General features: G+C 47.2%; 3 protein-coding genes across 18 annotated transcripts; 1 reads left to right on the forward strand and 2 right to left on the reverse strand.

Moving 5' to 3' along the window:
• Window positions 1–7,758: 7,758 nt before the first annotated feature.
• sh3gl2a (SH3 domain containing GRB2 like 2a, endophilin A1) lies at window positions 7,759–20,922 on the reverse strand. Of its 8 annotated transcripts, none has more exons than XM_029851328.1 (13): window positions 20,739–20,922; window positions 10,837–10,905; window positions 10,655–10,727; window positions 10,426–10,569; window positions 10,095–10,228; window positions 9,869–10,027; window positions 9,647–9,750; window positions 9,425–9,540; window positions 9,155–9,169; window positions 9,030–9,041; window positions 8,672–8,678; window positions 8,296–8,312; window positions 7,759–8,165 (listed from the first exon to the last, which is right to left on the reverse strand). In XM_029851328.1, the coding sequence occupies exons 1-13, from the start codon at window positions 20,781–20,783 to the stop codon at window positions 7,969–7,971; spliced, it is 1,092 nt and encodes a 363-aa protein (XP_029707188.1). In that variant the 5' UTR covers window positions 20,784–20,922; the 3' UTR covers window positions 7,759–7,968. The 8 variants fall into 8 exon arrangements, with proteins under 8 accessions (XP_029707188.1, XP_029707189.1, XP_029707193.1 ...); XM_029851329.1 differs by having other exon boundaries at window positions 8,296–8,307; window positions 8,667–8,678; XM_029851333.1 differs by lacking the exon at window positions 9,030–9,041.
• A 5,677-nt stretch (window positions 20,923–26,599) lies between these two features.
• Window positions 26,600–83,577, reverse strand: cntln (centlein, centrosomal protein). Of its 3 annotated transcripts, none has more exons than XM_011612913.2 (27): window positions 83,305–83,577; window positions 83,022–83,101; window positions 80,580–80,668; window positions 79,337–79,421; window positions 77,379–77,510; window positions 76,261–76,440; window positions 74,902–75,035; window positions 74,191–74,353; window positions 73,791–74,003; window positions 68,335–68,460; window positions 64,533–64,652; window positions 62,095–62,216; window positions 58,897–59,013; window positions 53,498–53,598; window positions 51,361–51,455; window positions 49,899–50,383; window positions 47,274–47,346; window positions 45,950–46,031; window positions 45,418–45,692; window positions 41,987–42,202; window positions 40,738–40,835; window positions 38,028–38,154; window positions 37,797–37,934; window positions 37,520–37,705; window positions 35,146–35,346; window positions 33,479–33,553; window positions 26,600–27,305 (listed from the first exon to the last, which is right to left on the reverse strand). In XM_011612913.2, the coding sequence occupies exons 2-27, from the start codon at window positions 83,091–83,093 to the stop codon at window positions 27,195–27,197; spliced, it is 3,816 nt and encodes a 1,271-aa protein (XP_011611215.2). In that variant the 5' UTR covers window positions 83,094–83,101; window positions 83,305–83,577; the 3' UTR covers window positions 26,600–27,194. The 3 variants fall into 3 exon arrangements, with proteins under 3 accessions (XP_011611215.2, XP_011611214.2, XP_029707045.1); XM_011612912.2 differs by having other exon boundaries at window positions 83,022–83,100; window positions 83,282–83,577; XM_029851185.1 differs by lacking the exons at window positions 26,600–27,305; window positions 33,479–33,553; window positions 35,146–35,346 and adding an exon at window positions 35,842–37,381 and having other exon boundaries at window positions 83,022–83,100; window positions 83,282–83,577.
• A 5,363-nt stretch (window positions 83,578–88,940) lies between these two features.
• Window positions 88,941–208,300, forward strand: bnc2 (basonuclin zinc finger protein 2). 7 transcript variants are annotated; one of them, XM_029850434.1, is made up of 8 exons: window positions 88,941–89,987; window positions 136,770–137,117; window positions 140,275–140,337; window positions 174,339–174,441; window positions 175,503–175,738; window positions 196,050–198,439; window positions 202,621–202,694; window positions 203,648–203,783. In XM_029850434.1, exons 1-7 carry the CDS (start codon window positions 89,985–89,987, stop codon window positions 202,649–202,651), a joined length of 3,174 nt encoding a protein of 1,057 aa, XP_029706294.1. In that variant the 5' UTR covers window positions 88,941–89,984; the 3' UTR covers window positions 202,652–202,694; window positions 203,648–203,783. The 7 variants fall into 7 exon arrangements, with proteins under 7 accessions (XP_029706294.1, XP_029706289.1, XP_029706288.1 ...); XM_029850429.1 differs by lacking the exon at window positions 202,621–202,694 and having other exon boundaries at window positions 88,943–89,600; window positions 89,742–89,987; window positions 203,648–208,300; XM_029850428.1 differs by lacking the exon at window positions 202,621–202,694 and having other exon boundaries at window positions 88,943–89,987; window positions 203,648–208,300.
• Window positions 208,301–272,830: the final 64,530 nt, after the last annotated feature.

Raw genomic sequence — 272,830 nt, forward strand, 5'->3', positions numbered from 1 at the left:
ATTTGTACCTCCTCAATCACTGACACACGTGGATTATCTGTACTTAGAGCAAAAAGCAGACACAAGCCACATCTTGTGGGGGAGCAATCAGGTGCACCAGCGCCGCAGAATGTTTCTCTGCGTTGACAGAAGCTGCAGCCAGAATAACTGCGGTAATTACACCCGGAAGCTGCGTTTGATCTTGTTCGTTATTACAAACATAGAGATGGTCAAAGCACCTACCGGCGCCCTGAAGTAGGTGTTCCTAACATTAGCAGGCCAGGGCGATGTCATGTGGGTGATGAGCGGGTGCGAGCCCGGGTTAGAGGTGGGTCAGCCGTTGTGGAAAGATTACGTGTGAGCGTCAGCCAGACAAAGGGGGAGAGAGCGAACACAATGTTGGTAATCTCTCCCCGCATCAGGAACCTCCTCGGCTGTGTTTGTCTGCGTACAGGTGCAGGTGGAGGTTTTGCCCCAAAGCAGGAACTTTCCTTTTCTTTGTGGAGGCTTTCGCAGACGTTTCCCGCTCCATTCATCTGTCTCGGCTTTACGTGACATTGCGAGGTTGAATTGTGTCGACGCACGCTCATCGCAAATTCGCTGTTTTTTTTTCTTTTTCCCCCCACAAACTATCGTGCTTTGTCAGGGTTCGAGCAGCCAGACATCGGTGGGGAATCCCCGCAGGCGTTGGGGGCGGAAGCCTCAATCGTTTCAGGAGTCTGAACGGTTTGGTGGGGGTTCGTCTCTAATACCTCCCAAATGTCCGTTTTGAAACACTTAAAAACAAGCAAATAGCTGAAAACTTTGTTGGTTAATCTGCTGTAAATCATTAAAAAACAACACTTGGATGTTGATTTTTCTTTATTCCATTGATAAAATGTTGGTATGAATCACGATCAAAAATGGTGATTTGGATACTCAAACAGGTAAAAGTGAGCGTGGGTGATGAGCTGGGGGTCATGTTCAATGGCCCGGGTCACAAAGGTCACGAGGCTCAGTAAGACCACCATGTTGCCATGGTCACAAACAGCCGCATCCAGCCCTGCATCGGGAAATATCTGGAATACTACAGAGACCCTGATGCAGATTGGATGTTGGCGTTTGGGTTTGTGGAGCTCAAACTGCCGGGTTTAAGGAACTTGAGGCCAAACAGGCCAGAACTTGACTGACATGGATAAAGTTCCAAAGCTTATTTTGGGGTATTTTTGAGTTCTGCTTTCAGAATTCATTCGAGCTTGTTGTTCGATAATGACACGAACCATTTACCAAATCTGTTTTAGGGAGGCAGCGTGCTCGTGGGAACAGCGTTCCGGCTCCTGACGAAATTCTGGAAGTCTGCAGAGTTGGGCAACAGGTTCTCGGCGCTCCACATTCGTCGCATTATTCTAGCAATACTGTGCATGTAAGAATAAACCCGCATTGTTCGTGAGGACAATGCGCTGCTGCCAGGCCAGTTTTTCTTGAAATTTACATTAAAAATATAACATAATTAGCATTTGTATCCGTCTTGCTGCGTTCTAAAAGGCAACAGCCATTTAGGATGGATAATAGATAGACAGAACGAGGCCTGACACACTAATCTGCAGCTATATATTAATAAGCAAGTGATCCAAGCATGTAAATGTAATTCAGGCGACATCTGAAGGCTAATAAACAGGGATCCGTCATGCATGCAGAGGCTTCAGCTGCACAAAAGCTGCGTGATGGGTGTGACCGTCTCTGGGATTAAAGTGGCAGAACAGATCCAGAAAGGGACAGGTTTCACCGCTCCTCCTTGGCACAAGGCAGACGTGCGATCCTTTGAGTCCACTTCTCAAGGCACGCAGACTGAGCCTGTTGGAGCTGACGAACCTGTTTCCTTTTGCCTTTAATGCTTCTTTTAATCCTGGGAAATCATTTGATTTGTTTGTGCTTCAACTTATTATTTATCATTTGAATGGTGTGATGGATTTGCACAGCAAATGCTGTCGCACGGCGCTGTTTTGCATGTCCCGCGGCGTGCCCCGACCCCTGAACTCCGGGTCTCGTTTCACTCCTTCACAAGCAAATACCAGAGTGGAGCTCTCGCCTCCGTGAGTGAGTTTAGGCTGAGGTTGATGAGCGCCGTTGCCTGCCAAACCACCCGCGGGCCAAAAGCCTGTTGTTCACACGCCCGCACGACTGTTGTGCGCTGCTGTTTAGGTGGATGCTGCACGTCACCAGTGACGGGTTCCGCCGCCGAAACAGCCGGCTGTTATTACTTTATTCACCCGTCAGCTAACCGGAATGGTTTTCGGCAACTTCAGCGAAATTGATGGACCTTTCACATTTTAAAAGTTTGCTTTTTAAAAAAAAAAATCAAAAAAATCATGTCACTTAATATTTTGTTGCCTTATTGAAGCAACCAGTGTGTGTTGCTCAAACATTCGACAGGCTGGAGACTCCACATGGAGCGTGTGTGTGTGTGTGTGCGTGCGTGTGTGTTTGTGGGTTCCCAGTAGCTACTGAGAAAGTGTCCAGCATTCCATAACAAGTTAGCATTTAGCAATAATAGCAGCATGGCCGATTAAATACTGGCATTTACAAATTATACGCTCGAATTATTCGTGTAAATATAGTGAACTGGTGTAAATATAATTTACAAACAATAAACCAGCCACCATTAAACTTATTTTATATCCATGTGAAGGAGAGGTCTCTCTTCCTCACACCCTCCAGTCACTGATGCATCCGTCCGTATATTCGCACATGCTGCACGTCTGTTCTGACCCTCTAAGCCTGACTGACACTGACCCCGGTGGAAGGGGTGGAGCCGGAAACTCACAGCCTCGCAGACGAGCCTGGCGTCAGACCCCCGCAGACCCTTACACTGCCATCAACAAACACCCCCCCCCCACACACAAACACACACACACACGCACACACGTGTTGACACTGACATATTTGTTTGAAGCCCCGCCCCCTCCATTGGCTCCCTCTCAGGGCTGCTGCGGCGGCCATATTCCTGCCTGACCTGTCTCGCAGCCTCATTTGTCATCTCCTCTCAGCGCCTGTGCGAGCGTCTCTGACAGACGGGGGAATTAGCTGCTTCTGTCTGGTGTTGAGAGCTGGGCTTTCCTGTTGAATAGAGAAACTATGTAAGAACACCACAGGAAAACATGTAATGACACACACTGGCATACTCCCACCACCAGCTGCGCCTCTGTGTGTGTGTGTGTGTGTGTGTGTGTGTGTGTGTGTGTGTGTGTGTGTGAGAGAAAGACCTCTTCTCTGGTTTGTTATTATTGTTATTGAACCGTGTTTGTTCTTCTTGAGGGGGTTTCTTTTTTCAGTTGAACTGAATGAAACACTGAATTCGATATTCCAGCCACTTGTTTTCTTTCTTCACCCTCATCCAGATTCGCTGCCACCTTCAGTTGCTGCACCCTTGTGGGTCTCCGTGGTGGTCATGTGACCGTCCTGAAGAGTGGCTCATGTGTCTGCCCGAGTGGGTTTATCACAATTCCTCTCATCATGTAGTCACATGATCAATAGTGGCCAATGAGGTCATCAGTATTGTTTCTTCTCTGCCATCATCCTGATGCCATTTTAACTTTATTTCATCTCCCCCGAGAGTCAGAACGAACCAAATTGTGGCTAATTCGACCAATGGCGGCTCGCTGATGGTGGCAGCGGTGACCTGACCTCACCTGAGTTCATTTTTGAGCTTAAGGCAACAGGTTCCGCTCCTGTTTGCTCTGGGCATAAATGTGCTTCTGCTGTCAAATAAATGTGGAGCCGCCAAATTTCCCTTTGCTCACAGATTTCTCTTCCAACTGCAAGGCTTTAAGATAAATTTGGGCATCTTTTCTAGTGTTTTTCAGCCGTTGGAGACAATGTTGGCTTCTGAATTTTCACTCGGCAGTGGCAGAACCAGTTCCGATCGCTGCTGGGAGGCGCCGAGGTTTAATAACTGCAGACTTGTTCCACGTACGCACCGTAACTGCGGGTGACTTGTGGTCCGCTGTGGTTGCAGGCTGGCGCAGATACACACGCAGCCTGCCATTCATGCGTTTAGCGCTGCGGCTAATTTAAGTGTCAAACATGATGGAGTGTCTGACAACCCCGCCTGTTTCAAATGTGTGTACGTGTGTGTGTGTGTGTGTGTGTGTGTGCAGATATAAATGGCTTCTCACCCACAAAGTAAGGGAATTGCTGCATCCATCAGATGGACAGGCCAGTTTAGCTGCCTTTTGTAGGCTCAACCTTTGAGATCAAGGCTTCAGTAGCTCATCATCGGTGTATTAGCGAGTGTGTGTGGATGAATTGTGTGTGCAGACACACACACACACACACAGGCTGTAAAGGATCTGTGGGCCAGTGTCCAAGCAGCCCACCCACCAGGAGAGACGCTCCGAGGAATGCTTTTTACTGGATTGCCTGTCTCCTCACGCACCCTCCTCGATCGAGTGTGTGTGTGTGTGTGTGTGTGTGTGTGTGTGTGTGTGTGTGTGTGTGTGTGTGTAAAATGCTGTGGATGGTTTGCAGGCGTTTAAAAGGTCTCAAACCTTCAATATGAATTTTATGAATACACAGCAACATTCCAAACTGGGAGCTGTGGGAGATGCCCAGTTGCATTGTGGGAGATGCCGACACCTGAGAAGCCTTGTGGTGACAGAAAAAATCAATTTCTGCAGGACAAGAGTGTTTAAATCATTATGGGCTTTCAATTATTTAGAAATGATTGACTTTGAGTGAATTACACTGATTCATACTGGACCTGCACACCAGTGTAAAATGGTTGTTTCAGAATATTAAAACAATCATCTTCTGCTACTAATAATATCAAACGCCTATATTATCTACAATGGGTCAGTCCATAGAGTCTTAAGTATATAGTGGATCTAATGAACTGACCACATTAGCAACACCACTTTGTAGTTAATATCAGGCTGGAAGCAAAAAAAAAAGTCCCGTCAAATGAAAACTAATTTACCATTAAATTCAAACCTTTGATGGAGACCATTGGGACTGTTGCATCATCATCTGGTGCATCTGGACGACCTCGATGACCCGCCACAGGCTGGATTCTTTCATCATGCAGATGTGTCCAGTGTCTCCAACGTACACGTCTGCTAATTCCAGAACACCATAGTGCTTATTGCGTTTAGTTTTATCTCACCTGCACTATAACAAACAAAGCCCAGGCTGTGTCTATATTTGCAGTTCTTAGCAGAGCGCCAGGTCTCAGGGCGTGTGACCGTCACGACGACACGCTCTGATGCAGATCTAAAGACCCGAGAGGCTGCAGGATGTTCCAGCAGACCCCGCTGAACCGTCTGTATGTGCACGCGTGCTTAAGCCAGAATGACACGTGGAGCGTGGACGTGCACAGAAGTTGCAGCCTGATTGATGTTAAATGCTGCACACTTCTTTGCCCAAATCGTGCATCTTTGCACTCGTTTTATTTTGCACAAACTGGATCCTGGAATCAGTCTCACTGGTTTTTGAGTTGTTTCTAACTTAAAAATAATAAAAAACCTCATTTACACCTTGTCTAAAAAAAAGACAGATACTCCTCATGAGAGTGAAAAACAAAAGATAGATAAATTAATTAAGCTGAATGAAGTTAGTGAATGGTTGTTGATCGTTTTTTAGTATATTATTTAAAGTCCAGGGTTAAAACACGGTTATTGTGTTCACTTTTTGTTACTGCCCCCTTCTGGTCAAATCTGGTCATTACATATCTAAAAGACACCAGTAAAAATATACAGTAGTGTATATATTTCTGCACATATTTAAATAAATGTGAAGAAACGTGCGGTTTGGCACGTTGTGTACCCACACTCCCTTTAAGATCTACGGGATAATTTAATCATAATTCCATCTGAATGTTTGGATTGTGGATCCCAGCTGATCCGTCTGGGATCAGTCGTGACTCTGCTGTTGTTGCACAGGATGATTCAGTCTTTGTGGCACAAAAAGAATCTTTTACCTGGCCTACTTTCCCCCCTCAGCTTGGACTGCTGCAAGATGAGTCCAGCGGGAAGGAAGGAGCGAGATGAATAATGCATCTGTTTTTCTGCTCCCTGCAGAGTTTAAACACAACAGCAGGAGACGTCAGCAGCAACTTAAATGATTCTATATTCAGATTCATTACCTCCAGAAACTGTCCTCTGCAGCCCGGAAATGAAAGCCGCGACAGACATAAACCAGTTCTTGGTATTTATTTGAATAAATTACACCGACTTGTCACATTTGTTTCTTTACATCAAGCATACAGTCTTAGAATCTGATGTGAGAATAACAGTAAACCCCAAACTGAAATCCAAATAAAACGGCGACAAAACCCCCCGAAACAATCATGTGCAGCACAGAGAATCGCTCTCGTCACAACGTTTCTAGATAATACACCGCATAAATATGTACAGCTATACTGTATGTGTTTACTTCTGTCACAGTTACAAAAATAAGATACGTTACTGTCGATGCTCGACTATACACACAAGGTGAAAACAAAGCACAGAAAAGCTGTACAGTCCTCATTGAGGGCAAAGATACACACAATTGTTTAAAAAAAAGTAAAAGAGAATCAGAAGGAAGGAGTCGCGTCACCTTAAAAAATAAAGAAATACATAAATAACCTTCACACCGTAATTATTCTGTCTTGTGCTTCCCTTTAAAAAAACCCAAACACGCAGGATGTCGCTTGATTTTTGCATAATTTATTGTAATTATCCAGTATAACGAACAGGTCCAGTGATTAACGAGAGATCCGTGTTTTTGAACACTGTCAGAAAAATTGACCTCCTCAGAGGCCCTTCACCCCCCCCCCCCCCCCCCCCCCCCCCCCCCCCCCCACCCCCCACACACAAAAGAGACATGCACGTGTCTAACAAGATGTTTTTTGTCGCTTTTTTTGTTAGAAAAGAAGAAGAAGATATTAGTGCTGCACAGTTTTCTGCAGAGGTGTTAGTTACATCAGCAAGGCTGCAGAGAAGAACAGGCCGGGATGACGAGCACGCGGGACGGTTCCGGTTGGGGTCGGATCACCGACAAATAATACTGACAACTTTGTTTCTGAGGTCAAACCGCACATCAAGAGGATGAGACAGCAACAGAGGAAAAAGGGTTTTCAGCGCGGGTTTGCATATTTCCCATGATTAGAGCAGCTCGCTCCACACAACAGTAAATACTGGTTGGGTTCTGTTAGCGGTGCGGGCCCGACTACGGCTAAATGGGTCTGGATTGAGGCTCCAAAGCTAATCTACACAGTTCTAATGGGGCTAGCGCGCAGCGGAAAGTGCTGCGCAACAGGAACGGCGCTCAGCCGAGCGGTCAAACCCTCTAGAATGATCATATCACAGACACATCAAGCAGTTTTCACGCCTCAACATCACAACAGTGTTTTGTTTTTTTAGGAAATCGCGTCACCACTCCACAAACCACTGGCTCAGGTACGTAAAGTCACACAGGTTAGTCTATAGATCCCCCCCCCCCATGCAAATACCAAAAATACTCCACCCTGCTGCATTAAAACCCTGTTCGCCACTCCGACATCGGCGCCATTGCTGTTATTTATTCACTCATGTGGCAGGTAGCTTTGGTATCTAACTCACGTACGGGCGCTCGCGCCCGGGTGTTGCTAGGTAACGAAGAGAAATCAATAAATCTGTCGAAAAGCAATGAAGTCAAAGTAAGCTGAGAGAGGTTGCTGAGAAATGTTTGGGTTTTTTCTTTCTTTTGCAGAAAAAGCTCAGGAGGTGATTAAAATCAGCAGATTTTAGCTGCTGGAGCATCATGAAAAGCATCTAAATGGTATTTTTTTAAATATATTTCCTAAGATTTAATGTTCCTTAAACTGCTGATGGACGTCTGATTTTCCCAGATTCCTAACGTAGAATATTTAGTTCAGCTGCTGCTCAGTCTCTGCTCGACTTGTTGCTGATGCGAGGCGGCGCTCAGGTGGGAGGGCGTTTGGGTCGACGGGTCACTCTGAACACTGAGAGGCTGGAGGCTGGTGGCGGCGTCCTAGTGGGGCAGCGGCACCAGCGTATCCACGTAGTTGATGGGGAAAAAGCCGGAGTTTCCGTGCAGCATCCCCTCGAACCAGTTGTCATCGATCTTGTTGGTCAGGGTGATGATGTCGCCCTCCTTGAAGCCTAGCTCACCTTCGTTCTCGGGGTCGAAGTCGTAGAGGGCGCGGCAGCAGGGCTGATCCATCGGAGCTGAGCGGGAGACACCAGGAGAACGGTGAAGCGGGACGGGGCCGCCCAGACCCAGTCCTCGGGGGCCGCGATCCTCCAGGACTGGGTCTGGATATTAATGACCGGAATAAACGAGGTGTGAGATGCTCACCTGGAGATCTGGCTGGAAGAGCAAACGCAGGCAGGAGGAGCAAAACAGAGACAAACGTGAGTTCCCGGAAGTCACAAAACGTCTCATTTAGCATTGAAACGCGACGCACGGAGAAGATAGTTTAACATTTTGGGAAATCAATCGTTTCTTTCTGTTGAAAAATAGCGTTTCCTGTCGGAGAAGCTTCCCAGAATGCTGAACTGATCCTCAGACACCGAGTAAAGAAACGGGCGGAGGCAAAGGAGAAAGCAGAGATTAGACAGAAGCAGGACGGCGGCCACGGAAGCAGACTGAGGTCCACAGATCCACTGAAAGAAGTAAGAAGGGCGGAGGAGAGAGTTTGCTCCTCTTCCCAAGCCGCCGGCGCTCACCTGGAGATCTCGCTGCAAAGGAGGGAGAAGAGAAACATCAAAGTGAACAAAGCGTTCGGAGGCAGCGTGTAAGACGGGCGAGTGATGAGGCGACGGATGAGAACAGAAGGTCACTGAACAAAAGCAGAATAAAACGCAGGTTAGACGACGAACGGCGGGCGGGGGGGGGGGGGGGGGGGGGCGCTCGTCTGCCGTTGGCCGTTTCTGGAGGTCTGAGAGGACGGCGCCAACGGGAAAGAGCGAGTGACAGAGAATGAACCAAAACAGGTGGTGGTGGTGGTGGTGGGGTGGTGGTGGTGGTGGGGGGGGGGTGATGGAGAGATAACGCTGTATCTCTGGGGGGGTCACGTTTTTTTTTCTCACCTGGAGACCTTGCTGCAAAAGGGGGAGGAGGAGGGGCGGGAAGAGAGCAGCGGAGGAGGGTTTTAAAATGAGCGTAAAACGATAAGGAATGAGTGGAACGTCGACAGAGGGTGGAGCTGGCTCACCTGGAGACCGCGCACCTGAAATAACACAACGACAACCTTGACGTTAGGAGCCACGCGTGGGGATTCCATTCATTCACTCTTTCCCTCAACATCTCGGCTGAAGCCGCTTTATCCGAGCCCCTTTGCACGCGTATGTGTGGCGCTAACACATGCTAATGCTAACGCTACTGTTTAAATAAAGGTTGCCCTGCACGCCACTGGGGACAATCTGCCCCAGAACCAGTCTGAGTGCATGTTTGTGACACTGGGGTCGCGGGATCAGGGTCACACCTGGGGAGCGGGCGCCGTGGATCCCTCCGTTGTGGTTCTCGCTGATGGAGAAGTCCAGAGACGTGCGCGGTTTCGGAGCGAACTCCTTCCGTGGTTTGCCTGAGGCTTCTCTTATTCTGCGGAGTGTAAAACGTGATCCCTCAACAAACAAGTGGAATCATGAGAGAATTCTGCGTGTTATTGTAGCTAAACCAGCTAATCCGGGTAAACAGGAGCACTGACCGCTCATCGATCTTGCTGGAGAGCTGCGTGAGGATCTCAGCGGAGCGGCTGTGGTACTCCAGCTGAGCCTGGACCAGCGCGGCCAGCTGACTCACCTGCTCGATCTGAGGAAAACCGACACCGGGAGGTCCGTTACCGGCTCCGAGCTCATGCTAATGAGCTTTAGCTCCTGCGCCAAGGCTACATCAGCATTGTGTGTATGAGGGGACGAGGTGGGCTTACGTCACACTCCAGCAGGTTGAACATGCTCTGCTCAGCAATCTCTTTGGAGTCGTCGAACTTCTCCAGCGCCTGCTTGAGCTCGTCCTCGGTCACCTTCCCCTGACGCTTCTTCTTGTAATCAAAGTCCAGACGACGACCCTCCAGCTTCTTCAGGTGATGCTGCGACGGGACACCAAATCAAAGTCAATGAGAAAATCCTCCCCGGCCCACGTTCTTTCCTTCTCACCTGAATCTCTTTCAGGTCCTTTTCGTGGAGGTTCTGCAGCGGATCGATGAAGTTCTGCTTCACCTCCATGTCCAGGGCGTCCTTCACCTCCCCCAGCTCACGCATGGCTTCCCCGATGTCCACCAGAGCGAGACCTTGAAGGACAAAAGCGCGTTTAGCCTCCCGGCTGAGATTAGCGTCTGCGGCTTTCTCCTTTGTTTGAACTCGGTGCAAAACAAACTTCAGGCACCTTGTTAAAAATAGACCTGGACGCCCGCGAGGGAGTCACATGATCCCGCCTCGTTCTTGTGAGGCATAAAAGACGTCTCTTTGATAATCTGCCACAGCTCACCAAAGCTGGATTCTTCTCCGAGCTCCCGGCCGAACTTCTGCATGGACTCCCCGAGGATGGCCTCGGTCTGGGTGTAGCCGGGACCCTTCTCCTGACCCCTCATACGAGACATGGAGTTCATCATGCTCATCTTAGCTCGGGTGGCTGCGGGACAAAGACAGCGCATTCGGGCTGGAGCTGGTTCTGTGGACGCATGTGTGTTTGTCCAAAGAGAGTTTTGTTTTGTCACCTGGGTTCGGCTGCAGGTACTCGGTGGTCTTGGTCATGATGTCCAACACTGCCCGAGACGTGGTGTCCACCCTCTGGAAGTGGGGAGACAGGAGAGCCGAGGTGAGAGGGTCAATGACTAGAGACGCATCTAAGAAGCAAATATTGAGACTTTTGTCCTCGGTGGGGAGGATTCAGCCTTGCCTTTTCCATTTCAGTGAAGTCATCGTCGAGCTTCGTTCCCTCAGCCCCGCCGACCTTCTCGCTCACTTTCTGCAAAAGAGACCCCAAAAACAACGCGTCAGCCTCGGAGTTTCACCGTCTAAGATTTAATCTATTGAATCTAATCTTTCATTTTCCCTCTGAGACTGAGTAAAACATGCTAACGTGAACGTGAGCTTGTGCAACTACAGTATGCGGACACTAGGGGGAGTATGAGCCGCTACATGCTAACGGTCCTCATTAGACTGGGAAACGTTCTCCAAGCAGGGGCATCAAGAGCAAAATCCCCCTGGCTGCTGTCCTCTCTCTCTCTCTCTCTCCCTCACACACACACACACACACACACACACACAATGATGCTAAAACAGTTACTTCCATCAACCAGCTCTTGGCGGCGATGCCACCAGATGGCTGGAGGGGGCAGCCTTCTGACACAATCAGGGCAGGCGGCGGACAACGAGGTTCTGGAGGATGTCAGGAGCAACAGAAGCAGCCCCTCCTCCAGCAAAACCATCAGGGTTTGCTCTCTTTGGGGCCACACGCCAGACTGTTCGTGAACTGGCGGCTGAAAAGGCGGCTGAGTGCGACCAGCAGCGGGTAAATGAACCAGTTAAAGCGAGATGTGCGGAGGCGTGACGTGATGATGTCAGCGTGGGCGGCGGCTTAAGCCTGAGCCCGTGACAGTAGTTTCTGCAATGTAAGACTTCCTGAGGATCGCTGCTCTGAGTCATCTAACAGCAAAGTCTCCTCTGATCCCACTTAGCAGGAAGCTCAAACATCGTGACAGCACACACACACACACGCACACACACACACACACACACACACACACACACACACACACACACACTCAGAATCTGTAACTTTCAGTCCATGCTGCCATCTCAGCTTTGATCTTGAGAAACAAAGCCGGAATCAAAGACGTCTCCTAATTTGGCGTCCGAGCGCCATCGGAAACACGGGCTGTCATCGCCGCGCTCACACCTGGGACGCCAACGGCGCCGCACATCATTACAGCTATTTTTAGACGTTTGCAGAGCCAGAACGCTGCCTTTTAGACGCTAAATCTCCCACAGTCACGTCAGCCAAGCGAGGCCTGTGAATAATTGAGGAGCCCACCAACATCAAAGGGAGATGCTCAGTCAGATATAATTTATTCCACAGAATTCTCCAACCTGAGAGGTTCAATTCCAGAGACTTTTGATGAAAAGTGGAATTGCTGACCCACACTCACAGCCTTTGAGGCTGCTTTCTTTCTTTTTAGTTCAGAGAAAGTGCAATTTATTAAAGCTAAGTGAAGGCGTCGGACCCTGCGGGGGCACGTCTGGGTCCTGAGGGAGCGACGGTGATAAAAAGCAGGAAGGAAAAGGCGAGTTGGTGTCCGACAGCCGTCGCCGCGGCACCCTCTGGATGCTGGAGTGTGACGGCTGTACGTGATGAAGAGCTGGAGGAGAATCCTGTCACGACTGAATATGCAAGAGTGGAGGAAGGGCTAACCCCCCCCCCCCAGAGAACCCATCTCCTCTCCTCATCTCCTCATTGCTCGTGCTTCATCTCCACCAACCCGTCCTCTCTTCCAGAGGACACCCCAAGGTGATCCGCGCAGAGGCGGCCAGAACTGAACCTTATATGGATTAAACAAAAAGGGAAAAAAAAAACTGCTCCTGGCTGCCAGGAAGTGGTCACAGTGGAGTGATGTCAGAGGCCTCTACGTCACCCCCAGAAGGCTGCGTGGACCTATTTTCAGCTTGTGACCCTCCCGAAGCTGCTTTTATATTCAAGGCTGCTTCTGAGTCCTGGGTCCTGTTTCACCATCTGAGGAATAAACGGACGGAAGCCGACGGCTGAGCGGTTAAGACGAGCGCTCATCCTTCAAATGCCGTGTTTCCTCGCCGCTGGTCAGCGTCTGAGGGGGGAGCGTGCGCTGGGGACGCAGAGGACCTTCCGTTAGCCATGTCCAGGGGGCCACTTCTCGCCCCTCTGACTGCGAGACAGGAGAGATGCCCTCATGTTTCACCCTGACACGCCCAGCGAAACGGGGATCCAGAAAACGAACCTTTCAGGTCCGATTCACGGTTTCTCCCTTATTCCCCTTTTCTCTTCCACCCACAGCGGCACTAATGGAAGCGGATTAAAGAGATGTGCAGAAAATAGCGTGGAGGCCTTGTCAAAGGCTGCAGGCCGTCCTCGCCGCTCATCCCCAACTCTCCCACATCATTCCAGGGGTCATCCTGTCCTCGCCTGCCCCCACCGGACCCTTTAAAAGCACCGACGGAGCCGCTGGAGAGCAACGCAGCTCTGATCCTGACATAACACCTGATGCTGTACATTCAGTTAATCACCTGCTAAAGAATTCAACTGCTTAAAATAGTCTGGAATGATCAGGGAAGCACAGCTACTGGTCTGCTCCAGTTTACATCCAACCAGGGGCTCAACCTCCCTTTACAAGGAAATTCCCTGAACCTTAATCTGTTTATCATAGCGCTGGAGGGGGGTTTAATCTGAAGAAACGATGCTGCCTCGGCAGAAACCCAACCTGAAATCGTGAGAGCGTAAAGACATCAGCGGCTAATGCTATTAAAGAGGTGAGGAAGAGACGCGCCCCAGACATAAAAAGTGTCTGATGTCCAGGATTAGAGCGCCCTCTCCAAGCCCAGAGCTGCAGAATCAATAATCCATCACGACTACACAGAGGCTGGAATCAGACACCTGTACCATTCGATGCAGTTATTTATACTCCTAAAATGTCGATGGAAAAGGTTTTTTTCCCAGTTAAAGTTCTTCTCCATCCGCTCTTCAGTGAAAACATGCTCGAATCGCACCTTCGGCAGTTAGATCAACACGCAATTTTTCCCGCCAGAGAAAGCAATTTCCAGGAAAATAAGGCCGGTTGATGCTGAGTGACGACGCGCTCTGGCCGGAGGCGATCATTTTAGTCGCCTCCTGCATCTAGAGCCCATCACAGCGGTTAAAGTGTGATGCTAGCGCACGACGCTAACGTCCCCGGCGTGATCTCGTGCCACATCGTCCGCCGAGCGTTATTTTCTGTCACAAACGCACTGCTAGCTGTTAGCATCGGTCACATGGCGCCCAATGTGAGTCAGTGGAGGAGTTTGCTGCCTGCTGCCGATCTCCACCAGCCCCTCCTCCTCCTCTCTGGCTCACTGGCGTAATCCTGGCCGGGCACACGGAGGGCCGCGCTTTAAATACGCCCTGGGTGGAGGAGGGAGATTAAAAATGACAGGGGTGATTAGCGAGGCTATTAGGAGGACGGCTCCTGCTTCTGGACAATAACGGAAGGATCTGACTATTCCTGACGGCATTAAAACGTCCCTGCGCTGCACTTTAAGAGTCCACAATGTTAGCGTGTGGCGCTAGTCCTAAAAACAATGGTGGCGGAGGTCCTTGCGAGGGTTTTATTCCCATAATAGATCCCTGAATACCTTTTTAGGATTACACCTTCAGTATTAAATAAAGGTCCTCCGTTACTTAAGAAAGCATCCAGGAACACATCAGCTGATCCCGTCTGCCCGGATCACTGGAGTCTATTAAGGACAAAGGAACTACAAACCTTGACCTACCAGTGAGTTTATCACCCTGTCGGGACTTTCGTTTACATGTTTGTTTAACCACAAGGTGGCGATGTGGGTAGTTTTAGAACAACGGAATTTACCGACTTTTTGATATTTAGAGTTTGAATTGTTTGATTAGATCAGACATGCTCTCACGGGATCCTGGAAAAATGATTTATTTTGAACTCCTGGTGTCCAACGCATCATTCTGGCCCGACTGCTGCTGTAATCCCGTGGGTCATCCAGGTGGCGTCGGAGAGGACGGAGGACGTCGTCTCAACCGTGGCGCCGCCGAAGCGGTCGTGGATTTTAGCCCAGACGGGGACACATCAGACTGGATTAGCACCAGAGCGGGGTGGGGGTGCGTCCTCTGTCCTCACCAGCATCAGCCCACTGGTTGGCTATGCTGCTTCACTGACCTCTAATATCCCTGTGTGTGTGTGTGTGTGTGTGTGGGGGGGGGGGGCTGTGACCACCGTAATCTGTTTGGAAACCAGCTCTTATGTAACAGTGGAGTCTGCAGCCGAGCAGGAAGGTGAGGGGGACGCCAGCTGGCGTGTGTTTGCATTCAGGGACGGCGTGCACGGGACACAAACGAGGCGTGCACGGGCCACAACATCAGTATTTTAACGAGGCATCGCAGCTCCTGTCCTCTTGGACGCTTCCTGAACGTTGCTCTGGTGGCACCTCCCGCGGTTCTCCTCAGGAACCACGAGAACGTGCGAAAGGCTTGTCAGCACCTCCCGCCTCCATCTTGTGTTCACTCTGCTGCTTTTGTTCGTGGTGGTTTTGGTGGGACTTTGTCCTCCTCCTTTAACTGCATAAGTGATCACTTTAACTGGAAATTTCGCCATTTAAACTGGAATTTTCTGCCATTTTACTGGACACTTTCTTTGACTTTCTTGTTGGCTTTGTTCGATCTGAATTCCAACTCTGCCCAACATTTTCCTTCAGGTTTAATCAAGTCATTGGTACGGTGCCAAATATCAGCTATCTAACATTAAACTTGAAATATATACTAAGAACAACACCCAAAAAAACCTCCTGGTTCACAATAAGCAACAGAAATATAGAAAGAACCCTCATAAATGTCGACCAGTGAAGCCTGGACTGTGGGGGAGGAACAGCACCTTCTGCATAAACTGAACGTCGGAGCGTTAACAGACCCTGAACTCAACACGCAGCCTCCAGCCGCACAAAAGCAGATTTATTATCTTTGCTGATGAAGACAAACGAGCCCTCCTCCTCCCTCCAACTGCGGCCGCCGCGGCGCGACGGCGGAATAATGATTCGAGGGAATCGAACGGCCGAGCTTCCAGATCCAAATCAATACGGGGACACGGAAAAAAAAGGAAAGCTGGACGCGCAGAGACCCAAAGACTGAATTTCCATCTTTAAATGAACGATATGGATGTATGCGAGCACGTGTGATGCGTCCAGAGAAGAATGAAGCGGCGCCACGTCCTCCAGCGGATATCGACTTCCTGCTTCACATCCCATAATACTGATGGATACCATTAAGCCTCATTTCTAAGGTGCAGAGTAAAGATCTGGATAGTAGGAGTGTGTTACATGTACAGAACCAATATATACATCACCATAGTCTGATTATATGGGTTTAATGCATAAAAATCTATAACATGAACGAATGTCAAGTGTGGGTCACATGGTACGCGGTCACATGGCGGCGCGGTCACATGGTACGATCCGGTGGCCTGCTCCGGCACATGCGGCACGTTTTGGAGATTAGTGATTCAGAGTCCACACGACTACGATATGATACGAAGTCATGGCGCTCCGATTAATCCCGGCATAATCCCTGACGTGGCGCTCGGCCTGAGAGGAGCAGTCCCAGCGCGCCCCCTCACCCCCACCCCCCAGGCTGAGGACGCATCCGCCCCTTATCCCGCTTCATCCCCCGACCGTGCCAGTCCAGAAACTGGGAACGCTGGCGGGCGGGTCTGGAGGAAGCTCCAGCTCCCCCCTCTATGGGACTCTCACGCCTTCCCGTCTCACTGCTCTGCCGCCTCCGCTCGGGGGTCAAAGGTCATGAGCGTAGGCGCAACCGTCCACATCCACCCTCACAAAGCGCCAGGTGAGGCCCGCGAATCCCGATCCTCGGCTCTCTAGGTTCCGATTGGCCCGTGTCGCAGGATTCTGGGAAATGGATTTGAGTTGCACTGGTGTGACCTGATCTCCGAGCCCGTTTACCCGGCCATAAAAGTCCGATCCGTATCTGATTTCTGGGGTCATCGGGGGTTACGCAACAGCCGAAGGTGACACTGTTTTACCATCATCACTACGATGTGGAAAGATGATGGAAGGACCTACAACCGATCCGTTCGTCCGTCTGCACGACCTCTGAGATCTTAGAGTGAGATCATTTCTCCTGCTGCAGCTGCTGTGGAATGTGGCCAGAATATTTATATTATATATATTATATTTATATTATATTCTGTGTGCTGATTACTGGTGCTGGAAGGGACGGAGGGAGGAGGAGGAGGAACAGGGAAGAGGAAAAGCACAGCGGAGATCAAAGGATCAAAGCTCAGTAAGCAAAGGCTCAGACTATTCAAACAGAAATGCTGATTCCCGTCTCTTCTGGGTGAGGACGTTCCAATGAGTTCAGCTCAGCCGAGCTTTCATTCGTATGGCGCCCACAGCGTCCGACCCAAAATAGTCCCGTCCGTCTGTCATTCACCCCTGACGTCCCAACGCAGACGGGGCGGTTTTCCAGCTCCGGGCGGAGGCATGCGCGCTCCCGGTGAGCAGGGAAACCAGGCATTAAAAATCAATCCTACAGTGGGAAATAACAATGGAGCCTTAGAAACAAACTTTCTGGGGTGATTCCGTCACACCCTCCTTCCTGCCGCCACCCCCCCCAACACACACACACACACACACACACACGCACACACACACCCACACACACACACACACACACACACACACACACACGTCTGTTATCTCCCAGCTGGATCTGCACTGCAGGCCTGCAGAGGATCTGTGCTGGATGAGTCACACACTCGCAATCTGCTGCCCCCACCCCCCCCCACCCCCACCCCCACCCCCACCCCCCCGCCGGCATCCAGGAACCTCGCTGCTGACCACGCGCACGAAGGCACGCATGCACGCATGCACGCACGTGCACCTGCGGGACGCACACGGGGCTGTTTTCTGATGAAGTCTAAAGGTAGAGTTGCTTTTAAGAGCACACACACACACACACACACACACACACACACACACACACACACACACACACACACCAGGGAGGTCTCTGCAGAAAGGGGGATTTACTTCAGTGAATCACGAGTCTGCACAAAGGAGAGAGGAACGTGAAGCGGATATTAGCATTCAGCACACACAGAGGGAACCCTCGGCTCACACCAAGGCCCACGACCAATAAAGGATCTCTGCTCCACTCTCTGACAACTAGAGAATCGAATCCGTTAACGCCTCTGCAGGAAGAAGCGATGGAAAACAAGATGGCTGCCAGGAAGTCCCTGCCGATCCTTCCTTGGGAGGAGACCCACGCAGGGAAAACAGACAAAAGGAGGAATTCTTGCAGCATCGTGGGTCAATTCTTCAATTTCCGGCTGCATTTTTACCAGAATAAGTCAAAAAAACAATCTCTTCACCCCCTGGAAACGTGTCTCCGCCAACAGCCTGTGTTTAATTAAGGTTTCTGGACACCGGCGGCCAGTCCAGATCCCCTCCGCCCAGATAAGTGAGGCTTCCTGCAGCTCTGGGATTGAGCACTGACTCTCGCCAGGGGAACAGAACCTCAACGGAATCTGCTGTGCACGTGACTCATCTGCCTGGAGGTGTAAATGCATCACCTGTGACAGGACTGATCTTTACAGAAGTGTAGAAAAAAGCTACGTGGGCATAAATAAAGAATTAAACTCATATTTATTTACAAGTGTTTAGTGGGTTCGCATGAACTTCGCCCTTCATGGTCTGTGCTTCCAGTTTTTTTATGAATAGACTGTTTATTAAGCCTCTCTATCACCCCAACGTCCTTGGTGGGGACACAGAGAGAGAGAGGGAGGGAGAGAGAGGGAGAGAGACATAGAGAGAGAGGGAGAGAGAGAGAGAGAGATGATGTCTATTAACTGAAATGTGACTGCACTCGGTTGCAATAAATTACATAAAATGGACATGAGGCTACACTGATGTTGTCAGAGCACGTGCGGGGGGCATGCGTGCGTGAGAATGTCCCCTCCCAGGTGTCCTGTGCTCCACACAAGGCTGCCCATGTTATCAGCAAAGAGAAACCCGAGGACGCGGATCGGTGCACCTGATGTTCACGAGGCTGCAGCCTCTAATTTCAGAGGTTATCGGCTGCAGCACAACCTGCCTTTTACTTAAAAACTTCACTAAAACAGCCCAGGAAATGAGAAGTATAAATCCAAGAGAATTTGTTAGCACTGTCTCACCCCCTCTTCCTGCGCGTGCGCGCGCATGTATGTGTGGGTGCTGGTATTTGACAGCCAGATTGGTGTAAATCTGGACTCGGATTACAGGACTGTGGCACAATAACAGAGGGGTTAAAGGAGCCTTCTGCCACTGGGAGGTTGTATTTATGTATGTATGTGTGTGTGTGTGTGTGTGTGTGCTGAATGAATCACAACAGAAGGCTGCAATAGCACGCGCGAGACCGTGCGCAGCTCCGACCACAGCGGAATAACTAAAGCTGCACAGCAGTGGCTGGTTCAGGCCTCCTGGCTGCATGTTCACACTCTGGCATCTCTTCATACGTGCACACCGGAAGTCACATCGCTGCACGCGTGATCACACGTACGAACGCTTGCGCAGCAGCGACTGTCACACACGGAGATGCATTTGAGGCAATGAGGAACATCTGCGGCGGGGGGGCTAATGGGCTTTAATGGTCTCATCATGCAGAATTAGCACAATCTGTGAGGCGAGCTAACTGTCCCCTGCTAACTGCTGTCCACAATCTAAGCCTGATAAATCTGAGACGTTTGAGGTTTGGCCTGATTTTACATCCATGAGGGCGACTCTGCAGGAGTCCTGTAGTTGTTATGGTCGCGACCACATACGGGCACAGAAGTTAAAAGGCTTAGTAGCAATTTTGGATTCTGATTCTGGGTTGAAAATCCACATTTGCTGTTATTGTCCACGTGTCTTCCACCTCTGTTGTATTTTAACGGGTCTTTGGTGGTGACTGTCGGGGGTTAGATATTTAAATAACGTGGATAAAGATGACCTTTAAGGATGTCAGTCGACGTATCCAGGAATTTAGCTCCGATGTTGCAAAACTGATGGATTATATAAAATGAGAGTAAATAAAGTATGGCTTTAAAGCCTTTTTGTCTGTTCTAGGCTCCTGTAGAAACATGGCAGAGCCATGGAGGGGGGACCCCCGACTGTAAAAACAACTATTTTACACCTCAACTGTCCCAAAATTATGCTTTTTTTAAGATGATGATTTAAAAAAGCTGAATATTTAAACAAAATCCAACTAACTAAATTCCACACACTGACCACACCCATGACCAGGCACAAGGAGAGCAGAGGAATAACCCTTTTAACCACATTAAAGTGTATGTCTATGTGTGTGTGTGTGTGTGAGGGGGGGGGGGGGGGGGGGTCGAGGTGGGCCCCCGCTAATAATTCATGAAACGTCACTTTCCTGGGCGGCCTCGGCCAGTTTGCGCGCATCACGTGGTCTCACCTCCACCGTGTGTCCTAACCTGACAGGCTTAAATCACCTGAATGCCCCCCCCCCCCCCCCCCCCCCCCCCCACCTTTGCGGGGCGGAGGGGCCACGATTTATTTAATCACCGATGTCCCGGGATGGGCGTTAAATGCGTTTAGAGGGCGGCGGGGTCATGGCGTGCGGTCCCTGCTCTGCTCGGAGAGGATTTCCGCACTTAACGATTGCATAACGGAGTTCCCGCTGAGGGAACCGCTGATTTAAATCTTCCTCCATTCCAGGGAACAACTTGCGCAGTCAGCGCGAGCGGCCGTCATGCTCTGCGGCTCGGTGGTTGTTTCCCCCCTCCTCGGAATGTCATCTGAAGGGTATGTGAGAGGAACTGACGTCCCCCTCCATCATGCCACCTGCCTCCCTGACACAGAAATACCCGCGATGCGGGAACATCAGCGCGCTCCCGTCGCAGAGATGCTGTTGGTGCAGCGCTGCAGCACGACTCTGCACCCGCGCGCCCGCAGGAAGTGATGCTCAGCCCATAAATCACCATCAACATCTTAAAAACACCCCACGTCCGGTTGCCCCGCGACGAAAGGACCTCTTAGACCCGGTGCTGGTCGAGCTCTTACCTGAGTGGCTTTGTGGAATTGCTTCTTCAGCCCCGCTACAGACATGGTCGCTACACGGTGATTCGAGCCGAGAAAAGGAAACCGCTTCTGTCGGGGAGGGGGGGGACCTCGGTGCTGCTGGCTGCTGAAGGTGATCTACAGTCCTGCCTACGCTCGTCTTCACCGGAGGGATCTCCTGTGAGAGAGAGGCTGACTGCGGCTCCGGGCAGGCTATTGGATGATGGAGGCACATGTCTGCAGCGGCGCTGACGTCGGAGCCGTTAAAGTGTCCGCCTCCCCGGCTCAGTCACGGGGGAGGGGGGGGGGGGGGGTTAGGACGGGGACAGAGCTGGGGACAGAGCCGGGGACAGAGCCGGGGACAGGACGAGACCCCGGGATCCCCTGGAATGGAAACAATACCTGATAAAGATGGAGAAGACGCGCGAGCGTTTCAGCACTCTGGACAGCACCGGCTTTTCCTCGCGCATCAACACGCGCGCGCGCGCGGAACACTGGTGGCGTCACCACACATTTAAATATAAACGTTTTTCATTTTACTCAATAGAAACTTTAGTAATAAACAGGTCAAATTTCAGGATTTTGGTTCATAAACCAACTATGTCACTCATAGACACGCGTGTAAGGCTTGTGTGCTAAGTTTAGCATCCAAACGTATTCTTTAGTTCCCTTGATTTAAACTATGCATATAAATGTTGCGGCGGGGCCCCCTCCATCGTTAGCTAGCCCCCAACATAAACAGACCTGAGAGAGAACCTTGGCAACTCTCTGGTCAACTAATCCCGTTTGGGCATAGGAATTAAACTTGATTTCTACATGTAAAAACTCAGATGGATCGGAAACACTTGTGGGACACATTTATCCACATGTAGTTTCTCAGAACTAAAATGAACATATCCTTGAAAAACCCTGAAGAGATCCACCTTCCAATAGGCCTCTCAGTACATTTGCACCGACAGAGACTCTTATTATGAACATAAACTCCACTTTTGAGCTTCAGACCAAAGTGAACATAAAACCAGTTCATAACACAAAGCTGCCGAAAAGCTTCCGCAGTGGGAAACATTTCAGTAGATATTTAATAGCACAGCTACTCAGACTGGGTCCAATCTGTCACTGATATTTTTTGGCTGGAGAGATTAGAGGCCTGCGCCAATCTGCAGGCCTAATGCGAGCAATGGCTCCGAGTTAAAGCTAAGAAGTCACCTGCAGACATTCCAACAGCTCAGCAGCAGCCCCTCCACGCCAGATGGTTGGTGCGATTGTGGGGGTGGGGGGGGGGTTCCCGGCAGAGAAGTGTCCCATATGGCGACACGAGTGCCAAAGCTGTGGCTGTAAAACATCCACATCCAAAAAAGCCCAGGCTAATATGGCGCCGCAGGAAGGTCTGCATGTGTAGTTCTCAAACATCAGCTTTCATTCAAATACAAGACCTTTAAATTCATCGAGTTTATTCTGATCCCGAGAAGCTGTTTGTGGTTCGCTGCATTTATTTAATGCACATGTAGGAAGGGGCTGGTTGTCTACAGGGCTCATCTGATGAAAACTAGTATAAAACCTGTAAATAACTGTGAATATCCCCGCTATGGTTTGTTAAATGTAGACAAATCAGAAGCAGAACCTCGTAAAACAGTAAAGGATTAACACTTAAATACTGCACACATGACTCCTCTTTTGCAAATATGTTTTAAATACCTTTATAACATGGTCAACAGCAGATTATATAAGGCAGGTCATTCGAGCCAGACGCCTTTCATGTGTTCGTGGCGCCATCTTGTGGCTTGTTTTTAAAAGTTCAACCGTAACTAAAATTAATACGTACTTCAGACACTTATTCAGCTAGTTTAAATCCTCACAAAACGGAGGTAGAAATTATTTCCGTTGCTTACGCGAGACTTCTAAAATAGACCACAAAATCACGGGCTGAAAACGAAACGTCAGTTCATGATGGCAAAGAAAGACATGTTCAGGCAAAAATCCCATAAAAAAAACTTGTAACATCTAAACCAAAATATAAAAACATATTTTATAAACTCCATTTGTACATATTAACAACCTTAACTCGGGACACACGCGTCTCAACATGCGGTATTTTACCCCCATCTAGTGGTGAGAAATGATACAGCACCCATGACTCTTGTGACCCGTTTCTGGTGAGCTCTGCCGTGGAGTCAAATATAATAATTATAGACATTACTTTAAAACCAACACAGGTTTAGTATTCTCTGAGCTGCTCTTATCGGACTTTATCAAATTAGCAGCAGATAATGACGTCAGTGCAGTTATTGGAGCGCATTTCCTGCTTGTTGACCTCGATGATAGAGTTCCTGCTCCCACAGCATAGAGTGATCTCTATGTGCTCCCGTGGCCTGAGGTGAGTGTCCACATGTATTAACCCACAAAACAATAAATCTCACCTGTTCTGTGCAGACAGACGGAGGAAGCCCTCCTGTGAAATATGAGTGCTGCCATCAGCCTTATTAGGCCGAGCGTGTGTTGAGAATTCACCCTCATTCCTTCGACAGCGCCCACCCAGGGAGTCCATGAAGGAAGAAATGGTGTTTATTTCATTCTCATTCTTTTTCACTGGCCACGTTCTGTAAACCAAGTGTTTTCATTGACCTCTAAGGCTCAGATCCTGAAGAAACAGGCCTCACCTTCTTAGTAATCTTTAAAAAAAAAAAAAAAAAAAACCCGCTAACAAGTGGTTGTGTTTTTATTCTGGCACATGTGTCACTGCAAATAAATATCTAGCGCATAACGGGCTGCGGTCAGGCGTTCCTGCGGCCCGCCGATCCCTCGAAACATCCAGCTCCACTCAAACATGCTAATATACCTGAGCTCTGGTCTAATTGGTCCCAGTGATGCTCACCCTGCTCCACCTGTGTTCACGGGAGGCCTCCAGCCAGTCCTGCAGTCAGGGCCCCCGCCACTGTGTGCCGGCGCTAATATTATGCAAACAAACACTTCTTTTGTTGTTTGGCACTTCTCGCTCCGACCCGCCGGTGTGGGAGAAAAGGAGAAAGTAGGGAAAGGGGTGAGTGCGATGGGAGGTGAGGGGTGCTTGAATTCATTAGCGTGATTACCTGAGGTGCGCTACTTTACAGGGGGTAATCTGCCGGCCCACTTCATACCCTCCAAACTTCAGCCGCTCCACTAATGAGCGCTTGGAAAAGTTAGTCAAGGTGGAGAGGTGCTTTCAGGAGGCCCAGGGAAGGTGTGATTATAGATGCTGGAGCGGAGAAACAAAGGATGGGCCTGTATTAGCATCATGGACGCGCTTTCGCACCTTCGCTTTTGTGTCCACAGGAAAGTTTAAGACGGGCCAGTGCCTTTGGAGAAGCAGTTATTTGACCAGAACGACGGATTGGCCACGTTTTCTGCTCCACCGGGAACTGCAGGGACGCACGGGAGTTCAGGCGGTGGCATCCAAAGAGCGGCTCCTGTCTGAGGTGATGCCGAGGACTCCAGCTTTCCTCCTACGCCGCAAAAGAAAGCGGATTAGAGGACAGATCTCCTCCTCTCTCGTTCCCTCTTTTGTTTTTCTTCCAGGCCGAGAGCTCAGGCCGTGGCTTTGCAGAGACAGCCGCCATGAGCAAGGCTTAGGACGGTCCGCCGGGACCGAGGAGACCGGGTGTCAAAGAACAAGAAGAGTGCAGGAACAGCTCGCTTTGCAGCGGACAAGAAAAGGAGGCGAGGAGGAGGGAGAGGAGGATGCATACGTGCGGGGAACCCGGCGCTTCCTTTCGGCCTTCAAAACACAGCTTTAGTCCCCCGAGTGGCTGGCCTTTTTATCTGCTCCCTAGCTTCCCACGGTGGGCCGCATCCACCCATAATCTGCTGCCGTTTCATGTCTGGAGTGCTGTAGAGGAGGATGAGGGACTTGTTCAAGTGAAGATCAATGAGGTTGTATACATGGCATATGCGCGCCAGGAGACCGGGATTCCTTTCCTCTTTTTTTTTTTTTTTTTCTTTCTAAGGTGGCATCCAAAATGATAAAAAAGAAAATTATGCATGCGTGTACCGGAGGAGCCGCAGCTGTGATCTCAAAGTTTAAGGGGGAAAAAAAAAAGAAAAGACTCTCTATTAATCCGAGATTTCGGGAGGGTCTAACTTTTGTTTCTGATCCTGCTCCCAGTGGATCAAACACGAGGGAGAGACACAATGAAAGCGGTAAACATGTTGCATTATAGATTTGTCAAAAACAAATTTGGCTTAATGTCACAAGCACCTTGTTGTGGAGACGGTGCCAAGTGTCTCAGCGTGTGTGGAATCAAAGCAGCCGACGTGTTGGCAGCGATCGCCGCAGAGAAACTGTGTCAGCGAAGGAGAAGAAGCCACCCGAGGCTCTTTTGCATCCACGCCACAGCTGCTGACGAGCTCTGCGAGGCTAATTGTGCCTCCGCTTCTCCCTTTGTGCTCCGGCTCTCCTCTCCTCCTGCTCAGCAGCGATGCACAACAAAGCAGCGCAGCGACACGTGCCCGTGGGTCAAACCGTGACCCCCCCCCCACCCCAACCACCCCCCCACTGTCCTGGAAAAGACAGGGTGATGAAGAGGGATAAAGGAGGACGGAAATGTCAGGAGCTGCGAGTGTTGGAATGCATAAAAGGGGGAAAACTTTGCATTTGGAAGTATCAAAGGATCAAAGCTATTCCCCACAGGAACCGCCCCCCCCCCACCTCCCCCCCCACCCCACCGCCTTCCTAATGAGAGCCGAGCGAGGGAAGAAGGGAGAGAGGCAAGGACAGTGAAAGAGAGGAAGAGAGGGTGCCACCTTGTTCCCGCACTGAAAAGAAAGAGATGACTCATAGAGGGGAGACATCAGGGGCGGGGGTCTCAGGATCACTGTAACGTCTTCACTGGGGGGGCCACAGAGGCAAGGCCAGGTTAATTAAACCCAGGGGAGCTGGCAGCCACGGTGGTGGTGGTGGTGGTGGTGGTGGTGGTGGGGTGGGGTCTGAATATGTCACAGGAGCGGGTGCCGCGCCAGGCAAACATGTTGACTATGCAAGAGAGAGAGCGAGAGGGGTGGTGGTGGTGGTGGTGGTGGTGGGGGGGTGATAACTGTGGCAGCGACGCTCCGCTCCTCTACACCCTGAACACCATCGGATTTCTCCCAGTTATTAATGTTTGTCATTAACTGCATTACGCTGGAGGACAGTGACGGCGGGGTGGGGGGGGGCAGGCATGTTATATGGGACAAATATTGACAATAGCTGGCTCCTGGGTATCAGAGAAGAAGAAAAGATGCAAACTATGTTAATGAATGGTAATTAACCACAAGGGCTCGTCTCTCCTGGATCTTTGCTAAATTGGTCCCCGAGTTGCAGCCAGAGACAGTCCTGGCCTAATCCTTTATTATAAAAAGATAAAGGAAAACGACGTCATTAGCATATACTTGAGAGGGGAGGGGGGGGGATTCAAAAGTGGAATTATTCCTTTTTAATTCCTGAACGTGGGATTCCTCACACTGTTAATTACACACAATAAAAAGGGAGAGAAGGCAGGAAAACAACAGGAAAAGGTAAAACTCCGGCGAGTGTGTGGTCTCTGGAGCGGGAGGCAACTCAAGGACAGGGGAGACCGCCGACGAGCTTTCGTATTCCGAAGGAATAATAAGAGGGAGACGGATGAAAGGGGCTGAGGTGGGTGGTGTGAGGGCCGGAGCCCCCGCCTCTGTCTGCCCGGACCCCCGTTAATGATGTCAACAGCAGGGGTCACATGTTACCAACAGGACCTCCGCTCCGACGGTCGGCTGTCAATCACGAGCAGGGGTGAGAGGGGGACGCCACCCCCGCCCCCCCCACCCCCCGACCGGTCCCCGATCATCACCGCTCGCTACAGACCGAAGAGGGGAAACGCTTCCTGAAAACAGCTTTTATTGTCAACACTCAAAGATATTTTTCAGGAAAATTCAAATTGAACACAAAATGGAGAACAGGTTCTGATGATGTCATCAATCCTCCGCGGCGACGTTACGTGGCTCCCGAGAGCGGCGGAACCAGGTCTGAGGAGCGGCTCCGCCCTCGTGCACGCTCAATATTCCGCTTCCTCAAAGTCCCGGCACCTTCAGGTTCCCGAGGTGCCAAATAAATTAGGGAGGTTTCAAATTTAAAAAAAAAAAAAGAGAGAGAGAGAAACCTTAAAAATGAGTGTAAGCATTCGCCTCATCACCTCAGGCCTGTGCTGAGAAGCTGTGTGTGTGTGTGTGTGTGTGTGTGTCTGCGTGTGTGTGTGTGTGTGTGTGTAAGTTAGCCTGGTGTGAACGGGCCTGTCTGACAGACACCGATCGCGAACACAGATGTCGAGGGCTCGTTCTCGCACAAATGTTGGTGCTGCTGCCCTGGCCCGGCCCGGCCCGGCTCGGCCCGGCTCCCACAGAGAACGGACCCAGGAGGAAGGGAAGGGGGGGGTGAAAGGGGGAGGATGACAGTTTTCCCAGCCTCAGCCCAGGGAGTCAAGCTTTTTCGCTGACTGGTGTTGCGAGCGCGGCCAGCTCTTCTGTCAGCACTTTCCTCTCCTTCATCTTCACACGCAGAGCCTCCATTAACTGGCCGACAGAGGGGATCTGCAGGGGGGGGGGGGAGCATGTGGGGGTGCCGGGTTAGAGAAAATGAGGAAAACATACAAATGCAACACCATTGCACAAAAAAAAAGAAAAAAAAAGGTTTTTTGACACTGCTGAAACTTCAGGAACTGAGCTTCCACCCAACTCTTCCTCGGATAAATCCTCCTGATTTAATGTCCTTGAGAAGAAGTCGTATAAGAAGTCGACATTTCAGAAACAGACATTGAACATGACGCACGTTCACGGTAGCTTTGGCAAAGCCAGGATGAAGCTAATGAAGATTCCTGGATAGAAATAAGGAGGAATAACTCCTGCATTCCTGAGAGGCTGAAGTCATTCCAAAGCTCCAGCAAAGGCCGGAATATTCACTTCCACTCACTGGATTACTTTCCCGACTCGTCACCTGAATCTGGAATGGTGAATCAGTTTAAGGTGAATAAAGTAGCCTTTTTATTCTGGTACTTATTAAATATTGGAAGTAGGGCAGCAACTGTGACCATCTTATCAATGTCCGATGCATCTGGAGGACTGCCCCAGAAATCCTGAAAAATCCCCCCGGTGCCCCCTCCCCGCCCCCGACACAGTCCTCTTCATTAAAAGGCACCATGAGCAAGAGCACCAGGCCCCGTGTGTGTGTGTGTGTGTGTGTGTGTGTGTTTGGGAGTCAGTTCCAGCAGCGGTGGATGCATCAAACACGCGTTGCTTTTCCTGAGAGAACGACTGCACTCAAGTAACTGCTGAGACATCTCCCCCTGCGTCCGGGCCCCCGGGACGGCACACACACTCTAGTCTCACATGCACACGCACCAAACACACACCAACACACACCAACACACAAATGCACAATTTCCTAATCAGCTAATTGCACTGAGAGGGACTAGCTATGCAAACAAACCCACTAAAATAGAGACTTAGCCACAAGAGGAGGCTCCATGGGACAGCATGGAGACTGGATCATTAAAAATGCCGATATGAGAGTGCGGGTAAACATCGCAAACAGGTAAACATGAGCTAAATAAACCGATGATAAAACTGAAAGAATGCTCATCAAGTGTTTTCAAAGCAAAACCTTGGGGCCTATTTACGTGTAGAAGACCCGACAGGGTTTGGGTGAGTTCCGGACTTTGGTGCCGGCTTCCTCTCCTCTGGTCTGACGGGCTCATCGTCGCCAACTGGAGCCACGAACTCCACAACAGGGAACCTCCGAGTCAGCGGAAAGACGTGAAAAATGGGAAATGACTGCGGAGAGAGGGAGTTTCCAGAACGTTTGCTTCTTGACGCTCGTCCTACAAACCACCCGTCATTCCGATTCATCAACAAATACAGCGTGATTCGCCCCGACCCACTCTGGCACAATGGAAGCTCACACGCAGGTTACAGACAGGACGGGCAGCACCATCACGGCCTTTCATCTACCCGCTGTGTTTGCTCGGGCCCAGTAACCCTCAGGACGGTTGTAGGTAAGCTATGATGCAGCTGCTCTCCTGGATCCCCTGGGCTCCTTAAGGCAGCGTTAGCAACGGGCCCTAATGTTATGCTACAGTTGATTTAACGGGGCCCCTGTCCCCTTTGGCTGAGCTAGCCAACACCAGCTACATAACTGTTATTTTGGAAGAGGCCCTGTCCCCTTTGGCAACGCTAAAAAAAAAGCTACTGTTGCATTAAGTCTTGCTAACTCGCATCTATTACTATTCAACAGGCCCCCCAGTGAAGACCTTTGGTCCAGGTATGATTTCATGAACATGTTTTAGAAGGGAACTGACACATGAAGCCACTAACACTGACAGGCGTGTGTGTGAGAGGGAGCTGGTGTGTGTGTGAAGACAAAGACAGGGGCTGCAAGCAAAAGGTGTTTTCATGAGCCAATTAAATGACATTGCTATTCTACAGCCTGGGGCAAACCTCAAGGCAAGCAGCGGCTCAAAGTTGAAGCACTCCAGTGACCATTGTCTCCATGTGGCACCGCACGCACAACCTTTATTTTTAAATAAAGATTGATCATTCCAGCTCTTTTCTCCTCTCCTCCGAAACAAGTTAGTGCAATTAGCTCCGAGGGCCCAATTTGTGAGTGGCTGCGAAGCTCACGTTGAGCTGCCGAGGCTCCGAATCGTGACAGAGAGGCGTCACGAGAGGCAGAAACTACTGAAATCACTCAAGATTTAAGCCTTCATTTTTCCTCTTATATTTACTCTGCATAGCCCAGTATCACTTTGAACCAACCACTAAACGTCAGACACTGATGCTAAAGCTAACCCTGACATTTAGCATGTTATTTTAAGGAATTTAGCATGTTATAGCTGTTAAAAAGAGATGCTATTGCACCTTAACACGAAATCCTAAAGAAACACGATCAGATTTCGAGAGCAAGGATGTGAATAAATGAACAATAATAGTAGAATAAAATCCCAGAGCAGGATTTAGATTGTACCTACACGACAGCAGCGAAGGGTTCTTGCTGGTAATCTCTGTCCCAGGCTGCTGAGCGGATTCCCAATCTAGGCCACTTTTCAAGGTGAGCGAGAAGTAGTTATGCTAGTTTTATCAAAGAAGAAGAAAACAGCTCTTTGATCTTTGATCTTCTCACTTTTGTTTGAAAATCAAATTGATCAAACGGGGGAATAATAACAACAACAACAGCAGCATGATAGAAAAAAAAGGAAAAGCACAAAGGCATCAGGCTAAAGTCTTGCATTTGATTATCTGATAATGACTCTGTCACATTTACAAAGAGGAGCTCAGGTAAGGAGATCACCACCAAGCCTATTCTCTCCCTCTCCTTCGTAATTACCCACCCCTGCCGTGGAGCAGATCCCTCTTTCCTCGCCGTTGGGCCACTAGAGACGGATATGAAAGGGAATTGGACACTTGGGGCCACAAATACCGTAATTAAAAATCTCTCCTTTTCCTGATACGTTGTTTGGGAACATCGTTACGTGCGTTTGTTAGGGATCTGACCCAAATACACCCGCGATTAAACACAGGGAGGCCCCGGGTCTTTGTTTCAGGTCCCTACTCATTAGGTGTGAAAATGAGGTGATGATGGGTGTATATAGTTAAAAAGGTGATCTCCATAGAGAAGAGGCGCATCCTTTAGGCAGGACCGGAGCGATCCGCCCCGGCTAAACGTGAGGCTCGCTAACGTAGCGGGAGGCGGCCGCGGTGGCAAAGGGCCAGGTCTGACAAACCAGCCCTGGCCGCCCTGTCAATCGCTAAATGAAATGAATAAATAATAAATAAATCAATCTCAACAGCAGCTTCCTCTGGGGAATGCCCCCCCCCCAACTCCAATGACATATTTACAGTACAAAGGCTCTGCTCCAGTCCCCCTCACGCTCATACAAACGCACACGCAGAGACAGAAAAAGAGTCGCTGATTTAATTAGCTCAATCATTAAATGGGGCTTAATTAGAGTCACTTTCCTTTGGAGAGGAGCGTGGGACTCGCAGACGTTCTCTGTCATTACGGAGGCATAATGAGCCAGGCGCAGACAACGAGCACCAACCGGAGCGAACTTTTGCACCGCCGGTCTGGTTGTTTGTTTCGCTCAGTACTTTTAACGACGAGACGCCTTTTTCTGGAAGCGCCACAGCAGCGACGAGAAGCTGCAGCAATAAGATCCACTGCTCCATGCAAATGAAGTCATTTAGCTCAATAGAGAAGTTCAATAGAAGGTAGAAATTACAGGAAGGCTCTCGGCCCCGCGGTCCCCCGATAAAAACCTCTGATGTTTATAACCAGTCGGGTCCAGATTGGTCCGGCGGCTCTCCGCTGCCTTAATCTAATGCTCACCTGCTTGTTATAGTTTCCAGGCTGATAAGAAGTGATGCCTGTACGTCTCCCTCGGGCGTGATTGTGAAGTAAATATTAGCGGGCCCTCTGCGCCGCCGAGATACCAGTAAACCAAACCACTGTCCTCTCGTAAAGAAATCAACGCAGTCAATGACTTTTTAAATGTTTCTGTGCTGTCATGAGGCCTGAGATGAGTGTGTGCACGTACAAAATGAGTATGAAAAATGATCTGGGGGGAACGCTGTGTTTGCACGCGCACGCACACACGCACGCCTGCGCGCTCGTGTTCATTATTGGCCAGCAGCAGAAGCCAGTCATTTCCCCGTCTTCATAAAGACTCGGCCCATTAAATTCTACCTCCAGTCAATAATTAGGACTCTACAAATAAACCAAAGGCAATTAAATCAATGCATCCCCGGGCCGGTGCCTGGACCCCCGTGGCCCTTGTGGACACTCCATCTTCTCCGCTGGCCCTGTGCACGGTGGGCTGCAGTGGAGCTAGACAACTCGCCCCCCCGGCCTGCTCGTGATTATTAGACCGCGCCGTCCCTCGACCCCGGTTCTGCTCACGGTGGCTCTCCACCGAGATGCGCTCAGTTTGATATCGCTAACTCGGCGGTGTGGAGGTGCGGGAGGAAATGATGGTTGATTCGGGTCCCGTGGACACGGCGGGGGGCCGCGAGGGACCTCCGGGAAGGGAACGAGAACGAGAACGCCACGTTTTCCCAATGACGCGTCTTCATTCCTGGCGGCAGTGTCGCGGACGTCTCTTTCTTGTTGTGTTGACATGTGACGGTGCACGACAGCGATGCCGAGCACGGAGACACTTGTTCGCAGGCGCGCGCTTCCACCCGGTGAATGATGGCTGTGCTATTGACAGGGCCACTGAGATAATAAAGTGCTGTCCCTCTGGCAGCTCCATTAGGCGCTGACAGTGACAAGATGAGGCTGCCGTGGGACCGCAGACGTGCGCTGGAACACTCTACACATGTAGCCAGACACGTGCACAGCTGGCTCATCCTCATCTCGGTGACAGCCAGCCTGTTAAGGACACGAAACTTGCTCTCAACTGTCCTTTGATTGAGTCTATTTCTGTCTCGCTGCCTTTTTAACCCGAATATCCAGTTATGTGTGCGTATGTGTGCGCGCGTGAGTGAGCGCAGCTCTGGGGTGAGATCATATCACTATTAAGGGAGTGTGTTATTAGTGTCATGGGCAGGGTGACGGGCCCGGTCACACGTGTTCTGCCTCTCATAAAATAGTGGATCCTCTTCACATTAGAGTCTATAGTACAGGCATATTAAGACACTTATTAGGCCGACAGAGGTGTGCTAAACGTGTATTAAAGGCCCTTCTTTAGTTGTTGTACACGCAGAATTATCAAAAACAGGGCGAGATCCACATCATGTGCCTCTTTGAAAGCGATATACTAAAAACTCGACAAGAGGAAAGGGTGAGAAGGAATAAAGCAAGTGGGGGTAAAGAAATAAATAACAAAAAAAGAGAACAAGATGGACTTGAAAGGGGATAGAAGGAATCTGCTGCAGTGAGTGGGGGGGACTGCGGAGGTCCCAGTGGTCCCCGCAGGGACCTAGGGGCAAGTCTCAGCCTTGTCATACCCTGCTCTCCTCCTCCTCCTCTCAACACAACGGCTCCCCCCTCCTTCCACCACCCCTGTTCTGCCCACGGAAAACGTCGATAGCAGGCTGCCGGTGCCGAGGTCTCTGGTGGACACTAGCTCATTCTCCTGGCATCGACAGGCCCACCAAATCAATATTTAGTTCCCCACTAACAAGCTGCCTCGGGGTCTGAGCCAGAGAGAGAGGGAGGGAGAGAGACGGAGAGAGATAAAGTGATGAATACAGGACAGTGGAAGATGGCAGAGAGACAGAACAGGAACTGAGAGCTGTCCAGCTAGAAGGGAAAAACATGGATTCAGTACAGTGTATGTGTGTATATAAGTGTGGGAGGGGGAGAGTGAGGTGGAAAGGTCAGGAGAAGATCTGGGGAACGAGAACAGTGTCTGGTGTGTGTCGCGGTGCGGAGGCGACGCATGAGTGCCTGCGGCAGCCACTGACAAGAGCACAGATGAGACACACACACTCGACTCTCTCAATCATACACATATAACTGCAAGTGGATGTTGACAGCACTTGAGTAAAGCACCAGCACACACACGCACACACACACACACACGCTGGGAACACAAAGACTTTACACCCTCACAGTCAGGCTGGAGTATGTTTTCTTTGTTTTATCTCTCGATTCATTGCTTTTAAAATGTATTTGAGAGAAACCCGTGTCAACCATTTCTCACACAAAAATAACACTTAATACACAATAATCCGATTATTGGTGAAAATATGAGATCAGTAAGCCCGACCTTCTGATGGAGGATGTGCTTGAAGTGGTCCAGCCACTCCTGGTCTTTCACACTCTCTGAATGGGCTTCCGTTACCTGCAAGCATAACAGAAACTGTGAACACGAGTGGAACAGGATGACACAGCGTCATCAGAAAAACTACTATTAGAATCCTGCTTGAGGGAAGTAGACCTGTCCACCATGAAGCTCTCAGAGGGAAGCTGCCGGGATGCTCTTGTATGAAACTCATGTCTAAATATCCAACAGAGTAGCCGCGCTTGTTACCTCTAATGACAGGCCGAAGAGCCACGGCGTGGCCAAGTTGGCCTTATTGCGGCTACAAATGATGCGACGTGCCTGGCACGGCCTCACAGGGACCCGGGGAGGGCAGGTGCATGGCTGTGCAGCAGCATCCTAAAGTACCGGCAGACTGGTGAACTAACAAGCACACAGACCGGAGGTGGCGAGAAATACGTCAAGGGAAACTTTATGAGGACTTTGACAGAGGCAGCTTAGGTGGCGACTTTCATCCAGAGCTCCGTAGAGATCAATGTGATAGTGGAAGCAGGCGTAGCGACAGTTGCAGTATAAAAAGAATCGTTGTGGGTTGTTTATCATCCTCTTCATTCTTGATTGGTGTTAAAGAAGGAATGAGAAAAGCATGAGTGATTTTAGCCACAGTCCTTTCAGCTCTGATTAGGAACATTTTGTGTCAAGTGAGAACTCTTCCTTGTCACCTCCTGGGCGGAGTCGAGCTGGAAAGGGCTAAAATTGGTTTCAAGTGTGAGTAAGTGCCCTGTGCAACCTCTCCCATCTTCTGATTGAAGGGAGAAAGTCCCAGAGGACGTGAGCTTGATTGTTCCAGGGAGGTGTTAAGTGATGACACGGCTGGGTTTGATCCAAGGCAGGGAAAGTTTTCTCCCGAGCTGGAAAAGTGAATACTTTTAGTGAATCTTTCGTTTAATGGTTGTTTTCAGGAGAAAGAAACAAGTTGTGCGAACTCAATCAAAGCTGCGGAAATATTTGAGAGGAAGACCAGCGGCTGGGAACCTGAAGCGAAGACCTTCAGCCTTGTTTAAAGTGTGACAGGAGTGTCTTTGCTGGACTGTGCTTTTCCCCATCCTGCTCCTCCATTAAGCTGTGGTCAGGCAACTAAAGCGTGCCCTGAAGTCAAACTTAAGTTGACCTTTTAAAAAAAAAAAAACCAAACCATCAGCCTCATGGTGGCAGAAGGCGCAGCCCATCGAGATCTACGGTAACCACATATAAATACGGGTAGATCTCTAGCCAGTGGTGCAATTTGTTTTCATGCTTCAACAGTAAGATCCACAACCAAGACTGAGCACACTTTTCTCCAGATCGTTATGTCTTGGTGCAGACAGGGGCTGACAGGAACAGGATTAAATATATTTGACCACACTGTTTCGTCCCGGCGGACAGTCCAAAGTTAAAGTAACTCCTTACACCTCATCTGGTCTCCAGTGACGGAGCAGATGCTGGAAGCAACAGTCCGATATTGACGTCCCCCCCCCCCCCCAGTTCTCTGGTGCAAATCTGCCCAAAAATTTTAGGGATGTTTCAAATATTTCAGGACAGATAATCTATTCCAGGCACGTGAGTGTTCTGGACACAATCGTTAATGGATGTAGAGCCTCAATTTAGTGTTTGTATGGCACGCTGACCCCTACCTGGTCAGTGTCCATGATGTCTGCCAGATCGTTCTCAGACATATTGAGAATGGAGGCAGCGATGGACTTGGCTCTGATCATAGACTTGGCTGAGAGGCCGCCCTTCGCAGCCACAGCACCGGCCTGCCTCTGCCTCCTCCTCCTCCTCATCAAGTGCTGCTTGACCTCTTGAACGTCTAAGAGTATTTCACTGGCCAGGCCCTGAAGGGGGAGTGGAAGGAGAAGAAAAAGAGAAGAGAATGATGAAATGGATATAAAAAAACAAGGGGGATAACTCTGCCGATCAGATGAATAAATGAAATTGATCAAGCATGTGCCAGAGAGACCTAGTACATTATGGAGGAATATTGAGTTTGAAACGCTCAGATTCTCTTCGGTTTCGCCTCAAGCTTCCTTGCAGAAATGTGGACCTGAGGGTTTGCTGCTCTGTCGATTGAAAGCAGAGGGAACGCGGCTTTGATACCAAACGCATCCCAAAAGTTTGCTAAAATCTCCACAGACAGAATCATCGCATCAGAGAGTGAGAGACAGGGGGTAATGAAAGTACATTCATTTATTTATTTGCTTTCTCACAAGTCCAACCGTGCAGCACAACACTGTAAATAATTAAGCTATGAGGGGCAATTTTAAATGGTACCCGTGTGAGTGTCAAGCGAGAACGGGCAGACCTGGGATGGCACAATTGTCAGGCACTAAATGGGAGTTTGCTCTAAATACAGAGAGACAATTAAATGTTAAAACTGCCACTGTACACGAGGAAGTCAATAAAGTAAACTCCCCTTTGCTTCATTTTGAGCTTATTGATCGAGGCAATAATCTTCTGTATCATTCCCTTGTAAGCCTGCTGAAGAGCTGACCTTGGAATAGATGGTCAGATGAGGGAGAGCTGGAGACCAGAGAACTCACAAAACACAGAAACAAATTAAAAAAACGTATAACTCTGACAGCAAACAATTCAAACCAAGCAAGAAAAAGGTGTGTGCATCAATAGATACAGCAATATAGAAAAAAAACAATGAACTGTATTATGCAATGATGCATGGAAAAATCCTTTTTACCCAAAAAGAAAACCTATTATTTTACTTGTAGGGGTTACCAGAGTGACATTAAATTGACCTAAATCCCACAGTCCAGTAAGAAATTAAAGGGTTAATTTATCGCTCATCTCAGTCCTGGGAGTGTCTGAAAGATCTGCAGGCATTCACACACTTTTGCGAGCAAATGCATGTTATTCATATAGAAAATGTACAGCATGTGTGTTGGGAGCTCTCAGCTGGGCTACGATCACTATCACTACCGCCAGAAGGACGATTTAAGCAGGGTGAGGATTAGGGCATAGAGATGAAGATCAAATCAGCAACAAAAATGTCTCCCCTTTAACAGCCAGCCACCTTTAAACCGCTCTACACACGGGGGCACAAGGGCTGCTGGAAGATATGAAGAGCAGATTGTGAGGGGAAACAACTTTATTTTTATTATGCAGCCACAACAAAATGTCCTTTTCTTTTCCCAATTAGCAATCATTTAATCAAGCACCTTCTTTCTTACAATGCAAATAATCAAATTAGTGTTAATTCAACCAGACTTTTAATAAGGCTTCATATCCCAGACAATAATGATTCCAACCAAAATTGCTCCAATATTGAAATTCTAGCAGGAGGGATACATGGCAAAATCTTTAATCTCAGGGTGTGTGTGTCTGTGTGTGTTTTGGAGTAGTCACTGCATGCAGGGTCACTGTTTAGCAGTTCAACAAGCAGTGCTTACAGCCTGGGGCATGCACAGGGGCCAAAAGGGTTTTCTGGCACACAAAGAAGACTCTTACACAAACACACACGACACATCAAGGCACAAAGAAAAAAACTAAACAACAACAAAAAAAAAAACCAAGCTCATAAAGACACAGACTCAGACACACACACGGGCACACATGCAGCCCTCCGGTCCTGATCAATACATGACAAGAGTAAATCTCCTCCGGACGTCAGGCAGTCCAATCAAAGGGCTTGGTGTTCTTATGGAGAATCACAGGAGCCGGGGGAGACAAACAATGATGTGAATCTTCCACAACAACACAATGGCTGCACCACCCTAAGGTTATGGGAATGCTGGAGAGGTGATACATGAGCATGAACCGTGCTCCCCTACATGCGTATGCATGGAGGCTTTTAGAAGTCTCTACTTTAGGTCACATGTAAGTTGCATTGAAATGCCTTTTTGGTGTGAAGTTAAAGACCTGAAAAAGGCAAAAAAAATGTCTATTTATCAAGGCGATGGATTAAGCCTTCCACTTTTTGTTACAGTATAAATGAATAAAGCCTGGGCTAATTTTATTATCTGGTTTCTTGAAGCTTAATTACCATATCAGCCTAACCTGTATGAAGGAGTGAAGCTGCTCCAGCTGAGAGGTGGCCTGGCTTAACTGTCTCTGTAGCTTGTCCAAGGCATGAGAGCTCTGCTGTGCCAACCCTTCCATTCTGTCAGTGGCTGTCTTTTCCAGATCAGCTAACGCCTTTTCACCAGCTGCCAAACGAGCCAGTAAGGCCTGCACACGCTGCTCCTGTAAAGAAATGCATAGCTGTGTGAATGTAAACTGAAACAGAGCAGCAAAATACACATTCAAAATGACTGCAATTTTAGTGCCATCTCACCTTTTTTTCTACATCCTCCTTTAGCTTTGTGCAGGAGGCCTCATGCTGGCTCTTCTCAGTGGTAGCGACACTTAACCTCCTCTTTAAAGACTCAATGAGGGCTTTTCTGTTAGTGGCTTCCTCTGATAAAGTTTTAACCTACACAAACCCAAGACAATAATGTGCCACATTATCTGAGTATTCGCACAAAAAAGTAAAAACTGCTCCACGAAAGGAATTCTCCTAGCGTACCTTCTTCTCCAAGTCTTCCACCTGCCCGCGGTAACTTTTCTCCATCTCCTGCAGGAACTTCAGCCTCGTCTTCAAGTCCTCCACCAGCTGCCTTTTCATGTTAGCATCTCGCTCCGCGTGGCTCGTCCTGAAAGCATAATTGACGGACCTGAACAAGGACTCTACAGGCATATTTGTGTCCACGTGCAGCTTCCACAGCTGGCAGGCACACTGTCCCTGTGCAGTGAATCAAGCGTGACAGCTTATTATGACAACTAAATACGCTGGCATGCTGTTTGGTTAAAGGAGGGGGGAGTGAAATAAGGACGCATATATAATTCTGACGGGCACACGGTATATTAGAACAAGTGGCAGGGAACGCCACATTAGAAGTGACGGGGGAGTCTTTTATGACAAACAGCAATTTGAATCAGCACCGACGCTACTTGAAAGACCGCAATCAATATTTAAATGTTTTTGTTTTTTTTTAGCTCAAAGCGCATTAATATAGTGGCTTGGGTAATTGTTACAAAATGAATAAACAGGAAATGCAAATCTAAAATGAAATGTTCTGTGATCTGCCATGCGCTGGTAAAGAGAGCCACACTTCGTGGCTTCGGTGCTAGAAACATGCGCCTCGGATCGCTTTCTACTTTAATCATCAACTGTATTGACATGATAAATATTCCAGCACGTGGCGCAGCCATATTCTAGTAAAGGCCCTGTGTTAAATGGGCTCAGTATGTTAGTATATTTTATTCCGTTTTCATAAAAGGCAAGTGTGAGGCATTTTTCATGGTTGTCTATGCCTCGGGGAATTAGAACAAATAGAATAAAGATCATAGGGATGCAGTTAATTAAAATGCTTTTTGCCTTTTTTTTTATTTTAAAGCTGTAGTGGATCGCTGAACTCCCACACGCATCATGGCTTCTGTGTGTTAAATAAACAGATGATGCAACTCTTGAGCAAATGCTTTCCTGTAAGTAAATGTCCCTGCATCCCAAGGTGGATGAACGCCTGAGGGCGAACTGGCTAAATAAATGTGAGCTTGTCCTATCGGAGTGACATTAAATTAAATGAGAGTGGAGTCTAGCCAGGGGTCTTTGGGGGAAAGTTGCGCTGGCTGGTTACCCCATGGAATTGGCCATTAATGAGAAAACCCATATTGAACCTTTCAGATGACTGTCTAGTGTTGACTTAAAGACGGAGAGGAGCGATAATAGCACACAGCGGTTCCCTCTGCCTGAATGCTAATGGCAATTAGAGACAACATTTATTTTAGATGTTCTCTTCCCCTGAACCCCAAAAAGAATAGAGGATAAAAAAGAATGAGGGATACACTGTGCTCCTGCCGCCCTGTGTGATCTCTATTTATGAATGTTAGCGGGAAGAGAGGCACAGAGAGCCAATCGTCGGCAGGTTTGTTCTCTTTTTTCCATGCGTGTTGGCAATATTGTTCATCAAACATGCCTGTATTGTAATGATAACAGGCGGTGGTCTGAAGTTTTTGTGAATCTGAGAGTGAGAGCGCACTTTTCTGTGTATGTTGTTAGGCGCTGGTGGACGTTTCATGTGGCTGATAGACAACAGGGCTAAAGATGAAAGAGGCAGCTTCATAAATAAGGCAGGGCCATAGTGCCGGATATTGACTGAGGACATGCCGCTATACTTTGAAATTCATTTCTTTTTTTCCCCCCTTCTCTTCTTTAAGGGGCAAAGCAGGCTTGCTCCCCGCGCGTGTGTGTGCTGAGATGTATATTTCAGAAACGTCTAGACATGTCTTTCATTCTGAGAAGGGGTCCCTCCATGCAGGCAAAAGGAATGGGAGGATAGAGGAGATGGCGAGTCAGGTTGGAGACTGTGAGCGAAAGCGCGATGAGAGAATGAAGCCGTCGTTCAAAACTCATCTGAGGGGTGTTTCCTGCCGTCGGGCTGCGATCCACTGTGCTTTGGTCGCATACAAACACACCACATCCTCACTGCGGTTGTACACATGCCTGGGATGCATTATTGAGGATGGCAAGCAGAGGACACAGCGGACAAGACAAAGAGAGCAAGGAGGAGAAAAGCAAAGTTGTTCTTTGTACATTTCTCTGGGTTCAGAGATGAGACCCTTATGCAGAAGGATAATGTCTGCCTTTCACAAGGCTGTTGAAATCCCAGCACTTTCTCTAAGTGAATATGTACATTCTGACTATCTAATGTAGCAGCAGCTACAGTGGGTGAAGCATGGAACTCATTAGGGCTTGTGGCCCACAGGCCAGTGTGATGCTGTGTGGGTTTAAGTGTCATGGGCCAAAACGGTCCCTCCTGCGGCACGAAAACAATCAATACGCTGCTTTGATCAGCACTGCTTCAGCTGCCCACATAAGTAACACCACACTACATGACACACAAGACACCCACACGTGCATGCGCATCCATTTCTCGAGTCGTTTCTATGCAGTCACTCATGAGAACGCGCATAATTTCGTAAATGATTCCCGCAAAGGGGAAGCGTGCATGAGCGGAGAGGAACAGACAGGATGCCGCCACATGGTGGATTCAAGCACTACAGATGAGAGGCGCAGGGGATGAGCCGAGAGAAACGCGGGGAGATGGAGAGACAAAGACCAAAAGAAACGTAGAAAGGAAAAGGAAACGGCAGCGATCCCAAGCTGGGAAAAGAAAAATGTCACGAACAGAACCAACTAATTAAAAAAAAAAAAAAAAAAAGAGTGAGAGACTGACTTGTCCTGCAGCTGGCGGAGCTGGTCCTCCTTCTCCTGGAGTTGGCCTCGCAGGGCTTTGTTAGCTGCCACCTGCTTTGTGACCTCTGCACTTGTACTCTGGGGGCAAAGCACAAGGCGCATGTGTTGGTTAATGTAGTTGGGTGTGTGTTTGTGTGTGTGTGTGTGTGTGTGTGTGGGGGGGAGGGTTTCACGACACGGTTGATGACAGGTCAGGCGCAGCATGCCTCCTCATTATAGCTACAGCGGGAGGGTGGAAGGTGCTAAAAGAGGTTAAGAGGAAAGCAATATTTTTCTAACTGGATGAGATATGGGTGGTAATTAGAGAAAATAACTACTTTAAAGATCTATACTCCTGAAGATGCTTTATCTGCGGCTTTGCATAAAAAGAGTCTGAAAATTCAGGAGCAAACATGGTGTTAATATTAATGACTGCCTTTTATAGTGTGTTTTTAATCTCCTGTAGCTCTACATTAAGCTTCACAGTGACAGGTTGGCTTCTGATCACAAGACTGATGGAGATTTCAATGTGCATGCACATTTTTGGAGTAAAGGGCCCCCGTGACCCTTGAGGGAACTATACAAGCACCACCCTTCGGTAACCACGTGCATTCACCCCTTCATTGCAGCCCTCTTGTCTGCTCCGCGCTGCCACCTGACATGAGTTCCGTTGCCGTGTGCAACGACAGCAGCAATCTGCTCGGTGACGCTGACGAGCAGACGCTGAAGAGGGTGATAATACTGTAACACCCCTCACATCTTATTCCCTATGATGTCGGGCACGTCTCTACTGCTGTTTCCCATTACTCGTCAATCTGACAGGTACGCTGTAATAAGATCAAATGACAAGAAATGCAAATTCATGTCCGAATCACAACTAATTTCAGGTGATCTGGATGTACATTTAATATTTTCTTTCAGGGGATTTTATTTAACTCATCGATTGTGCGCTTAAGCAATTGCGAAATTACATATCATAAAAGTGCATTGCCGCTCCAAAAGGATTGTGATGCTGTGATCATAATAGCAGCATAGTAAATTAATTTTTGAGCCAAACAGGATCAGAACTCCTTTCCTTGTTACTGATGGTGTTATTCACTCAAGCTTCGTAGTGCACAAAATTGGAAATGAACATAATTCCTAACAGCATAATCCTATTAAGAGATTTACCTAATAAGGCGTGCACAATAAGACAAAGGATATGGGCAAATCATTAACCCACGAGTTCTGCCTGTAACTCAAACACCAACCTTTACTTTAGCTTGGAGTTGTTTGACCTCAGCCTCCAGGGTCTGGGATGCAGCATTAGCTGGTGCGGGCGCGGCCCGGCCCTGACTGGAGCATTCTGGAGTTACTGATACTGTTGGCGCGGGCTGTTGGGGGAATGTGCTCTGCCTCCACTGCTTCAGCTCCATCTCCAGAACCTTCTTCTGCTGTTCCTTTCCCGTCAGGTCAGAGGTCAGCTTCTGTGGTTTGAGAGAGATGGATTTATTGGGCAAGGGGTCTGCTGACGATATTAAAAACTGAAACAACAAAATAGGACACTTCATTGTAAGGTGTCTCTGCATTACTTGGGGAAAGTACAGCAAGCTGACTTTTAGTGTAATGTTGGCTTTTAAACAAATAAGAAGACAATATGTTTGAATGGTGTACGAGTTCGCCACAGGCGAGCCACACACTGCTTTACAATCTCAGACGTGATAAAGCTCCCTCTTTTATGCTAATTAGGAGAAAGATTATGCTGATGCCCAGTCAATAGGGTCTAATTCTCACTGTGATTGGCATGCATAATAAAGCCATCCTGCACAATCCAAAGGCACTCTGGGACAGAAGGAATTCCACCTTTGGCGAGTTATTTATTTTGGTGTGATAAACACAACATCAAGCCATTGTGTAATATCTAAAATAAATATGTTTGACAGAGCTAAAAGCAGAATTCTGTGTGATTGTTGAGAGTCAGCTTTGGGAGTAAACACACTCTCTTTCTATCTTTCTTTCTTTCTCTGAATCACTTTGAACATTAAGGATACTCAATGACATAAATATGAGACATGATATGTAAAGATGTATGCAACACACAGAGTAAAAGCTCACTCCCGCACACACAGACACACTCGAGTGAAACCACAGATTCCCAGGGGCTTGCTCTCTGCTCTGCATACAAGCAGGATATTGATATCTGGTTGCTGGCTGACACCTTTTAATAGAATCTTTCTTGTTTTAGGTTTCCTCTGTAATGTTGAAGACACACATGGCATATCCCCAAGAGGGGTGAGAAAGAGAGAGAAGTAGGTGAGGAAGAGGGGAGGATTGAGAGGGGAGGTGTAGAGAGCGAAAAGTGAGGCATTGGCTGCGGTGTGAGAATCAAGAGTGGCATTGATGGCACTTCCTGTAAGACAGGCTTTGATTTCACAGGCCATTTTCAGCCTGGCTGAGAGATGACACTGACACAGACTGATGTGCCGGTTGTCCATTAATCCCGAAGAAAGAACACCTCCCTCTCGGCTGGGTAGTGTTCCCACTGATAATTAGCAGGATAAAGAAAGAGACCTCTGAAATAGCCACAAAACCAGAATGCATAGGCTGTTGTCACACATGTGCATATGCAAGTAAATTTGTTCTTATATTTCAGTCTAGTTAAACATAAACCCAAATGTATGTAGCGTTAAGGTGTATTCAGTTTTGCCAGATTTATCCCTAATCCAGTGATAATCCCATCAAGGTACATGTTAGAGGAGGGTAGGGAACCCTACAATAATGAGATAAAGTAAATATGCTTGCTGATGTCACAGAACACAGCAAAGCAAAGCAAACAGGACAAAATTACAGTCAAGAAGAAAATCCAAACAACAAAATGATCCTGTATTTAGATGACACGCATGACTAGCGCATTAAACCAGGAGCTAGGCAGGGTAGAATTAGGAGTGCATGCTTCACCTGCCACCTGAATTTCACAAAGCTTCTCATGCAGCTTAAGAGGATGATTCTGGTTGATGACACCTGGAGTCTGAAGTTTGTGACAGCAGCGGTCTCGTTTCAGTAGTTTTTGGTCATCGGTAATAAAAAAAAACAACTAGTATTACTCTACAGCAATACAGCAACATGGCCAAATTCAGTTGCTACACAAACGTCTTCACGATAAAGATGGATGTGGGGTATAAAATACTTTACACACCTTTACTGAGGTTGCACAACACTCCCTTTGAGGTTTTACCTGCACATTCAAATGCTTGAAGTTGTCTGGTTTGCAATCCTCTCTTGTCAACTTGTCATTTTTTGGCCTATTTGCCGGGTAGTTAACTTTTCTAACGTACAGAATTACTTTGATGAAAATGACATCGTAAAGGATTGTGAATAAATTGTGACCTTTAAGGTCTACAAGGTTAAAACACTGAGAAACTAGTCGTATTCAGAAAGAACATGAATGCACCTGTGGGGATACGTCAAAAGTGTCACCATGCTGTTCAACACATGTTGCCTTTAGGCTGGAACACGGAGCGCTGAGTGCAGCATGAGAAAGCACTTTTAGCGTCTCGACTGCATGTCTGTTTCACCAGCAGGGATTTAAGTAGCAGCAAAATGTCACTTCAAACGAAACTTTCATTGGCAGTTTAGGAACATACGAGTAACACTTAAAAACTGCGGAAACAACAAGAAAAAGGAGCGATGGGAAAGTAGGATGGGAAAAAATTGAATCAAAAATGGAAAGGCAGAATGTCCGAAGGACCAGTAGCCACGGAAACGCAAACAAGTTTCTCTGAAACTGCCACACTACTTCTCACATGACGGCCCCTGTGCAGGCTGTCTTAAGCCAATTACAAATGGAGGTTTAGTTAGAGAGTTGGCAAGCAAGGACTGCTTGGAACAAGCCCAAAGTCCATCACCTTCTGCCCTTTCCAGAGGCCAACGGGATCTTACTTTGGTAAGTCAGTCAACACCAACTTTCTCTGATGGAGTGGTATTAATACTGCAAGAGGAAAGAGGAAACAAACAGGAAGACAACAATCTCCCCTCTTTTCACTCATCCAAGTTACAGTGTGTCTGTTTGTGTGTGTGCACATGTGGCTTTACTGCTGGGCCCGAGTCTAAGGTCTCGATGGGCCTCAGCAATCAGATGTCTTGTTGGGAGCACGAGGGCCACCTCCTAGGTAGCAACACTGAGAGGGCTACACTCTGACCTTTGAGCACAAGTCCAATATAAACTTTTGGCACTGTTACACATCAGATGCACATGAATAATAAGGTGTGGAGTCAGCCACGGCTGGCTGTTGCTACAGACAAGTGAAATGATTGTTTCCTGCATTAATGACCATGTCTGTGTAGGATGTGTGTGTTATATGTGAGAAAACATACTGTTAAGTCATGTGGGTAGTGTTTTATTAATAGTTTATACTAAACAACCACGAGGAGAGGGAACAGACACATATATATGGCTCAGGACAATTAGTGTGACAGAGAACAGGCTTCTTGAAACATTCAATGGCACAAGACGACAGCAGTCAGACAAGAGGGATATATTCCTCCTCTCAGTGGGAGTGGGAGTGACCTCAGCAGACAAGGGTCGGCCTGTCAGCCACACTTGTTAAGCATGATAAGGGCAAAGGACCTGCTGCCGCCGCGCTCACAGCCCCGAGCAAACACCGAAAAAAGCCACAAAGATGGAATTATTCCCCCAAGTTACCTGTGTGAGCTGCTTACTGCTGCTGAGTTTTTCAGAGAGGGAGGTGAGCTGTGCTCTGATCCTCTCGTTGGCCCTGTGGAGCTCTTTGGCTGAAAGCACGGCATCTTCCTTTGCGCGCCGCAGTACGTCAATGTGACGCTGTTGAGACTCGATACGCTGCTGCAGAGAAGAGGAGGAGGCGGAGCGGTGCGGCGCCTTCATTAGCATCCTCTTCCTTCTCCACCTCCTTTTCGCTCCTTTTGTCCCATGCTCCCAGGACTCATGCTGTTCATGGTCTAACAGGAAGAAGTACATGCAGTAGCTTCAGATTTAACAAGGGCCAGGAAATAAAAATCCATATTTAGAAGCTACTGCTGAGAGTTAACAGTGGTACAGTATGTACATCGTCAGTGCTAAGATGTGAGCCTCAATATCAAATGTCAACTAAAACCTCTTAAACTCTGAATTGGTTGTTTTCATGCCGTATCAACAAGTGATGCCTTTTTTTTTCTTAAGTAAATTCATTTTTATTTAAAGTTAAAACGCATCCTACCTTGTGCAAAACCACTAGGTTGGTTCCTGTTGGATTCTCTCGCTGGGGCCTCTTTGCTCGACACCAGCGAGCATCTGTAGGACTGAATGAGCACACAAACCAGAGACCGAGATGAAAAGCAGCTGTTAAACCGAACACAACTGCTTGACATGTTGCGCTTCTTAAAACGCAGCTCATAATGACACTGTGATCACACGGGCTGCTCAGTTGGAAGCGACAGGACAAATCAGCCTTGGCTTTAATAATTCACCTGAGCACGTTAAACCGACTTTAGATTCGACGCTCCTCAGCTCGGATATAACTCCTGACAGATGCTTGCAAATGCCGCCTTTGTTCAATCACACCCTCAAAACCCTGATTCACTCCTACAGTGTGACATGTGTGTGTGTGTGGAGTCATTTGAACTTATAGGTGTGTATGTGTGACAACTCCCAATTGCAAATCGTTTGTAGCGACATCAAAGAAGCCCCCCACCATCACTACATCCCTCCTTTGCTACCCGTTTCCTTTGTATATGGGGTCAGGTAGGATTTGATCAGTGCCAGGTTTGATCACACGGTGTCTTGCAGACAGCAGAGAGGAGATGAACCCTTTGGTTTGTGACATAGCGTGCCGTGAGGAACCCAGGCTGTCATAGAGATAAACCCAAGAGAAGCTGATGGGCGTACTTAGCAGATCTGGAGCCAGGGAAACTAAAGGGGATCTGAGGGTGAGCAGACTGACAGCTCCCTGGATATGTTAACAACTCTTTCTTCCTCTCCGTCTTCTGGAAAAGGGAAGCAAGGACAGGATACAGACTATCACCAAAGGTCCCCCTCTATACTCTCGACTTGACGGACATATCTCTTGCGGGTTTGGAGCTGCCATGTCCTGCCGTGAAGTGGTTTGACATGGACAACAGAAGGGTCTGGACCTATTGATTTTATGGCATGGAGACAGGGGAAAAAGATGCACCAACAACCACATTCTGAATAGCCTTTTTAAGATGGACTCATGCAGCTACAGCCCGCTTAACTACGGTTTTAATGTTTTATTAATCTGATCATATTATTAATGTAGTCTGGGCCTCTCATATTGATGAACACATGAAAAACCAAATGTAATTTCTTTATGTTTTTCAAATCCCGTGAACACTACAGCTGCTGCATTCATTGTAGACAGCATCTGAGCCCTGGGGTGCTCAAATATCGCACTTTTTCTTTGGGTTGGAACTGCAGAGTGAGGAAGTGACTTCATGACATTCACATCCAGAACAATCTGCAAGGAAACCACTCCAATACAGGATTAAATATATGTAACAATGAACATTCGTGTGCAGACAAACCTTCGTTTTTTGTCCGTGTGTTGTCCCCGAGTGCACACTGTTGAGACTGTCCACAAAGCCTTCCCCACTGTCACTGCAGACAAAAGTGAGAGTGGTTAGTCCAGTCCAGAAGCCAAACCCCAAAGACACGGTCCTAATCTACCACTGCTGGACACAAACGCCAATTTACCTTTTATGGTTGATTTAGTTGACATCAGGGAGGAAATAAATAAATAAATAAATGTGCATTTTGACCCCACCCTTCTTCCAACAGAAAATCAATGTCCCGTCCAATTTCAGAGCTGGAAGTGTAAATGTGGGTGTAAATGAAGTAAAAGTGCAGCGTGTGATGCTGATGGTGAATGCATCAACATGTATGAGAGCGGCTGTGGCCTTCATTAGCCTGCTGTGTGTGACAGACGTGTGTGAGAGCCACGGCTGAGGGGAGCCAAGCAAAGTTGCATCTGATGGACGCACGGAGAGTGCTTCCTGACACACACACACACACACACACACACACTCTGTATCTCTCCTAAACACACACACACGCGTGCACACACAGGTTTATTGACAGTGACCTTTGACGTGAAGGTGGAAGCCAGTGACATTTACGCTGGTGGGTTTATTAAGGTGGGGCCTGGGAGAAGCAGCAGAGGTAAAGACCACAGAGAGGGAATCCAGCCAGAACATGACAGGGCTGAGGGCTCATAGTTAGGGTTAAACCTGGTTTGGACGGGGGCACAGGGACTTGCTGGAGCTCACTTATCCTTGCCACTTTGAAGAGTTCTAAGAAAAACACTAGCTCTCTCATGCTGAACGTCTTTTTTGTCATCTGATATTCATTTCAAATTACCGGTCCTTTAATGGACTGTCAGCTCATATATTGATGAAATCCATTCACACGTGGAGGTCAAATAATGAAATCACTGACTAACTCAGAGGATCGAGAATAGTTTGTCATGATTCTGTGCAATTAAAGAGGAAAGGAATGCCAAGAATCTGAAAGCCATTTAACCAAATTGTCACTGAACTAATGAGGCCGGTGTAATTTCTCAATCAGATCAACCGATATGGATGTTGAACAACCTAATGACAAGGCTAAGGCATGTTCACATGGCTGTTAGTGACCTAAAACCAGTGTACTCACCATGCCTCTGCTCCATCCTGACTCTTAAACAAAAGTGCTGACCTACCAAAAATGGCCAACTGCCTCCAGCAGCACACAACTTGCGAGTGTGAGCCAGAGACAGGCATAAGAAAAAAAACAAAAAAACAACCCAAGGAGCACCACAACTCTGACATCTTTATTTGGCATCTTCTCAGGCCAAACCTCCTAAGGCAGAATTACTGCATTTCCAAGAATGCCTACGCCAGATATTCCTTAATAAGACCACTGTGATATGAAAGACCCTGAAGGCTTTACAGTGACAAATCAGGTGGCCGCTGTTTAAATAAGACAAAATCTGAGTTAAGACCCCTTCCTCACAAATCCATTTAGATCCTTCTCTCAGGTAAAAGCTATATTAGATTGCTGCTTACTAGCCACATGGAGAGGGCATTAGGAAAACAGGACATAGCCTCACCGAGAGCCTGCAAAACGGCCTTGTGTGAATACCGATGGGGGTGGATTACAGCCTGATGAATCTGTCGACGAGTCGGACAGGGAAAACGCGAATAAAAGGAGGTGTGCCGGGGAGAGAAATGGAAGGAAAATAAATATCAGTGATTGCTCTGAGTGCTCCAAATGAAATCATTCCAACCATCACTCAACCATTGCTGGCTCAGTGGCTTTTTTGCATAAAACATACATGAAATAATTACTGTCGATGGTTCTTAATTTATAGGGTGTTAAACAGCTTGTAGACATCTGGTACGGAGCCGAGTAGGGTCATTCAAAATTTATCCAACTAAATTAAGTCTAGCAGAGGGAAGAGGTGGGTGGGTGAGATGGGAAGGAGGTGTGTACGTGAGCGTGCCGATAGAGGGAGGGCTAAGGGTTGGGAAAACACACACTGGTGATCTGATGTGTCACAAAATAAATAACAGGACTGTACACAGGGTGAGCGCCCATAAATATATGGTTGTGAGTATCTAGCGGAGGTGGGTGGTGCTTGCACAGGAATCCTTAGCGCTGTCAGGAGGAGGGTGGGGGGTTGGTGAATATGCAAAGGCCTAGTAAATTAAATCAAACTGCCAAACTGTCAATTTTGGGTAACGTGACTAGTGCTTGAAAATGGCATCACTGGAAGGTATCAAGGCTTCTGCGGCCCCCTTTATCCCTGGGCTTTTCTGGCATGGGTTCAACTCCGTGTAGAGAGGTGGCTAATTTTGCATGCAAATTTCAGTCAATGAGCTCCAAGCAAGGCATCCCAGGATATTTCAAAGGATCTGACAGTGGTTTCCCCCCCTCCTCTCTTCTCCTCTCTATCATTCTTGCTCGCGATCTTCTCTTGGATTCTGAATACCAACTAGACACACAATGAAATTCAATCACCCATTTGGTTATGCTTTGCATACGCACGTTGTCCCCTCGATACTGCGTAGCCCCCCCATAATTCAGCCAGCCTACCCTCTCCACTGCAACCACATGAAAATAATGAGGCAGTGAGACTGAGCGTAAGAGTGTCGGTGTGTAAGTATCATTACCTATCTAGGCTTATGTCCTCCCACTCGTCCTTAGCAGGACTGGGGCTGCGGCCTTGGCAGCTGATAGCTTGATTGCGACTGACTCTTCGATGGCTTTTGAATTTGACCTTGCTGCTAATGTTGCTAGCGATCCCGCCTGCCCGTGCTTGTCCTGTTGCACGGTTTTTATAGAAATCCCTGGCTGCTCTCAGGATCCCCAGATCCTGTCTCAGTTTGAGCAACTGCCGTTGGAGCGGGGTAGCCTCCTTCTGTGCGGCAGCCAGCTGGACTTCTAGAGCTGCCGTCTCACGCCGATGCTGCTCAGCCTCAGATAAAGCTGCCTCTTCACGGACGGCTTCCCGGGTTCGCAGATGCTCCAAGGACGCCTTGAGTGTGCAGCAGGTTTTGGTCAAGTCTTCCCTCGCCTCAAGTAACTGCTCCTTCTCATCCCTTAGTAACTCAGCCTCCTCCTCCAGGGACATCATCCTTCGCTCCAGCTGTTCAATCTGAAGAAATCACAGATAGAAGGCCTCAGTGGTATATCTTTTTTACCCCTGTATATTTAGCATTTTTACATTTAAAACACAGTAACTGTACTATTAAAATGGCATATGGACCTTCCACTTTCCCCACTGCTATATGGAATCAATGCATATATTCATTGGACTCAAAAAAGTAAATACAAAGCTGAAAGATAGTGGTGTGGGAATGTGCAGTAAAAGTAACACACATTAAATTGCTCTGAGATATTAAATTTGGAGTTTGCAGTTGATGGCTTCACCACAAAATAGTAGTTTAGGCAAGCATGCTAATGAAATCATTGAGGGCTGTGCAGAAACCACCTTGGGTACTCATAATTGGATTCACACTCCACAACAAGATGGTGAAATTCACATAGATTTTGCGATTACATGCACAAATTTTGAAGCAGAATGTTGAAACTCACAGTGGAGGTATGATTTGCTAGATGACATTTGATGTAGCAGCCATCAGGATTACCTGGCCATCATAGTGGCACACACTCAGCCTGGTCACCCTTAAGGAGGCAACAACTACGAGCCGTCAGACTTCCTGTTAGATCTTTGTTAGAGACTGTTTAACGGAACAGCTTCCTACTGGGGTCGTGCCTGGAGGCAATATTCCCTGTTATTTAGTCCTCACTGTGGCTGCTGCTGTGTCCTGTTGCCTTTCAAACAAAATTACATGCCCATCCCTGCTTTTGACTGCTTTTTTAAAAGGATATATGCATAAATATACGCAGACCCCTGACATCTCTGATCTATAACTTTAAATCACCCCCATGCTGTATTTGCTGAAGTACTTACATTCAGTACAGTAACAATTATTTCTTATTTCCATCTTGACTTTTAAAATGATGGCATGACCTTTCCTCTTAAGTCTAGCATTTTCCACAGTTATGATTCTGTCGGGTTTCTTTCATTGGCACTGACAAAGAACTTTTAATGGCGGTCTAGTGCTGTACCTTTTTAAATGACTGTTCCAGTCGCACAGAAGAAATAGAGGCTTTTTTTGGCGCGCTGCTCTTGACCTCACGCTTTCCCACTTTGTGCAGCAATTCTGCAGGCAGGAACAAAGCAGATTATTGTGACACAACCCATCAAACTTATGCTGCTCGTTCAAAACGAAACTCACGTCAGAGGGTACATTAAGTCAATTAGCATTATGAGGGTCCTGATCTTCCTCACAGGGACCCAGTTCCTTTTTCTTTTCATCAATCAACTCAAAGGAACCCACAGTGAAATATTCCCTTTATTCGCTCATTTTAAAATCTTAACCTGTGTTCTTCCTTCAGCGGTCCACAAAGAGGAAATCAGCGTTCAAAAGCACACGCAGACACATGCAATGTGCAACCTCTCTCAGGGGAACCAAAACAAACAATGAAGAGCGCTGGAATCCCTCGCGACCACAAAGCCCCGGGCTGCACAGCTTTGTAGTCAACGGAGTTTCCCCAGTGCACAACTAATCTCTGTAGACTAGTATAATTCTTTAGTTGAGGAGTTCAAAAGTGGCCGTGGCAGACGTGTTGTATGTTTTGAGCTTTAGGATTACAACACCATGAATACAGCAGTGACTTGGGATGTGATGCACACATGTTGCACATTCAGAGTCCGACCGGTGTAAATGGGAATGCTGTGATGGATGAGGATGATGGAAAACACAAAAAAAAACCCCAACACAGAACTTTGTTCCCTTCACTTTCACGCAAACGTGACGAAAATCATTTATAGGACGTGGCCGGAAATGCTGAGCATTCAGGACCTGATCTTCTCAGGTCAGCTCATCTTCTGGACGGTGAGTTAAGACAAAAAAAAAAAAAAAAGCGTGGAGAAAAAAAAAAAAGCGTGGAGGAAGCGGGGCTCCCCGTGCCTTGCGTTGGAAGTTTGTTACTCTGAATTAGCCGAGTCTTTTGTCTTCTCGGCGCGTCACACTGGATCAGACGCAGCACCAAATAGGACAGGAGGGCTGCCGGGCTCGATGGATACATAACCAGGTTGGGAGACAATTATCCCGCGCCGGTGCTGGTGGCATGGAAGTTGGCACCTCAGCGATTCCTTGATAAGAAGTCGCGGTGGCTCCCCAGTCACATGCTGTTGAAGGAGGTCCTGGCAGCGCAGCATATATTAACGTCCCTCCCACGTGCTCTCGCCGGCTGCAGTACGAGAGCTCCTATTCCTTTCATCTGCTGCCTTTTGTTAGCGTGATCTTGGCGTGAGCGCTTCAAATCTCAATCCCTTTGATCGGGCCGCAGAGTTTCCTTTGCAGCAGATTTTCTGGCCATTAATAGCATTTTCTTAATATTGACATGAGTTTTTGGTGACCCCCCCCACCCCACCCCAAAAAAGTGACAAACTCAAATGGCAGTTTGGACAGTTTCATGCCAATTTAAATACTGACAATATGGACAATTATCCTATTTTGAAACGAACCATTAAAACTGCTTTTTATACAGTGAATAAAACGGCAAATATTTAAATAGAAGTAGTCGAAAAATATTGTACAAAGACAATTTCTGTTTCAATTCCACTGTGCATTGATTTACAGCAATGCACCGTGGGTATGTAAATGGGTTAGAATCAACCAGCAAACGACACCAGGATAAACTCGCCATTTTGAAGGATCTTACGTTGGAGCATTTCTCCTGACTTGGCTGTCAATAGGAAAGGATCTGCTATTTAAATTAGTGTCAGATACTTGTAGCTCCACCTGACACTTTATTGGTTGTGAGGTAAATTAAAGTGATCTAGAACAGATTTGTTATTGAACCAGTTAATTAAGACCGGTGGACTCAATGGACTTAGCCTGACAAAAGGTAGCAGATTGGATTAAAAGCAGCGCGTTACAACTGTGCGAAGGATATATGCAGGACAAGATGGATGCCACTTGAACTTCCAATCAACTTGCAAGGAGTTGATCAAGTCCTAATTGAATTGTCTTGTTGAATCCACCGGGAGTCATCTAATTAATTCTCCTCACACGTGCACATGGCCCAGAGGTAAAAGGGATACTTCACATGTGTCCTCTCGTTCTTTCTATCTTCTGTTACAGGCGAAATTTCTGATTACTAGTTTGGTACAGAATCATTCACTTTCTCTATTTACCCATGTGCTCATTAGCAAGACAAAGGTGGAGCTCCTTGACGGTGGCCCGGTCCACGGCAGCCTGGACTCGCAGCATGTCCAGCTCCTCCTCCAGGCTGGTTCTGCAGACACGATGTTCACACAGCATGTCAGATGTGTCTTTTTTCCCCCCAAAAGAATGGCATGAATATTTCAAGAGCTCACTGTGGACTCTTATGGCAAAAACTTGAAATCTGGCACGCTGGCTTTTTTAGCACCGACTTTGACTAATTAAAATGCTTTATAATTCATTAGGAAATCAAAGTGACAAGAAACATGAAAACAACAATGTAGTGTGTGTATATGTTGGTGAGAGACACACACATAGAAAGAAAGAGAAACAGTCAGACTAGAAGGTGTGCACAATTACCTCCCTGCAATTAGCTTGATTCCTGCTAAAGGCTAATTATGTGGAGCCATGCTTGAGACTTTGCACTTTCAAGTTATTATTAGGACCCCAGCTAAAGTCTACAGAGGATACGCACAAGCCCGCTGAGACGAGCACACCTGAAACATACACCTAATTTCCCTCCCCTCTGCTCCAGAGAGTCAGAGAGAAGCGCTAAAAACAAGCTCCTTCTACTGTAGTGGCATTCTTCCCTGAATTAACCTCATTACAGGAGCAGGTCTTCTGTCCACTGGGAAGTGCAGCATGGCAGATACACTCCAAGTGTTTAAGGACATACAGGGCATTTGTGGCATGATGTCATTTTAATTTTACTACATTTAAAATCGATCCATTTTTTTTTTCCTGTCTACATTAACCAAGGCAGTTTCCTCCCCAAGTATTTGAAGAGAAAAATGATTTGGGAAAAGTTATCGCCATCGCACAGGGAAGAAAAGTAATTAGCTTTTCAGCCCACGCAGTCCAGCAGAGGCCCGGTCCGATGGCTGACCGCACGTTAAATAAGTCCAGAAATGACTCTCCCTCAGGGGGGTTGAGGAAGCAGATGGATATGTGTCGCTCCTCTATAGATTTTACTCCATAAATGAACTCAAGTCGATGAGGCACCGGCATTGCCTTATGTGTCCAGGCTGCTAATGGGACAAATGAGCTGAAATATGCAGTATGTGGAGGCTGCTGGTTCCATCTCATGTTTCTCTTTTATGTCTTTTCACATGCTGATAGTATTGATGCCAAACTGAACTTCGCGTGCAAAACATTCAATTTTGTTGAAGGATGAGCTTCTATCACGGAGGGATGAAGGATACGATTGCATGTGGAGCTCGTTGGAGAGACGCCTCCAGTTTCCCATCAGAACGCTGTAGTAGAGATCATATAGTTCGTATAGTCGTACTCAGTGATTCTGTCCAGACAGAATTAGCAGAGGTTTTAAAAAATGCCAATGAATCAGATTAAAGATTTGTGTTTGGGCTCATCCTTATTTCATTTGGAAAGTTTTATAGATAATGATAGAAAAACTTTGAAAATATAACTTTTTAAAAAGCTGCAGACCTCTTTCACAAATGATTCCTTTTGCTTTAAATGTACATACTAAAGCAGAGAAGATGAAGAAAAAAGACTTTAACTGTGGGTGCAGGCAAGCACCAGTCCAAAAAAAGGGAGTTAAATGCAACTTATACTCCTCTATAATGCTTCACGTCTGAGTGGTTCTGAGTACAACTGTAGCGCTGGGCAGCTCCAGGCCACCGCGAGGGTTGTAATAAAAGCAGGGCATGAACAGACTTCTGACAAATCCATGATGAAAATGATGGATTTGTATATAAACTGAGTCTGAATAAACTGTCCATTTTGGAATCCTCACACTGAAACCCACTGAGCATCCAGATAATAATCTGAAATTAAAAAACAGGCTCTCTGAGGAAAAACTCTATTCTCCACAGTTGTTCCTGACATTCAGTAAAACAAGGAAGCTAAATCCAATCAAGCTAGCATGCTAAATTTCAATCCCCTTGCCACTTGAGCAGCTTCACCTAAGGTATAAAAACCCTCAGTTTGGATGAAGGTAGAGCAATTTTATTGAAGAAACTAAACTAACGGCAACAGACAGGTGTTCTGTTTGGTAATGAGGTGGTCTGAAATTTAAGCCTGCGCCTCATGCTGCTCCTTTGGCCTCATTTCTGAAAACATTTTATGTCTTGGGCAGCGCTAGAACTTCAGCCCAAAGCGATCCGCTCCGTGTCATTTGATCTCGACTCCACCTGCGTTGTGAGGAACACAGCTTAAAGCACAAACTGCCAGCCTCCATCCACTAGGGTTTACAACACAACATCATCTGCGGCCATTGTGTATTCACATCCCAGACTACTCTCGGGTTCTCGCGCGGCACATAAAAATACACTGGAAGATTAGGGAACGGGGTGAGGGAGTGAAAACACCTCTGGCATTTCTATCGCTGGGGAGGGAGTCTTGTTTTGCGGGGCTTTGGTGGGTGAGTCCCCGATGGTTAAATAAGGCTAGTGGGCTGTTCATTCATGGAGGGAGCTTGGGTGGATAAGTCACTGTGGTCAGCAGAAACGGGGACTCCCTGGAGGAGTTTAGAAGGCTCACAGCTATGTCTTGTCTGCAGGTGATGCAGCAGCGAGTCTTCAATGATACATTATGATATAGAATGATGGCAAGAAATAAATGGGCACCACACCTTGGTAGCACCAGGTGAAAAAACCCAATATTTCCACAGCATCCGCTACAAATATCCACATAAATGAGCAATAATCTATTTAAGGAGGAATGAATGGATCCAATATTTTATATTTCGGGAGATGTGTTTAAGGTATCTGCATTTTTGTGCTTTAAAAGCCTGTGGAGCATAAGAACTAGCCAATCAATAATTATTTTACAAAGTAATTAATGAAGGAAGAAACTTGTGCCGTTTGGTTTAAAAACATGCATAAATCATTCTGTTTGTGTGTCCCTCCTCCAGCTAATTTCTGGTACATGGGGCAAAAGACTCTCATTACTTCTATTAGTTATTAGCGAATCGAGATGAAATGGAGGAAAAGACGAATGTGAAGGCCATCAGGGTAAACTTTATTAAAATTAATTAGAGTCAACGTCGTTTACTGGGGAGCACGACGTCCACGATAGTCACTCTCTATAGAGGAACTGCAACTGCTGCCACAGCGCAAATGATCTCGGAGGCTTTTTCCTCGAGTAATCGCTAACTAATTTATGCTTTGATGTCATCGGAGCAAAGCATCTTAAGGCCGAGAGCGCTCTGCATGTGTTTATTCTGTTTATGGGGCCTTAATAATCCCTGCCTCTTTTCAGCAACAGACCTTTAACAACAATTATCACACATGGACACGGAGTGCTGCAGACAGATGCATAATGAAGAAGATACTGTGGAATGATCCCACTGCGAATTTTATAGCCCACCCTGTCCACAGTTGCTTGCCAGTTATCTACATCAACCAGCAGCGGGACTGCCGAGCAAGTTTTAATGGGCTGACGAGGATGAGACGCGTATTTCTGTATCATTAATGTGTCTATCAACAAAATAATGATAATACATGCATCACCGGTGGTTTCCAAAGCTTTCACAGCTTACCGCTTTGTACTTTTGATCCCAAATGTTGTTCCTTCACAAGAAAAGAATATGAGTAAAACTATTTACAAAAGTAAACTTCACCCAAAGTCACCGTGCAGCAGTGGCGACTTGGAGAGGTTGGTTCGCCTCATTGAACTGCTAACTGGGAGGGAGTGCTCTATAACCTCTTAACAGTGTGGGGACCCACTGTGCAGGAGTTATCCCAGCAATATTCATTCTTGACAAATGGTCATTGGGGGGGCAAGACGGTGCTGATTTGGACAAGGTGAGAGGGAGCATCTGTGCATCATATTATGACAGTGAAGAAGAGAATGGGGGATAAATTGAGAATTTTAGCACACACATTTAAACACTTCAACCATCAGCAATTTAAGGCTTCACAAAGGTGCCTCCATTTGGTCCTAAATGTTTCAGCTGCCGGGAGTTAAATCTAAATTAGCAATTAGTGGATAATGTTGCCTGGTGTAACCTTTCTTCTAACACGGTCAACAGAACAACAAGCAAAGACTACACGTCCCAAGAGTCTCCAGGCTGTTATGCCTTCATGATCTTGTTACTGCAACACAAAGACAAAAGCACGTTTGCTATTTCAGTTTCCTGACAGCAAAAATTTGCATTTTAGAGATGTTAAAACCGAGCCTATTCCCACAATAAATACTGAAGAAAGCCTGTGGTAAAATGAAGTTGGGCAGTGACTAAATGCTTAGCTTGTTGAGTAGAATTGAGGATGTAGATGAGTGATTTAAACCAAATTACACCCATCTGAATTTCCCAAACAACATGCTATGAGCTAGCCTAAAAATATTATGCAAAACTGTCTAATATTGCCAATGATTAACTTTAGACAATTAAATCTGCATGACATTTTGGTAATATTAAAATGTGAACTGCCAAAAGCTATGGGTGTCCTGGAAGATAATGTTGTCTTTACTTGAAGTTAGATGACTTCAGCTTAGTTTACTTTGCACCAGCCACCTGAGTAAAGGGGGGAGGAGGGGGGGTGGAGGCGATAAGGTAGACCTGGTCAGGGGCACATGAAGGGGATCAACGCTAACCCTCCAGAGGACGGACCTTTTACACAGCTCAGACAAAGCCTGGCTGTCCGGCATCCCTTATGATTTCCCTTGCAGGTCAGTTTCAAGGACCCTGCATGTTCAGCGCAGCCCGTTAGCCCCACCTCTCTGCTCCACCCCTGCCCATCCGTTTCTCTCTTTTGCTGTACTCAGCCCCAGTCGTGGCCGGGCGGACCAGGCAGGCGGATGGACATCCCTTAACAACATCAGCGGCACTAGGGCTGCTAGTCTGTAATTAGCTCGGACAGCTCAGGCTTGGAGAGAGGCAGTCAGGCTATATCATAATGAGTTCAGCTGGGATTAGGAGGACAGGGCAGGGGGGAAAGTAGGAGAGGGAGTGGAGGGGGCAAGTACTAGAATTCTGGCCTCAACCCACCTCACTATCGCAGACGGCTGGGGGGTGGCAACAGGGAAGTTGGGTGGGAAAGGGGGAAGAGGAGGAGAGAGAAGTGTAGGCTGTCGGAGAGAAGAGGAGAAGGCGAAGGCTAGGAAAGGGAGGGGAGGGGAGGGCTGTGGCTCAAGGCCAAGCTTTGTGAAGCATCATAAAGGGTCAGTGTTAGCAGTTGGGTTAGAGGGGCTTCTCAAGATCAAACGAGACAATGGTCATACAACACCTAGAGAAAGACAGAGGAGGAAAGAAAGATGATGAAAAAAACAGAAACAGGCAACAATAAAACAAATGAACACAGAGAAGAAACCATGAAGGTGTCAGCATCTTAAGACATTACTATGTCATGTAAATCACATTCACGCACGCTCCGATGGCGTGTGCGGACACTTGAAACATGGCACTTACTTCTCAACTGTGAGCTTCCTGGTGAGATTTTTGAAGTACGTCAATTCGTTCCACACGGCATCGCAGTTCTCTTGTCTCAGCTGCCAAGGTTCTGCACGCTGCATCTTTCCACCAGGCCTACAAACAAATGGAACAATGGAAGAACAATGGAAAAACACTGTACATCCCCTTATACATTACCTTGGCATCTCTGGGTCAACTCACCTGGGACGACACGGCCCCTCACGCTCGCACTGTTTTTTATTATTCAGCCGTCATCAGTAGTATTTAAATGAGCAGCCTTGACTTTGACATTTCAGTGGCAAATCATGTACACGCATGTTTTTGAGAGCCCAGGGCACAGCCCGTGTGGCAGGGCGGTGGACCATTCCCCGTGTGCCATGGAAATGTAAATAATGGCAAAAACACACTCACAAACGAGGTCATTCAAATATCTACACCTCACTTATGAATACTTAATGGCACTTTGTGCTCAGTGGCTGCGCCCTCCATTGAATTTGCCTTCAATTCTCTCACACAGACACACACACACACACACTCACAGTCCCTGCAGCATCCCTACACACCACAAACTCATCAATCATTTCAAGCCTAACGCATTCGATTCCAATTAGCCTTTAATTTGCAAACTGAAATGGCATTTAGTAAGAAATCGGAGATTGCCAATGCAGTAAATGAGAAGAGAATGACACCTTTTTCTTACACACTGACAGAGACTCAAACACTTAGGTGGAGCAGTAGTGGAGGGCTCTTTTTTCTCTGGTCATTATGGGCTATGTAGACACAGCCATGCTACGCTAATACCAGTTAAACCCCGAAGCCTGGGACTACCGAAGTTGCCGAGAAACGGCAAATGTTTTCATTTAATACTCCTGATGCCCCTGTGAGCAATTTAGAGCCCTTGAACTTATTCGCAGTGTATGTGTGTGAGTTGACTTTGGTTCCTTTCCCAGAGAGTGGAGCTACTTAAAGGATAATCTCACTTATATAGTCACAGATTGATAGATACACCTTGACTCATTCTATTGCAGGTACCTGTGAACATAGGAGCTGCGCCTGGAGAGGGAGATGAACATGATATTTTGCCCACACTCAGCTTCAATTGTCTCAAGGTGATTTGAGAAGTATGTAATTTACCAACAGCATTTTTTATGAAAAGTGTATGAAGCTTTATTAAGTCACGCTAACACTTTATACGTTTTAATTTGTTTACAGTGGGCCTGAAAGCTGTTGAACGCAGAGCCATGAGAGAGCGATCTTCTTCAGGCCTCAGAGCTTCCCCTCGATGATTTTCCTAGTTTCCATTATTAAGCGGGAGGAAATGGAGAGAACTTTTCCACGATGCTGTGGCTAATTGCTCTGATTCAGGGGGAATCTGTTTATGGGCGCAACTTTGATCTGAGTACGGATGCTTTAATAACCTTTAATTTTATTTGCTCACCCCCATCGTGCCTCGGCTGATTAAAAAACTTTTTCCCTTTTCGAATATAAATAAGACTTTGGCCTTTTTTCCCCTCCTCCCTCGTCCACATGGCATTTTGGGAAAATGTGGTGGTAATGGTGAATGGCAGGATCGCTGCACTGGACTGGCCAACTGTTTTCAATTTGCATACTAATGAGGCAACGGAAGCATCGTGTGCTTGACGACTGGACGATAGTTATCTCCTGGGTGTGGCGAGCAATCACAGTGACAGTGATCAAGGGTTTGTTATCCACAAACAGTTATTTACCGTTAATTTAATATTTGATTTTGGTGGCGAGAGAATATTTTTTTGACATGGTGTAAAATAAAAAGATGAAGGTATAGCAAATTTAAATGCAAATTAATTTTTGGTACAAAACAAAAAAGCTCTTCTAAGAACAGCAGGTATTTGCATCTGAGTCTGATCTTAGTCCTGTAAACAAAGGGGGTAACTAACCCCCGACCCCTTTCCAAAAAGGCAGCAGCAACGCAGCATGGAAGCTACAGGGGAATCCCTAACGAGCATGAAATGCAATGAGACTCGGTGCCTATCCCCGCTGACTTGTTAGGGCCCCGACTTCCCAGCACTAAAGGGAGTATTTAAGTTATTTTCTATTGTGTCTCATTCACACTGGCATTACCCCGATGGGTTCGGATCTATTTAGGACTGATGCTTAATGCAAAATGAATGCGGGATCATAACATTGAGTGACTGACTACCACCATAGAAGGCTGTGACTCAAAGGGCAGAGATGCCCTTTGAGTCAATATCACATCAACTCGGTCTTATTAAAATGGACTTTTGGTCTTCGAAGCTTTCTTAACCAATTTTCTGTCATGGAATTTCTCAGAGTCAAGATGTTTCGTACAGATACTGTTTTCTAAAGAGCAGCTAAAACGTATAGGAGCGGCACAACTACTGTTGGGAGTTTACATCTCTCAGTCCTGTTCCCACTGTCTCAGACACATGCTGCTGAGCTGACATGAGCCGGGTCGAGCCTGGCACTGAAAGAGCTCCCCTTCTCACTCCACTTTCACGGACTCGTATTGCACAGTTGTTTTCTTTAATTAATCCGGACAGAAAGGTTGAGGGGGTGGTCTCAATTGCTCCACATGGCCACCAAGCATATGTAAGTAGTTGATAGAATAAAATAATAAATGGGCCGATACTATTGGAGAAAAAAGGTGCAGGCTTGGAGGGTGAAGCAAACAAAACCTTCAAGTGAATGCAGCCTTTTTTTGAGTGAAAGTCATGTGGTTTCTTGTGAATAGAATGTGTTGAAACAGGAAATGCCCCTCTTCCCTCCACAGGGCTTCTCACACACATTACACCCCCCAGGACCAGACACCTCCAGCCTATGACTCTCACATCCTAATGAACGCTGGGGGGGGAGAGAGATGTAGAAAAGCACACACAGACTTGGCACAAAATGGTCCATCCAGACGGGGCTTAAGACCTCAGAGCTTTACAAAGACAAAGGGAAGAATTTCATACATTTTCTCAAAACCTCGCATTCAGGGTTTTGTCTGGCAACATTTGAGGAGCAATGACATCCTAATACTACCTGTGAGAAATTTCTAACAGGTTAAGCTCTGAAACATCTCTTGCTGACGGTTGATGATGTTGTCCAAGTTCCTTTGTCGGGTTTTATGAACGCTACATAAAACCTTCATGAGTGTACATTATTTTCTTACAATTTCCACATCTATCACACAGCAGGACATAGTATACTCACAGGAAATTAGACTTTTCCAGCTCTCTCAGCTGTTCTCTGACAGTCTTGTAGTGGGTTTGAATAACACAAATACGTTCCCGGCGATTATCGTGAGCTCTTCTCAGCTCCTCATTTTCTTCCATCTGTAAGACACAGGGATCTTTATCAATTTCCCAATATATCTAAATCTGGCACACCTTTACCAACAGCATCAGAACTCTTTCTCTAATGATAAGGAGCCCGTGGACAACTGAAGCATCGCTCAAAGACAACGTATACCCGGTGAGTAAATGGGCCAATGTAAGCCTGAGCAGAGTTACAGACACATCCTTTAACCAGCACGAGAGTTACTGATGACCAGCACGACTTACAGCAGTGGGGTGTGCACTGGTGGGCTCGTTACTGACACTTTTGTTGACAGCTATTACAAACACAGCGAGACTGGAATCTAGCTTTAAAGAAGGAGCACGAGAAGACAACATATAGATTTTTCTTGTCAGGGGCACCCCTCCTCCCCATCACATTGACCTTAACAGAGTGGGCGATGGAGAAAACACTTTCAAATAGGACAAACAGAGGTGGAGAGAGAGAAAACGACTGAGGGGGAGGTGAAAATAGGGGGAAGAAATAGAGTGAAGAGAGAGATGAGAGCAGAAAGAAATCAAAAGGGAAAGTGGAAGGAAGAGTCCAGGACAGGTTTCTGCTTGAGTGGCCAGGGTTAGGGAGAGTTGTCGAGCGCTTTCTGAAGGGAAGGAGCTTGTTTACTGCTGATATGACACGGCTGCCCTGCAGAGAGGGAAATGCGAGCCCTCAGCCCTGTTATTATTAACAAGGACAAAGAGAACAGAGTGAGCACACAAACATGCACTGGTTACAAAATACACACAGACAATGCCCGTTCGGACTGCCAGTGTGACAAGTATAGATTTTCCCTGGCGTGGATTATTCACAGAGGACATCGACAAGACATCCTCGACCTCTTCAAGCTGCCCCAACCTCTCAAAAACAAGGCTCTAATGAAAGGGGCCAGACCGGGGCAGTGTTAACTGGTGGAACTAGGAGCCGGGGGAGGGAAAATAAAAGTTGAAACGGACTGATGGCAGGGAAGGAACGAAGGATCGAGCAAGTGGCAGGGAATTAGCCACATCATGGTTTTCTAGGCTCCTTATAGAGTTTCCCCTGGGTGACGCGGCTCTGGTCATCGAGCCGCAGACCCTTGCGTACCAATCAATACACCCCCTTACTTGGCCAGCATACGCATGTCTGGATGTTCTCAAGCTGAAAAATAATTACGCAGCAACAGATATTGTTTGCTTGAAAGTGTTCAGAAGGGGGGGGGGGCTGTTGTAACGAGAAGTGTTTGTTTGTCTGCTGCTGTTAGTTACTAAGGTCAACATGTCAATGGGACAGGATGGTAAACCAATAGACAGGATCCACATGACAGCAATGAACTGGAAACACTGGAGTAATGGTGAGTTATTAAATGAAACTGATGAAAGGCCTCTTTCTCAAGTTCAGATCCAAACAATAAACCCTGCTCCTGACAAACGGCCTCATTAATACAGTCACAACTTTGAGCTGCCATTCACAGTCTCGCTCTCAATCTGTTGTTAAATGCCCCTCCAGCAGTAGACACGTAAATGGCTGGCACCATTAACCAGAACACTCATGCGTGTCATATAAATCTATGTTAAGCGTTACCTGACTACATTTCTGCCGGTGAAGTAACACTTTAGATCTGACAGGAAAATGATGCCTAATGTGCTCCTAGAACAGCGTTCTAAAGGAGATGACCTCTGCATAATTACATAGTTCCTGGTTGACCTGAAAGATGGCAAAGAAAAGGAAAGCTAACAAGGAGGGCAGGACAATGGCAAAGGAGGATATGCTCATTTACTCGAATAAAATGACATTTTCTAAACTCAAACACAGGCAATAAAAACACGTTTTACCAATTTTGAGTGTTGATAGCGAACATGAAGTTTAAATACCAAATACAATCAATACTGTTCAAAGGAAAGAAATCGCTGCCTCTGTCCAGCTTCAGTGTTTCACTGTCTGGACTCATTCTGTTTATGTGCACACGGGTGTAAGTGACTGTAAGAGAAGGTCATGTAAAAGGCAGCTGCGGCATTGGTGCAATTGACCCTGTGGAGACTATGACCATTACCGAGCTCCAGACCTCTGGACAGCTGATAGCAGCAATCTCATGTGAAATAATGGCCGTAGGAACAAGCTGTTATTATTAGTGGTTATTTAGCAATTTTGCTATGATGCAAGACAACTGCAGACAACGTCATGTGGAAAAATGGCTATCAGAGGTTAAAGACAGAAAATGCAGAGGTAATGTGAAAAAGGGAAATACACATTATACAGTAAGACATAAAGAAGATCTGGGGATAAAGGGATTAAGTCTGATAAGAGAAGATGAGAGGATATTAGGAGTATTAACTAGTTACCTTCAATTGCAACAGCTCTTCAAGGTCTTGAATCCTCTGTTCTGCTTCTCTTCTCTTCCCACTGCACAATTCCACACTGCTGGCTGGGGACAGAGACCTAGACCGCAGCACAGGTGCTTCCTAGGAGAGATAAGCGAAGGTGCATTGGCGTGGAACCTTGACTTATACAGAAGCTCACCTGTGAAATATTAAAGATCTGTAGAAACACTCTCTAATGCTAGTTTTGTAATTATCCACATCTGCTACATGGGTCTTTTATCTTGTGTAAAACATGCATATCATCTTCCTCAGTACACATTTGGAAACATAAAAAAATGCACAGTGGAGCAGCAGTCCACATGAACTGGAACCAAAGGGAAGGGAATCTGTGTATGTGTGTGTGCATTCGGAAACAGGAGTTGCAAGCTGAGAGCGCCAAAGGTTTCTCACTGCGACTGGCTAATGAGTATGTTCATTTCCATTTACATTGTTTCTTTGACAATAATGATGTCCCATTAGGGGAGACTAAAGGGGCTATAGATTCCAGAATGTGCTGGGCTTCATTACAAGAGGTGGGCAGGGAGGCTCCTCTAATTGCTCTACTAGGGGCCTCCAGGTTACACTTGATAGGACAACTGGAAGAGCCGACGATTGGGGAGGGGAGCCTGCTAGCCATCCTCTCCTGTAGAAATAAATAAAGAAGTGAAGAAGTGCTGGGCCCGCACTGTAGAGAAGCAGTGGGAACAATATGCTAGTGGAATATGAATATCAGAGGTTATGAGCCCCCCTGTGGTGCCAGGCAGAGCTGACCAGATGGCAGGCTAAAATATGCAAAGAGACTAAACATACACCGCTACTTGGTTTTGAATAGATGAGAAGTATAAGCAAGGGAGTAAGTAGGTTTATAATAGAAAGCACCTCATACTAAAAACTCTGGTAGCTAAACAAGATATTTAGTACATTAAAGTTATGAAACTTTAGAATTTATCCCCCCTCTGCATAAACCACCTGTGGATTCCCGTATTATGTGTGTTAATAACACAGGCCTCCACATTCCATTCAACCTGACACAAAATACTAATTGCAGGAAGCATGTCTTCGGGGCCAACTCAGAGCAAAAGGACTTCACCACAAGTCTGATGTCAGCCGAGATCACCTTCAGCACCCCATAACCCCGCAAAGGACAAGCAATCCTAAATGATGGTTTCATGGTCTATCTGGGTGTTTTGACCTCCCCACTGGCCTAACTGGTCTATTGATTTCTATGAACACCTTGATTCCAACTTTGAATCTCGCAGAGGAGAGGGGAACTAAAACTACGGAAAAACACAATTGCTATATGATAATTGGGAATCTGCCCTTGGGCTGCAGTTGACTTCGGTGACCTGTGGTGTCCGGCTGCTGTATCATGCCAGTATTAGTGCCAACCATGTGTTCAAACTCGGTCTTAATGACTCTATGTAGCTAATTAGGAGATGGATCTGCATATTTCTGATGAGCAGCGGTCCAGTTGGCTTAGTCTCTGTACATGAGGGAAAGAGTGAAACTAAAAGAAATTCTAATAATCTATACAGCACCACCGACCGACAGCAATGCGTGACTTTTCTGGGGGGAGGGACTTTATTGTTTGTCTGTGTGGGAGAACCAGACATGAGAAGCCATAGTGTAGTTTGTCTTTGAGGAAAACTGGTGATGATGGCAGGGTGACAGTGACAAACGACGGAGATTTTCTGCGGACGGTCTCAGTGGTGCAGCTGGACTGCTATCTCACAGAAATTCAGGAGAATAATCAAGCTATTCTCTATGTGTGGGAGGTGTTGTGACAATGTCGGTAATGTTTTCCAAAGTGAAACAAAAACTGGATAGTGGAAAGAAATTGATGACGTTGTGTGCGGGTTTAAATCAGCCCAGCAGCTAAATGACCGCCATGATCTAACCTGTGCATCACATCCTGAAATGGCTTCGTAAACATGAGGATATGATGAGGGAGGAGGAAAGTGTACTGTAGTGGGGATGGAGAGAGATGAAGAAAGCCTGGATGAAAGAAAGTCAAACATCTGTAACACTTAAAATATCAGGCATGCATCCTCTTATGAGATTTACAGGATACACAGTGTGAAGATGATGAAAAGAGAAAATAATTAGTCACAGAGGTCAACTCCGTTTTTCAGGGCAAACAAGGAGTCTTGCTATGTTATGAGGGTTCTCAGAAGTTCCACTGCGTTCTACTGAAATCAGCAGGCCACCTGTGATCCACCTCCGCACCAGCCTTGCTGGTGTTTGATACTGTACACACAGCACAATCTACATCTACACTTCCACCCCTACTTTCATTTGCAAAGAGAGCTTTACACCAGTCACGGATCTGCTCCTTCTACAGCCAAACAGATGCTAACCCAGCTACATGGTGCATAACTGTTAGCACAGGTGCCAGTATTATCGGGCCAGCTTCTTTACAGCAAGCATGTACCACCTGTACGTCGAGAGAAACAGTGGAAAGTCATAAAATTAACAAGATTATTCTGTAGCACTTACAGTATATATCAGTGACTGTCAAATGAGGCGAGTCTCCTTGACTGTTATGTGAATAGACCAATCAAACATATTCAAGCTGCTTTATAAATATTAATGGGAAAGGATTTTCAGGACAGACATTGCGAAAACACATATACAGGTACATGCAGTGATGAGTCCTGTTTCCTTAATTTCTTTAATAGTGCAGCCCTCAAATAGGGTTTGAGCTGGAATTTTACAGGTCTTGTGACTGAACTCAAACTCTTTCGTGCACAATAAATGACTTGGTCATGCACTGATGTAACATAGGCGCCTACACCTGAGGTCATGTGAGTCCTTTAGGATTTTTTTTTTAATTTTGAGAAACATGGGATATATTTGAAAAAGTTGCTGTTATTTAGATTCATTAGTATGTCAGCTCAAATGTGCCTGAAGGCAGCACAAGAGAGAAACCTGTAATTTGATTCCACCTCAGCCTTGATGACTCAGACTCGTGACATGGGCGAAAAATGTCGTATTGATGCTGATTTGTTTCTTACACATGCATTTTTCATCATCTTGGGTGAGCTGCTGAATCCTTAAAAAAAGCAACTGAATGCAAGATGATACATGAGGTTTAGGAAGCAAAAGGACGGAATCCATGTTTTGATTATTAATAAAAACAAAATAACAAGCATATTTGAGTTTGACTCAATATAAAAATATCTGGACATCTACATAGCAGAGCCTACTGAAAAGGGAAGGGGGCTGTTTGTGTTCTTAATTTATTATTTACATATTTATTATTACATTACGCGTATTAAGAGTACAAATTGCTAGAACAGAAACACCTGGATGGACGTTCTAATGAGGACAGCTGAAGAAATCCAACAATGTGTCTTCAAGCCAGATTCAGAACGAGTGAGGCCATCTAGAAAACATGTCCTGCCAAACTTATGAGAGGAATACTGAGAAGATCAAAAGCTTCTTTCTTGTTCATAATGTACTGCTGAAGCGGTAAATTAGCCAGTGCCTGAGCCTAAGGCATGCGTGAAACTAGCAGCACACGTCGGTCTGGTCACAGTAGGAGGGTGGTGTGTGTGTGTGTGTGTGTGTTGAAGAGTTCAAGACAAAGGTTGGCAGAAACAGGGTCAGATAAATCACATGATTCTCAACAGACCATTTCCGTCATTTCCATTCTCTATAGCTTTGATCTAATCTGGGTGAACAGGAAACAGTGAGGTGTGTGTATGTTTATTCATCCCCCCCCCTGCCCCCCCATGCTGTATTAGTCATTACTGGCTGTACAGTATATACTACGGTACTTTACCTGTCTTCGGACGGAACTATTGGCTCTACGATGAAGGATCTGATCCTCTTGTCTGAGATCTGGTCCTTGGGAACAGCTCCGGGGAGGGTCGGGCCAGGACGTCTCAACCTGCTCTGTTGCTGCCGTCTGTGAGAAAAGCAACGCAGAGCGTATGTGAGCTGCAGCCCATCAGTTATATTTCATGGTGAAAATCACAAGTGAAAATTCGAAGCTTAAGCAACAGCGTGGAGATGATTTCATTGGGAGCAAATATAAACCGCTTACAGACCTTTCTGAGATGTGGGCAATTATTACAAATCCAATTACACCAACATTAAAAAAAACGAGAAACACGTCAACACCCAAAAATGATTCAGTCTGTGCTAAGACCAGCAGATGGGACATCACTGTAAATGGCTCATCACCATCTCTAAAGTTATCGAGATACAAATTGCCAGTGTTATACAAACATATGGCATCCATTTAGGTGAGGTGAAGGTTCTTCCCCCTCGCAATTCCCACAACAGCTACAAGATCATCGCTGGCATTACCATTGCTAATTCTTCCCTTCTTTTTTATATATAAAATCGTACATCTTGCTGTTGGCCTGTCTTTACTCCATCCATGTAAAATTAAACCCAAACAAACCATCAAAACTCAAACTAAATCCCGTTGGCTCACGCGTTCTGCGGTTGTGTAGGAGGAAAGAATTCAGTAATAAAAGAAAAACTGTGAGGTTTAAGCTATGTTAAGCTTCAGAGGTTTCAGATTGAAAGAAGCAACATTGGATAAGGTGAACTTATCTTTATACCACTTGATTCTGTCACCTTAGTGCATAAATTGGCCCCAAATCTTAAAAAGTGTTAAACACTCGAATCCCTGTGTGCGCCCTCCAAATATCAAAAACGCCTCTAATCTAAACTGTGGACTCGGCATTTTCGGGAAAACGGTGTTTGGAGTAAAACTGCCGAGGAAGTCATCACCTTTTTGCCAACAAGTCCTGATTGCATTATCAGAAACCTGGCATCTGGGCGTGACCTTGTTAACTGCCAGGGTAATCAACTTTAACCAAAGGGGAGGAGAGGGGATGATAAATTATTAGTGAGGAAGATTTTGTTCATGTTTTATTAAATTGGCCTGTCAAAAGGGGTTGGTCAAATTATCTGGGGCCTCGTTTATTGGAGGCCGGCCATATTGGCACATCTGTTACAATTATTTATAATTTCCAGCGAGTCAGGAGGACGAACAGTTTTTTTCGGCATCATCTTTATAAAGTACTTTAAAAATGATCCTATTTAGGAGAGTCGGAGAATTTCTTTACTCACGAGCTCTCCCCTCCTGGTCCTGAGCTTATTCCAAAAACAGAAACTGACAAATAAAATCGGCAAAAGATTAAATGAAGTAAATCGAGCTTTTCAGATTTAAAGGTTTATTGAAATGAATGGACGCAGAATAAGCAGGGATGATTAAAGGAGCATGAGAAGGCATCCAGGTGCAAAGAAAAAAAGGGAAAGGATGGGGGGTGGGGGGAAAGCCAGTCTGGTAATTACTGAACACGATTAGGTTCTTGGGGGAACTTGTCTGGCACTCATCGCTCTCATTGGTGAGGATGCGGCAGGCAGGACCATATGGAGCGAGGCTTGTGATTGTGCTCCCTGAAGCTCGTGACCCGTCTGCTGCCGAGCCCTTGAGCTGAATGTGAAATGAGACTTGCCAGACCTAATGTTCTACACATGCACCATTTATGCCACAAAACAAATCTGATCAATTTTAATTATGTCACAGCTATAATCAGGAGGGGCCCTGCCGCGCAAACACGCACCACTACATCCGTGCACATACTCGCACAGGCTGAGAGGTCCGTGTTAGGGGGCACGCACCCCCACCCCACCCCACCCCACCAGACCAAGTGCACTTTGTAAACATCACGGTGATTCTTCAAAGAAAACATGCCACAATACACAGGAGTTCGGAATAACCGGGAAAGCGACTTTATAGAAGGACAAAGCGCGGTGGCTGGGATGTCAGGCACATGTGTGTTATTGTGCGTGCGTACATAGCCCGAGACCTCCCACACAGTCTCCTCGGGCCGAGTGTTTTACACTCGAATGTGTGAGCGGCCGTATCTGCCGCAGCGCACGGCTGTTCTTCATTAATGAGGTGAGCTGTGCAGCAAAGAGGTTCCCATCTAATGAGAGCAGTTGAGATGGAAAAAAAACACACACACAATGCTGGATCCTGTGTCATTAGTGTGGTCCTGGCCCTGGACATGGCCTGGTTCCAAACACACACAATCGTCTTGACAACACTTAGTGAAAAGAACAGTGGAGTGTCATTTTAAAGCAGTATTAAAAAACAGAACATGAGTTATCTCTAAAAATATTGCTCTGTGTGGACTGAAGAGGGATATAAACACACAAGCAGGGTACACTAACCGTTTAACTCCTGACGTTTAGGCTTGAGAATGGGGTTCCGAATGATAGGAAAAACAACATGTAAAAGTGTTTTAAAAAAATCCACAACAAGCTTTTCATCAGTTACCTGCGGGCTACAACAGTGCGTAAAACAGCACTGAAAATACGTTGTACATAAAAACACACAGAAAACCCTCTGGTTGACCTCTTCCTCTTTGACGGGCTGTTGGTTGGAAATTATTTTCAGATTGTTGTTTTAATGATGACTATGATCAAAAGGAAAGCCTCACCTAAGCCAAACGCGACCCTGCAGAGAGGTGGGTGTATCTGTGCAGGCGTGTGTTTGCCACTACTACTTTAATTACACGTCTAAAAGTCCAAATTATAAAACAGAAGTTACGAACCGGTAGCGCATTTTAAAAACTGTATTAGCCTCCCCACGCACTGTGATAAGCCACCATTTCTTCTGTGGAAAATACGGTGTAAAATAAAGAGTTTCAACAATGGCACCAAAGTCGCAAGGACTTTTATATTGATAGGAAACTTTGCTGGATTGAAAGAGCTTGCCTAATTTCCCCTTTCCAGTGCTGATGAGAGTGTAACCAGTGCTTTGAAAGAGCGCCCATTTGCCCGTACAATTACCAACTTACCACTCATTTACTGTGGGGCAGCCTCCAGAAAGCCTGGGGTCTGTTATGGATTATAATGCTGGTCTTTAATCACCGCAAAACTCCGACAATGGCCAAACACTGAACCGGTGTAAAATGTACTGATGCGGTTTGGAGACATCTGATGATTAAACGTTCATTTTAGCGAGCTTTTTGTGGACTAATGAGGGCTGTGCCTGCTCCAAGACTCGGATGGTGACTACCCAAACTGGCAATGCCATCCTCCCAACTTGGCTGTTTGTTTAGATTGTATCTTACTGCGCGTGGGGGTCATCCAGTTGCTGATAACTGTCCAGGCCCTGGAGCTGAAAGATTGGGGCGCAAGGCCATTTTTCCATCCGTGATTATGGAGGAACCATTTCACAATTTTAGTGCAGACATCTATATTATTTACTCTGAAAATATTTCATATTTTCTGCACGTGTTGCCTTAGCAAATCGATTACTGAGGCTACAGACCAACTGACAAAAAAAAGGATGATTAAACTGGATAAACCTTTATTATTTGACATCCTGGCAGAATCTTTCATTATTCTCAACATTAAACATGTTAAGCTGGCAGTAAAGCCTTAACTTGATACAAGACTGGAAGACATACAACAGCACGGTGTGGAAATACAACACAATGGGTGTTATTCCTTTCACCCGCCCTACTCCTTTCTCCCCCCACCACCTTCCACAAAACCACCGTGGGAGGGGTGTTCAAAGCTGCTGCTCTGGTCCGTATTCAAATGAGTGCTGCGTTTCCCTTCGGTGCCCCCGTTGTGATCAACACTTTGATCACCTCCAATGGTAACTTCCACCATAACATTTAAAATTAAAATCAAATCTGCCCTAACAAGCTAAGCATTAGAATTTAACAGGTGTTCGGGAGGAAGTTGTTACAGAATTTGCGATTATGTGCTCAGATACACACACCTTCATTCAAACACACAAGCTCGCAGACACATACCTGCACACAGACGCACAACCTGTCAGTGAAATTACAGAGCGGGAAACAGAAAGCCCTCCTGACTGAGCGCTATACCTTGGGATACCTGATCTGTTCACTTTGATGTCAGTCGGTAAGAAAGTTAAAGAAACAAATCAGCCAGAGAGCAGCTACATGTGCTCAGCAAACAAAACTTAATATTAATTCCAACATAGATTATTGTGCACCGAATTTCTGTAATTACACCTCAGGCCTACAAGTATGACCCCCCCCCCCTCCCGTTCAGCCTGACCTAGCTGTAGAAAAGGCCCAGGGTAAAGGGTCAGTGCAGCATGCATGCACACTCGCACATATATGCAGCGTGCATACATACAAGCCCATCTTCTCTAAATGTCGTATTAATTACTGGGGGAACGCTGCAGCATTGTATTTAATTACTGGCTAAATGATGTATTTATATTTCGCTGCTGGTTAAATTAGGAGGGTTAAGTGAGGCAGCGTGATTGTAACTCATTTAACATTTGAGCTGATATCTTTTAACTTCCACAGTCTGGGAGCAGCGTTATCAGAAGTACCAACAAATTAAATAAAACCACTAGAGCCTACAAGGCCAAAGGAACTACTGCTTCTGCAATAATATCACCAGTAATTAGCATATTATAACATGTTCTGGAACTATATGAAGCACTTTAAGACCCAGTTGAGACAAATGTAAAGCCTGAAGCTAATGATTGATTGATGAACATAAGCTTGTATCAAAGAGTACAAAATATGGATACGCACTTTGCCTCTCAGTCTTTGACACTCTGTAGTCCACACATCAATCAGCACATCCTATGAAGCTGTTAAACTGTGACAATTAAACTGTGGCAGCAGCATTAACCAGAGTCTCCACTGCCCTGAGGTGGCGATTCAAAGGCACTGAGCCGAAGCCCAAACGCCACATTGGCTGACAGAAGCACAAATGTAACTCCGACATCACCTTCAAGAACATTATTGGACTAAATCACCCCTCTCCACCTCTTACATATCTTTGGTATCTGACCGGTGTGTGATAAAAGGTTTCTCAGGTGGTTGGGTGGGCAGAAAGTGTCGGTGAGGGTCCGGGACCGACATCAGAAAACTGACATGAAAGACTTGGCGCTCAGACATGAATAGGTTGAGGATGAAGTAGAGAGGTGTTAAAAGAGCAACACTTACAAAAAGAAAGCTGCTGGAGGCCACGCTGGTGCCTGCCAGTTCTTACTGTGCTTACTAATCAACCTCCATCCTGCCTTATATTTACAGTTACACTAAACATTTGACTGACAGATGGATCACAATGACACTTTTTATGGAACAACTTTAAAGCATCTGTTGCTGTAAGGATTAAGAAAGAAATCACTGTTTAAACTAAAAAAAAAAAATTCAAAGCACCTGATAAACTTTAAAGAGGCTTCTGTTGAGGACAAAGACTTGTAATTACCTTAAAGTTGGTTTGTTTGGCTGATGAGGGCTGGATGGTGGTGGGTTCAGCCTGCTGCTGCAGCTGGATTTGTTGCTGCTGTAGCTGGGACTGAAGCTGCAAGGTGTCCTTGTCCCTCTGCGCCAGCAGAGCACACGTCTCCTGGTGACTTTGGCGGAGGTTGGCCTCGCTCGAGACGAGGGCCTGGTAGCACTGACTCAACTCTGTGTACAGCTACCCACCGAAATAAACATAAATAAAACAGTAGAAAAGGCAGGAGGACACCACAAGAAGAATTTAGGAACAGAGTAGGAAAAGTCCTTTCCCATTTAGATAGAGGCTATAGTGACTCAGCAGAGGGTATATTAATAGTAGCTGAAATGAGATTTGAGGCTCTACATGTGTACAAATGTGCGATTACCCTCTGATAGGACGAGGCGTCAGCAGTATGTGCTTCTTCTTGGTTCCTCAGGACTTTCTGTGTATCCAGGTTGAGTCCTTCCAGTTGCTTGATCAGTTGGCTCTGCTCAGCTGCATGTGCTGCACTCTGTCTGTAGAGCGTCTGCACCTCTGCATAGTCACGTCTACATTCACACATAGACAAAACAGGTTATATGAATTTATAAGATGCATCGTGATTGTGAGACATGATGTTTTCTCGTTTAAAAATCACAACATCAGAGTGAAACCTGTGCGCCCCAAGGAATCCGCACAAAGCGTTTTACTAACTTATAAGGACACCTTTAATCGCCGAGCTAAAACCTTAAGACCGGTCTCCAGCCCAGGTGTGACTGACACATCAGAGTGCCTCTGGCATTAAAACAGAAAAGTAGTTAAAAAAGGTTGAGCTTACCACTAAGACTCCTACAGTTCTCACAGTTTTTATCATATCGACTAAAGCTTAACCAAAGCCTGCCCCGTTTTCCCTTTTCTTCCTTTTTTAAAGCACATGCACTATGCAGGGCTTATCAAGTGGCTTTATGTGAGCCTGAGTGGGAGAAGCCTGTGACACCCACAAGCCTTAGTGCGGAGAGCGGCACGCATTTTGCTCTGATATAATATGCACATATAGGCTGTAAGCAGATAAAAAGAAAGAGAGAAAAGACTCTAAAGTGGGATGTTTTCACCGTACTGAAGTTGAATGAGTTGGGCCTCTGTTGCTGCTGCTTCCTTTTCTTTAGAGGAAAGCTGGTCTTCCAGGTCGCTGCAGTGGCTCTGCAAGCCGGACAGCTGTTGCCAAGAGTTGTGCAGTTCCTCTTCCAGTTGCTGATGGAGAAGAACAAAACAATAGATGCAGGTTCGATAAAATAAGTCAAAGTATCACGAACCATTGTCGATCAAATTCGATAACCGCGAGGACTCAAAAAGCACGTTTCGCAGGAGGCCATCAAACAAGGTGTTGGACAAGTTACAGACAAGTTTAATTAAGAAAGTAGACGAAGGTGAATACCCTAGCATGTCTAAAATGTGTTGCAAAGCATCATCACCACTATAACAAATGACAAAAGCTCATTCAATCATTCAACACTTAGGAACAAAAAGAACAATGATCCAGATCGTCTGGTAACTAATTAAAAAACAAACACCAAAAGGTGGTTTAAACAGCAATAACTCATTTAAATTTGGGAGAGCGCGAGACGTAACGCAGCAGGCATCGCTTCTCCATCTCTGCTAGTTAATTTTTCATCGCTGCGCAAAGCCTTTGCCATGTCAAACAAATTGGCATGATGTATCCACAGCATCACCCATGTTCTCCATCTCCATATTTCAGAATTGAAGTGTGATACAAAAAAAAAGGAAAGGAACAGGTGGAGTGTCTTAGGCTGTGATGGATGTGCATAGGTGAGTTCCTGGGCTTCATCCAATCCAAGTGTAATTACTCTGCAGCCCTGACTTATTCAAGACTTTCTGCCTGCCATCATTCGACTGGCGTACAAAGCGTTAGCTTACAAGGGAGGACGAGGGGTGTCTTGGAACTTGGGTTTTGAAAGGCAAATGACTGGTGTGAGGAGATGTCACCCAGTAGATTGATGAAATGTCAATTAGAATTCGAGGAAATTGGACTGTTTGAATGTTTGAAGAGCCACTTCGCTCTCATAGTTGTTTACAATCCCCGCAGAGGCTGAGGAAGGATACTCACAAAACTCCTTGGTTAAAGTTCAGGAGGAATTAATGACAGAAACATCTGTGATTCATTCACCTACACACAAATGTTTTCACAAAAGTTCATTATAAGTTTTCAGCCATCTCAATTCATTTACCACCACATAAGTGTAACCTCCGCTCTCTCTCTCTGCTCGCTGAATTGTAATTTTTCTTTCCTTTGAATGTGAACTCCGCAAAATTAAATTATGCGTTTTTGATGCCTTTTCATATTCATATGCTGAGGAAGAAAAAGGATGAAGGATCAGACATCATCAGACAGTTCAAGGAATGCAAAAGAAAAAGATGGTGTGTTTTTTAATGGCGCCGTCTGTCCCCGCGCTCGTACCTTGACTTTGGTCTGGGCAGCATCAATCTGCTCTTGTTGCCTGTTGGCCTGCCTCTGTTTCTCCTCCAGGTCAGCTCGCAGGGTGGCACAGCAGGACGTTAATCCCTCTTTCTCCTTCTCCAGAGCCAGCACCACCTGCCGTTCCTCCTCCTCCTTCATCCTGCTCTCCTGCTTCAATTCCTAGATAACAGAAGAAGGAGAGCAGAGGGTCAGGAGGGCCAGATAAACAGTAGCGACTGACGGAGAGAAACAGAACAGGCAGGGCTTCAAACTGAGAGATTAAAAAAATGTAAGAGACAAATACAAAAGGAAAAAGCAACCTGTGGGGCTGAGACTGAGATGAATATGTAAACAGCAGACTGACTTGACTACAGACGCCCCCTATATGGGCTGTTGATTAGCCAAGGTCACCTGGTGCTGCCGTATGACCGGGCCCACGTGGCCAGATGCTGGCGAGAGGCGAGTCGTGCCGCAAGAGTCGGGCTCACGCAGGTGCAGGGGCCAGTCTGTCGACTTTAATGACAGGCTCCTAATGAGAATGGTGAATGCTCCAAGACCCATTAGACTCAACCCAGGTCTCCTTTGATGCTGTCCCCTACAATTTCTCACCATGAGACCTCGCCAAGACGGTATGAGGAGCATTCCTTTATCAATTAATCATACCCAGGTCCTATCTAAGCATAATTAGGGAGAAGCCACACTATTACGTGCACACTTTTCACTTTCCCCCACTGAAGCAGTCATTAAGTATTAATCTGCAAGTTAACAACCAGCTTTCCTCCCTCTCCATCCTCCTCTTTCGTACACATACACAGGGACTTCTCAACTGCCAAGAATTCTCTGTTGGAAATAAAAAGAAATAAGACTAAAAGGAGAATGGGATGGGACAGCTTGGTTAAAAAGACATAAGAGGAGGAAAGAATCCAAGACCCAGAGACACAATGCTCCCGGGATGACTCTTCTTCTATCCATTCTCAGTGATTCTAATGCCAGTGGTTAACGGCTCAGGGGACCTGTCGTGTTCAGTGGTACACAGAAAAAAAGGCTTTCCACCTCTGAGGCCCACACCCATCAATCCATCCATCTTCTCTTGCCCACCTCAGATTTGTTCCACCAACCTTTAGTTCTTGACTGTTATTGAGCGTTTGTTCTCGGAGCGCCGTCAGCTCCTTCATCAGAGCACTCTGATCGTCCACTGTCGTCTTCTTCGGCGCCAGGCGTTCCATCTCCTGCTGTTGCGCCACCACTTTCTGCGGGAGACGGCGAGAAAAGGCACAAACACAACGAAAAGGGAAACGGAGCCACAGGTTACATCATGCGTCCAAGTCTTGGAAAACTGGGTTTTGTTCTCTCCAGAGTCAAAATTAGGAAAAGTTAAGGAGTTCAAAGATGCCACTCATTAAAAGTAATTTAAAAAAATCTGTAACACTAAAAAGAGTGGTAATTACGAAAACTCCCAATAGGGTGTTATATTAAATGTCTTATTAACGTTGTACAAGAAAACGTTCAAAAATTAGGTTTTCATCGACTCAGGAGTTTCTTTGAATTTGCCGTTACATTGTGGTCACAGTCAAACTGATTTATTAAACGTGTGTCACAAAATATTATGCTGGCATTGCTTTGCTTCATGGTTTTTGGTAGCCTTTGTGGCCTTAGCGAGACAAGGCTGGCTTCTTAACACTGCATCAGCTGGGGTTTGACATTGGCCTGGTAATCCACAGCCTTCTGTGGGTACCCCCTCTTCTCAAATAACACTGTGCTCTGGGATGCAATTAATTGCCATGTTGAAGGGGGGGAATCACTCAGATATATCCAGATAGTGGATTTAGCGCTCCTCACTACTCTTAGCTTGCTGCACTAAGAACAGAGGGGCTTTAATAGAGATTTATACTGGAGAGCGGAAAATAAATTCAAACGTTGATAATGAGTTAGACAAGAACAATTTGAACCCCGCCAGTGCTCAATTGATAGAAAAGAAAAAAAGAGGGGTTCGGCCAAATTAAGAGGTCTCGGACAGAAAGATTAGCATTTGAAATTTCCCAGTGCAGTTCAAATATGAGAGCTAATTATGTTACAAAAATGGAAAGGTGTGGAAAAAAGGGGGGCAAAGAGCAGCAGATATATAAAAAAAAATCCTTATCAAAGTTGGACAGTGAAGATATTAAAAGGAGAGTAAGAGCCTCTGCGGATTCAGTGGACCGTGGTTCACAAGTCAAATCTCAATCTCGAATCCAATTATTCACTATTTGGGCATGTATGGCTCAAAAGTGCAGAAATGATGACCAATGACACAGCACAGAGCTCAGACCCATAAATGAGACTCCATATAGGAAGTTTTCTCACTTTCCGGGAGATCATTTGTATTGGAAAGCGCCTTGAAACAATTTTGATTGTATAAGACGCTATATAAATAAAGATTGATTTGATTTGATTTGATTGAGATAACAACTTTGGCTATTTCTTTGACAATTTTTTGTAAAAATAAATCCCGGGACTGATAATTATCAGTCCTGAGATTAACTTTGCACATAAAGCAACACAATACTACAGGTCAACATATTTATAGCCGCTCAGGATCACTGATTTTTCCAAGAAGAAATTCTGTATCACTTTTTCTGATTACATGTGTGAAAACAACTTTATTGGCTTCAGTGATGAAAATCGCTTACATCTACATAGAAACGCGACGTGATGACGTGATCTGGTTTCATACAGGCGGTAACTATTGCTCGGCTGAGGGAGAAAAAGCACCGGCTGATGACTCCATTGCAGCCAGTCTCATTAAGTATGAACATGACTCTCAGTGAGGGACACTAATGAAGGGGACTGACAGTTGATTCAATGAAGTGATGATGATGATGTAGAGAAAATTAGATTAGTGGCGTTATTATTGTCTGCCATCATCTGATCAAGGAATATTGTTCAGGTTGAAAAATGAATAAATGAGGAGACAAAAGAATTAAAATGATGGAGGTGTTTAGTTAAACATAGACGAGCTGTGCTGCTGATGAGCTTTTACATGTAATAAGTGAATTATTTTTGAGGATATATGCCACAAAGAAAAACCATACCATACCTGTTCCAGCTCCTCTATCATATGGTCTTTGAACTGGAGGATCTCCAACACTTTCCTGTCTCTCATCTCAGCTTTGTGCTTTTCACTAGTAAAAAGAGAGGAAACATATTAAGCAAGACAAGAGTTGCTGAACTTTTTTTCTCCAGCTCACAATCACCTCTTTTCTCATAATGAACTTTTAGGGGAGCCATATACAAGCTGTCATTTGGGGCCCCGTTTGTTTCAACTACTTCAGGCCACCAGGGGCCACCCATTCCCTCCACTCATCACTTGCTCTTCTGATCATCCCACTCCCCTGACAGACACTGAAATAAGTATGCAGCATCCCCGAAGGAGCCGTAATGCAGGCTGACCTCGGTACACTCCTCCTTCTTGTATACTGGGCTGTGTTCACCATGTCCTGAGCATCCAACCAATCACTCTACAAGATCCACACAGAAAGGGGAGGGCGCATGGCAGTTCCCAGCGGGCACCGGCGCTTGACTGGAGTCGACACAATTACCATGTCAATATCCTCCTGCGCATCAGGTGATACGATACACACACACACTCTCTGGGTGCATGTTATCCCCACCAGTCACAGGGGACCAGAACACTTTGATGGGTTTTCTTCTGGGCCGATAAAGAAACTGAAGAGGGTGTGGAAAAAGGAGGCCCTAGTATTGAAGAACTCTCTGCATGCTGCTGCACGGTGATTTACCCCATTAGTGCTCTAGTAACAACTCAGACTGAAAAAAGTTAACAGTGGAGATAAAATTCAAGAGGAAGCTGAGGCGGGATACTCCTTACATCAAAAGCTAATTGAAAGAAAATTTAAAGTAAAATATTACATATATCCGATGGTAAAAACACCTAAAGCTCTTATTTCCTTTCCAGAAATTTCCCATGCCACTGTGTTTGCTGTGGCTTAGCCACTCTGCCAAAGAGGTCATATTTTATCTCCCAATTTATCCGATAAAGGCGAGCATTTGGCAAGAGTGTTTCAAGTGTCAGCGATGAGTGCAGCACAGGAAGAGTGTTTTCATTAAAGGGTTTCCATGGCTAAACTGCTAGACCGGGGATAAGACGGCTTAAATCAGCATCTGCACCAGATTCCGTCGTAACCCTAGTAGAATGGCCGAGGTGCCTTAAACACCCCTTCAACGACTTTCACACATATTTCCCTTCACTTGTGAGATAAAGGAATTTTCGGCTGTTGAGCCTTTCAGGTAGCAGTCTGAAAAAATAAAAAAAATCCACTCACCGCTCAACCACCAGGCTGACAGCCTGGGTCAAGTCTGGATTTGCCACTTGCAGGCGTTTCCACAGGGACCACACAAACTCCTTGTCTGCCTGCAAAATTAAAAATCAGCAAGTCAGCAGCAACACGGCCTAATACAGATAAATATCTTATGATTAATTTGTCTGAAAATACAGCCAAACATGGAAGGAAAGCAACAGCATGTGTCAGTGCTTTTTAATAGAAAACAAAAAAAAAAATGAATGGGACGCTCGACGACATTAGCATATGACAGAAGGGATACCCAATCAATAATTTAAATAGCCGGACTAAAATCAGTTTTGATCTGGCCTGCCTTCACTAATCATGATCTCTTAAGGGGAATCATCATCGCTGAGATGTGACCTTCGACTCAAGGGGAGCAAGCATTGACACTTGTCATAATGTACTATTTATGACTGGGGAGGGCCGGGATCCAAATCAAAACACAGCAGTCGAGCTTGTGTTTCCTTTATTAATCAGCTGCGCTCCGGATATGTTTTCCACTACAGCTCCAAAGTAACTAACCCCAAAGAAACTCAAAACTGATGACAGAGACAGTCATCTTCAAGTGTAGAAACCCAGCCAGGCCCTGACACATTTCCAATTCAAATTGTCTCACTGGTTTTTCAAACATTTTTAAGCTACATTACATTTAATGAGGGACATCTAAAAACTACATTTTCTGACATTAAAAGACAGAATTATACCAAATCGACCTAATACAAAATTATCTGATGAATTATGTTCACATCATCATAAGATAAAAGTCATCCCTCCCACTGGAATCTACTGGTCTCCAATTAGTACATGAATTTTAACCCCCTTCGCAAAAGTGTCTAATCAATTATTTACCAAAATGGCATAAGCAGACCTTGATAAGACCATGATCTGAACATATAAAGTGGAAGGACCGCAGATCTCTGTATGCATCACTGGGGTGTGTGTGTATACAGAGTGGGAGCTGGGTGGAAGGGGTAGAGTTCGTGCAAGATCAGCTCTGCGATGGAACTAACGATGAAATTAAAGACAGTGCGGTGGACTCGAAATAGGTGGTCTTCCTCCGCCTGGCCCGTGGCTGCTATTAGCAGTTCCACTGACAACTGATGGGCCTGATTCCTAATCAAGAGCACTCCGCCGTCATGTAGGTACTTAAACATGCACTGAATTTGTATTGGATTAAGGGTTAGTAATTAAACATGAATGTAGCCACTGCGATACCATGGGCTAAACATACCAAAGACAGCCACTGGAATTCAGCCACATATTAATAAAATTAGCGAGGTCTACGAGGAACATTTGCTGGCTGAGAGACGAGTCTTTGTAGTTAATGGTAGTCCTGAAGTACATCTTGCCAGAGACTTTAGACATCAATCGTATTCAAATGTTGCAATTTAAATGGTACACTGCAAGAGTAAAGGTCCCTATTAGATACACACTTTCTGATGTTCCACACAAGATCAGACCACCAAGGGTGGCCTCAATGTCGGTTCAGTGTCATTCAAGGACAGACATTCTGGAGTGAGGTTTTTAGCAACAATACAATTTATAATTCTTGGGAAAATTATGTGGATGCGACATACCGTAGATCACTTTTGGGAACACTCAAAACAGGCTCCAGAGAGATAATTATTTTATTTGTAAAACTGACATTATTCAAAATCAAGAGTATTTTTGGTGTCAAAATTTTCTAAAGGCAAAAAATTAAGGTTTTTATAAGAAACAGCACATGCTACACGCTGGATGCTACAGCCGCAGTTGTGAGAAATGCTGTAAAAAGTTCCTTCATGTTATTAGGCACCACCTGGTGGTGAATACATATCAATAATCCCTCACATCCACTCGGTTACAGTTCAACAATAAGAGGCTAAAGGCATCTTAAAGGCATCTTGAAAATGCTAAATCTTATACTGCACTTACGCCCTGCATATTTAATTAATTCAGTGAGATAGAGGAACACAAAAACCAGCTGTGAAGCTATGTACTCTGGTGAAATTAAACTTATAATGATGAACAATATTGTAGGGATAATCATTGTGTAATAGAAATAATGGATATAGTCAACCACGGGGGGAGAGACACGTTGTAAATAAACAAGATCTAACTTTGGAAGCTGTACATGAGATTGTGTTACACTTAACTGCATCTCAGTTAATACACCATATGACCAGCTATCAAATCAGTGTTTTACACTGGTTTAAACAGTTTGTTATGGATCCCAATGAAACGCTGTGAAATGAAAACATATAGGAGGAAAAGTGAACAGGTAATCTTTAGTTAGTTCGTTTCTATGCATCAGCTAAATATCCTAACTAGTGTGCTAACCATGTGTCATTACTGCCTGATCTAAATGGTTGTAAATTTGACAATTTCACGCTATTGTGCTGTGTCTCTTAGAACGACTCATTGTCACATGTTCATACATACCTGACATTGCATTAATTCATCTGATAGAGATTTCACTTGTTCCTCCAATGTCATGCTTCGATCTCCAGACATTTTGGGACTGAAAAGGGCGACATGGCATCTAACATTTAGAAGAATCTTAAGGATACGTTAGCAGCATCTCTGTTCTTAAACACAGCTCGCCTGTCGTTAGCTACAAGAGACGACTTTAGCATACTTGCAGACATTTAAACACGCTGAATGCACCTTTAAAAGTCACTTCAAAACTCGTTGCCTCTTACCCGTGTCAATATGCTTCTAACAACGTAGTCAAACAGAGGTTTTGCTATTTCCCACTAGGCATGTTGTTGTGGCTATTCTAGCTAACTTTAGCCACGAAAGTACTCTCAGTTTCAGTTTCAAGTGGGCTGCTGCGTCTAGAGGGAGTTTAATGTCAAGAGCAACGTCAGAAGACACTACTAATATTTCTTAGTAGTTTGAGGATCTCCCTAACTTCCTCATGTATGACAACGTTGTCAACAACTACAGAAACGCTCAGGCTCATCTGTTCCTCCCACGTCCACCTTATTTTCAAACATACCCGCCGTTTTCTGTTTTCTGTCGTAATCGCTTCGTTTTACGACAGCTACTAAAACATACGGCAGAACTGATGTTTGCATGAATATATAAAGTTCCACGGAAAAATACTTAACTGTGTTTAACGGAAACTTATCAAGAAAATACCAGGAGAAAAAAGTCTATAGTTTGGAGAAGAAAGTTTTATTGAATGCTATACTATATTGAATTTATTTTAAGAGGGGTTTATTTATACACCTAGTATTTAATTTTGCACCATGCACTATAGATTCAACCCATACTTGCACGTTTTTGCTGGTCAGTTATGAGTCACTGGATAGATTCATGATCAGATTTTGTGGTCAAATTTCTACATTATCGATAAAAAAAAAAAAGAAATAATCATTTATGAAAAGGACAGGAAACTATTTTATGATTAGAAATGCAACTGCAATTTTCCAATTTCAGATATGATTAGTCCAGTACACACATTTGGAGGGTCGCAACAGGATTATCAAACTTGTCGATATGTTTACACTCAAACCATTCAATATAATGTAAGAGAATACATTTGAGCAAGTAGCCTATAATGTTTTTGCCTTACCCCAAAAACATGTATTTGATTGAGATCTTTCATGGAAACAGACTGCAAATCCTTTAAATAAGAAAGATTAACTATTTGCAAAATAAATGATCTAACACTGTTTGTGTGTGGGGAAAAACAGCTGAGGTGATTTTTCGAAAAATGACAAATACATATGATATCTATGAAAATGTATAGTGTCATGATTTTGATATTACAGACATCTGCTGGATAGATCATACATGCATGTGCTGTTTGACAGAGCTGCGATTCTTAAAGATCAGCACCCAAATGAATAATGGAGGTATGATATTGATCTTTATGTAGTGCTTTATCTTCAAAATGTTGTTGTTCCTTTAATAGACACACTTATAGCTTCCCCTGATACTTGCCTTGTTTTATATGCTTTTAATGATCTGTTGTAAGGTCAAAGGCATTATGCACATTGGGATCATGAATCCATAATGGGAGCTTTTGAGAACCTGATGCAAGCTGGAGAAAATGAACAAAGACATGAAGGCCCATTTGACATCTGTTGCTGGTGAGACAGGACAACTCCACATTGTGTGGTTAATGTAGTTATGTGTCTATCTAGACCTGCAGCGCTGGGTGAGGGAGGAAAATGAAGAAATATGAGGACTGGCACTCCCCTTCAGCCAGACAAATGTTTCATCTGCTCACTCTGTTATGAACACACACACATGCACTTGACACGATTAGGCTGTTCCTTGACCCACAGACACTGCCTCTCATTAAGATCCTCATTTGCAGAACAATTAAGAGCCAATGAACTGATACATGGTGCACAGCATCTGCCTATTTATTCAGACACAAAGACAAAAATGGGCAATGGCAAAATTACAGGTGCCATTTTCCATATAATGACCGTTGGAGAGTGAGTCATCGTGCCAGATCATGTGCTTCATATGAAATCACATTACCTCTCTTTACTGCAGACTTTCTGTGTAATCTGAGGGATCCCTTCCTAACTGTTGCCTCTTCATGGCCAAATATGTGCAGCCTGGCCCCACAGACTTCCAGTGACTTGCATGTTCCACAGACATGTCCCACCATGTTTTGACAGTGCCTGTTTATGCTCCTTTCAATGTGTGCACCACCCTCTTTTAAGTGTGTGTTGTCTGTCCCAACCTGCTGTCCCACTAATGACAGATTAATCCAGATCTGAGAGCATTTCATGTATGCATAAAAGAGACAGTACGCCCTTTCATATTGCCAATCACATACTTCAGGCGCCTTCCCCCTGACTCTCCTGAACGAGAAATACAAAAGTGGAATCCCTTTTTTCATCCTTTTTCTAAGTACAAGTAAATTATTATAGATTTAATCAGGAATCTTGCAAAAAAACTCAAATATGTGGCCTAAAATCCATAGACATGTAGTGGGGAACAGTAATAAAATAATTGTATGGATGCTAATTTCCCCAACACATCAGGTGGCACCATTATGAAATAAGAGGTAGATATCGAGACAATCTGACAATGCTGCTCTGTCAGACTCATGCTAAATTGAGATGAGAAAGAATCTGATATCTGCTGACATAAATCAGAGCTCTAACAATATTTTAAGCCACTGACTCCTGTGATCTGTGGAGGGTTTTGGGGAGAAACGCTTGAGTGATTACACCAACCCATCTGGCTACTTTTCTTGTCATAATAAATATCAGTAATATCATGCGGCATTCTGTTCACAGCTGGTTTTGTTTTCAACCTTCTGGGGTGCTCTCGAAAATGAACTAGGCTGGAGCTGCGATGGCACAGAAGTGGCTTTCATTTCTGTAAATGTAAATGAAACCAACCATCGTTTTATATTGGCCAGTGGTTAAAAATGTAACAGGCCAGCCCTTGAAACAAGACAGCTCTTGCATTGACAGTCCCAGCAAGCGCGCGTTTTTCACCTCTGTGTTGCCTCAGAGGAATGACATAGAACTTCCGAGGGCTGGGCCGCATTTAATCTAGCGCAGGAAGGAGTGACAGCGAGCTGTGATCATGCAAATGCGCCCGGCATGAAAAATTCAACAGCCAAATGACAAGCCCCGGTGTGCCAATGCTGACAGAGGAAGGAAGAGAGGCGCAACGTGACACTCCACAGAGAGTTGGGAAAGTGCAGTCTCCGCCCGCCGCCTCAGGTAAGTGAGGATATTGTCTGCATTAATGTGGCCCCGCTTTGATGCTGAGGGATGGCAAGAACCTGGGAAGTGCATGAGATGACAATAACTACTAAAGAGTCACAAGTCCCCCAGCTTTAAAGGAACATTGATTGTACAAATGCCAGTTGGGATGTCAAACCTGCACAGTGTTTAGTACAACATCACTCCCTCTGCATGGTAATGAGACACGTTCCAACATGTGAGAGTTACATTAAGTCTTTGAACAATGCAGTCACCTCACAACGTGCTGTGATGGCTCTATTTGTCTCATGTCCTCTTGTTGAATCGGAGGCCTTTTGAATTGGACCTACCGGCCACAAAAACCATCTGAAATCAGCAAAACCGACATTTTCAAGCTTGTTTGTGAACATTGCTATTCAAGTGAGGCCCTATGGAGGGATGTTATATTGTGCCTGAGTCCGTGGGAGAATTATCAGTCACTCCTGACCTTGAGCACGAGCGTGCTCAATGGTGTGAGACCTTGGACTGCTTGAGAAAACCCCAGGACAGAGAAACCATTGATTAGCACTTTAATTCCTTATTTTCAACATTTAGAAATGTAATATCTGCGCACACAAATTGGAAAAGAACTGACTCAAAAACTCCTCTCATGGGACCCTTGGCACCGAGACATCACTGAACTCCCATAAATGCCCCCCCCCCCCCCCCCCACACACACACACACCACCACCACCACCACCACCAAACTCACGTGCAGTATGTACAAGCCCCCTCGTTCATGTCATATGTGGACCTTTGTTTGACTCCCATCTGATGACCTTCTGGTCGCGTCTTCAACAGACACGAGCCCTCATAAAAGAGGAATTGATCCATGTTGGCCTCTGAGAAGGAGCAGTGTTTACGTATGTGTGTGTGATGGGAGAGTGTGTGTAGTTCCATGAGGGCCACACTCACTCGTGCAGAGATAGTGTGCCATCTCAACCCCTGTCAGCTCCCCCTGGGTCTGTGGGAACAAGGAGTTGGGCTATTTCCCTGGAGCCCTCCACCGGGGAGCTTGTCCTTTGCTTTTCAAAAGGGTAAATTAAGGTGGTGAGTTCGTATTTAAGTTCATATTTCCCAGGAGTACAAGTGAGAAGAGCAAGGACATGGGACATTGATCGTCATGAGTAAATGTTGGAAAACTGCTTTTAGATGAGAAGTATTTGTTGTACTTCCAATGTCTTCACTCCCTCCAATTTTGAATCTCAGAAAATTCTCTGAATACAATTTTTGTTAGCATTTTTAAGAAAATTAACCCTTCTTATCTATTCAAATATGCGATGACTTAACCTAGTGACTGTCTTCACTATTACAGTAAACCTATCCTTAAAAACTCTCAGGGTTCATGTCGATGATCAAACTGACCCTGCAGGACCTCTAGTGGGAAGAACTTAATGAGGACAAGGACCTCTGTGGATTTGATGGATCCACGAATGCTGCATCTGATGGCCCTCCCAGGAGGGGGAACATTTCAGGAGCAGGTTCAATAGCTCATTATCAGGGGCCCTGCTGGATAATTAGTGAGCAGCGGGATCCTGTCACAGGGACAAATAAACATATACTCCACTTCCCTATTAGGCTGCCTTTAGTGGCAACTTCTACAGCACAAATTAATGTCAATGTCTACTTGATTACCAAGGTGGCGCAAGAAAATGTGCTCAGCTACACTGCAAGAACCAGTGAAGAAGGTGTGAATTATTATGCAGAAATCCTAAACTGATGTTGGTTCAGACTGTAATGCAGGTCGCCACATCAATACAGCTGGGCAGGATCCAGCCAGTGGGCCTCAGAGGCTGGTTGTGGAGGTGTTCCATGTTAAAATAAACATAATAAATATCTAATTTCTTTGCCATTTTGTGTTATTAAAAAGGTAGTAGCCTATCACTAACTGAAGGTTTTATGATTCTGTTAATGACATGTTTTTATATTTAAAAAAATGCATTCACAAATTATATACTTTATATGTGACTTGCATTTAAAAAAAATAATTAAACGAAACTATCAGTTTTACCAGTAAAATGTTCATTGTGTTGGCTTTGAGAAGATTCTTTTGCTATTGTTACCTACAATAACCTGAAAGGAGGAGGCACACATCTGAGTCATTCCTAAATGGGATATGGGAATCTTAAAACTGAGTAAACCCCACATATGATTGAGATGAGAGTTGCAATCTTTTCATGTCAATGCATGCAAAAAAAAAAAAAAGAAAAAGAGTTGACCACCTGCACAATCACTCAAATGATTTTTATTTTGTTGCAGACATATGTAATATCTCAGTTAATTAGCAGTTTAAGCCCTCCAACAGACAGGCATATGGTCCTCTGCTCTCCCATGGCCTTGGCCAAGGAATGAATATGCATATCCTGGGACCTCAGAAGCTTGTTACCCTGGAATGAATTCTACACAAGCCTAATCCCTGATCTATTATTTACCCCTTGACCAAACATGCAAGTGGGGCTTCCAGACGCTTGACTTGATAGAAATGACTGCTCTGGGACTCAGCAGCCCCCCTCACCCGAGCGGAGGAGTCAGACTGAGGCAAGCAGCGACTCAGAGGAGCGCGGTATGTCTCTCTTTCTGCGCCCCCCCCCCCCCCCCCCCCCCCAACCGCGCGCGCACAAACACGCACGCCTCCTTCAACTCTTCACTCTTGAGATGTCTCACTCAAATCTTGAGCAAATCTTCCTCGCAAAAACAAGCGCGCAATGAAACTTTAATGAGCGCGCCCACTTCTGACGGATCTTAGGGACACGGCCCCGAAAATCAGTGTCACATCATCCCCGACAACCCTTTGACTAATTGCGCGCAAGACGCGTGCGTGTGCGCAAACAAAGTTGAGAGAGAGTGAGGGAGAAAAGTGAAAGTTTGGAAAAGTGCGAAGCTGATCGCCGCTCAAATGCTGGTAGCGTGGAAAAGATGGCAGAAGAAATGTGAATTTAAGAGTTTTATGGCTGATATTTAAAGTTTATAGGCCCATTGTTAACACGCAAATCCCTCTCTGGGCTGAGATTTCGACCGCTGTATATCGGCAGTAAATACGCACGGGATAAATTTCCTCTCCTTGCGGGGGGTTTCGCACATTTTTCACCAGCAAAGACGCCACTCTTCCTCTTGACACAACTCACTTAAGCAGGAATTACACTCAGGTTACAGAAACACTGGTTTCAACTCGGTGAGCCAAAGAGCGGCAGCCGCCCGGACCCGTCCGCAGACTCTCTTCGGCGCAGCGCGCTGACTCTGCAGAAGGAAACCACCGGGGGAGTGTAAGAAGGCGTTATTCAGCTTTTCTCTCAAGGTAGGAGCAGTTACACCCCAGCTTCTGGCTCTCAGCGATCCCCGCTGTCTCCGCTTGAAAAGAAGAGGGGACCGAGTGTCGCGGTGGCGTTCCTCTTCCTTTCCAAACGTCTTGACGCGCGTTTTTTTTTTCGCCCCACAGCGACGCAGCTCGGACGCAGAGGTTCCAGGGGGATAAAAAGTCTGCCTGTTCTCTCCCGTTCTACCTGAACCAGTCGTAAACGGCGATGATAACTTTGTGAAAGCGACGCCGACGGCGAATCACTGGCGACGCGTCTCGAAGAGGAGAAAGTTCCCCACTTGAGGGCGAAATCAGACTTTTCGGAGGACGCCAAGTTCGAAAAGCGCCAGCAGCCGCGGGGTCTGTCAAACACAACATGCAGCAATGGTAAATATGTAATTTCTGCCTCTTCTTATTTGAATAAATCAGGTAAATTTCCTAACTGTAGGCAATTATGGCTCTGGCAACTTTTTTTTCCTCCTCACAACTTCTGCGCTGTGAACTCATGAGGACATAAAGAAAGTTAGTCGAGGCATTTTCTTGAACAATTGTCGACTTTATAATTATATTTCCATACTCACGTGTCTTATACTTTCTTTACAAGACTGCGTTTAATATAAATAATCCCTACTAACCGAGCATTTTAGCTACTTTTAAGTTTTGTTCGCGCTCTTCTGTGTTTCTCATTAAATCTCTTTAAGACGAGGCCTGAAACAAATCTGAAAACTTTATCTGACATAAAAGAAGTGAAGGAGTAAATGTTCCATTTAAATAATACACGTTAATCGTATGTAACTTACATTTAATTCAGAGCTTTAAACTGTTCTTTGCTTCTGACAGGACAAACAAGCGACGTTTTGCTTGATTTCTTTAGGAGGAAAATGTTGAAAGCAAATAATCAGGAGCAACTTAATTTACTTTAACTGAAAACTGGGCTGCATATGCAGATTCAGGCCTTTTATACACTCATAATTCATTGTGAAGTGATTCATTAGCCTTTGTGTTTTTATAGTCAGAAAAAACATTTTTATTTAATCTGGGCAATAAGTCAAATCCTCATTTTACTTTGTTATTTTCAGGTCTCAGACCACCTTTTTTTTACAGTTTCTTTTCGCAGCAAAAGCTACATTATTACTTCTGCAAAGTTTTATTGATTACTTGAATGGTCTGTTGTCTTGCTTCAGTTGGATTCTGAAGTGTTTGCAGGGGCCTTTATCACGTCTGTTTGCCCCTGTCGGTGGAAATGGGAGATTTTTAGCAGTTTCTTTTTAATGGCATAATCCAAGCTGAACAACAGTGTTTATTTGACAGCCTAAATCTATTTCCTCTTTATTTGACATGTCGTGGCCGTTCGGTGGGTAAACTGTGAAACAAGCAGGGGAACACGGTCGCATTTCATGCCAGACGCTGCTGTGTGGACATATCTGAATGCTTCAGGAGACATTCTAGATGCGGGGAGAGGATGGCAGAGAGACAGCGACACATAGAGAGAGAGAAAGAGAGAGCGAGCGATGAATGGCTTCACTTTAAAACACCACAATAGCACCTTCACACCTTCATCTGTAAAAATGTGCACGAGAAGGATGCCTGGAGAAGTATTTTGGCCTCCTCCGAGTGTGTGTCAGTGGTGTTTCATAAGCCTGCAACTCCAGCAAAGAATGCCAATTTACATTCCTGGAGTGTCATTTCATTACTTTTATCTCCACGTTGCTGTCTCCTGGCCAGGCTCGTCAGGGATATCTGTTTGCTTTAAGCGTCCTTTAGATCCCGACAAGTCACACGAGTTAAAGCGCTGATGCTCCTTTATGTCTGCATCTCTGCCTCTCTCACGTGTGTCCCATAATTATAGTGATTGGCAGAAAATAAGTGCCGGTGCGCTGCAGCAGGGAAACTACATAAACCATTACAGTATGTACACTTGAGACGCAGGAAAAAAAAGAAAGGTGATCCATTTGAAATAATGGAGGAAAATGTCGAGGTAAATGGCTTCGTTATGCACTGAGCGGCGGGGCCGATTTGTCCTACGGCGCCGCGGCTACGTGAGGTTAAAGAAAAAAAAGTTAAAGTTGTCAGCGGGGTCGTGATTCCTTTGGGTCTGCGGGAATCAAAGAGGAGAAAGTGTGTGTGTGTGTGTGTGTGTGTGTGTTGGGGGAATGAGACACAGTTAGCCAGTTCAATAATCTGCTGGACAGGTAGGCCTGTGATGCCCCTCCCCCCCTCCCCCTTAGAGAGGCCGCTAATGAAGAGAAAGGCTGCTTAGTGGTGGTCCGTCTCTGACCCCTCCAACCCTCTCTGTCCCCCCTGCTGGCTTCTGCTGATTACTGCTCACATCCAGACCTCTTCCCTGCTCCTCTCTGCCTACTCCATCCACTCCATTTACTCTCCTCCACTTGCTCTCTCATTCTCAGCCTCTTGATTCGAAAGGAATTGGTGTTAAGTGTGTAAAGGACATTTGATCGCCACTTGTGGGGCAGATTTGCACGTTTTCCCTTCTGAGAGTGCCTTTTCTATAAAAAAAAGAAACAAAATGGCACGTTCCCAGGGCTGCATTGTCTGCTTTTGTGCATTTGAAGCTGCACGTTGTGTTTATTTACAGACTTTCGCTCGTACCAGGCATCCAGAACGCTTTGTTTCAGCGAGGCCTCGGCAGCATCGCCAACAACACCTCTGCAGCGCTTTTACATTTGTCAGGAGTGGCTCATTTTTGTATGGGATGGTTCCGCTCCTCTTCATCTGTCTTCAGCCTCCATGATCTCTTGAGTGACTGATAGTGTGTCTTGGCAGTGATGGAAAAAGTAATATTTTTAAAAGGTTGGTGCCGGGACGGGGGGGTCATACATATACCTAGTGGTGGCTTTGGGTTTTTGGACAGTGTATTCTAAGCTGGAGGCTCCTTAACAGAGATGCTGTGAAATGTTAAAACAAATTGGATCGCTGAGCTTCTAATTTAATAAGGAGCACAGTGTGAGGCGTACTTTATTTAAAACAACATAAACACAGCAGATGTAATTACATTTTTCGTCCCTCAGTGCACAAAGTAAGAGACTAAACTGTGGCACACATAGCCAGGGGAACGCTCCGATGTCCTCCAAACACCGCAACTGGGTATTCTTGTGAGTCCTGCTTCCCAAATCTTACGAAGAGGTTCCTAATCTGTCAAACGATAGCGTGCTCTCGGTAGTCAAATGCTCAATCCAGGCCTCCTCTTGAAGATGGGAGGCCAATCAGATTCGGGTCTCGCTCGTGTTTAAACTGTAAGCAGATACTCGTACTTACATGTGCTCTTTTTTTTTTTTTCCCTTTCCCCTGCAAGCTTCGTTTCACATGCTAATCCAAACACGATCCTATTCCTTAAGGAAGGAATCGGGGGAAACTTTGGTCTCGGTGCATGAACACACCCTGTGTGTGCAGAAGCCACACGCCGCCTCGGCCCCTCCTTCCAAGATTCTTGCGTTTACGGTCGTAATCTGGGGTGGCCGTACGTTGAGAAAAAATTGCAGCAAACGGTGTAAAATGATCACCTCAGTGCCACCGGACGGCCGATGATTGATCAGAAGGAAAATGACTTTGGACTCCTCGTCCGTTCATTCTTCAGCAAGGCTTGGACATGATTCACGCCAGCGCTACGGAACAACGAGTGATACAGGACCTATGTAACAACCAGGAGTACAGTTGTAACCAAATGGCTCAGTTGGGAGGTATAGAGTTATGTGGTATAATTTATATTTTATAGTCCCTCCCGCGCTGCAGAATAAAGCTGTTCGATTTTCTTCCATGAACAGTGAGTGAGAAAGTCTGAGATTTCACTTGTGATGGAAACTCCAGACGCTACTTTGTTCCCAGATTTCTCTTTGTGTTCTTTTCTTTTTTTCCCTGTTGAGTCTCATTTCTAGCTTTCAGTTTTCAGGCTTTTCTTTCTTCTTTTTAAAAAAAAAATACACAGCATCTGGGTGTGCAGCGCTGCGTGTTAGTGGCTCATGCATCAGCGACTGAAGAGGCACGGAAAAAAGAAAAAACCTCCTCAGGCCATACAGACTGATTTGATTAAAAGAGAATAATTTGCCCTAAAGGTGCATTTTCTCTTTCCTCCAAAAAAGCTTGTGGAAGATATCTTATATGACAAGATAAGTGGTGGCTCATGAAAAATTCCTGAGGTGAGGGACGTACAGTAGCACGTAGACTTGTGAAATATGGCCCCAAGTGCAAATAACTGCACCTGACCGAGATCCGCCGTCCTGCTCCTGAATCCAGACTTTCACACTTAAAGCACGACACGGTTGGGTCGGAGAGCAGTTTATTTATTTTTCAGTCATTCACTTACAAATGTCGTCTCCATCGTGGGAAAGTTCTTGGGAAACACAAGAGCCGCGTCTCTAGTGTAACCTGCGTTCAAAAGTAAACATTTATTTGAATTTATCTCAGTGCTGACCAAATAAAATCAAAGGTGGTTTTGATTTATGGGCCATAGTAGCCAGTTTCTGTCGATGTGATGGTAAATGAGTAACTCAATACGAGCAACACTCTCAATATTTTGAGGCCGCTCCTCAAAATAACTGTACTGTATGTCAACATTCCCCCTGAATGATTGGAAACTTTCTCAATATCCCGACCTAATATGTCAATATTTTGTGCCTGTGTCATTTCCTTTTTGACTCTACCTTCCAGTCGGCGTCCGGCTCCCCGACCGGCACTGTTGTTGTGATTGCTACCGTAGAGATTTCGCGGCTAGTGTCCAGATGCTCTTGCACGCATGTGGCGTGTTGTGATGTTTTGAGCTAACATCAGCACCGCTCTACATAAACTGGTGCAAGCGGTGCACGGCCAGTGGAAGGGAAATCTGACTGGCGTAGCCTGTTACCATCAAGACTCATGGATGCTTAATTTACTTCTGTAAACATGCTCTAACGGTGCATCGGGGTACTTTAAATTGGGGAGTTATAGCAGGGAAATGCTCCTGAACTCAACTGAACTATACAGCTAAGTTTGAATCTAACCATTTTGCCTGTAGCATCACAGGACAGCAATTTTTCCTCTGATTTGCAGGCAGCATTATGACGAAGAGAGCTGTAAAAGGCGTAACCATTTAGGACATGTCACAGCAATGATGCTGCGCTAATAAATCCCAACGAAGGAGAATCGCTCGGTCTCGGAGGATTTTGCGCGCATTTGCGTGCACTGTGGTGAATTTACACTACGGCCTCCGAGGAGGAGCGCTGGCATTATCAAATGCCGTAAAATAATGTTTTTGCGGGTAACAAAGAAAGCCCTCATCCGGTGATAGAGAAGATTAAGTCTAAGTACGCGGCGCAATGGGAGGAGGTCAAGTGGGGCTTCCCATTACTCCGTTTGCACACATGCTTTCAGAGTCGCACTACAAGAGGTTGCAAAACTGCAAGAAATTGAGAGGGATTTTTGGAGACTCACTTTAAATTTTGGTTAAAACAAAAAGACTCCATGAACCTGATATTTACAGGCTAATACTGATGCTGTCTACATCCCCATCATCAAGGCGTCGGCCATCTTTCGTAGCTTATCCAGAATTTATCTATGGCACTGCAATACATCACACGCGGGAATGACACGTCGGCAGTCCAAACCCGTGATTGTTAGTGACAAAGTTGCTATTTATGGTGGTAATCATAGTAATTATCCAACCGAAGGATAATGAGATTGTGCGTTTGTTTGTTTGATCTTCGCTCACTCTTCCTGTTTGAGGGAAACTTGATCCTTGTTCGCCGCGCGAGGAGACCACATCTGCACGTGTGTGTTAACCCGTGTGCTTACGATCGCATCTTTGTGTTTTCACTCGCATTTTATGTGTGTTTTTGGAGCTGAGGGTTAGTCTGCTGACAGGTAGTGTGTGTCAGGAGGGGGCAGGGGGGGACAGTGGCCCTTTTGAGACAGACATAAGATCCGAGTCTGAGAGCGAGGCAGCGAGAGAGAGGGCCTCTTTCATGTGACTCTGCATTCCACCAAGGCACAGGCAGGCAGAGGCACAAGACAAGACATGCGTCCCCCCCCCCCCCCCCCCCCCCCCCCCCCCCCCCGTCACTCCCCCACACCCCCGCTACACCCTCCCCTCTGTACCCAGCCTCCACCCCTCCCCTCTGTCAGTGACCTTAACATTTATCAAAAAGCCCCATGCTGGAATTCCTCTCCAGCATCTGTGTGTCGGTGCCAGAGTCCAACGCGTCCATGTACAAGACACACACGTGTGTCCTTGTGAGGACATGGCGTGGTGTTGACCTGCTTGTTTGAAATGACCTTGGACAAATTAGATGATGCAAATAAAAAAACAAACAAACATTTTTTTGCCTTCATGAAACCAACTGTTGCTTGGAGCATTTTCCATAGAGGTCCCCGGTAGGCATCATAAATGAGTGCACACACACACACACACACACACACCAACTCTCTCTCTTCCTTCTTGTTTCTTTATTGTACCTCCTGTCACTTTGTCCTATTCATTTAACCTTTCATTAGAGCGAGCAGACAGCCCTGTGTGTGTCTGCACAGCTTCAGGAACAATGCCAAAAAAGCCCCACTGTCACAGTTATTAGATTCCTCTGGCCACCTTTTACCCCGGCAACTCAATATTGAGAAAGCAAGGGGGGGCGGGGGGAGACGGGGGCACGAGGGAGGTGGGGGACACACGGGGGGATGAATAGGGGGTTGCATGGTTGATGCTGCCACCCAGCTCCTGCAGAGAAAGATCCTCTTGACTTGTCAAGGACATGTGGCACATGTTGATTGTAGGCGTCTCTCAGACAGAACAAGGGAGGGAATGTTTGTCACAGTGGAATAAGAAAGTGAGAGACAGGGGAAGAGAGGAAGAGGCGCAGTGTGACTGTCTTGTGCTGTGGTAAGCAGCACCCTGGAGGAGGTGAACTGAAAACACAAACTTTGTCCCCGAGGAAGGACAGAAAGACCAGTGGCCTGTCCTACTTCCCTCATCGCATCGCTCTGTTTCCTTTAAGTCCTCCGAGGGGTCAAAATCAAAATATTTATAAAGTGAGTATTTATGGATCTATCTATAGAATAACTTGAAAGCTTCGCTCCATATCTAACGTTTTTAACCATTTAAATCAGAGCAAACAAAGGACATAAATGGATGTTAGCAGGGCTAAAAGGGATCAGTGCTAGGATATTATTATAGACATGATATAGACCTGAATATCACATTGATTAGGTTGAGTCTTTGAGGCTGGATTTCTTCTCGTCTATGTAGTGCACATTTACCAGTATGAATTAAAGCCAGTGAAACCTGATACACGCTTTAACTAGTCACGTTATGAGCTGTGATTGAAGGGAAGCGGAGACAGAGCGTGCGATATGGGACACAACAACATTTCCTGGAAGCCTTTTCTTTCAACTCTCCAAACGCAATCAAAGACAGAGAAATATAAAACCTGCACATAACTGATTCATACATTACTGTGCTTCTCCTGACCATCCACAACAGAAATGTAAACATCAAATTGAAACACCACGTAGATCTCAGTCCATGGAAACGTCAGGTTGGAATCTTAGAAGCTCTGCTCAGTCCTAGACGTTACTGGGAGGTAAAAATAAACTATAAATCAAACATTTCTGTGAGTTCCAGTCTGTAAAAGCACTTTTCAGGAGGGTTTTTGACGAGGTGACTGTTCACTGCGTAGTTTATGCGTAGTCAAATTGAGATGGTAATGCATTCTGAGTGGTGAAAGAAGAAGACATCATTACCTCTGTATTAATTCTGCAGCCTCTTTTAATACTGAAGGACTGCAGACTCTTGAAGATCTCTGTGCAAGCGCGTTTCTTTTAGGAAACAACCCACACGATATATAGAATACAGTTTCTTTTCAACACCCTAACTTACCTGTAGAAATAACGATGGCGACTGCTTACCTCTTTGGAGACTGAGCCAGAACACCCAGGTGTCCCCTCCCCACACACACTCCTCACCTGCCCTGAGGAGGGAAGGCCAGTCAGTGTGAACTCTGACCATCAGGCGGCACTCTTGATGAAGTCCATCTCTCACTTCTGTCACCTCTTTGCTCCGAGATCTCCCCCTCCCTCTGAGGCCGCCGGTCGCTCCGTGTGACTGACTCTTTATTACCCTCATCCCGCTCACTTAGTTAGAGCAGCGACCAGCAGCAGTAGTCAGTCTTCCATCCTCCCTGTCACCCCCCTTTTCTTCCTCCACCTTTACCGCCTGCCTCCAGGCTGTCCATCCACCTGTCCTGTATCTCCCTGCTCCTCTGATTGGACTCGCCTACCTCCTCCCAGGGCTGTAATTGATGGTGGTGTTATTGTGTTCCTGTCTGTGACCCTCAAGGCTCCCTCCTGGTCAGGACTATTTCACCATCTAAGAAGCCTGAACGCCCATGTGCGTGTGCACTTCTCCCTTTTTCACGTGCGCAAATTTGAAACTAGGGTTATGCATTCACTTCCCCTATTTAAGCAATCAAAAGATCTGTGATTGGTTTTCAAGCAAAACAATCTTGACATCCAGGCATGAACCATTTTGTCACATTGAATAAAGGACAATAATTCCTTAGAACTCCGCGTTCCCTCTTAAGTATAGTATCTGTCCTTGGCCGCCACAGAAATCTGCGTAGTGGCTTTGACTGTGTTCTTTGTTTGGTGGTCCTTTATTCAAGCACATTTCAATACAAATTTTAAACTATTTCTCAAAGTAATTACAAAGTGCAGGCTGGAGTAGTTTAAGTATCCGGAAAGAAAAGAAACTCACTGTTGTTGAGAAGTTCTGATTCTTTCATCACCTTCTTGGGTCTACTTGTCACCTGTAGAATATTCAAGGTACTTATCCTTGCAGATGGATTTGCGTATTCAATTTTGCATTCATTTTGAAAGAACTTGTCTTGACGATCTGGAGATGTTTGAAACCTTATGTTTGAATGTGAACGGTTGAGAAACCTGCCACTGAATTCACGCATGAATGTGACTTTGTGTTTGTCATTGATGTGACGGCTCTTCTAAGTGCTCTCTTCCACAGAACAGGGTGGATTTCAGCTGCTAAATTAACAGATGTAGAATTTATTTTAACTAATGATTTAATTAACTTTATTTCTCTTTTGGTCTCTCTTTGTCCCAGCATCTGTCTTTTCCCAATCTGAGTCCCCGGTCTCTCCACAGCATGGGTGTTGTATTTATTACCCTCTAAGTAATCACTTTGCTTTCGCTTTTGATAGACTGTTATTGCTCTAACTAGCTAAGGTCCCTATAGGTATTTGGAGGCTTTCCAGTTTTATTAGACAAAGGCTTCATTATTCAAGGCCAGCATTAACTCTAACATTGGATCCATTTGCCCCCAGGTCACATGTATCTAGTTGCAGCCAATTCATATTATAGCTCTCGCACAATTAGTATTTACTACATAAACATCCTCCCTTGTCAAGAAGTAAAGAGTTTAAAAATATATTTGCAATGCTTTGCCACTTGTGACAAACTCACAGGTGACCACATGGTTGTGTGATCCTGAAATGATCAAGTTTTCATCAATGTAACAATCTAATCTCTTTGATGGCACTTTTTATTATAGTGAATGTGTCCATCTAGTCCAACATGGCAGCGACGCTGATGGGCTAATGACCCCAAGCATTGTCTTTGTGAGTGAACTTAACAGTCTTTACTTCTAGACAATGTAGTATCTTTTTGGATTGCAGATGTCTCTTCATCAGTCCCACAGTAAAACTGGTTATGAATAACATGTCTGAATGACAAGTTCCCAAAAGCAAATTCCCCCATGAACTCACCCCTTTGCAGTGCCTGCAAGGGCAGAATAGGTCAGATCTTTGATTTTTCCCAATTCTTTTGGTAATTTTGCTGACAAATCAAGCAAAGCTCACCAACAGACCCTCCCTTTGCTGTGGTGGGCCGACAGGGCCTAATGGGAGTCTTAACTTTACCTGCACCTGCATTAAAACTACATGATTTTAAACTTTCCTCAGCTTCATAAGCACTTACTTCCTCCATCTAGCTAGGCAAACCGACCTGCCATCCATTGAGATCCCCAAGCATCCCGAGGAACGGTGGATGCCAAAGTTGTGGCCCAGAGATTTCCCATTTTGATTTCTTCCATTTTGCTGTTGCGTGTTTTTTTTTTTTTTTTTTTAATTTCTTTGTAGCCACCTGTGTCTCCAATATGGTGCTCATCACTCCTAATCGATGGCCCCTTATTGGGTTTCTGCGTTTGGTCAAATATCTTATCGCTCTTTCGCCCCTCAGGCAAGAGGATCCAAACTAATAAGAAATCTCCTCGGTCTCTCGGGTTGAGTCCGCAGATGAAAAAAAAAAAGATTAGTGCGAAGATGCTATGTACCTGTGACCCAAACTGGATTTTTAACAAGTTCACAAAGTTAAAATGAAAGCTTCCGACCAAGAAGTTAACTAGCATCCCATTAGCATCCATGCTCCCCGTTTTAATAGAGTCTTTACTCAGTTGCGTCAGAAGAGTAGCCGCGGTTTCGGCCTTTCCACTCCACCTAATTCCCAGCAACAGCAACATAATCCCAAGATGTTTGTTTGGTTTGCTTTGTTCATCCTTTTTCATTCCATCTAATCATGTGTGCTGTTTTTTATTGTCACAATTCCATGTTTTGCTGTTCCCAACTTAACCCTCTTTTAATTGGAAAAATACTGTATAACAGGATATTAAACAATGGTACATGAACCTCACATGTTTAAGTAAAAGTCCTATTTGTATGTCCGTATGCCTAATACGACCCTAATTCTGATTGGTCAGTGATAAACATGTAAACTGTGTAAGATTGTTCAGAAAGAGAGCGTGTGAAATAGATGGAGGAGAGTGTCTCTAAAGAAAAGTGAGGCCGACAGAAAGGAAGAAAGAGAGTGCCATTTTGGAATTAAGCTGTTATTACTGCACTGTTTCATGATTACTGATAGATGTTTTCAGCACCATAATTATTTGCCAATGCAGAAGCAGACGACGTGAGAGGACCGCGCTCTTTCATCCTTACTTATGTCTGAAGATGACGCTTGCTAAACCCTAGAATGGCAGAACTGTGGTCGTGGCCTTCAAAGTAAAAAAGGCGTAATTTTAGCAAAATGGAAAATGGAATTTCTCCGCTGGACCTTAATGGAGTTTTTTTTTTTTTAAATTCATTTGTGCATATTGATGTTCCCGTATCTGCACGAATATCCACGTTTACGGCATTAACGTTGAAATTACCACTAATTCAAACATGTTTTTTAAAAAATGTTTTAGCACATAATTGTGATTTATTGGCAACATCTGCAGGCATAGGGTGAAGATCTATGGACGATGAGACAGAACGCTGTCATTATTGTCATGTTGGGAAATCTGTGCACCTCTTTTGGTCCCAAACTGAGGATTATGCCACTGGTGTTTTTTAGTGTGAAAAACAGTGGCGGCACAGAGGAGCCACTTTGTTGTGGTGTTATTGCACCATCTGTTATCTGACTATACAGCTACATTCAATCATCTACTGACAGTCAGCATGGTTTCTTTTAAGCATGACAACCAAAATCTTTCCCAAATGTTAACGATGGACGGGGCTGATGGGAAAACAGATGTACTGTTTCTGTTATGAAAGGCACAGATGAGCTGCATCTTGAACTAGTTTTCTTGTTTAAGTTATTTCTGACTTTCACCTTTAGCTGCCTCTTTGCTCTGTGGCTCTATGGTATTCTATGATATCCAGCAACGTGGCCTTTAGCCACAGAGTAAATACAAAAGCAACGATATGTTTGTGGGACTTTTGTTAAGAAAGTTGCAACAGGCAGCATTATAAAAATAATCAGAAACAACTGAAACCTCTGAAGAAGACCTGAAATCCCGAGCGATATGGAAGTCACTTGTGGAAAGCTCTGAACGGCACCGCTGCGTAATTTGCTTGTTTGTGTAAGGGACTGTGTGTTTGGAGCTTCCCTCGCTTCATTTTTACCAACAGGTTGACTGTGCGATCTCCTTAAAAGGTTTGGGAGTTCACCGCTCCAGTGCGGCCACATGAAGGGCCTCAGACGCCCCTTCTGCTCCCGCTCAGAGCGAAGAAAAATCTCTTGACGCCGACCCAAGTAAAAAAAAACAAACAAAAATGTCCTTTAAAAAGCAGTTATTTACACTGCGCTATATATCTGTTTCCGATGGGCCATCACCCTAATGGATGTCGGCTCTGTATGGGATGTCATCTTCCAACGCTGGCCATTACCCAGCATCCCTGATCATTTTAATAGTCCCTCCATACTGCTCGTTTCTGACTCCGCAGTCATTGGACAAACCCCGGTGTCCCTGGTGACCTGAGACGAATACATGGAGGAGCCGCTGTGGTTTTCTGTGGCCTCGCTCCGTATTGTTTACCGGGTCTGCTTGATTGCCCTCTGTCCAAATCAGAGGGTACAGGCAGGCAGGGCAAGGGTCTTCAGGGACACACTGCTGTGTTGTGCGCTGTCCCGACGTGCTGAGAATATTCACTCAACCCTCAGCTCTGAGTGGTGGGGGGGGGACCGATTCATAGCTCAGTAAACACAGGCAAACACACATAGTAGCAGTCATACATTTGCACACCGGGGACCATATGGTTGTGCATTAATGTCGGCGCACGCATGCGTGTGTGTGTGTGTGTGAGGACACCGTGGCTGTCTCCACGTCACAGATAATTACCCCCTGTGTGACTTCGCCTTTCATCGCCTTCCCCATTGACAATGGCGCTTGGAGTTACAATACAAACAATACTCTATTTAGCATTAAATAGCCAGATATCAAGTGTGAATATACACAAACCATGCACTCTTTCATTTGCTTTTTAATTACTTGTTTCCTCTCTCAACATCGCTGTAGGCCACATGGCTCGTTGCAGTTGGCAAACATTTCTGCGGTTAGAGAAAAAGAGAGCAACTTTTTCTTTTTCGTGCTGGTAATCTTTATCCACTTGTGCTATTAATCTGTTAATCCTCATAATTAGGCTAATTTGACCCTCTAACTTTATGAAATTGAACCTCGCCGGCCCGATAGTGTGAATATTCCGATAGCAAGGTTACATATCACAGCTAGAATTCAATAAATGATAAAAGCCAGCAAAGATGTTCAAGCTTTGAATACTTTCTGTAGATGGAATCTCACCCCTTAATCTGGCATGCAGCTGAGGTGTGTGTTTGGTGGACTCTTTCACGGCCATGGTTCCGGGTCTAGTCGTCAAGGCTACCGCAGCTAAACATGAGAGTAACGGCATTTTTTAGCAGAACGGCAACAGCAAATAACAACAAAACCAATAAACGGGCAGGATTAACGCACACTGGGATGTTCACATCTCTGCAGAAGAGATTCGTCTCATACTTTGCTTAGTTAGATGTAATTGAAAAGACTCGTAATGAGTTGAATGTTAAGGTAGCATTAAGAAAATTATTATTAATGACTGAAAAGCTAAGTGGCCTTTAAGCGTGGATTACAAGCATAACAACGCGCCTCAAGCTTGATTACTTTAAATGGACATATCTACTGAAAATAACTGCCAAGATTAAGCTTTTACTAATCAGCCCAGGCTTTCCACTTCTTTAATATTATCTTCTTTAAACATTCTCAAATATGAACAACGCCGTGACACGCGGGACTGTCTAACACAAGCTAACAGCAGCTGCTGTCCGCGCTGGACCTCAAAGGTAGACGTGGAAAAGTTTGCAAACTCATTTTTCTGTTTTTAAGTGCAGCTGAAATGCAGAATTGGCAACTATAGAAGTATATTAGCAGAACCCAGTGAGTGTGTTTGTTCACGTAAAGGCTCTGGCCCTCTCTCCGTAGCCTGCTGTGACTTGACGTTGTTTGGACCCATCTCCCCGGAGACCCGTCTCCGGAGCCTTCCCACCCTCCCGTTCGCTTCTCACGATCATGGGAGTGGACAGCTGCTTAATGCAGGAGTGTCATCGCTGCAGCTCTCTGATCCTCGTTGCAATTGAAGGGTCTCTGCTACGCGTGAACGCAGCATTCGACGAGCTCCAGAGCTGCAGTTCATGATTACAAGACACACCATATTAGCAGCGCACAGTCAGAGTGTGTTCTCTCTAATCCATCCTACTTTCTCCATAGCAGAAATCTTCACAGTCGCTCCCCTTTTATTTGAAAATCCCGTGGTTTAGTGACCCAGCAGGTGCCCCCTTGGCCAGCAGTGGTCACCTGACAGCAGCGTAAGCGGTTACCTAATCATCTTTTCCTTTCATACACTCCGCTGGAGCGCTCCTGTGCAGTGCACCTAAAATAACAGCAGAGAAGTTGGAATAATACCTCACAGTGGAAGTTTTATAACAACACAAAAGGTACTCCAGGTCAACTCACCGTCTGATGCGCTAGGCTCTTAAAGGTACAGTTCCCCACCGAAACAAGTCCTTTTCCTTTTTCCTCTGACACTTCAGAGATGCAATTTTAAATTCAAAATTGAAGTAGACAGAAGCTGGCGGGTCGTCTGGCTTTGCTGCTGCGTCTAGACAGACTTTTTTCAGCTCTGACCTGGCCAGAACTGGATGGCAGATGTGGTAATCTTAGTTATGGCCCTTATTGCACAGGCCAGCTCTGATCTGGGATCAGGCTCAGTTTCTGGCTGGGCTGTTGACGCTCATTTGGCATCAGGTCGGTCTAATTTGTCAGCGTCAGCAGTTTTATATGCATATTAACCAGTGACTTAAAAGTCACACAAGTTTTGCATCACGTTTCCGAAAATGTTCTTGGTTGGAAATGTGACTGGCTGTGTTGTTTCTGATGATGATATTCAGCCTGTGGTTTAGTTTCTTCTCTGGTTTGGGGTTTTTTGTGGAGAAGTGGAAGACAGCACACTTTTTTTTTTGTTTTATTAACCAGACCTAAGTGGTTAAGAGCTTAAAACCTACTGCAGGCCAGCAAACCGCCACCATCTGCATCAATACAAACTGTTATATTTTGAGGGAATCCACCCTTTAAATATGCCAGACCCTGAACCTGGAGGGATTATGTGTACTTGAGGAGATCAGGAGATGGACCCTTTGCACATGTAAAATCCCCATCTGTCCCCCATTTTTGGTGCCTCTGTCTGTCCTTCCTTTCTCTTTCCCTTCCCCTCTGTCCTCCCATCCTCCCTTCTCTCAGTTCATATTTCAGTTTGCTCCCAGGAGCTCACAGGTCTGTGCCAGACGGAAATTCACTGAGGCTGCAGGAGCCCCCTCGGAGGCCACACTAAGGAGGGACAAGAGGGTAACAATCAGTCCCAGTCCTCCCTCGCTCCGTCTCCCCCTTCCTCTCCCCGTCTTCGCTGTAACCAGCCTGCCAGGCTACACGGGTCCTCAGGGTGACTTGATCTTGGCTCGGGTCCCTCAGTGCAGATCCCTCTCCTCTCCTTCTTCACCCCCAACTCCTCCTCTCCCTTTTTCCCCTGCCGTATCTCACCCTCCTCCTCCTCCTGTCTCCTCCTTCCTTTTCCAACACGTCCCCCAGGGGCACGACGGTGAGGCCATCCAGTCCCGAGCTGTCCATCAGCGAGAGTGTTTACTTGCGGCGTGACAGCCTGACACATCTGGAGTGCATATTCACTAGTGTTCACACTCCTTCCCTCGTTCACTCATTGCATAGACCCTGACGGTACCACCGGCAGCCCAACACCTCATTTTGGGGCCTGATGTTGTTGTGGCCAACCTCCCACTTCCACTAAAATCATTTTCAACCAGCAAAACTCAGTCAAGTCTCACCCGTTTCTTCTTCCTGTCTGTGTGTGTGTGTGTTTGTGCGTGCGTGTGTGTTCATGCCTTTGCTCACCACCCCCCCCCACGGCTCCTCTCAGTGAAAACTAATCACAGAAGCTCGTCTGCATCTTTTCGGAAACCCATGACTACTGGCCTAATGAAGTGACAGTCTTTCTTCATCCCATGGCTCCCGTCCCCAGACCGCCCCCCCTTCCCGCATCTCACCCACTCCGTCTGTTTTCCCAACATTCCTGTGCTGGTGTGTGACTGTGACGGCTTGTCATCTCGCAGGAATGTCCCGCTCTCCCACCTCGGCTCCTCGATGTGGCGTGAAGCATTTGCTCCTGGTTTCCGACTCCGCGCGTGCACGCCTGCTTGAAACGCTGGCTTTAAAAACGTGCTCATGCAGATGTTGTCCATTGGGCTGCATACCTACGCTTGGCGTGTGGCCACAATAAGCAGAACCATTCTCAGATAGTCCCCAGCTTGTTTTTCAACCGTAGAAAGTGTGCACAGAGATGTTTTATCATGTTGCCTCTGGTAAAAGGAATCTTTTGCTTTCAGTTGCAAGGAATTCTCTTTTTCCCCAGCATTTTAGAGAAAAAAACAACATTGTTTAACCTCCGATCGGTCGTATTTTAGAGTATATACGGTTGCAGGGCATCTGCCAGGAATAAAGAATTAAGGGCTCTACGGTCACATAGAAAATCCAGTTTTACATGAATGAGATTTTGTAACACAAAGCACACGCAACATTTATTTAGGATTTAGCATGTAGAAGGGCGCGTAATGACTAGCCCTTGATCCAGGCATGTTTTCTACTCTACAGTCTACATATGGGGACTTATCGGAGGCCTAATGGCACACATGAAGGTGCCACACTCAATGACCCGAGGCAGAACTTTCACTGGGAGGCAATAAGGGGGGATATTGTGTGTAGGTTTACATTCAGAGCCCAGGCGACATCGTGTCCTGATTGGCATCATCCACTGGAAAAACTCCGACCCCGTCAAGATCCGCTCGACGTCTGCGCATATGTGTGATTATTTGTCTGTCGGCGAGCGTGAATGTGAAGGAGATATCACCGCGCTCTCATGTTTATTCAGCTCAACGCCTGGATGACCGGGACTTATCCGCCGTCCTGATTACCCTGCCTGGCCTGCCACCATTAATCCTTCAGAGACACCAGGCCCCCTTACACAGCCCCTATCTCACACACACACACGGGTACAAACAAACACGTGTGTTCATTTTCAGCAGGTATCAAGGACACACATCCTCTCCACACCCTTACTTTTGAAATAAAACTGTTACTTTCATTTTAGTCTCTGCACTGATGGCTCAGGGTTATCCTCAGGGCAGAGCGCCTGCATCTGTGTGCATGACGCTGCTTTTTGTGTGTCATTTACGCCTCCAGGCTCCTTCAAGGCTTCTCGTCTGTGCCTCGGTCACCAGTCCCTTTAATTCCCAGGAAATATTCCGCACATGTCCGTGTATAAGGCAAATGTAATGCACAGGGGGAAGCCATTAATTTGAGTCACAGCGCTTCCTGTATCAGTTCTTTTATGTCTCTGCAAAGGACTCCATAATTTGTGTTGGGTAAAAATGACTGTAGCGGGGTTTTTTCCCATAACAGCTACAGTTTTCTTAGGAGACAAGGCTGTTCTGGTAAAGAGACTTTTGGAACAAAAGTGTGTGTGAGCATGCATACATGCGTATGAACACCGGATTCTGATTTTTTTTTTTCTTCCAAGTAACAACCCCTGGGCCAAGACATAATATTGACCATGGCTGTATTCCCTATTATGGTTTTGCCCATAATAAATGATGCAGATTAGAAAAGTAGAAACACATTGGGCCGATAAGTAGCCTTTGCCTTGCCATTAAGGAGGGGGAGCGCTCTGTTCTCACTTCATCTCAATTTGGAGGTGCTGTGGCGACTCAGGCGAAGATGATGCGCGTGCGAGTGCAGTTTTAACCGCGGCCTGTGCGTGTTTAGAGTGAGCAAGCGGCGAGTGTGTTTGGATTCTTAGGAACGACGAGGGCTTTCTTTGCCAAGTCCCATTTGAATTTATACTCAGGAGGGAACCCTCTCATTATAAACAGAAGCTCCTGAGTGCACATATGTGAACGCACAAACATGCGCTCAAAGAAGAGGGGGGTGGCGAAATATCTCCGGGATAATTAAGCTAGTCCAGAACTATGTGTTGTATGTGTCTTGGGAGGATATTTGTTTTATCGTGACTGTGCGCCATTTGAAATCGCCTTTATGAGTTGAAACACCTGTTGACGCCGCGTTTCTTCACAGTTTCCTTCTCCTGACTTTCCTCCTAGTTCTCTCTGTTTCGTTTATATTGGGAGTGACCGTTTGACCACCTGAGCACACACACAGTCACACACACACACACACACACACACCTATGCGCAGATACACACACACATACTGACTCTCTCTCCCCTCCTGTCCCTGTCTTCTCCTTTTTCCCATAACAAATAACAGCACAGAATTCCCCTCGCTTCTCTCCTGGGGAATTTTCATTACCGCCCAGTCCCCCTGCCCAGAAGGACTCCCCGCCTTGAACTGTTCAACAGCTGTGGCGTGGACACTCTCTTCCAAAACAGGCCCACTGTTCACAAACACCCACTGTAGTCGGGGCGGGTGGAGGGAGGAACTCTGTGTCAACCTCCACAGCTCAGGAGACCTTGCTTCCTTCGCATGCGGCCCACCTCAGGGCCCCCTCGCCTGGGGTGAAAGTGGCCCGATGCTGGACTCTCACCTCTCCTTCTATTGAGATAAGAGCAGCCTTCACTTGGACTGTGTGCAGGAGAGAAAACATGTTGGAGGAGATATCTAGTTTCTAATTGGCCAGTTTTATTTATCAGTGTCCATGCATGTAAATCTTCCCACCCCATGGACACTCCGTGTCCAGTCAGATTTTCCTCAATGATTGCGAAACTTTAAGATTCAATAGTGCATCTGAAGTTGCAAAAATTGTTAACATTTGGCAAATGTAATATATTTAGCATCTCTTTGGGGAATAGAGTCTATAGAGTCTAAGAAGTGTAATGGACTAAAATCTAATGTTTACCACTAGATAGATAGATAGATAGATAGATAGATAGATAGATAGATAGATAGATAGATAGATAGATAGATAGATAGATAGATAGATAGATAGATAGATAGATAGATAGATAGATAGATAGATAGATAGATAGATAGATAGATAGATAGATAGATAGATAGATAGATAGATAGATAGATAGATAGATAGATAGATAGATAGATAGATAGAGAGATAGATTCTGTAAAAAATGGCATGTTTTGACACCCACAGTCAAATGCAAAGCAGCGCACATTAAAATACACTTCATTAAAATATATAAAACCGTGAGACAAGCTGCCTCCGATCCCCGCCCGGCGACGCTCATTTCTGTCGAATCAGCGGAACGTGATTTGGTGACTGGAGGGTTTATGCGCGCGCGCGTGCGTACGTGTGCGTACATGTTTTCGTGCATGCATGCGTGACAAGCTCCTATCTCAGGTCTGCAGTGGAAGAAGTTACGAATATTTGGCAGGAGTGACAGTGGAAGTCCCCAGCCCTGGCCACAGCTCTCTCTCTCTCTCTCTCTCTTTTTCTCTTTGTGAGTGCTGTAGTGAAAAGGTCCATTTGAAGCCACTGGAGTTAGAATGGGATCAGTGTGTAGGAGGTGTTTGGAGGAAGGACGATTATTAACATGCAGAGAATGGCTGACCACAGAAATGGTCCAACTGTTCATCAGGAGAGAGGAGAGTAGCTTCTCCAGAGAATTGCTCAAGTTTCCACCTTGATTCTCGGGAATTTGGCCGAGCTGTGTCGGTGCACGTGTTCCACGTTTTGACACCCTTCAGTTCAGCAACAGTGGCACGTTGTGCTCGGTCAACACAGATCATCTAAGCAAGTTTTTAGTTTGGTGGATAATTCCGTTCCACTTTCCTTTCCGACAAGCTAAGTGGGGGGACCTGGAGCGCAGTGGGAGGTGTAGCTAAGCAGTGGTTCATTTGGCCGGGAGACACCTGGCTGACAGGAGTTGCTCAAGAAACCCTATAAGGCTGCTGGTTCTGACCTCTCACCCCCGTCTGTAGACCCCCCCACCAATCTGTCCACATTCCTTTCACCAGGATACCTCTCCGCCCTCTCCATCCTGTCCCGGAGGAGCATGTCTGTGTGTATGCGTGTGTTGGAGGAGGTGGCCTACAGGCCTCGCCTCTGGTCGCTTTATTAAAGTATGTTTTAATTTTCCCCTGTGCTCCTGTGAACCTCTGCATCCTGGTCCCCTCTCCATATCACGCGCGCACACACACACACACACACACACACACACACACACACACACACACACACACACACACACACACACACACACACACACACAGGAGCTCCTTGGCTTATTAACGGCTCTCTTGTCTGTCAGAGAGTTGGGCGGGAGGGGCTTGATGTGATCTCTTCACGTGGATTTTTTTTAAACTAACTTTAAATAGAATCACACACTAAGACACACTGTCACACAGGTGCACAACACATAAGTTCTATATGCATATGAGGTAAATATACAAGCGCTGGCATGTGTAGTTAGGGCACCCCCTGTGGGGTCTCAGGGTCAGACCCACGGATCAACCGACAGAATGATAGGGTTACATTTTATGACCCATGCACGGTTAGGGTGACATTATATGTTTGTGGCATCACAGATCTAATAAACCTGACCTCTGAGTGTTCTTAAGAAAATGAAATGGAATTTTCACTCCTTTGTGATTGGGAACGTTTCTCCACATCCAGAGTGTATCTCTATAGCCCATTTCTTCCATAATTTATGAGTCTCGCAGGGCCCCCTGTATATTATTTCCTGAGTCTGTCCTCTGTTGCTGTATTAAATATGGAGGGAGGAGCAGGAGCCTGTCTCAAAGGAAAGGGAGGGGAGTCGTGTTGGGCTATCCTGAGGTCCTGGTTTGTGATTCTGAGACCTCGGGCCGTCACTGAGACTCACAGCAGAGGCTTCAGTGCAAAGCCAGGGGGGTGTATGTGTGTTATTGGCCCTATGCCTGCGTGCATGTGGGTATACAGCTGAACTACGGGATATTTCTTATGTATGTGTTTGTATATATAGGTATATACTGTATACATGTGTGTTTGAATGAGGTGGATAAACTAGTCTGCTTTATTTGTGCCACTCATGAGTAGCTTGTGAAAAATGCATTGAGAGCTTGGACGGGCCAGCTGGTGGAAGACAGGGCCGAGGGAGGGAGATAGAGGTGGGAGGGCAGAGGGAGGGAGGTATGGAGTAAGGGGCACAGCTGTAGGGGATTAATGCCCAGAGTGGAGGAGCTGGAGCTACAGCCCAGGAATGTTCCCCAGCGCCCCCTCAAGAGGGAGGGAGTGCAAGGGAAGAGAAGGGCACCGGCCTCAGATGTGTCCTGTGCTGCGCAATCTTTATGATTGCAGGAGCAAGGGGGGGTGAGGGGGGGGCAGTATTTCATCCTTGTCATTCTTATCCACTATCTCAATCTACCCCCACTGCCTCCATCCCCAGCACCACCTCCACCCACGGCTCCTCAGGCACTTTGGTAGTGATCAGTCCAAGTTCACAAGACTCCTCTGCGCCCTGCCTATTTTCTGTGTCACATTCTTTGTCTTGTGAGTGCTGTGATTTATGGATGGATATGTGCATGTGTGTGTATGTATGTGTGTGTGTATGTGTGTGTGTGTAATTGCATGGGTACAGTCAGGACTTGAGAGAGGGACATCTATCACGCATCCTGAGGCTGTCACTAAAATATCGATCCATTTTTTATCTCGTGAGTACTCTGGCAGCCCAAAGCTCCGAGTGTCGTAGGAAATGATAAAGATGATAAGGAAAGTTTTTTTTTCCCCAGTCATTCCCTCCGGAAGGAACAGCAGTGCAACTTATAAAACAAATGCGACTAATTCCCTTATAGCCCGGAGTGTGATTTCATCCAAAAGTCAGTATAACGATACGACACCAGGATGTTGTGCTCGTCCTCCACCACCTCTTCCCAAACCTGCGTTCATCCACAGACGTTCACTTCCCGTCACTCCATCGCAGCTCCCACCACTGACAGTTGTCAGAGGGAACCCGCTTATTATCCCGTGACGTGTTCAATGGGGCTGCACTGATCTCGCGGTGATGACTCTGACGAGGTGACCGCGGCGTTTGAATGGAGCGCCTGTCGTTGCAGCTGCAAACCTGTCCGTCCATCGTCCTCCTGCTTGTTCATCCGTGTCCTTCTTCCTCCCATTTGGAAACCACTCCACCTGGTTCGGACAATTACCCCACGTCCACTCGTCTCCCCTAAGCTGCCTTAACTCCTCTTCCAGCCACTTAAGTAGTGATGTGCTAAAAGGGATGCTTCAGCCACCATCTGACCCCTGGCTCTATTATTACACGTCCGGAGTTTTGTTGACAGCCCATAAAAAAGCTGTACCCGCTCATCGTGCGTCTACACGTGCAAAAGTGGCTAAAAACCATCCTCTGCCTAAATGGAATTTACCACAAGTGGGTGTCTGTCCATTATTGCCTCCGTATGTTCGAGCCCTTCTGGATCTGTGCGTTTCTAAAACTCACATCCAGTTTTATCATTTTAATAAGTTGTCACCTTCAGCAATCCTTCCTGCTCCGGAGCCCTCGTGTCTCTGGAGGAGCGTTGCCACTCTACGGCAGTGTGAGCTGGACAGTTTGGGTCAACTGGATCCTCCTCTGGTTGAATTGTCCCTGCTGTAACTGGTTAAAATGGAAAAGGTTACATACATATAGGACGAAAGGGCTGGTCTCACGGTTGCTGTGGTCATGAATCAGCCTTCCCTCCACAATCTGCTCGCACAAGAACAGTCGTTTTAATAGCCGATTCAAGCAAAATCACAACACAAGTTTTCGATTTTTCGTTCCTTTTCACATTTTTTGTTCTTTTCACGTTTTGTTCTTTTCAATTGGCGCTGCCTCTGCTGCCGCAACAGGAGAATTTCTCCCCTGTGAAAGAAATCAAGGTTCTCGGTTGTTTTTCTTGTATAACGTGTGTGCATTTGTGTGTCCGTGCATGTTGCCTGTAGCGGAGCCAGGATGTCACCATGACCTGGTCGCTGAATCGTGATGAGGAAGGGAGGATCACAAAGAGTGAACGATAGATTTGTCACACTCGTGCATGTGCGCACGCATACACACACACACTCACACACTACTTTAATATTGCAAACAAAGACACTATTGTGTCTTAACTGTAACTATTACTGTGCTGAGTTGAGTTGATTCAATATTAAATATGACTTATCTGTGTGGAACACTGCATTCAGTGACTGCAAACAGCATGCTTAGCTTAGCTTAGCTTATGTGAATGGAAGCAACCTGTCTCTAAACTGCTTTGGGTAGCAGATTAGCTATGAATTTAAGTCTATAGTCACAGAATGTTAAGTAGCGGAAGCCACTCACCTGAAGGGATGACCTGAGGATCACATCAGTCGTGTATCTGGAGCGCTGCAACATCTTACGTTGACGCTAAGATAAGAGAAATTTTAATTAACCTGGTGAAATGTCCACCATTACAACCGTAACACATTTGTAAGCATGGCGCCGCACGAGTGGCAGCTTGTTACAGTAGCTCCGAGCGTGTTTACATGTTTTAGTGTGTTTTTCTACTGTACAGAATTTTGGTATTTTGGTAGTCTGAATATTCTTTAGGGCTCATTGCTGCCCCTCACAGCATAACCATTACTGCAGCCAAACTTAGCTCCAAACTTTTTATTTTTTGTAATGCACTCGATCAGTGAATAAGCACAGTTAAGTAGTCGTTGCAGTTAAATAACTAAGTTAATCACCACAAGGCCACTGATGTAAGAGAAAACGAAAAAAGAAATCACCTCACAATCATAATATAAACCACATTTTAGAAAATCAATGGTGCAGTGGCATAACCGGTTTCTTTGTAGTTTTATCACTAGATTACTCCACCATTACATGATTGATGTCAAATCCACCTTGACCAGAATATCTAATACATCTGGTGCGCTTGTGGACCGACACTGAGCCAAGGAATTTGTCCAGGGAAGAACAAACAACAGAGGGAAAGTAGAAGAGCGCAAAAGGATTTGAACAACGGCTGCATAGGTAAAAAACGGTCACGGATGCAGTGTTGAAATGTCTGTTCGAAGGTAAATGAGGATTCAGATTTAAAAAATAAGAGTAAACAGCTGGAAAAGTAAAACGGAGTTGCTGGAGTCTTTGGGTGGAGTGTTTTTAGGTGTCTGGCTGTAACAGCATGGGTCTCTCCCCTGACACCTCTACAACTTATCATCCCCGCATTCCTGCACAGGGACACTCCCCTGCCCACTGACACTGTGTGTGTGTGTGTGTGGGTGGGTGTGTGTGTGTGTGCTGAAAGGGCACATTGGCCTCCCACTCCCAGGACATCTGGCAGCAGAGAGAGAAGATTTGTGTAACACATGTTTGTGTGTAAGAGAGAGGATGAGTGAGGCGGAGAGCCCGCCGAGTGAAGAAGTGGAAAAAAAAAAGACAGGAGAGGACAGCGAGAGCGCTGTGATGCATCCGTGAGAATCTCACACAAATGCAACTTCCCTTTAACACCTCGGCAAGGTCTGAGGTTGTGGCAGAGACTGCAGCAAACATCTCAGGGATTTCCTGCCATTCACAGCAGCTTTTCCAATCCAACTACAACCTCACACACTGTCCACATCCTCCAGGCTTTTGATGTGAGGGGTGGGGCTTCAGATCCTCCATACTTCATTAAAGCGTACTGTGTGTGTGTGTGTGTGTGTGTGTGTGTGTGTGTGTGTGTGTGTGTGTGTGTTCAGATGTCTCTCAATGTCAGTCCTTGCTGCAGAAGGTAGGTGTGTTTTCACAATGCAGCACCTAAAAAGCAAAGTGTTAAAGATCAGCCATGTGATGTTATATTCACGGTCCACACACGCCTGTTTGAAAGGAGACTGTGGTCCTGCTGTATTCCTGTCTCGACCCAGACAGCTCCAGGGTTTCACCTCCACACTGGAAAATAGATGTCTTTCTCATCACCCTCTCCTCAAATGGTGGCTTTCTTTATTTCACCGGCTGGGTGCTGTCAACGTGTAGCTTCTGGTGTCACCAGAAGACACCATGGCACCACAGCGCCAAGGGGATCACTTTAAACAGCAAAACTACAAGCAGGAAATGGATAAATGACGCTTTTTACAAAGGCGAAAAAGTAGTGAGATATATAACTTTGCATATAGCTACACGTTTTAAGTTGCCATCCAGCTGTTGGCTAGCTGTCGCTAATTGTTGGTGATTGTCTCCACTTGCTCCAGTGTATCCTGCGTCTATGCACATGATTTTTTTAATGTGTGTCTATGTGTGTGTGTGTGTCTGTGTGTGTGTGTGTGTGTGTGTGTGTGTGTGCCAAGCCCCTGTGCCCTCCCATGTGCCCTCCCCTGTCTCCACGCCTGGATGCTAACCGCTAGTGAAGGCCAGCCAATTATCCCCAATCAAGCTACCCTCTCTGGAACTGGCGGCGAGAGGAAGCTCTCACTAGAGCTTATACTAGTCATTATGGGGCACATCCTGACATTAACTTTCTTTCTTTCTTTCTTGCTCTTAACTGGTGTCTTAATGCAAACGACAATCGAACACGCAAACTGAAAGCACATGGTTGCCTATTCTTGCCTTCCTAATACGGCATTAAGGAAATTTGGGGCTGATGGTGGAGGGAATACCTGCAGGCCAAGCATGACGTCATTGGACTACACAGGATGTGTGTCTTTTTGTGTATACACTGGACACGATACACATCATTTTTAGCTCTCTAATTGACATAATTAATTTCGTAGCCCCTTAACCAAGCCTAAACCCAAGCTAACAATAACCTTAAACCTTAAAATAAACTCTTAACCCTCAAACAGCCCTTTTAAGTTGTGAGGACCAGCCTAAATGTCTTCACTTTGCAGATAAACTGTGTAGCCTGGTTCTGTACATGAATACAGAGGCTGAGTCTAATTCTTCTTATTTGACCCTGTGCTGCGTTCACTAGTAGGGCTCCAGTCGTGCACTGCAGGGTGACATTGTCTCTTCACGATCAGCCAGATCAGCAGGCGAGGTGTGGTAGCTGTAGGTGATCCACTTCATTCTGCTCCTGTCTTGTTGTGACAGGACCCACATTAAATAGAAGGAGTCAGTGACGAACCAGTGACAGGCCCAACCCTCCCCCCTCTACCTGTGTGTGTGTGTGTGTGTGTGTTACTATCCAGCAACCTACGTATGCCTTTTTCCCATCTCGCCCTGGGACCCAGCACCCCAGGGGCACTTGAATGACACTTTTTTCCCCAACACTAATCAACCGGCGACCATGTAACGTTAATGACAGTTATAGCCGCGTGTGTTTTCATTTCATTTCCATATAAAGTGCTGACGTGTCAACGAGCAGGGACCTTTGTGCCCACGCGACGTCGGCTTATCAATCACCTTGCGGTGCCATTTCCAATCCTCCAAGTGATATTTCTGCACCAATTAGGTGGTACACGTGTAAAAAAGTGAGAGGCTTCCAACGCTAAAGAAGCACTTGTGCCTGTGTGTTGCGTGTGTGTTCTTGAACAGTGTTTGCACGCGCTGATGTACGTCAGTGTGAGCATACAACAAATGCAGCTATCTGTCCGCACTTCAAGCCAATTAGGCGCGTCATCCAGCCAAGATCCGGAGCCTAAGTTGAACATCAGCTCCCTTTATTTTTGAAAGCCGCATCTTAAATTAGCGAGCACCCCGCCCCCCCTCGACACACCTAGCCCATCCCCGTCTTTCCCTCCTTTGCTCCTGTGAAGACACAGAAGCCTCCGGGGCCCTGAGATGTCTCCACATGCTGGAAATTGAATCAAACAGCATCAATCAGGACACTTTCCCCTCCACCACCCCCTCCTTCACTCCATCTTTCGTCTCCTTTTTTTGTGTCTCTTTGGTGTCTCCAAGCACCCAGATATACAAACACCACCGCTAGGAAGCACAATTGCTTCTAAGACGGCGGCACTTTATAGTTTAGTGTTAGCTCATCTACATCAGACAGCAAGAGGCGTTTTAGTGCTCTATCAGCCCGGTATTTTCTAAACAGCATCTCACTCTTTCTCTCTCTCTCTCTCTCTGTTATACACACACACACACATACACACGTGCAGTGATATTATTATCCTCCTCTTCTGTGGCTCTATGCTGTAAAATGAGTTTGCCCCAACTCCATTAAAACCCGCGCCAGCCTCTCCCCTGATGCCACTGCCCTATTTGCATGTGCTAGTGAGCCACTCCACGGAACAAAGGAGCTTGACTCTTCCTTCTCCTCCTCCTTCGCTGCGTCCCACCGGAATGTGCCATAAGTGGGCAGATGACATTCACGGGGAGAGGCTGCAATAAAGCGACTCTCCCCCGTCTCCTCCGCCACTCCCTTGTCTCCGTGCCACCCCGTCAGAGGCGGAAAGTGGATATTGCGAGCGACACGGGCAAATCAGCAGTAAATGGGCGCTAATTTGATTGACATCTGGGCTCCTGTCACCGAGGCGGGCGAGGACAAAATGGCGTTTACCCACCACCCAAAAAAAAAATAAAAAATAGAGCCAGCTTTCAACCAAATCACCTCGCGTCCGGTGGGGCCTGCTTCAATCGTCCCTTTCTCCCTCTCCCCTCCGTTCCTTCTGCGCCTCCCTCCCCATCTCCCACCACCCACCGCCGACCGATTTGCCAGATTCTAATTGTGTGTGTCCTTCCTCTCCGTGCAATTTTCCCATTACCGCCACAAGAGCAGCCGCACGGCTCATCTGAAGCGGGGTTGTCTATGAAATGTGTACCTCCGTGTTAACCCTTCGCTAGCCTCAGAGAGCCTCCATTAGCGCACGCTACACAATAGGGAATGTGTTTATATTGTGACATTTAATAAAGGGAGCAGTTTTACACATGCAGGAAAAGCTTCGTGTCTGTTTGTATGAACTCAACAGTTTAGCAGGACGTTGGTTAACGATGAAACTTTCTGTGCTGGTTTTTGCATGTGCTGCTGTTGCTGTGTCCACTTCACAAAGGTAAGTGCCCCGACGAGCGTTTCTCTACTTTCTTTAAAGCAATCGCTCACCTCACATTCATTCGTGTGCATGAAAGACGTGCATGTTGACCGACGCTCCCGTTCAAGCATGTTTAGTGGAGAAGCGTCCCGTTTCTCCTCTGGTCTTCCACTTTTGTCTTTGTCTTCTTGCAAACAGAAGAGGCAGAAACAGAAAAGGCTAATAAGTGCTGTGTCATGTTTGTGTGTTGTGTGTGTGCGTGTGCATGGGCTGGAATGTGCATTTCTGCGAGCGTGCACATATTTCCAGACTTTGATTGCGCCTCTGAAAAAAAAAAAAGAGGAAAGTTTGCCATTTACCAACAATGGAAGACAAGTTTGAGCCTGTAGAGGTGCTGATTCCAGCTTTGGGAGTTCCAATTGGAGGCGTTCAAGTCCTCGTATTAGATGCCGCTCAGGTAATTAAAATGCTCATTACTCCTCAAACCCTATTAGATTCCCTTTTCCTACCTATATCTACATTTTCATTATTACAAGTTCTACATCGTTCCAAAAAAAGGAGACAGCTCGGGACTCTTGTGTTCTCACAGCATTAAATAAACCGAAACGGCGTTTTTCCCCCTGTACAAAAGCTGCTCGGCGTATTGAATATTCTGGAGCCGCTGCAGATGGATCCCGGATATGAGCCTGTAAGGAAACAAGGCTGTCCATTAGTCAGCAGCTGTGAAAGTCTAAAGAAGCCACCCCTAACCTTAATGGCTTCTGGGAAATAATTGCTGCGCTGCTTCCTCTGTATCTATTCACAGAGATGTGACACGCTTCCACCGAAGCCACTCGGAACACTTTCGTAACCCAGTTTTTCGTCTTGGAGGGGGCACGGGCTACAGGTATCGCTCCAATAGAGGCAGATCCAGATAAAGATGGGAGTCTAAAAGCTCCTTTATGGTTCCTCCATCTCTTTCCTGCACTCTGGCTCTTCTTTAGCTCTCTCCTCGCCCTCTGTGCACGCTCCTGGAGGTACGGCGTCTTAATTCACCTGAGTGTGGGAGGGCCCACCTTTCTAATGACCGCCCTGCAGACTCAGGAGGGCACCTAATGGTTTGGGTACTCTGAATGTTCCAGGGACTAAAGTTCCGACCCTTTTTTTTTTTGCTTTCTTTCTTTGCTCGACCGAAACCGGGCTCCTTTCTCGCAGTGTGTCACGGTGAGGGTCCTTGCACGGTTTTTTTGGTGCAGCTTGTGTGTGATTGAGAGGGAGACGGGAAGAAAGAGAGATGGGGATGAATGGAGAGTCTCACAGGCCCCGCAACTCAGCCCAGGTTAATGGAAACCATTATCACACACAACCACTCTGTCTGCACAATCAGAGCCGCTCGCTCTCCGAGGGAGGCACTTTGTCACACTTGTACACACACGCGCGCACTCACAAACACACGCGCGGGATACATCTGTGCCATCTTTACTAGCGTCTAATGTAATGATGTTCCTCAGCCTGCACAGAAGAGGCTAATTGTTTTAGCATGTAGCTGCCACACTTATTTTGAGCGCTGTGGAGCACTCGGGGTCATTTTACTGAGATGAGTCAGAAACTGTTAGCAAACAGCTCTGACTCACCCCCCCCCCCCCCACCGATGCCCCCCACTTTTGTTCTTTTCTGCAGTTTTCTCTCAGCTTCCTAGGCCCAAAAACGCTTTCACATCAAACACCAAATGCGGCCCAACCCAAAAAGGTTTTTTCTTCCTAAAAAAAAAAAGGGAGAGAAAAGAAACAAAAGCTGCGGGTGACACAGCACAGATTTGCCTGCTACGTTGGCTGCGAGGCGCTAGGCAGCATCAAACATTTAAAAATACACGAGGAGCGCTTTAAAGAGCCCAACGCTCCTTCACTGTTGGGAAAAAAAACAAAAAAAAACGGGCAGTTTTTAATCCTCCCACGGCGGCTTGATTGCTGAAGGCGCAGCGAGGTGAAATGTCACATGATCCATCGCTGCATCGGCCACATGTGAATATCTGCATGAAACTCAGCGAGACTAAAAGTAAATCGTATCGAAAATCCAGCCGTGTTTTTTTGGTGGAACCGTTATGGATTTCCTCTGCCCGATGGCAACAGAACAGAAACGCTCGGAAAAATTGGTGTTTAAAACAAAAAGCGGATATCCGCCACCACGTTTTATGGCCTGGATGAGACCCTCCGAGGGTTCGGTGCCGTAGCAAACTCCCAAAACTCTTTCAAGAAATATTCTACAATATTTAGGTAATGATAATAGATAATGATGTGCCCCACTCCTGGCAGCCCTGAAAGGGAAAATAATGATGTAGTAGCAGTACCGCAATCTGTAATGTGGTAATCAAATTAAAAGTAATTAATCATATTATTCATCACCGAAGCACGTAAGCTTGAGTGTGATATGATGATTCCCGATTTTCTTATCTTATCATGTACTTAAGCCCAAGAACATACAGAAAAAGCTCCTCGACTATTGAGAATAAACATAAAACGTATATTTTTGAGCCTGAAGCGAGTGCACCTTGGGTCAGGTTAGCTTCTGTGTTGCGTTGCTACTATATCCTGCTGCCTGTCAGCCAATGAAAGCCCAGAACGGGTCTTCAGATGAGCATTCGCCGTCGCAACATGAAGCCGAGCGCTCGAAGTGTCCAGCGGACCTCGATTTCATCAATGGCGGACGGCCTTGGTCTCCCGCACGCGCCGCCTCGCGCGCACCGTAGCTGTTTACGTACGGACACATGCCGCCGCCTGCGCTGCTCCTGCCTCAATCAGGGAAGAGTTTCCCTCCACACACACACACACACACACACACACACACACACACACACACACACACACACGAGTGGTTCCCCATATAAACAGTTTACAGTGCCTCCTCTCTGTCTTAGCGTCACTGTTGTGTTCAGCTAATCCTGCTGTTTGGGCTCTGTTGGCGTGGCGACCACTATGCATGACCAAAAGGAAATTGTATGTGTCTGTTTAGATAAGTCACCTACATTACAGCCCCCCCCCAGCCAAACTGTTCTGCTGGCATATCAATCAGCGTGTTTGTCTTCCGTCTCTGGGAATCTCTCTGCTCCTCTTCAGCTCATTTGTTTAACTATGTTTGCGCTCGTTTTCTTGCCTCTTGATTGAGGTTGACCCGACCGTCTTCACAACCTCCCAGCAGACACGCACACACACACACACACACACACACACACACACACACACACACACACACACACACACACACACACACACACACACACAGATCTGTGTGCAGACTGTGGTTTTGGCCTCCATTGTGTAGCAGCAGCCCAAGGTAGGCGATGTTTGGAATAAGTGTGTCCTGCCGTCCCGCCGAGCGCCGTTGCTGGATCCCGACCCGCTCGCACCGCAGACCTCTCTAACACTACACGCGGAAACACCGGCGGTTTAGGCACAGAACTGTGGAGGTCTCTGATTTACCAAGCACTCACCACATCCTCCGTGCGACTCGGTGACTTTGCCTGCGGGGATATGATTACTTTGGTTGGGAATGCATCATTTGGGGGAAAGCGGTGCTTGTTTTTTTGTAAAACGGGGCCTTCGTGCTTGTTGATGCTATCCCGCGCAACGTTTGACCCCCATACGTTTAGCTCTTGTTTTGCTTCCAGTGTGCAGCATCTCCATGTGGGGTTTGAACCAGATTTTCTTTCTTTCTTTTTTTCTCATTTGATTTTCACAGAGGTGCTCACAGTTGCCAAACACTGAAGTCCAGCCAACTAGGGCGCACAAATAACAGCAAGCAGAGCTATCTGATATCTGATGCTAGTTCAACGTTTAAAAGTCAGTGTGGTCTAGTTAAGGCAGTGGAATAGCTGTACATTTTCCCACATTTCATACCTTTTGGTCAATGAAAGAAACACATGAGATGCAAAAACATATTTATAAAACGTATTGGCTGCTTGGTTTTTTCTAAAGCTTTCAATAATAATTCTAAATGAGGCATTAAATGTCTTTTTCAACCACAGCGGAGGGAATTTAGCATGAAAAGTGGGCTGCATGGTTGTCCCATCTGAATCCCGGAAGCCCCCCCCCCAAAAAAAAACTGTTTTTGTCTTATTTGCAAAAGGATATTCTCAAAAACATAAAGGTGAAAAAAAGTTCAACCAGTGGGAGGAAAAATGTCCGCAAGAGTGAAAAAACCCCAAAGCAAAGCCCGTTTTTCTGCGTTGAGTATGTGATGAGATCAGCAAGAATCCGAAGAGACGCCTTCCCTGTTTGTCTCAGCGGTCCCAGCATCATTACCTGCCCCGGCGCAGCCCACAGCCTTATCTAGAGTGGCAACTGCACTGATGCAGTGACATTCACTCCTCCGCCAAACACACACACACGTGTGCACACACACGTGCACACAATTGCTCCCTGAGGATCCTTTTGCAGTCTGCTGCACAGCATATCTGGTGGCAAAGGGATGATAGGAAGGTATATCTGTAATGTTTATGTTCAGATAATGAAATATTATATGACACCAGAGCCGCCCTAAAGATCTGATAAAGTCAGAAGAGGGCAGTCAAGTCTTTCTGTGGTTCGTATACACACACGCGCGTGCACACACACTCACACACACACACCTGCAAGGCATGCCAAACGGACCCGCATGGTGCCGCCGCTAAATTGGAAACTTTCGACTGAACGTGGTTGATTTTAATGTGAAAGCTCCCCCCCCCCCCTCACACACACACACACACACACATTTAAACTACTACTCAAGTGGGAAAAATGGTTTTGCAGGTGTGTGTGTGTGTGTGTGACTGAGTGACTGACTTCATTCATTTTAGTGTAGCCCACGACTTTTCACCTTGCCGGGCTAACATTTAGTGGTCTTAGTCACATTAACGCTTTGAAACACCCACACACACACACACACACACACACACACACACACACACACACACGCACACACACTCTGCTATTAAAACTAGTAGATCCCTGTAAAGATCCATTTTCATGCAGTTGGCTCCTTTTCTGTGCTGCTACCGAACATGTTCTTCGTTCTTTTCCTTCTTTCTTTCTTCGGGTGATCTCTTTGTTGTTTAAAGTGCAGTCCATTGTAGCCACAACCACATGCGGTTACATGCGCAGAGCGTGTTTTCTTTTGGCAGTAGAGCCTGAGGATGATTATTTTTGTCCTTTTTTAGACCCGTATCCATTTATCACGGGCGCTCCCATAGATCTGCCTGTACACAGAACGGAGATGGAGGGAAATAAACATGTTATATTACACGCTTGGGGTCAAAATTAAGGGATCCTGGTCCCAGAACCCAGCCACCTGGGAAGCCCACCTTTAAACAATTATCCCGCAGGGCCATTTCTCTGGTTGCATTTGCACGACTGGTAGTTACTGTGAAATGATGTGGGCTGGGTCAACACTGACATCTCTCACGAAAGCAAAGTCCGTATGTGTTAATTGGATGATGTTAGCTATTAGGCACAGAGCTGACCCTCTTCGGTGGCTTTGTGTGGTCTCGTGCTGTGGGCGATGCTCTACAGAAGCCTGACAGCTGAAGCTGCCAACTGTACAGCGAGGAGACGCAAACTTTGCATTTTCAGTTCTCTGCCACCTTTGTTTAATTGCCTTTATTAACGTGTTAGCAGATGTTAGCATATTTTGACACTGTGAAATGATTTTTTCCCTCTAAATCTAATTAAAACCTGCAGTTTTTAATCTGTCTGTCTAACCAGAGGTAGTGCGTAACGCCGTAATGTCAGTCGCACCCGCTCTGTGTAACCATACGCAGTAGCTTTGTGGCCTCTGCTGGTCATATAAATGCAAAAGTTCAACATATGTTCTTGCAGCTATTGTAAATGATTGTTTCATTGGGTTTTTGAAAGGGTTTTATGAAGTGCTTTTATATTTTGAACTCTTTGTGTGCGTGAGTGAGAATGAGTGAGAGAGAGAGAGAGAGCGAGAGAGACCATGGACAGGTCCTATATGGAAGCAATTACTGGCAGTGAGGGCCCTCAGACACCCACAGTGCCTCTCTCTCCCTGGGCCAAGTGGAATTTATTTCCCTCCTCCCTCTCTCCCTCTCTCTCTAAATTACTTGCGCATGAGTCCCAAAAAAGGGGCAAGGTGAAACCGCTTTTTTGTGTTTTTTCATTGGGAACAAAACCCCTGCGCATATTTCGATTCACATCACACATTTCCCATTTGCGCAAACAAGCCCTGAAAAAAACGCCGCTAATTAGAGCGAGCCCGACGCGCGCGCTCCCGCGTGCGCACGCGTGAAAGGAGAGGCCGTCTCCAGTTGCATTTCTGTAACATCTTTAGTTGCTGCGATGGCTATTTAGCATGTGCAGCCAGAGCCGTGCAGGGGTTTTGGGGGGTCTTTGCATCATGTGGTTTGGATGGTTCAAGCTACTACTGTGGCCTTTGTCGTTCAGAGCAATCAAGGACGGGGCAGGATGGCGCTTTCGGGACATCCTAATTTAGACTCTTGCGCTTTAAACACCGAGTGGAATTGAGTTTAGAGGTGAAACGTCCAGAGAAAAAAGGGGGAATAGAGTCAAAGATAAAATGGCAGCCGACAGGATTGCAGTTGTCAGGGTTTGGAAAACTTTGTTTCCTTCTCCTCTTGTTACAGTTAAGCCCTGTCCTGTCTTTCATGTGTGTGTGCATGTGTGTGTGTGTGTGTGTGTGTGTTTGAGTGTGTGTGTGTATGGGGGGTGGGGGGTGGAGTTAGAGCCCTCTGAACAGAACCTAAATGAGATGAATAAGTTCAGACTAAATTGGCAGCTTGCGTCCAAAGTGATTATTCTTTCCTTAATGTCTCCTCTTTGGAATGGGAGAAGACTTGGCTTAAACGGGGAGACTGTTGGGTGTGTCGAACCAGGCTTTTCCAGCACAAAGAAGTGACGAGTGATGGCAGCCAGAGTTTACTTGTCAAGGTTTTTTAAACACACACACACATACACGCTGCTCTCTTCCAAAAGTTTGTCCCTCACCGCACGCTCCTTCGAACTTGGCCCACGACAAGCCCTCGCATTCCCTTCCCATGAGTCCTAGCGTGGCTGCTCCGCAGGAGGACCCTGGACTGCTCCGGTCGGGAAGCCTGAGCCCACCGTCGCGGCAACCTGGGTTTGCTTTACCCCCCTCTTTTTGAGAATTCCCTCCGCTCCGATAGGACCGTGCCGTCCCCGGCAAAGCGCTGTGCCAGAGCGAGCAGCTGGACGGACGGGTGGGAAAGTCAAACGAACGCGCGGATCGCGTTTCAGGCGGATAAATAATCGCACTTGTCTCGTTTTCACCGTACAGACATTTATTAAGAGATAAGAAGCAAATCTGAGTGGGCGTACTTGTAACATGCTGCCAGGTTCAGAATCATAAAGCGATGCGATCGCGGATGATCCGTCGAGCTTTCCAATTCCTGAATTTGTCTGGATCGCTCCTCCCTGATACGATCCGTCGGTCCAGGGGTCAGATGCAGGAGTTGCGATGGAAGCAACCCCAAGCGTCGGGTTTCATGCCGCGGCAGTGTTTTGTGTCTGCCAACACCCCGACGCTTGTGTTTAGCCTTCGCTGCTAGTTCTGCTGTCGAAGGAATTTCACAGGCTTGGGTAATTTTCGGGTTCGATCCCCGCTCCGCTCTTATTCGTCTGTAGGCCCCTTTTGCTCTGTTTCACTCGTTTCTCCCTAAAGTTGTTTGTGGTATGGCAGTAGACATCTGGTGGTTTTCATACCGGCTGTATTTTTCCAGTGTTAGGTATCTGCTGTTTCACCATAATGTTATAAGAGGCTTCCTTGGATTTAAGCATCCCAAAACCTGAAATGGTATAAACATTAGCATCATTCTAGCTCATTATTTTCTAAGCCTCTGCTACAGTTGTCACCGTTTCTACCTGATGCTCGTGGATTTGTGTTTCCCGAGCATATTTTCGTGCTGCGTCTGCCGTCCGTCTACGTCTATGCTGGTTTTTCCAGCCCCTCTCAGTGTGTCTGGCTCCTCCACCGTGTCACAGCGCTGTTAATGGCCATTGCTGAGCCAGCAACATTCTAAATGACACCCTCCTCCACTCGATACAGCTGCCCTGCAGTTACACACTCCCACCCCCCCTCCCACTCTTTCCTCCCCTCTTAAGCTCAACACCAGTGGCTTACTTCCCCCGTGCGAAAGCGAAGCGGCCTCTCGTCAATTTTCCCCCCTCAATATTTTCCACTCAGCGTGCCTCTTGAAAGAAGCACTTCTCTCGCACTTTGAGGCATCTCCGGCCGAACGGCGAGCGGCGGTTTTCGGCTTCTCGGCGGCGGGGCCCTCAACAGCGTGAGGATTCGTGTTTCCAGCGTTCATCTCGTTGCTCGTCTTTATCAACACGAGGTGGCTAACTGAAGACCAATGGAAGCCAAGTTGGGTTTGGCCTCTGGTTGACAGCCGGGCTGAGTCCTGGAGCCTCCTTCTCTCACCAAAACAGTGTTTGACAGGACTATTACAGGATTTTTTCCCCTTCAACCTCACATGAACCTGGAAAGGTGGGCGTCTTTCCTGCAGACCATTCATACCTGACCCATTGTGAGCATCAGCTAATTAGCCAGGCTGGGGGCAGGAGTGGGATTGGAGGGGAGTTTCCTACCTCCTAAAAGATGGTAGTGGCAACAGTTTGGCAGCAGCTGCTCGTACCTGGATGGCTGTAATTATTCACTGGTAGAGTGATGCCTTCCAGGGGCTGAAGATTGATTAGGTTTGATATGCGACTTAGTGTAATCTGTCTTTGACTGGGGCTCCCGTCCAAATTGGCAGGAATAACCAAAAAGAGCCGCATACAAGGAAGTTGTTTCTAAAGAGAGAAGAGAGATGATGAAGACACAGATGAAGATTCCGAGCATGTTCTGTTTCACGTCTCTTGCGGCTGCCTTTGCCAAACTAGAAAAAAACCCAACCCAAATAAAGCCATTAAATCAGTACTTGATATTGTCAGCATGACTGTGTACTTAGTCTAAAGTGTTAGTTTTCTCAGCACATTTAAGGGAATGTTTTCCTTTAATGGCGCGCTTCTTTTGTCAGCCAGGCCAACGAGCGCCATCCTAGGTTGTCTCATTTTCCGCGACTAAAGTGTGTCTTCGGTGAATCCTCTGTGTGAGCATGGCAGGACTTAAAAGGCTCTGATTAGGCTGTTGTGTCCCACAGGTTGGCTGGATATAAACTCGTGACACACTCAGAGTACCCGCGTGCACCCCTGAGATCTCTCTTTGTGTTAATTAAAGGAGTCTCAACTGCAATTAGCAGGCTTTGCAACGAGCATACCCGCAGACAGACACACACGCTCACACACACACACACACACACACACACACACACACACACACACACACAGAAACAGACACGTCCGACTGCGAGTACATTTATTGGCCCACAAACGCGCTTTACAGATGCTCCGGCTGCATTTTGCTTTGGGTGAACCGTATCGGATTTTCTACGCTGTCTGCTGGTGGTCACTTAAGGTCAGCTGTGAATTACACTGTCAAGGGAAGGTTAAATACTGCAAGAGAGCAACGCTACAAAGAAACACATCAGACATTACACAGATAACAACAGTAGGAACTGGGCTAGAGACGAGTGGCGTGGTGCCATAAATCGTCTTGTAAGGAAAAAAAAGTCAGCTCTTGCGGTTCAGTTAATTAATGTCGCACCACCAAGAAGATTAAAAAAAAGAGCGCATTTATTTAAAAATGTTGATTTCTGAATGTGTGTTATTTAAGTTCTGGAGCGGCAAAATGTGTTTAAAGTTACTGAAATCCAAAAAAAGGAGCAGCGTCCTTCACCTTTGTATTCAGGTGATAACATCACTTCCTGTTCCAGTCCCGTGATTGTTGCCATGATGTTTAGTATATGTAGCTTTGTAACGTAATACAATATTGTAATTGGTCAACGCTAACCCATAATGTTAGATAAGGTTGAGGTTTGTGTTTGTGACACCGGTGTCGCCATGGTTTCCTGTAGGCCAGTAATTATTTATGTCTTGAACCTGGTAAGAACACTTTGGTCCATTCAGTCGTTACATCACGTTCCTCAAAGCTCCATCTAGAACGTAGAACGGGGGTCCAGGGTGGCGTTAACCGATCTCCTTCTGTCCAGCGTCAGACCCCAGATGTCCCAGTGTGCTGCTGCCGTGTCCACAGGAAATCAAGGCCAGGTGGACCTTAAGTGAGCAAAGGTCCTCTTTGGCACAGTCTCGCTGGGGGAAATGGTGGAAAGAACAAGTGCACCCGATTCCCGGAGCTTGTCAGAGATTAGGAGGAGGACGTGCACGCGCACACACGCACGCGGCCACCTATTTGCTGATGTTCAAACAGGGGAACGATCTCACAGTGATGCTGTCAGCTCTGTGGCAACGCTGCTCCGCCACTCCTGGCCCGTGTTTACTTATTTATTTGGAGCGATGGCTGCCATGACAGGGCCACTCACTCTCAGAAAGCCTCCCGGGCTCCGCGACGTCCCTTCAAGCAGTAGCGTAAAAATTTTAAGAGCCCCGGGCCTGGTTTGACAATTTTGACGCGGGTTAGCGTGTACTCGAGTTGTCGGGTGCATTCAGGGGGCTAAGCGTTCTAATGCGTTTACGGGCGCGTGTGCATCTCAAAGCGAGCGAAGTGTCACTTAATAATTTAGTCGTTGGTTTCGTCCCTCTCGCCATCCGTCCATCCATTCACAGCCCTTTATGTCTCGCCTCTGGGGATGCGGCGGCCATCCCTCTGCCTCTCCGGGAGTGATAGAGCGAGCAGAGACAGGTGACAGAGTCTGCGAGGACAGATTGAAAAAGAAGCGAGGCAGACAGCAGAATGATCACAAGGCCTGAAAAACAGGCGCGAGGTGAAGGAGCTGCAGGTGATTCCTGAGCGACTGGAAGATAATGAACATCAGACACTTCCTTTTTTCTTGAAACAAGCTTTATTGCACCCAGGCTCTCGTGTTCATTACTTGTATTAAAGCAATGCTGACATGACAAGTGTAATACATGCCCACACTTATCACACACACTAGGACACACACACACACACACACACACAGCGCTGCCTTTCTGGCATCTACGCATGCCAGATGTGGAGCGATCTTTCTCTCATCATTGTTTTCAGGTTAATAGATTCTCATTCTCTGTGGAAAAACAGGAATCAAACGCCAAACCTGCTGCTGTGTGTGTAATAATCAAGTCATGGAGCCGCATGTATAAGGATGTCGGTTAATATTCAAGTGCTTGTGACTTTTGGTGCCACTGGCTTCCTGTAGACACACACACACACACACACACACACACACACACACACACACACACACACACACACACACACAGCTAGGCTGAGAAGGGTGATTCCTCTGGTCATTTTAACAATGGATGACATCATTATTAGCTGGAAGAAATTAAAAACAATACTTTTTCCTCTGAAGCAGCCCCTCTGAAGCAGCACCTTTATTTGCATAAAGACCAAAAAGAGGAACTGCAGTTAGTGACTTTTATGATTTACTGTATTATCAGACCAAACTTGTGACCTTTTATCATCTTTAGAAATGACTTTTCAATATTAAGAAGCTGTGTATAATCACAGACATTCCTCTCAGCTAGCAGTCCTCCTCTTCTCGTTCTTCCTATTGTTATAGAGAAAAAAGAAAAAGACTTCTCAGTGATTTAATCTCCCTTTCAAATCTTTGTTTCTTCATTACCTCAGTTACCACTGGGTGAATCATAGGACATTAATTCAGGCTTTTCTTTTGTCATTTCTTTGGCTGTGAAAACGTACATGTGTTTGGGTGTTTGTTGTGTTGTTAGCGGTCATGTCCCTTGTCACGTGTGTGTGTGTGTGTGTGCGCGCCACGAATAAAGGCTCCCCTGGCTAATGTAACCCACATGGAGTTTGGTTTCACCTCCTTCTTAGCTCAGCATTCTCTGTTTTTAATGGACTATGATTCAGGTGCTTTTAAGCTGCTTCCTGTCATTGATTTTTTAAAACATAAATAGTATTCACTCTTTTGGTCAAAATATCAGACAAGTAAATCCTAATTTCTTCTCCAACTCATCTTTAAATGAAGTTGCGCCCACAAATATCCCAGCACACATGATATGAAACATGACTCTGCAAATAAAGCTGCCTATTCAGGCTGTTGAATTTAACAGAGGCGGTCACGCTGAGGCCCTCCTCTCCCTCCTGCAGGCCACTGGCGTTCATACACTTGAATACATCACCTGTGACATAACGGACAGCTTCAAACAGTTGGAACATTTGCCAAACTTACAGAATGTCCCAAATACAAGTTGGCTTTGTCATAGAAATTGTTTCCCAATTCAGGAGTTTCTCAATAAATGACTCATTTTTAAGGAAGTCTGGGGATTTTCCTCATGGACCGACAAAAGCATTGCTTTTTTTTGTAACGGCCTCGTTAGGTGTTGTGTTGCATTTGCAGGTCTGAAACTGTAATTTGCGCCTAATGAAACATAGCAGGTCACGGTAGTTGCTTCAGGGGGAGCTGAATGGAGGCCTGGACCACCCTTTGTACTCCTCTGGTCCAGTTCTCCTCAAAACTGTATTGATATTTCACGTTATTCTATGTGGGCCTCGCGAGAGGAAACTGTGCACTCAGTGTCAGAAAGAGCAGAAAGTTAAATGAGGTAGAGTAGAATAATTTGGAAGAGGTCAGATGGGATAAAAAAAAAAACCAGAGGAAGAGTAAAACCAGTAATGAGAGATGGGAAGTTTGCAGAAGGAAGAGAAGGACTTTGTCAAAGTCTTAGGGTTGGTTTCGGGGGAGATTAGGGTGGTGGAGACGGTGATTGGGGGTGGGGGCAAGGATGCCACAGCAGCGTTCCGGATGGGCAGGCGGTCTCCTCTCTAGGGGGGGGGTCGGGGGAGGAACGCTGTCAGGGAGCCTGGCAGGTAGAGACACAGCGCCCTGTGACTGGGGGAGAGCACGGGTCAGTGAGAGAGGACAGGAGTGAAGGGGATGAGGCGGCAGAGGGGTGAGGTGGAGGCCTGTCTGATGAGGTGAGAAGAGGGAGCGGAAAGAGGGGGAAGACATGCAGCAACTAAATGAGGGTGGATGAGAAGAGAAGCCAGAGATGATTAGAGCGGAATTATCCATGTGTGAGCGCGGAGTTAGCGGAGGGAGGAGAGAGGAGGAGAGCAGAAAGTCTTCGTTTCGGGGTATCCTGACATGAAGTGTTCTGAAACTAGTGGACAGACAAAATGGAACTTCTTCTTCCCCTGTTTTCTTCTGCCTTCTGATCCGTATATGTTTGATTTTGGTCCTAGACGAGCTTATCTCTGGTGCTTTCCTACACCGTGTTCCCAGTCATGGCTCTCAAAACTCCCACCATAAATCACACTTTTAGCTAATAAGGGCCCTTTCTGTATACGTTCGCCCTACAGGAACCATAAATAGCTTTAATTGTATGAAAGCATTTAGGGAAATTCATTCCACTGGAAAGGTTCTATATACATTGTGGGATATTGGCCTATAGAAAACACCACACACACCTTTTTAAAGGCTCATAAAGCTCCATTAATCCTCCGTCAATGACAAAAAAACGAATCGCTGTGTAAATGCAGGTGATTCTAAACATGTTTGTTCCAGCAGAAGGTGCAAAAAGGTGCAGGTTAGCGGTTTCCTTGGTACCACTTTGGCACCAGAATCAGGGACGAAGCTTCTAACGGTGTTATTATAAGGCGAAATGCCTCTCTGACCCTTGACCTCATGAGTGCCGAAACAAACCTCACATACGCATAATGGAATACGCATCTCTGCAAACTGCCCTCCTACCTATTGACCCTCTCTGTCCTGTAACCTACGGTCAAACTGACTGACAGAAACCCATAAGACCTCCACTGATGTTTTCTTTAGGTCCTCTGTCTTTTCCCACAAAGGTGCGCTTGTTTCGCGGAGGCCGGGCCGCAGCGATCAGTGACACAGACAATCATGTGGCTCTCCCTCATTTTTCTCAGACCCCTCAGTGCCCTCATCTGTATCTCACTGTGTCTGTTTTTGACTCTCCTGGACTCACAAGTGGAGGGCTGTTCCCGCCGGTGTCATATGATGTCTTGTGGCCCTGTAGTGGTAGCACGAACAGTGACACTTCTATCCCCGCGCCATCTGATCTACACGCCAGCCCTTGTCACATGCGCAGACACTGTCTGCCCGCACGGCGTTAATTCAGGTCACTCAGCAGCCTTCAGCCATGTGGACTGTACATGTCCTTAGTTCAGGAGATGGAGCTAAAGGAAATCAAGATAAGTGGAGGAGATTGGGATGTTAGGGGTCATCAGGCCGGCGCTTCAGCAACAAATCCCCCCAGTGAGGTTGAGACACTCATATGGTTCAAACTGGAGCTTCTGTGTGGCGCTAATGAAAGAGAAACACAGCAAGATGGACGGAACAAACAGCCTTTTACTGTAAAATCACCTGCTCTGATGGGCTGAGCTCATCAATTCTCAAATGCACTTCATCTGCTTTAAGTGAGGTGATGAGACAAAGGCTCCCAAAATCTGATGTCAGTCTCTGCACAGTACACATGGGTCGGAGGAAGTAAAGGTTCCCACAATCTCCTGTTCCACTGATAAAGCGTATCTCTGCTCACAGCCTCTTTTCGGAGAACGCTGGTCTCCTGACAAACAGCTACATACTAGGAATCAAAAATACAGTCGCCTCCATTATTATTCTGTGTAATGATATCAAGAAAAAATGAGAATGAGGGGATTTGTCAGTAACCTTGGCAGGAGCGTATTGGGAGTAAACATGTTAGCTGAACTGGAAGTCAAACATTCCAGAGGAGCTGGCTGAACGTGGAGAGTTCCGTTTTGGAGGGACAGAGAGCCAGGCTTGCCTCCTTACTTGCTAGCTCGCTAGCTCACTGTTGACCAGTGTTGAGGTCTGTGACATTGTAGGTCAAACTCTACCATAATAAATCGCCATGGGCCATTTCTATCGGGCCTGAAAGCTGTTTCTATCTAATCGTTGAAGCTCAATGATGATATTATTTTTCTAAATGTAACTTATGCATATATTATTGATGTGTTAGCCTCGTGTGCACTCTGGCAACGATCCTGTCGCTGCACAGCTGGATGATCTCCGTCACAGGGCTACATCTGTCACCAACCAGCAGAAGGTGAAAACTACCTCAGATCATATATTAACGTCCGACACACACGTACACCTCGAGGACTGGGGCTCACACACTCCCACCTCACCCTGACACCCCTGCTCCCCATCCCTTTTTTTTTACCTTTCCCTCTTTCCCAACCTCACTTTTCCCCCTAATGAGTTGCAACACTGATAACGAGCTTGATGATCTTCCATTGATTCAGCTATCACTTGCTTGTCTGGTAATTGATCCGTAGCTGAGCCTCTAGTTAATTATATGGGCTTCGACATGGGCCCTTACTCCAGGGGGAATTCTCAAGTCCTGCACAATAATAGTTTTAATAAAGGTGCCTGACGATTCCCCGCATGCCTTTTTTCACCCTTTTCTGTTTCCCGGCATCTCGTATCTTAACAATTCTTTCTTCCCGCCTGCTCCCTTCCTAAATTTCCCCCCATTTTCACTATTTTTCTTCTCTTAGTTTTCTCTGTCATCACAGCCATTACCAGCAGCAGCTCAGGCGACGGCGAGGGGATGGGGATTGGGGGGGGGGACAAAGAAAAAGGGAAAAAGAGCAGGAGAGACGCGAAGCGAGAGTGAACAATATTGGCAGAGTCCACTTCTCCCTCCCACAAATAACAGCCATTAAGCAGCCAGGTCAGACGCTCAGCCACCAGTTTGACTCAAAACACTGAGAGCCACTTGACAAACCCGCGGACATTTACGCAGAAGAGGAGAGAAGCCGAAGATAGAAGGGAAAAAAGGGCCTAAGCACTAAATTGTCACTTAATATAATTAGTCCAAGCCTGATGGATTTTTTCCCCCCCAATAATTTAAGAGTGGAACATGTGACGCGTTGCTTTTGACGGCAGAGCTGCTTCTGTGGCCTTTGACGGCGCCCGAAACAGCATGCGAGAGATAAACAAAGACGTCCATGGAGAGGTTTCAAATCATAGGTTCCGCCTGGTTTTCCTGTTTTTTTTCATCCACACACACATCACGACTGACATCAGCAGTCAATCAACATCTGCCCAATTCCTTCCTCCTTTCTGTCATCCACCGACGGCAGAGCAGAGCAGAAAAAGCCCCGTTTAGAAGATTTCTCTTGTTTTGACAAAGTACATATAAAATATTTCCATTTATTTCCAGTAATAATTATGAATTATCATTTGTACCCATGACCCAGAAAGAATGTGCCTCTCTATGTGTAAATTTCAAGGTAATATTTCATTAGTTTTCTATCAAAACCGATCTCGATATGGATTATTGCAGCCATATTTTAGCACAATGGGAGAAAGTGGTGAGACATCATTCCTTTCTCATGTCAGTGCATTAAAAAGGCAGAAATGATGAAGTCCAACCATTATTAAAGTCTCTTTTGCGCTTTCTCTTCATTTGCTGAATCAGTTCTTCCATAAAACACGTGTTTTCAAATGCTACAATAACTTCCTGGTGCATGAGAGTGTCACCCTGGAGAAAGGGGGTCACGCTTGCAGAGCAACCTTGGGCAGAACATCGCCTGGGTTGAACTGAAACTGTAAATCTACATTCGTTTTTCTCAATTAAAAGGATGAATCTTTTTAAAAAAAAAATAGATAAACAATCAACAGGAGACGTTTTAAACTTGCGGTACCCAAAATCATCACAGGTGAAAATAAACGTACCAAGACGACATCAAACGATATTTTTTTGGGCGAGAATACGCTCCTCGGTCCCTTTTGCACAAGCGTAACGAGCGGCGCGATAATCTCGGCGAAGGTTAACGTCATTCTGTCATTAGAGCGGCGTGCAGAAAGGCTTTTAACGGACTGACCGAGCACCTGCCTGGAGCAATTTACAAGAGAATGTGAAGTGACTTTATGTATGACAATCCATTTATTGTAGCCCGGGAGAGGCGGTCGCTCTCTTCTGGTGCTGTCTGAAAGCCCACGGTGACGTCTCCAGCTCGCCGCCGACGAAGGCACCTGGGCTGTCATTTCTCTAATGATGGAGGGGCGAAAAGACGAGGTGGAGAACAGGAGAGGAGCGATTTAAGGAGAGGGGAAGGAGAAGAGGGGCGGGGGGCTCCATTGTTTGAGATGTGTCCTGTGCCGTGTCAAAGGGAGGATGGATCTCCTTTGGCCCCCACTTTTTTTGGTTTTATCCTCCTGTGTGTCTTTTTCTCCACCGTCTGCCTCTCTTTACTCCTCCATCCCTCAATTTATCCCCTTACCTTTGCTGCTGTGGGGACCAATTTGGCTAAAATGGAACCTCTTCCTCATTTTTTTCTTAATTAAAATCTGGGAGTCTCTGCGGGTGGGGGTGGGGTGGGGGTTAGGCGTGCTCGTGTGCGGTGGTGGCGGAGCGCCTGTGTTCCATTAGTCGTTCATTAGAGCGTCTGAAAATCAAACAAAGACACCACATTTCTCAGAGACGCATTTATGGATAGATGTTGTCGGCTTTTTTGGGGTGTGTGTGTGTGTGTGTGTGTGTTTGTTTATTCTAGTTTAATTGCTGCCCCATAAATCAAAAATAGATCCACTTTCAGCCAGGAAGAAAGAACCGTTCTGTTGGGGAGAACCTTTCTGTTTTCAGGATGCCTTTTTCAAAACAAAGAAGCAGAATTGCTAACAATTGTGTGTCTTTTCTTCAAGTTTTTATGTCTTTTTATGATGGAAAGAAAACTCCTGATATAAGTATGAGTGGATGTGTGTGTGTGTGTATGTGTAGGGTCTGTAGTGCGACTAAGTTTCTTTGCGTTGTGTTGGCCCCTCACTGCAGAAATGGTAAAGACAGGGAGAGCTTGCCCCTATTTTCTTACCCATATCAAGTGTGTGTGCGTGTGTGTGTGTGTGCGGGTGTGTGTGTTCTTACATGCACACACGTCACTGAACATAACAGTGTGGAGCTGCACAGTTAACTCGGTTAGCTTGCGCCGGCCAGACACACACATGCTCGCTCGCTCGCCTTACACAGACACCGTCCCTCTCTCTCTCTCGTCCTCTCTCTGCCTCTCTTGCTCTCACTTTCACTCACTCACTCACTCTCACATGCTCTTGCTCTCTCTCTCTTTCTCTCACACACTCTCACACACACACGCGCGCACAGACGCTCGGCCGCTCGGCTCAGTTCCTCAGTGGCTGCAGCAGAGTACAGAGGAGTAAGAGAGAGAGAGAGAGAGAGAGCGGCTGGGAGAGAGGACAGGCGGCACGGACAGGGACAAAATCACAAAGAGAGAGAGGGGAGAGAGAGAGAGAGAGGGAGAGAGAGAGGGAGAGGATTGGGAGGCAGGGAGAGCTGGATAGCTGGTGACTCACTCCCACACCTCATCTTCACTTTGCTGGGACAGGAACAGAATTGATGGTAAGAGACGTTCATTCATTTCTTGGGCTCGGCTCAGCATTTCACAGCACTTTTCACGGGACAATTGTAACATTCTTGAGAGGCACTTTTTCTTTATCTTTCTTTCTTTGCTCTTTTTGTGATTATTATTATTATTTTACATTTGTACAATTGCACACATATTCTGCTACTTTATGGTTGCCGGCAAAGTGTTTCTTCTTATTGTAAACAATCCATTTCTTTTAAATTGACAAAACTGCCAATGCACAGATCTGATCGTGGCTTTATGTGTGCACGTGTTCAATAGTTGTGATAAAAGTGACCACTGACCTCAACTTTCTCATATTTTCCTGTATATTGTAGTTTTATATATCTGTGCCTGAATGTGTGCATGCATGCATGTAAACATGCGCTTCCTTGTATGTATGTATGTGTGTGTGTGTGTGTGTGTGTACGTGTGTGTGTGTGTATATGTGTGTGTAAGTCAGTGGTGACTCCATGTCCAAGTACAAATCTGACTGACAGATGGATTAAAGTGAAACCGAGGCCATAGGCTGCACGCTAATTCCCACCACCAGCCCTCTTTTCCCCTCCACGCTCGCTCACCTCCTCATGAGCCCCCTCCTCACCTCCATCCTTCTCTCCATCCTTCCCCACATCCAGCTCCCCGTTCAGCTCTTGTCCGAGACGAGGTCCCTGAGGAAATCCGTTGCTTGCCGTCTTTTCTCTCGCTTCTGGAGTATTAACTCTACACACACACGTACACACACAAACACACACTCCTCCAGTGGCAGGACCATCAAGAAGCCTCACATACATCAACTCCCTCAACTCCTATCTAACTGTTATCATCACGCTTGAGAAGCAGCACCTCCACTAGTCAAAAAGCAGTAAAAGAGACCCTCAAACAGAACCCACCTTCCTTGACTTTTTTTTTCTTTTCTCCTCCTTCACACTCCCACATCCCTCCTGCCCTCCCTCTCTGTCTCTTCCCCTCTCTGACTAAGTCCAAGGAGGCAGAGTTGGATGTGAGAGGAAGCGAGTGCGACACCGTCCCTCCAGAGGCCAACACGGAACCAGAGCCGCCCAGGTCACCTCCAGCCGAGGCTAACGGACCCACTGGCATCGTTTGCTCAACCGCCCCCCGTAGCAGCTACGGTAACAGCAGCGCCGCCAGCAGCAGGAAAACAAGTGGTCTGGGTGACATTAGCATCGTTAGCAGCCGTGCTGAGGGAGCAGGCGAGAGCTCCATGCAGTTCAGCACCAGACCGCCTAGTGCTGAGCAGCCAGGCTTCATGGGGACATGGCAGCAGCAGAGCACTGACAGCAACCTCCTCTACAGAATGTCCCAGCAGGTACGTCAGTCCATCTTCGCTTCGCTCATCCTCTCCGCCTCTCCCTCTGCTCAGGCTCCTTCTTTTTCAGCTCTCATTCAAGGATTAAACTTGTATTTTTTTTTGTTTTGTTTTTTAAATTCTTTCATTAGCATGTACTGATGTTGGGACGTGTTTTGCTTTCAAGTGTAAGTGTGTGTGTCTGTGTGAGTGTGTGTGTGTGTGTGTGTGTAAATGTGTTTTTAATGTGTGTCAATTGTGTGTGAGGGTGAGAGGCAGGGGCAAGGGTGGTCTTTGGCATATTTAAAATTAAGAGAGATTTATTTTACCGCATGTTTTGTGTTTTTCATCTTATCTCATTTTCATGGAATTATAGTTGAATTAATTGCACCTCATAAAAATAAGTTTAAAAAAACTACAATGAGGTGCATTTAAAAAAAAAAAAAGAAGAAAAATAAGAGCCTCTTTTAAAAAATGAAAATATCAATAATCTAGGATATTTAGTTTGCCATTTGATGGATTGGCCCCTGTCTGGATTAGTTACATATATGCTTATGTTTCCTTAATTGCTCTGCGAGCGGTGTGGAGTTTAAAAGCACTGTTTTGGTAACCTCAGTGCCGATAAAGACTGGAGAAGGGGTCCCCCTCAGGGACCGGCTAATTGACTTCATGTGGCCGAAGGAGTGAGCCCCATGCGCGGCTAAAGAACAGACGAGGAGCCGCGAAATAAGCGCAGACGCGCCTGGAAAATTGACGAGAACAACACAAAGCCCGCGCACGCCGAGCCAAGTTTTTCTTTCGGACATTTCTCGGCCGTTATCACGGACGTCACTCTCAATCTCACTCCTGGTTAGCAGTTCCGTTATTAGGGGTCGACTGATTCTCAGAGCACCCCCCAAAGTTAGAAAATATTAGCAGTCGCGTCGGATAAATGTCAGGTAAGCGGAGGAGAGGCGAGTGAGAGTTTTACGTTCGTGTGTGCCTGTGTGTGCGTGTGTGTGTGTGTGTGTTTGTACTGCGTGTGCGCTTGTGTGCGTGCGCGCCCGTGTGAGTGGGAGAGAGTGAAGATAGAGGATGGTTTCGCTGGGTTGCAGTTAATCATAGCGGGACCTCCGGGCTCTCCGTACCATGCGCTCGCTGTTACGCACGCAGGCCACAGCGGCTCTTGCGCAAGAGCCTCTCCGGTTCTGTGTCGTGAAGGATGAGAAAGTTCCTCTTTCACCTTAACCATGTTTACATCCCCGCACTATGGATGTCACAGAGGCGTAATTGCGAGGTGTAAGAAAACATATTTTTTTGACAAATGAATGGCACTTATCTAACCCTAACCCGTGATTCCTCCTGCTGGCTCGGAGTCTCTGGCGTTAAATTACATAGAAGAACCGATCTTAAAACATGTTTTGACTAGAAATTGAGGAGCCGGGAGCGTAGCGCGCTGCTTTTCGGTCCTCCTGGTAGGAGGCAGGTGGATGGGCCCCTTCGCTCAGCACCTGCTGGGACCCCCGCGTTTGCATCCCCAGCCCTTTTTACAAATGCGCACCGTTGTTTCAATATAATCAGCTGTGGGACTCGCTGTTATTTATCCTTCCTCGCACCACTTAGAAGACATCTTCCCATGTTTAGTAGGCATGACATAAATTCTCCGAAGGAAGCCCGTTCCTTGACAGACTCGACTTCTTGGAATCTAACCGATAATGACTTTGTGTTTGCCGAGGCTGGCGCACCCTGGGGTGTTGGGGAAGAGCAATGCGTGATGGACTTGTGTTTCAAAATCTCTTACCCCCCCTCTCTCTCTCCCACCGTTAAAGATCAGCTAAATGGCACGGGGGATGTGGTGTTTTATTGTTCTTAGGCCACATTATATTTCCATGATCGATGAAGAGCCGCGGCGCTTTTGCGCGCTGCGCTCTGCAGATGTTGGAGAGGAACGCAGGCAGCCGTTTTCCCACAGACACATGTGAGGTGTTCAGCAGGTGCCTGCTCATATTTGTGCATCCGTGTGTGATGAGAGATAGAGCCGGATCGAATTTTTTTCTTTTTCTTTTTATAAATCACTTTGTCATTTGATCTTTGAAGCGTTTCTTTTGACATTTCACGGTGTTTTCACAAGTTGTTCCCCGGCCAAAATAGCAGCAGCTGCTTCCTTCAGCGTGAAGGAAATTACTACAATAATAAAAACGCATTTAAAAACATAAAATAAAAAATAGAACAGTCTAAACTTTTTAAACGTCAGTTTACTATTTTGGAATTAATGTAGGCGAAAAATAGAGAATTACTCTGACATTTTTCAGGTGTTACAGTGATTATAAAAATAAATACAACTGCAAATTTAAAAAAAAAAAAACCTGCCGAAAATTCAGGCGAGGTTTATTTTATCTAATTATTTTTGCAGCGGGATTGCGTTGATGTTGAATCAAATGCTTTGATTAGCGCTACTTTTTTTTTTTAACCATATGAAATTAAAGTCTGCCGATTAAATCACACCTGAAACTGATTAACCCTCCCTTGGCATAACAGGCCTTTAAAGGATTTTAGTAAGTTTCCCCTCCCCAGTCTAAACCAGTGTTCACAGCATAATCCACGCAAATGTCACCATGAAACAAAACCAAGAGCATGCTCTTAAATTGAAATCGATGAAATGGATCCGATAAATGCTGCTTTTTCCCCCCACCGCAGCTTCCCAGTGTTCAGACGTCGCGGCGCATTCCTGAAAAAGGGAACTTTAGCAATTGTTTTCGTGGTGGGGAAAACGCAAATATTAATTAGGAGGTGAGTTATTTCCTGCGCAGCGCGGAGTGAAAATATTTGGAGGCTTAATTGACCTGCTGCTGCTGAACACGCGTGGCTCCGAATATCGACCCTTGCAAGTTAAAAACCCCAGAGTTAAGTGATACGACGAGCCTAATTGGTTCATCAGGGATAATTTCTGCACAATACAAGCAGCCGCAGGCCGCTTCTTCCCCTTCTCCCCCCCCCCCCTTTACAATTTTCTCCCCCACTTTAATTCGGAGGAATGTGAGAGCAAGTCGAGGTTGGAGAAGCTCGTAAAAAATGTGCCTCCACCTGAGGATCTGACGCCGCCACGCAGGCTCTGAGCACGGATCGGAGGGAGAATAAGAATAATTATGTCTTCAATTAAACCGTCTCTAAAATAGCCTCTTCCTTTTCTTTTTGCAAGGGTGCTGTAACGCGGCTTCCTTTGAAGTGCGACAGGTCGACAATGGGCCGAGACCTGGAAGAGGTACAGTGGCACTCCAGCTCCTGTCTGCTCACGCTCACACGGTCCCGTCGCTGCAGCCGTGCACGGTGCACAATTAGACACTACAAATTATAGGAAAAAGAAAGATTCCAGTCGAGATAACATCCCACTTCTCTTTTTTTTTGTCTCAACACGTTAAAAAGAACAGCATTTCTATTCATGCATTTGCAAACCTGAAAAAAAAATCATTATCTTGGAAATAATTACGTAATAATACTTATATATAATTATATCTATATAATTATAATTATATATTTATTTATACACAGTCCAAAATATCTGCACTTTGCATTGTTTAATACCACGCAGCTGTTTTTAGAATAAGCCTGGGATGCTTTTATTTATTTATTTGTCCCTTTTCTGCACAATATCTTCATTGTCGTGTTTTGCATGGATCAGTCCTAAATTCCCCTGATTCCCCACGTTTGATCCGGCGCAGTCCATGCAGCCGCGCGCGTGCACAGTGGACCTGCAGCACGATGACAGGCGAGTCTGTGGAATGATGCGCTGGGCCTCGCTCGGTTTTGTTTTTTATGAGCGTAGAAATGAGGTTGATATTATCCTCCTCGCCGCAGATCACAGAGCGCCCTAATCTGCCCATTAACACAGCGATACACTGACAGGGCTGAGTGTGTGTGCACGCATGTCTTACACAGTAGGGTACGGGCGCCTTGCATATGGGTTGCACATGCGTCGTTTCTTAACCTTCTGTGGGATTGAGAGGCAGTGATTTGATGCATGTGTGCAGAGTTATCCGCAGCAAAAGTATGTGTGTGCGCGCGCGTGTGTGTGTTGATACACTCAACTGTTATTATTTCCACGTCTGTCTTTGATGGGTCGTTGCACACAGATCATAAGGATGCCTATATATGCAAGTATCCGATATCAAGTGTGTATATGTGTGGAAACTCACTCAAGTTGATGCTTATATATGTGTGTGTGTGTGTCTGTGTGTGCGTCCAGGCTGTTGTATCTGCGCTTTTGCCATTTATTTTTCTGAGTAGGTGGCTAAATAGTCAAATGCCAGTTGTGTGACCGTGTGTGTGAGAGGGAGAAACGGTGCAGATTTGTGGGTGTGTGTCCTCTCTCTTCGAGAGCGTGTGTGTGTGTGTGTTTGTGTGCTCCTGTGTGCTGGCTCGGGCTCCATGTGTGTGTGGGTGCGAGGTGAAGCGTCTCTTGGCTGGCCTTGGCTGGAGAGCTGGGGGAGAGCAGAGGTGAAACAGGAGATTTGCAGGAAAGACACGCACCACTTCTCCCATTACTACTTTTTCTTTTTCCTCTTCTACTGTGTCTCTTGTCTCTCCTTGCACCTCCTCCTCTTCTTCTTCTCCTCCTCCTTTCCTTCTTCCTCCTCTGCCCACCTTGTCCTCTTCCTCTTCCTCTCCTAAAAACGTGTCCACCCAGCCAGTCTTGAAACAGATTGCTTAATCTTCATCTCTCTTCTTGAAAAAAGGGCTCTTGAGGATGAAACCTGTACCGGAGGACAACTTATGCTTCAGTCCTCTGACCATTTGCAGTAACACAGAAGGACAAATAGTCCTAACGATTGATCATTAGTGGCGTCTGATGTCTGTTTAATCCTCCACCTGAGGAAGCTTAATCTGGTGTCTCCGCCACCGGCTGCACCTGACTCTGATGGCAGGGGCGCGGAGGGCTCGCTGCCTCCCTGCCGCCTTTCTGGGGGGGGGGGGGCGCTCCTGTGGGTGGGAAGGTGGCTGCACCCGCGTGTTGACTTTCCATACTCAAGTGCACTACTGAGAAGCCATCGAGTTTGGTGGAGTAGGAGGATGCACGAGGTCTCATTCATGCTGCGCTCGCCGCTCTATTCATGCAGGCACCAGCCGGGAAGACGTGACGGCTCGAGTCACATGTTTGGATTTCTGTCTTGCTGCGTCGTGCGTACATTTATCTCTAAATTAAATGAACACACACTGGATTTCACTCCATTCCTTGCTCTGTTTTTAAGCTTTATACATAATCGATTCTCGACTGACCATTTCTGATCATCCGCATCTTCATCTTTAGATTTGATACAAATCCGCCCCTCGTATCGCCGCGATCATATGTGCGCCGGGTCACTCCGTGACCTCTGTGGAATGCCCTGCAGGAGCAGCAGTGCTGCTTAAGCGCCGACCCCGAGTTTATGTGTGAGACCCGGGGCAACCGGCGATCAATAAGCATCATGGGAGCATCACTCATGGGTTCCATGTCAGCTGTTTTCCTGCTGTTCCTGAGGAGACAGTCCTCTTTTTTTGCTCGGCGTGTAAAAACGTGGAGATTCTCACGGTCACATTCTTAGGTTTTCATCATTGTTGCCTTTTAGGTACAACTGTATTTTCCATGTGTAGCATAAAGCCGAGTGGGTCTAAATTGTGCATTTCCTCTTAATTTCTTTGGATTTGTGGATATTTTTTGATGCGTTGGCGACCCTTGAGCGGCTGAGCAGCACTGTTTTCACTGTTTATTCTCTCTCCTTTGGAAACGGGCTGTTGGTTATTTGTCTTTGGGTAGTTTCCTGCAGCCGGGAGAAGTGGCTGGTGTGAAAAGGAAGCATGTGTTTGAACGGCCAGTCGCTCAGGATGTCACCACCCTGCCACTGGCTAATGAGGGGGACATAAGTACAGGGCAAAGGCGCAAATGCACACACACACACACACACACACACACACACACACACTGACACAAGAAGAATGCAGCAGCTGTCACCAAGGGCCGGGCAGTTATGAAGGGGTTGAAAAATAATTGCATGTGTGCGCATGCAGTGGCACTACCGAGGGTCGGGGAGGGGGTTCAGAAGTGGGAGGGGCCAGCGGGAGAGGGGATTGTCACAGGTGACTGACTAAGGTGAGGAAAGGATCAGAGAATTCCAGAGGAAGGGGATCGGAGCGATATTTTCAGCCGCGTCCATATGGCAGAGACATTGTTGAGCGGGGCTGTTCTTCCCCGTTGTGTTTCCAGAGGAAGGTGACAGTAGGTGTGACCCGTGCTAAGTGACAGGAACCGCGCCGTACTTTCACCGCGGCTTCTCCCTTTTCCTGTTATTCCTCAACTCCTGTTATTTTGTTTTCCCTGGAGCCGTGCCAGCGCAACGGGCAAATCGACGGCCCACTATTTTTACATCCGTCTTAAGGACCCCCGTTCTGCTCGCTCTGCCTGCCAATTTGCCCCATCAGCAGTGGCAGCAGAGTGGAGCTCTCAAGGCAGCAAGCCTTTCATTCCTCTGCCGGTGATGTGGCTAATGCTGTCACTGTTGTTTGAAAAAGCACTCAGGCTGGATTGCTATTATTATTGTTAAAACCATTATTATCATCATCAGGCTTATTTATGGTTAAAGATAATTACAGTGATTTTGTTCAGGGTTCACAGCTGCCTGTGTCTCTCTTCTAATGTGACGTACTGTTGAGTGTGTGTGTGTATGTGAGTGTGTGTGTGTGTGTGTGTGTGTGCGTGTGTGCGCGCTCACGGGGGACATTTTTTAGGTCCCCTGTTGGACATGCTTTAAATCATATTAAAATCATGTCAAAAACCATCTGGCTGAACTTTTCTAAGAGGACAGCCTAAAGTGTGTTAAGGTCGATGCTCAGCAGTGCCCCTGCTGGCTGGAGCGGGGATTTCAGCCACTCCTTCACACGCGTCGCTCCCCATGGCGTTGCAGACGCCAGCAGCGTTTCAGAGCTGTCACACATGCTCAACACAATTATTGTCTGACGGAAAAATATTAAGTCTCAGTTTTAAGTAAATGTCTTAAAAAAGAAAGAACAAGAATACAATTTAAAAAATAATTTATAATTCTTTGGTTATGTTTCTAAAATCCCCCCTGACCTTATAAAAAGTTACTCTATGTAATGTCTCATATAGATGATCGCACTCACTGGGAACTTTTGTCATTGTGTATGTGTGTGTGTGTGTGTGTGTGTGTGTGTGTGTGTGTGTGTGTGTACTCTTTGCAGTTTGCTGGTTAAATTATCATAGTTGTTGTGGAAAGTAAATTGTTTTCCGGCTATTTCACATGTGCCAAGGTAAATGTGTTACCTTCCTTAATGCATACGTTGAACTCTACGGCTCCTCACGCGTGCGTGCGTGTGTGTGTGTGTGTGTGGGTGTGCGAGAAGAGAGAGAGAGCAGGGAATGAGATAGACTATTTTCATTTCGTTTACACTCCCATGTATTTTTTGCCGTCTATCTCTGCTCTGTCTCTGACTTACTGTGAAGGTTTGATTGCTGAAGGCCCAGGGAGGATTTTAGGGAAGTTCTGGAGAAGGGAGGCTAGTGGTACAGGCAGTGGTGGGCTTCAAGCCAACGTACACCCACGCAAACACACGCACACACTCAGTCCCACATACGTGCGGCGGATGTTTTACCCTCCTATTGCACTTTCTTGAAGACAGTTTGGTACTCTTTGTCCAAACCATTTTGTCATTCCGGTTCTGCTTGAGCTTAAGCCAATTAGCCCCATTTTTTTCCTTGTGTGCAAAGTGCTGGAGCAACACGAGGAATCATTTGTTTATGCTCTCTCTTGACTCGGCTGGGCTGTTTGCACCGTTGAATTAATCGCGTTTAATGGCCACTGTTAAACGCAGCTGCCTTGGCGTCCAACAGCTCGTGTTTTTCTGGCCAACCGAGGCTTTTGGGTGGCTTCTTGTCGTCGGTGTGTGTTTCTCCTTGCTGGACATTTCATTTAAAAATGACCCCAGCACACGTGCACACACTGCTGATTTTGACCCGCATGCATGTAACTAAGCGGCATTTCACTTCACCACTTAACGATGGCTAATGTCAGTTAACGCACAAATGATCTAATTAGCCTTCTGTGATGCACATCAACTGGTCTGCCCCTAATTTGAGAGGTCACCGTGCAAGACCCGGGCCCGCCACGTGGTTATCGCGCCACCGTTGGCGCTGTGGAAAATATAGAAAAAGGGGAAAAAAAGATGCAAGTTATGGTTGTTTTGGCTGCACACACACACACACACACACACACACACACAGTCACATACAAACTGGTGTTGATGTTTTGTCTCGGAATGGCCCAGGCTGCCTCCTCCAGCGTGAGGAAACACACTCAGGGATAAGTGCTGGATCAGAGCACCGTTTCCTGGATGATGTCTGGCATTTTAATATTTCATGACATTTAATTCGTTTGCTGTGTTTTCTCTAAATACAAAAAAAGAAAGAAAAATCTCCTCCTTTGTTCGTGGCGTTGCTTCACAGTTTGCTGATCAGTCGAGATTTGTAAACGGGTGGCAGGGAGGGATTTATCGCCGAGATTTACGGCTACTTCTCTGCACGGCCATTAAGGTAATAAATTTAGCATCTTGTTTGTGACTTAAATGGGGGCCTTGCCCGGGCAGGCGATCCTCAGGTGACCAGATATAACTCAATAACATCAATATTAAAAAATATCTCAAGCAAACAGCCGTGAGATTTACGGCAGTCGTGGAAGAAGGGGGGAAAAATGAAGTGCTTAAAGAGCAGTCAGGCTTGCGGCGTCTGAGCAACCGTTATGACAAAGGAAACGGAGCCGACTGCTGGAGCATCAGTCAGCAGGTGACGACGAGGCTCTCTGAGATCAATTGGTAATAGGCTGAAGTCACAGAAGCGATTAGAGGCGTCGACTTGCCTGTGTTGTAAATGCTGTCAGATCTGTTAAAGGAAGCCTAATACCTCTCAGGTTGAAAGCTGTAATAACATCAACCGTAACTGGATCCGCGGGGAAGTGCAAGTGTGTATGCGGGAGTGGAACAGGAACAGGAGGAACGTGAGAGTGTTTCATCGTGTCTGTGTGTGTTTGTGTTATCTGAGTGTGTGTGTGTGTGTTTGTGTGTTTGTGTGTACGCGTATACACCTTCAAGCCGCGCATAAAGGCGAGAGCCGGGGGGCTGCTCCCGGCATTTTTTTCGGCCACCAGATGCCTGTCACTGCTTTCAGGAGGAGAAATAAGAGCGGGTGGTGGGGAGGGGACAAAGGGGAGGGGGGAGCGGGGCCGGGGGGTAGGCGGGGGGCACCAGTGTTCGAATCATGTCACGTAGCGCTAATTCATCCAGCCTCATTAGAGAGAGGAAAGGGACCAGAGGGCCTCTCTCAGGACAGGGCCCTGGCTCAAACACACAGCCCCACAGATATATGCATACACACATTGTCTTGGTGTTTCTCTTGCACATACTTACACACAGATGCAATTTCGCTCCCTCCCTGACACACACACACACACACACACATACACACACAGGAGCAGACATACACAGATGACACTGGCACATGGTGCTGTGCGGGGGCAGTTTGGGGAATAGAAAATTGCCTTCTCAGGAAGGCCCCGGCCAATTAAGGACCTGACCGTATTGAATGTCAAGTGTTAATTTGGGCTCGCCCCCCTTCCTTCAGTCCCTGCTGCCCCCTCCCCACCCTCAGCCTTCAATTTCCCAGCAGTGATGTGGGGGGGGGGGAGTGGTTGCCCGTGTCTGCATGTGTCCCAGAGATGAGCAAATACATGTCAAGCCAAAGTTGATTGCCTGCTTCGTATTATGTGTCGCAGGGCAAGTGGCTCCCGCCCCACCCCACCCCCTCCCCTCGGGGGACGCCACGATGGCAGGATGAGGAGGAGAGAGGGAGGATTAACTGTACCGCAGCGATAAGACTTGGGGGGGGGGGAGGGTGGTTACACTGGGGACGATGGCGGGGGGGTGAAAGGGACAGACAGGGAGAGAACGAGGGCACAGGGTTTGTTTGATCTCACAGGACTGGGTGGTGACTTTGGAGTCTTTTAATTGCCTTCATTGGCACAGAGGTGATGTCGCATGCAGGCGCCCTCTGATGAAAAGTTCAGGCAGCCCTCTGTTCAAAACCAAAGTTTAAAAACTTCATCGCGGAAGGATTTGGTATCGCTCTCCTGGCACTGTCCTGGGGCAGACGCGGTTGTTTGGGAGGTGGACTGATGGTAAATGCCCACCTCCTTCACCTCTGATCTAATAGACATCCACTTAGTCTTAATGGGCAGATTCCCTTTCTCCTCTGGTGATGACTGTTGCACTCTTTAAAGGTGGAACAGCTTGCTTGTCTTTCCTATCACCCTTCCGCCCCCCCCCCCATCCTTTAGCCACCACATAACGTGCTCACTGCTCCTCTCTTTGGAGTATTTTTCACACAAAAAAAATGAATATTAATGAATGGCTCACATTCAGGCCAGAGCCAACGCTCCTTTAGCACACGCCTCTGGCCAAACGTGTTTGTGAGGGGCCCGTTGTTTTAGATTTCCACTGTTGTCTGTTGTGCGCGGGCATACGCGCCTGATCTTGGTGGTGTTGTGAAATTGAATAGAGAGAAGGCGAGTATTGATCATTTCCCCCTGTGTGTTATTACTGCCTGCTGCTGCTGCTGCTGCTGACAAAGGGAGCTGGAGACACCTGCACAAACACAACTGACATATGCATGTGCACATTCTTACATACAGAAGTCTTATTTCCTGTTTTTTGCACATCTTAACAACAGGGTGAGAGTGTTTTTATAGAAATACCAACATTATTGCCCAAAATGCTTTGAGGAAAAAGCTGGAATATGTCAACGACGTCTATGCTTCAAGGGGTCTTTTAAACAGAGCCACTATACATACTTGCGGACACATTTTTGCTCCTTAATATTCCTATCTGTTTTGCCGATCGGCTCTAAGTGATAACATGTTTTCAGTTCACAAAGGTCGCAGCAAAGTGTAATTCAATCAGTGATCACTGATATCCAAACAGCCACCCACAGGGGCCTCCGGGGCCCGAGCAGCGGAATGGTCTTAAAACCCAGCCTAAGTGCTCCGTCTCGGTGAAGACGGTGATGTCTGCGGGGCCTCTGGAGGTCTGCCGGTCAGCCGGGACTGAGAGGTCTGTCAAGCCCTAATTGATCACCCTGACCCGGAGAGCTGAGGACAAAGGGAGAGGGGTGTGGAAGGATGCATTAGATAAGGCTAAAGGGGAAAAAAATGAAGGGTTAAATAGAAGAAATTGTACAACCGCCGGTTCAGTCTCTCCAGATTGGCCATTTTTCCCCTCCGGATGATAGATATGGTATGCCCAGAGTGTGACACAGATGGATACTGCAGGCGTCTGGGCTGATATAGAGTTATAAATTAACACATTACTAGCCCTTAATGTGGACTCCTGTGGAAGACCGCACAGCAGCATCACCAGCCCTCCAGGTACACACACACACACACACACACACACACACACACACAGAAAACATGCTTGCATTCTCACTGATGCGTCTAGCTGAGCTCAGGGTGCAGATTGTACTCTTCAAGTGGCATTGATTTGTTAAAGTGCTGAATTAGCACAAGTCCAGCTGCTGGTGCTTCAACTTTCTTGTCTTCCTTTCCTCCTCCTGTGTTTTACAATCTGCCTCTCTTTACATCTCCTCTGTTGCTGCCATTGTTTTCTGATTAACTCCATCTCCCCCGTTCCCTGTCTACCTCATCCGCATTTCCTGATGATTCAGCCACGGGAGTTCCTATAAGCTTTGGTTGTCCCTGCGAATGCCTGCTTTTCTTCCTCCCTCCCGGCTGGAAGGTCCCACCAATCCTTTTTTTCCCCCCTTCTTTATGCGGCCCGTTATATACTGCCAGCTAAGACTGAGATGTCCCTGAGTTGGCGTCTGAAAGGGAAGTGGTGCAAGTGTGTGTGGCTGGGGAGTGGTATTAAATAGCTAGAGTTACGGAACAGTTAATATCCAGAGCAGCAGTAGCCTGCACATTGTAAGGCCACACACCGTGACAAGGTCCAGCTCAGCTCGCTGTATTTAAACCTCACCCAGCTCCCGAAGTGCAAACCCATGGCTTACTCGTCTACAAGCTAACCGCAGTGAATTCCGCTGGTGACATTCCACTGGAAACTGAGAGCTATACAGTAAGGGTCACTGCCCCCCCCCCTCTCTCTTTGTAGAGCATGTAGGAATCTGCTGAACAACTTGGACGGACTGTCCATGTTTCCGTGTCCTGGTCCAGGCCTTTAGCCAGGAGGTGCAGACTTGTTAGTGTCTGCTCCATTATCGCCTGTCACTCCTGCGTTTTTATGTCAGGTTGTTAAAAGAAAAGGGCCTGGACCAATGAGAGTGAGAGAGGGACGTGGAGAAAATGTCCCCCTGTCTTTTTTCGCTTGCAGTGGCCCAGCCCAAACAGTTACCATCTGGTGACCAGCGACTGACCCGTCTCTTGACTCATACGCGTAGACGTATACACAGCCAGAGTGCTGGACCGCATCCAAGTGGTGAGTGAGTGACCATCGCACTCCCCTCGTCCTCCCCTGCTGCGCGTCCAACTCATGTGAGACACCCCCCCCTTCCCCGCCACCGCTCCGTACGATTGGTCGGTGCAAAGGCTGGTTTGCCTGCAGCTCGAATAAAACGCTTAATAAAGCGCTGATCCCTGCGCTGACGTTAATAGAGGAAAAAAAACCCAAACGCAGAGCATCTAAACAGGAATCCAGGTCAGACGGGGTCAAATGTGTCCAGAACACGAAGACATTTGCTTGGCTTTTAAAATACAGCCTGCGTTTCTGCATTCTGACGTCTCTGGATAATGATAATTAAAGTCCACACGTTATTTCACGCTTGTCTTTACTGGTTTTGGTTTACAGAAAAGACCGGTTCTGTGTGTATGTGTCTGTGAGTGTGTGTGTGTGTGTGTGTGTGTGTGTGTGTGTGTGTGTGTGTGTGTCCTGTTTGTTTGGGTGACTGAAGTGCGAGCACTGAGGTCAGAGTCAGAGAAGAAGTGACACATGCATCACAGGGTTGTGACATGCCAGGGTCACCTCAGAGGTCACCTCGGCTGTCCAGAGAACACACACGCTCCTTTTGCTCCTCTCCTCAGTGTGTGTGTGTGTGTGTTCACAGGGAACGCATGTCACCGTCCCTTTAAAGGAAACAGGAAGCTCGAGCAAAACGCAGCTCCTGGCCGGTGGAGTTGGGGGAACAGGGACTGAATGGATAGCAGGTCACAGGCGGGTCCTGAATGTAGTGAGAGTTTGTGACTGTGTGTTCTGTCCTGTCAGGTTAAAGCGTGTGTGTGGAGGGAGGAAGAGAGACAGACGGTGTCCTGGAATGGTTACTCAGTGAAAAAAAAAAAGAGGGGGGGGGGCTGGCGACAAGATGAACAACGCGAAAGGAGCACAAGTGGAGGATCTCAGCAAGAAAAACACTTAAAGTCAGGGATAGTGAGTAAGGATGCTGGGGGAGGGGGTGTGTGTGGGGAGGTTGAAAGGGGTGACAGGGGAGAGCGGAGAAGGAAAGGGGGGGGGGGGGGCGTGCGGGTTAGAACGGGCGGCTCGCCTGAGGCTGATGCTTTGTGACAGTCACTTAGAAGGATTTCACTTCCCCTAAACTGTGGCTCGCAGGAAGAAACACCATAAGTTGGGACAATTATGGGCTGAAGGAGATACGACGGGACACATGAAGGGGGGGGGGGGGGGTAGTCAAGCCAAGAGCCGGGCGGGGGGGGGCATGCTAAAGCTGCATGTTTTGTGGAGAACACAATAATGTAATTTAGTTGCATTTAGCAGATTATGTACAAGCTGTTGAAACACTCTGTGTGAGTTTTTACACGTGTGTGTGTGTGTGTGTGTGCGTGTGTGCGCGCGCGTGCCTGCATGCGCGGGGGCCGGGGAGGTGGTGTTCTCGCTGGGTGCACGCCATGTCAACGAGGGCTGGCGTCTCGCTCCTCATGGTACCGCGTGTTACCACTCTGCCTCCCTCATTCCTTCGCCTCATGTCTGCAACTTAACCTGGTGGCGGAGGGAAGGAGGGAAGGAGGGAAGGAGGGAGCGGGAGAAAGTGCAGAAAAACAGCCTTTTTTAAATACCCAGAAATCAGTGGGGCGTTTTTTCTTCATACTTCGCATGATTGGAGTCTCATTTTTTGCTAATAGCTCGGTCTTAGCACTCACGATAGCGTGCTAAAAGTTCTTTTTTTGCCGTCCGGTGCGGTACGTTGTATCACCCCTGTACACCAAGAATGTGTCTGCCAAGAATGTCAGTGTAATTTTGGTGCGAGTGGATTCCAAGAAATACACTTTTCCTGTTTCACTGAGTCATTTTGCTTTCAGCGCTATTATGTCCTTTGCACGAGTGCTCGTGGAATTATATGTGTTTCTCCGTGGCTTGTGACACCTACGATAACAGTCCGAGTAACAGCTCCCTTAATTCTGTTTCCACACGGCGCGAGTGTGTGAGTGTGTGTGTGAGTGTGTGTGTTCACTGGGTCATGAATAATGACTACAGCAAAAAGACCTTTCATTTTGAAAAATAGAGCATACCTGACCGCCCTATGATGCCATCTAGTCAAACATAAACAGCCGTTCGTCCTCCTTTTTTAAACGTCCTTGAAATGCTTTTATTTCTTTGAGCGTTAATCAGACAAAGCGGTGGGAGGAGCCTGTGTGGGTTATAAAAGTGAATCAAAGAAAGTTAGGTTTTAAATGCCCCCTTTTGTTCCCCCCTGAGTGTGGACACGAGCATTTACCGCTCCTGCGAGTGTTTGGGAAGTATTTCCATCAGCGGCATCTGTCTCCTTTATTGGTTGGAAGGAAGGACGTCCAGCAATTTCTAGAAATCCTGATTCATTTGCAGTTTTCGGGCTCAGACTCTAGAAGTCATCAGTTGATTGCACTTTGGCAATTACTGAGCTATTTATGCAAATGTTTTCGAGACGATAACTCAGGATTTGTCAGTAATAACGTTGCTCTTCATCTTCCCTCACCGGTTCCTCCTCATCGTCATGGGAGCTGGCACTTGCTGAGCTTTGGTCTACCGAGGTTTGGAACTAGCTTCTCTCTCTCCCTTCTTGTCTCTCCTCTGGTATCACTCATCCGCACCTTCAGTCGGGATGTGATAGAGGGCCGTTTGGAGGGGCAGACCAGGACAGCGATTGACCACGAACACACCTGGGAACCCCGGCTGTCAAAGAGATGGCAATGACAAAAACCTTGTCCTCACCGGTCAGGCTTAATGACGAATCAGAACTTGTAGTCGATCACGTCGGGCCCAGAATTAGGAAAATATGAAGAGGATGCCGAGCTACGATTAGCAACAGCAAGTACAGCTTTGCGCTATTTCCGTGAGGAAAGTGGGACACCAAGCAAGCTGTTCATGTTTGTGTTGAAGCATAAACTGTCCTTGTTAAGCACAAGCCTCATCCCTCGAGCCCATCGCTCAAAAAAATCAAGGCTCTATTTCCTGCGACGGGTCAGCGGAGGTCGTAAGCTAAGTGCCGCAGCATCTACAGAGTCAATAAAAGTCTCATATCTGTCCACGGTGACCCTTAGTGTGATCTATTCTCGGGGAAAAGGCGACTCGTGCCAGGTTGTGATCTACGTGACGTCCTGTGAAGGCGGATTCACGTGTAACTTGTCCGAAGTTCTTCCGTCGCTCAGCTCCTGCGGGGGGGCTGGAGAACGTGTGTTCTGGTGCTGCAGCTCACCATCAGTCCGCCCGGGCCTAAATAATTGATCTCTTCTGGCTCTCCCTCGATCTCGTGCTCTGCCTTCATGTCGCTCTTTGTTACCCCCCCCTCCCCTCCCGCCGCTCCGCCTTGTCTTGCATCATTTGTTTGCTTTGAGGAGCTAAATCTTGTTTGCGCGTATTAATAAGTCAGGGCGGATTATCCCCCCACCCTGCACCGGCGCCGCGACCCCCGTAGTGTCTTGGCTCCCGTCTCCGCGTACTCTGTGTTTGCAGTCGGGGCGGGTCTGTTTGCAGAATAACCCCCCCCCCCCCCCCCACCTCCTCTACCACGGAGGCCTCGTACGCCGGGCTAATTAGATTAATTCTGATGCCTGTAATGATTGCTCGCCATATATTTTTAATGACTGGCGGATATCAAAGCGTACTAAAGCATGCTACCAGCCAAGCCCGCTCCCCCATTGCGTCGGTCACTGTTGGGGGGGCAACAGCTTATTGAGTGCACCATTGTGCAGCGTGTGTCCCCGCAGGCCAAGAAGGAACATGTGTTGGGCTTGGCCTCCGCCTGGCCTCAACAGAAGACCTGGAAAAACAGAATCAAAATAAATAAATAAGCATCCGCTCGATGACTTGACGCGGGGCCGTTTCCCGTGGCCGTGATGTAGACGCCTCCATCTGCAACTGTTCATCCTGTCCTCTTCCCAACGTTGAAGCAACTGGAGAATATCGGAAGCGGGCCAAGCTCGGGTCAGGCCGCGAAGCAGATGCAGAACAAATTTTAAATCTGCATAAAATAAACAGTGTTGCCTTTACCTTTGTTGCTGCCCCGCTCCCATCTGACCCCCCCAAAAACACGCCCCCTGTTCCCGGCTCAGCCTCGGTTGCCGTAAATCACAAGGCGAACCGTCTCCGTGGAATGTCACCCGGCATTAAGCCGGCTAACACCTCTCCCTCCCCGAAAATTTGTGTTTATCAACCCTCTTTATGCATTTAGGATGTCGCTCATCTTTAATAGATGATGCAAGTCTCTTCCCTCTTGCCTTCACCTCTCTGGTTCTCGGTCCCCGTAAAAGGGGGTATAAATATTTGAGAGGTGAGTAGTTGAAAAATAAAAGGGGGGGGGGGGTGAAGGAGCGTAAATCTGAAATGAGAGATGCTGAAGAGTAAAGTAGGAATGGAAGAATGGAAGAAGTCATTCAGAAGTTATTTTACACTTCTGGCCCTCTGATTTTCTGACTCTCTGGGTCGATAAATATATGCAACACACACACACACACACACACACACACACACACACACTCACACACAGACTGGGTAGATTTCCATAAAATATTAAAGGAGGTGTTTCCTGTAATTATAGCACTGTTTGCCTCAGAGCCTGATCTGTAATTAAACAGGATCGCACATGCCAAAGTAAAACACGCACAAACACACCTCCGCTCCCACACGCAGGCAGACGTGCACGTGCGCGCGCGCTGGAGGTGCTGGTTTGTGAGCGGATCGCTGTAATTCATACGCTCATTACACATGCTAGAATTTGTTACACACACGTGCACACTCAATGGACTCATTCATAGACAGGCGCTTGTACACATGAAGGCTGGAGCCAACACACACCCTCCACCAACACCCCCCCCCCCCCCACACACACACACACACAAGCTGTAATATCTTTCCTGGACACCCTATTGTGATGTTATCTCCATAACCATCCATATATTGATCCGCCTCCCTGCTTCCACCTCTTTTATTCTCGCTCCATCTGCCCCGTTTCCGCCCCCCCCCACCAATCACCCACCCAGCCCTTATCTAATCTGGCGCAGCAACTAATGGCGGCCATGAACAAGCGCCATAATGTGCTCCGGTAAGCCGTTATGATGTGAAATGACCCTATTGATTGGCTCGCATCCCCTCTGACAAAAAAAGTCATGGCGGCAGTCACTTATTATTGTTAATGAGCTGTGGGATGGGCCCTAAGTGGCGGGCGGGCACGCTTGCACGCAAACACTCACGCTGGCGTGCAAATGCCCACCCGCTCATTGCGTGGGCGCCGCTCCTACCTGTCTGGGACTCGCCGCGTTTGGGCTCGTTACCAGGGGGTCCCGCCGTGACGAGCTTTTAACGGCCGCCATCGGCGTTGTCACGCCGTGCTCTCGATGACTGTTGCATCTGTTTCTGCATGTGTTGTACACACCTGGTCCCCGTGGCGAGCAAAACGCCACGACAGACGAGGCGGCTTTTGGGAGGTTTTGGGTCGAAGCCCACGTGTGAGCGAGCGTAACAGGAACTGTAGCAGCACTTGTGGGGCGGGGGGGCGGGTGGTAGCACGCTAGCACGTCCAGGCCACAGGCGTAGATCTGACGCCGTGTAATCAGAGTTAGTGCGGCGATGTGCCTCATGCGGGAAAAGAATCCTGCTTATTGTGTGTGTGTGTGTGTGTGTGTGTGTGTGTGTGTGTGTTTTCCAAGCTGGCAGCACCTCTCGGGGGTGATCCGCGGGACACATCCAATCAGACGCAGCGCATGTGCGACACATGTTTTTTTATTCAATCTTCTTGTCTTTTCATCTTCCGCCATCACCAGAACGCTTCCTGCTATTTTCTTCCCGACTCGGGACAAACGAATAACAGATGTGAGGGGTTGGGAACGCACCCCCCCCCCCTTCACCCGCCCACCTCCACCCGCGCCGCGACTCGACTCACTCGTCTGCGACAACCTTTGCACTCTGGCGCCCCCCCCCCTCCCCCGAAGGCGGCCCATCCCTCGTCCGCTATGCTGGGACGCAGCGCTGCACCCATCTCCCACCCGCTCCCACCGGATCATTCCGTTAGTCTGACACTATTTGCTTCCTTTGTTTCCGCGTGTAATCTGAATATTTTTAGCCTGCGTGTGCAGATGGGCCCTGGACCTGGGGGTCCCCCCGCCAGGCGGTGAATCATTAATTTAGTTGACCCTGATGACAAATTCGGGACAAACGGAGCGAATCGTCGTTAAGCTGTTTGTCAGTGAAGCCGAGAAATGGGAAAAAACCCCCCACAAAAGTGCTGGAATCTTGATCTAAATGTCCTTCTTTGACTTTTCTGCGCACATTTGTGCATCACACGATCCTCCGGCGTTCCCATACAAATCAATCCAGAACGCTGTTCACTTGAGCCATAACTCAATACATTTGCTTATTTATTAGATCCTCCAACAAATAAATCAATGGCGCGTCGATATTCCGTGCTCGTGAGATTTATCCTCGCAGGTCCGCAGCTGGGACGGAGGATCTAGCGAGGTGTCTGGGAAGAATCAATATTTTCATATGTAAGCTAGCAAAATGAATGACCTAATACCTGCAACCAGAAAGATCCCTTTAACGGCATAATCCTCACACTGTTCCCCGGGAAGGCACGTGCGCGGGGATCAATAGAAGGTTTAGGCCGCGCGTGCGCACACCGGCGCGGAATATTTGGCTCGTCCTGCCGGCAATCTGCAAAATTCGAGAAAAGCGAATAAACAAACGACGGCGTCCTGTAACCGTTTCACCTAAATCAGCCACGATAACGGTATTAAATTGGCAGTAATGCGTTCTTATTTCAGGAATAACTTATTCCTATTCCAGGTGATTACGGCTGATTAAATAAAACGGAACCCGCAGCATTATTCCCATTATTCCTGCGCGGGACAAAAAGCAGCGCACGACGTTTGGCAGTCCTTAAAAGCAGCAATCAGTTACTGTCGAAACTCCAAGAGCGGAACACGAGAGGAAACCGTACCTGCACGTTACACAGCGAAAACACATGTTGGAGCCACGATCTGTAATTACAATGTAATATGTTCCAGTTCACCACTGCTACACTTGGAGATTTCCTGCTCGGATCACGTAGCCGACCCGCGCCGAGCTTATCGGCCACAATGGCAGGAAAGACAAAGGCCGTGGTGCTTTCCTAAAAGAGCGCCACGCGGGCGCACGGACACGCTGGTACACGTGGAATTAAAATGCCATTACTTAGCCGGAACGCCGGGGCTCGGCAGCACGGGGGAGCGCCGGGAACGGGGAAAGAAACAGAGCAAAATGGTGCTTAATTCTTTCATTATCCAAATGAATGGGAATCACGTCGATGCGTCGGGACGGGGCCGCGCATCTGTCTCGGAATTAGCTTCGCAATTACTGAGGGAGCTAATGAAGGTGGCGCCGCGGCGTGGCGGCGGCTCGCAGCCTCGCGGAGGGCGTTTGATTCCGTTTGAAGTACAGACCTCTGAGGGCGGCCTGGTCCGGTGCCAGCTGACCTTCTTTATCTGACCTCTGACCTCTGCTGTGGAACTGGGCTTAGAGCGGATTTGTGCGTTCCTTGCTTCCACTCAACGTCCCGGTGCTCGCCACCGCCCTGGGATGGGATGACTGATGGCGTTCCTCGCCGGTGCGGCGCTCCAATGCATCTGATCAACCGTAGGAGGCAATAGCAGCCGAGGGGGGGGGAGTGGTGAGGGGCATGTAGAGGACAATCATTAGACTGCGCGGGAGGGGGGCCGCTGATGTGCTGGGACGGGAGCGGGAAGCTCGGCGGTCCCCGAGCATCTGGCAACGCCGCGCGGGGCGCCACGGTCCCCGTCATTAATAGTGATGAAATCATTTAAGCTATCAGAAGTAAACGAGCCGGATAAGAGACACTTGCTGTCTGGAGAGGCGTCGTCTGCGGGAACCGCTGGCACCGACGCGCAGAGGGGGGGGTTTACTGGGCGAAGGAGGTAAACTGGGCTTACTGGGACGATGGTCCTCCATCACAGATTTGAAACATTTCCATAAAACGCTGGTTAAAAGCCGTCGTTTGTACCTGCTGGAGGAAAAAGGCTCATTCGGCACCACAGAAATAATAAAAAAGACGGAGCTGTTGTGTTGACACGAGGAGCACGAGGCCCAGAAACAAGCTCTCACCACCGAATGAGGGAAACAGTAAATGTGGTCGATCCAGTTCGGGTTCTGCTCAGGCTGGACAACAAGAGGGACAATCATCCCGTCCAGGCGTCTCGTGTCCATTCATGTCCAGCACGTCTGCGCCTCTGAGGAACATCCGCTCTCCCTATCGGAGCAGAGGAACCGTCTTCCTGGCCCGATGTGCCATCATTAGCTCCGCAGCGAGCGGAGAACCGAACCTTTGGCGAAGTCTGCGATAGAACCCGAGCACGTGCACCAAACTGGAACCAGATGAACCCCGTCAAGGATGTGCGCTGCTCTTTCTCTTCCCTCTTGTGTCCGGGGAGGCTGCGGGTTTTCTCCGGATGAATCCAGAGAACGGTGATTTTATGCGTAATTATATATGTGGCTGTGCGTGCACAGCGTATATGCACGCCCTGTGTGTGTGTGTGTGTGTGTGTGTGTGTGTGTGTGTGTGTGTGTGTGTGTGTGTGTGCATGGCCTTTGTGTGGATCATGTTATGGCCTACACAAGTACTGAGGCCACAAAGGAAATCCGCTGCCAACATCAGCACAGCGACTGGCAAGCAGCCACCCCCCCCCACCCCCCCGAGGCTGATGGGATGGAGTTTACATCCAGAGATGAAGTGGAGGAGGGCAAAATCCACAAGGGTCGCCCCGGGTTGGACTCTATATGTCAAGTTGTTCCTCAAAAAAAGGCGAAGAATCCGTCAAAAACGCTTCTTTAAGTTGTTTGAGCGGAATTAAAGGCAACGTCTGGACGAAGCGGCCCGCTCGTCTGGAGCGCCGCGCTGATGCGGAGCAGAGGAGCCGATTTACTGACTCCATTAGGGGGCCGATGAGAACATCACAACATGTCTTGTGGATCAGGGCGCGCTGCCTCGTTTGCTCCTGGGGAGACGCTGCGATATCCTGTTACTTCCTGACTCAGAGGGGACAAGTGGGCTTTTTCCATCACACTCCCAGACAACTTGTTTCCATGTGTTGACTTTCTGTTATATAATGAAATCGGATCGTTGGACGGCTGGATGTCTGGTTACACTGCGCAGATGTACAATAGTGATTGGTTTATTAGCCTTATAAACATAATGATGCTGTGTGTGTTTTGTTCTTTGGAGGAGCAGCGGACAGGAACCGGGCCGGGCCTGTTTCTTATTCTCCTGGTGTCTCTGCTCAGTGATCTGTTATGTTTGTGGTAACTCATCTGAGTCAGTGTTAATCAGCTACATATATTTTCTAATGGCATAATGTAGGATTTGAGACGAGTGCCAGAAACCGCCCGGCTCAACCGCTAAGCTAGCCGCTCTCCCTCTCCTTTGTCTTGTCGTTCTCCTCTCCAGCGCCGCCGCTCCATCAGCGCCGCTGCCTCCTATTGACAGAGCAGTACATTCTGGGCATATCTGGGGGATTAAGTTGCAAATTTAAGCAATGGGAAAATCGATGGTTCCTCTTTTAATTCATGAGAAAGGCTGCCCGGTGGAAGAAAGGAAAAAAACGGGAGGGAGATGCTAGATCCCATCATCTGGGGAAAGATGGGCGGTAGGAGGAGGAGGAGAGGATGGCGGCCCGTAAATCTCTCCATCAAGCAAGGACACGACCGATGTTGGTGGCTTACCCGAGATAAAACCAACCACAGAAAAAAGTCTTTCTTTCTTAGCCTTCCAATGGCATAAACGGCTAATGCTAGCCTAGAGTAGTGCTAGCTACACGGGCACCTTTGCACGTCTGAAAATTAAATCGGAATCCAGGTTTGGGCGTCCGCGCCGACCCCGGTCGGCAGCGCCGGGACGCCGCCAAGCAAAACACATTTCAGCCTCCACAGATGTACTTTTTCATACGTGCTAACTATTCCAGCCGTTTTGTTGTGCTCTGCGGAGATTTCCCGTTTTTAAAACTTTTGCCCCGACAGAGCAACGGCGTAGCACAACGAGCTACTCGTCCGTGCTCCGAAGGAGCAGAGCGGCGTGAGGAGGAGGAATAAAAAGAAAAGAACTTGCAATGGCAGCAGAAAGCAACAACACACAAAGACAAGTCACTCGATTTCCTGAACATCAGACATTCCTGGCAAAAATTCCGTGAAGTCATCACATCGGCGTGTTTTATGGCTCCTCTAAACAAGTCACGTCCATCCCCAGGTTACATCCCAACGCCCCGTATCCCCTGCTGACTCCGGGGAATCAGATCTTTTTTAATGAACGGCTCAATATCTAATTCATTAAAGTGGCAGTTTTATTTGATGCTTTCTCCTTACTCCAGCCCAAGCGCGTGCAGGAGGATGTAGTTGAGACGGCCGCCGTTGATGGACGTCCGGTCGCACTCGCCCGCCTGCGCGAGTCCCTCGGAGAGACCCGAGGGCGCCGCTCGATTGTGGCTCCCTCTCCGGGGGGGGGGGGGCGGGAGCAGGAGTTTTACGTGGTTTGACTGCTGAAGGTCGGGAGCGGTAATTGGCCTTGTGCAAGGGAAAGTCCCACCACCCCCCCCCCCCCCCCCCGACCATGAAAAAGCCATAAGGAGGCATGTCGGGCTTTAGTGGCCGCATTAAAAATGTCGCCCGTGGCTCTGCTTTGTGCACGTGTGCGTATATTTCCCACCAAACACCGTTAAAGGGAAGAGATCTTAGAGGTTATTCCGAAACCGCTGTTTTTAAAAAAATATAAAATCATTTGACAAAAAAACCCTCCCAGAGAGACGGAAGCTCCTGATAATCCATACTCTCATCCGTACTCTCATCCGTACTCTCATTAGGCTGCTGCTCTCTTGTCCCCTCTGGCTAATTTAGCGCCGCGAGGATGAAGCTAGCCGCGTCGGCACTGATGGAACGCCTAAAAGATGCACGTGTCATTCACCCCAGCAGACATGTTGAAGCGAAACAGAGGTCCTTGGAAATATGAAGGGTCGGGATAAAAGTGGACGGGGCTCCCAGGATTCGGCCTGGGGGGGTGATGGCTGAGGGGGTGTCAGGTGCGCGGCGGCCGGCGTTGTTGTTACACACAGGGCAGCGCCACAAGTCCGAAAGTATTGATTTCCCGCCTTGTCGGGAGGCAGGGAACTGTCATGTGGAGAGCGCTGACCTTGGTACGCACGCCAAGACAACTATTCCCCCCGGCCCCCCCTCGGCACAGATAGGAGAGGATGCAAGGCGGCGGCGGCAGGCAACAAACAAGGAGTTACCGAATCTCTGGAGGAGGAAGAGGAGGAGGAAGAGACAGGAGGTGAGCTGGAGAAAAGAGGAGGGGGGGGGGAAAGAGAGAGGGAGCATTCAGTAAAAAAAAAAAAGGGGGGGGGGCAAACAGTCAAAGCCAGGGCCAGTTCCCCTGAGTTGTCAGTGGGCAGCCCAGTGTCTGGTTATCACGCTGTTTGAAATGACAATGGCTTGACTTGTATTTTCCTCCTGAGACCCAACTCAGATCTATAAGTCGGGGGAAGGTGGGGGGGGTTAGAGGAGCAGAGAAAAGAAAAGGCTGGTCATAAAAGGGAGAATGTGAGGGGGGGGGGGGGGGGGGTAGGAAACTCCTAGCAAGAGGGAAAGTGCCAACAAAAAGGCAGAGGAGTGACAGATCGGCTCCTGTTGCTGCAATCGCGGCGTTTGACAGGAAGGAAGCGGAAGAGCCGCCGCCGCCGCCGCCGCTCAGGAGACGTGTTTTTAATGTGGAGGCTCCATCAGGCCTTGACAACAACAACAACAGCAACGCTAAAAACAAGGGCTCCCTGTCACCTGCAGCTACGCGTCGGGGGATCATCCCCAGCTGCTGAGACGGGCGGAGAAAACTCCGGCTACAAAGAGCCGGTTAGATCAGGGTGACAGACGCTTGAGAGCGCCGGCTTTAGTCGCACATCTCTTCCCTCAGATCCAAGCGTTTTGCTAACAAGCTCCGCAGCAAGTTCCCGAATATGAGGCCACTTTTTCATGATGAAGCGCTCTGTGTAGAGTTATAACGGAATCTGTTCACAAAGTCTCTTTTTTTCCCCCCTCAAAGAAGCGGAGCCCTAATTGAATTAGCTGGCTTATTAGCGTCTGACATCGTAAGCTCGGCTATAAGGGAGGAAGCGGGGACTTGGGAAGTGGATTTAAAGAGCAGCATTGCTTTTGGTTCTAATTTTACACTCTCCCAACACACATTATTCGTCTCCGCTTCAGCCAGGCCCAGATATGGTGATGCTAATAATGTGGGTGCAAGGGGGTTTATGTGGCGTGTTTGCCTCTACCGCCGAGCCGGGATAGCATCAAAACCACGTCAGGGGTAGAAATACGTGTGTTTTGCTAGCTTCATCCTTCATTCCCAGCTAAGAGTGAGGCCTCTTCCTCATTAGCCTCTGAGACATCTTTGCTCAGATGGCCTCTGTTGAAATCTGGTCCGCGTTAATTGCTAATTACTTTGGCTTTGTTATTTCGGAGGGCTTCACAAACCCAACGAACCCACCAAACCTGCTGTGAACTGACGCGCGACAACAGAAAACCTCGACCCTTTGCCTTGCGATGACAGTCGGCTTCCTTTGGGACCTTGTAGTTTTTGCCACAGTGGCCCGAGCATTTGAAATGGCAAAAATGTTTATTGCACCTCCTTGAAAACATAGTCCGACAACTGGCAGTGGCCAAGCGAATAAACGTTAGCCTGCGCAGTTAGCCCCTCTGCTCTTGGGGGAAGCACAAAACGATTACAAGCCGCTTGAGATAATGACAGATCGTGCTAAAAGGAGCTACTTTATCCACTCATCCACCTCTCTTTGGGGATATCACTCCGCGCGGGCCTGGGGTGAAGGCGGACGTGCCCCGAATGCCCGGCCTGACACATGATAAACGTGTGGACAGGTGACCAGAGCGCAGCAGGCCGTTCCTCATATTCCAGACAAGCTAGCAAAGAGGCCACTTGTCACTCTCACCTCGCATAAATCCAGCGAGGGCGGGGGGAAGCATTTTGACCCGTGTCAACAGGTATGCTGAAATGCAGGAACATCTAAAGATACCCACAACATGACAGCTCCTTTCCCCCCTCATGCCTTCGAAAGCGCTTGATTGCCATCTCTCCAACATCGACTGTGGCCTGAGTAGATATCCAATATCGCCCTGAGTGCTAACGTCAGTGGCTAACGTAGCCGTGTTAGTAGACAGCAACATTTGTGCTGGGGGAGGGGGCTTGCAAGTCAGATAAAACACACAAAAGTTGTTAAAGCCAAAAAAAGAGGAACTTTTAATGGACATTTAATAGTCATTTATTTGAATGTGCTAATGGTTGATAGGGTCTTCTAAGCTTCTGAGACATTAGCAGTGCGCGGCTGCATTCCTCTTGTTTCCATCCTTGTTTTTTGTGGGTCTTGCCTTGTATCTATCCCAGGTATTCCCTACTGCCCATCACATACTGGAAATGCCTGGTTAAGTGCTGTTCTGACATTAGCTGAGTGTAGTCACAGCATTTGGCCTGGGGACAAATGCTAGAAAAGCCCTATAAATATGGATGCCACCCACCCCTCCTCTTTCCGCCCGCTCTCCCCCGGCTCCCTGATGAGCCTGCACGGGTCTGCGTGTGTGTATGTGTGAGTGTGTGCGGCATGCCGTTTGCTCTGTCACATCATGTCCCCACTGTTTGTTTACTCACACAGACAGAGATACACTCGCTCGCCGCCGGTGCACGTCGCCTAAACGTGCTAGCCGAGTGCCAAAGAACTTGCTAATGCCCCAGTTCCTCCTGTAAATAATGCATCCACCGTTGCCAGACAGCTAGCCTAGCGCATTGGCCCCAGCTGACTAAGCTATTTCATTGGCTGATGGGTCTGTTAGCCTGCACGTCACTCTCGGTTTGCTCGTGTGCGTGCGTGCATGTGTGCCGGTGGGTGTCACAGCCACCTGCTGTTGCATCGCAGAGCATCACACCCAGAGAGTTCAGCGTGGCGTGAAAATGGAGGCAGCCAAACCAGACCTTTTTCCAGCGCACCCGCCTGTGCCCGTGGCACCGTGGGTGCCCCGTGGCTGCACCGATGCCAGCACGTGTGGGGCTGCAGGGAGGCTCTCCGTAGGGAGGAAGTGGGCCATTAGCACAGTCCTTGCCCCAGCATTTTACTCCACTTCAGTACACATCACAGAAGGCCGCCCTCTCACTAAGTAGCTAACACATGCTAATTAGTCTGGTGACAGAGCCAGTTCCTTCTAGCTTTGGGAGCATATGTGCAGTTCCAGAGCAAAGCTAAGTGGACCAGCGACTCTCATTTGGCTTCCTTTAATGTGCTTTGAATCAAAGCAGGACTGTCCCACTTTCGCAGCTCTTTTTTGCCTACCTGACAAACTCCATCGAACCCGTGTTCGCCCATCAGTCCCGGCTTCCGCACATTCCACGGTATTGCGCCATCTGCCAACCCGGCTTGGCTGCAACAGCTTCATCGTCTCCAAACATGAACCACCGCAGCCTTAATGAAACTTAATGATGATAGTCATAACACAACAATGATCCAGTGGTCTGGAAAACTAATCAATGTGTCTTTTCTCCTTCCCCTAACGACCTATGAAAACAAAGCAATAAAAGGGCGGCGCCTGTTTATTTTGGCTAAAGCGGCGGGCTGATAAGAGCGGGCGTTAAGATGGACGTTAATGTGGCCAAAAAGGGTCGAGAGGTGGACGTTGGAGGACGTTTCCCCTTGGTGGGGCATTTGCGGGACCAGTTAAAACCAGTTTTCCTCCAGTCTGTTAGATTTGTCGCAGTTTACACCAAAAGAAACGCGAGAAAATTATTTTTTTTCTGAGACTCGGACAGAATTCCTGAATAGAAATGAATGTTTTGACTTTTCCTCCTATTCCCAGGTCGGATCCTGTGAATTCCTAAACACAAAACACATTCCCACATGACAGTGTGGGGGATCAGTGTCAGGTGGATTACGTGGGATGATGGGGGCGATGTGGCGGATTCCTTTCCCCCCCGCTCGGTGGAGAGTCTGCTGTCCTGATTAAAAATTTCAGCTCCACTGCCTTTCTAATTAATTAGCGGGGCCACTCAGAAGAGCGCGGCGGACCAATTAGTCTGTAGCAAGCTGATGATGCCTATCGCCGCGGCAACGCCGTACAGCTGTCGCTCAGCGCGCCGCGGACGGCTGGGGACGGAGCCTCAGGTGCTGGTGCAGGTTCAAACACACTGCAGATGCCTGCACACGTCCGGCATCGTAGCACTACTGCTAATAAGGGGGGGGGGCAGCCGCAATAATTAGGTCTCTGGTAGATGAGTTCTAAATAGAATATATGATTTAATGCAAATAACCATAAATAAGTCCTCGGTTGGAAGTATATCTAAAAGGTTTCTGGCTAAAAGACTCAAATATTGAGAGCACATTAACGTTTCCTCTCCTCCAAGAGTTCAACCACCTTTTTATCCCGCTGAAAAAAGCCAGACGCGATCCTCTTACTTTGGACCTAAAGTGAATTCATCCTGTGCGCTGACCACAGGGCTGGGTGGGTTTGGGGGGGGGGGGGCTGGGTGGGATGGGGGGGGGGGGGGGGCATCTGTGTTTCTTCGGCGAGGTGGCGGCGTTTGCTGACGCTGTGAGAACGGGCCGGTTGTGAGAGCGAGGAAGCTCATTTCCACTTCAAGGTTTGGTCTGAAACATGGCATCAGCAGGCCTCGGCTAACTTGCCGTGCACGTGTGTGTGTGTGTGTGTGTGTGCACGGCTGACGGTCACGTGTAGCTGTTAGCGGCGCGTTTGCGTGTCACATCTTTGTAATGCAGTAAAATGCGCTGATAGCGGCTAAAAACAGACACGAGCTAACAATAATGTGGAGCTTCAAAGCTGCTGTCCTGCAAATAGTTCAGTCTCACATGTACAAATGTGTGTGTGTGTGTGTGTGTGTGTGTAGCTAGCACCAGCTCTTGCAAAGACAAACAGTCAATACTGAAGTGGCTGATTAGCATGAGGGGGATGAAGACTGGAGGGCTCTCCAGAGCCACCCTTGAAACACAGAGAGGATGTCAGACCCCCCCCCCCCCCCCCCCCCACACACACACACACATTCCGTCTTCTTCATTAGGTGGACGCCGAGAGTCGTCTCACATCGCGCAGACACACACCCGAGGAAGATGCACGAGCGAGAACAACAGTTGTAGCTATTAGATCGGCGTGTCTGACATTTTGTCGACATAAGTAATTAATTTAGCCTTTCTATTGGGAAAGTCCAAAGAGCCCAATTAACATGGCTAATATTGCTGCATCGTGTAAAAACCCACTTTTCTTTAATACAGAGGGAATATTCAAATGACTCGCCTTCATTATTCAAATGTATAAGCAGAGTCATCGCTGGGGAGACGGACGAGACGGGATTCAAACTCTCAGGAAACAGAATGATTAGCAATCTTTGCTTTCTGCTAAGCTATCAAATATTTAGCGCCTTTCCTTTATCTTGCTTATCTTTATTTGTGTTTTCCTCCTCTTTTTTTTTTTCTTCCCATATCCGCACGCCGGCTGCACACTCCGACCTGGCAGCCAGAACCGCATCCCACGGCTGCAGAAATGGATTTCGACCAATAATGTTCCTCATTTAGAGAGCGAACCCGTGAAGGTCGGCGGCGGCTTTAATACAGCTTCCGTTGATGCCGACCTGTTTTCCAGATCGCCTTTGTGGAACCGCGGCCTCGGTATTTGAAACTCGCCGAGTTATTTGTTTTTTAGCAAACTCGGGGGCCCCCGGTCCTCCACGTCCTGGGCCCTGGGCTCCGCTCTCCCACTCGTATAGCTGTAACAAAGTCAATATTACAAAGAGGTAACACATGTCGAGGTATGTTTCGGGCCTGCCCCGGTACTGTGATCCCAGCCCGGGACACACACACGCACACACACACACACACACACACACATACACACAGGGCAGCATTTCCCCGTCACATACGTGAGACGCGCGTGTGGGTACGGCGATACTGGCGAGCGCGAGCGGCGTCTGAGTGTGCGCCGGGGCGAGCTGGGAGTGTGTGAGTGCGAGGGCCGGTTTGTTTTGTTTTTCCCTTACTTCAGCACATCTGAGAGAGCTTTTCTGGAACTCCTGAGCCCTGTCCAAACAAAGATGGCCCAATGTGAGGGATGGAGGGGCGGCGGGCCGCCGAGCGCATGAATGCTTGTCTATGTGTGTGTGTGTGTGTGTGTGTGTGTGTGTGTGTTTGCAATATTTTTTGGAGTAAGCTGGGACCAGGAGGGCCTTGCGAAAAAAAAAGAAAAGCAAGAGGAGGGAAAGAAAACCGAGCCCCTGAGAAAGGCAGCTGGAAACACGGAGACTTGCGGTCTTACCCCCCCCCCCCCCATACTTCTCCTCTTTGTCCCCCACCCCGCTCTCTCTCCCTCTCTCTCCCTCAATCCTGGTCCAGCTGCACTCAGATGTGTCTGCTCTCACCCGGCTCCCCCTCTCACGCCTCACCCCTGTACTCCCGACCTCAGTGCCACTGCCAAGGAGATGGGGGGGTGGGGGTGGGGGGGACTGGGAGAGCTGGGAAGAGTGTCGCAGCTGGTAGTACTTACTGGCCATTTTACCGTGGTAAAGGCATGAGATTCATTAGCCTGCGTGTTTTGGGCCCAGCGCTGGCTGTGTTATTGTTAGGATGTGGTAAAATTATAAATATGGAAGGGTGAGAGGTATTCCGGGGTGGTGGGGGGTAGGGTGGGTGGGGGGGGGGGCTGGAGGGATCCAAGTGGAAGAGAAACATGCCGCTCATTAACTGCTCTGGTCGCACATCAATAAAAAGGTCCGTCACCATGTGTCCAAGTTAGGAATGAGGACTGATACCGATGCCGGGATCCCGAGAACGGATCGGCGGCTTCGTGGATCTCGCCGTCTCCGTCCCGCCCCGTCCGACCTGCCCCGCGTCTTCCCTTTGACCCCTGCTCCCGGAGCACCGTCTAGCCTCCACTTCAGCCCCCCTATCAGTGAACTTTGTAAGACAGATAAAGACTAAATCACCCAGACAGACTTTCCTTTGGTCACACACACACACACACACGCACACACACACACGCACACACACACACACACACACACACACACACACACACACACACTAAGGCTCACCGTGTGGCTCTGGGAGTGACACTTGTCGCTGCCGTCCCGTCGCCATTGGCTGAATAATGCGTCCCCCCCCCCCTCCGTCTGTATCTATGTCTTCTGCTCTTTCTGTGTCATTTTCTCGAGCCTGTAAAAACGAGCAAAAGTTCCAGCTGTTTCTTCAGGAGTTTGATCTAAAGAGGGAATCAGGAATCGGGAATCAGGAATCAGGAATCAGGAATCAGGAATAGTGACTCTCCTCACGATGCAGGCGAAGGTAAATGGCTGCACACACTCGTAGATATCTGCCACCCAGGTGACCTTTGGTGATGTGCTGTTGCGGGAGATTTCTCAAATCAGCCACTGCAGCGTAATTGTGTGTTTGCACTCGCGCTCGTGCGCAGGCCCGGCTGTTTACACGTGAACCGCCGCGCCGTCACGCTGTTTGAGCAAAGCTCCGAGGAAAGAAACAAACATCACCGGCCGCTCGTGCGCCTTGAAAACCGGCCAGTCGCTCTCCGCTAAAGCTCTGTGCAGTTTAAAAAAAGAAAAAAGGGAAAAAAAAGAGAAAATTGCGTCTCCAAAATCTGGAGGTCGCTCGCCGAAATTAACGCCGACTGTTTTCTGTATTAAACATTTTCAAGGAAAATTAAAAAAAAAAAAAAAAAACGAAGAAAAAAAGAAGCGATTGGTGAGATTACATCCAGGAACTCTTCCAAGGCTCCTCCAGCTGGGAGCTGCTCTGAGTAGGGGAATTCACCGCGCGCGCACGTGCGCGTGCTCGGTGTGTGAGCACATGTTCGCATGAGAGGGAATGTGGGAGAAATGTGTGAGTGCTGGTGAGTCTTCGGAGAGGTCCACGGTCCCACCCCAGACCGGCGCGATGACTAAATGGGAGTTTGGGGGAGGCTCAGCACGACTCCTGTCGTCTCATCACGTCTGAACTCCGCACGCGCGCGCGCGCGTGTGTGTGCGTGTGCGTGTGTGTGTGTGTGTGAGAGGAAGAGAGCTGCATCGCCCACGCTAGCGGGTGATTGCCAAGGAGATGTCCCCGCGCAGTCAGGGGTCAGCAATATGTGTAAGCTCTTACAAATTCTTCTCTGGTAGAGAAGAAGGTTGATGTTGTCGGTCGGCTTCTTTCTCTATTTTTACACCCCCCCCCCCCCCCCCACTGAATTTTCTTCCCTTCTTTTATTCGCCCTCCCCTTCTCGTATCAGACTTCAGATCCTCCCACCTCCGTTCTATCTGGATTTGGCGTGCTCTCGTACAAGTTGCGGCGACCGGACGCGCCCGGTAGGACAGGGATCGGCGGTTTGCCCCCGTGCGTCGACCCCCCCCCCCCCAAGAGGGAGCGCTTTGATTCCCCTTTCGCTTGCTGTCCGGGCGCCCGTCAATAACACCTAATATAATAAAATCTCTCATCTTTCCTGCTCCCCCCTCGTCACCTTTCCTCTCCCTCCTCTACGTCCTCCCCACCTTTCTAATGCAGCCCCCCCCCCTCCCCACCACGCATACCTACCCCCTGCGCTCCCTTGCCACCTCCCTTCACCTTCTTCTCCCTTCCTTTTCCCTCCCAGCCATCTTGTTTGAACCTGGCCTGGAGCCTGTGCACCCTTGAGGTCTGTCGCCGGGCAGACGGATGAAACCGTCCGGCTGGGGAAACGCTTTGAGGAGGGTTGAGAGGAGCCGGGGGCCTCGAGCCGGGGGCCTCGAGCCGGGGGCCTCGAGCCGGGGGCCTCGAGCCGGGGGCCTCTGGCTGGACCTGCTGTCTGCAGAAGAAGAAACCCGCTGCCCCTCGGGGTTTGAACCCACAGTAGTCCAGCGTTAAACCATGATGCAGCTCTTCCTCCATAGGCTCTATGCAGATAGAGAACATACCATAGGACGGCTGGAGCGCAGGTTTTTGGTTCTACTCCTGCCTCATGGTGGTTTGCTCCCCTCTCTCTCGCTCTCTATCAAAACCAGCTGGGTCCTTTAGCCGACCACCACGTAAGCGAGCGTGACGGTCCTGAAGCACAGGCGGGTATCTATCATGTGATGGAGTCGTGCTGAGAGTTTAGTCATCCACCCGACTTCAGAATGTATCAGGGCGGCGCTCCCCGCCAGGAAACGCACTTTCCCGCCACCGTTTCAAAGGGAAGAGGGAATGCCGGCGCGAACCGGAGCGAGGCGTTCCTCATATCTGACACGTAAAGACACCGTCGAACCCTCCGGTCAAAGTTTAGAGTGGACGTCATCGGAGGGGGACGCAGGGTGATGATATCACATCTCCGCGGTTCCTTCTGAGGTCCAGATTTATGGTGGCGATTAGTGATGCCGGGAAGAAGAGATTTGATAAGGCGTTTTTATGGGTACACGTGCACTATTACCTGCTCACTGTGTCTTATTTGGACCAATCTCTCAAACTCCACCGGTAGCAGGAAATGTCCTCTTGGAAACTTTGGGTTTCCCTGGCAACACCAGCACCAGGTTTGGTTGATTCCTCATCATTCAAGTTTGTTGCGAGCAGCGTTCGCTCAGCTCGGCGTGCGAACGAGCGAGGCGACGGCGCCAATTGGTCCGAGTTGAGGAGAGGAGCGAGGCAACTCGCCCTGGCTGTGCATACATACATGAAAACACATGCTTCTCTCCTCCTTCTGTAATCCACCGGGGACTCACGCCCCATTTGGTTCCCATTAGCATAGCTCTGGTCGCTCTGCCCCCGTGTCAGAGCCCAGATGCACAGCTGCACAAAGGACAGGGACCTCTGGCTCCGCTGCTGCCATCCGCCGCGCCCAGAACCAGAGCTGACACGGAAGAGGGGCCGTGGGGATTCCAGCGGGAGGACACTGCTCCTTTCAGTCGGCTCCACTTTTCCCTGACGCGGCGCAACGTTCCCGCTATTAAGCCGGCGCAAATGTGTGCAGTCGTTGTTTATTTTGTCTCATTTTGCGAGGCAAGAAAGCTATTTGGAGTCACATCCAATGAACAAATCAGAAAGGCAAAAATTAGGCTTGGCACGAGGTATTTGCTCCCCTGTGTTTCGTGGCGTGCTACGTCTGACTACAAAGACTTTCTTTATTCGGCTTGTTTTATTTGTCACCTGTTTCCAATATGGACGCTGTGAAGTCCTGATCTATCTGACGGAGCCGCGGCCTGGCTGCGTGACATGCGGAGCGGCTGTGCCTCTTTTCCGACACACATTGGCCGCACATTTCTGGCAGGAAATGGACGGCGTTTCAGCAGCTAACCCAAGGATGAGATAATATCTTGTGGGTGGAGGAGAGGACAAGATGCTCCCAGTGTTTTACAGTGACCCAAAGCAGAGACAAATCCCGATCCCGAGCTGCCGCCGCGGAGACGAGGAGCGCACGTGCGCGCGCGCACACGGGGTTTTCATTTAAAACTCGGCTTTGCTTAACTCACCAAACAAGAAATGCGGTCTGTGGCTGTGTTGAACATGCTAAAGGTTTCAATTAAAGGAGGAGGAACAATCCCCACCCGGAACAATCCCCAGCAGCTGTGGGGTTGCTTTCCGTTGTCCGCTGTCAGCAGGGACTGTTTAATAGCACTTTTCGATAGCATATGGTCATAAAGTCAACTTTAAAAAAAAAAATGACAGACAAGTAATACAGTTGTACAGGATGTTAGTTTAGGATCAAGCTCAGCTCTTTGGTTCGGTAGTGGCCAAGGGGCCGTCTCTGTCTGTGTGTTTCGTGCTCGGCTCAGTTGCACTCATTTGCATGGATCACTATTGATCCGGAGCCCTGTGGTTTGTCATTCCCACTCTCTCTCCGCTACTCCCAGATAGCGGGTTGAAACCATCTCAGTCTACATTTTTCCAGCCCCTCTGTCCCTCCAGCAGGTTGCTAATTCAGAGTCCTTCCTGATCTGCCGCTGGCCTCTGCAGACTGTCAGTGTTTATACAATTGGGCCGGGACGGGGGCTGCGGGCCAAGCAAAACATGGACGAAACATCAAGCCTCCAGCTAAACAACACATAGCAGCGAGACGCACACACCCCAGGGCTGGAAATGATGCCTTTCAAACACGGTGGGCAGCAGATGTGAGAAGGTGTTGACGACCGCGACGCTCTAATTGCTGTAGTGATCCTTCACTCGCTAACCGCTTCGGCTTTCGTCCTCTTCCTCTCCGTCACCCACTTTCCTCATGAGCCACAGAGGAAAACCTGGCGAGATGCTAGCGCGCTGACTAATGCCGCGTATCTGGCCGGGGGCCTCCGATAACGCGGCCTCCTCCCCCGGCCTGCTGTGACAAATATGTGTGAGCGCAGCAGTGGGCGCCGGGCCCAGACCCGTCCCTGACCAACGCGGGTTAAACCGCGGCCAAGCGCGACCCAGATCAGCGCTGGCCCAGGGATGGGGGGATCTGAGCCTCAGAGCCATGACATGTCTTTTTAATTTTGACTGTCTTGTTTCCCTAATGATCCACACATGCAGACAAAACTCGCATCATCGGATTATCCGTGACGCATCTGTCTGCCGCGGCTCGTAAAGTTCCTGCTCGCGATTGCGTATGATGGCTTTTATCACAAACATCCCCCGCGTTCCCGTTCTGCCGCATGTTCCAATGTGGATGTGTAACAATGCACAAATCATTCCTAAGAAACACCAGGCGTGGCGCAGCCCCCTCCCTTCCCATTTATCCCATCAGTACCTCCTCAGTCGAGGTTTCGGGCTTCTTTAATGTGTCTTAATGCTGCTGTCTGCTTAATGGGCCAGATTTGAGCGGTGCCGCTAGCCGGCATAATAAGTCAGTGATTAGAGGGCGCCTTGTCACAGCGGCAGCCTCGCAGACAGTGGCGTGCTCTAATTGCCGTATTAGACGCCCCTTAACTATCTTGTCAGCTGTCAGGCCGCAGCTCGTAAACAGAGGAGGCACATTTGATATTTGTAATTGTTTATTTGTGTCGGGTGCTGTTGCCGCCGCGCGGAGTGCTAATTAAGGAGGGGTGACATCACGCCGCTAAATTTCAGTAAAAAAAGGGGAGACCACAAAGTCTGAAACAGGCCAAATCATTCCCTGGGTAATGGCGTAATGTTTTTATTTAGAAGGCAAAAACAGGAGACAACAGTCAAGAAGGACATTTGTCAAGGGACAGGACAGAAGTGGGGACGCTTTTGGGCAGAACTGGCGGCGTGGCCTCGCCATCATCTCCACGTGCGGCGCGCCGGCGTGTAATCCTCTGAGACGTTGCGGATTGCCGTGCCTGCACCTGGAAGGCTTAAAATCGCCGTCGAGCCGAATAATCTCTCTCTCCTGTCTCGTTCGGTGTCAAGCGGCGAGGTAACGCGGTCGGAGCGGTGTAATGTTGTGTTTAATCTTGGATTAGCCCATGCTGGCTTTGACACCTCCACTTGCTAATCTGGTTTACAACACCTTAGGGTGAGCGAGGGCGGATTCTGCTAGATTTTATGGTCCTTTAGTAGATTATGAGCAAAGTGAGCGTTACATGTGGAATTACAGGATTTTGGGCTAATCCACTGGCTGGGTTATTTACTGCTGGTGAGCAGCTAGCGGATAAATGTTCGCCGGTTGGTGTGAAACGTAAATGAAGACCAGAAACGTTGACCTCTGCCTGCTCTCTGCTTCCTCTGCTCTATCTGCAAGTGCTGGCTGCCTCTGATATTGTGAAATATTGATTTCTGCGCCTGCAACCTTTGTGATCGGATCAGTGTCACTTTATTGTCACGGAATACGGCGAGATAGCGCACTTAGCGGACCGTACGTTGACACGTTGCTCCGAAACGGAACCTGCTGCGTGATGAGTTCAGGATTTGTCCATCTAAACACACAGGCAGGGACTCGGCCTCGTATGCGCCTCTTGTCAAACTCGTCTCATTTATCCCGCCGATTTAAAAAAAATGAAATTTAGAGGTCAGCGGCGGACGGCTAGCGCATGCTAACGCAGAGGAAATGAATTATTTGATATTTGAAGGATAAGTGTGCGTTTCTTCAGGAGTGTAAATGTCTCCCCGCCCCTCCTACAGCTGCTGCTCACTTTGCACATCAATTCATCTCGATATCGCAAAAAATGTCTGATAAACAAAGTCCTGCCACGGCTTATGGAGATTCATGGCGCTGGCTCCTTTGCTCCTCGTTCACTCCTCTCGTTCCGTTTTTCTGGTTTCGGCGCATGAGAGTAAAATTTACGGCTCCCAGCTGCGACGCTCATTTGGATGAAGAAGCTGTGTTCATTTGTGCACATTTCTGTGTGTATCATTCATTTCCTCCGCGCCGTTGAAAATAGAACCGTGAAAAACGCGAGGCAGATTAAAGGAAGTGCCGCAAACTGCACCTGAGTCGGGAGGGGTTTATTTATTCGTAGAGGCCTCCGATGATGATGCCGCGTCAAGTCTGGACACTTAACCTCTCGGTACTAAAAGCTTCCCGGGGTCAGGCTGAGTGCGGCTGACTAATGGAGCCGCAGTCAAAACAAGTTTGATTTCTGCGTTCGCAGGAAGGAATTCTGGGAGATGCAGTTGCTGAAATCGTAGTTTGGTGTTGGTGTGTGTTCCTACCACTGTTGTTCATTTGTAAAGTGTCACTTTTTAAGGGCTGCCGCTTCAGACAGTTCTGGTGCACGTGATTTTGCGTCGTCTCTTTTGACGTCGCTTCTCTTCCTGTCTCGGCAGGCCATCCGGTGCACACTGGTCAACTGCACGTGCGAGTGTTTCCAGCCCGGGAAGATTCACCTACGGACATGTGACCAGTGCAAACACGGCTGGGTAGCCCACGGTAAGTCATGAACACCTGTGTTCTTTTATTTAATGCCACCATTAGGTGGTGGAAGTTAAATAAAAAGTCCTTTGCGTGAGTCTTTTTCGGTTGCCACGGTTCAGTTTAGCGGCTTTGGAAGTTGTGTTTTTACACGGCAGATCAAAAAGGAGGAGGAATGCGACCGCAACGCAGATGAGGAGGCGAGAGACCACACGTAAAGAGTTTTTCTAGCAGAGCGGGAGGAGTACAAAGGGGTGGAGATGGGGTGATTAAAAGGAAAACACCTGTTTGGCTCGCGTCAAAGACGGGCCGTGGGCCTCTCAGCGACTCGCCCAGGACCTCATTGGCTATTTTTAATCTCTCTCTGAACTGTCAGGCAGCCGTCTCTGCCCCCCCCTCCCCACTTTTCATTTCATGTCGACACTGGCAGAGTCTCTGACAAGCTGTTTTTCATTTTTTATTATGTCCGTGTCTGCCTGCGCTGTGTTGTCAGGCGAGCCCCTCCTCGGCAAGGAAAAAAGCTGTCCCGGGATCAGAGAGAGACCCGACCAGGTGTCACCCAGACAGGCAGGGGGAAAGAGGGGGAGGTGGGGGGGGGCTGCATGAGGTAAGGCAGAACAGAGGGATTGAGATAGAAGGGAAGAAAAAGATGGTTTGAGCGGAGAGAAGGGGAAGGGGTGACTGAGGATGTCAGGAGGCGTGTTCCGCTGTGTTCGCTGAGGAATAGCCGACATGCTAGCTGCGCGTTAGCAGATGCAATCTGAGGAAAACATCCCGGGACAAAGCAAGGAGGAGCGGGAACACTTGGCCCGTTTGTTTTACAGCGTGCAGTGTGAAAAGCGGACAGAGGAGGAGAAGAAAGCGGGATGCAAGGTCATCGTAAATGTGAAGGAGATCACATTAAATCAGAAGAAAAGCAGATAATCTGATTATTGTCATTGCTTTAATCTGATTGATATGCTGTTATCGGCTTGTGCTGACCGTGCAGCAGCTTCTAAACGAGGCTCCGCATGAGCACCTTGATAGTCATTAATGGTGTGTGTGTGTGTGTGTGTGCCCATTCCCCCCTCCCTACACAGCCCTGGACAAGCTGAGCACCCAGCACCTGTACCACCCGACGCAGGTGGAAATCGTCCAGTCCAACGTGGTGTTCGACATCAGCAGCCTGATGCTGTACGGCACCCAGGCCATCCCGGTGCGGCTCAAGATCCTCCTGGACCGCCTCTTCTCCGTGCTGAAGCAGGAGGAGGTGCTGCACATCCTGCACGGCCTGGGCTGGACCCTCCGTGACTACGTCAGGGGCTACATACTGCAGGTGAGTGAGCCAAGACCAGGACCGGCCCAAATTTTAGGGGTGTTAGCAAACGTGGGGACGGCGTCCACAGAAAAAAGCCTCGAGCACCTCAAACCCTTCCACCACATTTTCCCCAGCCTGACGGCCACTTGGCCATGCGCCCCCACCCACCTGAAAAACAGAAAGGGTACGGAAAAGTTGGAGAAAATGTCACGCCAGCAAGCTATAAAACCGCGGCGGCGTGTTTGTTTTCTCCGCCTGTGCTTCCCTCCGCCGCTCCCTCCCATATAATTGCACTCAAGCACATTTCTCAATCAAAGGTCCAGAGGTTTGGGTGTTGAAACCCAAACCAAAGTGTTCCTGAACAAATTAGTTAAGAGTGAGTGAACATGTGCATGTGGTTAGCTCTCTCTTTCTGTGTGTGTTTGTCTGTGTGTGTGTGTGTGTGTGTGTGTGTGTGTGAGAGAGAGAGAGAGAGAGAGAGAGAGAGAGAGAGAGAGAGAACATGTACCTATTTGTATGTGCCTATAGTTAAAGTTGTAAGTGGAACAACATGGTTGAAGAGGTGGTTAGTATGTGGAAACTGCATCTGAAGGAATGAGCACACACACACACACACACACACATGCACGCACAGGAATGCAGATAGAGAGATTAATAATGCCTTATAAATGGAAATATCGGTTTTACAAATTTTACATTTCTTAATTCATTAATATTTACTTCTGACATTTATTATTAGGCAGATTCTCAACGTTATCAAAAAAATGTATTGATTAAATTAGCATCAGGTTGCTCTACAAAACGCCAAATAAATCGGTGTTAATTTCCCAGAAACACTTGGTTAAAAAAAACAAAAACTATTCCGAGCATATTTCCCATTTTGCTCGAATAAGCAATAACTGAAATTACTGATTAGCAAAAACTGTGTCCGGCTACTTTCATTTTGGACTAATTCAATAATCAGCATCCGCTCCGACATCATTTCTCACCGTTTTTCTTACTCCCCCCGAGAAGCCGAGCGCCCTGTTTACATCAGCTGGTTCTAATAGTGAGTCCGGTTGCTCAGCTGCTCGCGCTCATGTCACGCTACTGCCTAAATCCGCTAGATCTCCTCAGAAGGGCTTCAAAGGGGCCGCGGCTGTCGAGAAGCAGCTAGTCACTTAAGGACAGTAAGTAGTCATTGTGCGGCCCTATTAGCCTGTAAGTAGCTATGAAATTCAATCATCTTCCCGGAGCCTCGGGGCAACGCTTTGTGTCAGCGGCGTGTTCCCGGCTACCGCTCCGCGCTAAATGAGAGCTAAAACGGAGCTAACGGAACGCTTTATGATAGGTAATAAATTGTCTCTTTTTAGATTGATGTCACGGGACGTTGTTTGAGGAGAAATTACGTTTCCCTGATCCTGGCTGTCAAATGTTCACTTTTACCGATTTAGGCTTTGAAATATAAGCGTTTAGGCCACGGGGGGGGCGAGTTAATTCCTATCTTAACGAGAGATTTCTGTAATTATTCAGCGAATAAATGCGAACTACTCGATGAGGCTGATTTAGAACATTGTTTTACACTGTGTGTGTTATTTATGTCGAACCTGCAGCTCGTCTAACGTGTGACAGGCAGGCAATGGCGGCGGCGGGGGGGGGGGATACAGGGACGTGAGAAATGGCGAAACACAGACGCGTCCGCCTCAGCGTTCCTTCTGTCCGCCAGCCTAATTCAGAGCAGAGCCTACGGAGGCATCCTCGATATTTAAACACCAGGATCACGTAATCCACTCCTGGAATGGCTGTCTGTGTTCAGGTTCCAGCGTCCGTGGCACCCGCCGACCTGAGAAAGGCTCGATTATGGCCTGTTTGCAGCGTTTGTTAGCTTCCATATCGATGGCGGTCAATGTAAAGCAGCTAAAAATGAAAATAAGAAAATAATAAAGCAGAGAATCTGTTCAAATTACCAGGAAAAAAAAGTCGACCCCATCGTTTCTGTCATTGACTGCAGACCAGAAAAGGTCCGGAGGTGTGACTAAACGCCTGCGCACTTTGCAATTTACCTTTGTAACGCTAAATCGACCAGATTAATCCGTTTTATTAAAAGCTCATTGGCTCATCGAGCTGTTGGAAGTCCTATTTGTAAAGGAGACGCCTCAAATGTGACATCAATAGCCATTAAAATGAACAGATGCCTTTGTCTGCGTTCCCCATTTGTAGCCGGGCCAGGACCCCAGTCTGTGCTGGGAGAACGATGCGTTCAGGCAGGTAGGAGTTTTCAGACTTGCACTCAGAGCAGAGGGAGAGGCTCACTCAGGGGTTAAATGAAATCTATTTTTACATCTGCGAGCGTCGGAAAAGTTCGGGGGTCACTTTTTTACACAGTTAGTAATATGAGAAATATCAAAATTTATGTTGCGAGGTTTTCTCATGACGGTGATAAATGAAGTCATCTGTGTGTCTGTTTCTACCGTTTGCCGAGCTTGTGTCCCCCCCCCCCAGTTTAATCCCAGGCATGATGTGAACAACACAGACATGTTTATTCATGGCCAGAATTCCTTGCCCTTCACTTTGGCTCCGCTGCCCTCCCTCCCTTGGACTCATCCCTCTCTCGCTTCCTAACGGTTGATTCCGGAGCCAGCGTGCACCAGATCACCCCCCCCCCCCTCCACCAAAGCCTGTCACTGCTCACTCTCTGTTTCGATACAGACAGATGGAATTGCTATCAGCGCTGGCTTCCATCCCCGTCTCAGCCTCTGTCTCCCACACTCCACGCCGTCTATCCCGCCTTCCTCTTTCTTATCCCTGACCAAGTGAAAAATAAGTCGGGAGCGAGAGAGCGAGTGGAAAGAGGGCGGCCGAGCGCTTGCAGCCAACATGTGGGCCCGAGCCCAGGGTTTTCCTGAGCGACATTCTCAGTAATGTTCTGTCCTTGTAGAACATTGGGCTGCCTCCACTTTTATGAGATGTGGTTTTCCTGACTCCACACAGCTTCCAGGAGACCCAGATGGAACCGCTAACAACCCCCACCGCCGCCGCGCAACCACACGCACACACACACACTCGCACAAACAACGCTCACGCACACACGGTCTCAACCCTAATTGCGCACGCTGGGCGGAATGCTTATTCAAACGCACACTCGCACACACACGGAGGCCGCAAGAATCACACTCGACCCGCCAGAACGGGCTCCGTTCTCAGATGCCTGAGCTATCGGAGCAATAAAACGCACCCTATACGTCTAGTTGTTCGGGGAAATATGTTGTTTCTGTAATGAGCGTGATGATTAGCGTCGAGGAAGGTGCTGGAGGGCCTGCTCTCGTTTAAAAAGAACACAACCCAGCGACTGTAATGTTGTACATGTGTACTTACACATGTGGAATAGGAGAGGTAATTACATGGATTAGGGTGCGACAGCGTTTCTGTAAGTCAGGAAACCATTTCCACTCGCAGGTGGGTCTTGAGGCCGACCACTTGGCTCCTCCGTCGTGGCTTAGCGAGGTATTTCTTGTTAGAGTCACATTTACACCCCCCACCCCCCTTGAAATCTCAGTTTTCTGCCTCTCACTCCTTCAGCTGTGAAGGGCACCACGTTTTCGCCTGAGAAACTTCCATTTTAGGCAGTGGGGCTCAGCGCAGGAGCCTTTTTTTGGACCCGATCCCCCTCTCCGATCCTCCATACGGCACACTTGTAACCTCTATTCTCCTGCTGTCCTCCTCCCCACCCTCCATCACCTCCTAGCGCCTCCCCTTCTCTCAGAACCTGTTTTCTGTTATCACTACTTAATGCCTCACCCCGGGAGATGGACGAGGGAGAGAACATTCTCCAAAGGTGGAATTTCTTACGTTCATATGGTTATGATTTGGTTGGGAGGTCAGGCTTGGTTTTTTTTTGTTTCTGGAAGGCTCACGGTTGCTCTGCGCCGGCCGTGCTGGCCTTCCAGTACTTCAAAGGGCCCCGGTGTGCTGAATCAAGGTGATTCTTCCCTCCACGAACACACATGCGTACATGCACGTGCTGCCCGGTGCTCTCCGTACCTTTACCCCCCCCCCCCCCGTCTCAATCACTTCCAAAGAAGCCGCAGATAAAAGGCTGTGATTCCAGATTAGCGGAACATCCTGAGCCAGGAATTAAAACATGTAGCATATTAATAATAGAAAATAAACACACACAGAAATACTTTATTCAGAATGCACAATAAAAAAAAAGAAATCTAAAATTATGCAATCCTGGAAGAACATCCACGTCTCCCCTTCGCCAGTGTTCCCACAGCTCCCGGCGCTCCCAGCCGGCTCCTTCGCCCAAAGCTTTCCCCAAACCAAATCCTTCGTCCCTCACTTCTGAATCCTCAAACCGAGCCTCAAATGAATTCAAGCTGGAGAAGCAAGGTTACAAGCAGGTTACATCGAATGCAGGAATTTGGGATCTAAATCCCCTTATATTGGATTTGGAAGCTAGTCTGAATTTTGCCATAGGTTCTAGGAGACCTCACATCGAGTTGAAAACCGTGGAAAAACACAACACTGATAAACGCGGGTATGAAGCCACCGATTGTCCAGGTTTATGCGCCTTCGTTCAGGCTAGCAGTTAGCATTTGATACCCAAAGCCGCTATGCAATGCTAACGCTTTCCATACAACATGGATTATAATCACGCCACACTTAATATTTCCGGCTCAGTCCAAACGCCATCGGGGACTTGTCGTTACCGTCTCTACGGCTGCGTCTCGGCGTCCATCGAACCGGCGAAGTCGAGCCCTCGCCGCGGTTACCATCTGACTGACGAATGTGTCCCCAGTCAGAGCACGTGGATTGACAGATATGTTGATCAAAGCCAGAATGTGGAACTTAAAGGCTAATGCATGCATCAGCGTCAGGAAGAGACGCTCACGTAATTACGGCACATTTGTAAATCCCTTTAAAGCATCCATTACATGCTTGCATGTACATTTGAATAATTATTAAAATAAATAGTTGCAGGAGCAGAATTTAAAGATCATGAATATTCCGACGTGTGTGTGTGTGTGTGTTTGCATGCCTGCGTCTGTCAGTCAGGGTCCGATCGGGAATAAACGTGCAACCATGGGAAGTGAAAATGATACGTGCGACACACGTGGTCGGGACTCAGCCCCGTGGGACCCTGGAGGTCCGATCAAACCGCACGCCGCTAGGCTACACACACAGTACACGAACGCCGCCTTCTCAGCCGTCTCCCTCTCAAATCCCAGCGATGAGGTCGACTTCAAAGGCCGGCGGCCAATCCAGCGGCTTTAACCAAAGATGCTGGTTTGATTCGCCGGCTGCATCTTTTCCCACACCCGGGCGCACGCACGCAGACGTTTATTCACATATATTTGAGCGAGCAGCCCTCGCTGTTGCCTCTAAGAGCCATTTTCCACTGTTAGAATTAGAATAGAGATGAATATTCGGTCCGAATATCCTAACCCTAACGGGGGCCTCACCTACCTCCATCTGGTTCCTCCCTCCTCGCTGAGTCCTCCGTGTGACGCGCGTTACGCTGATCGAGGCAGTGGGAGCTCTGGTTTGATTTTCTCTTTTTACCCGGTGCCAGTGGCCCCCTCGGAGGATTCCACTCAACAGGTCCTCGCCGCTGCCCTGCTGCGGCTGAAGCTTCCCGAGGGAGGGCTTCCGTAGTCAGCCGTGAATCCTAATTGAAACTGGAAATCTGCCAGTCTGCTGATCAGACGCTGTTTTTTCCAGGAGCAGTCCCAGCCTCTCCTCTTTGCTGTTCAGAGGACCCTGCTGTAATTGCCTCCTCAGCTTCCTTCTCTCCTCATATCCCTTTTTTATACATTATATTATCCTCTCTTTCCTGTGCCCGGTGGAGGAAATGGCCTCCGAATTCACAGGGAGCTGCTGGGGCGCCGTCGCTGCAGAGGGAAATTGAATTTTACTTCAAGGTCAGCGACACTAATGACGATGTGGGAAGGTGTTGATCTTGCGGAGCGCTGGTTTGTCAGGGAGCACCAAAGTCTATCGATCAGCACGGGAGATGCTAGTCCCGTATTGATTGTCACACTGAATTGTTTAGGAGAGCGGAGGAAATCATTAGTGTGGTGGAAGCAGTGATTTGGGACCAGAGTCACTGTCCTGTTAGATGCTGGATGCCTGAAAAAGGAAGCTTGTTGGGACATTCTTTAGGTTTCCCAGTTAAATAATGAACACGCGCACCACAAAGACGTTCTGAGGCGAGTGTTATGCATGTATCATAGCTAGCTAGGCTAAAACAGATACACACATACACACGGTACGTGCGAGGGTTTCAACCAATCACTTGATTCACCACTGCTCGTACGCGGGATGGTTAGTTCTGGATAGATGCCCCGTGGTGTGAGCGAACGTGTGTCACTTCCCCCACAAATGGAAACATTTAGACGCTGAAGTGTGTCCTGAGGTGAGAGCTGTGGAAGCGCTCGCTCATAAAGTAGCGGGGAGGCAGCCTTTGGAGGAAATGAGCGCGGCAGACTGATGGAGGGAGAGAGGAACGTGACACAGACTGAAAGACCTCACACACACACACACGCACACGCACACACACACACACACACACACACACACACACACACACACACACACACACACACACACAGGTGACTGTGTGTGGATCATCTGTCACCATATGTGGCTCCAGATGTGCATCTATGGGATATTGAAGTGTTCCGGGTAAAATGGATGTTTGTTACCGGTGTGTCTCCTCTTGCTTGGTCTGGCTTCAGTCGACCTCAAACCGTTAAGGGGAGGTCGGCAGTGGGGGGGTCAGAACAGAAGCAGGTGGTGTTAAAGAGACGATGGGGAGAGGAACCCTCGACTTTCACCATTAACATCCCAGAAAACCTAGCTGAAGCATAGGTCATCAAGGATCTTAATAGGGGATTAGAGTTAGCATGTATCGAAAGCTTAAGGGCATTTTGTTTGTTTGTGTGTTTGTTTTATCTCCCGGCTAAGCCAATAAACAATCCCAGCATTAAGTGGCGAGCAAATGGAATCAATTCATCCACTTTTGTGCAGATGAGTGCAGAAAACGAGGCGTGAAGCAGCCGCTCCCTGTGTTTGGAGTTGCTAATTAGGAGCCCATTACAGGGCATCTCAGCATGGCGCTACCATGATTGTTTATTAGAATTTCACCAAGGTGAGGGAGAGGGAGAGAGAAAGAAAAGAATAGCGGTAATAAATGGATAATAAATGGATACGTAAGAGACACACACATGCACGCCTGCTGAATGCCAGCCCTTGGGCCTCCTGCAAAAAAAAAAAGAAGTCTTGTAAAAATGGGGGGGAAGTATAAGCAACATGCACATGCTTGGCTCCATCCTTTTAAAGACTGTCTTATTAAATGGGTAAGTGGCTGAGTGCTGGGACCACCGAGGGTGCCGTGCTGTCACTGGCACACTGCTCTTTGTGGGTTTAGTGCTACAGGCGCAGACAGGATACGATATAGGGTTACCAGAAACGAAGCTTCGACACCTAAAGACACATCTCTCGCAGATGGCTGGTCCTGGAGTCTGTCTTAAAAGTTCCAGACCTGAGTTCCAGGCTCACCATAACTCACGTTCAGCCTCACGCCGACTGAACCCAAACTCAGCCGGTTTGGTGCGTCCCGGGTGCCCGACTTTCGGAAGATTTTTAGCCATTTACCTCTGTGTTAGGCTGCGATTGGATGTTTACCTTCACTGGAACTTCTGGTTTAGGCTGTGTGTGTGTGTGTGCATGTGTGTGTGTGTGTGTTAGCATTAAGCCAACCTTCTCATCTTCAGGATCTGGGGGCTCTGTGCCAGCGGGCTCTTTGGTGCCAGCCGTTGCCTTATCACCTCCCAAGCACACACAAGCCAGTGCGCACACGCCCGCGAGCACGCTTAGTCACACGTGCACTTTAAACAACCTTGCTGCGAGTGTTTATGTACTGGCACTTTCGTGGAGGCGTACACGATGATCTACCCTCCACATAAACAAAGATAAGAGGAGGAATGGTCAGTGCAAGGCCCCAAGAGGTACAAAGCTATTACGGGGAGACCACAGCCGCGTGGCTGTGCGCCTGTGTGCGCCTGTGTGCGCCTGTGTGCGCCTGTGTGCGCCTGTGTGCACAGGCATGTTGGTGTTTATGCAGGGCCAGTCACAGAGCACCACCCTAGCAACACCATTTGCCAGCGCTGCTGCTAGCGGGAGACCGCCACCGGTACCGCGAGGTGTTAAAATCCTCCTCGACTAGCTGTCAAAGCCGTTGCCACCAGCCGTCAACTCGTGAGGCCTCAAGAGTGATCCGACAGCATAATCACAGCACGTCACCGAACAATGTGCCAAAGGCGGCCTGACAACGTGACAATGGCTTTGTCAGCCTGCAGCGGTTCACACGGCGAGCCGGCTCACACCTTTGTCGAGCGCTGCAGCCTGCTTCGGGACGGGCTGGCTGCCGCCGTCTTGATCCCCGACAAGAATCCGGCCCGTGGAGGCGACACGCTACAAAGTGTTTGCCCACTCTGCTAAGCTGACAAACCTAATTACCGTGGTAAAATTCCCGGGATCAGTCCTATATCAGGTCTCCTTAGTGCTGGTAGCTAGTTACCCTCAGGACAGAATTCCAATGAGGACCAGCTTTCCCATGTTGGAACGTGTGTTTTTAAAGATTCTAATTGCTCAATAACTATTGGAGCAGATCTATTTTAACTATTGAGTGAGGTGAAACCTTTGAAATTTGCCACAATCGTCAAAGCCTCTTTACAAGTCCACATTTAGACAATAACATTTCTGGAACGTTTTTAAAATGAATTCTTTGGTGTGATTACAACATCGGGTCCTCCAGCTCCAGAAAAAAAAAATATTGCAAGAGAGCGATTGTTGTTATCAGAGCGTACGGCCGGCCGCTCTCTCCCTTTATGGGCATGTGTAGCTACACTAGCTACCGGCCTCTGCCTTTTAAGTCGAACCAGGTGTTGCACTTATAACGCAATTTTGTATTAGCGCGAGGAGCGCGGCTCATACTCCTCAGAGCGGCGTGTTTTCTTTGCAGATTCCAGTCTTGGCTCCAAGACCTGCAGCTTGTTACATGTGAGTTAGAGAGCTGAGGGTGGGAGCCATTAAAGCTACTCTGATACGGGTGTAATTTAGACGTGGACTTGCTAGGGGTCAGGTACACTTGTTACGAGCCCATGTTGGTGCTTCCAAAAGCAGCGGAGGATCCGTGTGTCGCCGACCCTGATGTGAGTCCCATCCTCGCCAACCGGCTACGTGCGTTAGCGCGGAGGCGAGTTTTATGGCACGCTGTATAAAGTAAAGATCAGTCTGGGGGTTGATGAATAAAAGGGAGGCCACGTCTCGGTCCCTCTGAGGTGCCATCACTCAAAGCGGAGTCCTGCCATACTCGTTATTTGTCCTGCTTTTTGTCTCTTGTTCCGTCCATTAGACACATGACGTCCCCCCTTTGGCTCTTCTCAGTCTAACACACATTACATACAATTTACTGCCAGGGACTCACGTGTGTGTGTGTGTGTGTGTGTGTGTGTGCCCGTGGTCAACACGTGTGCTCGGTCTGCATGGCAGCGGCCACATCAAACCCATAAAGCAACGTTCCTCGGAGATGTTACCCCATCCATCCTCATTCTCCCGTCGTGATTTCAGCACAGGGAGGGGGGGGACTAAAAAGTCAAACATTTCAGAACCTGAAAAAAATTAATAAATAAAAGCAAAGGCAGGCTACATCTGGCTCAATTTCTCTACTCAAGGCTTCCAAGTATGTGTCTGGGGATGAGATCTGGTGGGACGGAGCCCGAGTCGGCTTGGAAGCAGTAGAAACGGGTGTCACACTGGAAATTTATACAGTGCAGTTCAGGGAGCAACGGCTGTAAATTGACAAGTGATGCTTGTGAGCAGCGTTAGCCGTCTGTTTCCCTTTCTCTCATCTTCTGTCTCTTCCCCCCGCTCGCCTTTTCTTCTCCGAGCATCGCTATTATATCTTACATCTGCGCTCGCCCCGAGCATTATTGTTAACGGGTGAGAGGAGCAGAAACAAGTCGGAAGAGCGTAGGGGGAGAAGAGGTAGAGACGTGCGAGAGATGTGCTTGTGTTGCAAAATGAAACAGTGACAGATGGAAAAAAGGAGCCGATTTGAAGCCAGAATCTTTAATCTTGGTGTTTTTCTTGGATGAGGGTGACTCCTTTGTCCCGTTCTGGCAGCGAGGAGAGGCAACTGTAATCAGACTCAAACAATATACATAAACACACCGTGACAAGAAAAAAACCCCAATCATGCGCTCCAAAAAAAAAAAAAAGAAACGTGCACTTATACCATTAATTATAAAGTCGGTGATTTCTGCCTGGAAAAATGCTTTAAAAATATAGTGGCGCTATTAGTGGGAGTGTGAGTCTGTACCCGCACGTCCAAGATCTGATGGGGTTATGCTGCTGTATAAATGTCTGTGATGGGGGGGGCACGCTTGTTATTAATGCAGGGTCCTTTTTTTATCTGTCCCTCTGCCCCCGTTACCTTTGGAGGGACGGTTACCGTCCACACAGGGCGCGTTGCTAACAGAGTTGCTAACATTGTTGCTAACAGAGCATAGCTGAGTGTGTTAACCCCCCCCCAAAAAAAGCTTTGATAGCATTGATTTTAGTAAATCTGCCAAATCTTCACCTTTATATTCTGAATAACTTTTTGCTTTTTTGTCTCTCTGAACTGTTTTAACAAAAAAAAAAACACACGTCTGCCGCAGTTTCACACGAGCTTCCATTTTTACTTTCCATTTCAGGAAAAATACGTCCCAGTAAAGTAAAAACGACAGAAAAAAGGAATCATCCCCGCGTTTCTGCCTCTCCCCTCCCCGTCGGAGTCGGCGCTCACAGTTTTCAGATGTGACATATGGTAGACTCCTCTCCCACCAGCCCGGCCCTCGCACCAATTGAGAACAGACAGATGCTAAGACCACTGTGACAGCTCTGTCTTTTTCCATCCCTCGCTCTCTTTTTTGGGGCTGTAACGATCCTCTCTGATATGGGAAACATGCTGTCACATCTGGGCCTGACAGGGAAACAAAGACCTTTGGGGCGGGGGGGGGGGGGGCAAACATAGGTTGAGTCGGGTGCAGATATAGAAAGTCTCACGCATGTGTTATGTGTCACGGGCCCAGGCATCGGTGAGGGTGCTGCGAGGATGATGATGCCCCTTCGGGGTGACAGCACGATGAGATGGGTGCGTAGCTGTAGCGCTGTACCCCTCCCACCCCACCCCTCCCCTTCCGCTCACCTCCCCGCTCTCATTAACCTCACCTCTGATTGCCCCCAGGACTCCCTTGTGCTAATTAGAAAGGGGGAAATATGTCGTACACACACACACACACACACACTCGTGGTTGCTCAGCTGACAGAAAGCTGACAGTAGGTGTGAGAATGAAAGGCTTGTCTGCTATTGTGTTTCATCAGTTGTGAACGTGTTGCCAGGCGCTGGTTAACCCCAGCAGGTGATGGCGAGCGGCCCCCGTTGATCCCTTTCACAGAGGCAGCCTTCATCTCCGCGATGCTCGCCCCTAAATTGGCGCTCGAATCGGAAAGCGAGTGTTTTTCACGACTCGACACAATTACGGGATGAAACTGTGAAGCGGTCGTTCCATTTCCCCCCGCCAGTGTCACGTTATTATCACAAACAATTAGAGCGCGGTAATAAGCGCTAATAAAACTAATGCGGCGCCCGCGTGTTAATGAGGACTGACCTTTGTGACGAGAGACACACGTTAGCCACACAAAGACCGCGGCTAGCTCGTAAAAAAGAGGAAAAGAGGCGTGACATCTTGATTTAGGGGGCATTTTTTGTTCGGGGGTGACGTTTCTGGTTGAAGAAAGGATTTGTGTTCCCTCCCGTGTTTTGCTTTTTTTTTTTTTTTTTTAACGTTACATGGTGGAAGGTACGAGCGGCAGCAGACAAACATGTTCTGGGACTTGTACAGCAAATAGGCTTTTGTACCTGGACCCGACCCGGGGAGAACTGGGAAAGAGAGGAGGGGGGGTGGGCGGGTAGTGGAAGGGAGTGTGGTGGGGTAATAGAACCAAAGAGAGGGTATTTAAGAGCACTTGAGTGCCGGCGTGGACGTTGTCCCTCGTCCCAGTGGACAGATCCCGGACCCTCTGCACTGTGGCATGATTTTTCACTTTAGAGAACATCACTCAGCCGCCCGCCGTCCGTCCCCCTCTCATTTACCCCCCTTTTCCCCGTCACTGCGTGCTCCAGTGGCTCCATCATCCCCTCTCACTCATTCTGACACCGAGCGTGCCCGCGCCGCGCACACACACGCGCGCACACACACACACAATTTGACCCATTTGCCCCCCTGCCATGGGTAGTAAATAATTCCATTGTGAGAGCCATTAGCAAGCATCTCAGGGGTTAAGGGAGGAAATACACAAACAGTCAGATGGGCGATTAGACAATAAGAAGATGAAATGTCGACTATTGTTTGGTTGCTTATTGTTTCACAGAGCTCACATTAGACCTGAGGCTGATTTATACCCTTAATGTCCTTTTAGATGTCTGTCTTTTCTCTCCCATCATTACCAAAAAGACAAATAAATCTGAATTTTAACACGCCTAGACACACGCTCCTTTTCCCGTGCTGCTGCAGCTTCCTCTGTTAGCACAGTTTGGGGGTCAGGATCCCTGAAAGCAGAGGACAGAGACGTAAGTGGACCTGTCTTCGGCTCACATGCTGCGTCCCGACATCATGATGGTGCATTTGCACAGAACTGCAGTTTTCTTTCAATGTTCACCATGAAAACTGATTCTGGAACCAGCACCAGGCGCTCATCCTGCACAGACGCCTTTCGGGACGTGATTTCGCCAGGTCTGGTATCGCCACACCAGCCGGTCCTGCCTGCAGGAACCTAACGTGTCCTCCGGGCTTGAAGTTCAGCCAGTGTCAGAGGGTTCCTTGTATTTTTCCACCGGCGTGTCAGAGGATTACACCGCCTCACACGTGCACACCCAGGACATCAAGGCAGCGCAGCGTAGTGCCCGCCTCCGTAAGCTGGGGCTGCCTTGCTCAACACACCGCTGGCACTCGCTCCACAGCCGCCTGCAGGGATTGCCAGTGGCAATCATGGTGCAAGCGTGCGCGTGCGAGAGGTTGTTTACCAGGAACACAACACGTGTTTCTTGTTGGGTTCACGTCCGGGACATTCTGAGTCGGTCTGCGGTGACTGCCGCTACACCTATGGTGGGTTAAACACGGGCTACTCTCTCTTTTCTGACACTCTCCAGGTTTTTTTTTTTTAGCCAACCGGACCAATTTTGATAAGACCCAGCATAGCACCCCGTTAGCTAATCGTCCCTCAATTCAAACAGTTTATCGGTAAAAGAGGAAAGAAAAACACCTTAAACAAACTCATGTAAATGGGTAGAAAGTGAACTGAAGCTATAACGTGCCAAGCACATTAGCCAAGGAGAAGATATGTCATATGTGAATTATCCCCGATCAATATATAGAGTTGAGTGATACGGTGAGTCCTAATTAGGCCCCCCCATTCGACCAGGCATTCACCTCTCTCCCACCTTTTCTCGACTCTGCTCACCCCCCCCCCCCCCCCCTCCGTCTGTGGGCCCGCACACACAGACAAAGAGCGTATACTTACACACAGGCAAGGTAACAGCTGCGAGACCTCTAACCCAGACGACTCTCGTCTTCCGGATTGATCAATAGACAGAAAAATAACATCAACGGCCCATTGCACTCGCTTTCATTCTTCGCTAATCATTATTTCAACGCTATATCTCTTGGCCCTTCCCCTTTGTCTTTTGCAACAGAGAGGGAAGTTTATTTCCCACAGTGCCTTAGAATTCCCACAAGCCTCTATGCCCCCATTTTACCTCCAGGACACAGCCAGACACCCTGTTAGAGGCTATTACTGCCGTTAGCACCCTCCTCCATCCCAACAAGACACAACCTGGACATTAGCTAATCTATACTTATTGCATCTGGGTTCCTCTCAGAGTCTTGTAATTCACATGGAGACATATTAGTGCGACATATTAGGACTGCAACAGGTCCATGAGGTGTGATGCTACACTGGCGCTAAATTGACTTAGCCCAAGTCTCACGGGTCATCGTGGGGTGATGTTGTAAGCTAACAACTAGGGCTCAGTCTGCGTGTATTGAGTTTCTGTGATGGCTGTTAACTGGTGGTGCTACACAGGACAGGGAGGGGGTGTGGACGCTGCTCTGGCTCATTGCTTTTACTGACAGGAACCCTACAGACCACAATGCTACAGGGATCAATAGTGCTGCACTGCACTGTCAGACCAGGCCGAATCCAAACACAGACTGATTACATTATACGTGGCCTTAAATCTGGACAAGCAGCCCGGGCTACCGGCACATCGTGCATATTCTTGGAAGCTCAGACATCTGAAGAAGTGGCCGACACGCACATCCACCAGGGTTATGTTTTTGTTTGGCGATCCTGGACCCGAGCGTCCAGGTGGCCCTCTGAACAAACAGAACAGTGGCTCGCTCCACTTCCCCCGTGTCACCAAGGCCAAGTCCAGACATTGTGTTGGCCCGCCGCGCCTGCTGACACGGCCACTCGCTCCTCCGGGGATTTGTGGCCGGGTCAGGGAGTTGACATTTTTTAAAGGAAGCTGCATGGAGAGTTACCAGAAGTTGACAGTCCTCCTGTCACGTCCCAGCGAGGAATTCCAAAACCTGCGCCGTGCACACCTCTCACTACATGAAACAATGAAGCTGTTGAACGCTCCTGTTCCTGCCTAGCAACACCGCAGCTGTAGCTTCACGCTGTAAATCAATGTGCAGTAAAATAGCTGAATAGTAAAATTAACTATAGGTGTAAAATAAAGCTCTGCCTTGTAAATTATGCCTGTTGAAAAAAATAAAAGTACAAATCAATCATGAAACACCAAAAGCTACATGAAAAGTGAGTGTGAATGAATATTTGCCACAAGGGGAAATGGAGAGTTTGGTGTACCGAAGAAGAGAAATCGAGTCAAATGAGTGTTTTGGGGGCCAGATGTGCTCTAGATGGATCAAACATCTGCTGCCTCTGCAAGGCTTCAACAGTCTCGAATGACCCCCATCGTCCAACCTTTCCTACCATGAGGCCTCATAAACCCTCTCTTACTCACTATCTGTCTCTCTCATATAGATCACGATTTGTTTTTTAACTTTAACTACTTCTAAAATCATGTTCAACGCGCAGCCTCTGTTCCTGTTGCTTCGCGGTGCGGCGTGTTTTTGATGGTCCAGAGCTTTTCTCGCTGTTTAAGTTACAGTATAAAGAGGCAGGGGCAGAAAGTAATGGTGTTTATTTTTGCAGTAGGTAATCACCATTCTGGTACTTATGACAGTAGACAGACCCAGGGACCTGGAACCGTGCCCCGGGAGACCTGAGAACCACTTCCCGTTGTACTCACATGATCTCACACACACACACACACACACACATGCATATGCAAGCACACATAAACACGAACATCCTCTGGGCCGCTGGCAATCGGAGCCCCTGGGCCACAGGGATAGATGTTTTCTGGCACATAAATTGAAGTCGTGTAAATTATGTTGCGGCCATATTGGCACACTCTTCTTCCAAGATGAATGAGCAAAGCTCCATGCCAGGCAGCAATTCCAGGCTGTGCTGTTTGTAATCTGGGACCGTTTTATTTACAGTGTCTCATTTGACTCCGATATGTTGTCACTTTTAATATCATTGTTCTCAAGAAAACACCACCCCATATCAGCGAAATATGGAAAAATCTCTTTGCTGCTGCTTTACTATTAACACGTTGTTTCTAATTTACCAAGCAGATGCAGAGTTAACTTGACAGGCACAGACTCTTCAGGGGCACCAGACCCCCCTTGTGGCCTTTCCTCTATATGTGAGTCAGGCCGGCGGTGTTGGAGTGGAGGGAAGCTACTGGAGACTGAGGCTCCAGTTAATGGTGTTGCATCTTCCTGGCAGCATGTCAATAATGGCTGTGATCACATTAAGTAAAGAGTCCATTAGCTTATTTTCTTTCCTCTTGCATCCTCCACGGCAAAAAGAACAGAAGAATGCTGAAAATCCCCCCCCCCCCCCGCCTAATGTGCAGGTTTACCTACATTTACATCCTGTATCCGTGCACATGATGACTAGGAGATGATTTTGCACACATATATAAAGCTTTTTATTTTGAATGAAACATTTTAGGGTGTTGTTACAGGTTTTGTAACCCTTTGCTTGATTATAGTCTTCAGGATTGCTAAAGGTAGAACAAGCTGGTCCACAAATCAAAGGAACAGAATGAACAAACCCAGACAGGAGGAACACGTGACCGCTGTGGTCAATGAGCGTGTGCGAGTGGACCCTCTGTACATCAGCCTCCTGCCAAAATAGTAATCAAGGCAACGCACACAGACAGACACACACACAGGACGGACAGACAGACACTGTGCTGCCTCACTGCCTTCCATTGGCCTTGAGGGGGCACAGCGGCCCCCACATCTGTCTCCCAGACCCACGACAGACCTGGCTGTTTGCAGCCAGACCCAGCAGATCACACAGATCATCTTCAATTAGTGTGACCCATCAGGCTGCCTCAGCTCCTCCCCTCTTCTCTGAGGCTAACCCCTGAGCTCAGCGCTAAGCCCACCGAGCTCCACGCACCCACTGCGGCCAGGGGTCCCGGGGCACAGCTGGGAGAGGCGGACCAAAGTTACCACGTATGCTTTGTGAAAAGGGGGAATCGATACTTCCGTCTAAATTCAGACGTCGCGCGTGAGGGTTCGCGGGAGAAGTTCTTCAGAGGTTCGATGCCCCGGTGGGTTCAGTGGGCCGCTCCATCTGTACGCCTCCTTCACCGTGTTTACTTTTCTTTTTAAAAACATAGAGGGACAGAATTAAAAGGTTGACCTGAAACACCAGATGTGCCAGATAGTGACACCAGTCTGTGACAAAGACCTGCAACCAGGCGCTACATCTCACTCGGGTCGATTAGCGAGCCCTCGGCGACCGCTAACACACAGTCATAAAATTTTAACCAAAGCCAGGAGTTAAATCAGGTGGAGGGGTGAAGCAGGGTGTCCTGTGGCCCGTTGGTTGATCAGTGTGTCTGGCCGCTCCACACTCACTCACTCCAGAGCACAGCAGTCGTCCCCTTCAGCTACAATACGTCAACCCGGGCAACATTAGAGTGAGTGTTAATTAAAAGGGTGCTATTATCGGCGCTTCTGGTTCTTCACGTGTAAAATAAAACTTAAAATATTGAACATTCTGTCCTGCTGTGCCAACACATTCCAAATCGTTGGCTTTGTTTAAGTAAAAGATACAAAGAGCATTTAAAATAGATGTGAACATTTTTGTTCGATCAAAGAAAAGGAAAAAAAAAACAAGAATTTCGACAATTGCAAAGGAAATGTGGTGAAGTCCTGGATGTTTATTAATGAAGCGAATGCACATGAACCGAAGTCACACTGTAGAAATAAGAAGTTCCTTTGTTGTATAGAGCTTAAAAGAGGAGTTTACTCTGATCACAGAGTGCAAATTTCAACCTCGATGAGGTCCTCCTCCCACATCTCGACACATCTCTGCTACCGATTTTCCTGTGGTCCATCACAGGAGAAGAAGTAAAGCCGGTTGTTCACATATGACCCCTGACCTGCCACTGGGGAACCAATAGGATAGAAGCTTGTGTCTTAGGAGCTCTTGCCCTCTGATGTGATGGCTCCAGGCAGTGGGCTTTGCTTGAACCCATCCCCCATGGAACCCCACGCCACTAGATCCTTTGCATTATTCATATGGCCTGAGAGGGGTGTGGAGAGAAACAGAATATGGAAAAGGAAGCATCAAGGTTCAAGACCTTCTCAGATCACAAGGAACTTCTGCTTAACCTCCCTTGAAGTGGCTAACACAGGGATAGAATGTTTTTTTTTTTTTGTATGAGGAACTGGATCTGAAAGAAGGAATGGAGATCAATGGCGGTTCCCCAGAGGGTTGGTGGAGATCGCCTTCACTGAAGGTGATGGGTGAATCAATGCGGTTCCCATGGTTCTCGCTGCCATTGTGAGAACTGGGTTCCCCGATTGCGAGTGAGGTCGCCCGTTAAGTTACGCCGACGTCTGTGTTGAACCGGTCTGGTGCCATTCGATGTGTTCCAAAAGGACAACAGGATGGATGCTGTGGACGACGCAGGTGCTGCTGGAGCAAAGCACTTTAAATATACAGGCAGCGAGATGTTCAAATGATTGTTATTCATTCTACAGAGCCAAGCACAGCATCTCTTTCCAAATCACTTACCCTTCGAGTATAATAGGTGAGGATTAGTGAGAAGCATATAGATGATAAGCTCTTAATCCCAAATGTACACCATGCCAGCACTGCTGCACAGCCCATCTTTTAATAAAACCCTGCAAATAAGTGGCTAATTGCATAATCGCCTGATTTCTTTTAAATGACGGCGGCGCCGCGGCCTATGACAGGCCCATCACTCGCTCGTGCTTGTCGGCAGCAATTTGCATGGTGGACACGCCACCATACGCCCACACACCTTCCAGTGTATCGGAGGCAGAAAAAAAAAAGTTAAAAATGCATCGCAGAGGCGGCGGGATGAATAAATACACCCATCGCTGGGTTAATTCTAAGAGTCAGGCACAGCAAATAAACTAGCAGCGGCAGGCTGTCCACCAGACAGAGTAGGTACTCCATCGTCTCTCTGCTGTAATTATTGGCTAATAGTCATTAACCTGGCAAACAGAGGTTTAGCAGTATTGTTTAAAGGAGTCTGTGATGCATAATGACAGACTAATATGTCATAGCACTGGGGGAGATGAGGGAGGGGCGGATTAATGAGATTTTACTGGAGGGAGTGTGCACCAAGAGGTGGGGCGCGCCTGGAAAATGTAGTGGGGGGGGGGGGGCCACATTAAGCTAATTAGGAGATGAGTGCCTACTTGTAAAAGTGCTTCTAATGGCATATTTGTTTCTCTCGCAGCACCATAAGACTAATGCAGGGTAGAGTTGTGAGACTCGCGGCAGTGAGGGCGACCCGACTGTGTCAACACGTCGTGGAGTATCCCTGCATTCGTTTCGCCACTTGCTTCCCTTTTTCTGTGTCTTATGATGTGGAAGTGGGGGCGCGGGAGTGCACGTTTGATTTAGAGGCTTCCCATTTAAATGAAGCCTTGGTCATTGACCCGCATATAACATTGGTCTTAACATTATTCTTACACCAGCCCCAAAAACATCAGCATGCTCAACTAAACCACGTTTCTTAGAAGCGTGTGTCTTAATGAATGTTATTTATATCTTTGAGCATTATGCACTATAAATCCATTTAAAATGATCAGATGTAAATGTTCAAACAAGCATGACAAACGTGTCTGTTGTCTCTTTTCTAGAGAATATTAAAAGGAGCCTCCACTTCTTAAGAAATGTGGTTGTACGACTGTTTAAGGATTCACTTTTGAATCTTCCTTTATTATTTTTTTTTGTTTCAATTAAATCAAATGGAAGCACTAATGCCCAGATGGCCACGCAGTGTGAAATAATACGTAGTGCCCAGGCTAGAATTTAAAGTCGTACCTCTGGGCAAAAAACTCCAGAGCACACACAGAATGAAAGTGTAAAATGTTTTTTAATGTATATTTAACACAAATACCCCAGTGACTATTGATGCTTGGTCTCAAAAGTGTGTGTTTCTCCAGTATATCTGAGGGCGCCATGTGAAGCCCTCACTTTTATTTTTCTGTTTTTCTGCTCATCTTCCTCTGCGCCTCTCCCCATCCTCTCTCTCTTTAAACATTTATCTTCTGTTTTCTCCTTACAGGCCCTTTGTGCTTTGTGATGTTGGTTTTTACAGCTTTTTACTCACCAGAGTTGCCATTTATCTTTTATAGCTGCCAGCAGCTAAGAGCACAACTGAAACGTTGCCATTTCACTGTGACTAATTGTCACCGCTTGCGTTACTTCCCCGGTGTCACATGTGGCTTCTCCCACAGGGATCTGTCTGTGATAACACCTATTTGTTCTTCAGCCCTATCTTCTGCCAGCAAACGCACACACTCCATCTCGGCGCGTGCATGTAGGAGCAATTGTCTTCAGTGAAAATTTCAAACCTTTTGATTTGCTTGCTGCTAAATGTGGAAATTCTTTTAACATAATAATGAAACGTAGATATCACAGATATATCACAGGGTTTCTGTAAATGTTCACCTTGTACGAGCCTTTGAGTTTCACGCCCAGAAAAAAATCTTGCCCTCAGAAACTAACCCCTGATCAATCTTTTGCTTTACCACACTGATTATGCACAATCAATAATGGTTTGTGTTTCTGTCTCCTCTCTCTTCTCTGCTGGGACATCCAGGATGCTGCAGGCAAGGTGCTGGACCGCTGGACCATCATGTCCAGAGAAGAGGAGATCATCACCCTGCAGCAGTTCTTGCGCTTTGGGGAGACCAAATCCATCGTGGAGCTGATGGCCATTCAGGAAAAGGAAGGTCAGGCGGTTACGGTTCCCTCCTCCAAGACAGACTCCGGAATTAGGACGTTCATTGAAAGCAACAACAGGACCCGCAGCCCAGGGCTCCTGCCCCATCTGGAAAACAGCAGCCCCTCCAGCATTCATCATTTTGAGAATATTCCCAACAGCTTAGCCTTCCTCCTACCCTTCCAGTATATCAACCCAGTATCTGCCCCCATGCTTGGCTTGCCCCCCAATGGCTTGCCTATGGAGCACTCCGCTCTCAGACTCCGCGAACCAAGCCTGCCAAATCAAGGGGAACCGGTAGAGACCAGCGAGTCGGAGGTGTCGCTGTCACCCTTCCGTACAGGCCAGAGCCCTAGCCGTGGAGCGATGGGATCCATGAACAGTATCGAACCTAAAACAGAGCCCAGCAACAGGGCCTCGCCCATCTCCCCCAGCCCCTCCAGCCAGCAGGGTCAGCAGCAGCAGTCGCAACAGCAGACGCAGCAACAGCATCAGGGTCAACAGCAGTCGCAAAATCAGGCTCAGCAGCCCAACAGCTTGGGCGACCACCAAGTCCACCACCACTTTGTAAAGGACGAGCACTCCAAAAGCATCAGCCACGCTTCCTTTAACTCCAAGATGCACCGCATCCGTCGCATGGGAGCCACCTCGCGCAAAGGTCGGGTGTGCTGCAACGCATGTGGCAAAACCTTCTACGACAAAGGCACACTTAAGATACACTACAACGCCGTGCATCTGAAGATTAAACACCGTTGCACCATCGAGGGCTGCAACATGGTGTTCAGCTCGCTGCGCAGCCGCAACCGCCACAGTGCCAACCCCAATCCGCGGCTGCACATGCCCATGCTGCGTAACAATCGCGACAAGGACCTAATCCGAGCAAATTCCACACCTGGCACGCCTGTCATTTCGAGCTCCAAGAGTGGCGGCTTCACCCTCACCAGCCCTGGAAGGCCACCGCTGGGTCTGACTACCCCACCGGTAGACGCTATTCTTCAGTCACCCCTGCAGAGTCCACTGGTGTTCCCCACTCTGAAGTCAGTCCAGCCAGTCCAGCCAGTGCCTCCATTTTACCGTACGCTACTGTCCCCCGCTGACCTCGTCAGTCCTCCAGTGTCGCTACCCACCAGCCCCATTTTGCCCACCACCACAAACAGCACCACGCTGATGGACCAACAGCAGCATCTTCTGGCGGCTGCAGTCGCAGCTTCAAACCACAGCGTTCACATGTCGGACGCAGGACCCATGTCTCACCGCTTACACGGCGCCAACCACGACATTAGCGCCGGGAACACGGACCCCACACCCAAAAAGAAGCCTCGTAAATCCAGCATGCCAGTCAAGATTGAGAAGGAGGTGATCGACGTGGCGGACGAGTACGAGGACAAAGATGACGACGATGACGACCACCTCCACCACAATCACCACCACCATCAGTCGTCCCTCCTTCACAACAGCATCAAAATGAACGGAAACTGCAACAGCAACAACAACAGCACCGGGAACCACAGTGGTGGGAGCGGACAGCAGTCCCCTTCCCAGGACGAGATGAGCCCCGGCCTGGCTCTCAGAGGCCTGATGAGGCAGAGCGAAGACGAGTGCCAGGAAGGCACAGGTAGCGACAGCAGAGGGGGCCACGACCTTCAGGGGTCCGGCGAACTGCGCTGTATGGACAGCTTCACCTCTGAAGACCAGGATCACGAGAGGGATTTTGAGAACGAGTCCGAAACCTCTGATTCCAAGATGTTCTACCGGGACGAGCTGATAGATGTGGACGAACAGCAAAAACAAATGATCGGCGGGAAGGGTCTTGACAGGGACCGGGACGATGACGGCGAGGACGCCCATTTAAGAAAAGAAATGGACGGCAAGGGTCACGCCACGCCCTCCCCTCACCAGCCCCCCATCAAGATCAAAGAAGAGCTCAATGATCCTACCTATGACATGTTCTGTATGGGCCAGTATGGCCTCTACAACGGAGGCATGGCTGCAGCTGCTGCCACCGCCGCCACTATGGCCGCTCTACACGAGAGCTTCATCTCAACGATGGGCTACGGTGCCAGCCCACCTAAATTCCCTTCATCTCAGTCCCCAGAGGGAGACCCACGCTCCAGCCCCGACCCCAAGATCTGCTACGTGTGTAAGAAGAGCTTCAAGAGTTCCTATAGCATGAAACTGCACTACAAGAACGTGCACCTCAAAGAGATGCACGTGTGCACTGTGGCTGGCTGCAACGCTGCCTTCCCTTCCCGGAGGAGCCGAGACAGGTTCGTGATATTTTTATTTTAACGATTGCAACAGCCGAAGGTAGGTCCAATAGAACTTTGTAGAGCTGTGGTTAAATTAATTTATCAGACATGAACAATCCATATTTATTATTTCTTTTCCTTTGATCTTTAAAAAGGTTGACATTTAGCTAGCTAGGCTATCGCTTAACACCTGCTAACAAATTTAGCATGGAACTGATTCAGGGACATCTGTTCGGTGTCAAGTCAGAATTCAGAAGTCAAGAGTGTCGGGATGAGAGACACATACACACACATGTAGTCGTGCACCAGGCCTTACCCCGGAACCAGCTGCAGCATGTTGTTTACCTGCCCTCAGTACCTCACCTTGTCAGAGGGAGATGTGGTGAATACATTAACATCGGGAGCAGTTCGTCAAACCGCTGCATTTATTAACGCATTAGAAGGTGAGGGCACCCGCGCTCATCCGGCTTGTTAGCACGTCTCGGTTCCAGTCACTCCTCAGAGCAGCTCTAGGTGAAACAGCAGGTAAATGATACAACACACACGAGAACTCTAGAAGATTACTCCAGCCCCTGGCTAGCATAGCCTCCCTGGGATTAGAAAGAATACTTGCACCATGAGCATCTACTCTGGGGAGTCACTGTTTAGAACAGTATCCCAGCCACATTCTCGTTAATTGCTCCTTCTCAGTCCAAATCTGCTACATCTTCTTTAATAACAATGTAATTAATATATTGTGGCACTAGCTTGTTCACCCTCCATTCATTAGCCGCGCAGAAATAGAAAAAAGTAGACGTCAACGTAGAGAACAGCATATCAGCAGAACCCATTCTACAACCTGGCTGAGTCTGCACACCCAGTTTAACACATTCCAAAGTATTTACAAGGAGATAACCTGAAAACTATTTGCAGACACCTTATCTCTCTGTAATTAATTATACTAACACTGTTAAACAGGTGTTATAATGCATAAACCATTAACCACCTTATCTGAGAGCATTGCTCTAGATAGCAAGTCTGCAGCGCTTTAACACAGGCAGCGGATGGCACAGAAATGCTGTAGGGCTTCTGGTGTGCTCGTATTTTTACAGTGGTAACTCGTGTGTGTGTGTGTGTGTGTGAGCGTGTAAGAGAGAGAGACGGGGGAGTTGAGATAGTTTGATGAGTAAATGCCACCACATAAAAGCCTTTTCTAACACACAAAGTGTCAGGACATGTGGGAAACTGAGATAACGGCGCAGCTACGAGGGACAATCGCCGCAGTCAACATAATGTATCTTTGATATAGTATTGCCCTGGTGAGTGAGAGCTAAAGTGCACTATTGTTTCCATACTTTATCTGCAGGGGTTTGAATTCTTTATAGCATATGGGACATATTACTCCTTTGGTTCAAACAGGGAACATGCAACAGAGGAAAGGACAGTGCGTAGCTGGAGAAATCCTGGGGCTTTGAGGCAAGTCGATACATGCGCTGGGCCCTCATCAAATATGTCCCCAGTTAATCCTCTAATGGCAAAATGTATAGTTTGCTTTAATGGTGGCAATAAAATGGAGATAATTTAGCTGTTGTCATGAGAGTATTAGCTCTTGAAAATTCATACGCAGAACTTGTTGGGGAAATTAAATTAAATACAGATTATTAGATGCATAAAGTAGCTTTCATAATGATCCACCTCAGATTTGGAGGATTCATTTAAACCATCCCCTATTGCACAACGCATAGTTCGGAAGAAAGACTTGATTGTCTTGCTCTCCCTAGCTTTCCATCACCCTGGTCCAAACACCTCTGCAGAGCTGATTAGCTCATTGACCGAGTGGGAAGCCAAAGTCACACAAACACAATCGGACACCAGCATCAAAAGCTCTGATATCAAAGCGGAAAAGGAAAAAAAAAAACAATAGAGGTCATTTGATCTACAAAGAAATGCGCCTGAGAGCCGGCAACATTGTCAGAGTGAGGGCCTTTGCACCGCAGACCCGGTTTGTTTCTGTCCTCTGAAATCATTGGAACGCTGCAGAGACACTCAAGTCCTTGAACTTGATGTCTGACTTTCACAATAAGATGCAGGAGTACGTCAAAGTTCCAGTAAGGTTTCTATTTCCTGTCAGACGTGACGGCACCTGATTTTTCATCAGGTAACTACATTGTTTGCGTCACTCATTTGATGAGTTCTTCATTTATATGAAAGATAAAGATTTTCTGTGAGATGTGTCTATTTCTGACTGAGGAAGATCAGAGTTTACAGCGGGGCCTTTTGCTCGCATCCTCCTTGTCGCTCGCTGACAGCAAATAAATGCTCGCATATTTATTTTCTGGCACGAGTGGCGCTGGCAGTGTTGAAGAAGCTCCGTGATTAACAGCTGGAACCACGCGTGCGCCAGTAATCATCGCCATTATCGGCCTCGTCAATCATATCTCTGAACGCAACAACCAGACTCGTTTTCACTTCCTTACTCTTCGCCGTTCCTACGTCGGGAGAAGGTGTCCTCTCTCTTCCGCGTTCCCGCCGTGCGGCCGCCTGTGCTCCCTTCGCGGGCCACAGAGAGAGTGAAGGTTAATTACGTTGGAGAGTCTCCTTCCTCCCTCTCCTTCCTCCCTCCGTCTCCCCGTTGTTCCTCAGGCCCCTTCCCGGCATGTGGCCCCGGCTTCGCTGCCTCACAATCAGCTCTCTGTTTGTCTCCCATAAACAAAGGCCGCGCTGCTCATATGTTAGGAATCTCCCGCTAAACTGTCTAAAGATTAGAATGATTGTATATCCTGCAAATTATTAGATAAAAATAAGAGAGCGAATGGAAGAATTCCACTTGCGAAGACATTGTGTATTTCACTGATCTTGGATTGTTTGCAGCATGTGCTGCGGAACAGGCCGTAACGCCGAGCAGATGTAGCGGTGACAAAGAGTGATAAATGCTACGATCGCTTCTTTCCCCTCCCACTTAGGCCTAACCTCATAATACACGTTAAATGACAGGGAAGACAAAGAACTTCTTGTGTCTGTTTAGTACCACTAAGCCCTCCATCTCATTTACACATTATGAGTCATTTAGACGACATGCGCTCGCGGACACGGGCGCGGGCGCTGACATCCAAAAACAAGGGCAAGGGCCATCAGATGCACCAAAAGATGATTAACGCCGGCTGGGACGGGCGCACGCTCGCTCACAACCTCCTCTGCAGTCAAAAAACGGCCTCTCCCGAGGCCTCCCCCGTGTTTTTGGCAAAGATGAGACTGTCAATTGAGTTGGCCAGCCACATTACCAGCCAACAGGGAGGTAGAAGGGGGATTGGGGGGGGGGGGGGGGTAGAATGGAGTTGGTTTCTGGGGGTGGGGGTGAGGGCTAGGAAATGAAGCATAAAGCCTAAATTTGATGAATGAGAGGATAAGTGAATTATGCCCACTGTGTGTGGATTTAGAGGACTTACTTTGAATATGTAGGACAGGGGTTATAATAAAAATAACGTTTATGCAAATGCTCATATACTGAGCTCTTTGTCTTCTTTGTGTGTGGTTCAAAGACAACACAGCAGAGGTAAATGTGATTGTTGCAATAATGTGTTCTAACAAAGTGGTGATGCTGTCTGAAATGTCTGACTTTCCATATCCTAAGGTGAGATAGTGATGGTTAAGTTAGAGCTTATTAGCAGTGTGACGGTGTTGTTATAGAGATGGAGACATGTACCGAAGGACCTGCCTACCTGAGCATCATCAACAGCATCCAAAACCTGCTCTTTAATCCACTAAATATGGCTCCCGTGGAGATGGCCTCATATATTCACCACTGATTAGGGCATATTTCAGACTCCGGCCCCTCACAGCCACGTATCCACACATGCGTTTGAGTAAAGAGGGCTAAAGCCCCAGAGACAATGAATCATGACTCCCATATTTTTGCCATAAGCTAACGCCATATGGGTGCAACTGTACTATCAAAGGATGAAAAGAAAGAACAAAGGGTCCGTGTGATCCGTTTGATCGAAGTTCCACTATATGGAAGTACTATATTTTCTGTTTTCTCACACACACGCAGACAAAAGAATGTGCAAACACTACACGCGTGCAGTGACAACCACGGCCAATCGATTTGCCATGCTCTCTCTCTCTCTCCTCGATGCTGACGATGCTTGAGTGGACGGGTTCCTGGTTGCCTGGTTCACAGAAAAGGGTCCCTTAAATGAATGTATTTTTACCTCTTGCAGGACAGTGTCGGATAGGGAAGTAAATAATTAAAGGAAAGGGACCCTTTTTGACTGCATCAACCCTGCCACTGCTGGTAAGCTCTACTATCCATTGTGACTCCATTTTGCCTGTCCTGCTAAGGACAACAGTTTTTTTTTTTTTTTCAAATTAATTTTGTTTTCTACACATGTGCCCCCCCTGCATGGAAACCCTTCACATTAAAGGCTCAGAGTGATTGCATATTATCCTTATTTGATGTCAAGTGCTGAGCCGATGCCAGAGGAATGGGCAGTATGTATGTCGTACCCGATATCGGTCATACGTGGCTTACGTTTTCTTCTGTTTTGCAGTTTTGTTGTCACGTATGTGGAGTGGGTCCGCTTATTTTCCGACTACTCGACAAGAAACTGGAAAGAAAAAGTTGATTTTCGCAAACCAGTTTTAGCTTTGCATCCTTTAGCATGGCTTTGTATGCTAACCCAAATCCTCACTAATCTTGTCCCGACCTGGCATGGCACGCGATGTTTGGTGTCTGTCATCAGCTGCGCGATACACTTTGACTTGTGTTTGGTGTGGGGGGGGGGACGCTCATCTTAATTAAATGCAGCGCCACGTGAAAACACGTTTGCCGAGACGCTCAATTAAGCCACCTCTGATAGGGGATGAAAGCGGTAATGCTGTCAGGGCCCTCGTGCTAATATGCTATCCAGTTCTCCTCGATTATCGCATTACCACAGCTCGAATCAATTGATAAAGTCCCATTCAATACGGTGAAGTATTTAATTGAGTTAGACTCTATTGGATTTGAGAGCTGAGCGGTGCAGACGCGCTGACAGTGATAAACACTCGCCGGACAGTCCGCCGGCGTGATCCGACGGGATTGTTTTGAGGAGAACTGCAAACCGAATTTCGGTTCCTGTAAGACCGTCTGTGTCAGCAGAGACTCAGGGGACATCAGACTTAAGATAGCGTGTGTAAAATGTAAATGTTCAACAGTATCACGTGTGCAGGAGTGCTCTGAATGAATGAATTCTCTCTATCTTTTAGGCACAGCTCCAACATCAACCTGCACCGCAAACTGCTGACCAAAGAGCTGGACGACATTGTCCTGGACCCCCAACTTATGCCACTGCCCAAGGACTTGAGAGCCGAGTTACTGGCCAAGATCTACGCCGGGCACCACATGGGCTTGGACCCTATGGCCGGGATGGGCATCGGAGGCGTCGGCCTCGGACCCACCGGCCTGAACTACAGTGACCGTTCCCCCACAAACTTTGAGTATCCCCACCACCCTCTGAACCAAACCTTTAAAAACTACCACGCCAACGGCTTCTCCAGGGGCCAGCCAGATGATTACATGGTGTTGGACCTAAGTACTACATCGAGTGTTCAGTCCAGCAGCAGCATCCACTCTTCCCACGAGTCAGACGAGGGCAGCGACGAAGGGATCCTTCTGGATGACCTGGAGGAAGAGGGAGAAGAGGATGAGGAAGAGGGCAACAGCGAGGGGGAGGACGGCCCTCAGCGTGCCGGGACGCAGGGACGGCCCGGGAGCGGAGAACTGCGGGGGCAAAAGCGCGGCGAGGGGTTGGAAAGCTCCTCCTCGCCGTTCCTCCTTTCGTCCACCGGGGGCAGTAACAGTGGGATCCTCTGCAGCATCTGCCATAAAATGTACAGCAACAAAGGGACCCTGCGCGTGCACTACAAGACTGTGCACCTGCGTGAGATGCACAAGTGCAAAATCCCAGGTTGCAACATGGTGTTCAGCTCCGTGCGCAGCCGTAACCGACACTCACAGAACCCCAACCTGCATAAAAACATGCCCTTCTCTACGATTATAGACTAAAGGACTCGATACCTTTCCCTGCCGTCTGTCTGCCCCGCCCCCCTTCATTCCTCATCCTTATTCCTCCTCAATTTAGCCCCGAACGAGGGCTGCCGAACGCAAGCTAAACGCCTGTACGTCTCCTGCCCGTGCTGTAAGTCAAGACATTTCGATGACCCTCTATAAGATACGTTGACTCTAAATACAGTTTATTATCGTGACCTTTGACTTTAAAAAGAACAGTATAGCATTCTGACGCATGGAGTTTTCTTTGTAAACCAGCTCCATGTCTTTTTTGTTTGTTTGGGGGTTTTTTTTTTTTTCAAAAGACCTGCCATCGTTCCTTGCAGACGCCTCCTCGATACTTTCTCATGTCCGTCTCCAAAGAATATATTCAAACTCTTATTTGTGACTTTGCTTGCAGAAACGATAGTGATGACGAAAAAAAAAAAAAGAAAGAAAATCTTCTCGTCGTATTTGTGTAATTATAGCTTTTAAATGAACCCCTTACAAAAGCATGACAGCTTCATTTGTAAATAATGTCCCAAGAGGCTTTTGGTGTAAAAGAATTGTGTTGATGGTTGTTTGCTTCTTTTCTCCCTCCCTCTCTCTCTCTCTCTCTCACTCACTCTTTCTCTTTATGGTTTATGTTACAGTCAAGTACAGCTTTCAGCTATAGGCAAAGCAGAGGTAGCATCTTATTAGCTTCATTTATGTTAGCTCCAAAGACAAGTTTTAAGCGGAGTCCTTGGGGGGGACAATGAGAATATCATGTGGATACGCAGAGAAAATTCACCGGCATGCTTTTTTAAGGCTCCTACACTGATATAGTTCTCTGTATTTCAATTGATTTTTTTCCCCTCTCTTTTGTTTATGAGCTTTAGTAATTCAGTTTTTGCACTTTTCGCATCTATACAGGGGATGTGTAATATAATGAGGACTTTTGCAATGGGTAGATTAAGATTAGGTGGTTGTGGGCCAGCGATGCTCCGGCGCCCACGGAAATGTCAGTAAAGTACTTGTGCCATCTACGTTTTGCACGTGCTCCACTTCACACGTGGCTGAAGAAAAACCAGACGTCGGATCAGCTCTTCAACTGTGACCAAACCAACTTCACTTAAGGAACCCCCCCCCCCAACAACAAACTAACGTGATGCACTTCTTAGTCTTACCTTTTTTTGCCTGTGATTCTTTTCATACGAGTTTCCAACGACTCTGCAAAAGCAACAAAGGGGAGGGGTATTTATTGGTTGGTGATGTACCTTCATGAAGATGTTGTGGAGTATAACAACTCTTTTTTTTTGGTAGAAAGAGGAAAAAATAGAAATGGTTCATGGGTTTTCTTTCATTGTCAGTGTGTGAACAATACCACGTGTTACTATATTTGACAGGTGCTACTCACAGAGGGACGTATGCAGTGTTAAGTGCTCCGTATATCATTCGTAACATCCATAACGGTGTTTTCTTTCATTTGTTCACAATGTAGATATGCCCTGTTCCGATAAAATGTTCCAATTCTCCACCTCGGCCACGCGTTTACAGTTTACAGCCCCCCCACCCCCCCTTTCTCAGAGAGAGCGCTGATGGAGGTGAAGGGCTGAGGAGAGAGGAAGGGATGACAGCAGCCATCATTAAAAATGTGCTGCTTTGCCGTTACCTGGAGGCGTCCCCACCACCAACCCCCCCCATCCTTTCCGTCTAATAACTCACTTGTCACTCCGTTACACTGCGAGAAGCCAAGGCTGCTGACGAGACGGCGCCATTGGCAGGAGGAGAGGAACGAAGGTTCTCAACATTTCAATTTGGCTCAGGCAATTTAGCACAATTCGGCTCCTCTATTCATTTTCCAGACGCGCTTATTGTTATTCGGGGACGTTACTAATTAAATTCAAATCCTTGCTTTGGTTCCCTCTCCCTCTGTCTGTCAGAGAACAGTCATTAAACAACCGTCTGACTCCATTTCTTCAACCCGCCACTCACTTCCCACCTCCACACCCCACAGCGCAGGTCCTACAGGGACACACACTAATAGTGTATGCTTAAGTTCACTGGACGGCCATGGCATAGGAAAAAGGGATGGGTAATTGCCTGTTTATCCCAAGTGAAGGGAAAATTGAGTACAGGAACCCCTGCCTTCTCCCCGGAGTGGATTTCACAGAGGCGCTCGGTGCCTCATTCACTCATTCGATCCCCCCGGCCTTCGCTCTAGCAGAAATAAAAAAAAAAGTGCTACTCCAGGAACCCCGCTGACAGCTGTATCGGTAGCCACTCTCTCTCTCTCACACACACACACACAGACACACACATGGAGGAGAGTGACACACACACTCGCCTATGCTTCCCAGTCCAGAAGGATGACGCAAAATTGCTAACTTTGTAGCGATTGGAAACGAAAGTTCTCTCAGCACATTAGGTGATGTTTGCTACCTAGCATTAGAAATAGGACAGTGATATGTGAGTGAGCATTAAGCTAATCCTGGAGCTACATACTCTCCCAGAAAGTTGCACAATACTGTTAGCTTCTACACTTTTTAACATGAATCCACAAGCTACTTCTTAATGTCCTGCTTATCCATTTTTCAAGCAACAGTTGCGCAGCGTAACCTCTCTAGAGGTGTACCGAAAATCACAGGAGAGATTCTTGTGCTACATCCTTCTCTCACCTCCTACAGGCACTTTCTGTGCTTGGCAAGCTGCTGATGATACCAGCAGAGCTCAGAGGCTGAGAAGAACACGAGCGGGTAGGCAGAGGGATAGAAAAGAGGGAGAACGGGCTTGGCAGCAGGAAGAAGTCTGGCCGAAGCCTTGTGGCAGTCACTTAACAAGGCGCGGAATGCTGGGATAGGAGGGGGCGGGAGGGCAGCGGAGATGATCACAAAGTCCGACCTCCCCTGAGAAATCCCTAATTTCAGTTTTTGCCTTTTCGCTCTTTACTTCTCCGGCCGTATGCGTCCAGGCGCGTTCGGCTACGCCGCGACCAGGCCGCGGATCCACGAAAGCACATCCAGTCCTGCGCCTCTGCAACCCTGACCGCCGCAGCCAGTCTTTAATATTTGATGATTTGAACGTCTGTTATTCTGCCATTCTGCACAGCAAAGAGAGGCTGAGCGCACTGCTGCGGCGGCTAAACTGTACAACCGGCGCAGGCGAACAGGAAGTGACACTGCATGCTATCTTGTCCAGTTCATGTAGCTCATGTGGGACTAGACGTTAGATGGGTCGTCATAAGAAACACGCAGATAGATGAAACACACACACACGTGGGCTTGTACAGATGGTTCATCATAGATGTGTTATATTCTTAAAACAAATATACCCTTGTTGATTTGAACTGGAACCTGTGAAATGATCCTAAAACATGTACTCATATGTTTTCCATGGTGCCAATTATACTTTGCAGTCTTAAAATATGAATAAGCTTGAAGCTTGTGGTTTTATTTTCGTTATCTCTTGTGGATTTTATTTTTATTTTTTTTTGGGGGGGGGGTTCTTTATGTGTGAGTTGAACAGCCCAGAGCGAGGGCTCTGGGCACCGGCGCTCGACAGCATTGCATGGCTGCACAGTCACACTGCAACAAACAACACTCAAAATGGTGGAATTTGGAAGCCTCGTCAAAACTGTATGTTACCAAAACCGGTGTTTCCCATTTGAAGACGGGAGGAAAAGAATCTCCTTTTGAAAAGACTTGTTCTTTTTTTCCCTTTTTTTTGCCTCTCTTGTATTTGTTTCTGTATCATAACTGTCTATGGTTTTTGCATAAAATGCATAAGGGTTTTGGGATGTAAATGGAATTTTATTCATATTTTGTCCAAATACCTCTTGTAATTTGTATCAGAATTCTTGTACAATTTTTATATTAAAGATTTATCAGTCACTGGCATTCTGTCATTGCAACGGAAAGGAGAAAATGCATTTTCAGCAATATATTCAAGCGCCATAACAATGTGTCAATCAAGCCGGTTGAACAGGACACCGATTTCAGCAGGTTTTGCTGGGCTCGTTAATTACCGTGATAAAAACCACCAGGGAAAAGGCTATCTTGACCAATTAGTGGACGATTAGATTAATAGAGTTATTAAAAGATGTAGTGGTTTGAGGAGGAGGAGCTGTTGGTTTAAGCAAATTATGGCGATGGTCAGCGAAGGAGACGGAGGATGTGCTCCACATTTCATCCCATCCCGTGAAATTAAATTAAACCGGCATGGGAATGTTTAAAGAGGAAACAGCATTTGATAAAAGGTTCATTTCTGAAAACTGCAATGGCTTTATTTGAAACTTCTAACGGTGCTAACGTCAGTCAACGGAATGATTGTTAAGCACAGCTGGACATCGATGTGACGCCGGCGACAAGATGCTGACAGCAGACAAATGCAGGCTCGCGTCTGCAAACTGACCTGAGCTGACATCATTTGCTGCGACCGGGGCTCAGATTACAAATTGATAGGAGCTCCAGCAGGATGTCATGTTTGCTCTGGTGACCAACAGGAACATAATGCCTGTCCCCACCCCTCCCAACCCCATCACAGCCACGGAGTGACACAGGTCCTGTTGACCTTGAATTAGACACCACTCCTCTTTTTTTACACACCAGATTTTGATGTGATGACATCGCAGCATGTACCACACACACACACACACCTCAGTGACATAATGCATTCTCTTTAACAGCCCTTAAATGTTATGGGGACAAGCCAAAATGTCCTCATGTCCCAAAAATGGCTCTGGATTGGATATACATGTGTGCACACACGTACTTGGCTATGGACACTCCACAACAAGGATGACCTCCCTGCCTCTGTTTTCCAAAGGCGACAGGTTGGCCTGACAAATCCACTGGCCCTCTGATGACCTTTGAGAGGTGGAGCTCTTTGCTGTCAGTGTCATGGACGGAAGAGAGACAGAGAGAGAGACAGACAGACAGACAGACAGGGAGAGAGAGAGAGAGAACTGAAAATCCAGGGATGGCAACGTTGAAAGATCAAAGCTGTCCATCGGCTGTCCATCAGTCCTCTTGTCTCACTGAGTCCCGAGTTTATTCAACAGTCTGCATCGGTCATACGTTCGCCCCATTTCTCAAATGTATTTCATGTTTGAGCTGATTCAGCAGAGATTTAAACACTAATAGTGCTGCGACTGTTCACTTTAACCTTTAAACACCTGCGAGTGCAACTTACAAGAACAACACATAGATCCAATTTCTGCTATCCAGCAACAACAGAGATTATTTTGCAAAGTTATTTTATACAAATTCAAATGAAAACTGTCTTTTTGTGGTAGAAAAGCTGTCAGAGAGAAGCGATTCTAACACAGAGAGAATATGTGAAATCGTGTACAATAAGGGGCTGAATATGAATCGAGCTGTTCTGCAGCGGCGCCCTTCAACGCTGACAAGCTGTACGTCTGTAAAATTAGCCCCAGAAAGCCTGCAGATGTAATAAAATGCATATCATATTTGTTCTAACGAAGCATTTTGTGTGAAATTAGAAGAATATGATGAAGATACATTTGTCGCCAAAAAGAGCTGCAAAAAATGATTCTATGTGCTGGACACGCACAAAAGTAGTCACGGACGGGCAGGTTTTACACCGATGTCCCTTAGAATAATCTGGTAAAGTACATCTACAGCATATATTAGATGTGGGGATTGATTTAATTTAATTTTTAAAAAATAAGGGGAAGTGATTTTACGGACAAATTAATTGCAGCGACATTCGTCCCAGAGGTCCTCTCCAGCCCGGTGACCACAGGGATGGATGTCGGATTGACAAAACATGGAATGTGCCTTCCAAATCTCTCCATCCTTTCACCAGAATGCGGAATGGAAATCATTAAATTGGATGTTTTGGGATTAAAAAAAAAAAAAGATGCCAAAAATTCCGACACGGCGAGCAGAAGCGTTCGAGACAACGAGGGAACGACTTACCAGGGAAATTTAAAATTTAAAGAACTAAAAGAGACGGCGACTGCTGGCTGGGGTGCGCATATGTTTAAGACTCTTTACTGGGGTTTATTGATTTGGTTCTACACCAGTGAGGCCTGCAGTGCTGGCTAACGCTATTGACGAGCCATCAGTCTTGTCCAGAAGTGTGGAGGCATGCAGCTCTTTTCCCCAAGACCGACCGAGGAAGGAGAAGGGAAGAGGAATAAAGAAGGAGAGGGGAAAAACATCAATGGACAGTGATGGAGAGCGAGGAGGAGGGTGAAGATGCAAGCGCAGCAGACAGATTCCGACCCCCGTTCATGGTTTGGGAACACTAAATTAGAAAAAAGACAAAGGGGATGAGAGAAGGAGAAACTGTAAACAGCCACATCGATCCAGCTGGTGTTGGGCAAATCAAACCATTACAGCCCCATGCCCTGCGGTGGAGGGCGGCAGGGTAAATATCTGCACACCTTCCCAGTTAAAGGGAAGTTTGCAAGGACACACGCAGGATTTTTTAAATTTGGAGCTGCTATTTAGCCTCTTTTACTGTCTAAAATTGGACATGCAGCAGGACAAGAAGGAGTTAATTCAGAGGTGGGTGGAATGAAAAAAAAAAACCCTCTGGCAACCCAGGGACAGAGGGAACGCTGAACTCATCACAAACCCCTCTCCTGGCATCCGCCAGCACATAATGACCCCAACAAGACGGGAATCCCTTTTAATTAAAGTGAAGGGAGATCAGTTAAGCAGATGGTTGCCGACAAATATTAGGGGAAATAGAATGTTTAATGGCCTGTGCACTTATCGCAGACTATTTTCCACACCCAGCCCCAAACTGATAAACAGGACAGAGCCTTGTTAATCAACCTTACAACCTTTAAAGCCCAAGATAAGGGAATAATTCGGGATCTTTGTAAATTAGCTTGAGATGTGGCTAAGACTCTGGCCCCCTGCGTACGCAGGGCCAGGGTGTCGGGGAGGGAGGAGAATTTCTATCAGTATAATAGCCTTGCGCCGTGGTGAAGAAGTTTAGGGGGAAAGTACTTTTTTCCAGGGGATAAAGGTATTTTTCCAGTATTTTCTTGAATTTTTATTCTCCTTGCGGTTTGACCCTCTTGCCACCATCCTGCTGCGTTCTTATCAGTGACACCGGAGAGTCGCCCGCCTCCGCAGAAATAATCTAAACAGGGAGGCGGGGAAACGGCAGCCGGGGCCGGTGGCCTGGGTGAGGAGGTTAACTGGCCGTCACCCCTCTAAATCAGACGCAGGAGGGGGTGGCCTGTGTTTATTTTGCAGATGATGGATCGAGGAGGAAGGGATTATCGGCACTGGCAGCGGCCCTGCGAGAGCGGTAGCAGGTACTGCGAGAAAAAAGCCCCACACAGGCTGGATTCGTGTGCAGCGGCTGTTTTAATGCACGTGACAGGGGCTGCTTTAGAATTGTTATTTTAATTCCGGTTTTATCAGGGTTTATGTTGGTGCATCCTAACTGTATATACATTTACCTCAATATGCTGACAATCCCTGACTTTTCCCAATGCAATAAAAAGAGAGCACGGACAAATGTCGTCCCGTCTTTATCTAAATTGAAAACACACTGGCTGAACTCAGCGACACCGCGATCCCACCTCCCTCCAGCCCCTCTCTTTTCAGTCACACAAAAGAGATCATACTTCATTTAGACAAAACTGAGAGCGTTTCTTTTCCCCACACTTTTTTTTTTTAACCGGTTAAGCTGTTCTAAGATTTGTGTTTTTCCTTCCTGGCCTCTTGGAAAAAGGACACGGATTGAAGGTAATTACACAGAAAAAGCAGACATTTATCAGTGCCTGCGGTTTGGGACCTTAAATGGTCCTGCTGACAATTTTCCCTTACAGTAGGCCACTCTTGAGCAGGCGAGTTTCTGGTCGGAGCCCCAACGCTTGGCTCGAAGGCTCAGAGTGCTGCCATATGTCGAGACTCGCCGCTGCCAGCAGTAAATATGCTGAACAAGGCGACTCGAACCATGAACTCCGTGCCTTGGCAGAGGGTGCGCGCGGCGGCTACTTGCCGGGGCAGCGTGGAGAAGAGAGATTTCGTGATTTCTCTACCTGTCTCCCGGTCTGCCGGGGCGTCAGATTGAACATATATTTCATCCCTCTGTCTCTGCAACACACGCACACAGATGCAGACTCATATTATCTGAATCCATGGAGAACATCCCAGATTGCAATGGGTCACACCTGGTTATACTAACTCCCCATCTCCCCTCTCTCTCTCCACTCCCCAGTTCCCACACCGGCGGCATCTGGAACCTATTGGCGGCAGAGTCACACCGAGCCATAAAGCCCTCAAAGGCTCACAAACACACTAGGGTAGAACGTCAAACAATGTTGGCCCGACAGGCTGCCAACAGACACAATGCATCTTGAACCTGAACAAACCCCAGTGATCGTTTTTTATCCTGTCCGTCTCTCCGTCCGTCTCTCTGAACTATTCCTCTCTCTTTCTCACAAACACCACCTGGGAGTGAGTCAAAGGAGAATTTTTACATTTTTACCCCTACATGGAACTGCTACTTAGGCCGAGAGGGCTAAATGCGGCACAGGCGACTGAGACCGTGGAGAAAGTTACTGATGAGGCCAAAACCTCGCTGTCAAAATAACTTACAACAGAAACATGACACTCATTCCGATTTTAGCTTGAGCTAGCTGAATAAATTCAAGGTCTTAATCAGACGCCCTCTTCAGTCATCGTAGCCTCCTTACGGTGTCACCAAAGGGATAATGGCCGCTTACGCCGCCGGGCCGCTAACGTGATCTGTCCTGGATACGATCTCCGGGAACATGAGCGAGGCCGACCGTCACAAAGCCATCCCTTCAGGCACGGAAGGAGCAGGGGGCTGGCGTTCTGTCACCGTCGCGTAATGCTATCGATTCTCCATATCCGTTACCAAGGCTGGAACGAGCATCTCAAATTTGATACGCTTTTAACAGGGGCCAAGTTCTCCAAACAACACGGTAATCAAAATGGTAAAAAAAAAAAGACAGCTGAGCCGGCAAAGGCTAAGCAGTTGGGCAATTAAATAAGAGCAAAGTGTTGCATCGTGTAGTTTTTCTGGCGGCTCCCTTACATACTTTATATATTGCCTTTTTTCTCCCAACCATGGAATTTTTTTTATTTCTGTGGCATTAGGAAAAGAAAAAAAAACACATTGGCCAGAGTTTGGGCTGAGAATTCTTTTACTGGAGCTCCAACTGCCGCCTTTGATACCAGGTGAAATAGTTGGTATTTAGAGGTGAAAATGGGCTCGTGACGTTTTGCAGGGAAAGCTCCTGGAAAACAAAGCAGCAACAAGAAAACAACAATGGCACTCTGTTATATCAGGAGAGGAGAATGTTGTTTTTCCCACAGAGGAACTCTGAAGTGTGCGTCTGAACCTTTAGCTTTTGTGGTGCCCACTTTCTTCTCCAAGAACACCGTAACATATCCACATTCTATTTGATAGTGGTCAGTGTCCCAGTGTTGTACTCCAGATGCCCATAATACAAAATAAATGGTTGGATGACTACAGAACAATAAATACATCAGTTTTTATACCAATTTGCAGCCATGCCAACAACAGAATTATCAGTTGGGATGAGAAGGGTGGATTCTGCATAAGTGCTTCGGTGGGCAGAAGTCCAAAGCACCCCAGTGCGGAGTCTTACCTCTTCACTGTCAGACCCCAGGGTGCTGTCGAAATTAACTGGGACGAGAGGATTGTGAGAGGGATGACCCTTTCCCTATTCACCCGCTTCTTCCTCCGCACACACTTCATCACACATACACATCTCGAACGGCAAATGCTAAGCCTCTAAATCTGATAAGCCACCCTGGTGGCTCCTGCGGCCAATCCGCGCAGAGAACAACACGGTCGGTATCAGGAAGCTGCAAAGCTCTCGTCAAGCGGGACTCCAAAGCACTCTGAAGGCCCCTGCTAGCACCCCCAAAAGCTGGCCTTTCTTTTAGCATTTCCTCGCCCCAGCCCAGCTCCTACCCTCTACCCCCGTGCCTGGCTGATGTCATTATTGAAGTCTTTGGCGTGCTATCCGAGGAGTAAGTTACCATTGACAGGTTCAGAGCCTGGCTGGCTCCCCCGTGAGAATTCATGACTTTGAAGCTATTGGCCTTAAGCTGCAAATTATTCTTTTCAGGCTCTCTCTGCACTACCTACGGCTTTAATCCACACCCTCCTTCTCCTTCTCGAGCTCCGCCATGCAGTACCCACTAGTCTGTGCACACACACATAAAAAATACAGACTTACACACACACGCACACATAGAGAAAGTAAAAGCAAACACATGCTTATGTATCTGGATACATTCCTGGGAACACATACTTCACTGAAGAGTTGACCCCCCCCCCTACACTGTACTACAGTACAGTTAATAATACTAACAGGCCAGAGCAGTACCAGGCACCAGGCAGCACGGCAAAGATCCTCTCAGCCCCAGCCCATCCATTCCTCACTCCCTTCATCAGCACTTAGCGGACATCTGCGCAGTGCCAGCGCTCTCCATATGCCATGGCGGTCAGAAGACAAACGACCGTGTCAGTGCAGCGGCACGCCTGCGTGTCTGATACCACACAGGAGCGCCGCGTGGGTGTGGTGAGGGACGGAGGCAGGAAGAAGGGCCAAGGCCGGCCAGAAACGGGCCGCCAGAGAAAGAGGCAATAAGTTATCTAAACACATGGAATAGCAACGCTTAGTCGGGACTGGTGCGACTGCAGAGGCCTGGGTGGAAAAATATTTGCAGGTCACATTAGGGTCACAGTTAATAACAGTGATTACATTGACGTGGGTGTAATCACAATGGTCTTTTTAGACACCGGGCTGCCACTTTTACTGTCTTGACACTTAGTTATATCTTATATAGACGCTAAAATAGAATGAACTGCATGTTTTAATGTTAATGAATGGCCGGTTACAACAGTGTAAATACAGGCTATTAATATGCACAGCAGACTACATTTGGTAATCATATTACTGATACTGTTGTGATATAATGTAAAGATCAACATTCTTTCCACTGCAAAATAAGAGCGATAAAAACGAATGTGGCAGGTGACTATAATAACTCAGGAACACATACGAGTTGAACTTGTCATAGTTGAAACCCAAAGCAGCGCATGACTCACATCTCACCGTCATACCCGTGTTCCAAAAACAAATTCTGTGTCCAGCACAGGCTGGAGAGGAATGGGAGGGGGGGAGGTGGGGGGACTGGAGGTGGGGAGGATGAGAGATGAGAGAAGGTGTGTGTAGAAAAGTAGGGGAGGAATAGCAGTATTCCCTGGGTAGTAGGCTCTGGCAAAGGAACTGAGAGGTGTTTTGGCTTGTGTTACATTCGGGGAGAGAGAAGCTTCTCCCAGAAGGAGGCTATAAAAAGACAAAGGAGGCAGGAGGCCATGTGGAGAGGCTGTTGAAAAGGAGAAAACACTCACTTCATAATCCCACCACTGTCACCATCACAACAGCTTAGGGAAGAGAAGCAAATGCACACCGAGAGAGAGAGAAGAAACGCTAACAGGTACGATGCACGGCTGCTGCTGCTGCTATTAAAAACTGACACAGTGAAACACTAAAGTTTCTCAAACTTCACTGGTCCAGTGTTGCTACACACACCGTTATATCGGATGCACCGGTACCGGCATCAGATATCAGATATGGATTCACATGACTGGATTGTTAAAGCCCAGTTAAAGCCATTTAGATCCCAGAGACATCTCAGCTGTTCATATCGTAAATTACTGAAGCCCATCAGCGATGACCTTGTGATTGACAACAGGCCCAGCCAATCAGCCAAGGCTGATGTACATCATTAGCTTCCAATGCTAAAGCTAGCTCTAGAAGAGCATAGGTGGGTATCCGGAGGTTAAAGGGTATTAATATCACTTGTATTAAAGGCCAAGCTAATGTGTTCAAATCTTTGCAGTGAGTTTAATACATTACACCATTTTTTGACATTTGCATATGCAGTGCTGACAAAGCAACGCACACACTGTGAATCATACAGCTCATTGCCCGGATACGGCTCAGATTACGGACCCACAATTACATTACATGCACGCGTGATGCAAATGTCCCAATGCACGATTAAGCAAGAGTCTTAGTCAAGCAGAGTTCAAGAAGCGTAGCCTCATGCGCGCACAGCTGGAGCGGAGCAGTTATTAATGCCAGCAACATATGTAAAAGATAAAAATATAAATCAATATCTTGAAGGAGGCGACCATACACAATAGTCTCGGGAGGGATGAACACTCGCGGAAAACAAAGCAAGGCCTTAGGCCGTAAGTCACACACTGACAGTTCGGTATATGTGAATTTATAAAAACAAATACATGCAAAACACATGGTTTCACAGAAGGAGCGCTAAACATGGTCTCCTTCTGCCGATCCACGAATATCTGACCCGTGAGGTAAAGTTGTCTGTCTTTTGTGAGCAACAAGGATAAAATGTAGATCTGAATTCCTCACACAGTACAAATCAAAATCAAATGAATCCAACGGCCCTTCCCTGTTTTAATTTTACTCCCGTCTTGGCCACCGTGGCCAACGTGTTCTGCGAAAGCATGAAAGCCCGGCGTGATTGAAGGGGATGAGACATGAGAACCAGAGGAGAGAGGGAGGGGGAAAGGACGAAGAATAAAAGAGAGAATGTGCCACATCTAATTCTGAATATTTACGTGTAAAATGTGCTCTGCAGGTTTTTGTTTTTTGGTTGTTTTTTTTTTTTTTTTCCCTGTAGCAGGTCCATGGGAATGCAGTTGTCTGGCCCGGTGCCTGGATAAATGTGTTCCCTATGTGTTTTCTATTCCGCTGTGTTGTCTTCACCAGAGAGAGGAGCAACTGGCTGAGCATCAGGAGGAAGGTGCCTCTGGTTTAAAAGAGGTTGTTTTTTTTTCATACTGGCACATATGGCTACTGAGAGAGCGATGGGGGCAGAGAGGTGGTGGGTTTGAAACACTAAACCATGGCTCTGTGGTTCAACCTGAGTGCGGGAGGTCCAGAAACCCCCCCCACACACACACATCAACCCACTCCCACTTCATCTACACTCACACCTTCACCACCGCTACCATTAACTACCTTTGAAACATCCCGACTGGCTTTTAAATAGAACCACAGAGGGTAAACGGCAAATACGGGGGGAAACTAAGCATGCCCAGAAGGGGGGGATGTGGTGAATCGCTGGGTGTCCATGACCTGGCACTGCTCGCGCCCTCCAGCTCATTGTTCTTTGCCCAAGAAATCCTTTATAAGCCCATTAGAGAGTGAATTTTACTAATCAATTTGGAGTGCCTCGTACCAGCAAACAATAGTGCTGGGCTTTATTGCCGTTTCAGGCCTCCTGGTGCAGCCCTCATAGATTCTGTGGTCAAGCTGTTAGCCATTACACTGATAGACATGCACACCTCTCTGCATCTGGATTTCTGCAGCTAGCAAATTACACGTTGTTGTTCTTTTTGACATATAATGTTTTTGTGTAATCAGATAATTGCTCTACCCTTAATCGTGACCCCATGCATGTTCTTTTCTGTCTCCGCTTCATCAAGCTTTGAAAACAGGTGACAAGTATCAAAAAACATACATGTACAATATAAGTGAGAGTTGTTAGGACTGTGCAAAGACTGGAAATAGCTCAGTGGGAAACCTGCCTAAATCCCCCGATTGAAAAACACGTGCATACGCGCATAAGACATTTCCTGTAACATGTTCTCTGTGACAAGAAGCTGTCAGAGTCTAAACGCTCGCATGTGAAGCCAGCCACAAATTACGGGGAATTTGTCAAAGACTTGATGAAGGGAGGAGATTGCCTGATTGAGTCATGTGGTTGCATATTATCCCCCAAATCAGCCAGCATGTGTTCCGCGCTCACATCTGCACAACACTCAGATCACCGGCACGTCGTAGCTCTGCCGCTTATCCTAAACTTCTGTACTTTACACTCTCTCAAGGGTGCTAACGTTTTTGTCAGGAAAACAACTGTAATCTAGTGGCCGAGGTGAAAACATGATGTTTTGAACAGCAGGCCTTTTTTCTTTGTGGACAACTGTGCCGACACCTCAGAAATCAATCCTGTTCCCATTTATATGCATATGTACATCCTGCAATGCAACGCTGATCCTTTAATGCACTTCTACTACTTTACAGATGTTTCCTGCGTATGCGCCATCTGCAGTGGCTGGGATAATTGTGCTGCTAATTGTCATGCTCGTTGCTAACAACACACAGTTGTGTGTTGTTCATGGTTTCATTCTGGACTCAGTAACTCAATAGGGATGATGAGACAGAGCATTGGTCTCCCATAATGGAATTAAGCAGAAAATATTGTGTTTGTGTCACGATTTCTCGTCTGTTAGTGGTCCCACTAGTGTTTTCACTTTCGCCCACCCTGCTACGGGGTCTCTTCCTGCGCCCCCCCCCCCCCCCCCAGGAAACCAGGAAACAAACAGCCTCGATTTTACACTCTGCAGATGAAACGCATTAGTGAATGCATGGCAAGGGACACCAAATTGAAAAAGCCCTCCTCTGTTCCAGCGACATCAGCATTTTTTCCACAAATTTGCAATTAGTCTTAAGGGCCGGTGTAAATTAGGTCTCCTGACAAATGAGCTTCTGGGACAGGACACGAAGTTTCAATAAATCTGAGATGCTGCTGCAGGCACTGGTGTCCTCTTCCACCTCAAAATCGGGAGAGTCCCAACAGACAGCGGCGGGGGATCCGGAATAAGCCCAGGGAGCAGATTTCACTGCAGGGATCCAAACGCCCAAGCTGCCGTATCTTTCCTGTCGGTGCTCGGCGATGGAGACCGCACCGACGGAAAGAAAAGACGTTTAAGATGGAGACGTGAGAAGCGGATGGGTCCCGAAAGCCCTGATAAGGGGCCTCTAATGTGGGTAAACTAGCACTGATGTCTGTGTCTACACTCATAACTTCACGGATGAGACCACTTTACACTGAGACACTGAGAGCGAGAGTGCCGCGGTCCCGTTCAGGGGAGTCTAGAGTTGCGTCTCATCAGTGTTTAAACGTATTAGAGCCGGGCCTGCACTGTTGCTGATTTGATCTGCTGCCTCGGTGGAAAGACGTCAAATATAAGGTTTAACTTTTTAAAGACTGCGCAATTCTCCCTGCATGGTTATTGAGGATGCATCAACTTACACATTTGGCCACTGCACGGGAGGCCTCCTGGACAAGTACGACAGTTAATGGAGCCAACGGAGGAAGCCTGAGCAGGGATCGGGTTCAAATGGATTCCTAGTTATTGTCCATTTAATCCAATTGGACAAAATAACACGCCACAATAAAGTGCTGCTTAAGGTCGAGAAATGCGTTTAAAGTGGAGGCGAACTGATGACAAAGTGAGGGAATGTAGGACGGGACGCCGAAACGCATTAAAACCCCATTTGTCTGCATTACCTGTGTGGAAGCGAGCTGAAAGTTCCACAAGTAGGAACAGAGGGAGAACAGTAATGTGGTGGCAGGAGGGACTGCTTACTGGGTTACACGCAGATGTAGCCCACGATTGAATTGGGATTTGGATACTTGGAAAGTACAGATTGAGACATCTGCCTCATGTTACAGAGTGATGCACGCACTATCAGATTATGTGACCGTGCACCTGCTATTCGATCAGCTCGCGGTGCCGGATGAAGAGCAGCGGCGGGGGCTTCGAGGACCGGGCCAGACACGTTACCGGCACCTTGTCCACCGGTCAGAACATCGTCGGGTGGTTCGATGAATTATCTCAGGTTCACTTTGCTAATGGAGGATTCTCTTTAGATTAATCACTGTTTCAGCTCCCACCGCACAGTTTGAGATCATTGCGATTTCACATTTGTCCAACGGCGAGCCGATTGTTTGAAGAATGCGCTCGACGGGGGCCAGTTTCCATGACTGCAACAATAAATACAGCCACAATCGGAGCGAGAGAAAAAAAAAAGAGAGGCATTAAGATCATATCTGAAGCAAAGGAAGCAAAAAGTAGGCAGGTAGTGATATGAAAGGAAACACAAGGACAATATGTTGAATCAAAGATAAGTGTGTTCTTCCTCCCCTGAGAAAACTAACTGCAGCCCTGCACTTCTTGGCCGGCCCTGTTTTGCAGACACTATTGACGCAAAGTAAAGCTGATGATTAAATTACACGTGTTGTGGCAGTCTGGAGACCCTTGGAATCATTAGCACATGTATGCGAGGGGAGAGAAGCGGCGGGACGCAGCTCCCATCGCGTTTGAGGCTCTCTGTGCGACGCGGGTTGGCGGCCCAAACCATAATGTCGGCGGTGTTAAAGACAGGAAGCTGGTGATTCCTGGACGGGGATTTGCGAACATTCTTCCTGGATAGGATTCCGCACAGTTTTCAAGAGGGAGTCATAAAGCAAGATGGGAAAACATCAAGAGTTTTTCCAGTTTGGCATCTGCCCATCCATTACAACTATAAAGGCTCTGACACAATCCCTTTGATGCGCATCGCTGATGCACGCTTCGGGGGCTTGTGCGGCTTGCATGGGAACGGTCTATCTAAGTGACAGCTCTACAAGCTCTCTGCAAACACACTCGCGCACGCACACAAACCCAGCAACACAGCGTTTAAAGCCATTCCATCCCACTCAGTGGGAAAATTGAAAGACGCTCCCCGATAATAAACGTCTCCGCCGGACCTGCGTGACGCAACATCCCATTCATGTAGAAAAGGACTTTTTAAACGCAACTAACGGTCCATTATCTGCAGCGCGCTAACCTCCAGTTTAGGGATAGAATCCATCTCTAGCTCCCTCCCTGACTCCCAGCTCGGCCGTCCAGTCACCGCCCTAATTGAGTCAGCGCTCCTCTGCTGCTCGGACCTTATCGTATCACGCTTTCTAATTGACCTGCGCTGCCTCATAAGACAATGCGCCAGGAGCTTGACAAAAGTTATTAATTTTCACTTTGTCCAAGGCTCTGTCCCAATTAGGTCCCCTGGCAGGGGCCGACAGGGCGCCTAACACGATTACAGGACAAGCTTATTAGTCTGCAGCGGTGTGGCACAGCGGTCGGAGGGCTCAAATGAGGGCGCACAAAATATTGGGTGATTACCGCGAGCAGGCAATGGCGTCGTGCACCTGCGGTCGAGTCGCTGATGTGGTGAGTAACCTGGTCACAGATTTAAGATCGATACAAAATGCAGATCCCCGAAACCGAGTCGACGGACCGGCGCGAGCCGGTTGAGGCCAATGGCATCGCTCCACTCTTGTCCCCCGGCCAAGCCGGTCTTAACTGGGAGGAGAGTGGACAAGCTGAAAGGGAATGAATCACAGCAGATTAAGCGTAATTGCTCCAAGTCCATCGCAGTTTGTTCCGGAGGCTCTTTTGTTGTTCACTGCACCACCTGACACACTGAAAACTGCAGCTAAATTCGGGGAAGAAAGGGGGAGAAACCAGCAAAGCGTTGGCCCCTGTTGTTCTGCTCATTAGGTTTAGTCATATGTGGAACCACTCTCAGCATTACAGGCCTGATGGAAGATTAGATTTCAGCAGAAACAAGTTTCTCACCCCTCCTGGAAAGTCGCTGATGCAACTTCAAAAGTCGCATCTGCAGCACGCATCCCAAGACCCCTTTCAAGTTTGGTTACAGCGCTGTCATGTTCAATCAAACACTGTTGCCGAGGACGAAGTTCGGAGCAGTTTGATGCCAGCTGCTTAAAAACAAGTGGGGTGAAGAGAAAAACAACAAAAAAAGAGTAATTCTTTAGATGGTGACTTTCATAGCCCTGAGTGCAAAATTACCCACCACCATGCCCATGGGGGCCATTTTAATGGCAGCTCCCAAAGAAGGGCTTGAGCCGGCACGATTAAGGTTACCCTTCATGATCAGAGGCAGGGCAATGCAAACATTTAGTCCAGGAAAACATGTGAGAGGCTTCGCACAAAGACACCCGCACACTCAGCAACTCGCTGCCTCGGCCAGGGGGCCTCGCCCGTAGCTACCTGGCTAACAAGTCCAAAGTCCTGTGGATGAGAGGAGAGTGACAGCAGCCTGGCAAGCTACCTCGCTCTGATTAATATTTCATCTTGGAACTTTGGCCCTGAGATGTATCGTTCTTGCCTGACTCTTAGATGACTTAGTGCTGAGACTTCAAAACGAGGGACTTTAAATCTGTTTCTTGCAGCTTTTCTTTGACAGCGCGTCAAACGTTCTCACCAACAAAGGAGGCGCTCTTGTCGAACGCCGTGTTTCCATCTCTGGGCCCGGATCCGTTGTTTCGATGAAGCTGTAATAATTTAAGGTGTGCATTTTTTGTTTTTTTGGGCCGTTATGGCGAGAATTACGCTTGAAATCCTTCGAAAACGAGGCTTCGTTCAAGATTTTAGGTCCGAAATTGCAGCGTTTGGCAAATTAATCTTGCATTCTGCTCTGTGCTCATCCATCACTGGTGGTTTACTGGAAGAAATCTGGGCGTAAATATTTCTCTTATCAGATTTTCCTGGCAAGCGCGCCTGGTCTATAGCACAATCTATCATACCCACTTACGGCACAACATAACGAGGCATAATAAACAAAGTTAACCCTCATTTGATTATTTTCGCGTTGAGGAAAAATGCATTTCTCATGGTTCAGGTAGGAAAAGATTCGTGGGGGGGGCTGTTCAGTGTCCTCAACTGGTTTAAAAGGACTGCGATTAAATGTGGACGCCATCGCTGGCCGGGCCGTTGTTTGGCGAGGGCGAGACGTCTCCTCCCGTCAAGGTGGCTTATTAAAATATTTGCTCCACTGTCACTTGCAGAAAAGGAGAGGTGGAGAATGCGCAATCAATACGCAGCAAAAGCAAAGTCCAATTATGTAAAAGTGTAAATTATAGATTTGGTTAGATGCCAAGGACATCAGCATGCTGCTCTCCAGCTCGTGCACACTCTCCTCCTCCCTCTCCTCGCTCTCTTTCGCATGCACATGCAGAGGCAACTAAGAGGGAAATATGAAATTCTAATGTTTTGAGCCACAAGCTATTTCAAGTGCAATGTGACTAGATGGTGTACATGTGAGACCATATTCAAATTTGGACTCTTCCAGCATCAGGGTGCACATTTTTATTTATTTCTTTATTTTTATTTTTATTTTTGCTGAAGGTTTATGAAAAATGCATCCATTAATTCATTATTTCGATTGAACCTGAATTATAACAACCCGACGCCGAAACACAACAGTGATTCTGTCTGCCTCAAGTTTATATTTCCATAATTTAATTGAGGTCACCGGAGCAGCTTTGAAGGAAGTCAAAAGTTATGGGGCACAAGCGGTGCCACATGTTTGCATCGACCTTTAATTTTGCAAAATATGCTTTACACAATCCTCGGCTTCCTTGGGTCAACCTCGGTGATTATTCATAGCGGGGAAAAAAAAAAAAAAAACCTACTCTGTTGACTCTGACAGCCACATTCCTCTCCAGCCTCCTGCGTTTCAATTTGTCTTACAGCGAAAAGCCCTTCCGTTTTTAAATACCAGGCAGGGCTTTTTCCCACACAGGTCCCGCTAAGGTGAAGAATCCCACTCCTGCCACCACAGCGGCAGATACGCCAGGGTCTTCCGAGAGGTTAAAGCATTCTGCCGATGTTGGAGGAGGAGAGATGAAGCGAGGGGGGAGGGTGGAGACGAGGGTGCCTCCGACAGCCAGTCCCTCACAGCGTTCGCCCCAGCCTCTGCAGCAAAAACAACACTCGCATTCCTAACAGCGAGTGCCAGGTGGTCACAAGATGAATTCATCGGGGCAATGCATAACGCAAAAGGCAGAGATTATCGCATCGCTGCAGCCCCGGGGCCATGGCAGCGCGGACTGATTGGAGACATGGAAGGAGGCCCAGGAGAGGCGCTGGTCTTCCCTCTGGCCAGCGGAGAGGTGTCGGTCCACTCCTGGGAGAGATGGAGGAGGGGAGGGAGGGCGGCAGGGAGGGGGTGGGTGGTTGAGAGTGATGGTTCACCTCGCTACAGGCGGCTCTCCCATCGGGGCAAGTGCAAGCTAGGAGAGGCCCGAAGGCCGCACACACACACACACGCACAAATATGCACTTGCGTTGCCTTTTCAGAAGACGCAAACACACAATGATCTTTTTCCACAAGATCCTTGGCAACATTTTTTTTCTAGTCATGGGACTTGGAGTCCCAGCAAGATAAAGGTTAATATCAAACAAGAGTTCTTGTATGCGTGGCCACAGTAACCCTACAACGCTGAATAGTTAAGTTTGGAGTAGTTGTAGTCCTGTCTTGGTGTGTGTGCGTGAGCGTAAATCAACAATAATGCGCTCCGTTCACCAGTGCAACATAAAAATAGAGATACTACTGTCATTCACGATTCCATCAACATGTCCACATGTGAAGTATAGGAATGCTAAGGGGCATCCGCGCTGCATATTGTTTAGAATGCGCTGGATCGGGCAGGAGGTTTATGTTCGGAGTCAAATTCTTTCACACTCGAATCAAACATGGCAAAGTTTGTTGCTAATGGCTGCATTTCAGCCATTTCAAATAACGTTGCTGAGATATTTGGGAGTAACTCAACAGTAGACAGAAAAGGTGTCAGAACAGCAGTCTGCACAGAGATCAGATTTTACTTATTTTTCCTCATTTATATGCTATTGTCGATGTGTCTTGATTAAAAGATGTGTCTGGTTTGATAGTTGCGGCTGTCTTCATTGAGAAAACGCTAAAAACTCTGGTGTTACAAAGGCCGGAATCTTCTGAAGCTTGGTTTAAGTTCCATGCCGGCGTTATCTGTACGAATATGAGTTTAATCTTTTGAGTGTGATACAGTGCAACGCTAAAGCTAGCAGCAGAGAGGCTGTTACCGCAAGCAACACAGGCTGGGTGTGTGGCTGCAGCTGGAAATAACGGTTGAATCTGCAGATCTGCCTTAGTAAATACGGTAAATGGCATCCTGAACACAGAGCTAGCCCACTCACATACACTCAAAAATGACACTGCTCATGCTTGCATCCAGCATTGCTGCTGTAGCATGTGTGCTTTATCAAATACTCACATAAATGATGGTATGTTGGAGGAGAAGGGTTTGAGATTGTGTCAGATCATGAGATAAACTGTTGGGATCGATATCAAAAGCAAACCGTGGCCATATTCTCAACAATTAGCATCACGCTAATGATTTACCTATGGACCGCGATTTCACTGAAGAGCCGCCAGACAACGAAAGGAGCCGTCGAGAGGGATTTTCAAAAAATTCTTAATAATCTGAAACACGTAACAAACATTTTTCACATCAACTTAAAAGCAGTATAAAACATCTGGACAGTCATCTTCTCAAACAATGCATCCCAATTGAATTCATTAGATGCATGTGGAGAAAAATGGATTTCATGTGTCACATGTGTGTCGGCCATGTGAATCTAATATTTAAGGCCGAAATCTGTTTGAGGACACATCTGATGAAGGCAATGAAATGTGATGGTTACCCGTGTATGGTTTTGGGAACAGAGATTACATTTGTGGGTTTGCAGGCAGCTTTCTTACAACTAGAGATCTTAGAGGGAAATTAGCAACATGAGGTTACATGCTACGTGTTTCTTAAGCTAAATGCTATAATGCATCTTTTAAATGGATTTTTTGTTATAAGCCATGTCGGAAAACACGATTAATTCATGTTTATGAGCAACAGTGTGTGTTTTTACTCACTTTCACGCGGCTTTCTTTCATTTACACTGGACAATGTGTGCTACAGAAACATCACTGATGACTTCCTGGATGCTATGGCCCTTGGAGTTTGCCTTCCAAATATCAAAGCTAACTGAACAGAGAGATGACATCAAAGCAGCTGACAACATTGAAAGGCTGCGCCGTGCAATTTGCACGTCGCTGCATTCCCCCTTTTTTCCTATCAGCGTTTCTTTTTCTTATTGACTGGCTAATTTGGTCGGCGGGCCCCTGTGAGACTCCGCAGCATCGGCCTGACAGCTTTATCTGCTCGCCTGAGCCCGGTGACAGCCGCGTTCCGGCCGCACGTGCGCCTGCCTTTGTGTGTCCACGCGCGCGTGTACAGTGTGTCCTGCGTGTGTGTGTCGTATGTCGTCGCGTCAGCAACGGTTGCAGGGGTTATCGGGCGGGTGGGGGGGTCTCATTCTCGGTTGCATTAGCGCAGGAGCAGGACTGGGACACATCAACATCTTAATCAATATGCAAGAGTCAATTACTGGGGAAGCGCGTGCTTAAGCAAGATCTGATTATTGGGTTCATGTTCAGTCCACCAAATGGACCCAATCAATGCGACGTGATATGTGCTGTAGCTCCCCCCTTCCCCCGACTCCCCCACCTTTTTTCCATCACCTCCTGTCACCCCCCACCCCCCCGACATTCCTCTTGGACACTTGAGGAAAGGAAGGAGGCTGATCAAAGTGACATAGAGGAAGGATTTATGTGCCGGTGCGGCAGCTGAAGGGACCGTGCTGAACTTGTCCAGGCAGCACCAGGACCCAGATGAAAAGGCTGGAGCCGCTTCCAGCTCTCTCTCAAGGAACCGGAGAATAAGTCATACACGGACATGATTTAGGACGATGGGGGGGGGGGGGGGCAGCAACATCTCCACTGTATTAAACCAAAGACACGCCTGATTGTGAGTTTCACCTCTCCGATGGTGGCTTTGATTAGGCGCGGGGTGGTTCCCACGGAGTCAGGCAGTAAAAGTGATCAGGCTTTTGTAACTGGGGCTTTTAATTGTGGTCCAGCTCTGTGTTCTGATTTCCAAACGTCTGCATCTCTTCTGCACCACCCTGGAGTCAGACACTGTTCGCCGTTTTCAGGGGCTTCGTCTTTTTGGTTTTGGATCTTGTGGGTGGTTTTCTTTTGTTTTGTATCTTTTATTTATTTATTTATGTTTGGTTTTTTTTGCCTTTGCTCTCCCTCTCTCGCCTCATCGACTTCTGGCTGTCATATTTGCTTTATTGAAGATCCGTTCGGGGCGCTGCTGCTGTCTATAGCTCGTCAAGCCGTCAACTCTTGCCGGGGCCTCCACGCAGAGACGCCCCGCCACACCTGAGGCTGCACAGAGCCCCGCCCTCCCGTCAGCCTTTACTCACCTGAATGAAACAGCTTCACCTGGAAAAGGCGCGACACAACAAAGGAGGGACGGAGCGCGGGAGGGAGGCGGCTGGTGCGAGGCAGGGTGGTAGGAGAAGATCAACTAGGCAAGAAATCAATAGCTCAGAGATTTTTAACTAAGGTTTTTTTTCCTCTCACTCTCTGTCTTTTTTTATCTCTTAAGCTGCCAAACATCACCAGTGAAACTTGCACGAGGCAGCCGTTGCCAGAGGGTGAATCATAGCAATATTGATTTGATTATGTAAAAGCTTGGTGGAACCTCAAGCCAGATGCAGAAATAACTCCTCACCTAGGTCCTGCGGGAGAGTACGCACACTGGTTTGGAGGAGAAAGAGAGCGGCCGAGAGGAAGAAGGGAAAAAAAGAAAATTGCTAAAAAACCGCTGCGGATGAGAGCATGATCACCTCCCTCACAGCTGAGATGGAGGAGTTTTTAATTTCAAGACTCCTTTTTTTTGTGGCGCGCCGCCTCATGTTATCAAGCTTTGTTGCATGATAATTAACATCATTCCAGTGCGGGATTAGGAGCTGACAGTTGGGAAGCCTTCGGAAGAGCAGGCACATCAGATCTGTGTGTGTGTGTTTGTGTGTACGCGCGCGTGTGTGTGTGCGCGCTACCAGACATTACCAATGCAGATAGAGGAGAGGGAAAGAGAAAAGGCGCATCCTGCTTGGATTCTGATCTATGGCACCCTCTTCTGGACCACCAATCTATGAGTAGAGAAAACAAAACTTGAAATTTCAAGTTGATTTTCTGGATCACCAACGCTAATATCTAAAAACAGATGTCCAAACAGCCCATTTAAATATCTTATTTTGAGACTAGATGTGTGAGTTATTCATTTAAAGTAAAGAGGGAGGCGCCGCCTGTGTTTATATCTGCTCTTCAAGGGAAGAAATGGGGGGGGGGGGGGGGCATTATTTTCGGCAGGATTTGTGACTTTGCGACTGCAACAATCACATCTTCAAGGTTGAGAATCCCCACGTAAAAGGGGAGCAGAGCCAGGTGGGATGCGGAACGCTACCAGGGAGGCACTAATTGGGCCACCTATATTCCACAGTGCATTATGGGAGCCTCTGATCACAGGGTCTGTCTTTAACTGGCCTAAATTACGATTCCACCTCAGCGATCCTTCCTCCTCCTCCTTCTCCTCCTCCTGTGGAATGACTGGAACATTGTGGCCAGCGCTCATAATTGGCCTGGGCTGGTATCTCATGTAAAATACTAATCAGATCACATGAGTGGTGGGAGGGTCTTCAAAGGGAGATGGGGTTTCACGGAATCTATTTGAGCGTGTGATTAGGTGGGTATAAAATGGGCCAGAATAACAGATCTCATTAAACTGGACTGCGAGACTACCAGGGCTTTTCTATTTTTTCTCTCTTAAGCTTCCATTTTGCTCATCTGGACCTCCGATGAATTTTAAAAGGCATCTGTCTTCTTGATGCAGAAATAAAAAAAACAAAAGGGTCCGAAACAGGAGATTATCCCACGTTTCCTGCAAAAATGAAAGCGGGCACCATTAAGGGAGCGATAACTGATATTAATAAAATGTCATTATGATGTTAAAAAGATGAGGGTTTTTCAATGAAACTTGATCCTTAAATCTTTGGATGTTGTTTGCGGTGCCTCGCTGCTCCTAAAATACCAAACCAAATGGGAGTCCAGCGTGATATTTATTCTCAGGAAAATGGAAAACCAGCTATTTGAAGCGACTTTGTCCAGAATTGAATTTCTCCTTCGCTGTGAATGATTAGGCATTAATGTGATTTAGTGTGAAGGAATGCACGGTCTCTCCTACCTAACTAGCATCGACTGCTAAGAGTAAATATCAATTCCAGATGCACATAATCATATTACCGGCCTAATCGGCATTGATTTGTGACTCGCATCGAGACAATAAGTGAAAAAAAAAGGCTTTGTGCAGATAAAATAAAAGGCGTTTAAACAAAGATGAGCAGCACGGAGAGTCTTGAAGACTCTTGAATTGTGTCTTTTCCAGTGGTGGTGGTGCAATGCAGGTACTAGAACAGTTGGCTATTACTCCATAACCAGCGTTCCTAATTAAGCTGGGTTTTGGGTGAGAAGCCCTCAGTCACGTAAGCTCCGTCTCCACAACGAGGACGGTTCCCATTCATTTGGAGGATCTCCTAATGATCACTCCCACACTGTACTCACGCCATGCCTCAATCAGCATATTCCACAATCAATTCTGAATGGATTTCCATTGGCGCTGATTACTTTAATAACTTCAACATATCTATTAGCAGACGTGCATGTGAACCTACCGCTCAGCTAGAGGGAGGAAGGGCATCATTTTCACTGAGGGCCGTCGTCGCTTTGCTCAATAACGCTCCAGCGGTTCACCTTCCGGCGCCACAGGTAAATCTCAGGGCAAACAAAACCCACTCGGCGTCCTTTCTCTTCCATGTCCACGAAGATCGCGAACAGATCTCTCATTACATCAGCATTTGAACTCTGCAGAGTTCACACACACACACACACTCCCGGCTGTGCGAACTCATCTAATGACTTCCTCGCACAGATTGAGAAAGCCACCATTTTATAGGGAAATAAAACCTTAGAATGGGAACATTTCTTGGCCGCAATCCCACCCCAGACATGTTTCAGCCTCTGAGAACCTGCCTGATATATGAACTGCTAAAACGGTCCCCGCTAAGCTATATAAATGCGCATGACAGCTGAAAGCACTATTGGAAAATCAGCACCAACTTTATATATGTGTTGCACAAAATTATATTGGATCTTAATTTGTCTCTTAAACATCATCACTCGTGGAAAAATGATGAATGAAAAACCAGATGACGGATCGCAACGTGCGTCTCCAACATTCAAGGGGCGACCGTCAAACGAAGAGGTGTTTGTCTCGTGTTTTATGCCGAGGGACCCATTACTCATGGATAACAGGCCATAACCCCGAGTGCACAGTCGCCACACCGAGGTCCATCCTGCCATGGTTTATGTCACATGTGCAACGTATGAATATTTAAGGAGGCTGAAAAAGACATTTTCCTTAGAATGACTTCACAACGTGTTAAATTACTATGAAAGGACAGTTACGGGAGGGGACTTCGCTCCATATTCATGCATCATTGTCAGCACACACAAACACAGCGGCTGCATTTGTCATGCCCGCTGATAGGAGCGACTGCAGAGTGTCATAAAATGCGCATTTGTCACGGCACATAGCGGTTTGTCAGGAGGCCATCATTCATTGTTCATAATGCTCCCCCTCTCTCTGCCTATCCACCGACGTTAATGTTGTTTAAATGCCCAACGGAGCCGCGCCGCACCAGATAGCATCCATCTCCACCATTCAGTCAATCAGTACCTGCGAGACCCCAGGAGAGCCCCCGTATTAGGCCAGTTAGGGTGCTTTCTGGTCTAGTTAGAGGATTAAGCCCTCCTCTGCAAAGACTCAATGGAGCGAGCCACAAAAGGTAGGTAGCATCACTGAAAAGTATTACTTTTCTCTTGTGGTTTTCACTTGTGTTCCTTGCTCCCCGGGCACATGTGAAATGCGGTTTAGGTTTGTTTGGGTGGTGTCTACGCCTCCAAAAATTGCGCATTATTACACCAAAGAGGGTCTGGCGTGCAGTGAAAAAAAAATTACATTTTGTGTAAATCCAATTAGCAGTCTGAGATCAGACACTTGTCCCTGTTATGGAGACTCGATGGGCCGTTGAAGCGTTTCTTTCTTGCAGATACGAATAAAACTTTTTTTTAACATTTTATTTTAAAAAGGCTGCAGAAAAAAAAAAAAGTAACCGCTTCAATTGAAGGCCAATCCTCACTTAGGGCAGAATAAAAGTACTGTACAAATAACAATAAACTTTGGATAATGGCCTGAGGATGCCAAAGAAATCCCCCCATCCTCCAATTTTTTTTATTTTATTTGTGGTTGCATTCGCTTTCACCGTTTCAGGTTTTGAGGTCGGGCTTTTTAAACATTTCACAGCTGTGTGAGAGGAAAGGGGACATCGTCCTGAGGTGCTCGCAGGCATTGGATGAGGGTGCGGCTGTGCCAGCTCTCAGGACTTGGATTCATTAGCCGCTTTAGCGGCGCAAACATTCCCTTAAATGGTGGTGAGGCCATGTGCTGGCAGGGACCCGCTCTCGCCTTGTTTCAATTAAACTGAATCAAACATCGCAGGTACGCTCGGCAAAGGATCTTTATTGAACGAGGGGCAGGGAGGGCGGAGGCGGTTTTCTAAACGCCTGCCCCGCTTCGTCTGTGAAAGCTGGCCTCATTTGACTCAAACACCGTTGTAAAAGTTAAGAAAGTGGTAGGTTGGCAAACAGTTGTGTTTTGAGCAACAATGTGATTTCTTTAATCTTTAGCAAAACCGTTTTATGTGGAAATTAATGACGCAGGCCGCTTTGATTCTCTTCGACCTGTTAGCCTCGTTAAGATGTCGGCGCAGGTTGGAGCCGGATTATACGTGTCACTCCCAAATGCGAACGTGTTTCATTATGAGAATTGGAGCGAGGAATTCTGGACGGACGGGGCCCACGTTTAGATTTTCCTTGGTAATATCTGAGTGCAAGAGTCTGCAAAAACAGCTAGCGATGGTGTGACAAGAAGTGAAGCTTTTTCCCGTTTCTTCATTTCGTCACATCAGAGGAGAAATGCGGGAGAGGATTATGGAAAACACGGAAGCAGAGCTGTGGATTCATGCGTGCGCTTCCCTGCCCTGTGCCCCATCCCTCCCCTCCCCAGTCAAACTTGTTAATTTTATGTGAGCAAAGTCCTGCTATGACATGGTTATAAAAGTTTATAGAGTGTCTTGTCAGCTCTTTAGCAACATCACTTATACGTTGCCATGCCATCCAAAATCAATACCATATTTTTCTTCCAATAAATAATGTAGCCCTTTTTCAGGTCCAAATGCACACATTGACAGTTTGCCGCAATTAGGGGGCGGCGGCAGAAGTAACTGATGACAGTCCCTCCCTCCCTCCCTCCGGCTCACTTGGGATCAGCAGAAAATGAAGACGCAGACACCACTTTGTCACCGACGGAGGGTGGACCTGGAAATGACTCCTAATGGAAAAAGGGCTCGCTGAGCCACCACTGCATCTGCTGCTCCAAGCAGTTTCTCCGGGCCAATGGACCAGCCCCAGTCAGTCTCCAGCTCTCTTTATCTAAGCCCTTAATATGCTCTGGGCAGCCTGCAGCAACCGCAGGCTGAGGTCAGGGCAGCTCGGTTGCAAGAGTGAGCATTTGTGTGCCTTCACTTGTGTGTTTGCAGAGTGTGTGACGGTAAAATACTGAGGAAATACTACAGGGGAGAAATGTTTTGATCAGAATGAAAAGGAACTGACAAAGTCCAACCACCGAATTTTACCATAAAGTCTAAGAAATAGATATTTCATATATTAACTAACTTGTTTTTGTCCACCATACTACACTTTTGTCCAGATTCCCAAAGTAATTGTACCTATATGACCAAATCTTGAGGTAGTTCTGGATAAAACGGCTCCAGCCACTCGGGATGCTGTGTACGCTTTTCCGTTTTTTCCGAGATATTTTATCTACCCCCCATGGCTCCTGAGATTATACCTCACAAAAGGACTTTTTTAGCTCTTAAATTACTTTGGAAAATTCAACAAGAGATAAAAGTAAGTACCAAAGCTGTCTAGCAAAGAGATTATGTGCTGTGCTCGCGGATCTGCGGGCACTTTGTTCTGGGACAAACTTTCGGAATTATCCGTTCCAGGGGAGCGACGGAGACGGCAGAACGAGTGTCACTGCAACGTGCAGGTGTCTCCAAGTGATGGAAGGAGCTCTGGGAAACATTTATATCTCAAATCCACTTTATCGACCCTGGCCCTGTCAGAGCAGAGCTAACAGTCGTAGGGGGATTGGAGGAGAACGAGTGGCTCCTCGCACACATGCTGACACCGAAGGAGCCTCCGGCACTCACTCTTCCGCAGCGGCTCTGGAACTCTTTATGGTGATTGTTTTATCAGCGTTCCTGTGCCTCCCCCGGGAGGCCGAGGACCAGGGAGGATGACCCTCATTTTCTGAAAGCAAAGTGTTCAGTATTGATCAGTAGGAATGAGCTGCTTGTGACACGGGTTAATTTACTGCACCCAGGAAGGTTCATTGTTTCCTGTCATTCCTGAACTCATCGCGCTGACCTTTCCCACCCTGTCTTGTCACGAGCCGCGTGCCGTGAGTGGACGCACGTGCACGGAGGAGTACACGCGATGTGCTCGTCTCCACTGCTCGCGACGACGACTGAATTTCAAATAATGACACAAAGGAGAGCGTTGAGCGGCGGAGATTTAAAAACAGGACAAAGAAAAAAAACGGCTAATAGCTCAAATCGTACATTTAAAAAAACAAAACCAAGATCTCATGAATCCCCGCTTTGCTCTCTGATAATTCATCGATTATGCACCTTTCCGTCTCATCCATCCAGACTGAAAGGTGTTCGATATCCAAACAACTTTAGGTTAGATAAAATCAATGTCCAATTCATAACCTGGACGTGGCGTGTTGGGAATGAAAGGTGAAAGGTGAACATTTGCGGGTGAAAAGGCCATTTTAGTTACACCGAAAGGTCAAAGCCTTAATGTAATGCTCAATTGCGAAACTTATTAGGGGCACGGCCCAACAGACAACAGAGTCAGGAGGTAATATCACTTAACATGCCACCTAAAACTGAAGACAGAACAAAAGAGATGTGCAGATCTATACAAATAACGCTAAAGCAAAGAGAAAGATCCCCGTCTTCATCGTACGGAATGCTTGATTGTATTGTTTTTCATTGTCTTTGGTGGGAAAATTTGAAAAATTCCAAATAAATATGAAATCATTTACATTTGGTACGGCAAGATTTATAACCCTCATTTCAAACTTCACACTTCTGTACATTATATAGACAAATAAATCATTTTATTGATATTGATGCATCAGCAGTAAAAGCAAATGAAAAATAATCAGGTTTTAACTACAATACAGGTGGACCGTGCATAAAAAATATATGGTAAAATAATTGTCTACGGGTCTACAGTCCAAATGGCATCAACGCACACACACAAGAACCTGGAAAAGTGTCCCAAACGAGGCTGGTTTTATTTATCTTACATACTTTACGCAGGATGTCGGTGTTCGGGGGTTGAGGGTGGGAGGTAATAAATCTGTGAGGTGTCATCTCGCTCCCCTCCTCTTAGCCTGGCATCTGCGAGCGCTGTGCCACTTCTGATTAGTGCCGCCTTTCCCCTCCAGAAAGCCAGCAGACAGGAACAAACTGATTACTGCCCATCTTCCGGGGATTGTCGACACCTAACAGGAGGATTACATTAACATATTAACGGGCGTCCCTCACCTGCAACCCCGCTAACATCGCCCCTATGCTGCCTTTATTTTTCCATCAGGGGGTGTGGTGCATTTCATCTTCACATGGAGAGCAAATAAATAAGGAAAGGATGGTGATTCCCCCCTCTCCCAGGGTGCCCGATCTGTCATCGATGATAGGTGAAGAGGAGAGGGGGCGCCTTTGAAGTTTTTCCGACATAAAAGGCGCAAATAAACGCAAACACATCCTTTCAGCTACTCACATGAAATTAGGACTCGCTGAAGACAGGGGTAGGAAGCTGGCCTCCGCAGCCACACCTAATCACCCTGACGGCAGCAAAGACTCGAGTCTCCGCTCTGCTGGGAACATCAGAATCAAGAATGAGGATGGGGGGAGGGTTCTTCTTTTTTTTTAAGAAAGAGGGTACTTTCATCTGGCACAGCTAGATTTGCACCATTTTCAACATTGGTGAAAAAAAGTGGGGAAGTGGGGAAAGTTCTGCCGCCCCCTGAAATAGGTACGAGGAAACTTTGAGTTGGGTGACAAATGCAAAAGCCCCGATTGGAAAATTCTTGGCATGAGCCTACAGATATTCATTAATATGGATCGATTACAAGGCAAGAGGGGTTTGTCCCTCCTGTAAACGTCCACAGAGCACAAACAGGACGGTAAGTGCTTACTTGACATTCGTTTTTGAAGCGCCGCACCAGACATCATGAGCTAACTGTCAGCGGATATAAGGGGATTTAGATATTCAAAAGAATGGAGATTTAAAAAATTAATGGTGGGAAAGGATTTGCCTCCATGTTCCGACAACTTGCGAGTGGAATATGACTTTCAAAGAGTCAAGGAGACAAATTGCTTTTTAGAATAAAGCGATGGTGAAAGGGAAAAAACAAGCTGTGAATATTTAATGGGGCCCCACCCTCTTAAAAAAAACCCAAATCAATATGGCGGGAGCAAACATAAAGAGATTCATACTGTGGCGCGGAGGCCGGGAAAGGAGGCAGGACAGGTGTCGGCGGCACCGAGTTTAGGTTTCTCTTGACATTTCTGAAGGTTAAAAGATTGTAACTGTCTATCTGTGTCAATCACTTTGCTCAAAGGTCACAGCAAGTCTATTTTTCATTAATTATACCTTCAGATGTCTTCAGACATCTACCAGGTCCAACTCCCTGAACAAGTGCCTCAGAAAGGTTGTAGACAGGAATACATACATAAATTTATGGTGTATGATTTACACCCAAGGCCCAATCAGATTTCATTTCAGCCGATGATATGTTTTGGCTTCCTGTAATTAAAATAAACAACTTAAACTTCATTGCATCGGGAACCCTGAGGCAGGTGGACACAATGATGCAACAGAACAATGTGGTACATTCTCAGTGTCTTTATTTAAGCCAAACTAAAAACCAGACAGACAAACCTTGCAGCAGAGGTATAAAACCAGCAGGCAAAATCTCATAATCCAGGAAATAAAGTTCAAAACACAAGAACCTCTCAAAGAAGAAACACTGGACCCCCACTTACTAAAGAGACCAGACAAACTGGCAGCAAGAGGAAGAAAGACCCGGCTTATGTACACGAGAGGGTGGCGGGAACAACGTGACACAGGTGAGACCCGTAAGGGAATTTACAAAGGCGGAGAAAGAACAAAAGGGAGTGAGTTAAAATAGAGACAAATCAAGATGACGAGTGTCGACATAAAACAAGAAATGAACGAAACAATGCAACAGATTCAAATCCTTCATACATGAGTTATCTGGCCTTGTGGTTGTCACATTGCCCCAATGTGCGGAACACTGGTTTTTACACTCTGGCATTTTATTTATGTCATTTAAAAGTGATTTGTGCTTCTATTTGAATGGAACAACAGTATACCTCTCTCAAACACACAAACCTGTGGAAAATCTCCCAAAAACATGCTCTGACCAGGATTCCAGAACCATTAAGGACTACTTCACTTGTATCCAGCGAGTCTTCTACTCCCTTATTGGCCAAACTTTTGACCGCCATAAATAAGGTTGTAAAATGCAAATGTGATCAACTGTCGTATTGTTGGAATTTTGAATTTTGCTTAACTCACAGAAGGGAATCCTCGCAGAGGGAATTTTACAGTTTCCCTGTCCATTACTTTGGCCGTCACCTCTGACCTACCGCGGCGCGCTAAATGCTTTTCTTGTCTTACCATGCGAAACAAGGCTGAAATAACAACGCGTCTCTACCGCTCAGGAAGCATGTAAGAAAATGGCACACAACCTAAGTGAACAATAGTACGTGCACTCAGAGCACCTTTCAGAGCATTCCCTGAGCAGGATGCTCCACCGCTGTGACCAAGCCCTAAAGTGAGCGCCGGACTCTTCTGAGGCATGAAATAATAATAACATCCCACTTCCGTCTCTTTGGCGAAGAGCTGCTGAGGAAAGTATGTGAGGGCCTTCTATTGTCACCAACCACCAGAGAGATGCTAGTATCCCCGAGACTTTAATGGGTAAGACAATAGGGCTGGCCTAAAAAGGCTTCTCATTAAAATTTAATCAGGGACTTTTGTCTCTCCCAATATGTGACCATGGGTGTGTGTGTGTGTGTGTCCTCGTGTGCTTATGTGAGTGTAAGTGACTACAGGGACAGGTAACTGCACTCAGCCCATCTCCACCCCCCTAGCTTGTTGTTTGCCTCAAGTTCATCCCTCTTTTGTACCTTGGGAGAGTTATTTCCTTTTCTCCCAGGTGTGTCACTATCCTCCTAAACCACCCAACCACATGGCAACTGCTTGAAGAAAAAAAAGAAAAGAATGTTAAGGGCAAACCGGATTAACGCCACGCTTGACGGTCCGGGGCACTTAACAAACACCGATGCACTTAAGGGAGCCCACAGAATGATTTGTGACTGAACAAAGAACTGGAGGGATGGAGCCTGGGCATGACCACAGGACTGGTATAATATGTCATCTACCGGAAGAGCTATCAGCTCAGCCTACTGGAAAAGGAGGATACTCCCAAGTGCTGAGGGTAACTTCCACAGTGTCAAGCTCCTGTCCCACTTTTGTGACTGAGACAAACCTGTTTACCTTTTTTTTAACTGTGTTGGCTCATAGTTAAAATACCCAACTGCATAAGCGCTTAATAATTTTAACATCGTGCAGCTTTGGCCTGTATCAGCCCATCCTCTGCGTCTCTCTTTTGAATGGTAGTCAAATAGTGTGAATTCCTAACGGCATACGATTATGTCAAATAGTCCTATTATCATTCTGGTGGTAATGATTAGCCGTGATGCTTTATTAAAACCCGTAGGTGAAAGGGTAGCGCAGGAAGTGCAGCGCATGCTATCAAAGTGAATTGGCAAGTCATTAACCAGGGATCTGCACACACACAAAAAAAGATTTAAAGCAGGAAATTAACAAACAGAATTCATTGTATATATCCATATTTAATATGGAATGCAAATGTGATGTACTGCCTCTAATTCTACGCATGCATAAGCAGCATTAAATATGAAATAGGTACTACTGGGTCACGCCGGGTGACACTTTGTTCCGAGGCTTCGTCATTGATTACCTCTCGACGTCTTCTAATTGTTTCTTCAAGGTGCTGTGATCCCGAGTGCAAACAAAGTTCTACATATGGATTTCTATCCAATTAAGGCTGGGATTATTCACAGGGGGTTCACCCTTGACAGCCTGCAAACAATGACATAACACTGGAAAAACATTTTTGAAACAATCAATGAGGAACAGCTAAATGACGCCGTCTGCATGGTAAACGGCTCTCTGGGAATCGCCCATAAGGCTCTTAAGAGGTCCGACATCAAGCAGAGTGACACGCACATGCATAAACACTTCAACGCGGCCCCGGATCACGGCGTCTCCAAGGCAGCCTGTTCTGCAAAAATTCCATGGCGCCACGAGAAGGGAAATAAGCAGGTAGGCAGTCGGGACCAATGGGGAACACTGTTCCAAAGGAATGGCTTTATGGAAATGAGGGTTAAAGGGAGCATTGTCCGTCCTGTGATACGGCGCTGATGAAGCGCTGACACATGCCCCCCCACCCTCCCCAGTATCCTCCAACAAGAATCCATGTTATATGAGAGGGGGTCACCGTTCACCCTAATCACGGCCGTGACATGACATGCTGTAGGTTGCCCCTCAGTGTTAAATATTTATGTCAGCCTCGCCGTATTGCCTTGATGGCTGTCAAGGCTTTGACACGAGCTCTCTCCCTCTTTTGCTCACCCTCATTTTGTCTTTCTCTCGTAGAGTCTATTCAACAAATTCAGCAAAAACAATAAAATGGCAGACAACTAAAACAAAATAACAGGGAAGCACAAGGCTGTGGTGTGGAGGTGGACAATAACCGGTCGAATCTGTGCATGATTTACCAAGATTAACACACGCATGCAGTCTTAATGTTTTAGTTCTTATGAATGACGTAAACACATGTACGTTCTGTCACTTTTGTAGTCGGAAAGGATGTTTTTTTCACACATTTCAAAGCAGTTTGAGGTGACTGTGATCGCTTGAGACGTTCTCCTGCTCTCGTCTTGCTGGCTCTCCCATGATAGGTGTCAAAGATATTCTAATGAATGTCAGAGTACGTTTTAGGGGGCCATGCTCCGTACAAACCACTGGAGTGGCCCATCTTATGGGGCTGTGAAACCCCGACACTCTGAGCTCCCCACCACTCTCTTCATGTTCAAGAGGGTTAAGAAGATTAATCAATGTCAATGTCTTTTCCCTTTTGAAGCCAATAAGGTGCACACTGTCTGGCCATGCCCAACAGAACATCACTTTGTTCCGTCGCACTGCCGCCCCTCCGCTGCCCTCGCTGACCCCCCAGCAGTCCCGCTTGTCAAAGTCAAGGGGGCGTTTGGCGTTTGGTAGAGACTGGCCTTCCAGATACCACTCAGCTCCGCCCTGCTTGACCTATTCTCTGATATTTGACCACTCGGTTGCAAGACACTTGCTCTTTCGAGCTGAAATGTCACTGGGGCGTCTTGTCAGTTCACAGACACCTCGGCCTGACAAGCGATTTTACTTTGGTGTGCTACAAGGCAGAAAATACTGGGCCACGGTCTTGATGCACACAAACTGTCAGCTAGCCATCAGGGCAACCTGGTACTGATTCGGTGGCCACGTGTTGAGACACAGGAAATGAAACCTAGCCTGGCTTTGCATGATTCATTATTGAAATCCTCCTGATGTCCTCCTGGTGGGCGATATTGTTACATAGTAGTCCTTTAATTTTCTAATAAGGTGCAAAATGCATTTGCTTGCTAAGTTTGCAGGTATAAACATAGCAGCTGATCTAAAAAGGGGCCAATCAGAAACCCAGAACCAGGGGAAAGTACTTCCTCTTAAGTATGTACTCTTCTGGGGGGAGAAGATTGGGTTTAATTGGAAAGATTGGTTTAATTATCTGGGTGACGCAGGAAGCGTTCCTATAGCAATGCCTGTGACGCATCAGGGGATAACCTTCCCCTCGCCCTCAACTTCCATCTTCCCCCATTCCTCCCCACCCTGTCTTTTGTTGTCATCTCAACAACCTCTATCCGGTTCACCTCAGAGCCTTTAACTAAATCAACACGTACTTCAGGTAAATGAGCAGAAGCACCCTTCTCCTTCCTCTGACCGCCAGTGGCATCGCAGCATGAAAGGGAGAGGCGGGGATTGGAAGTAGCAGTCACATCATTTCTGGTTTGCGCAACCTGCTCAAAGTTTGCAACTAAATGCTTGTCTTCAGTCGAGCTGACAGGGGAGAAGTGGGCGCTCAGTGAACCATGGCCGGGCTGCCATGAAATGACAGGAATCATTGGCATACATTTCAAACAGCCTTGCGCTATCCTATTAAAGTGCCACATCCCCACTTTAAAACAGACAAGAAGGAATCCGCTTTGATAGATAGAGACTAAAATGGCTTATTGATTTTTCTCAGCCCTTTTTCTTTGTTAGGAACTTTTAGAAATTAAAACCTTAACTTATCCCTCCTTTTTTTCTTTTAATTAATGATGGGCAAAAAAAATTAATAAAGCAAGCACCCTTACCTGTGACATCACAGCATAATATTCACCTTATGTAATAAAGAAATGTTCTCTATTTTAATATGGAATCTACCAAAAATTATACAAACTATAATATTTGCATAATTGCTATCAAACATTTATAAAAAAAGATTTATAATTACTCTCCAGTAGTATCCATTAATACAAGGGATTCTATATTTACACTTTTACCTGTTGTATTTATAATGTGATCCCTAAGAATAAATTGACAATGACTGGCAATTTAAAAAAAGTCATTTATGAGAGCTATTTTTCACAAATTGACTGCCTATTGCCTTTTAACTTAACCACTTGACTTGAGTCTTTATTGTACATTTAACCCATTACGAGTGGGGAAGTAAGAGGACGTAATGGTCCTTTAAGCAGTTTACAAAGCTGTTAGTAGTGATGCTGGGAGTCATGAAGCAGAATCAGACAGGAGTCGAACATTTGGACAATGGTAGAAATGTTTTTGGAATTAGATTTTATAAGTGTATCTGGTTGCATTAAGCCGATGCCGGGGTTTTAGGTGATACTCGTGAGGTTCGGACTGCACCGTTTATAAGAAACGTTCAGTAAGTGCTAAAGACCAATTAGAGGAACTCTCCAATGAAACACATCCAACTATTTTGTTTCAAAGAATATTCTGAGGAGCACTTGTGCCTGTGAAATTCAGCGGTGCGGATTGCTTCGATGCATTACTTTATAAATATTATATGGCGAGATAATCAAATTAAAATCATTATTTCAGAGCTGCCCGAGGCACACTGCTCTTCGTCCAGTGTCAAAAGGTTCCTGTCTAGCTGCAGGGTGGAATATAAACATCCTTTTATCAAAATCAACTGCCCACATTTTGGCAAAAATGCATTAAGTTAATAAGCAGAAGGTGAGCGTAGGAGCAAGCCGACACAGAGTGATTCACGGAAACAAGCCGGCAGGATTAGTCTAATGGGCGACTGCGGCTGGACACAGTCCTAACAACCTTGTCAAATGCTTTGTGCCTTACAGAATAGAGACTGTGTTCTGGCCCATCAGTTTCATAAGGCCTACATTATGGATCGTTGAGTACGTCGAGCAGCTCGTGGCAGAGCATCTGCTGCCGAGCCTCATTCCCACACCGGTCGGCACAAATATCACCTAAATGGTCATAACCTGGTGTAAAACACCATGATCTGAGCGCCGTAGCCCCCCTCATCTATCATGCAGTCTCCTGCAATGAAGGTCTATTTGTCATGCTGGGAGTGGGGCACAGAGTAGCACTTCTGGGGGTGTGAGTGGTACTAAACGTGGGGTCTCATTTCCATCTGACAGTGTGACGGAAATTGAATGTGAGCTGTAGGAAGATAAATGGGCATTTCACAAACCTCCGACACTATCTGTGAGAGCGCTCTGATCCTCTCCCCGGGGGAATCGCCTTAAGGTGAATATTCCAGGGGCTCTTTTGTTCAATTCTCCTTAAATTTGTCGATAACTTACCACATCCACACGTCGCCCTTATATTTTTTCTCCACAACAAATCTCTTCGACGTTTCATTATTTATTTGGTTTTTGTTGATTTTCTTGCATTTTGGTCATGCTTTATTCAAGACATCCAAGCAAAAAATGACGAAAACAGTGAATTCTTCATTTAGAACCACAATGTTATTGTAATGGCAAATTTTTATTTAAGGTATATTCTCCATAATAATCCTCAGTTGTGGCAGTATAGGGAGAGAAGGGGATAATTAAATGTAATTGTGTGTCAGTGTAGTGTAGTAGACACAATTGTGAGGGGTTGTGTGGTTCTGTTTGTGTGTGTGTGTGTGTGTGTGTGTGTGTGTGAGTGTCTCCCTAACAGCCCCAGAGGCCCTGCTTTAGGCCCGGTGACAGGGCTCTGTCTCTCAGCCACACTTGACTGGGTCCCACTGACACTCAACTGTCAAGCCGGCGAGCCCTCAACCACCGCCCTAACATGCTCTACAGCTTCACCCAATTAACTTGCTTTCACTTGACATCGCGGCAAAGAGCTTCATAATAGGTGGTCAAGGTGCAATGTGTCTGCTTTCGCCCCTCTCTGACGACTAACGGCGCGCATACACACACATTCAAGTGTTGCCCCAACGACCCCCCCCCCCCTGCCTCACGTGTCTCTCAATGCTGTTGTGCCTGTGTGGGTCTAGCAGGCTGCCCCCGCCTGCTCACTGCGCTGTGACAGTGGGAGAGCATTGATCCAAGCGAGGGGGCTGCACTGAGGTACAAACAGGCTTCCATGGTTACCTATGTGCACTAATCCAGCAGCAAAACTTTGCAGAATGGAACATAAACATGCACATGCAGAGACATGTGCCCGCATGGATGCCCGTGAGCTGGACCGAACATGCACCCATGCATTTAATTTGACGTGTGGGCATGCGTGGTTTTTTTTTCTTCTTCAAATGTGACCGCGCAACAATGTGTGTGTTTGTAAAGGACTCTGTAGCTTTCTCCATCTCTCTTTCTCCCTCTTTCTATTAGGCATTCGCTAAGTTGGACACCCAGCCAGACTGGGTGAAGGAAGGAAAGTGATTTGACCCCCGACTGCGCGTTTGGGGAAGTGGGTCTTGAAGCATGTCAGCCATGCTCAGGCTCCACTTCCCCTCTGTGTCCTTCCTATTTTTTCCCTAGTGCCAGGCCTAAACTTTGAAAACATCCACCTTAATAGGACCTAGCCGGCGAGAGCTACTCTTCCATCTATCAAACTGTGATCCAAGGTGTCAGCCTGGGCCGGCTTTGACAGAATGTCTCCGAACGAACAGTACAATGGTGTTTTCCTCCCAAGCACTCGGCTACTCTAGTGTAGCTTCTTGGCTGCCAGGCCTCCCCATCCCTCTACACCACCTCTCCCCCAGTTCGCCTGCTTGATTTCATCTCATAGAACACCTGGCAACAGTGGGCTGACTGACAGCCACAAGCTAGCCTAATTGTGTTCTTTGGCAATTTAGAGTATGTTGGGTTGTTACACTCTTGTATCTCATCTTAAGATGACCCTCCAGGAGCCGGAGAAAACATAGGTTGTCTCATTATTAGTAAATCATGAGGCGTTATGAAGCGCCCAGGTCTCCAGTGATAAAAGTAAAAGCAGAATGTATCCTATCGGTGTATTTCTCTAAATTTCCTGTGCAGTGCTTGAATTCCAGAGATAAAGTTTTACAGCCCTGCGGTGATTTGACACAAAACAAAGGCCTCGTACCCAAAACTCCAAATGGTGCATGCAGAGAAAATAAATATTGGACTTAAATTCCCACAACATAACAATCCCACTTCATCCTATTCTTCATGCTGCCCAAAATAATACAATTCATAGCTGTCAGGCCCTATGGCATCCAAAATTTGAGAAGCATCGATCGAGGATATTGACCATTCATCAGATGCAACTCCCTGCATCTTCACGCAGCGCACTGAAATTATATCTGCCCTCCCTATTAAACAATAGGCTCCCCAGTGATACGCATTACTGCATGATAAGTAAAAACAAATATGTGAGTCGAAAATTAACATCGGCAACCAGGAAACATGAATAGATTTGTTCCAATAGCTAAACCAAAATGAAAGTACTGGAATCACAATGAAGATACGCATTGTAGGCAATTAAACAGGCTCATTTAGTTTGAATTTTGTAACATTTAATGATCCCAGACCTTTACACATTCAGCTGTGCCCCCAGGCGTGCTGACATCCACTCAAAAGACAGAGTGTAAAATCCGAGAGTCTGAAAGCTGACTTTGGAGGCCTCGGTGTTGTTTAGTTTAGCCATCTGATTTTGTATTAATACAAAGTTCGGGCTGTGTTAGCACACTTGAACCGCCAGAATCTCTCTGATGGCTTCCACAGCTGAGGCTTTGTCCAATAAATTAAAAATAACACAGCCCGCTCCGTGCGAATCTGAGATTCTTGTGCACCTCGGACTATTTTAGGTAGGGAAAAACACAGTCCCCTCTCAAGGCCCTCAGTCATCTGGAGAATAGGCATGAGGTTTCATCCAGGGTTTCGCTGCACATCTGCGCTGAAATGTAACGCTGGTCCCAGCGTCTCACTTCTCCTTGCCCAAACGCACTGCTCGGAATTGTTTGTCATTGAGTTTGTATGAAAGGACTAAGGATTACCAACAGGAGGAATCGTAATTTCCAGTGTGTGTGTGTGTGTGTGTGTGTGTGTGTGTGTGTGTGTGTGTGTGTGTGTGTGTGTGTGCCTGACATGACTGTGCTGGTGCTAAGATGGCAACATTTGTCCATCTAACCATAAGTCAACACATCGGTCCACACTGGGTTGAAGTGGAAGGTCTCTTGGTGGTTCTCGCCAGAGCTGGTTGGGACACGTGAACAAACCAAACCCCCCCCCACACACATACACAGGCTGAAACCCACACATATCCTTGTCTTCAATCTTTTTGAGGACTTTCCTAGACCTAATACATTCTCCGGCTCTGACCCGAACCCTGACATCACTTCTAACCCTCTATCACTAATCTTAACCTCTAACAGATTTGAACTTCAAACTTAAAACCAAATCATAACCCTGAAACTGAAGTTCTGATGACTGGTAAAATGTCCTCATACGTCAAAAAAAGTCCCCCCTTTGTGCATAAAATGCTCACACATACACACACGCGTACAGTAACTGGCCTCAAGGGCATGTCTGCGGTTTCACCCTCTAAATAGTCACTTTTGCTCTTCTCTTTAACATATATATCCACAAGGAAAAGCTTTGGCAGAATATTATTAACACTTAATCATTTGCTCTGACCTAAATGGTTTCTTTATGATGGTGGAAACAGCAGCTATGAGTTTGGTTTTGAATCTGGACGAATGACAGAAGTGTCCTCAGAGACCACTCGGACACACACACACACACACGTACACACACACATGCACGTGACATGCACTCACCATAGCATGTAATAAAATATGCTCCATACAACGTTCACGTCGGGGCAGCACTTTTCCTCCAGCCTTTATCTGCAACTCACTCATGTGCATTACTAATAAAACCGGAGCTTAGAGTAAATATTTCTCCAGCAACCCCTCAAGTGTTACTACCTGTCTCAAACCCTATTTTATGATTCATATTTCATGCCATAGCTGCTTCCTTTTGTGAATCTTCAGTTTATATCCGAATAAGCACTCTGTTCTCAGGAGTATCATTAGACTAAGATAAGCATTTAGCTTCAAGGAAAAGCCTTTGATATGAAGGCCTCGCTGTAAAGTAGAAACGTGGAGGGAAGGACTCATTATTTTTTGGAATAGAATGCATCTACAGCTGACTTTTTTTTTCCAGACAGCATCAAATCACATTGAGCATTTCCTGCATTTATCAAAAGTGAAATCTAGTCTGCCACCTCCTTTAATTGAGGGACTTGGAAAGCGTGTCTGGGGAAAGACCAGAGGAGTGTTGTCACCCAGACATGTCCTCACTGCTGCAAAATGCTGAACCTGAGAAACCTGAGAGCACTTTTCCAAAATCCCCCGTATCTGGGGGGATATTCTGTGTGCAAAACATATAAATCCGGGTCCAACTGTTGCACGGCACGCACTGCGAGCCTCACAACGCGCGCTGGCCGTCGCCGCTGCCAGCGTTGATTGCTGTGATAACGCGCTCTGAGTGGGACAGTGTTGGTCTGCTTTGAGTTTACCGAGTTAAATAAAGAGTATCATGTCATATTTATTACAGCAAGGCTCAAAAGAATTAGTCAGACATCTCAGTTATTTGCAGGAGGTTTAAATCTGGACTACTCCTGATTGTTGTTAAACACAGATGGGGGAGCCGGGAGAATCCTCGGCCATTGTTTAGTTAGTTGTCTCCGCCATTTAACAGTTGCGTTCCATGGTCGTGCAACGATTTGTTTTTAATTTACTTTCTCTGCCCACAGCTTACATTACCTCTCCATCTCTCATCTTGTTATGTGCGTGGAGGGTGGGTGCAGACTACTTGTGAATGAGTGTGTGTTCTTGCGGATTTATTTATTTGTTTCGGTCAACCACAAGCCAGCAAGCTGAAGACAGACCGCCATTTTGGGTAAACAGTGGTGAAACGCGAGGGAGAGGGGGGCGAAGGAGAGAACAGAGGTGAGAGAAGAGGGAGGAAATAAAGGATGTGAAGATTTGGAGGAACAAAACAAGTTTGTTGCGGATAGACAGACAGCGCGTGTAACCCCCATCCCCACCTGGAGCCTGTCCCCGGGAATTTAACACCAGCTTTAACATCTCAGCGGGAGGAAAAGCACACGAGGGAGGGGCGTCACAGAAAATACTTTCCCCTCCTTCTTCGTGTCAAACACAGGTCTGTGTGACTTGTCGCCTAAGGGACATGTAGACATCCTCCCACTTTCCCCGCCAGTCACATTCACTCAAATCGCAGCGACGCTCATAACACAAACAGCCTCTCATTCCCGGAGACACTGGACGCCTTTGTTGACTGCCTCTGGGTCAGTACTGTTGCAGGACCCAGCCTGTCCCCATATGGAAGCTTTTGGTCCCAAGCCCAGTTTGATTTCCCCCCCTCTGCCTTCTTGATTAAAGCAAGCTGGATATTTCAGCAGAGGTGGAAGAAAGCAGGGAAGGGAGCGTGGGGATCGTTTGACAAATTTTGGACCCAGTTCCAGGCATGTCCCGCAAACTCGTTCGTCTTTCTTTCCCCCGCTCCCCTTCCGTCCTTCATTTTCTCAACGTTTTATCTTGGAGTTCTACCCCCAGAACTGAAAACTGTCCTCTTTAAAGGGAGCCATTGGCAAAGTCTTTAAAGAGCACGTAAATCTAAATTAGACCCAAGGATGTGGTGAAAGGGCCCAGTAGTTGCTAACACATTCACAGTCACCAAGCTGGGTGACACAGCGGGGGGGTAAGAATGTGGGACAAAGTCTACCGGCTGGCTGTAAAACGCAGGACCCTGAGCAAACATAAATGTCCAGTCCAATAAAGTGAGTTTTGCGACTTTTGGAATTTTTGATGAGGCCGAGGTATTTTTGTGCAGACACCTACAGCGTAACGCCGCCACGCGGGCACCGACGCTGCCGATCGATGCGAGCAGCTGAGCAGCAGATCCATCTGGGCCCACTTCTTTGTACAGTCCGTCAGGCGCTGCCCCAGTGTAATGTTGGTGAGTGATGAGTCAGAACGCTGTGGTTTTTCTGGGGATGCAGAGAGCAACAATAAGCTGAGCTAGCCCGGGATGGTTGTCTCATGATAATGACATCATGACACAGTGAGTAGGAGGTAAAGAGCAGAACAATAATCATTCATCCCCATCAACCTCTGGCTCTGCAACGCAAACTCTGATTGATCTTCCTTCCCACTTTCTGACAGCCACGCTGGAATAAACAACAAGGTAATGCTTAATGCACACATACAGTGAAATAGCACAGTGCTGATGAAGATAATATCGCAGCATCTGCTCAACTTTTAGGGATGTTCTCAGAACATACATGTGCAAGGATGGGGGTCTGAACTTATGCTGTAGCCTGTGTGCACTTGTAGAGATAAGATGAAACTACAAACTGGCTCAAATGTCTGCCTTTTTTACTCTGGAGGGCTTAAACCAATTTATACACCGACTTCTTCCACCTCCTCACATGCAGCCCCATGATGTTTAAATTAGAGAGCTGTGGCGAGGGGGAGGGGGGGAGCCCTGTAAAGAAGAAGGGAAAAGGGAAAAAAAAAAGTTTCCTGAACATAGTAGAAAATTATTTTCTCTGGACAGTTTTAAGAGTCGACATCCTGTGCTGGAGTTCTCTAATCATCACCAGCGCAATTTACAATCAGAACACACAGCGAGCCAGTTCAGACCAGCTCATCTGTTGACTTTGGCCCCGGCTGAGCTTCGCGTCCTGCTCTCGGCGTGTTTGTGTGCCTGTGGGTGTCTGTGTGGGCCCGTCTGCGCGCTGTTGCCACTCGAGATTTGGGTGACTCGACGCTGGGCCTGGACGAGGGCGGGGTGAACCTCAGCGGGGCTCGAGGCGACCGCACACACGCATATGTTCCCTGTCTCTTTCATGAGCACACTTGCAAGCTGTTCTTTTTTTAATACAAAAGACCCACTCCATAAAGTGTCGACTGAACAAACATGGGAATGCACTTGAGCGTGCATGCGTGCATAACTGAGATTTAGGCATAACTGAGCACTTGATATGCACAAATACGCACGTTACCGGGAGACTATTAATGGAGACTGTTGAAGCACAAAGAGCTTGAACTGGACTTTGAATAAATGCACATCACATTGAGGTAAATCTGTACATCTGTGCAATTAGAGCTGTATAATCATTCAACGTGGCTCCGGCTCAGAGTGCACAGCCCTTGTCTGCATTCATGTGAGTGCCACACTCAGGATATTCTCCCACCCACGGTTCCCTTGGCTGGCCTTCGCTAAACCCGAGCCCAGCACGGAGCTGCTGTGTTGCCGCAGGGCTGAACACAGCTCACTGTGTGTCTGCCCCCTCACAGCCCCAGACTGTCCCGACCAATGTGCTTCTGATTAGGTGGCTTAATTACAGCTGTAAAAACAATGTTGATATAAGCCTCAAAATTGCACTGTGTCAAATACTATTAGCCGTCATTGGACCCCAGCCATTGTTATCCAACTCCCCCGTTTGACCCCCACCCCTCCCCGCTCACTGTCTATTTCTAGCTCCTCCCAAGCTTTTCCTCACCCTTCTGATTTTTTTTCCTTCATATTTCCTTCGCTCTTTCATGTCACACTCAGAAACACAGGCGAACTGTGAGACGCCAAATCTTCCACAAAGAAGCGGCGGCGGTGTGTTCGGTGACCTTGATGCCGACAGGAAAAAAAACATGAAAAGCTCTCTGGAATGTCAGAATGAATTCTGAAAACAATAACACGCTAATTAAAGCTGAAAAGAAAGAATTAAAGAAAAGTGATCCACTCCAGCTGAGGAGTGTGTTTCACTTTTGTGTGAGTGACTCTTTGGGTTTGGGGACTTGACCTTTTATACCGGTCTGCTGTTGTCCTCGGGAAGGGGGGGGATTTTATTCCCCTCTCAAGGGAGTGAGTGTTTCTAGAGGAGGGTGGTCAGAGAGCCTGGGACTAGACACCAGACTGTGTGCTGAGCTCTGTTGTGTCAGTGACAGTGACTGAGGACCGGGAGTTTAAAGTGTGCCAGAAGTCTGGTCCAGGGAAAACTCAGCAACACCATGAGCGCAGTCAAGGAAGAAAAGCAAAGAAGAAACCTCAAATATTTTAACCTTGGGTGGTCCAAGCTTTCGAGCGGTTCAGGAGAAAGTCCCTTTTTTGTCTGTCTCCATCCTTGGGGCTGATTCAACAGCGATTCTCCCCGGAGCCAGGTGTTGTGGATGAACTACGGACATCCATCAGGATCAGTTACAGCAGGCAGCGGAGACCAAAAGAAGTTTGCAGATTTTGACAAAACTGCCACAGAGTGAATTGAGGGACATGCCAGGGCCGGGTTCCAAACCCTGCAGGCCTCCATCCTGGCCCGCCTCGGCCTTGTGGCTTTCTCAGCTGGAACTTCAAGGTTGCTCTAATGCATAATGCCTCGTCCCCAAATCCAGACTTAAAATGAAAGCGAGGAAGCTAACTACGCATTCCCGTATCGATTCTCGCGGACAGGCCAGGGTGTGTCTCTGCACTTCCCAGCCTTGAAAGGCTGTCTTGTCGCTAAAGGTGGAGGCAATCCAGTATGCCATCATTTAAATAATTGATGACTGATTCCTGAGTAATCAGTGTCCTCACAAGACAATGCATTCTCTCTCCCTCCCCTGGTGGAGAGAGAGAGCTCGGCCTGTTTTTGTCCCGGTGCCTTTAGCAAAAGGTAAAAGCTTTAATGCACTGAAGCCACTGGAAATGCTGCAACTGAAGGACTCCCACTGGACTCAGCTGGGATGGTGTGTCTTTCCTTATGATGGGGGCCGGTCAGAGTGGCCTTCCAGTAAGTGAGGGAGAGAGGGAGAGAGACACAGACATGAGTGTGTGCATATGAATTTAGTAGTGCACATCTAAGTGTGTTTTTGCTCTGTCAGATATATACTCCAATATGAATAAAGTTGTTTGTGCTCCCGAACAGGAACGTTTTCTAATGTACTAATGAGTGCGCCTGTCCTGGAATGCACGCCCCCTTCCTCTAAACGGGAAAGCAGTAAGTTAATGGTCTCGACACACTTTCCCCCTCCTCACAAAGCAGCCAGACAGGACAAGGTTTTTCTTTGGGGCGAGCCGCTCATGGTCCTTCCCCCCAGAGAAGCACCTGACAGGAACGCTGAGCCGGTCAATCGGAGCAGTCGCTCCATAAAGTCGCGACCGGAACATCGCGGGTTGAGGTTTTTCGGCAGCAGCAGGACCGGAGTGTATATTCCACAATTTGTGCACAATTGTTCAGTTCACGGTTTTCCATCTCTCTTTTTTTGGTATAAATGTGTTAATGCAAATTTCTGTACAGCTCAGAATCACGTCCAGTCAACTAGCTAAGAGCTTTGAATGCTTTTTTTTGACTAGACAAAGTTAAATTGCAGTTCTGGCCGGGGTTCAGTTCAGTGTCGCCACCGAAATTTCTTTTTTTAATAGTTTGCAGGTAAATAGTTCCTTGCGAGACGCACCTGTCCACAGACTCACCTGAGGTCTTATTTGATCTCATTTCCTTTTTTAAACTTTTGAATTTGGTCTATTTTCTGTGCTCCATTTGGTTAACACCTTTAGCACCAAGCGCTTTGTTTTATACACTTACTACTTTAATGCTTGTTTAAAAACAACCAATATGAAAGCTATAGTATGAATTTCAGTGAACATTATTTTCAGTTATTTGCCGACAGAGCACCTTAGAAAGGCAACTGCTGGACATTTATCAGAACAATAGCTGGTAATTAAAGCGCCTCTTTCGCTTCATCGGGGGAATCCAGTCGCGAGGTCGCCGCTGTCGTGTCTGTTGCACGGGGACTGCGTGCACGTGCGGCTTTTGTGCAAGGAAACACTTCCATCTATTCATGTACCCATTTTGTTATCTCACCAGCACCCTCTTTGTTTTGTAAGTATATTCTTATTATGGACTTGTTTAAGTCTCCTTCCTCTTGAAATTCAACACAACTTATTTTAGGATTAAAGTCTGTGGATTTCCAAAGAGTAAAATATGTTGTAAACTGCATTTAAAACATGAACTTTGATTAAAATGCAACAAAAGGAATACAATGCTTTGGCTTTTTGCCACAGCTTTCATTAGTCTGTTTTAAATTTGCTGCAAGAATTGCACTGAAAAGAGTCTTATGCCGTTTTAAGATGATTTGTAGCTATATTCTCATATGTGAGACAACACATCACCTCTGGGCCCGATAATCTCGTGGCGCTGTAGTCAAGGTAAATGTAAGTTAGAGCGGGGAAGTGCAGACACGGTTCCCGTTCATCCGCTGAGATGTTTGTGGGAATGAGATAAGATCATTTCAATATCAAAGGCATATTTTTGTCTTCATTTGCATTAAACACGGGAGGGAGGAAGCACATTTGAAGCTAAGAGGAGGTCCTTATCCCGATCAATCAAGACGTGTTACTCCTGCAAAACCACGTAATTAGAAAATACCCAAATATCATCACTTCTGAAAAGTATCCAATTACGATTTCTTTTTATCCCCCTGCACACGCCTCTCCTGTTTTCATTATACGGTGACAGCGAAATGAAACCCTGTTTAATATTTAGTGATGAAACAGAGGAGAAACTCTCTCCTCTAACTCACGTCGGGGAAAGTAAATTGAAGAGACAGCGAGGGTCTCGCGGAAAACGCCCAAAGTGTCAACGCCGCTGCTTGAATATGGCAAAATTGCTTATTTTCAGTTTCATCAAGATCAAGCATTTCCCCCCCCCGGATGTTTGTGAAGAGAACTTGCATATTCATGGCCGGCTTGTTTTGAGAACCTGTCACCGAGCCTCTTGCATAGCGCGCCCGTTCGTGCTGGCGTCAGAGGCGAAAACACCCCATCAGGCCTAAACGCCGTCCGGCTGACACAGTCAGGTGATAGAACTGACAGCCAATGGAGTCGGGCCCGGCAAATGGACCGGGCGTAATAACCCGCTGACGTGGGGGGTCACCTTCTGTCACACACACATCAGAAGAACAATGCACCCCTCATCCTATTCCTATCAAATACTCCTACGCTCACACAGACATGGCTTCTATCCTCCCACTTCTCCCCTTTGGCTGGGCTAAATCCACCAACCCCCCCCCCCCCCCCCACCCCCCCCCCCCCCCAACCTTGAGGTTGACCTGTCTCCAACCTAGGCAGGAAGGGGGAGCTGGGTGAGCGCCGGACATCACTTCTCAGACACGAGCAACTATAGATTTAGGACTTAATCTCGGCTACTTATAAGGTCAATATGATATTGAAATTCATGGGAATAATTTGCCTTCTGCTTCCAGACCAACCTTCATAAATCTGAGGGATTATTAAACAACTCAGTGAGGTGTTCTGCTTTTTTTTCCCCCTTTGTTTGCTGCTTTGAAAGTTCTGGCTCCCAGCCCGTTCCCTGGGCGGGAAGCGGGGGGGGGGGGGGGCAAAATAGGTTATCATAGCAGGTTTCAGCCCAGGTCCATGTTCTAACTATGCATTTCATGTGTTTTGGTGCGTTCTGGTGTATAAAACTGTGTCAGTGGCGTTGTGCACGCTGCTTCCTCCTCCCACGCCACGGCTGCTGTGTTGCCCCCTCCTCCCCGGCCTTCCTTTTGCTGCACAGCCTCTGTACGCGGCGAGCTCCGCGCGGTCCCCGGGGAATCGCCCATGTCAGTGCATTACTTTATAAGTGGAGGCGCTGACTGCAGGGACTCTTTTGATACATATTCGCATACAGTACAAACACAATTGATCCTGGAAAGGAAGGGGGGGCACCAGAGAGAGATTTACACATGTATAACAGATCACAGGCCTTCTTGGCGAGTAAGAAAACGCATGTTCAGGAAGGAACAAAACGCCTCTTTGATAAGGATGTGACAAGGAGCGGGTTTTCCCCCGAGCCAGTTGGCGAGCGGCGAGCGCTATCAGCCAACAGGTTCCGGTGGAGAACCATAGCATTATAATCTCCGCGTGGCCTCGCGTTGGGCGCAATGCAGCAGGCTGGGTTCATTATGTTTCCTGTGTGCGTGTGTGTTTGTGCATGGGCTGATTTTCCCCTTAGGGGTGTAAAAAAATAATGGCTCTATCTTTTGACAGCGTTTGCAGCTCAATTAGAAAGAGTTGATGTCAGTCTCCGCCTGTGTGGGCGCCGCCGGCTCGCCAACATGCTCGCTGCAGCTAGAAGTGGGTTGTTGTCATCCCCTTCGCCACGAGGAGCCGGAGACCTCGGGTCGCCCAACAGGCAGAGGTTAAACCTCAGCACCGGCTTTCTCTTAAGACGCCATAAATATTCCATCCACTCGCCGCGCTCATTAGCAAAGGGAGTGATTTGCTCGTTTTTTCAGAGGCGCCGGAGAGATCATACAAAAATCAGGGAGTGAATATCGATCCCGCCTCCATTTCTTTTTAATTTTTTTTATTTTTCTCTTCTTCTTGGAGGATTGGACATTTGTTGCGTTCAGAAAAATGCTTAGATGTGGATGGGCGCTCTGACAGCAGTCAATGATGTTTGAAACCAAAATAAATGAATTGGAATGGGTTGGGGGGGGGGTTTCAGTGAGAAAAGGGGCCTAATGAGAGTGATCACAGATGCCAAGACCCAACCCTTCAAACAAAGGCAGTTTGTTCTTTCATACAGTGGTGGAAACACAGACCTTAAATATATTCTCTTTAAAGAAAAACAAAACAGGCAGTGGAAGAGAGAAAGCCCGCGCTGACATTTCACTGCTTGTTTGTGATCATAATTACATCCTTCATGAGCGTAAATCTGAGGAGCTTAGAAAACCACGAGCAATAATTCTGCTCTAATTATTGGCAGCTTGATTTTCAGACTATATACTAAATTATTCCACTGTCCATATTTAGATGAGTTGTGCAAATAAACAAGAGAGTGAGTGAAAAGTCCTTCTTGGTCTATTTAAACCCTCCCCTGCAGGCAACAGCATTTACAAGGAAACGGTTATCATTTAGTCTCTGTTGCGGATCAAAATGTCAAGCTCCAGAGAGAATCTGAGCAGTGCTGTTAGGGCCAAAAGTGCAGTTTTAGAGCCCCGGGATCTGAGAGGGAAAAAAATGATTTGCAAATGCCCAAATATGTCTAATTGACCTGAAATCTAGCCTGTGAGCAGGAACTGTTTGAAATCGATACGGAGAGCGAGAAGAATATCCTTGAAGGAACATTTCAGAAGCCCGCACCGCGTGTCTTCTGCGGCGGCATCGCGAAGTAGGCAAGAATCATGAAAAACAATCAAGAAGTCATCAAAGGTCGCGCAAATTAAAATTACAGCAGTTGCTGCAAATTAAGGGAGTGTGAGGAACTGCTAGCAGACCAGTTTACTTTAGGCGCTATTGTGGAAAATCTGAAAATCCTCCGCTCATGAAAGCCATTTGGGTGTGAATTTGCACTAATAGATTCACTCTGTATTTGTTTATTGCGTGTGCTTAGCCGATCAATAAACAGTATTTCCAGCCTTGATTGGATCCACAATTAGCTCTAGGAAGAGTCGACTTGACGGTGGGAGTGATGGATCCGAGCTGTCGTTCTATCGGCCCCACCGTCCCCTCCGCTGTCCAGAAGCAGCGTGGGTGAAGAGGAGGCGAAGAGGAGGTCCCTCCCGTGTGGCGTCCGGGCCGTGACAGCACCCACACGCTCTTTGACCCGGGAGGAAAGGAAAACAACATCAATGGCAATTCCCCTTCAACCACATTAACTGGGATGAGCCGGGTCCCAGCGAGCCCCTCTGAGTGGACTTCGCATTGATTGCAGAAATCCATGAATAAATTTAGCACTAATTGATTTTTTCTTCTTCTTCTTCTTCTTCTTCCTCACAAAATAAATCTGGAATTTTGAGACGAGGTGGTGAAAGTAGCAAATTCTGCCTCGGAATGGAATGTTGAGAAACAGCTTTATTAATTTGGGGAGGGGGGAAAGGGATGCGGAAGCCAGACATGAAAATGTCGCCTGTTAGTTTTAGCCGACGACTGAGGCAGTGAGGGAGGAAGTCGTGTCGCTCGGTGCTGCTTCCCTGTTTCCTCCCCGAGTGCTCAGTGGTCACAACGTGGAGGGAATAAAATGAATTGAATAGAACCTCAAGATTTATTCAAGATCTGTGTGCATGTTGCAGTAACTCCAAATTTTTCAACTGCAAAATAAATCCCCAAAAATGTGAATTTGATGGCTTTAAATTAGACTCAATTTAACAGTACAGGTGTTGTGATATAGAACTGCATTTCTTTTCTTGGCTTGCTGGATCTGCTTTAAACGCAGAGTACAGTTTAATCTCTGCACGCTGGTTCTGAACGCAATAGATTGAGTCAATATATTTTTTTCAGCAAAACACTTGATAGTTGCAATTTCTCTTCCTAAACTCAGCTGGAATCATTGCAGAGCCAAACATCCTTTTTTTCCCAAAATGATTAATTGAAGGTAATTCTGTAATACCATAATAGTAATAATAGTGTCCGTGCTTTGCTTCAGAAACTATTGTCAATTTGAAGCTGTCCACTGAACGCCTCAGAGTTCCTCTTGATTGACAAAGCTGGTATTCAGGTGTTATACTGCCACCTACTGGCCGACAGGTTCCTCAGAGACTTCCAGCCTGTCGGAATGCGCCTCACTGAGTCACGCGTGATTAAAAACATTCATTGCGTCTTTTCATCTCTGAAAATATGTAATTCGACTCTATTCTATTCTGGAGCATCTATATTACCTGCACAATGTCCATCGGCTTTTTTTTAAAATCACCCATAGCTCGAGAGATGTCTGCGCTCTGTTGTTCATCCCTGCAATGAAGAACGTGGGGGGAGTAACGGAAATGTTTCTTTTTGTGTGATGGATGAGTTGTGCATATAATGGCTGGGCATTACATCTGCAAATAAACCAGACTTGACATTGCTGTGCGCTGAAACATCTGGGATGCCCCAGAGACGGGATCAAAGGCCCGCCGCGTCCTTGGACTCTATCTGCGCCAAACACGCACGGCGAGCCCAAGAATGGCGATCCAGCACATTTCAGTCATCATCATCTGCGCTTGCTGTGTTTGTTAGTCATCAGCTATTTCTGTTGAGCAGCCATACCCCTCTGCACGCCTTACCGTCATGGACACCGCGGAGACGCTTCCAGCGCACCAAGATTCAGCCAAATTAGATTTGTAGTTATGTTTTTTAGTTCTTTAATCAATCTCCAGACTGATTGATCCTCCTAGACGTTTTCCAACTGACCGACAGACTAAACAGCGCGTCCTTCCGGCTCTCCTCTAAACACCGCGTTACTATTACCTGGGATTTGTTTGGAGACAGCCAGCCAAGTGCGTAAGCTTAATTAGTCGAGCTGTATTCATTCGAGTGCATCACAATGCCCTGCACAGTAGTTACGAGAAGCATCTGTCACCTAAACTCGCATGATTTCTCAATCCTGGCTCTCAGCAGAATAAATGTAATATAGTTTTTGAGCCAAATGGAAAATCCAAGACAGAATTCTGCCCGTGTTGAATGCTTCATCCGACATTCTGTGATTAATAGACACTGTTTTAGAGTTCTTAAGAGTGTTGAAAATCCCATTTTACATTAACTTTCAATATTTTGTCTTGCTAAGTGAGTGTTGCAATTACACAGTTATTAAAGCTTTTGATAATAAATTCACCGTTAATTGGCTCCAGCCTCTTTTTTTTTACGGTGGGGTGGTACTAGAGGAGTTAAACACAGTCTAATTGCAGGGGAGCAAAGCATGTCCTGAGCACCGTGTTAGTTTTTGTTGTGGCAGGAAAGAGCAGAATGAGGTAAATCGCCTTTTTTCCCTCTCGCCCAGGTTCTTGAGTTTCATTGTGTTTGCCATTTGTAAATCTCCCCAAGGCTACGCATCTGCTGCTTTCAGCGTGCAACACCGGGGGAAAAAAATCTGGATGTCACTTTTGTGAACCAGCCGTGCTGGAGAGAACGTGGGAGGGGGGCGGGGGATGACGCAATCAGCAGGGAGAAGGTTTGGGCGGCGGGGCTGGGGGGCCTGGCGAGGGGCAGGTTGCAGGGATCGCCCGCGCCTCGGCAGATGTGCCTCTGTGTCACTTCACATCTGCGGACGAATGAATCACCCGACAGATGTTGGGAGTCAAGGCCAGGCTGTCACGCCAGCCACGCAAAGATGTGCAGGAGCGGGACGCGGTCGGGACGTGGTCGGGACGCGTGGCCCCAGCAGGGGTCAGAAGGAGCCGCTGGCGTCCACCACGATGGGAGCACTGTCAAAGCAGGTTTGACCTTTGACACCCAGGCCATGCACAAAACCACCCTCACGTCCTGCACCTACTGTCATTTCAGGTGGGACCCCAAAATGTACCCGCTGATCCTCCATCATTTTGTTTCCCAATGAGGGGCGGGGGGGGGGGATCTTTTATTCTTAAAATTAAAAGGTAACAAGAACATGAAGCACCTGTGTAAGAAGCGAGTGGCTGGCGGTGCGGGGAGCTTTTCAAAAAGTGTCGGTGGATCTTTGACGAACATTCTCGAGGCCCTTTTTCGCCTCTTTTGGAGAAACCCAGGCAGATAAAAGGAAACACTCGGGTGGATTAAAGTGTTCAGAACGCATCAGCATCAAACCACCAGAGTTTTTGCCCTCTACATTTTTCAAACACAGTCAATAGATCTAAATATTTTACTGTACCCTGGACAATTTATTGTTTGATGTTTAAAAACTTGTGCGGAATGAAAGAAAATTCATTAAAGAAGATGGGCCCCAGAACGAGGCCCTGCCATGAGCCTTGAAAGTCGAGTTTAACTGGGATATTGATCATTCTCTTTCTTCTGTGACAAAGGCCACCAGGGACGCTGGAGGTGTCGGTGGATAGAGGCACTCTGCCAATAACACCAGACGTGTGTGTGCGTGTGGGTGTGTGTGTGTGTGCAGGTGAGATTATAGAAGTACTCTGCTGACAAGAAAAACAATATTTAAAAAAACAAATATCACTTTCTTGATCCAGAAAGAAGATGTCACATGCAAGGTGTGATCTGATGGCTAGAATCATTGGGGTGGACTTTGACGAGCAAATTCTTCCGCCTTGATACTTTGTGAGCAAACACAAAGTAAATAAAGGAGGAACAAAATTAATTTTTAAAAGTAAATAAATAAATATATAGCCGTCTGACGCCAGAGGCTTTATTCCAACAACATTCAAGCATATCTGCAGGTGTAGCTACGCTCTTCACGGCTGAAGTTCCGCAACCCCCAAACACTCTTCGCACAAGCTGCAAAAACAAGAGTGAAGGAAATCTGTCGCTGCAAATATATCCTGGAGACATTGTGCGCGGCCCAGGAAAACCAATCTGCCCATTCCAGTTTAGATTACCAGCAAAGATAACTCCTGCATTTTTGGAAACATTCTTGACATGTGGAGCCAGAAAAACCACGACATAATTAATTAAATCTTTAGAACATGTAGGACGGCGCGTGCTTTCTTTTGGATGTTGTTTTTCTCGGCGTGTCACAGATTTGGGATTAAAAGTGTCAAGTTGTTGAAAATCAAAACCAAAACTGGCCGTGATCAGGTAACACAAGGCTAAATACCTGATTTTGTAAGTAAAATGTGACAATTTTTGCTCTCCCCACATCCTGCCTTGTGTCCGTGCGTATCAGCACCATACAGAAAGGCCCAAACTCATTATAGATCTGATTTGTGGCTGTATCAGGGAATCTGAGCTTCATATATCAGTTTCAGAAGCAGATTTTCCTCCATTCAGTCAGCTGGGACAAATAATAAAGGTCAGTCAGGAGGTTCCTCCATGGCTCCGTGTGGACTGAGCTGGAGCACCCTCTGCTGTTGGCTAAACATCAATGCATACAATCATTATTCACTGTTCCTTAGAAGGCTAAATGATGTTTATTTGTATTTATTTTACTTTTATTCTATCTGAGAGAATCTGGTGAGAACAGCTCCTCATTGACAATAATGAGCAGACAGGAAGTTGACTCGCAGGGCTGAGCCAAAGTGCTCTGACTTTTGGTTCTTGACCTTTTCCCACTTGAATAAAGCCAAGCAACTGAGCTGTGTTAGTATGTGATTGGAACTGACAAAAATCAGGTAGATTACAGGAACGTGCTGAGTCTCTAACCTCGATATTAACTATTGAGCTGCTAAACTGCCACTGAACATGTTTAAAAGAGGAAACAAATTATGTTCCTCAAAGCGTTTTACTGTGCAGCACGGAGTAGTTTCACAGTTCTCTGAGAACACACACACACACACACACTCACACACACACACACTCACTCACTCACACACACACACACACCATGTCTCTGCAACGCTTGGGCGATGCTTGACTGAAAGCTGTCAGGAAAAATCTCAACACGGACCAGTTTCCAAGGCAACGTGTAACACCAGGAATCGCAAGTTTATCATTAGGCATTTAAAAAAAAAAAAAAAAAAAATCAGGTTCATTGCCGTGTTCGTGAGCAATGCCGGTCCCTTTGTGCCTGCGCGCTAATATACAGTCGTGCCCGCGTTTTATCGGGGGGTCAGGTCACAAACCTCTGTTCTCTCGGATGAATCCGAAATGCTGGGATTGGTGGGTGGAGGGCAGATTCAGTGTTTGCCATGAAAACATAATGAAAAAGTTTAAAACGGAATAATGTTTGCACTAAAAAGAGCAGAACTCATTAATATTCGCTTCAAGTGGTTTCGGGGGGGTGGGGGGGGGAGTGAAAGTTACTTTAGAAGGTAGCCCGGTTAGCAGCTGAATTATAGTGAGACGGGGGGAGGTGATTCGATGTACTTATACCCTCAGTGCAGCAGTAAAGACGCCCTTTCCAAGTTTATAAAAAGAAAACACAGACAGAACCCAGCGGGGGGGTGGAGGTGTGATCCTTTTTATTGACTGACACGGCTGACGAGGGCTCACCCCGCACTTTGGCAGGAGGGCAGGCCGGCGCCCAGAGGTGGCACCCGCCAGGGTACGTGGAGGGGATGACACGGTCGTCCTTCATAGAAAATTCCGCGCGCGGCTTTACCCTCGGCTGCCCCGTCAAGGTCCGCGCTCGCTCCTCCGAGGGGGCCGAGACGGGGTCATCGTGGATGATGCTCGCCCCTGCGCCAGACGTGACAGCACAGCTGGGCCGCTTAATGACAGAGGGGCCTGGCCTGGCGCGCACCTGCCCATCCTGGATAGGCCAGGCGACCTCACGGGGAGACAGGGGGGCATCTTTGCCGTGCTGGATGGACAGATGTTCTGCAGAGGAGACAGCTGCACTACAGGGACCCCTCCGTCTCTCTCCTCTCCCCAGTAATTGAAAATCATGTAAAAGGTCAATTGTGTGGTCGTGGCTGTCCCTCTCTGAGCGCTGGTCCTTTCAGCCGGAGCAGGACACAAACAACTCGGACTGGATGACAGCTTTTGCCGTAATTACCGCCTATTTAGCCACGGATGTCCACGTAATGACAAGATCTGTAAACATTCTCAGTGAATAAATCTGCATGGACAAAGAGGTGCTCGCCATCTGTCGGGGCCCGTGAATACGGGTCCTTGTGCGAAATCTAATCATTGGTTCCATTACACAGACGCCGTTGTAACATTTGGACTCCAAATGGGGAATTTGCTGGAAGGAGGGGGTGCACGTACCACTGATTGACATTTGGATGAAGGGACGTGGGCCTGGGGTCAGGGTCGGAGCGACCCTGTTTCTGACGAGAGCTGGCATGATAACCACCAAAGCCCTGTATCCAAAACTAATCAGAACCAGCTACAGGCCGCTCTAGAACCGCTCTAGACCTTCTGTGAGCACGTCTTTGAGTTGGATCTATCTTCAGGGAGCCCAGTCACATGCAAATCTGGTTTTGGTGTAATGAGACAAAAGGAGTCGCATCAGAGCTGGAAAAGGTACAGAAGTTTGGCGGCAGAGACCGTGAGAAGAAGTATTTAAATAGATGTTGTCAGTGCTGCACAGGAATAGCCAGCTGTTTATAAATGTGACATCTCGTCACAGATTTATTCCAATGATGTGTGAGCCTGACGAGGTTTTTTTGATTTTTAACAAGGACCATCTTGTCTCACCAACAAACATGTGGTTCCGAGGGGAAGGCTTTAAAATTTTAACAAAAACAAGTGCTGCGACTCGAGTATCAGCACAAACAGGAAGGAAATCTGTTCCATAAACTCGCCTAAATGAGAATGTTATCAATTATCCTCGTGTCTACAGGAGGAACGAAATGAAACTGTACAAGACGCATGGTTCTGGTTTGGCTAACCGTAACCCTCCGCCAATAACAATGTTACCCGCAATCACGATCCAAAACCACAACGCACTTGGCGAGGCGCGCTGTCACAAATTATGTTTTGATTCTGACCAAATGCAGCAGCTTCCTGTCTGCGCTGGTTCCCCTTACTGTCTGTTTTAGTGTCTTCAGCAAGATGCAAACTGCGGGACGCCATATCCACCGCAGAGGGGTTATTTAGGAACATGTCAAGATGTTCCTAAATAACCGGGACTATAATCCAGATTTTAGGAAAAACAACCCTGAAATTCCGAACCCGTCCTGAGCGCTGTATTGTTTTGCCTGTTTTCATAAAAAAAAAATAGGATAAAATAATCTATTTGTGCAGGTTTTAATGACAGCGGCTGCGATTTCAAATGTGAGCATGATGCTATGATCGCGCCACTGGGACGTGAGTGTAACCGCATGTGTGAACCGCACATTTCAAAGGCGAGACAGCTGCTGGGCCTGTTGAACTTTTGCTTGTTATCAAGAGCTGAGAGTGAAATGGAGAGAATTGATCTTTTGTCTGCTGGAGGTGCACTCCCTTGGGCTGGGCCGCTCGCTCGCTCGGCTCTCTCCCTCATCCTAACCCCCCCACCACCACCACCACCACCACTTTCCTCACCCACCTGTCTCTCTGCGTGGCGGCTGCCTCTCCTCCAGCTGACACTTGTCCTGCCGTTGCTGGGAGAGATGTGCGCCGGGCTGCTGAAGCCAGGATGGATCTCCCGCCTTTTCCTCATAAGGTTCACATCAAAGGTGGGGGGTGGGGGCCATCGTCATCCTCCTCAAGCTAACAATGTTTGGTACGGCGCAGGGATGAGGAAGGCAAAGTTGACAGTTTTGCTGGTGGTGGGAGAGGGAAGTTTTGCTCAGCCGCTGCTCATTGTTACGCAACGGCGAAAGTGCGATGCCCTGATGCTACTAACAGCAGCGTTGTTTCACTCTTCTCACAGACAAAAACCTTTTGCCCCCCCCCCACAAAAAAAAATCTCATCTGCACACCTTCGTGTTTTAACTTTCCAGTGAAAACAGCATCCACAGAAAAGGCAACAGGGCCGGAGACAAGCATAAAAATCTCTCCTGATTGATAACGTTGCTGTAAACTGGACTCTGGAATGATAAGATTAATGATTTAAAGCAAAAAAGAGAAGATTGTATCTCGATGTATCCCCGAACGTCTGGCTGATGACAGCTGTGAGCCCGCCTCCTACAGATTCAAAGCTGGAGTTGTGTGGAAAGAATGGACGTTATTCCTGTTGTATTTGTCTCACAACGAATGTATGCGTGATCGAAATGTTTGACAAATGAATCCCTGAAATTCCTTTATTGCTATAATAGTGGATGTGTGTGTGTGTGTGTGTGTGTGTGTGTGTGTGTGTGTGTGAGTGGTGGGGGGGGGCTTAGCAGCAAACATGACAATTTGCAGGTTAGCCAATTTTAGGAGGCCGGATGGCCCCATACCCTTGGGGGGGGGGAGCAGGAGGAAGATGGATCAAGTTTAATAACAAAGGGTTCTAATTGCCCTCTGCACCCCCACCTCGGCGCTGAACTCTAATTACGGTGAGAATACAGTGCACTGTCACCCAATATTAAGTTGTTGGAGAGAGGGACGGGCAAATCAATGAATGCTTTGGCTGCTGGGGGGTGGGGGGGGAGGGGGGGGGGGTCGAGGAGCAGAGGCGATGAAGAAAAGTGTGATGCCCCCGCCGTTCAGTGGGAAACGGCAGCACCCAAAGCCCTCCTGGCTCATGAGAACACCGCTGGGAGGGTCTAGGAATGATTGCGGAGCAATAATCCTGAGCCCCCCCCCTGCTGCTGCCAAATACGTGCACACATATCCTAAACACTCAAACACACATCCACACATCCACACACCCACGGCAGCAATGTAGCGCCCCACCCTCCCCACGGGCTGCCCGAGCGCCCCTGCGTCTAAGAGGAAAGGTGAACACGGTCACCCTAATTACAGGGGCCCCTACTCTCTCACACACGAACACACACTCACCAGGCATAGCTAAAGACAGGCCAATTAGGGCGAGAGGGAGATAAGGGAAGTTTTATTTGTATACTAATTAAGCCCCTGATGAAATTCAAAGGGGAGGTGGTAAAGGGGATTGGGGGGTGGGGGTGGGGGGGCAGATGGGTAATTGTGTGTTGGAGAAAAGGTTGCTTTAGGTACGGTTATCTGAGAAGCGCAGCCTTGAGATAGTTGCCCCCCCCCCTCTAATCCTGGACTGAACCTCGGCACTGCTACGCAAGGTCTCTGCTAATTTTTTACATGTGAGTTACATGTGAAATGACAGGAACCGACAGCAACTGCTATTATGGTCTGTTTGCACCTGTTCCGGGTTAAATAAGTCATCATGCCACAAGATTCTTTTTCTCCCCTGGTACTTTTGCCGTGAATATTAGAGGTTATACCTTCTGGACGCTAACAAATGTGTTCTGTGATGCTGTGATCAGGGGGAACAGGGAAAATGAGATTTCACCTAAATCAGAAGTAAACTTTGCTCCTTTGATTGCCGTTGGGATGCTATAAATGGCCTTCATAGATGCCAAATTAAATCTCCTAAAGCTTTAATCATCTCCACCATCACAGTCGTGCACAGCTGTAACACACAGCCATCACTTCTCCTTTAAGGGTTCTTGTTTTGGCCTGGAAAACATTCAAGGATCCAGGTCCATGCAGCAGACATGTCTCTATAACGTAAGGAATGTCTCGATCTTTGCCCCAAGGTATTTAAAGCTGCCATGTGGTTGATTTAACTAACTCCTGCAAATTGTTGAATACTCCGCACAAAATAATATATTTGCGCAAAAAAATGCATAAAGAAATACCTTAATGTGCTTTTAGAGGAAAGGAAAGTGTTTCAAAATACATAAACTGCATTATTTTTTTCAGCAAGTCAAACCCAAAAAAGACTCAGATTGAAAAATCTCTAAAAAATTGGATACAAATCATTCAATACCTTATGTGCAATGTCTCCACATTGTAAGACAATAGTCAGTTAAATTGTTATTACAGATCAATTTAGTATTATTTCCAAACTTTCATCTAATTTTTCATCTAAATCTCACATCATTATTTTTTTCTTCCAAAATACTCAAAATGTTTCAATTCAACAGTAATTTCTTTAAAAGTTAAAGCATTCTAAGGCGCAAAAGCTCCCAGAAAACATAGAAGGAGCGTAATTAACTCTATATTGGCCATGTTAAATCATCATCATCATTACCAGTTAATCTCGACGCACTCGTGTAAAGATCCACCTGGCGTTCAACCTCTGCATCAGAGGCCGCGTTTCATCCCTTATTAGAGATTAGCTTCACAGAGACCCCCTGCGCCGCCTTGTCACAGTAAAGCCACGCTGGTTTAGGTATCAAAGTGGGTGCCCCATCGAGCTTTAGCTGAGCTGCCTTTTTATTGGCCTTGAAAGGCGGACCTCATGTGGCCGGATCTTCAAAAACTCCAGCAATCGCAGCGATTTGACAGTTCGCAGCAGGTGCCGGTGTTGCCCAGTTTTTCAGAACCAATTCTTTGCTATTCTATTTTCGCAGAGCGGTCGGCTGCACCCCGACTTTAATGATGTAATTATCCCGCTCCAAGTTCTCAGTATGTGCTGTGTACCGAGTGATGATTAGTGATAAAGGGAATTTGATATGACCCTAATCAGCCAACCAGAGGCATCATCATTCACCGGTGTTACTCAGTTGTAAAGATTGGAGAGTTTGGACGTGACGATTAAAATTCTAATAGTGTTTCTACTGACGGATGCAGGATATTATACATATCACATCCATCAAAGCATGCGATCGCCTCATTTAAAAATGCCCAGATTATTGCAAGCTCTGCTTTTAAAACTCAATGAAATTGTTTCAAACACTGTGTTTTACACTGTTGATTACTTTTAGTGGCTGGAATTTGAAACGTAGGTTCCTCTGACAAGGAAAGATTGACGGGTTTAGCAAACACCATTTATGTGTTGTGGGTTTTTTTTTGTGTTTTTGCATGGGAGAGGGGCACTGGGGGGAAGGTTTAAATAATTCATCCACGTTAGAACCATTAAGAATATCCATGTGGACACTTTTTTGATGTTAAAGACAGTGCATGAGCACGGCTGCTCCATATCTGGCCTTGCTCACGGTGTCTCTTTTCCCCCGAAGCGACAAAGATCAACCGGCTCCGGCGCTAATTCTGCACAAGTATGAAGTGCACGCTAGGCCGTTGCCGCTGCAGTTAGCAGGCTGCAGCCACTGTTGGCGTTTACAGCTCTGAGAGCAGCCAGAGTGCAGAGCAATTCGCAAAATAAGTCTTGAAGGGGCTCTTACTGTCCACAGGATTGGAGTTGTCAGTTCAAAACTTTGATTAATGTCCGACTTTTACCTCAAAAGTTTAACTTCTTGACGAGCTTGTACCACGATAGACATACAGAAAAGCCCTTGTGAATGTTGCCACTCTCTGTTTTCCTATTAATTCATATGAAATTAATGTTGTTTACTCATTTTCTGCAAACACATCAGTCCAATCTTCATCCGTCTGATGGTTCGCCCCCCCTTGAGTCACACAAAAAGGAAGGGGGAAAAAAAGATATTTTGGAGGTGATGCAAACCCTGGCAACAACCACAGGGTCAGAACAGGGTTGTGAGATCTCAGAGAATGATCTATCATCAGAAATCTCCCAGAATCCTCCGCTGTGTATACCAGACAAACATCGCGCGGCGTGAGCATTTGAATGAAAGGTAATTCGACGGCGTGCTTGTCACGGATCGCGAAGAGCAGCGTCTGCCTGTAACCGTTGCCTCCTCCAGCAGGAGAGCCTCCAGATCCACTTTCGTGGTGTTTTCCCATTGGTTGCTTCAGCTTTCAAGGCAGAGGGGATGTCTGAGCCCCCCCACGGCGAGGCTGAGATTCTGAGAGGATTGGGATGGAGGTGGAGGCTCAGTTTTGGGGTTGTGGGGGTTTTTCCTTCCCACACAGGCTACAACGTGCTCGGCTCCCAGATGCAGCTGCTGCAGGCCCAACAGCTACCCTGGACCCACGTGCACTTTGGACGTCCGATGTTTTGCAATTCGATGAACTCTAGAACGAAATCTGGATGAGGTACATTTCACTGCCCAAGCAATTGATCTGAAAAGACAACCCATGATGCCATGAAAGTGAAAACATCCGTTAATATTGTGCTGCTTGTTCCTGCAGGCACCGCTACCTTGACTGTGCTGGACTCTACTTGGTTTCTGGCCTCTACCAGTAGTGCTCCTGGGGATTGTTTGCTTATTTTATTTTTTTAACACAACAGGGTTTTCTGGAATGTTTCACATGTTCTTTTTTTTTAGAGTGGTGCGAAGGCAGCAAGAAAATTCAATTCAGTTCAATTCGACTTTATTTATATAGCGTCTTTTACGGTCAATATTGTCTCCAGGCGCTTTAGAGAAATCCAGGAAAAACTCCTGGAAGAAAGGTGACAAAATGGGAATGTTCCATTTGTTTGTGAATAAGTGCTAACAGCATTTATTGTGATATTAGAAGCCTTTTTAGGACCTTAACTATCCTACCGTTTTGTTAATGTACTTGAAAGTATATTTGAGATAAATGTGTAAAGTTGTCACAGGGTTTCCAACACAGGAAATAGGATAACGACCAGACTTTGACCTGAACAGAACCCTTTAAGAATCCTGACTGGGAAGAGAAAAAAAAAATCAATTGAGTGAATTGATGATGGTCAAAGTTGTGAAAATGGCGACAAATGCGCATCGACCGCCTCCTCGTCCATATGTCCACCTCCATTTGAAACATCAGAAAGCTGAGATTGTGTCCAGCAGCCACGAGAGATGTTTAGCTGCAGGCCGCTGAGGACGACAGCGCCCGCTCAGAAAACTGCCAGGGAAGCACAATAAGGATAATTAGCACTGAGACCTGTAGCCACCCATCGCTCCAGCAGCAGCGGCCCCTGTATCCCCCGGACGGCTCACCCCCTTCATCCTGGAGCTGTGCTTAACTCATCTTTTCCCCCCTCGGCTCACAGTTCAGTAAACGCTGCATATAAGGAGATTGGTTCCAAGTACTTGGACCTTAGCCTTTGTGCTGAGAGTTAGATGTGAAAAGCGGCTTCCTAATTGACATTATTTTAGTCTAATTTAAGGGTTTTCCTTTTTGTAAAAATACTTTTTTACTTTGCTTCCCTAAAATATAAATATATGTATATATAATGCACATTTAACATTAGCGCTTTTCTCTCTCGGCCTCAAAAGTCCTGACTGTCGGAGGTGTTAGAAGCATTGGGGTAAAATTGACTTTGGATGGTAAAAAAAACAACATTAAAAGCGAGGTCATTTGGTATTTAGCAAGCTATTACAGGGCCCGCGACACTCCACCATTATCCCGGCCCTTCAGCCATGTTACCACTGTCTGAAAACAAGGTGGTGTAATTTAGAATGCATTTCAGGGCAATTAAAATTTCTCCGGCACAATTACTTATTCCCCCAGCAGGGCCGCCTCAATCAGTCTACGTGTGTAATGGGTTTATGGCCTTGGCGCGGCCGGCTTGTCCTGCCTATCTGCCTCGTGCTCTTCTCAAGGCTGTGGTTATTAATTGTGGCTAAAGTTGATAAATAAAATCACCAGTGCTCTTAATGCTAATTAGTGTTTGAGATAATATTTATGATTTCATAAGCACATATTTCTCCAAAGGCTCAAGCGCCGTGCCCCCGATCCATCGGTCATAGGCTGTCTTGGATGTAATCTATCTTTAGGGGAAAGGGGGAGGCCGAGAGAGGGGCCAGAGGAAACACAGGCAGTAAATACTAATAGTACTTAGTGGGTACTATGGGAACAGGAATATTTCAGCCTATTTATTGAGCTGGGCTTCTAAGCAAAGACGTAAATTTTAACAGGGTAGAATGTGATAAATAAGACTTCAAAATAAAAATGGCAGCCACACAAAGAAAGAGGACAGAGGGGACGGAAAGAACGTCTTTTTCCAGTGCGGATGGAAATAAAGGGCTGTCGTTTCAAGAGAGTGGGTTCGGGTGTTGCTGGTTAAGAGTTGTGCTGATCCTGCGTGGTGTCATATCTGGCGCCGGTCCCGAGGGCGTGTTTGTCCTCGCGTCATGTCACGCATTCATAATGGTTTCTTGTTGTTGTTGTTGTTAAACGCTCACCTCTGCTCCGGTCCAAGTGACTTCACTTCCTGCCCGTGTGTGCTTCCTGTGCGACCCGGTCCAGATTTGTTTCACCTGTCCCTCATTATCCCCCCACCCCCTCAGTATGAGTTCATCGGTGTCTTTCGGGCTTGTTTCTGGCGTGGAGCTCTCCCAGTCTTTTCTGGATGTATGCACATGTTTCCAGTATCCTGCCTGTTTCCTGATTCATCCTTGTTGGATGCGTTTCCTTGTTTGTGTTGATTTATCTGGTTTTGCCTCATTGTAAGCTTTTAATTTGGTTCGTTAAAGTGTATATTCAGACCCGAACGTGTCCTGTTTACCCAATCCTGGATATAACATGCATTAAAAAGAGTGGGACCATGATTCTATGATGTCAAAAATTAATTTTGATATGTTGATTTAAGGGTGGCACAGGTCCAGGGTCCATCTCCCCCCTGGGGGACCAGCAGCTTTCCGCTCTGGAGTTTTCACGATCTCCTCAGATTTGAAATGCACAGCTTTGTTCTTCTGTAGGAGCTAATCCCTCAGCAGCGCTAAAGGTTGGTATTTTAAACAGATGTGAGTCAGAAAGCAACGTAAAGTCGATTTATCAATTGAACATCAAATGACATGAAATCGTTTCTTGGCCTCAAAAAACTTTTTTTGCCCTGAGTTTTGTGTTCGATCGCGGCTCCGCCGTGGATTTTCCTGCTCTACTTTGTAAGCCGCAGTGTGCAGCCCCGATGCCTTTGACAGGCACGCCTCTCCCTCGCTCGCCTGCGTACACGGGCATCGCCAGGCACTTCGGCTGTGTGCTTTTTAAACATCACAAGGCGCCGGTGGCTCGCTGCTCGGCCTATTGATCCGAGCCACCGCATCAAGGTGAGCATGGGCGCTGCAGAGTTCGCCGTGGGACCTCATCCTGAAAGAGCTGTCCGTGGCTCCAGGCGATGCCCCGAAAAGTGACAAGTGCTGAAACGGCTTCAAGAGGGCCTAACAGCGGCCTCAGCCCTTTCTAGTCCCTGCATCAAAGGGGAGAGCAGCCTCTGGCAGTTCGCCCCCCTCTCCCCCCTCTGTTTTTCCCCCCTTCGGTCCTCTGGGGTAGCTGGACCTATTCTCCTCTCCCAGGGCCGTCAATGTCAAAGCATGAGTGAGTCCAGTCAAAGCGCGTCCCCCACACTTCAACGCAGGCACACACCCCCTTGTTTCCCCCTCCTCTCTTTGCTTTAAGTTTTCTCCTTCCCTCTGATGCGCAGGTCCCATCCCCTCTGCATGACTGGCCCGTGCTGACAAGTGGAAATCACAGAGATCCTACTGGCAAACGATGGAAAGTGAAGAAGACTTCAGAAATCTGTACCCTACAGCTATCAGTGTCCTGAACTCCAAGCTTGCCTCTTCTGTTATATTCTATAAAAAAAAAAAAGAAAAAAAAGTGGTGAGATATGTTCACAAAAATTTAAAGAAGGGAGGTACGGTAAGAAAAAAGAGATTGCTGGATGGAGGAGGGTTTTTTTTATATAACTTTCTAAGATTAATAAGTGATTGGTAAGAATGAGCTGTACTTTGCCAAAAGGGACCTGGAGTTTTGCCCTGTGGGCATGGCAGCTTTCATTCTCCTTTTTCTTCCGCTCATATTCCCAGCCGGTTTCCGGAGCTATGATTGAGTTCCCCATATTGGAGTTATATCTAGCAGCCAGACTTGTTTATCTGCCGGGCCTGATAACTGCACGGAGCGCGAGGCAGGGAGGGAGGGCGAGGAGAACCGGAGTGGGAGGAAGATACGGACGGACAGACCTGTCATATATTCTCATCTCATTCTCATTGATTTAGCGCAGCTTCATCAATGGTCGGACCCAGTCGCAGCTTTTCTTTATTTCTCATTAAACCTCTGTTGCTGGAGTTAATCTGCCAAGCACGTGTTTGTCAAGGCGATGGCAACGTAGTCTTACTAATAGAGTTAAATTTAGTCTCCGACACCAGGCTTCAGAATCAGTATTTAACATTATTTGACTCCCAGGTTGTCAAATGATGTTGCTCCCGCTAGGCTAACCTTCAGTTAACCTTCTGCGTGACGTTTGGACACAGTTGGTTCCAGTTAGGCTTATACAGCATAAGGAAAACGAATCCAGCACTAAAATAAAGTGTTTCAGCCAGTATGTGACAAATGAGTTTTCAGCTTTATTTATACAGCGTCCCCCTGACCCCCAAACAAGCAACAGTGGCAGGAAAAACTGAGAACTTAAGTTTGGATAAATATCATTAGGACCCAATCAGGAACCTCAAAAACACACCCAACATTACAGGATTATGAGATATTACTTGTTTTTGTTTAAATCATCCCATTAACCCACCATGATAATGACATTTTCCACTTTAACTCAGGAACTTAAGGCATATAGTTCAATATAAAGACAAATAATGACCTAAATGTACACAAATGAATGTAATTAAAAAGCTATTTAAATGTTTTTTGTTTGTTTGCTTGCTTTTTTAAATCACTGATACTAATTAGAGTCACTCTGCTGAGGGTTTACACCTGTGAATCCCATGTGAGGTGAATCACTGCTGTTATCTGAATATTAAATGAAACGTAGGAGCAATAAGTCATTTAAGGCAACAGCCAGTCTCAAATCCCGCTTAAGCTAAAATGTCACAACATCTTGAAGACTGTCAAGGACTCGCTGCCGAGTTCAGTTGAAAGGAAACGGAGACAAAGGGAAGGTTGAGAGAGGGGGAGAGAGGAAAAGGGAGTTCCACGGGAAAGTGAAGGGGAGCAGCCAGTGCTTGCTGGACCCTGACTGCGTGCGAGGCCTCAATTATTCATGCGGCAGTGCACATGTCAAGAGCCCACAGACAAGCACAACAGCAAGGCCAAGCGCAAATCAAACAGCGCATCCATGGGCAGTGCCCACAATGCACCTGGAGGAACACACCTCGGCCCGTTCCTCTGTTGTTTTCAGATAAACAGAGAACAAGGCTACCTGAGCACTGCCTGATTCTCCTCAAGAGTCAAGAGCTGCTGGAATCATCTTTGTTTATGTGTCCCCCCCCCCCTCTCACACACACACACACACACACACACACACACACACACACCCTCCTTTTATTTACTTGCTTCTATTTCTGCAGAGATCTTCGCACCGGTGGATTCCATCTTTTCAAGGTTCATTACCTCACCGTTTCATACGCTTTAGCTATCGTGTCCTCAGAGTCCTTTAAGTCTGCTGTCTCTCTTTGCTGGTCCCCACACGTCTACATTAAGCACGGCTGTGGTTTGCCTCCTCTACTGCTGGAGGTTAACAGATGGCTCCAGACTTCTATTTTCATCTTGTCTCAGTGTATCGACCGCCGTCTCACTGTGCTCTTTTTTTTCCGTGCGCGTCTCCCAAATCTGCGTCCAGCTTTCTTCCAGGCTTCTCCTCATTTTATCATTGTAGTCTTCATAACTGCACAAAAGCACGTGGCTTCAAGGAATCTCCAATGATCATTTCCCGACAAATGAGGGGAACAATGGCCCAATTAGTTCTGAATTTGTTTTCTGGTTAGAATTTGGCTGGG

This window comes from Takifugu rubripes, chromosome 17 (assembly GCF_901000725.2).
Source record: "Takifugu rubripes chromosome 17, fTakRub1.2, whole genome shotgun sequence".
NCBI lineage: Eukaryota > Metazoa > Chordata > Actinopteri > Tetraodontiformes > Tetraodontidae > Takifugu > Takifugu rubripes.

Bases quoted from the DNA above. Each gene is read 5' to 3' on its own strand.
- sh3gl2a (XM_029851328.1), bottom strand. From the start codon at position 20,783: ATGTCTGTAGCGGGGCTGAAGAAGCAATTCCACAAAGCCACTCAG. The intron at 10,229-10,425 runs GTGAGCTGTGGC...TTGTCCTTCAAG, and splicing joins CGGAGAAGAATCCAGCTTTG to GTCTCGCTCTGGTGGACATC. The intron at 9,751-9,868 runs GTAAGCCCACCT...GGTTTTCCTCAG, and splicing joins TCAACCTGCTGGAGTGTGAC to ATCGAGCAGGTGAGTCAGCT.
- cntln (XM_011612913.2), bottom strand. From the start codon at position 83,093: ATGTCTGGAGATCGAAGCATGACATTGGAGGAACAAGTGAAATCTCTA. The intron at 53,599-58,896 runs GTAAGTGCCATG...TCGTGTCTGCAG, and splicing joins AGGAAGCTCACAGTTGAGAA to AACCAGCCTGGAGGAGGAGC. The intron at 45,693-45,949 runs GTAGGATGCGTT...TCTTCCTGTTAG, and splicing joins ACCTAGTGGTTTTGCACAAG to ACCATGAACAGCATGAGTCC.
- bnc2 (XM_029850428.1), top strand. The intron at 174,442-175,502 runs GTAAGTCATGAA...CTCCCTACACAG, and splicing joins ACACGGCTGGGTAGCCCACG to CCCTGGACAAGCTGAGCACC. The intron at 198,440-203,647 runs GTTCGTGATATT...TCTATCTTTTAG, and splicing joins TCCCGGAGGAGCCGAGACAG to GCACAGCTCCAACATCAACC.